General features: G+C 41.6%; 4 protein-coding genes across 5 annotated transcripts; 2 read left to right on the plus strand and 2 right to left on the minus strand.

Moving 5' to 3' along the window:
* Positions 1-26,840: 26,840 nt before the first annotated feature.
* Positions 26,841-28,951, minus strand: prr16 (proline rich 16). The gene is made up of 2 exons (XM_060930806.1): positions 28,820-28,951; positions 26,841-27,584 (listed from the first exon to the last, which is right to left on the minus strand). The coding sequence occupies exons 1-2, from the start codon at positions 28,949-28,951 to the stop codon at positions 26,841-26,843; spliced, it is 876 nt and encodes a 291-aa protein (XP_060786789.1).
* Positions 28,952-48,775: 19,824 nt separating this feature from the next.
* Positions 48,776-106,099, plus strand: hsd17b4 (hydroxysteroid (17-beta) dehydrogenase 4). Its single transcript, XM_060931888.1, has 24 exons — positions 48,776-48,915; positions 68,877-68,930; positions 69,022-69,129; positions 69,294-69,353; positions 70,410-70,431; positions 70,604-70,650; positions 91,441-91,525; positions 91,603-91,790; positions 93,489-93,580; positions 94,739-94,763; positions 94,865-94,993; positions 98,640-98,746; positions 98,930-99,166; positions 99,389-99,440; positions 99,537-99,608; positions 99,767-99,870; positions 99,968-100,033; positions 103,835-103,904; positions 104,015-104,121; positions 104,263-104,349; positions 104,431-104,520; positions 104,632-104,770; positions 105,030-105,157; positions 105,283-106,099. The coding sequence occupies exons 1-24, from the start codon at positions 48,858-48,860 to the stop codon at positions 105,370-105,372; spliced, it is 2,217 nt and encodes a 738-aa protein (XP_060787871.1). The 5' UTR covers positions 48,776-48,857; the 3' UTR covers positions 105,373-106,099.
* Positions 75,814-80,410, plus strand: LOC132892529 (uncharacterized). The gene is made up of 2 exons (XM_060930807.1): positions 75,814-77,097; positions 79,850-80,410. Exon 1 carries the CDS (start codon positions 75,983-75,985, stop codon positions 76,853-76,855), a length of 873 nt encoding a protein of 290 aa, XP_060786790.1. The 5' UTR covers positions 75,814-75,982; the 3' UTR covers positions 76,856-77,097; positions 79,850-80,410.
* A 650-nt stretch (positions 106,100-106,749) lies between the features above and the next one.
* Positions 106,750-178,455, minus strand: dmxl1 (Dmx-like 1). Of its 2 annotated transcripts, XM_060931886.1 has the most exons (45): positions 178,307-178,455; positions 173,338-173,538; positions 169,850-169,972; positions 158,169-158,243; positions 157,985-158,063; positions 157,732-157,855; positions 157,543-157,609; positions 157,276-157,454; positions 153,855-154,053; positions 145,080-145,239; positions 139,080-139,268; positions 138,740-138,981; positions 137,681-138,362; positions 137,464-137,585; positions 137,262-137,351; positions 137,051-137,153; positions 136,842-136,961; positions 136,156-136,365; positions 134,332-135,969; positions 134,131-134,241; positions 132,254-132,423; positions 131,978-132,075; positions 131,717-131,882; positions 128,005-128,254; positions 126,827-127,899; positions 126,105-126,287; positions 125,048-125,124; positions 124,540-124,661; positions 122,230-122,472; positions 121,832-122,019; positions 121,589-121,740; positions 121,412-121,497; positions 115,380-115,581; positions 115,022-115,139; positions 114,579-114,641; positions 113,488-113,574; positions 113,267-113,385; positions 112,605-112,746; positions 111,814-111,874; positions 111,429-111,556; positions 111,139-111,216; positions 110,965-111,056; positions 110,772-110,824; positions 108,195-108,412; positions 106,750-107,740 (listed from the first exon to the last, which is right to left on the minus strand). In XM_060931886.1, exons 2-45 carry the CDS (start codon positions 173,422-173,424, stop codon positions 107,516-107,518), a joined length of 8,994 nt encoding a protein of 2,997 aa, XP_060787869.1. In that variant the 5' UTR covers positions 173,425-173,538; positions 178,307-178,455; the 3' UTR covers positions 106,750-107,515. The 2 variants fall into 2 exon arrangements, with proteins under 2 accessions (XP_060787869.1, XP_060787870.1); XM_060931887.1 differs by lacking the exon at positions 169,850-169,972.
* Between the last annotated feature and the right edge of the window lie 59,777 nt (positions 178,456-238,232).

Below are 238,232 nucleotides of genomic sequence, written 5' to 3' on the forward strand. Positions count from 1 at the left end.
GAGAACACACACACAGAACTCCACACAGAAAGGCCCCCACTGGCTGTGAGTTTTGAACCCAGAACCTTCTTGCTGTGAGGCGCCAATGCTAACCACTACACCACCCTACTGCATGGATGAGGAAATGAGTCCATGACCCAGGAAATGAATCACTGACCTAGTGCTGCATGTCAGGATAGTGAGAGCACATACAAGCTTCATTTAAATGTGGTTTGTTTGAATGTGACTCCCACTAACATTTCAAAATATTAGCAAACAAAATCCCAATTTTTACCTTTTTGGATTAGATTAGATATAGATGACTGCAGTTTATTGGTACAAATGACGATTAACTAACTAAGCACGTGTAGGTTGCCATCTTGTGCCATGTTTTGTCATTACAGTGGTTAAAATAGTAAGCACTCTTGTTTGACCACAATATCAGATTAATTAAGAACAATATGTGATCTTACTGGATTTTATATATTTATTGGCTTACAAAGTAAGTGGCACAGTGACCTAACTCCAGCTTTGTTCAGTGTAGCTCAGTCAGGCAAGGTAATGCGTGACTAAAGATTAGAAAATCTTAGTAGCAAATACTAGTGTTAAACTAGTGTTAAAGTAGATTTCTAGTAGAAACTAGAAATCTGCCTTTGTCTCAAGACCACTTTTTGATGGTCTTGGTCTCGGCTCAGAATCTACCCCATTTTTACTCAATCTTGTTTTGGTCTCAGACATCAAGGACTCAGGATTTTATTTCCAGTCCAGTCAAGACCACAAATGCAGGGATATCATTAAATTGCCTGTGTATCATCTGATTTATTTTTGATCATCATTGTGATTTGATATAAAACATCCTGCTTCAAATGTAACAAAGAACCTGACTCAATAATAATTTGAAATTGTTGTTATCGTTAATGGCTGTCATCCATCCTAGCCCCCTTCACATGCACTGGTCTGGTACTGGTCTTGACTTGGTCTCACCCTGCCTTGGTCTTGGTCTTGACTGGGTCTCAGCCCCTCAAAGTCTTGGGCTACGTTTACATTAGACCGTATCTGTCTCGTTTTCTTCGCGGATGCACTGTCCGTTTACATTAAACCGCCTGGAAACGCCGGGAAACGGGAATCTGCCAGCGTCCACGTATTCAATCCAGATCGTGTCAGCTCCGGTGCTGTGTAAACATTCAGAATACGCGGATACGCTGTGCTGAGCTCTAGCTGGCGTCTCATTGGACAACGTCACTGTGACATCCACCTTCCTGATTCGCTGGCGTTGGTCATGTGACGCGACTGCTGAAAAACGGCGCGGACTTCCGCCTTGTATCACCTTTCATTAAAGAGTATAAAAGTATGAAAATACTGCAAATACTGATGCAAATACTGCCCATTGTGTAGTTATGATTGTCTTTAGGCTTGCCATCCTTCCACTTGCAAGTGATAAGTGATATGCGCTGGGGATCACACACACAGCAGCTCAGTCCCGAATCACAGCTTGTTCACTTCACTCGCGTGCTCTGTGAGCTGCGCAAGGCTGGAGTGCGCACCCTCCAGAGGGCACTCGCTGTTCAGGGCGGAGTGATTTGGAGCGCAGGATGCCTGCGGAGCTGAGCGTATCCGTGTATTGGTATTGCTGTGTGCATGCAAATCGTGTATTGGTGTTGCTGTGTGCACACTAATCGTTTTAAAAACGTTAATCTGATGATCCGCTGATACGGTCTAATGTAAACATGGGCTAGCAGCGCATGTGTCTGTTGCTATCTTCACCATGTTTCCTTATACATGTTTCATTAAGAGAATTCTATATATTCTACACTTACTGTACATTTGTATTTGCAGCATTTACCAGACCCCCTTATCTAGAGTGACTTACAGAAGTGCTCTGTAGTCTCAATCTGCTTGGTTTGCATTTCTTTTAGCAAATGCCTAATGTGGCAAAAGATTAAATAGCAGACAATGCTTACATGCTCACAGAAACAGATAGACAAACAGACACATAATGGAAAGCAAAATCTATTTCAAATCACTCTGTATTTCACATATTAAAGCAGACCTTTAACCCACTGTATAAAGTATTTGATTTATGCCGGGATCAGACTACACAATATTTTTGTGTCTTTCACAATGGTCACCATGTCAGATTAAGCAATCATACTGCCATAAATTCGTCCCATGTCTTAATCAGGAGACTGAAAACACTACAAGTTTGACCACACACTACAAGGCTCATTCATTATTCCCAATGTTAAAATTTGGGCTTGATGTTGGAAATTCAGGCTGAATTCATGTAGTCTGATCCCAGCATTACAGTGCAAAGTGCTAAGAATGAGGTAAGATCATCATAAACGCCCACAGGAATTTTTTTCTTTTTGTTTTGGTTGAGTCATTTTGTTGGACATGTCATTTGGTCATGTCCATTTGTACAACTGTTAAATATGGTGATACTGTTTAAAAATAAATACAAATCGCCAAGAAGATGACTACCCATTTTTCCAATATTTTCACTATCTCCAGATAATGTACCAGAAAAGAGAGTAGGCTACATGGAAGTGTTCTACTTCGTGGGCATCTCCTATTGTAAGGTAAATGGCTTGCGGCTGTTGCACAAAATCAGAAACAATACTATATTTCTGAATATGGAATAGTGGTGTTAGTCATCAGATGCAAATTTGTATCTTAGAGTGTACATGGGCTGTATTATAAAATATTTTATGACAAAGCACGTATACATTCTCAATAAAAGAGCATAATGCATGACAGGCTTGCCAAGAATTCCAATATTTTTGTCAGAGTGTATACACGAAACAATTTTTTTTTCAAACACAATCACACATGACCATACCCACAAAATATACAAAAACCTTTTAGACATTTCCTATATCTTGGGATATACATAAATAAATTATGTAAATAAATGCCCTGCAGAGATTACAATCCAGAAAAAAAAAGAACTCAATCTATAAAATCATTTTAAGAAATATCAAAAATATGTTCCTTATATATATATATATATATATATATATATATATATATATATATATATATATATATATATATATACATACACAGTGGGGCAAAAAAGTATTTAGTCAGCCACCAATTCTGCAAGTTCTCCCACTTAAAAAGATGAGAGAGGTCTGTAATTTTCATCATAGGTACACTACACTTCAACTATGAGAGACAGAATGGACGGAAGAATCCAGGAAATCACAATGTAGGATTTTTAATGAATTAATTGGTAAATTCCTTAGTAAAATAAGTATTTGATCACCTACAAACAAGTAAGATTTCTGGCTCTCACAGACCTGTAACTTCTTCTTTAAGAGGCTCCTCTGTCCTCCACTCGTTACCTGTATTAATGGCACCTGTTTGAACTCGTTATCAGTATAAAAATCACCTGTCCACAACCTCAAACAGTCACACTCCAAACTGCACTATGGCCAAGACCAAAGAGCTGTCAAAGGACACCAGAAACAAAATTGTAGACCTGCACCAGGCTGGGAAGACTGAATCTGCAATAGGTAAGCAGCTTGGTGTGAAGAAATCAACTGTGGGAGCAATTATTAGAAAATGGAAGACATACAAGACCACTGATAATCTCCCTCGATCTGGGGCTCCACGCAAGATCTCACCCCGTGGGGTCAAAATGATCACAAGAACGGTGAGCAAAAATCCCAGAACCACACGGGGGGACCTAGTGAATGACCTGCAGAGAGCTGGGACCAAAGTAACAAAGGCTACCATCAGTAACACACTACACTGCCAGGGACTCAAATCCTACAGTGCCAGACGTGTCCCCCTGCTTAAGCCAGTACATGTCCAGGCCCGTCTGAAGTTTGCTAGAGAGCATTTGGATGATCCAGAAGAGGATTGGGAGAATGTCATATGGTCAGATAAAACCTAAATAGAACTTTTTGGTAAAAACTCAACTTGTCATGTTTGGAGGAGAAAGAATGCTGAGTTGCATCCAAAGAACACCATGCCTACTGTGAAGCATGGGGCTGGAAACATCATGCTTTGGGGCTGTTTTTCTGCAAAGGGACCAGGATGACTGATCTGTGTAAAGGAAAGAATGAATGGGGCCATGTATCATGAGATTTTGAATGAAAACCTCCTTCCATCAGCAAGGGCATTGAAGATGAAACGTGGCTGGGTCTTTCAGCATGACAATGATCCCAAACACACTGCCTGGGCAATGAAGGAGTGGCTTCGTAAGAAGCATTTCAAGGTCCTGGAGTGGCCTAGCCAGTCTCCAGATCTCAACCCCATAGAAAATCTTTGGAGGGAGTTGAAAGTCCGTGTTGCCCAGCGACAGCCCCAAAACATCACTGCTCTAGAGGAGATCTGCATGGAGGAATGGGCCAAAATACCAGCAACAGTGTGTGAAAACCTTGTGAAGACTTACAGAAAACGTTTGACCTCTGTCATTGCCAACAAAGGGTATATAACAAAGTATTGAGATGAACTTTTGTTATTGACCAAATACTTATTTTCCACCATAATTTGCAAATAAATTCTTTAAAAATCAGACAATGTGATTTTCTGAATTTTTTTTTCTCATTTTGTCTCTCATAGTTGAGGTATACCTATGATGAAAATTACAGGCCTCTCTCATCTTTTTAAGTGGGAGAACTTGCACAATTAGTGACTGACTAAATACTTTTTTGCCCCACTGTGTGTGTGTGTGTGTGTGTGTGTGTGTGTGTGTGTGTGTGTGTGTGTGTGTGTTTTGCACACATAACTTTTCATTTCTCTATATCTTCCACAAGTTACCAATATCATTAAAAGGCAATATTTGATAGGGTTTTGCTAATCTTATTTAAATATGATACTAATCACAAAAGCGAAGATGTTCTGTATAACCATCAAGTTAAAGTGGATCCTATTAAACGTTTTAACATTTTCAACAGCAGCAATATGGTCACTTTTCTCCATTACAGTCACTTAAGCTACAATTAATTTTCAGGTCACTATAAGATTTCTGCTACAGAAATAAAACAGAATGCCACATGGAATGAAAAAGAAAATATTTATAGTGACTTCCTGCTTCTCTTCAAAGATTTTGTTTTCAGTACTAACGACTACACAAACCTGTCTGATAGAACCACATATGTGTTTCTACAACAACATTTTATACCCTTTGGCCATTATAATTAAACTGATTATAGATGACTCAGGTGAATAGCCTTGCTTGCCATACTTTTTTCTTTGTCTGTGATGGGGCCTTTGGTAGTGAAGCTTTCTGAAGTCAGTCCTCATTGAGCATCACATGAAACTGAGGTGATCAGGCAGTCAACATGGTATTTCTTCAGTCGTAAAGGGACCTGTAGAGAACCCATATGATATATATATATGAGAGAGAGAGAATTACAATGAGGACAAAATGCCAGAACAGGAAAAGTGTATTGAATGTGAGAAAGAGAATACATATAGTGTGATGGTGAGCATGATGGAACTACACTATCTCATATATATGCAGGCTCATACAGTAGTGGTTCATAAATGTTTCATGTGATTGGCTGTGATAATAAGAGCTGTGTTTCATTTCAGATTTATTCATTTGGTAGATGCTTTTATCCAAAGTGAGGCAGAATATAGTCCAAGCATAGAGCTAAGCAGTTGAGGGTTAAGAGTCTTGCATATAAGCTTAACAGTGGCTTTTTAGCAAGCCTGGGAATTTAATTCACTCTTACAAGCTCACCAACATTCCCAAGGGACTATTCAATCAGAGTACTACTGTATGCCAAAAAACCCAGTCCAAAGGATGAGCTGATGCCCACTGACCCAGAACTTCTATTTTTCTGTTTTGGAAGCATGACCATGACTGCAGACCTAACATCCACTGTTATTGTAAAGAGTATACTGGTTTGAGCCCTGGTGCAGGAACAAGCCAATGACCACAACTGGACACATCTGCTGGTAAGTTTGGGTATCCCAACTGAGCAACACAAAGGACATCCAGCTTTCCTCATACCCTTTACAATCATTTGGGGTGCCCTTTAAAGTGTGTCATCATGAACCTAGCGAGGTTATTGCTACATTCAGCCTTGGGGCATGAGTTAAAACGAGCACGTTGAGCATAGTGGAGTTTACAATATCTCACACACAAGCAAACATATAATTCTGTTTCTTAAATGTTTCATGTGGCATTGATGTGATTGGCTGTGCTTCATTTTATATTTATTCATTTGGTCGATGCTTTCATCACAAGTGATTTACATGTGAGGCATAATACAGTGCAAGCAAAAAGTTAAGCAGTTGAGGGTGAAGGGCCTAGTTTAAGAGCTTAACAGTGGCTCACTAGCAGTCCTGGTAATTTAACTCATAACCCTGTGCTCACTAGCACACAATCTCAACCTTTGAACCACCACTGCCAGCTTTTGTATTTTCATGAAGTTTATAGTAATCAGAACAAGTCATTAGTTCAAGTCTGACATTAATTCAATTCTTATACTGTATATCTCAAACTAAAAATTCTTAAAAGCATAAAAAAATCATAAAACAAGTCATATTTTATCTTTTACACTGTTGGTAAAAACATAGCTTAAATAATAATATTTGACTGCATCTCTGTCGCTAGTGAGCACAGTAGGTTTTCTCAGTAAGGCATGTGGGTTGGGAGTGGTGAGAGATATTGATTTTCCTCCCACTCTGGGGAGAATTGCATCCAGAGATGCATGTTGCCTCTAAGGAAGTATCCAGAGCATTCAAAGAATGAGAGTCATTCACCTCAGCATTGACACGTTTATTTATTTTCTATTATGATGAAACTGTGAAAGTCTGTCCTTTATTGGTCTAAGACTGCAAATGTATAGTATTGAAGAAAAACAAAGTTCTACATCTAGCCTGAATTCTAAAATATATATGAGACTGATAATGTTTCTGGTATGGCACTGGTTTGGCATAATTTCTTGAGCAATTCTTTTTTTTTTTGACTGACCAAGTCTTTGCCCAAACCAGACAATACAGCTGTGCTAGCAAAGAGCTTTTGTTGTTCCTCCGTTTACCTCTGGAAAAATAGCTGAGGCATCTGGTCTTCATGACATTATTTACAGCTGCTGCATGCTGTACTGCATGTCATATTGCTTTCAGATATTACTTTAAAACACTTCTCAATTGCTAAGCACATTTTCTCACTACATTAGTTCATACCTGTCAGCACAACACGTTCAGCCACAAATGTCATCAAAATTCACACTTACTGAATAAGCAGAAATGCATAGTCTGGCACAGTGCAAATTAAGCCCAAGGAACATCTTGCACCAAGTCAGTATCAGTGTTACCATTAGAACATTTATGACATCTATGTCAATATGGCTACAGTACATTTACTATACACTAAATAAATGTGGGTTTAATGGAGGCATTAAACCCACATGGATGGATGGATTTATCCATCCATCCATCTATTATCTGTAGCCACTTATCCTGTACAGGGTCACAGGCAAGCTGGAGCCTATCCCAGCTGACTATGGGCGAGAGGCGGGGTACACCCTGGACAAGTCACCAGGTCATTGTAGGGCTAACACATAGAGACAAACAACCATTCACATTCACGTTCATACCTACGGTCAATTTAGAGCCACCAATTAACCTAACCTGCATGTCTTTGGACTGTGGAGGAAACCGGAGCACCCAGAGGAAACCCACACTGACATGGGGAGAACATGCAAACTCCACACAGAAAGGCCCTCATCAGCCGCTGGGCTCAAACCCAGGACCTTCTTGCTGTGAGGCGACAGTGCTAACCACTACACCACCGTGCCTCCCACAAGATGATTTAATAGGTTATAAGTCTGTTTAAGTGCTAGCTGATGGCTGGCCTGTGTGAGCTCCTCTAGCTGGGATATACAGTAGATAAATGGGTAAGACTCATTTATCTAGCCAGAAGGAAAACAGGGTATTTCCTTTCAGTCTCCATCATCACAACATCTCAGTGCTCCTGGTTAGAAGGAAGGGGGCAAAAAAAAAAGTGGTACTTACTGGCAGATCTTACTGGCCCAAGAATTCCACCCTAAGACCAGCTTTAGCACAACCATGGGCAGCAGTGATGGGCAAAATAAATAAATAAATAAACCAGGAAAAAAAAGTGCACAATGCACCTAAAGTGTGGCAAAATTTAACCACCCATGGCTTGATGGGCACTCAGTACTCAGTATTATATCATGATTGAAAACCTATTTGAGGAGCCAACAGAGAGAAAGAATATGCTGATATGTCATTTTCACATCCTATGAAGTCTCACTAATGCTTTGCTCTTTCTTTTGCTGTCTAAGGAGACTTTTCTGAAAAAGAAGACCCTTTAGCTCAATGCTAATAAGTCATCATACATCACACGCCAGAGGTTCATCTCCCCATTCTTTTATTTTCGTCCACAGGGATTTATATTTCCACATAAATTGCTTTGTGCCTCACATAGTTAATGGCTTGCCTGCATTACTTTGAACAAAAGCATTATTTGTTGCATTATATGAATACTGTAATTAATCAAAATATTCACAAACTTAAAGCATTGTCATATCACAAAATATTTGTGATCTTGTAAAGGGCTTATTTATATATTGTAGCCTTCTGTTATATCAGTATTGCATTTAGATAAATACCAGTATCAATATTGTGCAAGTTGGGAAATGCGTATGAATGAGGCTGTGAGCACTGGAGCAAAATATGACACTATATTTACAACACCAATTTTACTGTATTTTACTGTTTGGTGTCTTAGTTAGGTGTTAGACCATCATTAGCCACCAGAACAGCATCAATGCACATGGACACTGATTGTACACATGTCTGGAACTGTACTGGAAGGATGACACATCATTCTTCCCAAAGATATTCCCTCAATTGATATTTTGTTGATAGTGGAACCCCTAATTTGCTGCAAAGGCACTCACCCAGTATGATGAAGCCACTCATCTGACAATATCACTTTGTCATATTTCTATAGACAAGTGTCTATGGATTTTTTTTCACCTCTGAATTCTGAAATGTGCATTTATGTTTGTAATGAGGGGTTTATCCATTTCAACCCTAATATTCCACTCTATACAACTGTCAGTTGACTGTTCTTCATGACAATGTGACATTATAATCTGAAGAAGAATTGCTCGGCGGCACGGTGGTGTAGTGGTTAGCGCTGTTGCCTCCCAGCAAGAAGGTCCTGGGTTTGAGCCCCGGGGCCGGCGAGGGCTTTTCTGTGCGGAGTTTGCATGTTCTCCGCGTGGGTTTCCTCCGGGTGCTCCGGTTTCCCCCACAGTCCAAAGACATGCAGGTTAGGTTAACTGGTGACTCTAAATTGACCGTAGGTGTGAATGGTTGTCTGTGTCTATGTGTCAGCCCTGTGATGACCTGGCGACTTGTCCAGGGTGTACCCCGCCTTTCGCCCATAGTCAGCTGGGATAGGCTCCAGCTTGCCTGCGACCCTGTAGAAGGATAAAGCGGCTAGAGATGAGAAGAATTGCTCTTTTGTTTTTTTCCTGACTGTGGCAGCGGGGGCGTGGCCAATCAGCAGTCTGTGAATGGAGGGCGGGGTCGGGGAAGGTAAGTGGTTAAGTCATTCCACCTGCTGTCAATTAATGTGTGTGTGTGTGTGTGTGTGTCACTGTTTGTTACAGGGACGGAGCATAAAAGGAGAGAGAGAGAGAGCAGAGAAAGGGAGCTCTCGCTCCAACCACAATGCATGGGTATGAGTGAGTGAGTGAGTGAGTGAGTGAGTGAGTGAGTGAGTGATAGATAGATAGATAGATAGATAGATAGATAGATAGATAGATAGATAGATAGATAGATAGATAGATAGATAGATAGATAGATAGATGGGAAGCTGAAAAGCTCAATAAAGTTTTTGGATAAACATCAACTCTCGCCTGCCGTGCTTCTGTGCTCCACCCACATCAGGAAGTGTTACACTGACATCACGTTAATGCATGAGTATTATGATAATTGAATGTGCACTTTTGACCACAATTTGCAACTGTATTTACTGATGTCATTCCTATAGACCTAATTATAACTTCAGTCACTGTTCTTATTGAAACAGCCAGCCAGCGAAGCAGCCTTTGTGTCCGAACCTTATACCATCCATGCCCCAATAATGAACCCTCTTTCAAAGTCACAAAGCCTGCTTTTTACTGTCTTAATCTAAAATCCTGAGTGATATTTTAATACACTGCTTGAGGTCTTCAGTATCCCCAACTATATTTTAAGGCAAGTGGTTTCTTTTAAAAAAAAAAATAGACTGTGACTTAATAAGCATCTCTTTCCTTATTAGCTGTCTCTTTCAGATAAGTTGGGACAGCACCCCTGACAATGCAGGACTTACAATTATAATTATTTATTTAATGTATAATATCTTGCTGTTCCTGGTGCCATAGAAACAATTTTGCTGTCTCACTAAATAACATTTCTACACTTTATGGTACTATTTCAGTATTGACATATTTCCATTTCACTATTTCCATATCCTATTTCTTGTTAACACCATTAGTATAACTATTCCAACTTTGCTATTTTGAAAAAAAGCACCTGGAATACTGAAATATTAAAATGAGAAGCTCGAAGGAAAATTCTTTAATTGTTGCACATTCTCATAGCAGCAAATTTTTGAATGTGACCAATCATTTGTACTGTAGATATTCAAATGAAAGCCCTTATTTATCCGACTTTATTTGACCCCTTGCTTATTTGAATGTATGTTCTTGCATTATGTCTGACTTGTAAGTTGGCTCAAATAAAATTGTCTGTAAAAGTAGTAAATGTAAAATAATTGTTTAAATAATAAAATTTAAATAGAAATCAGACAGCCCTATGTGCTAAACTTCCTGGAATTTTAAACTTAACAATTTGTACTCAGTCTCATAATACACATTTTATGTAAGGGATAATGTACAGCAAGCCAGTCATTATTGTGAAATAAACCTTGACAGGGTGATGCACATTATCCCATTATACCAGCTCACTGTACATTATCCCTTATTAAACATCATGCCCTTCAAACAACATTATAATATATGCAAAATAACATATCCAAAATTAGCTTCTATGTCTATTCAGGTTACTCCACAACACTTTTGATGCTTCAAATATCTTTTTTACATTTTGAAAAATCTTTGCTGAGCAACAATGATACATAACCAACTTTTGATTGATAACTTGATAACACTGTGATTATTATTTGAAAGTGTTTTCATCATGGAAATATTAACTCGTTTTCTGTAACTGCTTAATCCTAGTCAGGGTCACAGTAGATGCAGAACCAGAGTGGATTCCTGGAAACACTAGGCATGAAGCAGGAATACACCCTGGATAGGAATCAGTCAGTCACAGAACACCATGCACACACACACACACACACACACTCATTCACACCAAGGAAGGAAACTGGAGAACCAGGAGAAAACCCACATGGACACAAGGAGAGCATGCACAGAAACTCCACACAGACAGTACTCCAAGCTTTGGATCAGACTGGGGATGCAGAAGCTGTGGAGCAGTAACACTACCTGCTATGCCACGATGCCACCCTATCATGAAAATAAGCCAGTTATATTTTTGAAAGAGAGGGCATACATTATTAACAACCTCATATAACCTTTTAATTTAGAAGGAAACATATATTAAGTTGCATCAGTCCAGCAGAGATGCACACAATCTGTATTAAAGTGAAAGGTATAAATAAAAATTTTCTACAACCAGAAAAAGAAACACCTGCTCTATATAGAGAAACCACAACATGTTGACATCTCTGCTATTAAAGTAGCTGCCTACAAATTCTCTGTAATGGTGAAAAGAAGTGTGTCTGATTCATTGTTATTTAAAGATTAACAAAACCCAAAAATAAATTCCTTTATACTGACAGATAATATCCATACAAAACATATTTGAGTGTTGACTTGTTCATATTTGTACCTGTATACTGTGTACAGATTTTATTTTAAAAGAAAAACAATGTCCCTGGGCGCTGCCATTTCACTCTCTCCGAGGTTCAACTCTCATACTCTGAGTACAAATTATGCGAGAGAATCTGAGATTGTAATGTCACTTACACGCTGCATGATTTCCTGAGGCTTAGTTCTAGGAGATATGTATCACTTTTAAATTGTTGTAAACAACTCTAAAGATGCCTGAGTGTCAAGTGTTTAGGTATAAAAATAAGCCCAATCATTTAAACAGTGAACACACACACACACACACACACACACGCAAACAGTGAACAGGCACCTACCCAGACTTTGGGAGCATTTTACTGCCTATAAACTCCATTGTCAGCCACTCTCAGTTTTTTGTTTTTTAATTTAAATGTTCCTTGTATTTTTATTATATGCTTTTGTTTGTTTTTATTCATTGAGAAAAGTGATCTTATTTTTCAAGAACCACGTTGTTACTGTATGTCAAAGGGATTGTTTACTAATATCTGTCAATACTGCGTATGAATTGTCTAGCCAATTGAGACCTTCATAAAACTGAACTGTTGATTCGTGCATTTTGTTGGCAGTAAAAATCACATGGTTACAGAAAATTTCTGATTAGATTTTTAGAATTAAAAGCCTTTATTTCTCACATATACATTACAGAACAGTGAAATTCTTTCTCTGTATTTAACCCATCTGAAGCAGTGAACACATGCATGCATGCGTGCATGCACGCGCACACACAGAGAGAGAGAGAGAGAGAGAGAGAGAGAGAGAAAGGATAGTGGCACCCTGGGATTTTTTTTTTAGAATTAAAAGCCTTTATTTGATGGCTCTGTGTAATGAAGGTAAATGGCGTTGGAGTGTGCTGGCCACTTCACAGGCAGATATCCGGTTTCAGTGCAAATGGTTGCATTCAGGTAAGCCTATTTGTAGAAATATCACCACTTTTAAAATGGATAAATTGTTGTTATAAAGTTTTATTTTTAATTTAAACATGCGGAGGGCACACCAGGCCACTTGCTGTGATCAGCAAACAGCATTTATTTTTGGGTTTTGTTTAAACTGGCAATCATCTGATATCAGAGATTTGAGGAATTTGAACAAATAATCTCAAATTCCATGTGTATTTTTGCCCTAGCCTTGGGAACTGAGTGACGCCCAAAACAGAAGTGTATTCTTAAAAATGTGAAGAAATGTACAGCAACACTGGCCACTGGGGATTTTTGCACGTCATGCTGGTGACCTAAAACTTTTGAGAATATTAGTGAACTTAGAAATCAGTTTTCTATTTTAGCATGTTTTATAGCACTCTAGGGAAAGATTATTTAAAACATTTGCAGAAAGAATACAACAGATTCTGTTCTGAATATAGTGATGGTTTATATGGAATTATTTCCTTATATTTTCTAAAGAGTAAACTGTGAAATCTCAGGCAGTTGCTCTATCCATGTCAGCACAGTTCCTTCTCTTCTTTACTGTAAGAACAGTTCCATCACCTCAAACCCTCCATCCATCCATCATCTATACTGCTTATCTGTCAGGCTTGAAGGGGAAGCTGGAGCCAATCCCAGCTGACTTCAGGCGAGAGGTGCAGTACAGTACCACCTGGACAGGTTATATATTACACAGACATAAGCGTTGTACTGGGAAATATGCCACTTGTATGTTTCATACGAACTACATCCAGGGCATGGAGAACTTCAACCATCACATATTTTTCAATATTTTTTAATACTTGTGAGGAAATCGATGAATTGTTTTGATAAATTTGGGTACTTTTTATCTGTGAATGTATCTATATAATAAAAAGAAAATCACATGTTGGCTTGAAGATATGAAATTTATCTTCTCATGTTGAAAATATTTTCACTTGTTCACTCACTCATGAATATGTTTACCACTTGAAGATAAATTTCATGTCTTCATGCAACATGAATCATGGATCATGCAATATCTCATCTCATTATCTCTAGCCGCTTTATCCTGTTCTACAGGGTCGCAGGCAAGCTGGAACCTATCCCAACTAACTACGGGTGAAAGGAGGAGTACACCCTGGACAAGTCGCCTGGTCATCAAAGGGCTGACACATAGACACAGACAACCATTCACACTCACATTCACACCTATGGTCAATTTAGAGTCACCAGTTAACCTAACCTGCATGTCTTTGGACTGCGGGGGAAACCGGAGCACCCGGAGGAAACCCACGCGGACATGGAGAGAACATGCAAACTCCACACAGAAAGGCCCTCGTCGGCCACAGGGCTCGAACCCGGACCTTCTTGTTGTGAGGCGACAGCGCTAACCACTACACCACCGTGCCACCTGACACACCTTCTAATTCACTTATTTTTCTTATTTTCTACATTGCAAAACTATGATATAACCCATATGAAATTATGTAGTATGCAAAAAATAAAGGGTAAATAAAGCAAAATGTTTTATATTTTAAAGTAGCCATCTTTTGCTTTGATGACAGCTTTGCACACTCTTGGCATGCTCTCAACTAGCTTAATGAAGTCATCACCTGGAATGGTTTTCCAACAGTCTTAAAGGAGTTCCCATGTCACATCCACTGCCTGTTCTCCCTCACCTGTATGTTCATTTACTGTACAACACGCCTCAAACTACAACTCCCATCATACTTCACTCTGCTCCCCATCACCTATGTATTAAATATGGACACTGTTATATTTTATGTTGTGATAGAGCTTATCCTTAATCCACTAATTAGGTTACTGAATTCAATCACGGACACCGAGTTTCAACTCATTGCTGTTTATTCGTGGAATCACTGTGCATCTCCCTGTGTTACATTGATCACGTTCCCCAATTATACATTCTACATAAAGTTCCTCTTAAAGAGGTAGCATCCTATTCAACACATGACAGACACCTTTTCTCAATCACTCACACACACATGCACGCACACACACAACTTAAGGACTCTGCACTCTGACAAACTTTGTGACGTATTGTTCTGGGTGAAGTGTTGTTCTGTTCATTACCAAGCTATTGTTTATGTTTTCTATCCTGTTTATGTCTGTTTGCACATCACTTAAACTCTGCCTGTTTGCTGACTACACCTCTGCTCATTGTTTTGGATTTGTTTGCCTTTTCAAACTGTTATTAAAATACCATTCATCTGCACTTGCGTCCTCTCATTCCGTGTGTGGTGTTTGTGATGTCCCATATCGGTTGAGCATTTGGTGCCTGCTTTTCTTTCACTCTGCAGTCCAATTCAACCCAAACCATCTCAGTTGGGTTTAGGTCAGGTGATTGTGGAGGCCAAGTCAGGTGATTGTGGATGCAGCACTCTTCACTTTCCTTGTTGGTTAAATAGCCCTTACATAGCTTGGAGGTGTGTTTTGGGTCATTATCCTGTTGAAAAACAAATGATGATCCCTGTAAGCATAAAATAGATGGGATGGCATGTTGCTGCAGAATGCTGTGGTAGTGATGCTGGTTAATTGTGCCTTCAACTTTGAATAAATTGCCAACAGCGTCACCAGCAAAGCACCCCCACACCATTGCACCTTCTCCTCCATGCTTCACGGTGGGAACCACACATACAGACACCATTCATTCCTTCTTTTCTGCATTTCTCAAAGGCACAGTGGTTGGAATCAAAAATCTCAAATTTGGACTCATCAGACTAGAGTACATATTTCCATTGGTCTAATGTCAATTCCTTGTGTTTCTTGGCCCAACCAATTCTCTTTTTGTTATTGGCCTCCCTCAGTAGTGGTTTCTTTGCAGCAATTCAACCCTGAAGGCCTGATTCACGCAGTCTACTCCAAACAGTTGATATGTGTCTACTACTTGAACTCTGAAGCATTCGTGTAGGCTCTAATCTGAAGTGCTGTGTGGCAGCGGGGGCGTGGTCTAGCATCGGTCTGTGACAGGAGGGCGGAGTCAGGGAAGTTAAGTGGCAGAATCACTACACCTGTTGTTAATTGATGTGTTTGTGTGTCTTCCCAGTGACCGCGCCCTTCTTAAGGAGAGAGAGTGAGAGCAGAGGGACTCTCTCCACAACCAGATGGCTGATGTGTGTGCGTGTGTCTGAGTGTGTTTGCATCTGAAAAGTGCAAATAAAAGAGAGTTTTGTTAAACAGTTCTGTCCTGCCGTCCTTCTGTGCTCCACCCACCTACATGGACCATTACAGTGGTGCCGAAACCCGGGACCCGAACACAGAAGACAACAGCCCCATGGAGTCCTCCACCTTCGCCGACCTGATCCACGCCCTCGCCACGGCCCAACAGAGCCAGCACCAGGCGCTGCTCGCCCTCCGAAAGGAGCAAGAACAACGGTTCGAGGCCCTGGTGCTGGCGCAACAGGAAGATCGTCGGGCGTTCCAGCACCTCCTCGCGTCGGCGGGGTCCACCAACTCCACCGCCGCGGGCCCTTCCACCCTCACCCTCACGAAGATGGGTCCGCAGGACAACCCCGAGGCATTCATCACGCTCTTTGAGCAGGTAGCAGAGACCTCGGGGTGGCCGGTGGAACAGCGCGTGGCGCGCCTCCTCCCCCTGCTAACGGGAGAGGTGCAGCTGGCCGCGCTACAGCTCCCTGCCGACCGCCGGCTGGTCTACGCGGACCTTCGCCAGGCCGTCCTCCAGTGGGTGGGACGCACCCCAGAGCAACAACATCAGCGTTTCCGCGCTCTGTGCTTGGAGGAAGTCGGCCGGCCATTCGCGTTTGGCCAGCAACTCCGGGACGCCTGCTGGCAGTGGTTGAGGGCCGACAGCTGCGACGCCGAGGGACTCATCGACCAGGTGGTACTGGAACAGTTAGTCACGCGTCTACCAGCGGGAACCGCAGAGTGGGTCCAGTGCCACCGCCCGGCGTCGCTGGATCAGGCAATCGAGCTGGCGGAGGATCATCTGGTGGCTGTCCCGACGGCAGGACAGCAGACGACCTCTTCTCTTCTCTCCTCTCTCTCTCCTCCTGTGTCTTCTCCTCGCCCCATTCCCCCACCGCAGAGAAGGGGGCCGGCGCCACCTCAGCCGGCCCGCCGCACCCGCGGTGCCCTTCCGTATCTCCCTTCTGTGTCTGTCTCTCTCCCTCCTCAGGTGAGTGAGCCCCAGAGCACTAGTGCAGAGAGGAAGCCTGGGCCGGTTTGCTGGCGCTGCGGGGAACCGGGCCACCTCCAACAGCAGTGCTCGATAATGGAGGTGGGCGCAGTGGTTCGGATCCCCAACGCGCCAGGAGCCGCCCTCGATCGGGCCGGAGCGTATCGCATACCGGTGAGTATCCAAGGGGATACATATCAGGCGTTGGTGGATTCTGGCTGTAATCAGACCTCAATCCACCAAAACCTGGTGCAAGATGAGGCATTGGGGGGAGCACAATTGGTGAAGGTGTTGTGTGTGCACGGGGATGTTCACTGCTACCCTTTAGTGTCGGTCCACATTATTTTCAGAGGGGAAAAATTTATAGTGAAGGCGGCGGTTAATCCTCGCCTTACCCACTCTTTAATTTTGGGGACTGATTGGCCGGGATTTCGGGGTTTAATGACACACTTAGTTAAGAGTGGGTCCTGCCATTTGACAGGGGGAGGTCCCGGTGTCGCTTTGGCAGGAGCAGCTGTCACAGAGCCGTCTACGTCATCTCCGCGTCAGAGTGAGGAGCCGCCGGCTCCTCCTCTCTCTATTGGGGAATCCCTCGTGGATTTCCCATTAGAGCAATCGCGAGACGAGACTCTGCGGCATGCTTTTGACCAAGTGAGAGTAATCGATGGTCAAACGCTCCAGCCGAACGCCACCCCGTCCTTCCCCTACTTTGCGATTATGAAGGATAGATTATACCGAGTGACACAGGACACTCAAACGAAAGAGCGAGTCATACAGCTTTTAATTCCGAAAAGCCGCCAGGAATTGGTATTCCAGGTGGCTCACTTTAATCCCATGGCTGGACACTTAGGGCAGGATAAAACACTAGCCCAAATAATGGCCCGATTCTATTGGCCGGGGATTCGCGGCGATGTCCGTAGGTGGTGTACGGCATGTCGCGAATGCCAGTTAGTAAATCCAGTGGCCATTCCAAAAGCGCCTTTGCACCCTCTACCGTTAATCGAGACCCCGTTCGAAAGAATTGGGATGGATCTCGTCGGGCCATTAGATCGGTCAACACGAGGGTACCGTTTTATATTAGTTCTGGTGGACTATGCAATGCGATACCCGGAAGCAGTGCCTCTTCGCAATATCTCAGCACGCAGTATTGCGGAGGCGCTCTTCCGCGTCATCTCCCGAGTTGGAATCCCGAAAGAGATTCTGACTGATCAAGGCACCTCGTTTATGTCACGAACACTGAATGAACTGTATGGGTTATTAGGTATTAAGCCGATCCGCACCAGCGTTTATCACCCACAAACAGACGGCTTAGTGGAACGGTTTAATCGCACCCTTAAAAACATAATTAAGAAATTTGTAAGTGAGGACGCGCGTAACTGGGATAAATGGCTCGAACCCTTGCTCTTTGCAGTGCGAGAGGTCCCCCAAGCCTCCACGGGGTTCTCCCCATTTGAATTATTATATGGGCGTAAGCCGCGCGGCATTTTAGACGTGCTGCGAGAAAATTGGGAGGAGGGACCTTCACCAAGCAAAAATGAAATTCAATACGTTATTGACCTGCGCGCAAAACTCCACACACTCACACAGCTAACCCAGGAGAATTTGCGGCAGGCCCAAGAATGGCAAACCCGCCTGTACGACAAGGGTACGCGCCTTAGAGAGTTTGCACCGGGAGAGAAAGTACTCGTACTGTTGCCCACATCGAGCTCTAAATTAGTCGCCAAGTGGCAAGGACCCTTTGAGGTCACACGGCGAGTCGGGGACGTCGACTATGAGGTGAAGCGAACGGACAGGGGTGGGGCGCTACAGATTTACCACCTCAACCTACTCAAACTCTGGAACGAGGAGGTCCCCGTGGCGTTGGTGTCGGTGGTTCCAGAGAAGGCAGAGCTGGGGCCGGAGGTTCAAAAAGGAACATTAGCATCACGTCCCTCTCCGGTCCCCTGTGGAGACCACCTCTCCCCGACCCAACTCGCGGAGGTTGCCCAGTTGCAGACCGAGTTTTCGGACGTGTTCTCACCCCTGTCCGGCCGCACTAACCTCATAGAGCACCACATTAAGACGCCCCCGGGGGTGGTAGTGCGTAGCCGCCTTTACAGGTTACCCGAACACAAGAAAAAGGTGGTTCGGGAAGAACTTGAGGCCATGCTCGAAATGGGCATCGTCGAGGAGTCCCACAGTGACTGGAGCAGCCCGGTGGTCTTGGTACCCAAGGCCGACGGGTCGGTCCGGTTCTGTGTGGACTATAGAAAAGTCAACGCGGTGTCTAAATTCGATGCGTACTCAATGCCTCGTATTGATGAGTTGCTCGATTGGCTAGGCACGGCTCATTTTTACTCGACACTGGATTTAACAAAGGGTTATTGGCAGATCCCCTTGACTCCATTATCCCGTGAAAAAACGGCCTTTTCCACACCGTTTGGCTTACACCAATTCGTCACACTTCCTTTTGGGCTGTTTGGGGCGCCTGCTATGTTTCAGCGGCTGATGGACAGGGTCCTCCACCCCCACGCCACCTATGCGGCCGCGCACTTAGACGATATCATTATTTATAGTAATGACTGGCCGCGGCACCTACAACACCTGAGGGCCGTCCTTAGGTCGCTGAGGCGGGCGGGTCTCACGGCCAACCCGAAGAAGTGTACGATTGGGCGGGTGGAAGTACGGTATCTGGGCTTCCACTTGGGCAACGGGCAGGTGCGTCCCCAAATTAACAAGACTGCAGCGATTGCAGCCTGCCCGAGGCCCAAGACCAAAAAGGGGGTGAGAGTTCCTGGGGCTGGCTGGCTATTATCGTAGGTTTATACCTAATTATTCGGACGTCACCAGCCCGCTGACTGATCTGACTAAAAAGGGGGCACCAGTTCCGCTCCAGTGGACGGAGCAATGCCAGCGGGCTTTTTCTAAGGTTAAGGCTGCACTGTGTGGGGGGCCACTTTTACACTCCCCTGACTTTTCTCTCCCCTTTATGTTGCAGACGGATGCGTCGGACAGAGGGCTGGGGGCCATTTTGTCCCAGCAGGTGGAGGGGGAGGATCGCCCTGTCTTGTACATTAGCCGCAGGCTGTCGGTGCGTGAGGGGCGCTACAGTACCATCGAGAAGGAGTGCCTGGCGATCAAGTGGGCGGTCCTCGCCCTCCGGTACTACCTGCTGGGACGCCCTTTCACCCTCTGTTCGGACCACGCGCCCCTCCAGTGGCTCCACTGCATGAAGGATGCCAATGCGCGGATCACCCATTGGTATCTGGCACTCCAACCCTTTAACTTCAAGGTGATCCACAGGCCGGGGGCGCAGATGGTCGTGGCGGACTTCCTCTCCCGTCAAAGGGGGGGGAGTCAGCTGCGGGCCGGACGGCTGCCCGGCCTGAGTCGGGCGGTGGGGGTATGTGGCAGCGGGGGCGTGGTCTAGCATCGGTCTGTGACAGGAGGGCGGAGTCAGGGAAGTTAAGTGGCAGAATCACGACACCTGTTGTTAATTGATGTGTTTGTGTGTCTTCCCAGTGACCGCGCCCTTCTTAAGGAGAGAGAGTGAGAGCAGAGGGACTCTCTCCACAACCAGACGGCTGATGTGTGTGCGTGTGTCTGAGTGTGTGTTTGCATCTGAAAAGTGCAAATAAAAGAGAGTTTTGTTAAACAGTTCTGTCCTGCCGTCCTTCTGTGCTCCACCCACCTACATGGACCGTTACATGCTGTTAATTGGTAATTTCTGAGGCTGGTAACTCTAATGAACTTATTCTCTGCAGCAGACATAAGTCTTGGTCTTCCTTTCCTGGGATGGTCCTCATAAGAGCCAGTTTCATCATAGCATTTGATGGTTTTTGCAATTGCACTTGAAGATACATTCAAAGTTCTTGCAATTTTCTGGACTGACTGGCCTTCATGTCATAAAGTGATGATGGACTGTCATTTCTCTTTACTTAGAGAATTACACCACACAGTGAGATCTATTTGCAGATCTTAAGGTGTTTTTAATGAACTTGCAGTAGCCCATGTCATGCATTTGGCTACTTACTCAAATATCAGAAGGTAAATGTTATCAAAGAACAGTTCAAAAACTTGTCTGTATTAGATTACTGTTTCAGATTACTTTAGGCCTGGTCCACACTACAGGATTTTCAACTTTTAACCAATTTTTAAAATGTGGGAAACCACAGGCATAACGACAGATTTAACTGATTTTTAAGATTTTAAACGCAAGAACCAACACACCAGATGATTCAATTGAGATGCAGGACCACACACTTGGTGATTATACTGAATTATTTCCGGGTGGTGATTCCAGGAACTTGGGATCTCACAGAAAATCGCACTGTAAGGTTTGAAGCACTCGGAACAAAAAAAAAAAAAATGAAAGACTGCAGCGCACACTCTCCTCATTGGGAACAACACTGGTGCTCGTGAAAAAAAAAGCGCGATGGTCACCTGCCCTTTTCATAGCATGAGCTGTGAGCTAGTGCAAGCTACTGGTACAAGCTCATGTTTTTGTGTACACAGGTGGCAGGGAGAGTGAAATCCATGATCATTAGAAATGTACTTATTTTTATACATTCTCCAATTTTCCACTGCCTTTAAGATGCCACTAAACATGACACTTCCCAGTTAGCGTTCTCTATCTGCCCAATATTCCAGTGCAGTGGTGCAGTGGCTAGCACTGTTGCTTCATAGCAAGAAGGTTCTGGGTTCAAACCTCACAGCTGACGGGATCCTTTCTGTGTGGAGTTTGCATGATCTCCCTGTGTCTGTGTGGGTTTCCTCCAGGTGCTCCGGTTTCCCCCGCAGTTCGAAGACGTGCAGATTGGGTAAAAAATACCCAGCCACTGGGGTTGCACAAGCCAGTGTATACTTCGTGCCAGTCCCTATCCTGGCTAGATTGGAGAGGGTTGTGTCAGGAAGGGCATCTGGTGTAAAACCTAAGCCAAATCAAATATATGGATGATCTGCTGTGGCAACCCCTAACAGAAGCAGCCGAAAGAAGAAGATTGAACTTAGCAAGTACAGAATCTTGTAGTACAAAGGCAACATATCAAATGTTGAAAATGAGAAATGTTATTGTTCTTTGAAAAATATATGCTTATTTTGAATTTGATGCCAGCAAGACATTTAAAAAAAATTGGAACAGGAGCATATTTACAACTGTGTTGCTTCACCTCTTCTTTTAACAACACTCTGTAAACCTTTGGGAACTGAGGAGACCAATTGCTGTAGTTTTGAAAGTGAAATGTTGTCCCATTCTTGTCTGATACAGGATTTCAGTTGCTCAACAGTTTGTGGTCTCTTTTGTCATATTTTGGGCTTCATAATGCACCAAATGTTTTCAATGGAAGACAGGTCTGGACTGCAAGCAGGCCACTTTAGCACCTTTTACACTTCAGCATATTTTACTACAGAGCCATGCAGTTGTAATACATGCAGAATGTGGTTTGGCATTGTCTTGCTGAAATAAGCAAGGCCTTCCCTGAAAAAAGATGTCTGTATGACAGGATATTTTGCACCAAAATATGTATATATCATTCAGCATTAATGGTGCCTTTGCACATGTGCAAGCTGTCCATGCCATGTGCACTGATGCACCCTGATACCATCACGGATTCTGGCTTTTGAACTGTGCACTGATAACAAGCTGGATGGTCCCTCTCCTCTGTAGCCCACAGGATGTGGTGTCCATAATTTCCAAAAAGAATTTCAAATGTCGATCCATTCAGACCACAGGATAATTTTCCACTTCATCTCAGTCCATCATAAATGAGCTCAGTGTTTCTGGATATACATATATACAGTGGCATGCAAAAGTTTGGGCACCCTTACTGAAAATGTCTGTTACTGTGAATAGTTAAGTGAGCAGAAGATGAACTGATCACCAAAAGGCATAAAGGTAAAGACGACACATTTCAGCGTTTTCTGCAAGATTTGTGTATTATTGTTGTTTTGTACAATTGGAGAGTGAAAAAAGAAAAGGAACACCATGCGAAAGTTTGGGCACCCCAATACATTTGAGTTCTCAGGTAACTTTTACCAAGGTTCCAGACCTTAATTAGCTTATTGAGCTGTGGCTTGTTCAAATTCTTTGTCAGGAAAGGTCAGATGATGCAGATTTCAAAGCTGTATAAATTATCTGACTCCTCAAACTTGTCCCTAAAATCAACAGCCATGGGCTCCTCTAAGCAACTCCCTCGCATTCTGAATAATAAAATAACTGATGCTCACAAAGCAGGAGAAGGCTTCAAAAACATAGCAAAGTGTTTTCCTCAGATTGTAATGTTATTAAGAAATGGCAGTTAACAGAAACAGTGGAAATCAAGGTGAGGTCTGGAAGATGAAGAAAACTTTCTGAAAGAACTGCTCGTTGGATTGCTAGAAAGGCAAATAAAAACCCCTGTTTGACTGCAAAAGATTTATCAGACCCTGGAGTGGTGGTGCACTGTTCTACTATGCAGCAACACCTGAATAAATATGACCTTCATTGGACAGTCATCAGAAGAAAACCTTTCCTGCATCCTAGTCACAAAATTCAGTGTCTGAAGTTTGCAAATGAACATCTAAATAAGCCTGATGCATTTTGGAAACAAGTCCTGTGGACTGATGAAATCAAAATAGAACTTTTTGGCCACAATGTGCAAAGGTATGTTTGGAGAAAAAAGGGTGCCAAATTCCAGGAAAAGAACACCTCTCCAACTCTGAAGCATGGGTGTGGATCAATCATGCTTTAGGGTTGTGTTGCAGCCAGTGGCACAGGGCACATTTCTTTGGTCGAGGGAAGCATGAATTCGAATAAATACCAGCAAATTCTGGAAGCAAACATCACACCATCTATAAAAAAGTTGAAGTTAAAAAGAGGATGGGTCCTACAATAAGACGATGATCCAAAACACACCTCAAAATCTACAATGGAATACCTCAAGAGGCACAAGCTGAAGGTTTTGCCCTGGCCCTCACAGTCCCCTGACCTAAACATCATTGAAAATCTGTGGATAGATCTCAAAAGAGCAGTGCATGCAAGACAGCCCAAGAAACTTGTAGAACTGGAAGCCTTTTGTAAGGACGAATGTGTGAAAATCCCCCAGGTAAGAACTGAAAGATTATTAGCTGGCTACAGAAAGTGTTTACAAGCTGTGATATTTGCCAGAGGGGGTGTTACTAGGCACTAACCATGCAGGGTGCCCAAACTTTTGCTTTGGGCCCTTTTCCTTTTTTGTCATTTAGAAAATGTAAAAGATGAAAATAAAAAATTGTTTTTGCTTAAAATATAAAGGGAATGAGTCATCTTTAGGGGTGGCACGGTGGTGTAGTGGTTAGCGCTGTCGCCTCACAGCAAGAAGGTCCTGGGTTCGAGCCCCGGGGCCGGCGAGGGCCTTTCTGTGTGGAGTTTGCATGTTCTCCCTGTGTCCGCGTGGGTTTCCTCCGGGTGCTCCGGTTTCCCCCACAGTCCAAAGACATGCAGGTTAGGTTAACTGGTGACTCTAAATTGACCGTAGGTGTGAGTGTGAATGGTTGTCTGTGTCTATGTGTCAGCCCTGTGATGACCTGGCGACTTGTCCAGGGTGTACCCCGCCTTTCGCCCGTAGTCAGCTGGGATAGGCTCCAGCTTGCCTGCGACCCTGTAGAAGGATAAAGCGGCTAGAGATAATGAGATGAGATGAGTCATCTTTAACTTTATGCCTTTTGGAGATCATTTCATCTTCAACTTGCTTAACTGTTCACAGCAACAGCAATTTTGACCAGGGGTGCCCAAACTTTTGCATATATATATATATATATATATATATATATATATATATATATATATATATATATATATGGTTTCTTCTTTACATGGTAAAATTTAAACTTGCATTTGTGGCTGCAGTGATGAAATGTATTCACAGACAATGATTTGCAGAAGTATTCCTAGAGCTCATGCAGCGACTTCCACTACAGAATCATGTCTGTTTTGAATGCAGTGTCGCCTGAGGGCCTGAAGATCACAGGCATCCAGTGTTGGTTTTCGGTCTTGTCCCTTAGGTACAGAGATTTATCTGAATTCTCTAATGATATTATTTATGTACCACAGATGATGTGATCCCCAAATTCTTAGCAATTTTATGTTAAGGAATGTTAATTTTAAATTGTTGCACTATTTGCCCACGCAGTTTTTCAAAGAGTGGTGAACCCCCTCCTCATCTTTATCTCTGAGAGACTCAGCCTCTCTGGGATGCTGTTTTTATACCCAATCATGTTGCTGACCTGTTGCCAATTAACCAAATTAGGTGTGAGATGTTTCACTGGGTGTTTTTTTTATTATTTAATTTTTAACTTTTCAAGTCTTTTGTTGCCCCTGCTCCAACTTTTTTGAAATGTGTTGCTGGCAGCAAATTCAGAAATGAGCATATGTTTTTCAAAAAACAATAACATGCCTCAGTTTCAACATTTGATATGTTGTCTTTGTACTGTTTTTAATTAAAAAAACAACAAAGACAACAAAGGGTTTCCATGATTTGCAAATCATCCCATTCTGTTTTCATTTACATTTTATGCAATGTCCCAACATTTTTGGAAATGTTGTAATTGCTTTAGATTATTGATAAGGGATGATCACTGGAATTGTTACTGTTTGGTTAAAGGTTCAAAATATAGTAAATACTGTTTAAATGGAAACAGTTTGTTTCTATACTGGAAAAAAAACAAACTCTTTATTCAGGTCAGATAAGCTTGATGGAGTTTTTACGAGATGTCAGCGTTACTTCTAACCCATCAACAATACGAGTGTCAGTGTACATCTTAGGTTGATAATTCATAGTGTTAAATTACTCTACACCACTACACTGAATGCAATTGACACTTGAGTTGATATTTAGGTTGACACAAAGCTGGAGTGAAATTCCATAATCAGCATTTGCTTAATTTCTCTAATTAGTGGAGTTTCTATTTTCAGCTCCCTCCAGGTTATGCCTTCTTTCTTAAATGCTTAGCACTCAAAAAGCCTCTCATCTCCCTCCTTGATATGAATGTAAAAATGGGGACATGGTGTCATCTTGTTACCCGACTAATCATCAGAATGTACTTTATGTTGCAAGCATATCTCAGAATAACTCTCATGAACATATACAATATAAATTCTTAATCTTTCCTGGAAGAACTGTGGTATAAATTCACAGTTTAGAAATGTGAATAATGCATTTATAATACACCCAATTAATCCAATTTTAGACACCTGCCATTAAATGGAAAACCTGGGCCAGATTTTTCTAGGTGTCTGACCTCTACCCTTAGAAATACATTGTAATATCTCAAATTTTCATAAACCACTTGAATTGTTATGAGTCTACATAAATATTTAATGACCATCATGTCTGACCTGAGTTCATTATCAAATTCACCTTTATCCTGATTTTCAGTATATTCTACATATATGCAGAGTTGCTATAGCCATCACCCATTATGTAATTCCATATGCATTTTACAATTTTAATAGTCTATTCCAAAAAATTAATACAATATTTGATTATGTGTCAAATTTCCCTTCAAAATGAATTCAACACCAATATTTTGTTCCATACCACAGGAAAAATAAACAAAGAAAAACTTCCCCTCAGCAAAATACAACTGTTTTATGACTTTATATTTCATATATTTGACTTATATCTGCTAATATCTCACTCTCTCTATCCAGCATTTCCACAGATAACAAGTGTTCGTAGATGTTTCTGTGAGAATTAACTATCAGCATTGGCTTATTTCACAAAAGTACTCACCAATCACTTACTTTCTTTGGACTTCCAATGAAGTAAGCCATCCCCATAGCCTTAATCTTCAGGTAGTCCATTTTGTATTGTAGTAGAAAGTACTTATGAAATTAAATAAAACATATAAAAGATTATTAAATGTCTCTTTAGGGGGATTTATATATCAAACAGTTGTTGTGGTGGACTTGCGTAGTATGGTTTTCTGTGGTTTTGGAGTAGCATGAAGAGGCACACAAGGTTGAGTTGAAGGAGGAAAACTGTGACTGAGGCTCAGCCCACCGTTTTCCATCAAAACATGGGTTTGGGCCATGGAGGAGCACTGATGAATGGGGCTTAGTTTCATGTCAAAAAGTTCACTGTGTAAGTGCATATCTATGTTGTCAATGTCATACTGTAGGTCACAGTCTGGGCAATAGCCATGGTACTGTACCTTTTCACTGAATCGCACCCTTTCCCGTGTCACCTGGGGACATCGATTTTTTTTGTGCCGCAGAAGGGGTATCAGAGTCAGTCCTTTCTCTGTCGAACTTTTAGGTATGCATACTGAATCTCTGCCTGGTATGTTAATGGGCTTTGTAGAGAAGCCGCCATTGCGCATGAGTGTTCTGTCCTCTTTGGCTTGGTTCCCTGAAGACAGGCTCCTGCTGTGGTCCTCGACTCGCGCTGGCATCAGGCGAGTGGGTGGGAGAGGAGGATGGGACCTCTTCAGTACTGTGAGCATGCCAGAGGCCAGGGACGGAGACCTGAGGAAGGCGTCTTCAGGGTAGATCTTAATTCTTTCAATGCTGGAGGCAGTAGTAGTGGTTGTGGTACTGCTCGAGCTGCTGTTCAGTGTGTCAGTCTTTGAGCTATTTGCCATCTCTTCCAGCTGGAGGTCTGAGGTCAGAGAGTCTATTTCATGAACAACCTTGAAAAAGCATGAAAGACAAATAGACATTAATACTGTAGGTATCTAGAGTGCAAACCATCCATTTTCCCATGCACTCTATATTAATATTATTTCATGTAGTTAGTGTATATTTACAGTGACAAGGTTAAACTAAACAGCCAAATGATATTCTAAAATGAGCCTGGGCTCATATGATGCTATAAAGAAATATAAATATTTGAATGTAGCAAGTGATGTCAAAGTTTAAGAGATCCCACTCTGTTACTGTGCAGATGATTATGTAAGAGCTATGCATATAATAGTAAAGTTAGACTTGTAGACTTATATATAGATACATAAACGCCACAAGTGCTTTCTACCCCTCCTACTACAATATTCTGCATATGCTCGTCCCACACTCACTAAGAATGAAAAAGGGCAAACAACATCTGCATTGTAAATTAGGCTGTACATATGATTATGCATAATGTCTGTGAGCAAAACAGTGCAAAGACTTGTTATGCCTGAATATTGCTATATTGTTGGGTTAGAGTATGCTGGTCATTGTCCATTATTTGTAAGGAGATGTTTTCCACTATAGCCAAGCTGGACTGTGGTAAAGTAAGTTAGCTGTAGTGCTATATTCAGTTATAACATCCGTTAGTTGTGTGAGTGCTACATCATAAACCACATGGCAGGACGGTAAAGACTGCAGTTCCTATTGCTATCCACTGGCCTTAATAACAAGGATATAAAAATGACACCAGATAAACAGACATATAGAGTCGCCATTCATTAATCTACAGAGAAATGCATTTGCCTCAACGCAAATATGATATGACACCGGAGAGGCCAGACGTTTATCAACAACAACGGAGTGCACTTTAAATGTCCGTGATCAAATAAAAAGCTGGACTTGACAGAAGTAAGCTATGTGAGAGAGAAAAAAGTAAGTCATGTTTGATATACATGACATCTGATAAAAGGCTCTGAATGGCTATATAAATATTTAATTTCTAGGCATCCAGTGTAAAACCCAAACCTAAAGCCTTTAAACATATCACAAATAAATAGCAATAAATAGCATTAAACAGAGTACACAAAGGCCCGGATGACTGAAAGCGGTCCTTGTGCTCTGATTCCACTGAACCTCACGCCAATTCTTCCTAAAGACGTGTCATTCTTCCACTTGAAGGTAACACAGAAACATTTTATCACTGCATTACGATACGATTTTCATTCAGCATCCACGTCCCATCACGGATATAACCAACCTCTTTGAGTTCTTTCGCTACATCCTTCAAGTCCCCTAAGATGTTCTCCAAATCTTCCACGATTGTCTTGATCTGTCTTTTTATTTGAACTTTGGAGACTCCCTCCGATTCCGCATTTGTTGTCCCTGACATTCTTTGTAAAAAGACTCCGAATCAAGGATTGCAGCTGTATCCTCTCATGGAGACCGGCGCACTTTGTTCGTGCATTTTAATGTTATGTTTTCTTCTCTTGGCTTTTCATACATTGCAGAAGAATCTGGAGGGGGGAAGCGCGGAGGACGCGTCCCGATACACGCGCGTGCGCAATAAGGCATTTCATTTCCGAACGGGCAAGCATCCTGGTTCATTCATTGAAAAAAAAAAAATAGAAGCAACACATTGTAGCCCTTTCATGAGTCTCTTGTATATTGCATTCAGTAATTCAGTAACTGAAATAAGCACAGAATCCTGAGACGTTTTTGACATTTCACTCTTAAATAATAAACGTTTGTTGCCATGCCCCCCGCACGCACGCTCGCACGCACACACACGTGAGCACGCGCGCGCGCACACATGCACACACGTTCCTCTTATTATGTGACAATAGACGGTCGTCCATTGCCATAACTGATGGTGCTGATAAATGCTCTGCTTACACCTAACCCTGACCCTTAACTTACCTTATCCTCAGTAACCAAAATACAACCTTTTGGCTCTTTTACTCACTCACCTTCAGTGTTATTCTGGTCAGGGTTGTAGTGGATACAGAGCCAAGCCCAAAAAACACTGGGTGCTTGGTGAGAATACACCCTGCACACACATTCACCCACTTATTCACACCTAGAGGCAATTTAGTGTAGCAAATCCACCTACTGGCATGTTTTGGGAGGTCGGAATGAAAAATAAATAAATAAAATTGGAGAAGAAGGAAACCCATGCAGACACAGGGAGAACATGCATGGAAACTCCAGACAGTAACCTGAGCTAAGGATCGAACTGTGGACCCTGGAGCAGTGAAGCAGCAATACTACCCACTTTGGCACTGTACCGCAGGTTGTTGGTTTTTTTTGCCAGATAGATAGATAGATATTTGTAAAATATCGGTTTCCTTCTAACCAACCAAATGCCAAAAAAAGTGAAGTATAACTTGTGGGGACTCATCTCATCTCATTATCTTTAGCCGCTTTATCCTTCTACAGGGTCGCAGGCAAGCTGGAGCCTATCCCAGCTGACTATGGGCGAAAGGCAGGGTACACCCTGGACAAGTCGCCAGGTCATCACAGGGCTGACACATACACAGACAACCATTCACACTCACACCTACGGTCAATTTAGAGTCACCAGTTAACCTAACCTGCATGTCTTTGGACTGTTGGGGAAACCGGAGCACCCGGAGGAAACCCACGCTGACACGGGGAGAACATGCAAACTCCACACAGAAAGGCCCTCGCCGGTCACGGGGCTCAAACCCGGACCTTCTTGCTGTGAGATGGCAGCGCTAACCACTACACCACCGTGCCGCCTTGTGGGGACTCGCTAAGATATAAAAATATGCATACTCTCTCTCTCTCTCTCTCTCTCTGTCTGTCTATCAATAAATATATAATAGGAGTGTAGACTCCAGCAGTCAGTTGCATCAGCCAAACATAAACCGAGCCTAGTGGGCTAGTTTTCAAGTCAAGTCAAGTTTATTTGTATAGCGCTTTTAACAATAAACATTGTCGCAAAGCAGCTTTACAGAATTTGAATAACTTCAAACATGAGCTAATTTTATCCCTAATCTATCCCCAATGAGCAAGCCTGTGGCGATAGTGGCAAGGAAAAACTCCCTCAGATGACATGAGGAAGAAACCTTGAGAGGAACCAGACTCAAAAGGGACCCCAGCCTCATTTGGGCAACAACAGACAACATGACCATAACATTAACAGTTTGAACATGAAGTCAGTGTCGTTGATGTTATAACTCTTCATTGATGGAAACTTGAGTGCAAAACTGTTCATGACAACTGCACAGGGGCGCAGATAGGATTTTTGAACTGGGGGGACTGAGCTGTCAGCAAATGATTCCATTTTGTGTGTGTGTGTATATATATATATATATGTGTGTGTGTGTGTGTGTGTGTGTGTGTGTGTGTGTGTGTGTCTATATATATATATATATATATATATACACACTACCGTTCAAAAGTTTGGGGTCACTTTGAAATGTCCTTATTTTTGAAAGAAAAGCACTGTTCTTTTCAATGAAGATCACTTTAAACTAATCAGAAATACACTCTATACATTGCTAATGTGGTAAATGACTATTCTAGCTGCAAATGTCTGGTTTTTGGTGCAATATCTACATAGGTGTATAGAGGCCCCTTTCCAGCAACTATCACTCCAGTGTTCTAATGGTACAATGTGTTTGCTCATTGCCTCAGAAGGCTAATGGATGATTAGAAAACCCTTGTACAATCATGTCAGCACAGCTGAAAACAGTTTAGCTCTTTAGAGAAGCTATAAAACTGACCTTCCTTTGAGCAGATTGAGTTTCTGGAGCATCACATTTGTGGGGTCGATTAAATGCTCAAAATGGCCAGAAAAATGTCTTGACTATATTTTCTATTCATTTTACAACTTATGGTGGTAAATAAAAGTGTGACCTTTCATGGAAAACACAAAATTGTCTGGGTGACCCCAAACTTTTGAACGGTAGTGTGTATACATGTTATTTCACCTCCCTCACTGCCATCACCAGGAACTACCTGCAGGCCAGGACAATGATAACATTTTAACATAGCCTATGGAAATCCAAAGTTTACACATTATCATCACGCACAGAAATTGCAAAACTAGTTTTAAAACCGCTAAGTTCCAACTGTTAAACATAGCGAGAGGCTGGGCTACGTGTGTGTGTGTAAAGTGTAAACCAGTGCATCCTGACTTTCTAACTATGCCTGTGTGTTGCGTGAGCGGCAGTCAGACAACAACTCTTCGCAAAGTTTCCTTATGAAACAATATGCTCGCTGAAATTATGGCAGGGAACGCCAGATTAAACATTAAAACTGCCTTCTGAGCACTGTATCTACAGGCTACCACCGAGAGAAGGAGGCTACCAGAAAGGCATCACTCCGTACGATTTTACTTTCACTACGACATTACTTTGAACAGACTATCAAAAAATTGCAAGGTGATATGATAAAGTAAGGCACAGTTTACTTACAGTCTTTTTTTTTTTGGAAAAAACGATGCAATCGTTTTCTGCCTTTTGGCACCCTTCATCATGCCGTGTTGGGGTCCTGAACTAGGGGGAGCTGTCCCCGATATGCCTGTCAAACTTGTTGTGGGTAACCATAGCAACCAAGCTCGAGCTCGCAACCTGTGCAGTCTGCGCAGTTGCAACTATGTATACACTGCTGTGCACCTCAATAAACCGAATGGTAATTAGTCTTTTGATTTTTCCATGAGGTTTGCCTTATGCAAAGAAAGACAGCATAGACGTTTTTTCCTCCCTATAAGTGGGGGGGACCGAACGAGGTGAATTTAAATCTGGGTGGGATGAATCCCCCCCGTCCCCCCCTCTATCTGCGCCCGTGCAACTGCAGTCCTAAAGATAGCAAGTCAACTGTCGTCCTCAGCCATAAAAGCATTACTGTAAGTATCCAGAGCGTCTTCCAAGTGTGACTTTCAACTGTCCATATGGGGCCGTCCTCCACAGGAGCGATGTAATGAGACTCCAACCAGACATAGGGCATCAGGATGGATCAGGCAGGTCTGAGGAGCAGAAGAGGTCAGCATCTCAGGATTGACATGTAACTCAGAGGGACAGATGGGGGGGGTGCACAGGTTGTTAGGTATGCCCAGTGTCACCTGAAAAAGTAGGAACAGTATACATTTTGCGCTGTGTGCAAGCAGGGACTCCGGCAAAACTAACTATGACAGCATAACTAAAAGGGGAGAGCCAGAAGGTAACACAGGCATGAGGGAGCCCTGGGACATAAAGCAGCCAGCCACTACACTGTCAATAAACTCGAGTGAGCAAGCGAGTGGGGGACTGACAGCATCCAAACATCCCAGTTTACCAAAACACTCTGTGTCTGAGGACCTTCCAGATCTACTCCTTTACCTCATAAACACCATTAACAAAAGGCTTGACTAAACAGATATGTTTTCAGCCTAGACTTAAATGCTGAGACTGAGTCTGATTCCCAAACATTACTTGGAAGGCTGTTCCATAACTGTGGGGCTTTGTAAGAAAAAGCTCTGCCCCCTGATGTAGCTTTCACTATACGAGGTACCAGCAGATAGCTGCACCTTTTGATCTAAGTAGGCGTGGCGGGTCATAAAGGACCAGAAGTTCGCTCAGGTACTGTGGTGCGAGACCATTCAGTGCTTTAAAGTTTAATAGTAGTATTTTATAATCAATACGAAATTTGAATGGGAGCCAATGCAGTGTGGATAAGACAGGGGTGATGTGGTCATATTTTCTAGTTCTAGTAAGGACTCTTGCTGCTGCATTTTGAACTAACTGGAGCTTGTTGCACCTATTGGAACATCCAGACAGTAAGGCATTACAGTAATCCAACCTGGAGGTAACAAAAGTATGAACTAGTTTTTCTGTGTCATGTAGTGACATTAAATTTCTTATCTTAGCAATATTTCTGAGATGAAAGAAAGCTATCCAGGTAATGTTATCGATGTGAGTTTCAAATGAAAGACTGGGGTCAATAATCACCCCAAGGTCTTTTACTGCTGCATGTGAAGAAACAGAAAGGCAATCCAGAGTTACTGCGTAATCAGAAAACCTACTTCTAGGTGCATGTTGTCCTAGTACAAGTACTTCAGTCTTGTCAGAGTTAAGCAGAAGGAAGCTAATAAGCATCCAGTGTATAAATGTCCTTTACACATTCCTCAATTCTATAAAGCTGGTGTCTCTCATCTGGTTTTGCAGAAACATACAACTGTGTGTCATCAGCATAACAGTGGAAACTAATACAATGTTTACGAATAATATTGCCCAGAGGTAACATATATAAAGAAAAAAGCAGTGGACCCAAGACAGAACCTTGTGGAACACCAAACTTTACCTCAGTATGTCTAGAAAAATCACCATTTACATCAACATACTGATAGCGATCAGTTAAATAAGACCTGAGCCAGGAGAGGGCCATTCCCTTAACTCCCACAACATTTTCTAGTCTATCCAGAAGAATGGAATGATCAATGATATCAAATGCTGCACTGAGGTCAAGCAACACAAGCAGGGAGACACAGCCCTGATCAGATGCAGTAGGTCATTTACTACTTTAATCAGAGCTGTCTCTGTGCTATGATGAGGTCTAAATCCTCATCTCATCTCATTATCTCTAGCCGCTTTATCCTGTTCTACAGGGTCGCAGGCAAGCTGGAGCCTATCCCAGCTGACTATGGGCGAAAGGCGGGGTACACCCTGGACAAGTCGCCAGGTCATCACAGGGCTGACACATAGACACAGACAACCATTCACACTCACATTCACACCTACGGTCAATTTAGAGTCACCAGTTAACCTAACCTGCATGTCTTTGGACTGTGGGGGAAACCGGAGCACCCAGAGGAAACCCACGCGGACAACATGCAAACTCCGCACAGAAAGGCCCTCACCGGCCACGGGGCTCGAACCCGGACCTTCTTGCTGTGAGGTGACAGCGCTAACCACTACACCACCATGCCGCCCGAGGTCTAAATCCTGACTGATACATTTCATGGATGTTATTCTGATGTAAATGAGAATAACTGCTGTGCCACAGCTTTTTCAAGGATCTTGGAGATAAAAGGGAGGTTTGATATTGGCCGATAATTGGACAGCTGACAGGGATCAAGGTCAGGTTTTTTTAATCAGGGGTTTGATAACTGCTAGTTTAAAGGATTTGGGTATATAACCAATCCTAAGAGAAGGATTTATTATTTTTAGAAGCGGTTCAATTACTTTAGGTATTATCTGTTTGAATGTGTAGGCAAGGGATCTAGTACACAAGTTGAGGCTTTTGATGTGGAGATTAATGAAAGTAATTAAATTTCTCTAAGGGGAGTAAAACATTCTAATTGCTGATCTGATACAGTTACTGTATATTGTTAACTACAGGTAATTTGAGTAAGGTCACTTACATTGTCTGACCTTAAATTAGTAGTTTGAATTTTTTGTCGGATATTTTCAACTTTGTCATTAAAAAAATTCATGAAGTCATTGCTACTACATACTGCAGGTGTGCATGTGTCTATAGTGGACTTATTCCTGATTAATTTTGCTACAGTATTAAATAGGAATCTAGGATTATTTTTGTTATCTTCTATTAGCATAGAAGATATGTTGATCTAGCAGTACTAAGGGCTTTTCTATACTTCAGGAAGCTCTCCTTCCAAGCTAATTTGAATGCTACCAATTTTGTTTGACGCCATTTATATTCCAATTTTCGAGTGGTCTGTTTTAAAGTGTGAGTGTCATCATTATACCAGGGTGCTAATTTTTTCTCTCTGATCATTTTCCTTTATATTGTTTGTTTTTTTCAATTATTCTATTTTTATTTATTGCATTGCCTGTTTGCACCGTGGGTCAGAGAGGACTGATATTTCATCTGTGCTGTATGTTGAGCATGTATAGCATATTTGACGATAAAGTTGACTTGACTTTTAAGAGGAGCTATCTAAAGTATAGCGGAACGTTGACTCTAAGCATTCAGTTGCCTGATCAAGTTCTGCGGGGGCTGACAGTGACCCAATCAAAGTTGATAACTCTGGGAGATTATTTATAAAGCTCTGTGCAGTCGTTCACGTGAATGTACATTTAATACAGTAGCGTGGTGAGGTGCATATATTACTCAGACATATTTTGAATGAGATGAGATAATGATCTGAGATAACTTCAGATTGTGGAAGTATGACTATATTTTCTACACTTAACCTGAATATTAGTATTAGATCAAGAGTGTGACCGCCATTATGGGTCGGTCCTATGACACTCTGATTAAAGGACATGGGACATGAAACATAAATGCACGCTATATCAGTTTCTTTCCATTAAAAATATGAAATAATTGCATCAACAAATACAAAATTATCTATTAAATTCAGCAAAATCGTTATATTCGTGATGATTATATGGCATTTCTGCTCGAGCTGCGATATGCATATTTTACAACCGGAAGAGCCGCTGTCACGTGATCATACGTCACAAAAACTTTCGGGTACAGCACAAGTGGGTAGATGAATATGGAGAAGTGTGAATTGTGATGATGACGAATGCGACAAAATAGTTTTTGTGTCTTGGATGACAAGAAAATTGTTTCGTTTTTAGAGTGTTTAACATACATGGAACATCATGGTGTATTGCGACCTCCCAGTCAGTCAGATGCGCTGTCACTCCTGTTAGCAATGTAGCTAGGCTCAGCATGGCCAATGGTATTTTTTGGGGCTGTAGTTAGATGCGACCAAACTCTTCCACGTTTTTCCTGTTTACATAGGTTTATATGACCAGTGACATGAAACAAAGTTCAGTTACACAAATTGAAACGTGGCGATTTTCTATGCTATGGAAAGTCCGCACTATAATGACAGGCGTACTAACACCTTCTGCGTGCTTCGACAGCGCATTGATACCGTCACTCGGAGTTGTACCATTATTTTTTAGACAGGGCGGACGGATCAGGGCATTCGCCCACCTGGCTGTGCCCGACGATGAGCGCTTTCGGCCGGCTTGGGAGGCAGACGGCAGCCCCTCCTGGAAGTGTGGTTTTACCATGGGCCTCATGCGGAAAAATGCCGAGGTGCATTCGCTAAGCGACTGAAAGCCGAGGTAAGGATTAGTATTATAATTTTGGGTGTATCAATTATTGATTATGATAATTCTGACTCTTTTCGCCATTTTGAATGTTTTCATCTCGGACTCTGGAAGCATTGTATCTCAATCAATCTCGAAAAATATCAGCAAAAAAAACTAGCTTGCAACGGACTTTAGCTAGAACTATGATGAACTTTCAATATATGATACAAAAATAATACTTCTTTCAACAGATCATTAGCCTTTGAGCAGAATTGTTTTTAACTTACCAGGAAGTGTTATCGCGCCGACCGCTTTCAGTTTCATGGGGATTGAATGAACTCTCACTCTCAGAATCATCTGACCCGTCAGAGTAAAGACAAGATCTATGTTCATGTGAATTTCCAGCTATCGGTTCGAATTGATAGGGTCTAACTTCACATCTCTGTGAAAGATCGGGAATGTCACTGTCGATGGTGTCCATTTCGGTAACCTGTTTACATTAGATTCCCAAGCGCTGGCTCCTTGGAAAGTTTTTGTGATGTCACGGGTCACGTGACCACCTAGCTAATTAACGAATCATTGTTTTACGCTGATGTATAAAAAAGTTGAATAATGTGATGATTTTCACGTTTTTGACACCCTGCAGTGATTTAGATGGCATTTCTTATGTCCTTTATACATAATTATACCCAGAAAAAAATCCATGTCCCATGTCCTTTAACCCCTACTGAATCTAAAATGGACACAAACACTGTTTTCAAAGGGTCTTCTGGGTTATCGAAGTGAATATTAAAATCTCTGACAACTAAAGATTTGTCTAAGGAAATAACCAGGTCTGAGATAAAATCTGCAAATTCAGAAAGAAACTCAGAATATGGCCCCGGGGGCCTGTAAATAATAAGTAACGGAATTTATCAATAGGAATAGTAGTTTTGCCACTGCATACTAAAAAAATTAAAATTTGCACCAAATAGCATACAACCCCAATTCCAAAAAAGTTGGGACAAAGTACAAATTGTAAATAAAAATGGAATGCAATGATGTGGAAGTTTCAAAATTCCATATTTTATTCAGAATAGAACATAGATGACATATCAAATGTTTAAACTGAGAAAATGTATCATTTAAAGAGAAAAATGAGGTGATTTTAAATTTCATGACAACAACACATCTCAAAAAAGTTGGGACAAGGCCATGTTTACCACTGTGAGACATCCCCTTTTCTCTTTACAACAGTCTGTAAACGTCTGGGGACTGAGGAGACAAGCTGCTCAGGTTTAGGGATAGGAATGTTAACCCATTCTTGTCTAATGTAGGATTCGAGTTGCTCAACTGTCTTACGATAGGTCTTTTTTGCTGTATCTTCCATTTTATGATGCGCCAAATGTTTTCTATAGGTGAAAGATCTGGACTGCAGGCTGGCCAGTTCAGTACCCGGACCCTTCTTCTACGCAGCCATGATGCTGTAACTGATGCAGTATGTGGTTTGGCATTGTCATGTTGGAAAAATGCAAGGTCTTCCCTGAAAGAGACGTCATCTGGATGGGAGCATATGTTGCTCTAGAACCTGGATATACCTTTCAGCATTGATGGTGTCTTTCCAGATGTGTAAGCTGCCCATGCCACACGCACTAATGCAACCCCATAGCATCAGAGATGCAGGCTTCTGAACTGAGCGCTGATAACAACTTGGGTCGTCCTTCTCCTCTTTAGTCCGAATGACATGGCGTCCCTGATTTCCATAAAGAACTTCAAATTTTGATTCGTCTGACCACAGAACAGTTTTCTACTTTGCCACAGTCCATTTTAAATGAGCCTTAGCCCAGAGAAGACGTCTGCGCTTCTGGATCATGTTTAGATACGGCTTCTTCTTTGAACTATAGAGTTTTAGCTGGCAACGGCGGATGGCACGGTGAATTGTGTTCACAGATAATGTTCTCTGGAAATATTCCTGAGCCCATTTTGTGATTTCCAATCCAGACGCATGCCTGTATGTGATGCAGTGCTGTCTAAGGGCCTGAAGATCACAGGCACCCAGTATGGTTTTCCGGCCTTGACCCTTACGCACAGAGATTCTTCCAGATTCTCTGAATCTTTTGATGATATTATGCACTGTAGATGATATGTTCAAACTCTTTGCAATTTTACAATGTCAAACTCCTTTCTGATATTGCTCCACTATTTGTCGGCGCAGAATTAGGGGGATTGGTGATCTTCCCATCTTTACTTCTGAGAGCCGCTGCCACTCCAAGATGCTCTTTTTTATACCCAGTCATGTTAATGACCTATTGCCAATTGATCTAATGAGTTGCGATTTGGTCCTCCAGCTGTTCCTTTTTTGTACCTTTAACTTTTCCAGCCTCTTATTGCCCCTGTCCCAACTTTTTTGATATGTGTTGCTGTCATGAAATTTCAAATGAGCCAATATTTGGCATGAAATTTCAAAATGTCTCACTTTCGACATCTGATATGTTGTCTATGTTCTACCGTGAATACAATGTCAGTTTTTGAGATTTGTAAATTATTCCATTCCGTTTTTATTTACAATTTGTACTTTGTCCCAACTTTTTGGGAATTGGGGTTGTAATTTTAAAGTAGTCTTAAGGTGTAACTTGAAATATTGAAATCTTGTCGTACTATAGGCATGTACTGTTTTTTACTTGAGGTTATTTGTTGCACTTACGCATTTAGTTTATTTCATTCTTACTTTCTTACAAGAGAATGCCAGTGAATATCTTACTGACAGAGTTCAAGCTCGAGGTGATAGTGGCAAGGATTGTATGAGGAAGACCCCTTGAAAAGAACCAAATTATACAAGAAACTAAGTAATAGAAACTAAGTTGATCACACGTGCAAGTGAATGCTTCTTATCCCTGTTTATAATTTGCTGGACATTTTTATTTTTCAACTTCTTACTTTTACAATGTTCTTAATTCTCTTATGTGCTCATTTGTCTGTTTCCTGATTTTATCTTTATGCAGCATTTGCCATCAGTCTATCAGTGCCATTCAGTGCACCAAGGGTTTGTTTACTTATGTTAGTATTTCTTAAGATAAAATGTAGGTAATGGATGTAATACACAACTTGATTCTGAGAAGGGAAATAATTCAGTCTATTGGACTGTTTTTCAGTTATACTACCTGTGAAATGTGAAATTCTTATGCTGAATTTTCTAATGTTTTCAGTTTAGTCACAAAAATATTTTCTTCACAGAGAGGACATAGCTTGTGATGTTATTAGCAACTACTGAAAAAAAAGGATCCATCCATCCATCCATCACCTGTAGCCACTTATCCTGTTCAGGGCCACAGGGAAGCTGGAACCTATCCCAGCTGACTGGGTACACCCTGGACAAGTCACCAGGGGCCTCATGTACAAAGACCTGCGTGGATTTCCCACTAAATATGTGCGCACGTCAAAATCGGGAAATTTGCGTACGACCAAAAAAATCCGGATGTATCAATCAGTGCGTACGAAGGTTTCCACGCACTCTCCTGTTGTACATCCCAATCAACGTGGAATTCGGCGCACATGCACAAGCCCCGTTCCCCGCCCCGTCTCCTCCCTCAATTATTCCACACTGAATATGTTAATTAGTATAAATAGACCTGCAGTAAGGCCCGCGTTAGGTAAAAGACATGGCGAAATCTCGAAAAAGAAATTTCACAGATTGCGAGGTGGAGGCGCTGATTTCGGAGGTAGAGGCAAGACACAAGATCTTGTTCGGAAGCCTCTCCTCCGGAATCAGCACCAAAACCAAACATCTGAATTGGGAGCAAATAACTAATGTGATCAATCAAGTCGGGGCCAACAATCGATCCACAGCCGACACTAAAAAAAAAATGGTCGGACATCAAAGTAGATGTGAAAAGGAGGATGGCTGCGCAGCACAGGAGCGCAATGAAGACGGGTGGCGGACCGGGGGTCGAGGCCCTCTCCCCTTTCGACCAGAGGGTGACCGCGGTCCTCTGTGACCATGCATTAGTCGGCGTGGTTCCACCCGAAGAGGGGGACTCTGACTTGGCCCAGCAGGATCTCACAGGTGCTGTAATCATTTTCATACAGGGCGTCCCGAAAAATGTAGCCTATACTCTAAATCGCCATAAAGTATGCGTGAACTGAAATCCCTGTCTTTAGCACAGTGTAATAGAATTCACATACATCACTTAATTGTTCTGTCACCTCCAATTAAAGTGATGTTTAAAGTGTATGCTATGATACATGCAACGGTCACTGATTGTATGCCACTGAATGTGAATGTAGCCTATACCAAGATAACGGTATGATTCGCATCGTCCGCAGTGCCTGCGCCACAATGAGTGTTTATTTGAGTTACATGGGTTTTGAAAACAAAAAAAACACCTTTAGTGCTCTAATGTGTACATTTTTTCGGGGACACCCTGTATTTGAGGAAATGTCTTTCTCTCTTAGTAGGCCCAATATTCCTAGCCACATGTAACCAGAAATAAAACATGTGCACATATTTTCCACAATAGGATTTTAATGACAAATGTATTCTAGCAGGGTGCAAGGGAACAACAGGAGGCCCTCAGTCCATCCCACCCGAGCAGGAAGAGGACCCCCAGCCGAGCGGATCCAGCGTCACTGTCACCTGCCCCCCTTCTCCACCGCCTGCCCCTGTCACCGGGTCCACAGGCCGGGTGCTGACGCGCGTGGTCCTTGAGTCGCAGGGGGAAATTTTAAAGGGGATAGAGGCGATTAATGACAACCTCGAGGGAATCCGCGAGGAATTGAAGGAACTGAATAACACATTAAAAGAATATCTTAAAAAATGAATGGTGTCCCGTCTGCCCTTACCTTTTCACATTGTGGCTATTAAGCGCTGCCAGGTTTGTATGCCATGTCGCTGTGGCACCTCGTTGTGAGGCCCAGGGTCTGGGTCCTTCGGCAGATCTCGCTCCATTATTGGCACGCCGTGCCGCTGCGCCACATTGTGTAACACGCCACACGCCAGCGCAATACGGCACGCCTTGTCGGGCTGATAGAGCAGCACCCCCCCCACTCCGGTCAAGGCAGCGCCACCGGCTTTTCAGGTGGCCAATGGTGCGCTCCACCACTGACCGCGTCCGTGTGTGGAGGTTGTTGTAGCGCTGCTCCTGATCAGTCCGTGGGTTGGCTAGGGGGGTCAGTAACCATTTTCGGAGTGGGTAGCTGCTGTCTCCTATGAGCAATTGGGATAGGTCCAGCATAAGCTATCCAACATGTGTATATTTCAAGTGAATTCACTTCAAGTGTTTTAGATTGCTTACCAAGTAACCACCCATCACGCACTCTGCCAGCATCCAGTCTGTTTCCCACCGAGCTGTTCGCCAGGACGAATGCATCGTGGGTCGCCCCAGGCCACCTTGCCACGATATTTGTCAGGCGCATTTGGGCATCACATATAATCTGTACGTTTATAGAGTGGAAATGTTTCCTATTCACGTACACATGTTCACCCTCAGATGGCGCCTTTATAGCAATATGCGTGCAGTCGATCACTCCGATTACATTTGGAAAACCGGCTATCGCTGCAAATTGCGCTTTTATCTGTGCTTGGTCTGCCACATCATAGGGAAACCGTATGTACCTGGCCGACAGTCGGATGATCCCATTTAACACAGACGGAATAGCGCGGCTGAGAGCTGTCTGGCTCATTCCCGACCGGTCGGCCAGTTCCCTCTGGAATGAGCCTGTTGCTAGGAACCCAAGCGTGGTCAGGACTTGGATAGGAACGGGTAAGGCGTGACTCCTCGCCGTCTCCCTCTCTAACCCCGGGCCCAACTCAGCACAGAGCTCCAAAAGAATGGCTCTTGGAAGTCTGAATCGGCTGATAAGCCAGTCATCATCGTGAGCCAGGAAATCGGTGTAATCACGGAACGCCCGTTCCCTCCTAATCCGACCATTTGCAGCATCTTCCAATAAGGCCAACCACGCCATTGTCATCCTATCAGTTATCGCCACATGTTGCGCATGCTTTTATATCCTCATTTAATTTGATGCATGCTAGTGATTGGTCCCCACACACCGCGGTTGTGTCTGATTTGTACGCACTTGGAAATCATTTCATATATTGATCTTGGTAATTATGTGATAAGGCTACCCCACACAACATCAACTAATAATAATATTTCAGTCTGACACCTCACGGCAAATGCGCAAGGAAGATCTATTAAGCTAGCTGCAATGCATGGTCCTGCATGTGCATTATTTAATTTAATTAATTAACCAATAGTCAATGGGAATAATATCGAAATGATATTGCTGGGGTTTCTCATTTCCCGTAATTACAATATGGAAGGGATGGTTGATGGATCTGTTGGCATTTACCCAACAGTCTCGCATTATGTGTCTCGACAATGTCGTATGACTGACATACATTTCAATTCACGCATCCTGATGTTCCGATGCATTTTTGGATGCCCCTTATCGCCATGTCATGACTCTTGACCGAGTAGGCCTAAATGTAGTTGCGTTGCTCTGCCTCTAAGTGTCGCCAAGTACCAAGATGCACCAGAAATGTGCCAGCCATGAGGTTTGCGTAGAGTACTGCACTTTTCCACGCCAAGTCAATCTTTGTACATACAAATGTTTGCACAGAAATGCCGCTTTTCCACTACAAACGCGGCTGAGCCGTGCCGTGCCGAGTCGAGCTGAGTCGAGCTGAGCGGGGCTGTTGTGGCCCTTTTCCACTACTCTTTTTCAGCTCACTTCAGCTCGCTTCAGCTCACTTCAGCCCGACACGGCTCGCGTTTCGACTACCAAAAACCAGCACGACTCAGCTCGTTTCAGCCCTGCTTAGCCCCTAAAACTCGCACCGTTTTGGAGTGGGGCTGAAGCGAGCCAAGCCGTGCCGAGTGAGGCTGGGGGCGTGAGCAGACACTCCCCTGTGCACTGATTGGTGAGGAGGAGTGTCCTCACATGCCCACACACGCCCCGCGAGCGCGCTGGGATCTGTAAACACCGCAAATCCGGAAGAAGAAGAATTACGAATTACGAGAATTTCTGAAGCCTTATGCGCCTCGCCTCATCTATACGCTCTTGCCAGTATCTGTCCGCGTTGTCGGTGACAACAAGCCACAGCACCAAGACCAGCAACACTAACGACTCCATGTCCTCCATGTTTATTGTTTACTATCCGGGTCGTGAGACTACCGCTGAAAAGATCACTGAATCAGTGACATACAGAGCATCGTGCACGAGTTCGCGGAGCGCAAGGCTCGTCGTATGCCCTTCAAATAATGCGCGCAGTAGGCTATTGATGTTTTATTATGAGCCATGTACAGTATGTCGCCTAATGTTTTTTTGTTTCTGAGTTACATGTTCGTTTGAAGGACTTAATGTACAAAATAACATAGTTGCACCCCGTAGTGTTGAAATTGGTAAACACAGTGCATTCAGTGAGGTTTGCACCGCCCTCCTTTTATTTCTGACTCTTCCTGTCACCGTTGCAACCTCTGAGCGCTCATTCGTATGCCCTTCAAATAATGTGCGCAGTATAGGCTATTGATGTTTTATTATGAGCCATGTACAGTATCCTAATGTTTTTTGTTTCTGAGTTACATGTTCGTTTGAAGGACTTGATGTACTAAATAACATAGTTGCACCCGGTAGTGTTGAAATTGGTAAACACCGCAGTTGCGGACATTTTGTAGCCTAAAATGATGTTATGATAAGCTTTAATAAAGGGCCCGGTCATTTGCCCCGCCCCCGGCCCGGCTCTGACTTGTTCCGCCACTGTCACTGATGTCACTGTTTGCGCTGCTTAACGACATCACGTGACGTCCACCCACTTTCGCTAACTCCATCCAATGTGTCCACCCACTTCCAGCCAGCACGGTTCAGCGCGGTTGTAGTCGAAATGCAACTCCAACAGCCCCGCTCAGCTCGACTCAGCACGGCACGGCTCAGCCGCGTTTGTAGTGGAAAAGCGGCATTGGAGTTGCATTTCGACTACAACCGCGCTGAACCGTGCTGGCTGGAAGTGGGTGGACACATTGGGTGGAGTTAGCGAAAGTGGGTGGACGTCAGGTGATGTCGTTAGGCGGCGCAAACAGTGACATCAGTGACAGTGGCGGAACAAGTCAGAGCCGGGCCGGGGGCGGGGCAAATGACCGGGCCCTTTATTAAAGCTTATCATAACATCATTTTAGGCTACAAAATGTCCGCAACTGCGGTGTTTACCAATTTCAACACTACCGGGTGCAACTATGTTATTTAGTACATCAAGTCCTTCAAACGAACATGTAACTCAGAAACAAAAAACATTAGGATACTGTACATGGCTCATAATAAAACATCAATAGCCTATACTGCGCACATTATTTGAAGGGCATACGAATGAGCGCTCAGAGGTTGCAACGGTGACAGGAAGAGTCAGAAATAAAAGGAGGGCGGTGCAAACCTCACTGAATGCACTGTCACATCACATCACATTATCTCTAGCCGCTTTATCCTTCTACAGGGTCGCAGGCAAGCTGGAGCCTATCCCAGCTGACTACGGGCGAAAGGCGGGGTACACCCTGGACAAGTCGCCAGGTCATCACAGGGCTGACACATAGACACAGACAACCATTCACACTCACATTCACACCTACGGTCAATTTAGAGTCACCAGTTAACCTAACCTGCATGTCTTTGGACTGTGGGGGAAACCGGAGCACCCGGAGGAAACCCACGCGGACACGGGGAGAACATGCAAACTCCGCACAGAAAGGCCCTCGCCGGCCCCGGGGCTCGAACCCAGGACCTTCTTGCTGTGAGGCGACAGCGCTAACCACTACACCACCGTGAATGCACTGTGTTTACCAATTTCAACACTACGGGGTGCAGCTATGTTATTTTGTACATTAAGTCCTTCAAACGAACATGTAACTCAGAAACAAAAAAACATTAGGCGACATACTGTACATGGCTCATAATAAAACATCAGTAGCCTACTGCGCGCATTATTTGAAGGGCATACGACGAGCCTTGCGCTCCGCGAACTCGTGCACGATGCTCTGTATGTCACTGATTCAGTGATCTTTTAAGCGGTAGTCTCACGACCCGAATAGTAAACAATAAACATGGAGGACATGGAGTCGTTAGTGTTGCTGGTCTTGGTGCTGTGGCTTGTTGTCACCGACAACGCGGACAGATACTGGCAAGAGCGTATAGATGAGGCGAGGCGCATAAGGCTTCAGAAATTCTCGTAATTCGTAATTATTCTTCTTCCGGGTTTACGGTGTTTACAGATCCCAGCGCGCTCGCGGGGCGTGTGTGGGCATGTGAGGACACGCCTCCTCACCAATCAGTGCACAGGGGAGTGTCTGCTCACGCCCCCAGCCTCAGTCGGCACGGTTTGGCTCGCTTCAGCCCTACTCCAAAACGGTGCGAGTTTTGGGGGCTAAGCAGGGCTGAAACGAGCTGAGTCGTGCTGGTTTTTGGTAGTCGAAATGCGAGCCGTGTCGGGCTGAAGTGAGCTGAAGCGAGCTGAAGTGAGCTGAAAAAGGGTAGTGGAAAAGGGCCAAAAGTGACGTATGTAGCTTTTTTGTGCGTACGCAAGCTTTGTACATGAGGCCCCAGGTCACTGCAGGGCTGGAGCCATCATAATTATTAAATAAATTAAGCATTTTTGGAATATTGATTTTCCTAAAGGTACATTGTGGTACATAGTACATGGGGGAAGCTGTGACTTGAGGGTTTGAGAAGCAGCTTTGGGACCAAGAGGTTGCCGGTTCGATTCCCTGGACTAGTAGGAATGGCTGAAGTGCCCTTGAACAAGGCACCTAACCCCCTACTGCTGCTCTGGATAAGAGCATCTGCTAAACGCTGTTATTATAATGTAATCGTATGCAAACAGCTGCTCTCGGCTGTATCCAGATACAACAAAACTGTTTTTAGTACTGCTGAGAAACGTGGTTCGTTGTAGAATTTTGTATTATTAGTCAGTGTTGTAGTCGAGTCACTCAACCTTGAGTCCGAGTCCAGTCTCGAGTCCCCAGTGTTCAAGTCCAAGTCATTAAAGAAAATTTCAAGTCGAGTCCACTATTGATCTGAGTTGAATCCGAGTCGAGTCCGAGAGCAAGACTCCAACCACACCATTTGACAGTGGCTGTTGCTGCCTTTAACCATCTCTGCTACTGTGTTGGAACGTTACTGCTTGACTGCCTCATTTTAGTTCATAGGCTATAGCTAAAAAGCTTGTTCATCACTCAGCAAGCCACACTATCAACAGGGCAAATAACATGAGAGAGGGTTAACACTAGCTAGTTCATTGCTCAGCAAGCAAGCCTCGCTATCAACAGAGCAATGAACATAGCGTGTCACTTCCTTCTCTGGGTGGAGTCTTGCCAAATGATGATTGAAGTTCGAGGTTGTTCCTGTCGACTCCTTAATAGTTCTTCTACATATGGAACACATAGCAGTGCGTTTTTTCCCACTGCACGAGAAGTCTGTATAAGCAAAGCCAGGCATTTCTCTCCACGCGCCATTAACGTCAGTTGGTTCCTGAACATGATGTATGAACAGGTGAATGTCTCTTGCACTTAATTATTAATATAAAAATTAATGTAGATATAAATATCTTGTGGGGTGGCATGGTGGTGTAGTGGTTAGCGCAGTCGCCTCACAGCAAGAAGGTCCGGGTTTGAGCCCTGTGGCCAGCGAGGGCCTTTCTGTGCGGAGTTTGCATGTTGTCCGCGTGGGTTTCCTCTGGGTGCTCCGGTTTCCCCCACAGTCCAAAGACATGCAGGTTAGGTTAACTGGTGACTCTAAATTGACCGTAGGTGTGAATGGGTGTCTCTGTGTCAGCCCTGTGATGACCTGGCGACTTGTCCAGGGTGTACCCCGCCTTTCGCCCGTGGTCAGCTGGGATAGGCTCCAGCTTGCCTGCGACCCTGTAGAACAGGATAAAGCGGCTAGAGATAATCTCATCTCATTATCTCTAGCCGCTTTATCCTGTTCTACAGGGTCGCAGGCAAGCTGGAGCCTATCCCAGCTGACCACGGGCGAAAGGCGGGGTACACCCTGGACAAGTCGCCAGGTCATCACAGGGCTGACACATAGACACAGACAACCATTCACACTCACACCTACGGTCAATTTAGAGTCACCAGTCTTTGGACTGTGGGGGAAACCAGAGCACCCGGAGGAAACCCACGCAGACAACATGCAAACTCCACACAGAAAGGCCCTCGCCGGCCCCGGGGCTCGAACCCAGGACCTTCTTGCTGTGAGGCGACAGCGCTAACCACTACACCACCGTGTCGCCCCGGCTGGAGATAATGAGATGAGATAAATATCTTGTGCCAAATTATTATGGCATGTTGCAAAAAATAAAGATAAAACCCAATCCTCGTCTTCAATTTACGAGTCCAAACGCAGTTAATGCACGAGTCTGAGTCCAAGTCATTGAAAGAAAGCAAGTACAACTTTATTCATCACACACTTGTGAAATTCCTCTCTGCTTTTAACCCATCTGAAGCAGTGAACACACACACACAAGCAGCCACGCTAACAGCGCCCGGGGAGCAGTTGAGAGCTGCCTCATATTAACTTTTGAACTGTGGGGGAAACCGGAGCACCCCCACGCAGATTCTTTAGAGGAGAACATGCAAACTCCGCATAGAAAGGCCAGCCGCTGGGCTCGAACCCAAAACCTTCTTGCTGTGAGGCGACCCTGCTAACCGCTTACGCCATGGTGGCGTAGTTAAGTGGTTGATTTTATTTAGTAAAATAATGCACAAAATACATAAATATAGTTTACATTAAGATACACGGATAACACAAGAAAGTGTATCACACTTATTTCCATAAGTCATCAGTGCTCAAGTCCAAGTCAAGTCACGAATCCTTAAAATTAGGGCACGAGTCGGACTCGAGTACTACAAGCCTGTTATTAGCTCTGATTGGTGTTTTCAGGAAAATGCTCATGGGTAAGAACACAGTGTTTCACTTGGCTAATTTATTACAAATGATAGTATATTTTTAAGAAACGAACTTGCTCGCTCGTTTGACACTTTTCTGAAACCTGCGTCAGCCAAACAAAACTGTAGAGTACAAACAAGCAGCAATGACTAAAAGCAGTGCACTACATAGGTCGTCATTGCTTCTCATCGTTCATTAACAGGGAGCCATTTGGGATTCGCCCTTCAGTGTATTGGTTTCATTGCATCCCGAGCAGAGCGCTGATTGGCTGGATGCGATGACGTGATATCATGAAGTCTATTGCAGGAAGTAGGGGAAAAGTCAAGGTAAACGCGATCAGTTTACCTGCAGAAAGGCTGTCTTTTCAGGATGTCCGCGCCTTTGTCGTTCGCTGGAAAAGTTATTCTTGTGACGGGAGCTGGCGGTGGTGAGTTGAGACGGCAGCGTCCTACACTGTTAATAACCTGCTTTTGCTAAATAAAACAGCTTCTTGTAGCCTCGCTGCTCGGTGGAGAATATCAGTAGACTAGCAAACAGATATTAGCCAGCAATGCACTTTGACATGGAATAACGTCCTTTCGCAAAACAACAAACCAGATCTACGTTTCATCCGAAAAAAAGTGTGTGTGTTTAAAAGTAAGTTATTACAGCTAACTAGCCTGAAAATATCAGCAACAACGTCCGCGCTGTGGGAGCGAACAGGGCCCTGTACTACGAACGGAGGTCAGCCTACCCAGAAGTAACCCAGGGTTCCCCCGCTAAACTGGGGTTGACAAAACCTGGTTATCTTGTTTGAGGTTAAACGGTACTACGACGCCAGTTATGAAGTTGATTTGTTGAACCTGTGTTAACCTAATCAGGGTTAATGCGCGTTCACGTTAAAGGGGAGGTTATCAGCGCAAATCACCACTGTTCACAATGGCACGGTTGCCGTACTTCACGGAGGAAGAATGCGCTGTCATAATGCAAAGCTACGAGGAGTTCAAAACAACATCTCATCTCATTATATCTAGCCGCTTTATCCTTCTACAGGGTCGCAGGCAAGCTGGAGCCTATCCCAGCTGACTATGGGCGAAAGGCGGGGTACACCCTGGACAAGTCGCCAGGTCATCACAGGGCTGACACACAGACACAGATAGCCATTCACACTCACGGTCAATTTAGAGTCACCAGTTAACCTGCATGTCTTTGGACTGTGGGGGAAACCGGAGCACCCGGAGGAAACCCACGCGGACAAGGGGAGAACATGCAAACTCCGCACAGAAAGGCCCTCGCCGGCCCCGGGGCTCGAACCCAGGACCTCCTTGCTGTGAGGCGACAGCGCTAACCACTACACCACCGTGCCGCCCTCAAAACAACATTTAAGAGCAAAATCTAACACAGCGGCTGCCAATAAGGAGCGGCAAGCATGTTGGCAACGAATTGCCGATCGGGTAAATGCGTAAGTACATTCTCCCTTCTACATGTTCCAGAACAGAAGTATAGGATGAGAGAAAGCTTCATGATCAATCACAAGTCACAGAAAATGGTCCTTCGACGTGGCCCCAGTCATATATAGCTTGTTTAATGTCCGAAAAATCCTGAATAAAATTTGGTATGGTAAATTCATGGAGTAGCCTACTTAAGCTGATATGTGCACAGAGTCACATGAATTAGGATGACTGACTGTTCAGTCCCTTTGATTACGTTGGTGTATGTCCTGTGAACATTTCAGAGGCAACAGCAGTGCCAAACGCACCTGGCATCAGGTGAAAATGAAATATAAAAACATCATTCATAATGGTGTGCGTGCAAGCAAGCATTCATTTGCCTTTTATTTATTCAAGTTTTATCTGTTTGCCTAATAGTTCAAATTGTTTTGTATATAGTTTATAATGTTGTGTGATATTAATGATAATATTGTGGGAAAACTACTTTGCACAGACGTTCATTTAATTTATTCTATCGTCATTTTGTTTGTTCTATTTTTGTGTATTTTATTTCTGTTTGTCTAGTTGTATCTATTTTTCTAATAATATATTTTTTGCATTAATAGTTTGTTTTTTCCTCTTAAAATAATCTTGTGTTCTTGTTATAACTTTATCTATTTATCTGACTGTTTAGTTGTATCTATTTTTGTTACAATTTCAATATTTTTGATATAGAAAGTTTGTTTTTTTCTATTAAAATGTTCTTGTGTGATAACTAGTTCTTGTTATATTTATTGTAGTTGTATCTATTTTGTATCTCGGACTTAAATATTTTTGTAAAACAAGTGTTTTTCTATAAAATATTCTTGCGTTCTTGATAACTGTTCTTGAGTGGGTTCTTTTTTTTTTTTTTACAGAAAAGCCGTTCTGCATGGACATTCATTGAAGCCCTCCATTGTTTTTTAATGGTTTATTTATGAGCGTTTAGGGGTTACAATAATGTAAGTCTAGGTTGCTTTATATAAAAGGTATGTCCAGAAATATTGATGTCCCTGTCTAAGCAGAGGGATCTGGCTTCTTTAGATGCTGTCTTCTTAAAACTGAATAAATATTTAAAAAGAGCCAAATGAGCCAGTCTTTTGAACGGCTCTTTTCGAAGAACGGATCACAAAGATGCGGAGCCCATCAAAGAGCCATAAATCCCATCTCTAATATGCGCTCCGATATCGCACGGGTCATCCAGGTACGCTGGCATTGTCTCTAGAGGAAATGTCGGTGGAGAGGTGGTGTTTAAAAAGGGTGTGGTTAATCGGAAACCTCGGGTTAACCAAGAACATAACCTGAGACGAGCAGGTTTGAGATGCAGCGTAAATTGCCATGGCAGCATACCTCGGTTTGAACATAGCCAACTTTCGTAGTATGGGTTAATCGGGAAGTTACGCTGCACGTGATCAAGTTACTCTCGAAGTTACCCTGGTAAGCCAGAAAACCCGCTTCGTAGTACAGGGCCCAGATCTGTCGAGTTTAGCTCATAGTGTGTTCAATAAGCAAGTCCTTAAAAACCTTCCGAGGCACGACACTAAGCAATACGAATTAGTTAGTAGTGTATGTGCATACAGTAGGGTTTTAACAAACTTCTGTTCTGGTGTCCTGATAAAACACTACTGCAGTGAAGCCTTGTTTCTGTATAAAAGCGTGTTTCCTTATGAGGGTCCAGATCCCAGAGCTGTTTTTGTTTACAGCGTTTTACATATTTTAAAATACCGAGACAAAATATGAGATCCTAAAAAGACGAATTTCAGGACACGTGACTGATCAGTATTACTGAAATCGGAAATGGAATAGAATTTCTGTTAAAACTGTATCATAAAAACTTTAATTGCGATTAATATCATGAAATAACCTTTTGTTAGTCCTGTTTTATAACTTTGCTGGATGTTTTTATTTTTCAATTTCTTACTTTTATAATGTTCTTAATTCTAGCACATTTGAATAACTATTTGTTTCCTGACTATCTTTATGCAGCATAAGTTGATCAGTGCGCCATGCTTACCCACAAATCCCCTCTGTGTATTGATGTGTATGGAGATTCAGAGAGGAGTTTATGGGAAAGTGTGGTGGATGGGGGACACTGAGGAACTCAAAGTCCATGTTCTTATCTGTGGTACTGTGCGTTTATCAGCCTTCAAGTGACCGCTGATTGGAAACATTGTGACAAGATATTTTGGCCCCTTATATTCACAGGTTAATAAAAGGTTTCTGAATAATTGTGACACGTACTAGTGCATCTCAAAACTAGAATATTGAGAAAGTTGAATATTTTCCATCAGTTACGAAGTGAAAAATTAATGTAGGTTACATGTAAACTGTTTCAAGCATTTTTCTATTTTAGTTTTGATAATTATGGTCTACAGAGGGGTGTTTTTATTTATTATATATATATATATATATATATATATATATATATATATATATATATATATATATATATATACACACACACACACACAGAGACAGAGTTAGGTCCATATATATATTTGGACACTGACAATTTTTTTTTTTACCGGTTTACTGAAACATATTCAAGTTCTAGTTATATAATGGACATAAAGTCCAGGCTTTCAGTTGAGGGTATCCACATTAAAATTGGATGAAGGGTTTAGGAGTTTCAGCTCCTTAACATGTGCCACCCTGTTTTTAAAGGGACCAAAAGTAATTGGACAATTGACTCAAAGGCTATTTCATGGGCAGGTGTGGGAAATTCCTTTGTTATGTCATTCTCAATTAAGCAGATAAAAGGCCTGGAGTTGATTTGAGGTGTGGTGCTTGCATTTGGAAGATTTTGCTGTGAAGAAAACATGCGGTCAAAGGAGCTCTCCATGCAGGTGAAACAAGCCATCCTTAAGCTGCGAAAACAGAAAAAAATCCATCCGAGAAATTGCTACAATATTAGGAGTGGCAAAATCTACAGTTTGGTACATCCTGAGAAAGAAAAAAAGCATTGGTGAACTCAGTGCAAAAAGACCTGGACGCCCACAGAAAACAGTGGTGGATGATCGCAGAATAATTTCCATGGTGAAGAGAAACCCCTTCACAACAGCCAACCAAGTGAACAACACTCTCCAGGAGGTAGGCGTATCAATATCCAAATCTACCATAAAGAGAAGACTGCGTGAAAGTAAATACAGAGGGTTCACTGCACGGTGCAAGCCACTCATAAGGCACAAGAATAAAAAGGCTAGATTGGACTTTGCTAAAAAAGCCAGCACAGTTCTGGAAGAACATTCTTTGGACAGATGAAACCAAGATCAACCTCTACCAGAATGATGGAAAGAAAAAAGTATGGCGAAGGCGTGGTACAGCTCATGATCCAAAGCATACCACATCATCTGTAAAACACAGCAGAGGCAGTGTGATGGCTTGGGCATGCATGGCTGCCAGTGGCACTGGGTCACTAGTGTTTACTGATGATGTGACACAGGACAGAAGCAGCCGGATGAATTCTGAGGTATTCAGAGACGTACTGTGTGCTCAAATCCAGCCAAACTGATTGGTCGGCGTTTCATAATCAGATGGACAATGACCCAAAACATAAAGCCAAAGCAACCCAGGAGTTTATTAAAGCAAAGGAGTGGAATATTCTTGAATGGCCAAGTCAGTCACCTGATCTCAACCCAATTGAGCATGCATTTCACTTGTTCAAGGTTAAACTTCAGACAGAAAGGCCCACAAACAAACAGCAACTGAAAACCGCTGCAGTAAAGGCCTGGCAGAGCATTAAAAAGGAGGAAGCGCAGCGTCTGGTGATGTCCATGAGTTCAAGGCTTCAGGCAGTCATTGCCAACAAAGGGTTTTCAACCAAGTATTAGAAATGAACATTTTATTTACAATGATTTAATTTGTCCAGTTACTTTTGAGTAACTGAACAATGAAATGAAGGGATTGTGTTTAAAAAATGCTTTAGTTCCTCACATTTTTATGCAATCCTTTTGTTCAACCCACTGAATTAAAGCTGAAAGTCTGAACTTCAACTGCATCTGAATTTTGTTCAAAATTCATTGTGGTAATGTACAGAACCAAAATTAGAAAAATGTCTCTGTCCAAATATTTATGGACCTAACTGTGTGTGTGTGTGTGTGTGTGTGTGTGTGTTAAATAAATAATCTCGGTCTAGTTCAGTACACACAATCATGGGGAAAACTGCTGACTTGAGAGTTGTCCAGAAGACAATAATCAACACCCTCCACAAGGAGGGTAAGCCACAGAAGGTCATTGCTGAAAAGGTGCACAAGCTACAGGGATGACCGCAGCCTTGAGAGGATTGTCAAGAAAAGTCAATTCAAGAACTTGGAAGAGCTTCACAAGGAGTGGACTGAGGCTGGTGTCAGTGCATCAAGAGACACCACACATGGACTTCTTCAGGAAAGGGGCCCACAACTGTCTCATTCCTAATATCAAGCCACTCCTGAATCAGAAACAACATCAGGAATGTCTTATCTGGGCTAAGGGGAGAAAGAACTGGACTGTTGTTCAGTGGTCCAAAGTCCTCTTTTCAGATGAAAGTAAATTTTGTATTTCATTTAGAAATCAAGGCCCTAGAGTCTGGATGAAAAGTGGAGAGGCACAGAATCCAAGGTGGTTGAAGTCCAGTGTGAAGTTTCGGCAGTATGTGATTTAGGGTGCCATGTCATCTGCTGGTGTTGGTCCACTGTGTTTTATCAAGTCCAAAGTCAATGCAGCCATCTACCAGGAGATTTTGGAACACTTCATGCTTCCATCTGCTGACAGACTTTATGGAGATGCCGATTTCCTTTTCCAGCAGGACCTAGCACTTTCCCATAGTGCCAAAACTATTACCTAATGGTTTCTTGACCATGATATTACTGTTTTTTGATTGGCCAGCCAACTCGCCTGACCTGATCCCCAGAGAGAATCTATGGGGTATTGTCAAGAGGAAGATGAAAAAACACCTGACCCAAAAATACAGACGAGCTGAAGACCATAATCAAAGCAACCTGGTCTTCAGTACCACGTCAGCAGTGCCACAGGCTGACTTGTCTCCATGCCATGCCACACTGATGCAGTAATTCATGGTAAAGGAGCCCCAGCCAAGTATTGAGTGTATAAATTAATATGCTTTTCAGAAGTTGGACATTTCTGTATTGTAAGTCCTTTTATGATTGATCTTAGGAAATATTCTAATAACTTGAGATACTGTATTGTTTTTTTCATGAGCTATAAATCAGTCATCAAAATTAAAACAAAAATGGCTTGAGAAATTTCACTTTACATTTAATGAATATAAAATATATGAAAGTTTACCTTTTTGAATTAAATTTTTTTGGGGGAAAAACTTTTACAATATTCTAATTGTTTGAGATGCACTAGTACGTCTCAAGTTCTGTGTAAACAATAACCTTGACCTTTATTGCCTCCAGTACTTCTCATCTTCATTAGGTTGGGAATGTGTTCCCACCACTTCACTAACAATCTTACCAGAATCTGACAGGAAACCACTTTTTTTTTTTTAGATTTTTTTTTTTTTGGGGGGGGGGCTTTTTTCACCTTTATTGGATAGGACAGTGTAGAGACAGGAAATGAGCTGGAGAGAGAGACAGGGAGGGATCGGGAAATGACCTCGGGTCGGAATCAAACCCGGGTCCCCGGATTTATGGTATGGCGCCTTAGTCAACTGAGCTACGGCGTCCCCAGGAAACCACTTTAAATTAGGTTTAGCCTATTCACACTGTTGGTTTCTAAGCGTGGTGTCTGTAATAAAGTGTTCTCTACAATGAAATTCATCTGAACAGCTATAAATTAAACCATGGTATAGGCCTGTCGCGATATTCAATATAACGACTTATGGTACGGTAAATGAAAATGAACTTGGTAAAAAAATTTTTTACTGCAATTTTGGCATTTACGCGCTGTACATCTACAAAGGGAAGTTGCCAGAGTATTTGCGTGACCCATTGTCTGAATAAAACACCGTGCTGTTTTCTGTCGTCTCTCTCTGTCAGAGGCAGGGCCTCCCAGCATGCAACAGTTATCGAGCCAGGCTATCCACTGAATGGGGCAAAGACAACAACATGCTCTGTTGTACAGACCATAGGGGTAGAATTGGGTATGGACGTGTCCCTACCAATATCAAATGATGGCTGATATGTCCCTACCAATATTTCTGATAGAAGAAAAAAATCACGCTCCGGGTGCAGTACACAAATGGTTACTGTAGGTTTCCACTGGGCGAAACCACGCAAAATTCGCTCTGGGGGCATGGTCGCTAAAACAGCAAGCAAGTTCAGCTACCCTGTCAATTAGCAAGTGCGGTTGTGGTGCAGTGGTCACTGTAACCGCAGTTAGCTAGCAAACTGTCCTTGAGGAATGTAACGTTAGATTAGCTGGTAAAATTAATCAGTTAATAACAGTTCGTATTTGGTGTGTAAAAACGATAGCATACCAATATGACTGTTTTCTAAGTTTGTGTGGCATATAAATAACAATCAGACTTGATACAGACAACTGGTGTTCATTAAGGTCACAAAGACATATCAAATTGTGCTAATGTTGGCTAATATTGCACCTAGTCTTGCTTGTGAAGTGCCTGCAAACTTTAGCAGCCCGCTAACCCTTAATTTGAAGTGCTTCAGTTAAGACCTGCAGAGAGCCCTCACCAAGTTCGTGTAACATGACTCCTGTAAACAACAACCCGATGGTGATGTGAACATTGTTCGTGGCCCAGACGCCTTTTAATCAAATAAAACATTTTCACATAATCGGCATAACAGCCTCCGCCTTCTTGATCAGAAATTTTTGGTTACTCCCGCCTCTCTTTTGAAAACGTCACATACCAAGTACATACATACACTGAACTGATTGGTTTTCGAGGGGGTTCATTTGAAAGCGGTAGGCTAAAATTTTTTCTCTATAGAACCCTGTCTCTACCAGGGTTTTTTCTAGAAAAATTTAGTATGAGGGTGCTCACCATGGCGAGGGAGCGAAGCGGGGGGGGAGATGGTGCCGGTTGTCCCCCCCCGCCGTGCAAAGCCTTTGAAAAATGCTCCAATGGGACATTCTGAGGCTATCTGAGAGGGAAATTGTAACAAATTGTCAACATTGAAAAAGAAAGAAGTAATCATCTTCTGCCCCGGTCAGTCTTTTGGCTTTCTTCCGCTTCGTGCCGCGGGATGACGTCTTTAAATGCCCAAGTGTCAACAAAAACAACTCGTGAACTACTTCTATCAAAAGCTCCCGCGCCGGTGGGTGAAAGGTCATTCAGTCTTGAGAAATCTCGCTCTACAAGTCAGCTGACCTTGTATGTAACCCATGTCAAATCTCGCGAGAGCAGCCGCAACAAGTAAACAACTAAACAACATGGCGCCTCAGTCTGGAAAACGCCAATTCGGATTGTTTTTGCACCGTCTGGCGGTGTATCTACTATGATTGGAATATTTTTGGAGCAATTATAACGTATTTGATGATCAGACACATTGTCACGTGGTGTTGCTGGGATGTTTTCATGGAGTCGGTAAGGGGGCGCACGCTGAGAGTAAGAGGGCGCAGCGCCCCTGTTCCCCCGTTTAGACGAAAGCCTGTCTACCTCTCCTCTCCGCTCTGGGCTCAAGAAGACGACAAAAGGGCAATAATATAACAACCAATCAGAATTCAGATACATTGTTGCCAAGTAAAATTGTAACCTTTCAATGAGTCAAAGTTCTAGAGACCTCGTCCTGTGTTACCATTAGATCAATCACGTATCAGCTTAACCTAGCATTCTAAAACGAGTTAAAGTGCTGAGGACACGTTTTTGACATCTTTGGCGATGTTTTATAACATAAAAAGTAATTCCCGATGATCCATATATTAATTCACGAAGGCGCCTATTTTACAAGTTATGATAAACGCGGCTATTTGGGCAAATTTGACAGGGCTGCAGCACCCAGGAGACGAAAGAGGAGGAGGAGCTATATGACGTCAGAGAAAGAACCTTCCTCCTAACTTACCAGTTTGTTGTTGATGCGAGAGGTGTTCAGTTTGTCATTATTATTGTTTGTTTGTTTGTTAGTTATTATGCCTTCGCATTGTGTTGCCGGCTTTTGCTCCAAAACCTACAAGGATGGGATAAGTTTATTCAAGTTTCCCAGAGATCCCGAGCTGCATGCGAAGTGGGTGAAGCAAGTCAGGCGCACTCGTGACAAGTGGGAGCCCTCACCAGCATCCGTCCTGTGCTCTGAACACTTCGATTTGGATTGTTTTGACACCCTTCCCAGCTTAAAAGAACCTCTTGGGTGTTCAGTTCAGCACAAACGTGTGTTACTACCATCAGCAGTGCCTACACAGTGTTGCCAGATTGGGAGGTTTCCCGCCCAGTTGAGCGGTTTCAAGTGCATTTTGGTGGGTTTTGAGCATATTTTGGGTTGGAAAACTTCAGCAGTATCTGGCAACAGATACTGCTGACGTTTTCCAGCCCAAAATATGCTCAAAACCCACCAAAATGCACTTGAAACCGCCCATTCTTGGTGGGATTCCTCCCAATCTGGCAACACTGCCAGTATTCCGGAGGGGGTCTACTAGTAGCTATGCTGGATCCAAAGACAGTCCTCCTGTCAGAACATGTTGTGAAACGACATAAGATAAAGGTATGTAGAGCTATAAATTCTACATGATAATCATAAATGTAATCATAAAGTCGGCATGATATCAGTCATGTATTTGCTTGTGAAAGCTTGCAGCTTTCATGTAACTGCCGCCTAGCAACGAGAGGCAAAGGGTAAAGAGGGTAGGCTATCATAGATTCTATTCGGAAGAGATCAACACAATTCTAGACTCCCAGAAGAGGAAGAGCTAGCACTAGAGAGTTCACCGGCGTTTTCATGCGCCATTTCCATTGAGTAGAACCAGAGTAGAACAGCCAGTGAACCGCAGCGTGTTCTCCCGCTGACGTCACATCATGGCCGCGAGCCACGGACCCAGTTTTCTTGCGCTGTGCAATTAAAAGTTGGATATTTGCGTAACAACAGCTTCTTTTCACGCAATTATAACAAATCTAACATGTTTGCCATGTTGTATAGTTAATTTAAGAAATTGCATAGTCATGTTCGTGTCATCAGCCCTTTAAAGATCACACAGAAGAGATCCCACTCCCCCTGCCAGCCTAATTTAACGCAGTGCTTAAGGTTCCGTATGTGTTTTACTTCCATTTATGAGGGGGAAAGAACATACACCCTCCCGACAGTCAATGCGTTATTTGCTTGTAAAACACATTTGCAAATTGGTAGAATAAGTTAATCATTACATGCAAGATTTGCAATTAATCAAATTAATTGCTTATTAATAATAAATTAATAATAAATTAATAATAATAATAATAATAATAATAATAATTATTATTATTATTATTATTATTCATGAATTACTACAGTTCTGAACTTCAAATTTTAAAAGTCTGGACTTTGGAGAGATGATGGATACTCTGTTGGTGGAGCACAATGGAGCAAAATATTGTGACCCTCTAATGTTGACCTAAAGTTGGCGCCACTGGGTGTTGGCATTAGGTTTTTGTCCCCACCAATGTTAATACCAAACCTGCGCCCTTGCCTACATGTTCTCGTTCTAATTGTTACTTTTATCCAAATGACAGCTGGCAATACATTGTTACTTTGCGCTTTTTGTTTATCTGGGTACTAACCTTTGAGAAACTGGATTGGCAGAATGTTGCCTGTGAAGAAAAGTCTGTCTGTCTGTCTTTTTATTACCCTGTGCCAAGTTAATATTTACTTAAGTACAATTTTTAAGAGCCATAGGTTGTATTTTATTTATTGGTTTTGTTGTGAGAGGGTTTGTTTGTTTTGTTTTATTTCTTTAGGTATGTATAATTAATATATATATATATATATATATATATATATATATATATATATATATATTTTACACGTTCCACTGTTGAATTGAATAAGTTGACTAAAAAGTTTACTGTTCTTTGAAAGGGTGTATTTGCATGATCATTATTTTATTAGTGGCATAAAACCTGTCTTGAAAAGACGTCAACAATAACATCGTTTATCGCAATAATTTCTGAGACAATCTATCGTCCAAAAAAATTATGATGACGGGCCTAACCATGATATTGTGGAATATACTGTACCAGTCAAAAGGTTGGACACATTTACTCATTACCATGAATAGGTGTGTCCAAATCTTTGTCTGGTATTGTATGACTGTAAAATGAAGCTCCATACCACCTGTAGTTGCCATTATAATGTCCCATTTAATCAGCCTGCAAGTTGACACAATTTACTGATTTTTTTTTCTCCCCTCCCCCCTTCTAATTGCCTCCCAGTTAAGGTGTAGGTGATGTAAACTATAACAACTCCGTTTGTGAAGACTTCCATAATATCTTTATTGATCCCTAGAATTGTGGATTTAAACAGTAGTTAAACTGAAGTGCATTAGAGCCTCCTATTTTCCGTTTCAAAAAACATTAAATTCCGTTTCAGAGAATGGCTAATTCCTTTTCAGACAATTTGTTTCAGTTATATGCTCAAATGACAACCAAATTGGCATTTTTAGATTTTCAACATATTCAGAATTCTTAAGTACATGTAATAAATGCATGAAACTTTGTTTCAGGTAACTGGTGTTGGGAGGCATCTGCATGTTTGTTGTCCTTGTGCGTCTACCCGTATCCATGTAATCCTGCTTTACTGGCCTGCTGTAGTACAACTTCATATAAAGCTTTAAACTTTCTGTACACAGTCTAATATCTTAATGCACCTTAGAAAACCTTGCACAGGTGTTTTTCCACTGAGGGAGCTATGCCAAGCGCGTCTCAGTTCCTGAAACGTCACTCTTTCATGTAATCATTCACTCACAATTATATTGCTATGCTCCTCTTATTTCTTGTGTGTTTCTGGCTTTTTATGTGATCTTTTATCAGTCCCCCCAGGATTTTGCGGGCCTTTTTTGTGATTGTTGCGGGCTAAAATGTCTGTTGCGGGGGGGGTTTTCCAAAAAATTGCAATGAAAGTTGCGGTGTTTTTTAGGTTTTTGTTGCGATTACATTGCGGGAGGAAGTGAAAGTTGCGAGAAATTGTTGCGATTTTCTCTTTGTGATTAAAATTGAGTATGTTAAATATTAAGTTATTACTGGAAAAACTATTGATTAAAAAAACAGACACTGAGAAATGGTCCTATAAACAACTTGACCAATATAAAATATTACCAGGACTACAAAAATGCAGAAAAATAGGCTTTACTTATCCAAATGCACCTGTTGGTTCAAAAGTTAAAGTGCATAGAACCTCACAGCACAACATGAAGTTACCTTAAAATATAAATGCCTCAGCTTTCATGTAAGAAAAAAAAACTAATACTAGTACTGTGTACAGGCAGTCTGTCCTGAAGACTAAATTTAAACTAATTATAAACTAATAAAATAAATGGCTCAGGCTTCATAGAAGGAAAAAAAACAATTTGAACAGAATCTCACAGTATGATGCTGAAGCTGCCTAAACAATGGAAAATAAAATACCATTTTGGCAAAAATGTTGGCATCCATTAATTTCTTGTATTAAGTAAAATAAAGTGCACACAGTCCTTCACTGTAAACATAACACACCTTCAGTAACAGAATTTAAGCCTACATAAACACTGACTCGCACATGCTGCTTCTCTTGAACGTATACACGGAAGTAAGGCGGAAGGTAGTTTGTCGACGTCACCTCAAGACGACGCCAAAGATTGGTCAAATTTGCGGGAAAGTTGCGGTGATTGGATATAATTGCAACACCGCCCTGAATTCGTGGGGATCGGTTGAATTTCAGGGATGTGATTTTTCCGCAAATTCGCGGAATTCGGCTTTTTTTCACCTCAATTTGAAAAAAAAAATTTTCCGATTTTTCGCTCAAAAATCCGCATTCATATCCTATTCGTTCCGACTTTCAGTAATTCCGTCATTGAGATGAAACGAGGTACGTGATTGGCCCATCGCTCTGTAATAACCAATGAACGCGCTTGTTAGATAGCTGTACGTAAGCTTGCTTCAAACAAAGAGTTGAAAGATGGCAGCCTCCGTGATCGAGCGTAAAGATGCACCTGATCATCAGTTTGGTGTGTGTGTGTGTGTGTGTGTTTTTAAAGTAAATAAACATGGGGAAGAAGAAAAAAAAACAACCCAGCTCATTTCTTTCCCCATAATAAACCTGCGAGTGGTGATGGCGTCACTGCACGTGTGACAGTTGGGTATGTTTTCGCGGGGTGACGAAGGTTGCCGTGGCAACGGGGCCTCGCGCCATCTGTTGCTTCCTGGATGCGCATGCGCACGCTATGAAAGCTGTGGTGAAAAGGTTAGCATCGGAGGCTAAACCTTCTGAGGAAAAGAAGGGGCGGTTTTTATTTCAGTTTGTTTTAGTTACGTCTGAAGAAACAGCAGTTTAAATCACAGCTCTAGTTTACAAATCAAAATGGTTACTCAGTGAAAACAAACAAAACAAAAAAGCTAGAGAGAGGGGGAGTGGTGGGAGTTTAACCCGGGAAGGTGAGTCTGTGAGGCGGCAGTGATGCTTGACCCAAACCCCCCGCCTCCTCTCACTTTACTTCAGAGTCTCTGCCAACTTCATCACAGATTATTTCACCTTTTTCACTCGAAGTTAGTTTTAATTTTCGCTCAAAACTTTTCCCACAGCGTGGATGTAAGGTAATTATACACAATTTTGATTTGTTTATTCAATATTAAAATGTTAGTGCAAATAATACATACTTGCCAACTTTTCAAAATTCTCATGAGGGAGAAAAGTTCATGAAAGACATTTTCAATTGGCCGAGGGTCTGATGCGCGGTTGAAATGATAAAAACAGTGGATCCCAATTAATTGCAAACACATTTTTTGTGAATGTTGTTTAGTGAAAGTGACTTTTATTCTTGCATATGAAAATCCTCAAGTGAGTGAACACTGTACAGTTCTGTATGAGTCAATTTCACAGAAAACTTTTTTTTTTTTTGTCCGGACGTGTTTTGTTCACATTTTGAGATTTCTAAAACCTTTTTATGGTCTCATATGATAAAACATTATCAGTTCTACCTTGCATTTCAAAATTTGACTACTTTGGTTCCTAAATGTGTATTTTGTAGCAAATATTAGGGTCGAAAATGAGCAAACATGGCTGTCCCACTGAAAAGAGACTTTTTTTCAGACATGATTCTTAATGTTAGCCAAAGGTGGAATTGAAACTTTTTCATGTTCAACGACAAGACTGTGGAAACCACAATGGACATATGTCACAAATTGAAAATGCCATTAAGAAAAGAGATTTTTTTCGATGTTTTGTTAATTTTTGTATCCGTCCCAGAGGTTTGTGTCAGTTCTGTTACCGTGATTAATCACATAACAAAAATAAATGCTCCCAAAAGCTATTATTGAAATTATTTGTTGCCAAGGATCTACATATTCTCACCTTTTATATGGATGGCAGAATGAACTGAATCTGAGAATATTTACTTAATTTCAGTTTTGGTAAGTAGTCTATGCATGACTAATTTTTTTGTCAATCCTGTTACCCTGTCTAAACGGGGTGTGCAGTAACTTAATCAAATATTAGAAGTTGCTATACATAAGAAGCAAACCGGGAGACTACCAGGAGCAGTAGAGTTTAATAAATAATGGTGGATGAATTCTTATGTTGCATCATGTTTGTTTGAAAAGGCACATTTAGGTATGTTCAACTTCTACAGTAATTGAAAGTATAAATTTTGTTTTTCCTTATACAGTTTTCTATTTATTCTAATGCAGATGATTTAATTTAGAATGACATTTTTAGGTTTCATGTTTTGGCTTTTTGTCAGTTAAGAATCATTGAATTTACTATAGGGGCTCAGAGTTGCATGTTGACCATTAAATTGGCTTGAATTTGTTAATCATGACAAGTTTTTTTCTTGTGCGTTTGCTTGCCATTTTGGTACAATTTTTAAGTCAGAAAACCCCAGAACCCAGGAGCTTCGGGGGGCTTCGCCCCCCTTGTCCCCCCACCAGGGCACTGCCCTGGATCAGCTGGGGGCCTGTGGCCCCCAGACCCCCGGCTAAAATTTTCAGAATTTCACCAGCCCCAAATCACATCCCTGGAATTTGTGTTGATGTTGCAAATCGCAACATCGCGAAATCCTGGAGGGTCTGTTTTATTGTGTCCACTCTGACAAAGTCTGTGGTGTATTTGCAAAAAAGGAGGCCTCCATCCTCATCGAAGTCATCTGGAAATTGTCTCACCCTTTCTTTAGCTGTGATAGAAAGTGCAGGGAGGGACCTTTTCACCCTTTTTGGGGTAGCCATGTTGCAATTTTTCCCTCCTTTTCCCACACCCACTAGTGACATCTACAGGATATCATACACACTACAAAGTCATTTAATAAATTAATCAAGATAAAATTATAATACTTACCCATGACTACCCAAGTCACTTTACCTAACAAAATGTTTTTTATTTATGTTTTTAAAGCATAGTTAAAATTAAATTTTAAAAATTATGTGCTGCCACCTAGTGTGATGCAAGGTAAACATCCCTGGGGACACCATCAAAACATTATGGAAGACAGGATTTGACAGGTTGATAAATCTTCATGTATCTCACCAACTAATTGACGGATTTTAATTCCGAAAAAAGTTTTGATAAGATCAGAATGTGTAGATTCATTTTCTGAGCACTAATTCCGTTTCTGACCCCAATTTCCGCGATTTCAATCCGTTTTCCGCGATCGCGGAAAATCGGAGGCGCTAATGCATGAACTGCTTGATACTGAGTAGCATCAAGAGATTTATTTGCTTTCTGTTTCCTGTAAATCCTTGCTTGGTATATGCAGCACTGCCCGCTAGTGATGTCGCATAAGTATGACCACCAAGTGTTGTATGGCCAAATGTATGTAGAAGCCTGACCATGACTCCCATATGATGTGGGCTATTCCCAAACTTCTAACACTAAGATGGACATGCTTGTCTAGACAGTCATTTGTCTGCTGTAGAATTACAATTTCATTTCACTGGAAATAAGGAGCATGACAGTGTCCCTGTGCACGAAACAAGGTCCATGAAGAAATGGTTTGCCAAAGTTGGAGTGTAAGAACTTGAGTGCGTCCACAGAGCCTTGACCTCAACCTCCCTGAACACCTTTGGGATGAATTGGAAATCCGACTGCATGTCAGGCCTCCTCGTCCAACATCGGTGCCTGATCTGACTAATGCTCGTGTCTGAATGGGCAAATTCCCACAGCCACGCTCAAATATAGTGAAAAACCTTTCATCAGAAGAGTGGAGATTATTATAATTGCAAAGGAAGGGGAAACCATATATTAATGTTGTGCCTTGTCGAGCATATTTTAATAAATAAAATAAACTTCCCAAAAAATTTCATATTTTAAATGTTTAAATACAAAATACATTTAGCTGAGTTGACATAGTTCTGTGTAACATGTGGTGTGTCGTCCCCCCCCCCCCAAGCAAGCTGTTTTTGCATTTCATTGTTTGAGTTTATTGCAGTTTTCTTGGCATTCTGTGTACAGCTGAGGACGGGCAGTGTATTTGAGAGTAAGTCGTAACGAGGTTCAACTATTTTTGTTGTGGTGGGTGGAGGGTTTTTTTTTTTTTAAATATATAAACACACTCCTCTGTATTGAGAGCAATGCTGTAATGTTGCTAAAGAAAACAAGGAGGAAACGTAAGATTAGGAACTGCCTACTCTTGACTATTATTGGTTTGTTCCTGTGTCTGTCAGGGAGAGTGCTAGCTGCACTAGTGAATAGTGTGGTTCGTTAAACAACTTAGGATACCATGTCTAAACATTTCAATGTAACTGACAATGTTTAGTATAGAGTACGTGAGCTATCCGTAATACAGATTGTGGAGATATTTTAATCATTTATATTAAAACATTGCTGTATCTCATAGCCCTCGTGATAGCTACAAGGGAGTAAACTATTTGCAAATTGTCAGAGATAGGACTACTCTTAGAAAAAGTGCTTCAGTTCAAGTTCTATTGGCCACATATAATTACAAGTAATTACAGTGAAATACTTATGTGCCTTAGGTCGTTGCGAGTGTAAAAGTATATAGATAAGATAAATTAAAAACTATAGAAATAAAGGGGAAGGGGGGGGAAGAAATGTATAGAGTGGAGCATGGCAGAGATGTGGTGATTGTGCAGTTACGAGTCCTTAAAGTGCAGTAGTGCATAGTAGTGTACCTTGTTATCACTGTGAACAGTTCAACAGTCTGATGGCCTGAGGGAAGAAGCTCCTCCTCATTCTCTCAGTATTGGCCTTCAGCTGTCAGTAGCGTCTCCCTGAAGGCAGCAGGGAGGACCGTCTATTATTTGGGTGGCTGGGGTCACTGGCGATCTTCCTGGCTCTGTCCCTGCAGCGGTTGGAATAAATGTCCTGTAGGTTAGGGAGGGTGGTCCTGATGATTCTCTCAGCAGAGTGAACCACCCTCCTGAGAGCTAGCTGATCTCTCCTGGTGGTGCGTCCTATCCAGTTAGTGATGCTCCCACTCAGGACACTCTCAATAGTGCAGGAGTAAAAGTTCCTTAGTACCTTGAGTGGGAGTTTGAAGTCCTTCAGTCTCCTTAAGAAGTGGAGGTGTTGGCGGCCTTTCTTAACCAGACTGTTGGTATGATGGGACCAAGAGAGGTCTTATGAGATGCGGACACCCAGGTATTTGAAATTGTCCACTTTCTCTACCTGGGCCCCGTTGATGTAGATGGGTTGGAGGTCCCTCTGCTGCTTCCTACTGAAGTCCACTATCTGCTCCTTCATTTTGCTGGTGATGAGTGTGAGGTTGTTCTCCTCACTCCAGTCCGTGAGATGTTTAATCTCGGTCCGGTAGGCAGGCTCATCGTTATTGGAGATTACACTACAACTGTATCATCAGCAAACTTAATGATGGTGTTGGAGTCTGAAGTGGCCATACAGTCATGAGTGTACAGAGAGTACAGCAAAGGGCTCAGAACGCATCCTTGGGGGGAACCAGTGTTGAGGGTGAGGGGAGATGAAGTGTGGCGGCCTACACGTACCACCTGTGGTCTGCCTGTAAGGAAGCTGTGGATCCACCGGCACAATGAGGAATGCAGGCTGAGATCACACAGTTTTTGGACCAACCTGGAGGGGATTATGGTGTTAAACGCTGAGCTGTAGTCCGTGAACAGCAGTCTAGCGTAGGATCCCCTCTTGGTGTCCAGATGAGCCAAGGTGGTGTGAAGTAGGCGAGAAATGGCGTCATCTGTGGATCTGCTGGGACGATAGGCAAACTGTAGCGGATCCAGGGTAGCAGGCAGGGAGGAGGTGATGAGGGGTTTGACTAGCCTTTTGAAACACTTCATCACCACAGATGTTAGGGCTATGGGGCAGTAGTTGTTCAAGCAGCTGGGCTGGGGTTTCTTAGGCACAGGAACTATAACAGACTGTTTAAAGCAGGTGGGGACAATGCATTGAGAGAGGGAGAGGTTGAATGTCTTGTGTTTTATACAGTTATGGGTTCTATAGCTATGGATTCTACATGTAACTTTTAATGACTTCCCCCAGAGGGACATTTGAAAAACCAAATATCTTACAAATATTTTTGTAAATTGTCAACCTGATTTTAAAATGTTATAATATTCAATGGCATGGTGACAATGATTTGCCAGTGATGGCAAATATTGCCAAGCATTTATATCAAATTCCAGTCAGACACAACTGCCCATATACATTTGCAATCAGAAGTTTACATACAGGGACATGAATATGAATATCATGGCAATATTGGGCTTTTCAACTATTTCTTAAGTAGTGAGAAGGAAAATGGCAAATACTGCATGATAACCCTTGTCCATTGCCCATTTTTATATTTGAAGGAGTAGAGATGAGCAGAGGATCCTTCACCTTTTGATGTCAAAGGGAGCTAAGATAATTTGATAGTTTTACTGGTGATGATAAAGTTTCACACTGCTTTATAGAGACTTTTTTTTATTCTTTCAGTCAAAGCAGTATTCTAGTGGTGTGTACTTTTGACTTTTAAAGCAACATGTTCATTTTGCTATCTTAAAGACTTTATTGGACCATGTGTCTTTACTATAAAAAAAAATACTTCTTTTGATACTGAAACTGACAAGGAGAGCTCTTTTATAATATGATGTAAATTGTTCTAATATTTTTTTTCTACAGTGTTGGCACACAGGAAAAAAGCAAATATCCTCTGTCCATAAAGCCCATGAAAGTAGATGATTAAACATGCTAGAACAGAAAAAAAGGCAAATTAAAAGAAGAAAAATATCCAAGAAATGGATCATGATTAAAAATAGTCAATACTAATCCTATTTAAGGATTTTTCACATATGTAATTAATTTTTTTCTATTTAGTTGTACTAAACTAATTTATTAGTTTAATCAGTAATCAGTCAGAGCTGATTACTGACACTTGTCATTTTTAAGAGTTCATAACACTTCTCACTGTCTCCTTCCAACCTTTGGCAACCCTTTCTGTCACACAACTTTATTTATTTTTAAATCGTACAGTTGCATAACAGTTTAAATATCTGTATTCATGACTGTTTTGTCTGGATGCCATTGTGCCTTTGTAATTTCTTTTGTAAAGCATCCTTAAGAAGAATGGTACTATACAAGTAGAAATGACGCTTCACTGCTCATCAATATGCATTTTATCTTCTGAGTGTCGATGTTGTAACAGAGCCTGGTGCTTACAGTGCAAAGGGCAACTGAAATGGCAGCTTTAGTGAAGTAGAGGACAATAGCCTTTGCAGTTGAGTTGTTTGTTGCTAAAAAAACGACAATTAGAACCCAAATAATAAGAATACTAACCAATGTTTATTTAAGGAACTGTGCAATAAAACTTAACCAGGCATTCACCTTCAGTAATGAGTATTTATCTTGACTTATGCAGTTACTATTTAAAGTCCAGGTACTGATCACATGTAATAAGCTGCAATCTAATGTGTTCTTTTCAGGACTTGGGAGAGAATATGCCTTAGCTTTTGGAGAAAGAGGAGCCTCTGTTGTTGGTAGGTTATTTTTGGAGTCAATTTGGATAATTTTATTCATGCTGGATCATTTCATATGAATTTATCTGTCTATTGTCTGTTCTGCACACAGTGAATGACCTTGGGGGTGATATAAAGGGAGGTGGAAAGAGTTCAGCAGCTGCTGATAGAGTAGTAGAAGAGATTAAAGCTAAAGGTGGGAGAGCTGTGGCAAATTATGGTAGGTAATCTGGATTCTGTGAATTATGTTCATTATTTAATGTGGACAGTGGTTTAATAATAGACATGTCATTGTTTAGTATCCAATGTAATATTTTCACACTTTAAGGAATTTTTCACAAAAGGAAATGTTTAAATTATATGCAAATGTTTGTATTTTTACAGATTCAGTAGAAGATGGTGAAAAACTAATCCAGACTGCTTTGGATGCATTTGGACGAATAGGTAGGTGTGTGTGTGGGTTTTTTTTTTTTTTTTTTAAATAAATAAACAAACATATTCATACTCTGTAATGTTAGAAAGGGGGACTCGTCATCTATGCCAGTGTCTTATCAAAATGCAGATAGTTAAACTCCCAATTTATTCATTTTGAAGCAGATTATCCAATAATTATTCAGTAACCTGCTTTTCACAGAAATAAACTACTGGCCCAGTACATTTGTATTTAAGTGTGTTAATTTGGCTGATGCTTTTATCCAAAGTGATGTACAGCTGAGGCAGGATGCAGCTAAGGGTTAAAGGTTCAACACAGTCAGCTTGGTCGTACTGGGATTAGACTGCCTTTTAAATTTATCGAATGTCTTAAAACATTACTCTTATGTTCCAATTGGCAAGCTACTGCTTGGATATGGGCAACATTTGTGCTCACAAACTAGTCTGTTGTATTTGGAAAGTAGCCCAGAAACAGCTGTCTCTTCTACAGTCTGTTATTTATTAAATAACTCCATGTGTCCTTGGAGAAGGCAATCCCATAATCTAGTAGTAATGTACTAATTGTTTTTAGAGTATTGTGATATTGTAAACTGTAATAAATGTGGCCTCCAATTACAATTATCCAGATGTGAAAACAGCACTAAATTTAGTGAGGTTGTACTGCATGTGATTATACGTGATGTCTGTATGTTTGGGTTAGTAATATTGAACATCATTAATAGGGAATGGGTTGAAAAATAGTAAATCTAATAAAGTTCTCTCAAAAAATTGACATTTTAGTAAATTAAATTTAGGCCAATTCTGTAACTACTACTATAATGTAAGATTGATCTGGGAATTTGATTTATTTAAGGAAATGGAAAATAAATATTTGGATTAAATTCAGATGCATTCCAATACTGAGGGGTACAAATGGTTTATTATAATGTCATAATTCAAATGATCTTAAAATAGGCTTAATTTCCAACAGCAATCTCACTTTTTCTGGTGATAGTTTGAAAGTGGCATAACATCATGAGAATCCCCCAGAAGCATTTCTGTGTTTTAATGTTGTTTTCTTTTCTTCAGATATTGTGATAAATAATGCTGGGTAAGTTCATAACCCTTTTTTTTTTTGGGGGGGGGGGGGGGGGGGGTAAAATTGTGGGGTTTTTATTCATTCATTTATTTATTTATTTATTTTTTAAACTAAATGTGGAATTTTTTCCCTTCCAAAACTATGGATTGTAATGTACATCTTCCTCTGTGCTCCAACCTTAAAGGATACTGCGTGATCGAACTTTTGCTAGAACAAGTGACCTTGACTGGGGTACGTACTGATAAGGATAGCAAAACAATTAATTTTTATATCACATACTTGATGATATTTTGTCAGTCAAGTCTGAAATTTTTCTTGCATCACAGCAGAAAACAAAGAAAACAAAAATTAGGACAGACGATGTGCATATTCTTTAAAGGCATTTAAATAGCTCTAATAGAGAGGTTGAGGATGGCCAGTGTGAGTGTACATAACATTATCTGTGAGGGTGGTCATTAATAAAGAGTGCAAGGCAGCATAAATTGTGAGCACACAAAGGTATTGGCAAGTGTGGAGCAGTGAACTGAAAATGCAGGGAAGCTATCTTCGCATGAGTGCTCTTCTGTTCTCTTCTGAGCACTGAAACATGTATGCTTCATTTCCCCTCATTCACCAGGGTCTGCACTTTGCTCTCCCTTTAAGTCGGTCTGAGACTTTGGAGCAACGATAACATGCATATCCTTACTCTTATGTTCAGACATTCAACCAACCCCTTTTTTCAGGAAAGACAGGACATCGTTTAATTCATAGAAGAATTTGTAAGCTGGTGGAGGAAAAATGGGGTTAATGTATTACTGTACCTCCTGAGAACTGGTGCTGTAACCATAAAGAATGTCTTGTGTTTATCCCAGGGCCCTTATTCATAATATTCTCATACCCATCAACCTTTCAACTGCTGTACTGTTTGCCTTTATTTTTCTGTACCTGTACACAGTAGTGATTTATCATTCCACTAGAGGATAAGTTTCCTTTTGAATCTGGTTCCTCACAAATTTTCTTCTTTATGATGCCTTCAGGAGTTCTTCCTTGCCACAATCACCTCTGTTTTGCTCATTAGGATTTTAACTCTATATTCTGGATCTGGGTGACTAATTGACAGTATTTTCCCATGCCAGCAATGTATGCTGAGAAGTAGGGTTCTATGCAGTGTATCATATCTGCTCTCGATTTGATCTCTCGAAAGGTAGGCTACATTCAACAGATTGTATAGTAAAGATTGCATATGTCGTCTCATATCGAGACACCACTGTATCATATCGAATTTGTATATCGACACACTTCTAGTGAGACGTTAACAGCAGGTGGTATTTACATTCACTGACTAACTTTTAAGCTGAAAACCAAATGAATATATAGATCTAGAAGTAAAAATCATAACCTTATGTTAATACAGAATAAAATGTACATCAGCTGTGCATATGTAATTCAGATGTAGCTAAATTTAATTGAAACTAGAGTTTAGTGTTTTGTGACCTTTCATCTCTGCCACATTGGAAATTTTTCTTTGAATCATATTAAGGATTGTTTCCTATGATGGTGTTGAATGGCCATCAGCAGTCAGAAGTTTATATGCATGAATATGGTCATGGCAATATTGGGCTTTCGCTGATTTCTTTGAACTGTTCTTTCTCTGTGGCAGAATGACTGTACAACATGCATCTTCCAAAAAAAAAAAACGAAACAGGAATTTGGTGCACATTTTTTGAAATTTATTTTGGGTTTTCTGAAAACAACACGGGTCAAAATTATGCATACAGGGCCAAAAATGTACATGGGCCCACTAAGATTATTGATTCAGTGGTGCTGAAAGTTCCAAAATGTCTTAACTTGCCAAGTCCTCTTAACTTCCAATAAGTGATCATGATTGACTACAGCCGGTAGCTTCTTTGTGCCAATATAAGAAGGGTTTGTTTGACAGCACTCGTTGGATTGACCGACACGCAGTAAAATGGGAACATCCAAGGAGCTCAGTGCAGATCTGTGGAGGATCATAGATTTATAAAACCCAGGAATGTCTCTTGAAGCCATTTCTAAACATCTGTATATTCCAAGATCTTCAGTTCAAGTAACTATGTAAGTACAAGTTATTGGGCAGTGAAGCCACTTTGCTGGAAGAAGAAATGGTCACCCTCAGCTGGGAGGAAATTGATTTCAGATGGTCAGGACCAACCCAGGAACTACCAATACATAGGCCTGTCCTGAACTGGAAGCTGCTAGAACACCTGTCTACAGTCAAGCAAGTTTTACATCACCATGGACTGAGAGACTGGCATCCAAGAAAGAAGCACTTGCTCCAAAATCAACACCTTCAAGCTCAAGTCAGTTTGCAGCTGGCCACATGGACAAAGAAAAAGCTTTCTAGAGTCATGTTTTATGGTCATATAATGGTTCAAAGATTGTTCAGCGGGATTGAGGTTGGAGCTCGGTGCAGGTTAAGTTATTCCACTCCGACCATGGCAACCCATATCTTCATGGACCTCATTTTGCGCCCAGGTGCATAATCCTACTGGAATGTGTTTGGGCTCCAGTGAAAAGAAACGGTCTTTGCATGCTGCAGCATTAATCTATACTATTGTATGCTGCCAACTTTGTGGCAACAGTTTGGGGAAGAACAATATATAGGTATCGTATTTGGGTGTCCACAAACTTATGACCATATAGTATACAAGACTTTAAGAATAGACATGATATTTCAAGAAAAATGTCAATACAGTGTCATAAAAATGTTGCAATATTTTGAAAATAAATGCCTTGTGCTTGTGGTGTTTTGCGCTGTTCAAATCAAACAAACTGCGAAACTGATGCACTTTTTTCCCCCGGGTTCTCTGTGAAGTAATAAAGGGTGAAAGAGCAAAGGATTTTACCAAGAGATGAGAGGTGGCTCTTGAACCTTTCACTGTGATGGAAGTTAGCTGAGTTGAAGAACGTTTGCAGTTAGCATTTTGAAAGGTTTGTAAATTCCTCTGATTTATTTCGTTTGGATTTGCAGATGACTTTTCTCACCATTTTAAAAAAGCAGAGATCACGAGTTGACAGCACTAAACTGCTTCCCTGGCCATACGGTTACAGTGAGCCATGCTAACTTCTCCATCCTGTTTCACCCATGCCCAGGTCTTTTAAAGCGGTTTCTGTGGATCTTTGTGAATGATTTGCCTGGAAGAGAAGAACAGGGAAGATTAGGAATTGAGCGGCTATGGTTTGTTTTCACTGATACTAAAACTTTATAGCATCCTGTCAATCATCACAAAGATGCATACAAAGAGCCCAAAAATGCCGACTTACCTGAGCATAAGTGATGCAGGATTTATCTTGTCTTGATCCCCAGATCTTTAACCCAGCCACATAAATTGTACACTTCCATGCACTTCCAGGTTTTCATCTGTCCATGTAGAATGATGCCTGCAGCACCAGGTAGTTTGAGATGTCAGGGAACTCAACAGATGGATAATTCTCCAAAATGTAGGAAATATCCTTTTTTTTTTTTATAAATGTGTAAGGATCTAGCCCATCACAAACAGCATCTTTCTGAAGGTATCTTGACATGCGTTGACCTTTAAACTGTGAAAATAGAGACCTTTTCACTAGCTCTTCACATAACGATAGCCCTGTCTGACCGACACTTAATTCACGAGAAGTAAACTCGCATGCAAAAGTCACATGACTGAATACTTAGGCCAAGTTTACATTAGACCGTATCTGTCTTGTTTTCTTCGCGGATGCACTGTCCATTTACATTAAAACGCCTGGAAACGCCGGGAAACGGGAATCCTCCAGGGTCCACGTATTCAATCCAGATCGTGTCTGGTCCGGTGCTGTGTAAACATTGAGAATACGCGGATACGCTGTGCTGAGCTCTAGCTGGCGTCGTCATTGGACAACGTCACTGCGACATCCACCTTCCTGATTCGCTGGCGTTGGTCATGTGACGCGACTGCTGAAAAACGGCGCGGACTTCCGCCTTGTATCACCTTTCATTAAAGAGTATAAAAGTATGAAAATACTGCAAATACTGATGCAAATACTGCCCATTGTGTAGTTATGATTGTCTTTAGGCTTGCCATCCTTCCACTTGCAAGTGGTAAGTGATGTGCGCTGGGATCACACACACAGCGGCTCAGTCCCGAATCACTGCTTGTGCACTTCACTCGCGCGCTCTGTGAGCTGCGCAGGGCCGGAGTGCGCACCCTCCAGAGGGCACTTGCTGTTCAGGGCGGAGTGATTTGGAGCGCATGATGCCTGCGGAGCCGAGCGTATCCGTGTCTTGGTGTTGCTGTGTGCACGCGAATCGTGTATTGGCGTTGCTGTGTGCACACTAATCGTTTTAAAAACGTTAATCTGATGATCCGCTGATACGGTCTAATGTAAACCCCACCTTACTCTTCTGGTGCATCAGCACCAGACTATTGTCCTTGGAACTTTGAAACGACTGGAAGAAATATAAAGTTCAATTTATATAGCGCCTTTCACAAACCCAAGGACACTTTACACAGGAGTTACCAAAAAAAAAAGCCACACTAGGAAGAGTAGTGTGAGGTAAAGAGAGAAGTTTTGAAGGAAGAGTGTGGAGCAGTCACGAAGCGATTGTGGTAACGAGTTCCAAAGTTTAGGAGCAGCAACACTGAAAGATCTGCCACCCATAGATGCCAGTTTAAAATGTGGGACAGTCAGAAGTCCACAGACAGAAGATCTGAGGGAGCGGGAGGGAGAGTACAAATGAATTAGCTCACAGAGATAGGAAGGGGCGAAACCACTAAGAGCTTTATAGGTTAAAAGCAATATTTTGTATTTGATCCAAGAAGTAACTGGCAACTAATGCAGTTGCTGTAAAACAGGAGTAATGTGAGCAGTGTGCTTGGTGAGTGTGAGGACTCTAGCTGCTGAGTTTTGGATGTACTGCAGGTGATTGAGCAATGTGGCAGGGAGACCATAAAAGAGAGAATTGCAATAGTCAAGACGAGAAAAAATAAACGCATTGACCAACATTTTGGCATCAGTTTCCAAGAGAAAAGGCGGAGACGTGCAATATTGCGGAGGTGAAAGAAAGCATTCTGAGTAATTAGTTTAAGATGGGGTTCAAACGTAAGGGTGGAGTCAAAGAGAACTCCAAGGTTTTTTATAACTTGGGGAGGACTAATAGACAGACCATCAACAGTAAAACTGGAGAAGTTCAGAACCTGTCTGAACTGTGTATAGTTGTATACAGTGCTCAGCGTAAATGAGTACACCTCCTTTGAAAAAGTAATATTTCAAACAATAGCTCAATGAACACAATTTCCAAAATGTTGACAAGACACAGTTTAATATAACATCTGTTTAACTTGTGTGTGGCAGCAGGGGCGTGGCTGAGCATCAGTCTGTGAATGGAGGGCGGAGTCAGGGAAGGTGAGTGGTCATATCGCTACACCTGTTGTCAGTTAACGCGTTTGTGTGTCTCCTCCAGTGACCGCGCCCTATAAAAGGAGAGTGAGAAGGGGAGGCCGGCGTCGAGGGCTTGATAGTAGTGTGTGAGAGAGAGTGAGTTTGAGTTGTGTGCTGAAAAGCAACAATAAAGAAAATCATTAAGATGCAAACAGCCGCCTGCCGTGCTTCTGTGCTCCACCCACATCAGGGTCTCTCTACAGTGGTGCCAAAACCTGAGACGAGTGCAGAAGGGAACAGCCCCATGGAGTCCTCTCCGTTCAAGGACCTGATCCGTGCTCTCGCCACAGCCCAGCAGAACCAGTACCAAGTGCTGGTCGCCCTCCGAAAGGAGCAAGAACAATGGTTCGAAGCCTTGGTGCTGGCCCAACAGGAAGGTTGCCAGGCATTCTGGCACCTGCTCGTGTCAGCGGGATCCACAACTGCCACTGGAGCAGACCCTCCCCACCTCACCCTAACAAAAATGGGTCCACGCGACGATCCGGAAGCCTTCCTCGTGCTCTTTGAGGAAGCAGCGGAGGCATGGGGTTGGCCGGTCGACCAGCGTGCGGCACGCCCCCTCCCCCTGCTGACGGGCCAGGCACAGCTGGCCGTGCTGCAGCTCCCCGCCAACAGCCGGCTCATGTACGTGGACCTCCGACGAGCCATCCTCCAGCATGCCGGCCGCTCCCCAGAGCAACAACGGCAGCGCTTCCGCTCGCTGTGCTTGGAGGAGGTCGGCCAACCGTTCGGGCAACAACTCTGGGACACCTGCTGGCAGTGGCTGAGGGCAGACAACCGCGATGCCGAGGGAGTGATTGACCTGGTGCCAATGGGGCAATTCGTTGCGCGACTTCCGGAAGGAACAGCAGAGTGGGTCCAGTGTCCTCGCCCAGCATTGCTGGACCAAGCTATCGAGCTGGCAGAGGACCACATGGTGGCAGTTCCAACGGCAGGAAGGCATGTCTCCTCCTCTGTCTTCTTCCTCTGCTTCCCGTCTTCGCCCCATTCCCCCACTGCGGAGGCCTGCTCCCCCTAGCTGGCCTGGTGCATCTGTGGTGTCCTCCCGTTTTCCCCTTCCTTGTCTGTGTCCCCCCCCCCCCCCAGGTGAGTGATGTCCACAACACCGGTGCAGAGGGAGAGCCTGGGCCGGTGTGCTGGCACTGTGGGGAGCCAGGACATCTCCAACATCAGTGCAACGCAATGGAGGTGGGCGCGGTGGTCCGGGTCCCCAGTGCGCCAGAAACCGCCCTCGATCAGGCCAGAGCGTATCGTATACCGGTAAGTGTCCAAGGGGATATGTACCAGGCTTTGGTGGATTCCGGCTGTAACCAGACCTCAATCCACCAAAGCCTGGTGCAAGGTGAGGCATTGGAGAGAGCACGAGTGGTGAAGGTGTTGTGCACGCACGGGGATGTTCACAACTACCCTTTAGTGTCTGTCCACATTCTATTTCGAGGGGAAAAGCATAGTGTAAAGGCGACGGTTAACGCTTGTCTCATCCACTCGCTGATTTTTAGGGACTGATTGGCTGGGTTTTAAGGAATAAATGACGTGTGTAGTAAGGAGTGAGTAATCCATCTGGGGAAAGCCCCGGAGTAGCATTAGCGGGAGAAGCTGTCACAGAGCCATCTATGTCAGCACCCCGTCAAGGCGATACGCGGCGTGAGGAGTGCCCCGCCCCTCCTCCTCTCTCAGGGATTCCCTTGGGGATTTCCCGTTAGAGCAGTCGCGAGATGGGACTCTGCGGCATGCATTTGACCAAGTGAGAGCAATTGATGGTCGAATTCTCCAGCCAAATGCGACGCTGGCCTTCCCATACTTTGCTATTATTAAGGATAGGTTATACCAAGTGACACAGGACACTCAAACTGGCGAAGAGAGAAGTTATTAATTCCAAAGAGCCGCCGGGAACTCGTATTCCAGGCGGCTCACTTTAATCCCATGGCCAGACACTCAGGGCAGGATAAAACACTAGCACGAATAATGGCCCGGTTTTATTGGCCAGGGATTCGCGAGGATGTCCATCGGTGGTGTGTGGTGAATACCAATTAGTAAATCCCGTGGCCACTCCAAAAGTGCCTTTGCGCCCTCTCCCCTTAATTGAGACCCCTTTTGAAAGAATTGGGATGGATCTTGTCAGACCATTAGATCAGTCAGCACGGGGATATCGCTTTATTTTAGTTCTGGTGGACTATGCAACACGATACCCAGAAGCAGTGCCTCTCAGCACGCAGTATTGCGGAAGCACTTTTCTGCTTTATCTCCCAGGTCGGGATTCTGAAGGAAATCTTGACAGACCAAGGCACTACATTCATGTCATGCACACTGTGCGAGCTGTATGGGTTACTGGGGATTAAGCCTATCTGCACCAGCGTCTGTCACCCACAAACTCATGGCTTAGTGGAACGTTTTAATCAAACTCTCAAATATAATTCGCAAGTTCATAAGTAAAGATGCACATAATTGGGATAAGTGGCTCGAGCCCCTGTTATTTGCAGTATGAGAGGTCCTGCAAGCCTCCACAGGTTTTTCACCATTTGAATTATTATATGGGCGTAAGCTGCATGGCATTTTGGATGTGCTACGTGAAAATTGGGAGGAAGGCCCTTCACCTAGTAAGAAAGAAATTCAATATGCTCTCGACCTGTGCGCTAAACTCCACACATTCACGCGCTTAACCCAGGAGAATTTGCAGCAGGCGCAAGGACAAAGTCTGACAGGGGCATGCGCCTTAGGGAGTTCACACTGGGAGACAAAGTACTCATATTACTCCCCACGTCGCGCTCCAAATTGATCGACAAGTGGCAAGGGCCCTTCGAGGTCACACGGCGAGTCAGGGATGTCGACTATGGGGTGAGGCGAACGGACAGGGGTGGGGCATTGCAAATTTACCACCTCAATCTATGAAAACGTTGGAATGAGGAGGTCCCTGTGGCATTGGTGTCAGTAATCCCAGAGAAGGAGGAGCTGGGGCCAGAGGTTCAAAAAAGAAAATTGACATCGCCCACCACTCCGGTCCCCTGTGGAGACCACCTCTGCCCAGCCCAACTCACGGAGGTAGCCTAGTTGCAGAAAGAATTTTCCGATGTGTTTTCGCCCCTGCCCGGCCGCACCCACCTCATAGAACACCACATTGAGACGCCCCCGGTGGTGGTAGTACACAGCCACCCTTACTACCTACCCAAACACACAAAAAGGTGGTCCGGGATGAACTCAAGGCCATACTCGAAATGGGCATAATCAAGGAGTCCCACAGTGACTGGAGCAGCCCAGTGGATCTGGTGCCCAAGACCAGGATTATAGGAAAGTCAACACAGTGTCTAAATTTGACGCGTACCCAATGCCTCGCATTGATGAGCTGCTCGATCGATGAGGCACTGCTCATTTTTATTCGACGCTGGATTTAACAAAGGGATATTGGCAGATCCCCTTGACTCCTCTGTCCCAAGAGAAAATGGCCTTTTCCACACAGTTTGGCTTACACCAATTTGTTACACTTCCTTTTGGGTTGTTTGGGGCGCCAGCTACGTTCCAGCGGCTTCTGGAAAGGGTCCTCCGCCCCCACACCACCTATGCAGCCGTGTATCTTGACGATATCATCTACAGCAATGACTGGCCGCGACACCTCGAACACCTTAGGGCTGTCCTAAAGTCGCTGAGGTGGGCGGGTCTCACAGCTAACCCAAAGAAGTGTGCAATTGGGTGGGTGGAAGTACGGTATCTGGGTTTCCACTTAGGCAATGGGCAGGTGGGTCCCCAAATTAATAAGACTGCAGCGATTTGTGGCCTGCCCGAGGCCCAAGACCAAAAAGGGGGTGAGACAGTTCCTGGAGCTGACTGGCTGCTATCGTAGGTTCATACCTAATTATTCGCATGTCACCAGCCCAATGACTGATCTCACTAAAAAGGGAGCACCAGATCCGGTCCAGTAGATGGAGCAATGCCAACAGCTTTCTCTAGGGTAAAGGCTGTGCGGTGTGGGGGGCCACTGTTACACTCCCCTGACTTTTCTCTCCCCTTTATTTTACAGACAGACGCATCGAACAGAGGACTGGGGGCCATTAGGTCCCAGAAGGTGGAGGAGCGTCCTGTGCTGTACCTTAGGCGGAAGCTGTCAATGCGGGAAGGCAGGTACAGCACGATGGCTAGGCACTCTAAGTGGGCAGTCCTTGCCCTCTGGTACTACCTACTGGGACACCCTTTTACTCTGTTTGGACCTTGCGCCCCTCCAGTGCCTCCACTGCATGAAGGATGCCAATGCGCGGATCACCCATTGGTATCTTGCCCTCCAGCCATTTAAATTCGAGGTGGTCCACAGGCCGGGGGCGCAGATGGTGGTGGTAGTGGTGGTGGACTTCCTGTCCCGTCAAGGGGGCGGAGTCCGCTGCAGGCTGGACGGCAGAGTCCGCTGCAGGCTGGATGGCTCCCCAGGCTGAGTCGGGTGGGGGTGTGGTCGAGCGGCAGTCTGTGAATGGAGGGCAGAGTCAGGGAAGGTGAGTGGTCGTATCGCTACACCTGTTGTCAATTAACACGTTTGTGTGTCTCCTCCAGTGACCGCACCCTATAAAAGGAGAGTGAGAAGGGGAGGTCGGTGCCGAGGGCTTGATGGTAGCCTGTGTGCGCGCGAGAGTGTTTTGAGTTGTGTGCTGAAAAGCAACAATAAAGAAAATTATTAAGACGCAAACAGCCGCCTGCCGTGCTTCTGTGCTCCACCCACATCAGGGTCTCTCTACAACGTGAAAGTAAGGTTAATAATATGACTTAGATTACACATTTTTCAGTTTTACTCAAATTAGGGTGGTGCAAAAATGAGGACACCCCACTGAAAGTGTCTGGAGCAAAGCTAAATTGTAGACTACAAATGTCTAATTTAACAAGAATATAATCACAGGTGAGGTCTAATTAGTCATTACAGAGGTGTCCAGCAGACAGTTGAGTACAAAAGGGTGTTACTTAAAGAAAACCCCTTCCCATTTCATGCTGTCAGCAATGGCACCACATGGAAGAGAAATGGCACAAGACCTGAGAAAGAATTTCTTTCCACCACAAAGGTGAAGGCTACAAGATGATCAGCAAAGCTTTACTTATCAGTCAGAATACTGTAGCAAAAGTGGTACAAAAATTTAAAGATGGAACTGCAACCATTTCACAGAGACGTCCAGGTCGTCCACGGAAGTTAACACCTCAACAGGAGCGTCTTCTGATGAGAAGGGTTGAAGAAAATCGGCATGCAAGTTGACTACAGTTATCTAAAGAAGTAGAAAGCCAGACTGGGGTGACTATTTCCCGTGACGCGATACAGCATACACTGCAGAGGAATGGCATGCATGGATGCCGTCCACGAAAGAAGCCTCTCCTAAAGCCCAGCCACAAAAAAGCCTGCCTAGAGTTTGCCAGGGCCCATGAAGACTACTGGGACTCTATACTCTGGAGTGATGAGACCAAAATAAATGTTTTTGGAACTGATGGCTTCAGAACTGTATGGCATCGCAAAGGTGAGGAATACAAAGAAAAATGCATGGTGCCTACAGTGAAACATGGTGGTGGCAGTGTCCTTATGTGGGGCTGCATAAGTGCTGCTGGTGTCGGGAGCTGCATTTCATTGATGGCAAGGCAAGTTTATTTATATAGCACATTTCATACACAATAGCAGTTCAATGTGCTTTACAGAAGTAAAAACAAAAACAGTAAACAATAGAGAAATAAAACCACAAAATAATTTTATTTTTATTCTAAAACAATTAATTAAAAGAATTAAAAGAAAACAATAAGAATTAAACAACAGTAAAAACAAAACAATAAAATGTAGTAGTTCAAATAAGATGAGAGAGAAAGAAGAAAAAAACCCCAGCAGAATAGAATAAAGAATAAAATAGGATAAAGTTAAAGTAAATTTAAAACATGCAGAGAAGTAAAGATTGTAAAGAAGACAATATTAATTATTTAACAGAAAGCATCTGAAAACAGCTTGGTCTTTAACCTAGATTTGAAGCTGCCAACAGCAGGAGCATTTTTAATGTCCTCTGGCAGTTGGTTCCATAGCTGTACTGCATAGTAGCTAAAAGCTGCTTCACCACACTTTGTTTTAATAACTGGTTTTAATAGTAAATTTTTCTGTTGCGATCTGGTAGATCTGATTGGGTTAGGCCGCTGCAACAAATCAGAGAGGTAATTGGGCCCTGTACCATTTAGAGATTTGTACACCAGCAGCAATGCTTTAAAGTCAATTCTGTAGCTTACTGGAAGCCAGTGAAGGGACCTTAGAATTGGAGTAATGTGCTCTGTTCTTTTTGTTCGTGTGAGAACCCTAGCCACTGCATTTTGAACCAGCTGAAGTCGTTTGGTCTTTTTTGGCAAGCCTGTGAAAAGGCCATTGCAGTAATCAACCCTACTAGAGATGAAGGCATGTATTAGTTTTTCCAGATCATTTTTTGACATAAGTCCTCTTAGTTTGGAAATGTTTTTTAGGTGATAAAATGCCGTTTTAGTGATTGCTTTCATGTGACTGTCAAAGTTTAGCTCGCTGTCAATGAAAACACCAAGATTTTTAACCATTTCTTTAGTTTTAATCCCTTTTGTGTCAAGAATAGTGGTAATCCTGAGTCTTTCATCTTTTTTTCCAAATAGAATTACTTCTGTTTTATCTGTGTTCAGCTGAAGAAAATTTTGTGACATCCAGCTATTGATTTGATCGATACACTGGTAGAGACATTCAAGGGGGGCATAATCATTAGGTGATAGAGCAAAATAAATTTGGGTATCATCTGCATAGCAGTGATACAAAATTGAATTTTTATTGATAATTTGCCCAAGTGGGAGCATATAAAGGTTGAATGGCATCATCAATTCACAGATGTATTGCTCTATACCAGGGCTTTTCAAAGTGTGGGGCGCGCCCCCCCTGGGGGGCGCCAGAGTTCTTCAGGGGGGGCGCAATGTGAGAGACAAAATGGATCGGTTTTTAGCTGTCTATGGTTTTTAGTACCTAAAGCTACAGTGAGTGAGGAGACAAAGTCTGGGCCAAGCAAAAAAACAGAGCCTCCAGGATGTTGCGATTTGCAACTTGAGCGCAAATTCAACCAATCCCCGCGAATTCAGGGCGGTGTTGCAATTATATCCAATCACCGCAACTTTCCCGCAAATTTGACCAATCGTTGGCGTCGTCTTGAGGTGACGTCGACAAACTACCTTCCGCCTTACTTCCGTGTGTTCAAGAGAAGCAGCATGCACGTCGTGTTGCCAGATTGGATGATTTCAAGTGCATTTTGGCGGGTTTTGAACATATTTTGGACTGGAAAACGTCAGCAGTATCTGGCAACACTGAAAGTGTGTTATGTTTACAGTGAAGGACTGTGTACACTTTATTTTTTTTACTTAATACAAGAAGTTAATGGATGCCAACATTTTTGCCAAAATGGTATTTTATTTTCCATTGTTTAGGCAGCTTCAGCATCATACTGTGAGATTCTGTTCAGTTGTTTTTTTCTTCTATGAAGCCTGAGCCATTTATTTTATTAGTTTATAATTATTGTTTAATTTAGTCTTCAGGAGAGACTGCCTGCACACAGTACTAGTATTAATAGGTTTTTTTTTTTCTTACATGAAAGCTGAGGCATTTATATTATATTTTAAGGTAACTTCATGTTGCGCTGTGAGGTTCTCTGCACTTTAACTTTTGAACCAACAGGTGCATTTGGATAAGTAAAGCCTATTTTTCTGCATTTTTGTAGTCCTGGTAATCTTTTATATTGGTAAAGTTGTTTATAGGACCATTTCTCTGTTTTTTTTAATCAATAGTTTTTCAGTAATAACTTAATATTTAACATATCACTCAATTTTAATCACAAAAAGAGAAAATCGCAACAATTTCTCGCAACTTTCACTTCCTCCCGCAATGTAATCGCAACAAAAACCTAAAAAACACCGCAACTTTCATCGCAATTTTTTGGAAAACCCCCCGCAACATCAGACATTTTAGCCCACAACAATCACAAAAAAGGCCCGCGGAATCCTGGGGGACTGGAAAAAGAAGTAAGTAGGACCACGATTATTTAAAGTTTGGATTTTCATGGACTGGATCTGAAGATGCTCCACTGCCACAGTGTGTTGTCTGCCAAGAGATGCTAGCTAACGATGCTATGGGATGTTTAAAATGTGTAAAACAAGATGTTTTAAAAAGCACAGATGTTTAAAATGTGAAAAAGAAAAAAATAATGTGTACAACAACCATTTTTTAAAAAATACGAATGGAACATTAAGTATAGCAACAACAAAAATTGTAAGGGGGGGGCGCTGTTGTTTATTTGCTCTCCGAGGGGGGGCTGACTCTCCCACACTTTGAAAACCCCTGCTCTATACTGAAAGAGAAGATGCTACCATCACTCCATGCCCTTGGTCATCATGCACTTTTCCAACATGACAATGATCCTAAACGCGCATCTAAGGCCAGTGTTGGATTTCTGAAGAACAGGGTGAAAGTGATTGTGGCCAAGTATGTCTCCTGATCTGAACCCAATCGAACACTTATGGGGAATTCTGAAGACAAGTTGAGCATCACTCTCCATCCAGCATCCAGTCACTAAAAGAGGCCATTGTTGAAGAATGGAAAAAGATTGATGTTGCAAAATGTCACCAACTTGTTTATTGATGCCTAGAAGACTTGGTGCTGTCATTAAAAATCATGGAGGCCATACAAAGTACTAGATGTAGTAGTTTTTGTTGTGGGGTGTACTCATTTTTGCACCACCCTAATCTGGGTAAAACTGAAAAATATATGTAATCTAAGTTATATTAACCTTACTTTCACGTTATAAGTTTGTCTTGTCAACATTTTGGAAGTTATTTGGGTTCACTGAGATGTATACAGTGCCTTGAAAAAGTATTTATACCCCTGAACTTTTTCACATTTTTCCACCTTACAACCACAAACTTAAGTTTCCTTTTATTGAGATTTTATGTGATGGACCAACACAGAGTAGCACATAATTGTAAAGTGAAACGAAACTGATAAATGGTCATCAAAACTTTAAACAAATAAAAATCTGAAAAATGTGGTGTGCATTAGTATTCAGCCCCCTGTACTCAGATAACTCTAAATACAATCCAGTGCAATCAGTTGCCTTCAGAAGTCATCTAATTAGAGTCCTACTGTGTGTAATTTACTGTCAGCATACAACCCCGATTCCAAAAAAGTTGGGACAAAGTACAAATTGTAAATAAAAATGGAATGCAATGATGTGGAAGTTTCAAAATTCCATATTTTATTCAGAATAGAACATAGATGACATATCAAATGTTTAAACTGAGAAAATGCATCATTTAAAGAGAAAAATGAGGTGATTTTAAATTTCATGACAACAACACATCTCAAAAAAGTTGGGACAAGGCCATGTTTACCACTGTGAGACATCCCCTTTTCTCTTTACAACAGTCTGTAAACGTCTGGGGACTGAGGAGACAAGTTGCTCAAGTTTAGGGATAGGAATGTTAACCCATTCTTGTCTAATGTAGGATTCTAGTTGCTCAACTGTCTTAGGTCTTTTTTGTCGTATCTTCCGTTTTATGATGCACCAAATGTTTTCTACGAGTGAAAGATCTGGACTGCAGGCTGGCCAGTTCAGTACCCGGACCCTTCTTCTACTCAGCCATGATGCTGTAATTGATGCAGTATGTGGTTTGGCATTGTCATGTTGGAAAATGCAAGGTTTTCCCTGAAAGAGACGTCGTCTGGATGGGAGCATATGTTGCTCTAGAACCTGGATATACCTTTCAGCATTGATGGTGTCTTTCCAGATGTGTAAGCTGCCCATGCCACACGCACTAATGCAACCCCATACCATCAGAGATGCAGGCTTCTGAACTGAGCGCTGATAACAACTTGGGTCGTCCTTCTCCTCTTTAGTCTGAATGACATGGCGTCCCTGATTTCCATAAAGAACTTCAAATTTTGATTCGTCTGACCACAGAACAGTTTTCCACTTTGCCACAGTCCATTTTAAATGAGCCTTGGCCCAGAGAAGACGTCTGCACTTCTGGATCATGTTTAGATACGGCTTCTTCTTTGAACTATAGAGTTTTAGCTGGCAACGGCGGATGGCACAGTGAATTGTGTTCACAGATAATGTTGTCTGGAAATATTCCTGAGCCCATTTTGTGATTTCCAATACAGAAGCATGCCTGTATGTGATGCAGTGCTGTCTAAGGGCCCGAAGATCATGGGCACCCAGTATGGTTTTCCGGCCTCGACCCTTGCGCGCAGAGATTCTTCCAGATTCTCTGAATCTTCTGATGATATTATGCACTGTAGATGATGATATGTTCAAACTCTTTGCAATTTTACACTGTCGAACTCCTTTCTGATATTGCTCCACTATTTGTCGGCGCAGAATTAGGGGGATTGGTGATCCTCTTCCCATCTTTACTTCTGAGAGCCGCTGCCACTCCAAGATGCTCTTTTTATACCCAGTCATGTTAATGACCTATTGCCAATTGACCAAATGAGTTGCAATTTGGTCCTCCAGCTGTTCCTTTTTTGTACCTTTAACTTTTCCAGCCTCTTATTGCCCCTGTCCCAACTTTTTTGAGATGTGTTGCTGTCATGAAATTTTAAATGAGCCAATATTTGGCATGACATTTCAAAATGTCTCACTTTCGACATCTGATATGTTGTCTATGTTCTATTGTGAATACAATATCAGTTTTTGAGATTTGTAAGCTATTGCATTCCATTTTTATTTACAATTTGTACTTTGTCCCAACTTTTTTGGAATCGGGGTTGTAAATACACTTGTTCTGTGAAGGCCTCAGTGGTTTGTTAGAGAACACTGAAGAACAAACAGCATCATGAAACCCAAAGAACTCACCAGACAGGTCAGGAATAAAGTTCTGGAGAAGTTTAAAGCAGGGTTAGGTTATAAAAAAATATCCCAAGCTCTGAACATCTCAAGAAGCACTGTTCAATCCATCATTCAAAAATGGAAAAAGTATGGCACAACTGCAAACCTACCAAGACATGGCCGTCCACCTAAACTGACAGAGCGAGCAAGGACAGCACTGGTCAGAGAAGCAGCCAAGAGGCCCATGATCACTCTGGAGGAGCTGCAGAAATCCACAGCTCAGGTGGGAGAATCTGTGCACAGGACAACTACAAGTCGTACACTCCACAAATCTGGCCTTTTTGGAAGAGTGGCAAGAAGAAAGCCATTGTTGAAAGACTGGCATAAGAAGTCCTGTTTGCAGTTTGCCAGAAGCCATGACACAGCAAACATGTGGAAGAAGGTGCTTTGGTCAGATGAGACCAAAGTTGAACTTTTTGGCCTAAATGCAAAGTGCTATGTGTGGCGGAAAACTAACACTGCTCATCACCCTGCACACACCATGCCCACTGTGAAACATGGTGGTGGCAGCATCATGCTATGGGGATGCTCTTCAGCAGGAACAGGGAAGCTGGTCAGAGTTGATGGGAAGATGGATGGAGCTAAATACAAGGCAATCCTGGAAGAAAACCTGTTTGTAGCTGCAAAAGACTTGAGACTGGGAAGGAGATTCACCTTCCAGCAAGACAATGACCCTAAACATACAGCCAGAGCTACAATGGAATGGTTTAGATCAAAGAATATTCATGTGTTAGAATGGCCCAGTCAAAGTCCAGACCTAAATCCCATTGAGCATCTGTGGCAAGACTTGAAAATTGCTGTTCACAGACGCTCTCCATCCAATCTGGCTTAGCTTGAGGTGTTTTGCAAAGAAGAATGGGCAAAAATTTGTGTCTAGATGTGCAAAGGTGGTAGAGACATACCACAAAAGACTTGCAGCTGTAATTGCAGCAAAAGGTGGCTCTACAAAGTATTGACGCAGGGGGGCTGAATACTAATGCACATCACATTTTTCAGATTTTTATTTGTTTAAAATTTTGAAGACCATTTTCGTTTCACTTCACAATTATGTGCTGCGCTGTGTTGGTCTATCACATAAAATTTCAATAAACTTTAAGTTCGTGGTTGTAAGGTGGAAAAATGTGAAAAAGTTCAAGGGGTATGGTATGAATACTTTTTCAAGGCTGTGTGTGTGTGTGTGTGTGTGTGTGTAAAAAAAAAAAAAAAAAAAATTTATATAATATACTTTTTTATATATATATATATATATATATATATATATATATATATATGTGTGTGTGTGTGTATATACACACACACACACACACGCGCGTATATACACACGTGTGTGTGTGTGTGTGTGTGTATATATATATATATATATATATATATATATATAAAATGGCATGCCGTTCAGGAAATGAATCCCCGAATATATTGAATGAAACTCTGAATATATTGAATGAATCCCCGAATATATTGAATGAAACTTTGAATATATGGAATGAAACTTTGAATATATGGAATGAAACCCTGAATATATGGGATGAAACTTTATATTCTGCCCCCGCTCCCACAGCTCGGCAGACAGACAACAGGTCCCAAGAAAAACTCTGACTCAGAGGAGAGTATTAGAGTATATTGAGAAACGCTGTAAAACTCGACAAACAAAATTTACAAATTAGTTTTATATACAGAAAATACCGTTATACAAATATGATCCACGAGGGAAATGACTGTCACCGTAGCTTCATTGCACATAAAAGAAGTAAACACTAATAAAACCACAAGCATTCGCCAGAGTGTTAACAATGTCTTTATTGTTTAAAATAGCCGCAACCAAATCCCAAGCTGACTGACTCATTTTTGCTGCAGGACGGCGGCAGTGCCTTCATGACGTCAGCCAAGTTTCATTCCATATATTCAGAGTTTCATTCAATATATTCGGGGATTCATTCCATATATTCAAAGTTTCATTCAGTATATTCGGGGATTCATTCAATATATTCAAAGATTAATTTCCTGAACGGCATGCCATAATATATATATATATATATATATATATATATATATATATATATATATATATACACACACACACACACACACACATTATATATATATATGTGTGTGTGTGTGTGTATATATATATATATATATATATATATATATATATATATGTGTGTGTGTGTATATATGTGTGTGTGTGTGTATGTATATATATATATATATATATATATATATATATATATGTGTATATATATATATATATATATATATATATATATATATATATATATATATATACACATACATATATATATATGTGTGTATGTGTCTATAAATATTTGGACAGAGACAACATTTTTCCAATTTTGGTTCTGTACATTACCACAATGAATTTTGAACAAAACAATTCAGATGCAGTTAAAGTTTATTCTTTCAGCTTTAATTCAGTGGGTTGAACAAAATGATTTGTATAAAAATGTGAGGAACTAAAGCATTTTTTTTTCAACACAATCCCTTCATTTCAGGGGCTCAAAAGTAATTGGACAAATTAAATAATTGTAAATAAAATGTTCATTTGTAATACTTGGTTGAAAACCCTTTGTTGGCAATGACTGCCTGAAGTCTTGAACTCATGGACATCACCAGACGCTGTGTTTTTCCTCCTTTTTAATGCTCTGCCAAGCCTTTACTGCAGCAGTTTTCAGTTGCTGTTTGTTTATGGGCCTTTCTGTCTGAAGTTTAGTCTTGAACAAGTGAAATGCATGCTCAATTGGGCTGAGATCAGGTGACTGATTTGGCCATTCAAGAATATTCCACTTTTTTGCTTTAATAAACTCCTGGGTTGCTTTGGCTCTATGTTTTGGGTCATTGTCCATCTGTATTATGAAACACCGACCAATCAGTTTGGCTACATTTGAGCACACAGTATGTCTCTGAATACCTCAGAATTCATCCGGCTGCTTCTGTCCTGTGTCACATCAGTAAACACTAGTGACCCAGTGCCACTGGCAGCCATGCATGCCCAAGCCATCACACTGCCTCTGCCGTGTTTTACAGATGATGTGGTATGCTTTGGATCATGAGCTGTACCACGCCTTCACCATACTTTTTTCTTTCAATCATTCTGGTAGAGGTTGATCTTGGTTTCATCTGTCCAAAGAACGTTCTTCCAGAACTGTGCTGGCTTTTTTAGCAAAGTCCAATCTAGCCTTTTTATTCTTGAGGCTTATGAGTGGCTTGCACCGTACTTTCATGCAGTCTTCTCTTTATGGTAGATTTGGATATTGATATGCCTACCTCCTGGAGAGTGGTGTTCGCTTGTTTGGCTGTTGTGAAGGGGTTTCTCTTCACCATGGAAATTATTCTGCGATCATCCACCACTGTTGTCTTCTGTGGGTGTTAAGGGCTTTTTGCATTGATGAGTTCACCAGTGCTTGCTTTCTTTCTCAGGATGTACCAAACTGTAGATTTTGCCACTCCTAATATTGTAGCAATTTCTCGGATGGGTTTTTTCTGTTTTCGCAGCTTAAGGATGGCTTGTTTCACCTGCATGGAGAACCCCTTTGACCGCATGTTTTCTTCACAGCAAAATCTTCCAAATGCAAGCGCCACACCTCAAATCAACTCCAGGCCTTTTATCTGCTTAATTGAGTGACATAACGAAGGAATTTCCCACACCTGCCCATGAAATAGCCTTTGAGTCAATTGTCCAATTACTTTTGATCCCTTTAAAAACAGGGTGGCACATGTTAAGGAGCTGAAACTCCTAAATCCTTCATCCAATTTTAATGTGGATACCCTCAAATGAAAGCTGAAAGTCTGGACTTTATGTCCATTATATAACTATGGGTAAAAAAACAATTTGTCAGTGTCCAAATATATATGGACCTGTGTGTAGTACTGTAGAACAATACTGAAGACATCATTACTATGAAATAACACCTAGAACATGTGTGGAAGTGTGGTTTTGTTTTTGTTTTTTTTAAACATTTTTCATATTTTAGATTCTTCAAAGCAGCCACCGTTTACCTTAATGCCAAAGTGTGCAAAGCGGTCATTATCTTAACCAGCTTCATGAGGTAGTCACCTGGAATGCTTTTCAATTAACAGGTGTGCCTTGTCAAAAGTTAATCGTGGAATTTCTTGCCTCCTTGATACATTTGAGATCAAACAGTAAATAGCCCTATTCTACAACTGTAGTAATCAATATTATGTCAAGAACTGCTCAACTAAGTAAAAAGAAATGAGTCCATTATTACTTTTAAGACATGAAGTGAAAACCATTGAATTAGGGATGTCCAAACTTTTTGACTGGTACTGTAGATGTAACAATAAATATTCTTGAAGGTGGCCACTGCCTACAATGTCTCCTTCAACATACGTTATAATTTCACCAAATCAACATCCTTTATTTTAACACACACGCTGCTCTGATATTTACCATTTTTCATAATGACTTTATTCACAAAGTCCTTTTTTTTTTTTTTTTTGTATATATAAAAGTGGCCCTAAAACGCATTTATAGTTTCCAAAATAAACTATGAAAGTAACTGATCATGGGAGTGGGGATGTGTTTCATCACTACACCCACATTCAGCTTGCCTTGATGTACGTTTGTGTGCACACAATTCATACCACCTTGCCCTCTGTCAATAACTAAAATGTGCAATGTTCTGTGCACTCAAGGTGTCCTTATACTCTTTCCTAAAGATTCTAAAATACCATATTCTTCTTTCAGACCTCATTCACAGAGTGCACTTGAGGGGTTCGTTCTTAGTCACCCGGGCAGCATGGAATCACATGAAGAACCAAAAGTTTGGGAGGTAATTGTAATGACCACATCTATACATAAATGTATTATATTCACTATTTTAAAAAAATGATCTGCCCAACACTGCAGAATCATCATGACGTCATCGGCTTCTGGAATCTATGGGAACTTTGGTCAGGCAAATTACAGTGCTGCTAAGCTGGGCCTTCTGGGTCTAGCCAACACTTTGGCCATTGAAGGCCAGAAGTACAACATTCACTGCAACACCATTGCGCCTACAGCAGGCTCACGTCTCACTCAGACCGTCATGCCACCAGGTTAGAGATCTTGAGACAAGTCATTGAACAATAAAGCCAACTCGCAGCCACATTTAACTAAGAAACTTATCCTGCTGTTTAGTGCTGTTTTTGTCATGGCACCCTTTCCGTCATTTGCATAAATTTTCCCCGAGCGTATATAACATGCATGGTGTGCTCTTTGTTGTTGTTTATATGCAAAGCACTTCATGGGGTATTTTTTTTTAAATTAAATATTATTAAACCATTTAATGGCCTATTGACTAGGCTTATATTAACTGTGCACTCCTTTGTTTTGGAAGCATGCCACAAATGATCTCGATGAGCTTGGTCTTGATGAGCTTGGCTGGATATGTTTAGAAATGCATGTCATCGTACAATACAAGAACACTCTTCTATTATTAGTATTGAAGAGCACCTATAGTTATAGATTGGACAAAATCTGATATACTGTATGATTTTCTTCTTTATAGGCCAAAGCACAAGTCAGATCAAACACGAATGATATAACGGAGTGCGCACATTTGCTTCTGGTAGTGGCTTTGCCAAAGTGATGTTTTGTGAATGAGTCAGCACTTTGAGCTGGCTGTGTAGGTGAATGTTGAGAGCAGACTTATTTAATTGCAGTGTAGTTGTGTTCCTGCACACTGCAATAAACTAAAAAAATTTACAATTTAAATGGGAAACATGCTTCAGTTACATTGGTTTCACTATAATTTCCAGGGGTTCCAATAATTGCGGTGTGTGTGTGTGTGTATATATATATATATATATATATATATATATATATATATATATATATATATATATAATTGCGGTGTTTTTGTTGAGAATTTTCTTAAATAATTATTTTTCTTCTGAATACATTTATTTCAATTAAAGGTTGGATTTTTCTCCTTATTTTCAGTGTAAGGTTAATAATTAGTAACATTTATTTATTTAAGCACTTGTAACCCAAGTAATGTTATCTTATTAAATAATAGGTAAGCTAAGATTTCATGAAAGTTTCAGCTATAGGAACATCATTACCAGTCTGGATGCGATTGAACACCATTGGAACCAACATGGTGTTGATCTGTGTGACTTGATGGTATGACATGACTGTTAGTCTACATGCTACCAAAAAAGGCTAGCTGAGTGGGTGAAATTTAAACCAGCTAACTACATGCAAATATGTGGACTACAAGTCATTTGCTTTTCTGTGTTAAGTCAGTGCACAGAGTGGATTGTGCTAGCAGGTCCAGTTCATTGGGTAATTGATGTCCAAGTATTAACGGGAAAGTGTAAGGTTTCACTAGCTCTGTTTGCAAGTTTTCTCTCAATTCAGAAACTGCTCTGCCCCCCAAACCCCACCCCCTGACTCCAAGCTACATTCACGTCACTGCCAAATTAAAAATAAAGCATGCCAATTACAAGGAATGGATTAATAAACAAAATGTTAATTTGGTTGTCGTTACACTGGGGTGCAATGCCAAAATATCAGCTCTGTGTGGGGAAATTGTTAAACACAGTTGACTTTGAATTGCTTCATGACTTTCCTGAAGTGCCGTTTTTTCAATATTAGTTTCTGTGCTGTAATTTTAGACAAAAGCTCTGAGATTATTCCACAAGATAAACAGTACCTTTTGAGTGTTTTGTGATAAGTAGTGTGACTTGGATTTATTTTGAGTTCCCTCTTGCTCTGATTGTTCGTGACAATATGGTATTTGTGCTTGTCAGATCTGGTGGAGTCTTTGAAAGCAGAGTATGTGGCTCCTCTTGTGCTGTGGCTCTGCCATGAACAGTGTCGGGAGAATGGAGGCCTTTTTGAGGTGTGATTCTGAATTTTACTATTTTATTAAATCATAACTTGATTTGAACCTCACAGCCGACCAGGGCCTTTCTTTGCAGAGTTTGCATGTTCTCCCTATGCTTGCATGTGTTTCCTCCCACAGTCCAAAGACATGCTGATTAGGTCAACTGGCTACTCTAAATTGCCCATAGGTGTGAATGTTAGGCTACATCCACACGACAACGGCAACGAGATTTTATTTTAAAAAATATCGCGTCCACATGGGCAACGGGTCAGTAAAATATCAGGTACATACGGCAACGCTTGCTGAAAACGATGCAATACACATGTCACACCTCTAGGGGCGCTGTAAGACAGTCCCATCGGAGGCACCAGAACAATAGAAGTAGACGCATGCGCATAAACCCCTTCTACCCGGTGTGAAGCACTGTCAGAAACAAACACACAAGAAGAAGAAGATGGCTGCAACTACGCGAGGAAATCGTGCCTTCTGCGTGTACAAATTTAGTTTTATTAGTGTGCATAGTTTTATATAACTTAATTTTCTTATTGTGTGTGAACATTTTGAAAAGCATTTTTATATAATTTTTTTTATATTCTGTGTGAACATTTTGAAAAGCAGTCTTATCCAATAAAAAAAGAAATTCAAGAAATGGTTCAGTTACTTGTTTATTTAAAAGAAAAGCTGTATACAAAAGTGAATGCAATGCAGTGGTTCATACAAAACAGTGAGAGTGCTGCTTGTTCTAGTCATGTGGTTGTGACATCATCGTAAACAAATCCGTTCTACTCATCCAGACGACTTCGCAACGGCGCTGTTGCCAGATTTTTCCACTCTGGAACCCGTTCTCAAAAGATTTCGTTTTGGGGCACCCAAAACGCTGGTGCCGTGTGGACGCCAGGCTGAAACGATAAACAATTTTATCAGATTCACCTGAATCCGTTGCTGTGTGGACAGGGCCTTGGTGTGCATGGTTTTGTCTCTCTGTTAGTCCTATGATAGACTGGCGACCTGCTCAGGATGTAACCTGCCTCTTGCCTGAAGTCAGCTGGGATTGGCTCCAGTTTCCACTGCAACCCTGACAGATTAATGGTATAGATGATGGATGGAGTCATAACTGTTGGTTAACTTTTAATTGTGCTGCTAATTCCAACCATTTCTTGTTACCATTCTTAGGTTGGAGCTGGCTGGATCGGCAAATGTAAGTGGAATTGTAGACGCGCACACTTTTTTTTTTTTATAAATTTGAAAAGATGAATTTAAGACTATTTGAAGGCTTTTAATTGTATGTGAAATGTGCAGTGCGGTGGGAGCGAACTATGGGCAGTATTGTCCGTCGTAAAAACCAGCGCATGAGTCCAGAGGAGGTTCGGGATAAGTGGGACCAGATCTGTGACTTCACCAATGCCACAAAGCCAGCTACTATGCAAGGTAAATACTGACATGGTTTAAGGATCACCAACAATGTAGCCTCTATACTAAGCTGTGTTTCTGCCCTCAGCCTACAAATTATGTAAGCACAAGCCCATAAACCAAATATTATGGAAGGCAGGAGCTCAAGGAAAAGATAGGGCACCATTAACACACTTGAACCCAACTGCATTCAGCTGATGATAATGTAAATGGTTTTTTTTTTCATTTTAAGTGGGGTCTTGTAATTAAAGCATGCAAATAATCACGAAATATTTGGTGATGAACAGGCCTAGCCCTAAACTGATAATCACAACCCATATTATGGTGATACAAACATATCAGTAACAAATCAGAATTGGCTGAAGGGAAATATCTGTAGGCAGCCAGGTCTGTCTCAAGAGCAGTGAAGCTCTTAACCAACTTGAGCTGGTCCATTAGCTCTCGTCTCGTGGGCATCTTTTTCGGATGCCTCCCTGGGGAGGTGTTCCAGGCATGTCCCCCCGGGAGGAGGCCCCGGGGAAGACCCAGGACACGCTGGAGGGACTGTCTCTCGGCTGGCCTGGGAACGCCTCGGTGTTCTTCCCGAGGAGCTGGCCGAGGTGTCTGGGGAAAGGGAAGTTTGGTCTTCCATGCTTAGACTGCTGCCTCCGCGATAAAGCGGAAGACGACGAGACTTTTGCTAGCACGTTTACTTCCGGTGAATGAAGTGGTGGTCAGGCAAACCACTAGTGAAGCCATCTCCAACTATTTTTGCAGTTTAGAGGCCAATGCATGGTCAAGATGCCTTCAAAAAGTTGCTCTTTGCAATAGATCCTTACACATTAACAAAAGGATTTTTTCCTATGAGTTGGAAAATAATCCATCTGTTGAGTTCCCCAATATCTAAAATTACCTGGTGCTGCAGACACCATTCTATACAGACAAACAGATGAAAACCTGGAATTGCATGGAGGCGTACAACTTTTTATATGTGGCTGGGTTAAAGATCTGGGGATCAAGACACTACAAGATGAATCCTGTATTGTTGATGTCTGGGTAAGTAGGCGTTTTTGGGCTTTTTGTACATGTCTTTGCGATGAGTGCTAGGATGCTACAAGTTTTAGTATCGGGTGTAAACAATCCACAGCCACTCGATTCCCAATCCTCCCTACTCTTCTCTTCCAGGTAAATCAATCATTCACAAAGGTCCACAGAAACCCCTTTAAAGACCTGGGTATGGGTGAAACAGGAGGGAGAAGTTTGCATGGCTCATTGTAATCGCATTGGCCAGGGAAACAGTTTTGTGCTGTTAACTTGTGAGCTCTGCTTGTCTGTTTCCATGGATCATCTTGATTATCTTATCTAGTTCAAGTGTAGGAGCCCAATCTACATCATCGTCCTTGTAAAGACTACTAGGACATCCTGACAAAGTGAAAACATCCATGTTTGTTTACAATATGCCAACTACGATCAAACAAAAACACATCTGAGGATTGAAGCTTCTTCTGAATTTTAAAACCTCACAAAAAAGGAAAATGACGTTTTTTTTTTCCTTAATCCAAGCAAAATAAATCGGAGGAATTTACAAACCTTTCATGAAATGATCACTGCAAACTCTAGTGTTCTTTGACTCTGCTCCCTTCCATCGTGATGAAAGGCTTAAGAACTACCTTTCTTGTCATCTTTTGGTAAAATCTTTTGTCCTTTCACTTTTTTTTTAAATATCACTTCACGGAGGACCTGGAAGAAACTTCTCAGTTTCACGGATTGTTCGATTCGAGCAGCCCAACACAATGCAAGTGTAGGGCATTTAATAACTAGCAAGGTGCCCCAGCGATAGTAACGCTTTGTGAATGGTGAGCTTAGCTGACCACCACTTTATGCCTTAGGTGGGGTTTACATTAGACCGTATCAGCGGATCATCAGATTAACGTTTTTAAAATGATTAGTGTGCACACAGCAACGCCAATACACGATTCGCGTGCACATAGCAACGCCAATACACGGATACGCTCGGCTCCGCAGGCATCCTGCGCTCCAAATCACTCCACCCTGAACAGCGAGTGCCCTCTGGAGGGTGCGCACTCCGGCCCTGCGCAGCTCACAGAGCGCGCGAGTGGAGCGCACAAGCAGTGATTTGGGACTGAGCCGCTGTGTGTGTGATCTCGGTGCATGTCGGGCATGCGCGTCACTTACCACTTGCAAGTGGAAGGATGGCAAGCCTAAAGACAATCATAACTACACAATGGGCAGTATTTGCATCAGTATTTGCAGTATTTTCATACTTTTATACTCTTTAATGAAAGGTGATACAAGGCGGAAGTCCGCGCCGTTTTTCAGCAGTCGCGTCACATGACCAACGCCAGTGAATCAGGAAGGTGGATGTCACAGTGACGTTGTCCAATGACGACGCCAGCTAGAGCTCAGCACAGCGTATCCGCGTATTCTCAATGTTTACACAGTACCGGATCAGACACGATCTAGATTGAATACGTGGACCCTGGCGGATTCCCGTTTCCCGGCGTTTCCAGGCGTTTTAATGTAAACGGACAGTGCATCCGCGAAGAAAACGAGACCGATACGGTCTAATGTAAACTTGGCCTTAGAAGAAGAAACAGCCTTTATTTGTCACACGTTCACTTAAGCACACATACTTGGCGCAGTAGGCAGCTATGCTACAGTGTCTAGGGAGTAATTGGGGGTTAGGTGCCTTGCTCAAGGGCACTTCAGCTCAAGGTTGCCCCATGTTAACCTAACTGCATGTCTTTGAACTGTGGGGGGGGGACCGGAGCACCCAGAGGCCCCCGTCAGCCGCTGGGCTCGAACCCAGAACCTTCTTGCTGTGAGGCGACACTGCTAACCACTACACCACCTAATGAGGCAGATGTGACGTTGGCCTTTTCAGTTTAATGTTTATTTGTATAGCTTACCTGACCAGTAGACATTGTCAGAAAGCAACTTGACAGAAATCTGGATGTAGATTCCCAGTGAGCTGGGCACAAGTGACAGTGGCAATGAAGAGCTCGTTGAGATGACTTGAGACAAACTAGACTCAGGACGGAACCCTCCTTGGGGTGATACCGTACTGAGATTATAAATCTGTACTCTTCCATAATTGGGCACTGTAAAATTCAGTCAAACAATACCAAGTATATTGAAAGTATGTACAGTATGAACATCATACTGTTTGACAATAGCAGTACTTGGGCACAAATTTGCAGTATCCTGGTGAGATTACCCACTGAATTGCCAAGGACAGTTTTGTAGTGTGACTGCACTCCTCCAGGTGCATCTTTACCCAAAGAGCTATCCACTTAATACACAAGTGGACACTTAAGACTGCGGTTTAAATGGCAGGGACTTCAGCCTCCAAGGGGTCTGTCTGTGCACATGCCTACAAATACATATGCAGCCACATAAATTAAACATTATGATTTCCATTAGCAGTGACCTTATAAGCAAGTTCACAACAGTAGAAAAGTGAGCTTCATCCTCCTGTGCATTTTGCTTACCATAGCTGCCCTCAGGATATACTGCACAGTGGAGAGAGAGTTTCAAAAAGGTTTATTAGCATGGCTTTGTAGTGCTCATCACTTATGTTTGCATTGAGGATGTTGCCGTCATTGTCTTCTGAGTGTGGACTAGTTAATTAAAATTTGGTCCCTTTCTGTGCTCTGCCATGAAGAGTCAATACATTTGCTGGTGGATGTGCTGTCGAAAGTGGAGGCTGAGGATGGACTTGGAGCCAATCCAACCGCTGCTGTGACCTCAGCATCATCTGGCATAAATCCTGTGAGTGCTGAATATGCAGCTTGAAATACACTTTCAGTTGCTTAAACTTATTGTATGGTCATATATACTGTATGTATAGACCAGTGGACAAGTCACTACCAAACAGATACATACATTTTATGAATTGAATAATACATCAGTTTTGAGCTTTAAGTCACTATAGTTATACTTGCCTGTCTGCAGATAGAGGTCATTGGGAAGGTGCTTCCCGAGATGACATTTAGCTATACTAGCATGCATTGCATCCTATATGCCCTTGGAGTGGGCATGTCTACTAGAGAGCCCAGTCAGCTGAAGTTCCTCTATGAAGGTCACGAGGAGTTCAGTTGCCTGCCTACATTTGGAGTCATCCCAGCTCAAGCTTCTATGGTAGACGGAGGACTCAGTTCTGTTCCAGGGCTCAATTTTGATCCCACCAGGGTGAGCAACTTCTTAGTCACTGCTGGAAAGCATTCTATGTATGCACACAATTGTCATGGATCTCGCCAAGGCTTTTGCTTGATCTGATCAGACTCGATGGAGTTAATACAGCTTTCTTGCTCAATATTTCTGTTCAGTTATTTTGTGCTTAAGGGCACACTGAAATGGAATTTATTTTTTATAAATACTTAAGCATTAGCCTTCTGTACTTTTCACTTGTAGCTCTTACATGGAGAACAGTACTTGGAGTTGTACAAACCTTTTCCTACATCAGGTATGTCTACTTTCCCCTAGGTTTTTATGATTCGTGTGGTTGGGGGTTCCACCCCCTTCTTTTAACTGAATGCTTTAACCAACATCTGTTTTCTAGGAACACTGACCTCAAAGGCATCAATAGCAGACATCCTCGACAAAGGGTCTGGTGCAGTCATACTCTTAGATGGTGAATTTCTTTTTTAAATTAAAATATAAAATATAAACTAATTACTATACTGTGTTTGGTTTGGAATAAATAAAAACTTCTTGGTACTGTACTTAATTGATCAGTGAAACAATCGTGCAAGAAAACAATACAACAATGCTGCATTTTCATTCCTGCAGTTCACACATACAGCAAGCAGGAGTTGGTCTGCTACAATCAGTTCTCAGTGTTTATTGTTGGTGCTGGTGGTTTTGGAGGAAAGAGGACATCAGATAAAGCTGTGGTAATGAATGCGCTATGGTCTAGCCTTGTAAAACATGTAGTGTTTTTAAGTATTCCATATTGTTTAGCATTTATAATGGTGACTTCCTCTCCCCCAGGCCACAGTTGCACCTCCAAATAGATCACCTGATGCAGTTGTGGTTGATGAAACATCCAGAGATCAGGTTAGGTCATGTAAGACAACAGTTAATGAATGGATGTATCAAAATGATTGTTGTACTCTTAATATTGTGTAGGCAGTGGTATACTCAAACATTACAATTGTTTATTCATATTTCTGCAGACATGTACAGCACCAGTCAAAAGTTGAGAGAGATGAAAATTTTTAGACACTTCATGTCAAAGTAATGATGGATAGTTGTTTCTCAACATAATATGGATTACTACAGTTGTTGAATAGGGCTATTTACTATGTGGTGGTCACAAAGGCAAGACATTGCGCTAATTAACTTTTGACGAGGCACACCTGTTAAGCTGGGCATACACTGTGCGATTATTTTATTTTTTTCAATCGCGGTATTCAGCTGCTGCTCACACTGTACAAGTGAATCGCAGGGGTAAACAGTACGCAGCTTACGATTCCTGTTCTCACACTATACGATCCGATGCTCGGATGCGATGCTCGGATCCGATTCTCAGGATTTCAAACAGGTTTGATTTTCATCCGATCGATCGGGAGGAGGTTGTGAGGTGTTAATTGCTTGTCGTTACCCCATGTATACTACACGATCCGAGACGCACGATTGAGCCAAAACTCGGCCCGATCTCCAAAATAGTCGCACAAGTGAAAATCGTGTCAAAATCGGGCCAAAAATCGCACAGTGTATGCCCAGCATTAAGCATTCCAGGTGACTACCTCATGAAGCTGGCTCATACTTCGTTTACACGTAGCCGGGTATTTATGAAAACTGGTATCTTCTCCTCCCCATACTAGAAAATAATTCCGTTTACACAATGCTCAAAAACAGCCAGGGAAGGCTGTCAAAAACATATCAAACAAATAGAAAGCCAACCAGAGATCTGAAAGCCAAGGAGGAGGGACCATCAGATCACAATGCTAAAACTCCGTTTTCCACTATTTACACGCAGGCATGAAAACGGAGTTTTCACAAATCTCCACTTTGCCCAGAGTTTTTGAAAGCAGCCGTTTTCAGTGACCGAAACCTCCGTTTACATGTAAATGATGGGTGCAACCGCGTAAATAAATATCCGTTTTTAGAGATACCCGGCTATGTGTAAACAGGGTCTAAGATAATGCCAATAGTGTGCAAAGTGTCAAGGCAAACGCTGGCTACTTTTGAAGAATCCAAAATTATGAAAAACTTTTTTTTTTTTTCCTTCTTCCCCGGACCATGTTATTTCACACTTTTGATGTATTCAGTATTCTTGGGTTTTTTTTGACAAATGTCTTAACTTTTTTCAGTTACCATAGGAAAGACGTACAAAAACATCACAAAATAAAACAAAAAAAAAGCACATCTATTCTTTCGATTACGTTCATTATGTCTTATATGAAATATAGTTAGTTTTTTTTTTCTTTTTTATCAGACATCTAATTTTTGGGTTTGTTTACCTGACATGTTTCGACGTACAACTTCCGTCTTCCTCAGAGTGTCACCGGATGTTAATTGGTGACGCATCTTTTATCAGCTGCTGTTTCTGAAGGCGTGGCCTTCCTGTCTGGTTTGACAGGTCGGTCACGCCTTATACTGTCTGTTCGTCCCCTGCAAGATGTGACTCCAGGTATGGGAGAGCATATGCCATACGTCATGCCAGAGTCATCCGCACAGAAGATAACAAACATCAGCGCTGGATCAGGGAGGCCATAGAGATCCGTAAGCGAAGCCCGAGGACCATCAACCGGGATGAGGGAGCATACATGCTCTCCCATACCTGGAGTCACATCTTGCAGGGGACGAACAGACAGTATAAGGCGTGACCGACCTGTCAAACCAGACAGGAAGGCCACGCCTTCAGAAACAGCAGCTGATAAAAGATGCGTCACCAATTAACATCCGGTGACACTCTGAGGAAGACGGAAGTTGTACGTCGAAACATGTCAGGTAAACAAACCCAAAAATTAGATGTCTGATAAAAAAGAAAAAAAAAAAACTAACTATAAGCACATCTATTATCATGCTAAAGCACAAAATCTTCCAAATTGGAAAAGAAATATTGAGTGACATGGTTTAGTTGGTTTAGCAGTTGCTTATCATGAAAGGAAAATCATTCCAAAAAAAAAAAGACAGGCATGTAGTGTGTATGCACACAGAGACAGCAGGCTACAGTAAAATCATCTCCCTCCAATTCACTATTCTTGTTGAGTTTTGATCTGGCTGTAGCGAAGGAATTTGAATTGACAGTATGATCTAATGTAAATGAGTAAGCATTACAGCACTGGTTTAGACTACACTACTGTATGAAAAGACATACCATTACGTCACCTGTCAGAATCATAGTCTTAAATACATTATTGGTCAACATAATGTTCATTGAGCAGAATGTATGAGTGGAGATAAATCTCAAGGATGTAACTTAACCAAAACAAGTAGTAATCAGGACAGCCGGTACCAGTTTCAAGCATGCCAAACGTATTTCTATCGGTTCTACAATGTAGTTAAAATGGTCAAGATACAGAAAAACCTAGGAGTAGGTGTGCATACCTGCACCCATCTTGCGTAGCTGCTATGAATTTTTACCTCATTGTACGACTGTACGTTTTCACATTAAAAAAGTACGCATATCGTCCGAACTCGCATTTCAGTCAAGTTCTCGCTGAAGTTGATACCGCTGATCTGTGTGAGAACTCAAAGCCAGAATGGAACGCTTTGCCCAATCCCCCCGCCCCTCTTCCAAAGCGTGTGGCTCCGCCCTCTTCACCCCCTCCCCTTCCTCCTTCGCGTCTCTGACTTGAGTGCAGCGGTGCAGCCAGGTGGCTAGAGCGAGTCGGGGATTGAAACATCGGTTAGAGACGTTTTTATATTTGTAACAAAAACGGTTGTGTTTCACGTGTACTCGAGCTTCCTAGCCATTATTTTGTGCATTTACAACACCAACAGTACAGGCTAGTTCTTCATTTAACTTCGAAGCCATCACTCAAGGTTGCATATTCGATGTGGTAACCAACGAAACCTGATTACAATTCTTCTCGCGCTCTCATTGAATCACTATAAGTACCACTTTATTGATGTGCTCAACAAAACGTAGAGTGTTGTATATCTTAAGGGCAGTCGGTAACTTCTGTCAATGGTAGCCTAGAATGTTTGCAGATGATGTAAAGTCGAAAATTGGTCATCCCTCTTATGAAAAAACCTGCGTGGTACTGCAGTATCAAATGCTTTTTTTATACAGTATTACTGCAGTAAATGCAATATTTCGAATGCAAATGCAATAGTTTGCACATGAAAAAAGGCATACTAAATACTGCAGTGTACTGTATAATGCAATATTTTTACTGTATAATGCAATATACTTCCAACATGTTAAAAAATGCAAAAGTCTAAACTTATTGCATGGGAAATTTGTGCATACCATGTTGTGTTGAAAGTGCCTTTTTTACATACTGTATTAATTTAATGTGTTATTTATTTTGAAAGAGTGGCTCTGGTTTCATTTCATTTCATTTGCACATGTATTTAATGTTTGTTGTGCTTTTCAAAATGGAAGGAAGTTCCCAAGAGCCATCAGTAACAGTTTCCCAAAGTCTATCAATAGGAACGTTTTATAAAACTGGATTGAAAGTGTGTTTTTGGTCTGCTGGTTGTGGTCTGTGGGGGTGCATGCGCGCCGGGTTGGGGTACTCATGAAATTGTAAAATTGTACTCAATTTTTTTCAAGGTTGGCAGGTATGGGTGTGTCCAAACTTTTGACTGGTACTGTAAATATTATTGTTTAACCTATTTCACAATTTAGTGAGCTAACATACTGCTGAAAAAAAAATATCAAAACCTTCTCTTGTATTTTAGGCTGCTTTGTACAGGTTGAGTGGTGACTGGAACCCACTTCACATAGACCCAAGCTTTGCAGCAATGGGAGGTAAGATGGTGTTGCTTCCCCCTTTAAATAGGATGTTTTCAGAATCAGTTAAAGTAATATTTCTACTGAAAGGTTTAAAAAAAATTAAATTAACCTATCTAAAACTTTAGGGTTCAAATCTCCCATACTGCATGGACTGTGCTCATTTGGATTTGCTGCACGCCATGTCCTGAGGCAGTATGCTGGAAATGATGTTTCCAGATTCAAATCTATTAAGGTGAGGTGAAGTCATGTGCTGCTGGTATGTAATGCCTCAATTTTCTTCCAGCTATTCAACTCTGGAGTTTTTCCTCATATGCTTTTGTTAAAAGCATTGATCTTATCTATAATTATACAAGCTGTTTATTGGGGGGGTTAGGTGCGATTTCTGAAGCCAGTGTTTCCAGGCCAGTCTCTGCAGACAGAAATGTGGAAAGAGGGAACCAGAGTTCACTTCCAATGCAAAGTAAGAAATGCTTGTTTATACTGCTTATACAAGTCTGTAGTGTACGGTGAATGCTTCAACCCATTTTATCTGACCGTTCAGGTGAAGGAGACAGGAGCTGTTGTGTTATCTGGTGCATATATAGATTTACATGCAGTTCCTAGTGCTGTTGCCAGCACTTCTCTAGCAGAGGTATGGGCATGATTTCTATTAAATGTTTATAATTATCTTGAAGGAAAATAAGAGTACAGATCTTTGTACATCGTGATATAAAAATGATTACCTATAAATGTGACTGCATAGGCTAGTGGACTTCAGAGCGACTTGGTGTTTGCTGAAATTGGACGCCGGATCAAAGACTTGGGTGCTGAACTTGTGAAAAAAGTTAACGCTACTTTTGGATGGGAAATTACCAAAGGAGGCAAAACAGCTGCCCAGTGGAGTAAGATATCTAATTAATCATGCAAAGGGGTTCACGTTTTATTGTTTATTTACCAATTGTCTCAATCCTTGGACATTGCAGGTGATGAAAAAATAAGTACTTTTTTTGGGGGGCGCAAATTCTTGCCCTTTCCATGAAGGGTGCTGATAATTCTCCAAAAGGGTTATATGGCACATGCATGGTACATCACGTGCAGTGATTATCTTCTCATTCATATTTATTTATCCCTGTTAATCCAAGCTCTCATGTTTCTGTATAGCCATTGATCTAAAAACAGCACAGGGTGCACTTCATAAGGGTCCCTACAGTGGCAAAGCCGATGTGACATTTACTGTGGCTGATGAGGATTTCATGGATGTAGTGCTGGGGAAGCTCAACCCTCAGAAGGTACCCTTATGCTACATTTTGTATGAAAAATTGAGATTGATACACTAGATGTGTGAATGTTTGGAGTACTTTACCATGTTTAATGTTGCTGTCAGTGATCAGTGTTTTGTTTGTTCCCCCCCAAGGCATTTTTTGCTGGCAAATTGAAAGTCAGAGGAAATATCATGCTGAGCCAGAAACTGGAGACAATACTGAAGGATTATGCCAAGCTATGAGTAGTCAAATAATCCAGTGCCTTAGAGAAATGCAGACTGCATGACCATTTTACTGAAGACATGAGATTTAAAATCAAGCATCTACAAATCACTAATAACAGGAAGAAAATGAAACTTTTTTTTGGGGGGGAGGGGGGATAGGTCATGTTCATGTAAAGAACAGAATTGAGTTTTAATTTGTTTCTCTGAGCCAGATTTCAGTATATTACACCTTTTTAGTATTTTTCTTTAATTACAGTTAGGCTTGTCCAAACCTATGATGGGAAAAGTGAGACAGGTAACATTTTCAGACTATAAGACACTGTCAACTTAAGCTGACTTTAACCTGACTAGTTCTGGAAAAAGGAGTAATTATGCAGTCATTTAAATGCCAGAGTTCGATATTGCTAGGAAGATTATTCAGTCACATCCCATCAATGAATGTGCGATTTATAAATACAACAGAAGGCATCTTTTTGATTCAATAATTATGAAAGACTAATAAGAGAATCTGGTCTAATCTTATTAAAAAGTTGCTTGTATCAAAATTGATTTAATCCTACTTTTTTTTGGTTAATTTGTAATAAATCTCACTTTTGTAATTGTAATTTTCTGGAGGAAAGTGCTCACTTTACTTAAAGAAAAAAATTCACATGCCCTTATAAATGTTGCAGCAAGATGATTTATTATACCATTACATTTCAATGTACAATCTTTATATCCATAATAAAAATTAGATGGACTTGCATATTCACGTTTTAGAGATTAAAGGGAGAAGGCCTGACATGCTACACACTACAGCAAACTATTTTCACGATAATATGGAATCCTCTGAATGACTGATCACTACTACTTCTGGACCTAGACAACATGAATGACCATGGGGCTCTCACAGGAAGGGGGAAAAAGCCTGAAGGTATTTCTAAAAACAAGAAATATATTAAAAGTATAATTTGCAAGATCTACTATAAACGTGACAATAGATTTTTGTTAAACAGTTATTTTAAATTGGCTATAATTGACACTTGCCAAGTTTTTTATATTTACATAAAATAATTTCAGGTGCTCTCCAAAATAAAACTAATGTACATTTTTTACACTTTACATTTTATTCTTGTTTAATGGCTGACAAAATATCAGTCTAACTACTTATTCACCATAGGCTCTCAATATGTACCCTTCACCTTTGATTCAAAGAACAAGTCATAAAATGAGAAACTGAAGGCATAGAAGTGGTGGGAGAAGACACTTATTTCTGTTAAATGAACACAGTTCTGCTGTGTCTAACAGCACTAGAGATTCAACTTTTCATAATTAAAGTGGTGTATCAGAGAAAAATAAAGAATATACTAGAAACAAAAATCAGCTGTCAGCCAGCTACTGATGGACCAAATGGTATTTGTTGAAGGCAACAGCATTTATTTGTAACCAACCCGAGCAAGGCTATTGCAGTTATGTACACACACATGCTGATTTCCTGTGGATTACTACAGAAAAAGTGCTTTATAGGAAAGTCTTATCCTTCTTTACTATAGAATTCACTATAATTTCAAGTTTTGAAAAAAAAGAAGCTTAAAAACTTTGATGGCCTGTGCTGATATACATATTTACTGTACATGTCTTAAATGTACCCAATCAATGACTACACTACAAATAACTAAATACTGTTCATCTTATTGTTACAGAATACTTTGCTCATACCATTAGGAATACAAGCAGAAACTAATACACAGTTAAATGTAAGAATGTTCACATAGTTGTAAGCTACAGTATGCAAAGTTTACAACCCTCATTTGAGCCAACAGAGGTCCATGGTTGTACTTCAGGTATAAATATAAGGACACTTTTCACTATTTTATCTAGACCACAATCACAACACTGCTGAGCAACAGATTATTTAAGGCTTGCTTATGTGATATACATGTTCCAATAGGATTTGACTACCCATGTAATGCATTTAAAAAGGGGTAAAATATATCATCTAATGTGCTTAATGTTTCTATGCTTGATTCGGATTTAAGTGATATGAAAATGTCCATCTTCTTGAAGTCAGTCTTGTGTCTCCAAAACAATGACTACTCACTCAGGTCAAAGTTCCCCTTCCCAGTGGTTCATATTGCTCATCTTACCCTGTGCAAAAGTTGTTCAGAACTCTGCAATTGTGCTAAATGATGAATTTAACATCATTCTTCACGTTGTTGGTGTAGGTACTGGCACAGTCAGGCAGGACACGCATTTTCATGGTGCCATCAGCACCACAAGAAAAGACGTGATTGCCTGGTGCCGTCTCGATCTGCATGACACCTGTGCCTAGGTTGCGGAAGATGGATTGCCGGGCGTGTTCGTTTGGGAACGTGTGCAACAGGCACTGCGTTAGCATGTTCCACACCTGCACAAAAGCTCACCAAATTAGCATCATTTGTCTCTTGGCCATAAACGCATGAACATTTTACAAGTTGACAATCATTTCATCCAAGTCATTTTTAATGATCAGTAGTAGTAAACACGACTTAAGGTGTGATGCTGAAAATGTACTGCAAGCAGTAAAGACTTTTTTTTTTTTAAATAATACATCCTTTACCCTCTTCTAAATATTTTCTGAGCATGGGCAGGTACATGAAACTTCCCTTTGCCTCCACTTATTATTTGCTGGAAACACTGAAATGGTCTCCCTCATGAACATCTCTCATTACATAATAATGTTAGAATTTCAAATATTATTTTATCATTATGCTGATACTTGTGCAAATGAAAACAAATTATTCATTATTTTGCCCCAAAGTGGATACCAAGATGGATAAAGTTCTAAGATTCTGAATTAGAACACCATGAATTTAACATACCTTGATGTTACCTTCAGCTGAACCACTGATGAAGCAGCTTTCAGTGGTATCCACAGTCAATGCTTTGACAGCCGAGTCATGGGCCTGGAAGCTCTGGCGCTGGAGCTTAAGTGTGAGGTCCAGCACACTGATCAAGCCTTTCCTCCCTCCACTGAGCAGCAGCTGCTGCTTGGGAGCAAGGGCCAGCACAGTGGCACCAGACTCATGGCAGCTAAAGCCTGCAATCAGATCAACACAGTGAGATTTCAGAGCACCGTTTATGTATATCGTAAGGATATGATGGATACTTGTATGACAGCATACACTATGGCCAAAAGTCTGTGGACACCTGACCATTACACCCTGTGCACTTTTTGAACATCTCATTCCAGATTTAGTCATCATTATAATAATCTCCATTCTTCCAGGAAAGCTTTCCACTAGAATTTGGAGTGTGGGGCTGTAGGCATTTGCACGTTTGGTCACAAGAGTATTATTGAGGTTGGTTAGTGATGATTGTGAGAAGGTCTGGGGTGCAGTCAGTGTTCCAGTTCATCCTAAAGGTGTTCACTGGGGCTGGGGTCAGGACACCCGAGGTGGTCACCACCACGTCACTTTGTGCACAGGGGCATTGTCATGCTGGAACAGGTTTGGGCTCCTTAGTTCCAGTGAAGGGAAACTGTAATGCTACGGCATCCAACAACATTGTGCCCTTTAACTTTGTGACAACAGTTTGGGAAAGAACTAAACAAGCCTACATATTTTAGCCTTTATAGTATACCAATGGGTCACCTGGATATAACTTTGGGGGAGACACCATTACGTTAGTTACATTTAGTTACAATACATTGCCAGGTGCAGTGTGTCTTACATAATATGTTCAGGGCTGCTGTTATTAGTATTATTATGCCAACACTTCATTTAAGGAATTATCTGGTAACATTACTTTTCACAGGAGGCAAAGAAGCAGTTTAGCTCATGAATAATAGATGTTTGAGTATTACAACTTCTACCAGTAGAATCTAGTTAAATCCTGTGCTTTTCTAGTTCATCTAGATGCAAATCTAGTGCAGTTGAGCAACTTGCAAATCATCTTTTCTCACCGTCAGTGGTCCAAGGTGTTCACAGAAAAGCCTAAGTATATGCATGGCATTTTAAGACCAGAGATGAGACACACATTTATTCGGTAATGGCACCATTAAAGTTATAACACTATAAAGGCAGGAAGGAAAGGAAAAACAAGTTTAGAAAGAAAACAACTTTCAAATTTATGCTTCGACAGAAAAGGAAAAATCAGCTATGATCAGATGGCTAATGCATATTTACTGACAACATTTATCGTTGAAATATCTGGCCCAATGCCCTTATATGGCCATAGCTAGCATAACTAGCAAGTCACTCAGACAGCATAGGTATATTTCTCATTGTACTGACACTTTCCCATACATGAGCACATCCAATATAATTGACAGCACTCATTATGATTCCATTATCTATATCGCTTATCTGTCAGGGTCATGGGGGAAGCTGGAGCCAATCCCAGCTGGCTTCAGGCAAGGAGTCGGGATACACCCTTGGCAGGTCACCAATCTATCCCAGGGCTAATACATACAAGCGTTCACACATACAGTATGGGCAATTTAAAGTAGCCAATTTACCTACTCCGCATGTCTTTGGAATATGGGAGGAAATCCACACAGGCACGAGGAGAACATGCAAACTCCACACAGAAAGGCCTCAGGTCAGCTGCAAGGTTTGAACCCAGAACCTTCTTACTGTGAGACAATAGTGCTAACTACTGCAACACCATGGCTGCTTATTACTTCATCACAATTTTTTTTCCTTCTTTCTTTTTAAAATAGTGTTGTTGGTCAAAGACAGTCTTGGAATCAACACGTGTTTATGGCCAAGAGACAAAGCACTTCAGCAGACCTGAACTTGGATGAAACATCACTCACTACGCAAGGTTTTGGACAGAGTTTATAGGGATTTTTAAATATGTTATGGTTTCAATTCTTCAAATGTGCTTAATTTTGAATAAAACGCTGCACAATGATTTTTATAGTATTACTCAACATTAAGTAGAAAACAGAAGCACTGATTTCCTATGCATTTAAAGTTATAAACAAATTTTGTAAACAATCATTATTTGCATATGTAAATTAATATAAAATAAATATTAGGTGATTGAAAGCAAATATATATAGAATAAAACATTTATATAATGCGTCCTACATGGTTGGTAGTGTGTTAGTACTATGGGTACAGTATTTATGCAATACATGTGAACTGCTTAGTATGGAATTTTGGTAAAACCACACCACTCTTACACAAGTAATGGCACCATTATTTTCTTTTAAAGGTTTTTTTTTTTTAAATCATTATGATGATTTTTTAAAAAGTGGTTTTAAGTGCAGGGTAATAAGTGCACTTAATGGGTTTGCTGATGCTACAGTGTTTTTTGTTGTTTAATGTCATCATCTTTGAAGATGCTGTAAATATTCTGCAAACTCAAACACAGGGTTCTACAATTACCATCTGTTCCAATACAAATTTAGAGAAACCTGAAGTGTTTGAGACATGGCAGTATAAACTTACCATGAACCAGACTGTTGGATGGCATGACCAGTGTATCCCACAAACATACATTTCTGTATAGTGAAAGGCAGGGAGGAAAGGAAAAACAAGTTTAGAAAGAAAAATTTGAAAGAAGTTACATTTCGACAAAAAAGGAAAAATCAGCTATGATCAGATGGCTTGAGGATTCAAATGACAGTTCTGCACAGTGTACCTGTTGTCAGTGGAAAGGCCTGCAGTGGCAATGAGAGATGATGAACCCACAAACACAAAGTCATGAGCTGTTTTGTTATGGCACTGCAATGTCTGAAGAAAACAAAGAACACTGTCTGTACCACCCCAGAGGAGGAGGAGATTAACAACAACAACAAATAATGATGGCACATACCAGGTAGGGTTTAGGGGTGTTCCCTGATGTATTTGTTTGCCATAGACTAAGAGCTCCATCTGCATCAACAATACCAAACTGGGACAAAAGGAATGGTTATTTGTAATAAAGATAATATTTAGATTTTCAGAATTTTAACAGTCAATATGAATATTTTTATTCTTCTAATCATAAAGGATTATATAGGTTATATTTTATGTACATAACCTATACTTGGTTATACTAGGTAAGCTGTACTTACTACCATTTTTAAATTCACTGTAAAGCAAATGAGACCTGTGTTCACTCACCTTATTCCCCTGGTAGTTAAATCTGATCCTTGTAACCCTGGAGTTGCCAGGGCTCCGAAAGCAGATGATCTGCTGTGAATGGCCCCATTCAAACATCCTCACACTGCCATCCTGAGCTCCTGTAAGGTCTGTACATAAAGGGGAAGAAAAAGAAAATAAAAAAAACCCCACATTATACTGAAATATTACTTCCACGTGATCTCCTTTAAATCTACCAGAACTAAGATTACTAGAGAATACTGGGACTAGGTGTGTATTGGATGTTTTTGTTTTCCACACTGGATAAAAAGTGGCCTGTTCATGTTCACAAAGGGGAAAACTCTTTGCTGGACTTCATTCTGTAACATTTTATCAGGGGAAAAAAAAAAATTCTGGTGCCACTTACAGTATGGGAGGGTAGGGTGGGAGGTCATTCTCCTGACGTTGTTAATGTTTCGTTTGATTAGCTACAATGAAGATAAAGCATTTTGTAAGTTCTGTAATCTTTAGCATATAGCTATAAGGATAAAACGGAATTATCTTAAATGCAAATACAGTATATGGCCAAAAGTTTTTGAACACCTAACCATCTCTCTTGCACAAACTTTTTGAAAATCCCATTACTGATTTTGTCCCTCTTTGCTGTTATAATAACCTCCACTCTTTTGAGAAGGCTTTCCACTAGATTTTGTAACATGGCTAACACAGGTAACATGGCCTGGGGCGCAGTCAGCATTCCAATTCATCCGAAAGGTGTTCAGTGGTGTTGAGGTCAGCGCTCTGTTCAGGTCACTCGAGTTGTTCCACTCCAACCTTGGCAAACCATGTGTTCATGGACCTCATTTTGTGCACAGGGGCATTGTCATGCTGGAACATGTTTGCGCTCCTTAGCTCCACTGAAGGGAAATTGAAATCCTACAGCATACTAAGACATTCTATATAATTGTGTGCTTCCAGTTTTGTGGCAACAGTCTCCGAAACACCCACATATGGGTGATACCACATGATAGTCAGGTGTCCACAAACTATTGGTCATATATTGTATATTAATAGAAAACCATTATCAAGCCCTAAGAAACAGAAAATGCAAGTTTCATATTATGCAAACCAGACAGACTTAAAACAGAAATTTCCCACTCATAGGCAGTAAGAAATGTTTTGGCATAAGAAAGGCAGTAATACTCATGAGTTGCTAACCATGGCTGCTCCCCTGCCAGTCTGGTGGCTGCCCAACCAGGGCATATTAATGGGAGTGCCAGGGCTGCTGGGAGTGTAGGGTGTTGTGCCATGCAAAGTGGTGAAGTCATCCCGGGTCTGGACCACCAAGAAGTCATCTCCTCTGAAACAACGCATGAAACACAATGCAGGTCCACATGAGAACTGAACAACATAAATGTGTCTGCTTTCTTGCTGTTAATTTAAAAAGCAATAAATTATTTTTAATAATGGATCATTACTGTGGTTCATGGTCAAATGAATCTGAAAATAAAGCATCCATATTGACAATCAGGTAATAATGAGATCCAAATATAATTTCCTTCAGCGTCTACCCAGCGAATGAAGCGGAAATAAGCTACACGGATGCCACATCTTATTCATTTAAACCTCGTTCATATAAAAAAGGCTTTTCTGTAGCTAGTGAAAAGAAGGGACTCTTATGACTGAGAAACATGTGCCTTGTTAGAAATATAATAGAAGTTGGTCAAAGGAATTACAGATCTGAACCAGCACTTTAATTCCTGCTGTGAAACTGCAGGAACATTGTCAAAGTAAATTTTTCCATTATTCCCCCCCGTGACAATTTTCCTGGATTTTAAATGTGTACCGATTAGAGGATTATTATAATGTGCCAAAATTACTTCACTTCCGTTTCTGCTTCATCATCGATCCATGTCAGTATTTGAGTGGCCAGGATGGAGGACACGTCCAGCTCCTGGATGTCATGGGTAGATGCAATTACTAAGCAGTTACGATTGGCCTGTGAAAGCATAACACATTTAATTACACATTCACCCAGTTCACAAGCTAAAACCAGAATTTTATCAGAAAAAGCGAGTGCTTCTCTCACACAGCTCTGCACCTTGTTAATGGCAAAGGCAGTGATGATGTCAGATTCCTTGTGGATGATGCGTGCTTTGCCTCCAGGGTAACCCAGATCTGCCTCAACCTGCAAGGAACAGTCATCATTTTCAAGTCTCATTGATTCAAGCACATTTGACTTCAGTCTACAGCAATTCTCACATTCCCATAATATATTTACAGACAACAGAGAATAGCTGATGTTATGTCACCAACTGTTATTTTACATGGCTCTAAGGGGGGGAAAGTGATTTAGTACAGCTGTTAGAATAGGCATCATATTCCTACAACGTAAATAGACATTTCAATAATAAAACTGGATGGGCTGTGCATATATTCTTTCTCCAAAATCTGTCAAGTTTAGAGGATTTACTAGATGTCGTGAAAGCACTTCATAATACAGAATTATCTTCATAAATACTACACGAGGAAGTTATTTTGCATTCTAATGAGAATATGTCATAAATCATCATTGGTTAAACTACAGATATCTGTAGTTAAAGTAAAAAGTCTGATGTGTTTTCGTGCTGACATGTTGTTGTCATTATTTGACTAATATCAGCTGTTACATGGCCATTTCTCAACTCAGAGATACTAAAAGTGATTAGTTTTGAACAATAAAATAGATTCACTAGCCATAGACAGGCGTCTCTTTCAAAGTGTATTTCCACTTCTCACCCAGTGTTCCCAGGACACTGGGAGTAGTTACTGCTGAAGATGAACAAATGAACACCAATAAAATTTATTTGCACTCGTATAATAGCCATCTGAGCATCAATATGGACAAAGAACTATGCAATGGTCAATAATTATTTTGGCTGAACAATATTCTAGTTTTTAAAATGTCAGGCTTTAAAAAAAAAAATGTAATTATTTTTTAAATATGTATGTAATAATTGTGTCATCTTGATATTTAGAGCACAGGAAGTGCATTGCACCTTAAGCCTAATAGGGAAAGGGGTAAAAATCACAAGGTGACTCATTAATTAAATATAAATCATGTACGCATACATGACAATATGAGTTCACATGCACCACAAATCTATTATTTATTTAAATAAATAAATCAACCCTGCCCACAATAACAAGTACCTGATTCAGACCAGGCTCCTCCATCCCTGAATACCTCATGCTGTCAGTGCAGTCCTCAACCGACTTAATTGTTCAAAATAGTCACAAAACAGCAGACGAAGGAATGAAATGAAAACATGCAAGTCAGAAGCTTATATCAAAAATGTATAATTAATGAACAAAAGTAAATTTCACACAAGCAAAAACAAAATTACCTGAACAATAATTACTTCACAAAAATTCAGGCAAAACAACTGCACAACACAACCAACAGTTATGGCACAAAACCAGAAACATATATAGGATCTTTTGCTTGAATTTATTTGCATTCTTAAAACCATTAAAATATTGCTCCTGCACTGGAGTCAAATGACATAGCTTTAATGGGGATAAAGGCGCGCACACACCCCAATTTCAAAAGTCTTGATGGCACAAATCAGAAAAGCATGCAAATGACTGTGTACCTCTGTTTGATCTCGCTTTTTGGTAAAGATGTTGCGGATGAAAGTCTCCTGAACCTCTTCCTGTTTTACCAGATACTGCCATAGTCTCTTAACAGAAAGTGCAGAATGATGTTGGGACCTAGATGATGGACATGCACTGTCAATACAGTAACACTAATGCTCAGTCATCATTACCAGTCTTAATATTGTCAAATTAGCAAGCAAGAATTATAAAATGAATTTTTAGACATTTAATTTACCTCTTTAAAAATAAATACACTGTTTTAAAAATCACATTCCAGAAAGTTGACCATTTGGAAAACCTGAGTGCGTGCGTGCGTGTTTGGGAGAGAATTCAGAATCTCTCATCACAGCTAACCTGAACGGTGTGTTAGAGGGTTCAAATAGAGCCTTGTGTCTGAGGAGAGCTGGTCCAGATGCCATGGTCCCATAAATTGGGTGTGTGGAGATGTATTTGGAAGGAGGCCCACCAAAAATCTCTAGCCTCTTGAGTAACACCTGTTCCCAGCGCTGTAATGTTTTTATCACCGAGTGGCACAGTGGGGAGCATACAGGTAGATCTATAAAAAACACAAACAAAATGGGCATACAAAAGCATACAGCTGTGTGTGTGTGTGTGTGTGTGTGTGTGTGTGTGTGTGTGAGTGAGAGAGAGAGAGAGAGAGATACACACTACCGTTCAAAAGTTTGGGGTCACCCAGACAATTTTGTGTTTTCCATGAAAAGTCACACTTTTATTTACCACCATAAGTTGTAAAATGAATAGAAAATATAGTCAAGACATTTTTCTGGCCATTTTGAGCATTTAATCGACCCCACAAATGTGATGCTCCAGAAACTCAATCTGCTCAAAGGAAGGTCAGTTTTATAGCTTCTCTAAAGAGCTCAACTGTTTTCAGCTGTGCTAACATGATTGTACAAGGGTTTTCTAATCATCCATTAGCCTTCTGAGGCAATGAGCAAACACATTGTACCATTAGAACACTGGAGTGATAGTTGCTGGAAAGGGGCCTCTATACACCTATGTAGATATTGCACCAAAAACCAGACATTTGCAGCTAGAATAGTCATTTACCACATTAGCAATGTATAGAGTGTATTTCTGATTAGTTTAAAGTGATCTTCATTGAAAAGAACAGTGCTTTTCTTTCAAAAATAAGGAAATTTCAAAGTGACCCCAAACTTTTGAACGGTAGTGTGTGTGTACACAGTGGTGCTTGAAAGTTTGTGAACCCTTTAGAATTTTCTATATTTCTGCATAAATATGACCTAAAACATCAGATTTTCACACAAGTCCTAAAAGTAGATAAAGAGATCCCAGTTAAACAAATGAAACAAAAATATTAGACTTGGTCATTTATTTATTGAGGAAAATGATCCAATATTACATATCTGTGAGTGGCAAAAGTATGTGAACCTCTAGGATTAGCAGTTAATTTGAAGGTGAAATTAGAGTCAGGTATTTTCAATTAATGGGATGACAATCAGGTGTGAGTGGGTTTTATTTAAAGAACAGGGATCTATCAAAGTCTGATCTTCACAACACGTTTGTTGAAGTGTATCATGGCACAAACAAAGGAGATTTCTGAGGACTTCAGAAAGAGCGTTGTTGATGCTCATCAGGCTGGAAAAGGTTACAAAACCATCTCTAAAGAGTTTGGACTCCACCAATCCACAGTCAGACAGATTGTGTACAAATGGAGGAAATTCAAGACCATTGTTACCCTCCCCAGGAGTGGTCGACCAACAAAGATCACTCCAAGAACAAGGCATGTAATAGTCGGCGAGGTCACAAAGGACCCCAGGGTAACTTCTAAGCAACTGAAGGCCTCTCTCACATTGGCTAATGTTAATGTTCATGAGTCCATCATCAGGAGAACACTGAACAACAATGGTGTGCATGGCAGGGTTGCAAGGAGAAAGCCACTGCTCTCCAAAAAGAACAATGCTGCTCGTCTGCAGTTTCCTAAAGATCATGTGGAAAAGCCAGAAGTCTATTAGAAAAATATTTTGTGGACGGATGAGACCAAAATAGAACTTTTTGCTTTAAATGAGAAGCATTATATTTGGAGAAAGGAAAACACTGCATTCCAGCATAAGAACCTTATCCCATCTGTGAAACATGGTGGTGGTAATATCATGGTTTGGGCCTGTTTTGCAGCATCTGGGCCAGGATGGCTTGCCATCATTGATGGAACAATGAATTCTGAATTATACCAGCGAATTCTAAAGGAAAATGTCAGGACATTTGTCCATGAACTGAATCTCAAGAGAAGGTGGGTCATGCAGCAAGACAACGACCCTAAGCACACAAGTCGTTCTACCAAAGAATGGTTAAAGAAGAATAAAATAAATGTTTTGGAATGGCCAAGTCAAAGTCCTGACCTTCATCCAATCTAAATGCTGTGGAAGGCCCTGAAGCGAGCAGTTCATGTGAGGAAACCCACCAACATCCCAGAGTTCAAGCTGTTCTGTATGGAGGAATGGGCTAAAATTCCTGCAAGCCGGTGTGCAGGACTGATCAACAGTTACCGGAAATGTTTAGTTGCAGTTATTGCTGCACAAGGGGGTCACACCAGATACTGAAAGCAAAGGTTCACATACTTTTGCCACTCACTGACATGTAATATTGGATCATTTTCCTCCATAAATAAATGACAAAAGTATCCTATTTTTTGTCTCATTTGTTTAACTGGGGTCTCTTTATCTACTTTTAGGACTTGTGTGAAAATCTGATAATGTTTTAGGTCATATTTATGTAGAAAACCCTTTCAAAACCCTTCAAGCACCACTGTATGTATATATATATATATATATATGAGTCTACCTGTAATGTGCAATTTTTCCGAGCCTCTCAATAAGGCAATTTTTTTTTATACTTTTTCATGGTAGATAATGCAAATAGCCCTTTGTATTTAATCCTTCGTTTGTCTAATTTTTATTTCAGTTTTATTTATCTGTTTGACATTTTCTTGCTACTGTAACACGTGAATTTCCCCGATGTGGGATGAATAAAGTGAATCTAATCTAATCTAATTAAATCTAATCTACCCCAGTGAACAATAGCACATAAACCCTATATATGCCTTGAGTTTTATCAGACAAACTCAAAGGAGGTAATGCACAAGTCAACTACAGTTCAACTATTTGAATATCTTAAGGACAGAGTTCCAGACATGCACTACTAGTGCATCTCAAAAAATTAGAATATTGTGAAAAAGTTCAATATTTTTCATTAATTATTTAAGAAAGTGAAAGTTATATATTATAGACTCATTACACAAACTAAAATGTTTCAAGCATTTTTCTATTTTAAATTTTAATCAGTATGGCATACAGTACAAAAACATTTTAAAAAAACCATCTCAAAATATTAGAATATTTCATTTCGAGTTTGAGTAAAACAGTATGAACACAGTGTATCTCTCGGTCTAGTTCAGTACACACAACCACAATCATGGGGAAGACTGCTGACTTGACTGTTGTCCAGAAGATGATCACTGATGCCCTCCACAAGGAGGGTAAGCCACAAAAGGTCATTGCTGAAAAGGGTGGCTGGAAAAGGTGCACAAACAACAGGGATGGTCGCAGTCTTAAGAGGATTGTCAAGAAAAGTTGATTCAAGAACTTGGGAGAGCTTCACAAGGAGTGGACTGAGGCTGGTGTTAGTGTATCAAGACCCATCACGAACAGACATCTTCAAGAAAGGGGATACAACTTTCGCATTCCTAATATCAAGCTACTCCTGAGCCAGAGACAATGTCAGAAGTGTCTTATCTGGGCTAAGGAGAGAAAGAAATGGACTGTTGCTCAGTGGTCCAAAGTCGTCTTTTCAGATGAAAGTACATTTTGCATTTAATTTGGAAATCACGGTTCTAGAGTCTGGAGGAAGAGTGGAGAGGCACAGAATCCAAGGTGTTTGAAGCCCAGTGTGAAGTTTCCACAGTCTATGATGATTTGGGGTGCCATGTCATCTGCTGGTGTTGGTCCACTGTATTTTATCAAGTCCAAAGTCAACACAGCCATCTACCAGGAGATTTTAGAGCACTTCATGCTTCCATCTGCTGACGAGCTTTTTGAAGATGCTGATTTCCTTTTCCAGCAGGACTTAGCACCTACCCACAGTGCCAAAACTACTACCAAATGGTTTGCTGACCATGATATTACTGTGTTTGATTGGCCAGCCAACTTGCCTGACCTGAACCCCATAGAGAATCTATGGGGTATTGTCAAGAGGAAGATGAGAAACACCCGACCCAAAAATACAGATACGCTGAAGGCCACTATCAAAGCAACCTGGGCTTCAGTAACACCTCAGCAGTGCCACAGACTGATCACCTCCATGCCACACCGCATTGATACAGTAATTCATGGTAAAGGAGCCCCAACCAAGTATTGAGTGTCTCATCTCATTCATCTCATTATCTCTAGCCGCTTTATCCTGTTCTACAGGGTCGCAGGCAAGCTGGAGCCTATCCCAGCTGACTACGGGCGAAAGGCGGGGTACACCCTGGACAAGTCGCCAGGTCATCACAGGGCTGACACATAGACACAGACAACCATTCACACTCACATTCACACCTACGGTCAATTTAGAGTCACCAGTTAACCTAACCTGCATGTCTTTGGACTGTGGGGGAAACCGGAGCACCCGGAGGAAACCCACGTGGACACGGAGAGAACATGCAAACTCCGCACAGAAAGGCCCTCGCCGGCCACGGGGCTCGAACCCGGACCTTCTTGCTGTGAGGCGACAGCGCTAACCACTACACCACCATGCCGCCAGTATTGAGTGTATAAATGAATATACTTTTCAGAAGTTGGACATTTCTGTATTGTAAATCCTTTTTTTGATTGATCTTAGGGAATATTCTAATAATTTGAGATACTGGATTTCTGATTTTCATGAGCTATAAGCCATAATCATCAAAATTAAAACAAAAAAGACTTTAAATATTTCACTTTACATGTAATGAATACAGAATATATGAAAGTTTACCTTTTTGAATTAAATTATGAAAAAAGGAACTTTTTCATGGTATTCTAATTTTTTGAGATGCACTAGTATATGACCAAAACTTTGTGAACACCCAACCATCATACTCACATGTGCTTTTTAAAAGATCCCACTCCACATTTTTTCCCCTGCTTTGCTGCTATAACCTCCACTCTAGTAGAAGGCTTTCCACTACATTTTGTAACACTGCTGTGGGGATTTGCCCATTCAGCCACAATGATGTCTGGAGAGGAGGTGTGGGGTGCAGTCGGTGTTCCAGTTCATTTCAAAAGTGTGCAGTGAGGTTGAGGTCAGAGCTCTGTGCAGGCCACTAAAGCTTCTCCACATCAACCTTGGAAAACCATATCTTAATGGATCTCGTTTCATGCATGGGGCATTGTCATGCTGGAACAGGTTTGGGCTCCTTAGTTCCAGGGAAGTGAAATTATAATGCTACAGCACACAGACATTCTTGACAACTGTGTGCTTCCAACTTTGTGGCAACAGTTGTAGTATATGCGTTTTAAGTAATGCTGTCAGTGGACACCAGTAATAATTATGATAGATTCACACAGGTTAAACAATCTCTGTATAAACCACAGAAACGGGAGAGCCTTTATGATGCATGTATAAATGCTACACTAAAAATTCCTGGTGTGCCCCATACTTGACTGCGAGCTGGCCTAGTGGATAGCATGTCCACTTCTTGACCAGGGGATTATTTGTTCTACTCGTGGTTGGGTCATACCAAAGACCATCATAAAAATGTCACCTACTGCCATCTGGCAAGACACGCTGCAATAGAGATGCGAGGAGGGAGTCAAACTCTCACGGTTACCAGAGGACTGTACTCCAACTGTAACCCTAGCTATATAATAGGCGAGAGGCCAAGGGCTATAAAAAAAAAAAAAAAAAAAAGGAGACTGGTGCCACTCAATGTGCCTCAAAAAATAAATAAATAAATAAAAAATAAAGACTGATTAAGTACTGGGCTGGGAAACCGCCTGGGAAGACCAGGTCCTGGCGTGGGAGGGACTTTGACTTGACTCCATGCTTGTCATTTTAATACAAACTGGTTTTTTTTAACCTTTATTAAAAGTGCTTGTTGATGGGCTTGTGGTCACAAAAGTTGTTCTTGATCATTGGTAGGTCACATATAGACTCAAACATAGGTTCTTTGCTATACCTCTGTTATGAGCTCAACAACCTGCCTAAAATCCCCAGAAGCATCACTTTTCTGACAAGTTCTTTTAAACTTCATCTACATTTGATTATTCTGTTTTAAACTCAGGCAATGTTTATTCCATTTTGGTTTTGGTATGAGATGACAGAAAAAAAAAACAAAACTGAGCACTTCCTGGACTGTCTTTACTGAATAAGGCTTTAGTTCTTACCCAAGAGTTCAAAACCAGCCACGGGATAGAACGATTTCAAGTTAACCAGCACCAGCTGCACCATAGCCACACGCATCAAACACCAGCTGAGGACAGAGGGAGTTTAGCATTTAAATCACATTGCCACAAAAACACAGTATGACCAGAAAATACATGGCATACGACAGTCCTGCATACCTATATGAATTGTTGTTGGAATGTTCTTGAAGGGGAGAATTTGAGTTGAATGCATCCCCAAAACCACCTTCTTCTACATCATCTTCCTCATCACTCTCCTGGCTTTCCTCTGAATCATACTCAACTTGGCTTACAGATGGTGGTAGGAAAGGCTGTGGGAGTGTTATGAATGTGGAATCTTGTCAAGCTTAATAAGAATTGAAAATGCAGATAAGATTGGACAGAACATTATTTGTCTTGTACCTTTGCGATAAAGTAGTCCCAGATGCTAAGCTCAGGAGGCACAAAGTGTTCTTTAAAAGATGACGCTTCCTGCTCTACTATAGGTTGAGGGCTGACTGGGCTGTCTGGTACCTCCCTGGAGCTGCTTCTGGAAGAAGGCAGCCTGAAACGCTTCTGCTTCCATTCCTGGTCCTCCATCTTGGCTGGTGCTGACACACACAGCAAAGTATCATGAGAAACAGTAATATTCTTACTGTGTGTGTTTATATTGTCATTAAGCATAGTCGACCAATGCTGGAATTATGAAATGCCTTCAAAACTACTGAATAACATTTAATTTCTACAGAGATCAAAATTATATGTGCCAGCATCTTCTGCTGTGAAAGAAACAGCAATTCTTCTCTTTACAAAGCACTAACCCGATGCCATGCTGGATTTTTCTGCCATAGGAAGGCGAGCCCCCCCACCAAACACAGCCACCCAGAGTTTGCTGTTGAGCGGATGAGCTACGATGTGGAAGAGCTCGTTGCTGGAGTGTGTGGCCAGGCCATGCACAAACAAGCTGAGGAAGACGGCTGTGAGAATCTCACACAGAAGCACACCCACACTTGGCTGGTTCTCCTCTGCTGCGGCACCCAAGAGACGAACCAAAGTACTGACACCTGAGGTACAAACAATTTATATTAAAAAATAAAATAAATAAAAATAAAATAAAGTAAAAATATTGCCACACAGCTCTGTGGCTCAACACTGTCCTTGTTCATAGATACAGAGGCCAACTGCTTGTATAGTGTAAGAGAACATTAGAATTAATGTTGGTGGTGAGCTATTACCAGCTTAGCATACTGCTAAAAGTATTTTAAAAGTACTTAAAACTGGTGTGGTTACACACACACACACACACACACAAGTACAGTGAGGCAAAAAAGTATTTAGTCAGCCACCAATTGTGCAAGTTCTCCCACTTAAAAAGATGAGAAAGGCCTGTAATTTTCATCATAGGTACACTTCAACTATGAGAGACAGAATGGGGGGAAAGAATCCAGGAAATCACATTGTAGGATTTTTAATGAATTAATTGGTAAATTCCTGGGTAAAATAAGTATTTGGTCACCTACAAACAAGCAAGATTTCTGGCTCTCACAGACCTGTAACAACTTCTTTAAGAGGCTCCTCTGTCCTCCACTCGTTACCTGTATTAATGGCACCTGTTTGAACTCGTTATCAGTATAAAAGACACCTGTCCACAACCTCAAACAGTCACACTCCAAACTCCCCTATAGCCAAGACCAAAGAGCTGTCAAAGGACACCAGAAACAAAATTGTAGACCTGCACCAGGCTGGGAAGACTGAATCTGCAATAGGTAAGCAGCTTGGTGTGAAGAAATCAACTGTGGGAGCAATTATTAGAAAATGGAAGACATACAAGACCACTGATAATCTCCCTCGATCTGGGGCTCCATGCAAGATCTCACCCCGTGGGGTCAAAATGATCACAAGAACGGTGAGCAAAAATCCCAGAACCACACGGGGGGACCTAGTGAATGACCTGCAGAGAGCTGGGACCAAAGTAACAAAGGCTACCGTCAGTAACACACTACGCCGCCAGGGACTCAAATCCTGCAGTGCCAGACGTGTCCCCCTGCTTAAGCCAGTACATGTCCAGGCCCGTCTGAAGTTTGCTAGAGAGCATTTGGATGATCCAGAAGAGGATTGGGAGAATGTCATATGGTCAGATGAAACCAAACTAGAACTTTTTGGTAAAAACTCAACTTGTCGTGTTTGGAGGAGAAAGAAGGCTGAGTTGCATCCAAAGAGCACCATACCTACTGTGAAGCATGGGGGTGGAAACATCATGCTTTGGGGCTGTTTTTCTGCAAAGGGACCAGGACGACTGAGCTGTGTAAAGGAAAGAATGAATGGGGCCCATGTATCGTGAGATTTTGAGTGAAAACCTCCTTCCATCAGCAAGGGCATTGAAGATTTAACGTGGCTGGGTCTTTCAGCATGACAATGATCTCAAACACACCGCCTGGGTAACGAAGGAGTGGCTTCGTAAGAAGCATTTCAAGGTCCTGGAGTGGCCTAGCCAGTCTCCAGATCTCAACCCCATAGAAAATCTTTGGAGGGAGTTGAAAGTCCGTGTTGCCCAGCGACAGCCCCAAAACATCACTGCTCTAGAGGAGATCTGCATGGAGGAATGGGCCAAAATACCAGCAACAGTGTGTGAAAACCTTGTGAAGACTTACAGAAAACGTTTGACCTCTGTCATTGCCAACAAAGGGTATATAACAAAGTATTGAAATGAACTTTTGTGATTGACCAAATACTTATTTTCCACCATAATTTGCAAATAAATTCTTTAAAAATCAGACAATGTGATTTTCTAGATTTTTTTTTCTCATTTTGTCTCTCATAGTTGAAGTGTACCTATGATGAAAATTACAGGCCTCTCTCATTTTTAAGTGGGAGAACTTGCACAATTGGTGACTGACTAAATACTTTTTTGCCCCACTGTACATACAGTACATTCATAATTGATTTTATATACACTGGTTCTATAAAATTCAATGTTTTTATAATAAATATTTAGCTTGAGAAGCATCAGATATGTTAAAACCTCAAAATGAAAAACTAAATAAGACAGTAACAAAATAACATTAACAGTAGCAATAGTAATAGCAATAAGAAGAATTGGGGGGAAGAAAAAAAAAATGGTAGGAGTCTACCTGGCCACTGTGCAGGAGAGGTGTTAGGAATGACAGCTTCATCCATACTGAGATTTCGCACAGGGTGGTGATGGGAAAGCAGGATGCTCTCATAGACAGTGCCTGTAAACTGGTTGATATGACTGTTGGGAGGAAACATGTCAGCTGCATAGTATAAACAGGAATATAAAAAACCCCTAGTTATCAAGGCAAAAATGTTATATTCTCGATTATTAAATGTTAAGGTTTTTAGAGCACACATTTGATGCGAAATCAGATTTATTCTGAATGTGTATGTATGAAGATTTACACAAAAGGCCCATTATGGTATCACATGGCTCTTATAATCATTTGTCTACTAGTCTCACAGGAAACTGGTTTAGCCGTCGATGACTGATTGGCACGTTTATACACACTTTCCTTTATTAAAAATAAATAGATCTGCATGAGTATGTTTGACAAAGTGCTCCTAACCTTTTCCAAATTTTATGGAACACAATGGGTGCTCTATTACCACAGTCCAACCCACCTGTAACAGTGTCCGTCACAGAGGCACTGGTAGATGCAGGCAGACAGAGAAGCTGCCAGAGTGTGCATCACATAGATCTGTGTGCAAAGCAGTCATTGGTTTAGAAGTGAGAGACAGAACAGGCAGTGCAACAATTTAAAGGGGGAGGAAAAGAAGAAAAAAAAAACCCACACGAAATCACATTTCACCTACAACAAAAATTTTAGCCATTTGGAAAACAATTAAATGTGTACCAACAAATAATAATCATGCGTGCAAGACTTGTATTTTGTAGACACTACTCAAAATTAGGAATGAGTCTAGAATTCAGCACCACTGTGTCAGATCTCTCTCTGCAGTCTCTGAGAATTTGTGTGTCATGAAAAGGTAGACTGCCTTTCAGATTTTTCAAGTTTAGGTCATAAAAAGAATTCTCCCCGACACCCAACTATTTTTGTTTAGTGGACCGAAAGCTACTGAATTTGAATCACATGCTTCCAATTTTATTAGTTTTTTTCCCCCTAATAGAACAATTAATTCTCCACTACTTTTGCCTGCTTCAACATGACCCAATTCATAATACTGCATAAGGCATTGTGTGATACAAATTTGAAACAGGAGAGAAAAAGTGGAGGACGTTAGTGTGCGAATGAAGCACAGAAGACCGACTGCAGTAACGGAAAGCGAGAAAAGACGTTATGTTGCAAAGGAAAGGAAACGCAGGACCAAACTAATAAATATCAGCGATCAACGAGCACCTCGGTGTGATCAGCTGTTTGTTTAGCGACAAAATGTCTGCACAGTCAAAGGTAAGCCTGCGCATGTACACACGGACTTCTTCTGTCTGCTTGACTGCGCGAATCGAACGATTTCATGCACATTTGCTAGGGAATCCCCTCAAATTAAATAACTTCCCAGCCACAGAATGGCCTGATATTTTGTGAGATATTACAGAAATAAACATGCATCACAATGACCAAATTTCAGGGAGAACTAAATTTCACCAATTTTATGAAATCAAAAGGCAGTCTCGCTTTAATATACAAATAATGTCACATCCTCTGGAAATCTGGCATACCTCATTGTTAATGACATCTGGGTGAGGAGGAGAGTCCAGTGCATTAATGGTGTGCAGGATGTCATGTGTCAAGTTGGTCAGGTGAACTATAGGATTGGCCACCACGGTTTTGGAGCTTGCAGTGCAGGCCAGCAGGAGAGGAACTGATGCTTGCTGCTGAACAGCAATCTGAGAACGGTCATCCTAATACAAAGAGTAGATTAATTCATCAAAAAGAGAACTAGTACCAAATAATATGCTAAAATACATATTTAATTCATATTCAAACATCATATAATTCAGACTGTCTTCTGTCACAATTAGGAGACAAACGGAATTAGATAATGGAGGCTACCAATTCCTGCAACAGCTTTTTGCTGTGTTTATTCAGGCAGAGCTCATCTGTTTGAAGATCTGCAGAAAGGAGGACAGGCTCCTCAAAGCCCTGCGCTTCAGCTCATTGTTTGAAACATCACTTTTGCCCCATTTTCTCTAGAGCTGCAATTATTTTTAGCTGATGTTTCCAAAACAAATCAAGACCAATTAACTACATTTTGGTCTATTGTTCTCTACCTTTTCAAACTACAGTAAACCTTTAAAGCTCTTGCTTAGCTATACCTTACTATTTTAACAAACTTAAATGTAACACTACTGATTTATTATTATTATTACACATTTCACCATAAAAAAAAGTGGTTTTTTTACCTTTAATTTGTCAAAATACGTATGATGATACAAGTTACCTGTTGGGATTCCTGCAGAAGCAGAATCAACTCCATCCTGACCGAAGCCAACCCTCCTCCATGAGAACCATGTAGACTGCAGTAGCTTAGGAAGATGCGTAGCAGAGGCTGGTTTCTCTGGAGCCACAGTCTACGCCTGTGTTGAACCTCTCTGACCTGCTCCGCAGTCCCTTGGTACTCTTGTTCATCTTCAGAGGCACCACTAACTTGGCCAAGCTCAAGTGAGATGCCCCCGGCCCCCTGCTGAAGGTAGGGGTTGTACCCACAATATTTCTGAAGAGCCACCACCTCACGCTTCAGCCAGTGGCACAACTGGTGGCGTAGCTTGCCACCATCCAGCTCATAACCTGTGGAGAGAGTCCGTAGCTCGGCTGTCAGCATTTTCAGGCAGGAAATGAACTTGAGCCGAGCAGCTAAGACGTCCTCGGAAAGTACAACAGAGTTGTCTACAGTGACATCCGTAGACACAGAGGTAGAGTCAGGAGCATCACAAAGGACAGCAGAGCTCTCTGGGTTGATTTTCTTCATCGCTAGGCCAGTTTCCTCATCCTCAGATTCTTCTTTGTCACTGTCCCACTTCAGCTCCAAAGGCTCATCTTGCAAAGTTATGGAAGGCTGACTCCAGTCGAAGCTCAAAACAGAGTCTGAGTGGCTGTGGTCTTCTTGTGGAGAAGATAAGGTATCTGAGACAGACCCAAAGCCATTAAACATAGGTTGGGACCAGTCAAGTGTAGATGCCTGGTCTTTCCCACTATCTGGATTGTCAGGACCACTAAATGTTGGTGAGGGCTTCTCTTGGTTGTGCATCTTAGATTTCTTAATAACTTTAGGCATTTTGGAGAGAACATCTAGAGCCAACATAGGGCAGCCAGCTTGTAAGTGAGCATTAGCAGCAGTAAAGAACAGTCTCCTTTCTATGAGACTAATAGAATCTGCCGTGCTGCACTGTCCAGTCAGCCCCACTTTAGCTTTATCTGAGGATCCAAAATGGCGCCGAAGAAGCAGTGGATGTGTTCTGAGGTAGGTGTAGAAGTTGAAAACCTCTGGGTTGCAAGGAGACAAGTCTGTGGTCCCTGTAAGAACAATAAAAGAAATTGCCAAAATACATAAACCACTAACCAAAATATTGTGTGTTAAATTATAAAATTACATTTGGGTTGCGTAGCATCACTTCCTACCTTGGTGTAAAGCATCAACATTTGGGTCGGGTTGCTCAAGCAAAGTATCCAATGCGCGGCTGTAATCATCAAGAACCCAATATGCCATACTACGTAGAAAGGGATCCTGATGCATTGGAATCTGGTGGTCATGACCCAGCACATACCTCTGTAGAATCTTCTTATAAGTGGAGGATGTCTCAAACTCAGACTCATATAATCTACTAATCACCAAAGCCAACTGCAGGTCCTGCATCTTCTCCAGGCAAACCTAAATGTACACATTATCATCATTCTTAGAGCTAGTATATAATAAAAATGGTAAATACAAGGACCTACAAATAGAACTCAACACCAATGGCATTGAAGGGGATGCCACCACCATCAATAGACCCTATTCACATGACCTCATACATACATTACCCAGGGTTTCCCCTAAAGCGTCATAGCATAACGTCATAGCGTAGCGGCCCCACTACACTTAATTTATTGACCGATACGCTTAGTGATATGCCGCTACCCTTTAAACGATCACAACACTTACAATTTAGGCCTATCAGGGATCACGTTAATGTAGAAATCTGCATTTTTTTTACGAACAAAATTGCATGTTCAGAATTTTAATGCGCCCCAGGACACAGGGCTCCTACTTGAATTTTTCCCAATTGCCTTGTCAAATCTGCTAGATTATGTCGTTGAACAAACAAAGCAAAAGTGAACATAATGAAAGGGTCACAGCATTGTGGTCACTTATACGTGACATCATGGCAACTATGGATATCTGGATGTGGGCTTTGAACGCGATACATTTTATTAGGCCTAATGCTTGGCTCAACTCAGCAGCACATTTGTTATGTACTGGTAATGTAGACTTGGCTAAACACCATAAAATATGCAAAATCAAGGCTCTGGCTTGTTTATTACTATTATAAGTCCACATTTGAGCTTACCTTTGTCATAATACGGTATTTTTCTTTATCGGGAATTTCCCATAACATTCCATTACGAAACCTGCCTCGAAATATCGATCGGCATCTGTACTTTTATAAGCATCTCCAGTGTATTTAGAAGTTCAAACACAAAAAAGTTCAGGATGTCGTAGTGTCCCAAATCTGGTAGCTGGTTTGCCAAACAAACACTTTTCAAGTGGAATAAAAAACATTTGTGGGTAAAGCAAGAAGCAGCAGCCTTTATTTTTGTCTAATGTAAACTCAAGCACAGCGAAATTCCTCCTCTGCATTTAACCCATCTGAAGCGGTGAACATGTGCACACAAAATAAATAATTAAATTTGTATGGATCTGTGATGCCTGCACGTTTCAGCTTTCGAATGTAACGCAATCTGCTGGTATAAAATACATTTTTAATCATTTCAGAGAGATTGTACGGACTGCAGTTGTCTCAATTTCCACACTGTTGCCAACATTAAAGATCAGTATTTTGAACAACTCGTGCCATGTTGCATCACCATTCACTTTGATGTGAAATAAACTGCAGTCTCCTTTGAGAGGCAAGTGGGACTGGTTCCCCCCCCCCCGTTTTTAGGGTGGGAATTCAGTAAAATATAGCCTTTCCCCCCCAATAATTTGAACGCTAGATTTCCCCAGAATCCACAAAATGAACCCTTATATTTAAAAATTTTCCAGGGGAGTATGCCCCCAGACTCCCGCCTCTTTGCACCTTGCTATGCTCGGGGGGAGGTGTTAAGGGCTGCTATGCTATCCAGTTTTTCTAGGGAAGACCCTGATTACCGCTAGGTCAAAATTTCAATACCACCATTTTGGGCGTAAAACAAACTAGCACATAGAACCATCTAATGCGGTTAGTATAGCTGAAATTCTCTATGACAATCAGTTGTTCAGCATTTGGATGTGAAAATAAACCAAGCAAAAAATCCCCAGCTGTCATTTTATAGGATTTCCTAAAAGATCCTAAATGCCAGAATAAATGGATATCGACTGTTAAACGTGTGGTATCAGAGGCTGGTGATCGTGCATTGGAACCATCAGTGTACAGCAGAATTTGCAGCACACACTTTATATCTGGTTAATATTTGTCATATTAAAATTACCAGTTTATGTTGTGATAAAGTCAGAGACCCAAAGTATACACATAGATCTATATGCTGACTTCCTGGAAAACTAAATATTTATGCAATAGCATGTGTGTGATATAATGCTTCTAATATGCATCAGTATAGAGTATGTAAGCTTGTTTATAAAACAATGCAAGAGCAGTATTTTAACACCACATACTCCGTATGTAGTGTTAACACCAGATAGTTGACAATATCCAGGTTTTTCAACCGCTGGTACTTCAGTTCTTGTATCAGATCAGGAATCTGCCATCTCGACTAAACTACTCCTGTCTAAAGCAATAGTCAGTCAGTCAGTCAGTCAGTCAGTCATCGCTGCTGGGACTGAATATGGGTCTGCAGTACTAAATCCCACTTTTGTGCATGTCTTGATTTACACCCATTTTATGAATTAATTCATGGAAAATGAAGCACAGGTTTGCATCAGAAGCATTGAATGTAGTTGCCATTTTGTTAATGTTATTACATCCAATATGGCTGGCCAGTGGTTGCTAGATTAGTTACGTGACTTGAATAAGCACTACAGGTTTAGTTCTTTTTACTAATTTGGGTACCTCAAAAAAATTTAAAATGTACTTCAAACAGGAAGAAAGCTATTAAAGAAACTATTTCAGACAATTAACCTTTTGCTGTGACACTGACCCTGAATGGATCAATTCGTAATTCAGTTCATCTGTTGGTTACAATGATAATTTCATATAAATCCTACAAACATTAAAACACTTGTGCTATTAAGAGTCTCGAACGTAAACGCATGCAGACAAATGGATGAAAGAACAGATTAGTGGAAAACCCAAAAACAATACCATCAATTCTATAAAATATGACCAAATTTTAAGGAATGGATTTACCTTATTTGGAATTTAAGCCATAGCAGAAAGTATTTTATTTGGTCAAACTTAGATATGTTTGATTTGAGCTTTTGCTTAACTTTTTAAAACATGTACAACTGCCTAAGATTTGTAAAGCACTGTAAATTTTAAATAAATAAATAAATAAATAGAATTTTCAGGGTGACCCTTTGTGCTCATCTAAGAACACCTTTTTTGTTTAATTTAGAATTTATTTTACCAGATAGATTAAAATCTCTTTCAAAATCTCTTTTTAGTGTAGCCATTTCCCAGGTCTTGAGAAGCACCAGTGTGTAAATCTTTATGCTTGCTAACTTCTATGTGGTGGTGGCATTATGGTTTTGGGTTATGCATCCATCTGTTCTTACATCCATTTGGCTGTACGTCCGAGAGTCCCATTAGCATGAGTGGTTTAATGTTATTAGGATTTATAAGAAATCATAATATAAATTGTATATACAATGTTGCCAATAGATGAACAGATTTTGTAACTGATCCAATCAATACTGGTGGAAGTTAGCGAGCATAAAGCTTCACACAATGGTGCTTCTCAAGACTTGGGCAATAGCTACACAAAATAAAAGGCATTCTTAGAAGAGTAAAAAGAGGTACCATGAATGTTTTTTCTGTTACACTTCTTTACAAATCTTCAGCAAATGCACAAGTTTTAAGAAGCAAAAGCATGAAATGTGCAAAAAAAGTGCTTTTTAAGCTCAATCATTTCCAAGAGGGTAATTGCATTTCTTGGCCATATTACATAAAATAATTCCATCCCTAATGACAGTTACCTCAATAGCATCCTTGAGGGAACCCGCCAGAAGAAAAAAGGCTGCCGAGTGCTGAAACCTCTGCTTTCCAAGCAGAGAGAATGCATTCTTCAATGCAGCCTTCCTCCATCGGTCCTCATTAAAGTTATTACTGAAGAAAGCAGTCATCTTCACATTCTTGTGGGACCTTCATGTGACAGAAGTTCCAAGTTAAACCAGGCCAGCAGAGAGAGTTGCTTTTAATCCTAAAGCTCACAAAGTGTAAAATGAAAAAGTTCACACCTGTACAGTCCCCAGACAACAGCTTTCTTCTTCATGGCCAAATAAAACAGGGCTGCATCCAGGGGGTCATTATTCCTTTGAAAAGAGGCCTTTGCTACCTAGTAAGAGTGATGCCAGCATGAATAAGTTACTAGTAGAAACAAAAAGGGAAAGGGGGGGGGTGGACAACACACCCTCATACCAGTAAAATGCACATTAAGAGACCTAAATGCAACTAGGTACATTTTTAATATATAATTTTTCTAGCTTAGTTTAGAAATTTTTGCCTGCACCAACCTTTTCCATGCATCTGCGAAGTTTATTGGTGCTCCTTAGCCACCAGCCTACACCCATGGCTTTCAGTTCAGGCCAGGTGGGTTCCCCTTTCTGCATGCAGGGCAGCATGTTGAGCAGTTCCTCCTCAGCTTCAGAGTGAAATGCCCAGGTGTAGTGACATGTAGACAGTCCTGCAGGCCAGGAATCAGAATTAACAAGAGTCCTCTGAGAGCACAATATCCCCTGCTGGCAACTATATCTACGCTGTAAGTGCTTAACACACCCTCATGAAATTGTCAAAGTACAAGTTTGGTAATCAAGCGCCATAACTCTGGTAAAATGCGACTGAATTGAACAAAACTGCAATGTGGGTATTACTAACATTTAACAAAGAATCCTGTCAAGTTTCATGAAACTCCTCCAAAAATTGTGAGAGGAGTTGATTTCAGAAGGCGAGTACCCTTCCTGGGACGCACAGACAGACAGACATCGCCACGACATAATCCCCCTTCGGGCCTTTTGGCCAGCGGGGGATAAAAATTTTGTTAATCAAAGGCTGTAACTCTGGTAAAACGTGACCGAATTTAACGAAATTACAATACGCGTACTACAGACATACAACAATGCCTCTTATCAAGTTTCTTAAAATTCATCCAACAATTGTGAGAGAAGTTGATTTCAGAAGGAAAACACACATGAAATTGTCAAAGTATAAATTTTGTTAAGCAAGGGCTGTAACTCTGGTAAAATGTGACCAAATTTAACGAAATTACAATGTGCGTATTACCGACATATAACAATGCCTTTTTTCAAGTTTTGTGAAATTCCTCCAAAAACTGTGAAAGGAGCTGATTTCAGAAGGCAAGTACCCTTTCCTGGGACAGACGGACATGGCCACAACATAATCCCCCTTCAGGCCTTTCAGCCAGCGAGGGATAAAAACCCCAAGTCCTTAAGCACCATGAAGAATAACAAACTGACAGCATAGCTTTCAGGAATGTAATCAAACCAGAGGAAAGATAAAACACCTGAAAGATTTATCTTGGCTCAAAAAAAACCCCATACATCCCGCATTTGCATGATATACATTTTGTATACAAAATTACTGCTGCCACCACTTCAGAATTTTATGAAAATGTCATTAAGTCGCACTTATGCGACACAGCAGAGGGCTTTTAATTTGAAACCACAGACACAAGAAGTGGAGATACATGGCGAGACCTAGCTAAGAGAGAAAATTTTTTGATTCAACTAGCTAGTTAGATAGATTTTATAGTCTCAATAAACATCCACAGTGTATTCTTTATTGATGTTCATGGACAACTAATTATTTATTAGTACAAAATAATATATATAGCCAAATAACGATCCAGCTAACATTAGCTAGGTAACGTTAACCTTAGCAAACTCAAATCATAAGACGGACATAAGACAAACCTGTGAAACTGTTGGGCATTTCCCATGCTACTTGCATACTACAGGCCACGTCGGAGTGAGTTTCTCCTATGACAGCCTTCGAGCTCTTTTTTTATTTTTATTTTTTTTTAAAACAAGAACCATTAAGTGCTCTCAGTCAGGCTACAAGCCTTTCCACTGAGGTTAATATATACTGTCTTCTGCAAATAGTGCGCATGTATGAATTATGTATGAATAAACAGATGTCAATAAATATATTCTTAAGTTTGTTTTGCAGTCAAGTGTCACTTTATTTCATTTTTTTTTTAATTGCCTATTGATATTCACTCTGACTGCTGGCGTACTATGCATGCACACCACCTAGGTACAACAAAACCCTTTCCCCCACTGCTGAAAAAAATCCTAGAGGAAACACTGACTTATTTTGGGGAATGATGTGAGTTGACATTTTGAATACTGATATTGGTGCTTTGTAAAGGTACCTTGGCAGAGGAGCTGTGCACGATGCAGTGGAGGTAATGAAGTCAGAAGGAAAGTGTGCAAACGAACAGCAAGGAGGAACTTCAAGCCACATTCATCTAGCGTCTCTCCACCTAAATTTTGGTTATTACATTTGTTAAGAATCTACAGCATTAAAAGGGACTAGTCATAAACAAGCAGACAAGTAAGCAAAACATACTGACCTGGACCTTTTCCCTGACTGTCCCTGATGTCTGTGCTGGTTGAGGCAATAGTATCAGCCAAAGCCATAAGTGACATCTGTTCCATTCGCGTCAGGCCAGGTAAGCTAGAGTGAAGTAGGTGGCTTGACAAAACCTGGGCATGCTCTGGGCCAAAGAAAGTGGGACTGTATTTTGACAGATCAATGACCTTAGCTTTAGCATCCTTGTCCTCACCATCTAAGAGATCCATGTCATCCAAGCTCACAGGGCTGGTCTGGAAAAGTTCGTCATAGGCATCTGCTCGGCTGGAACCATGGCCGCTGTCCCCACTAACAATGGATGTTTTGCCTTTAGCACAGAGGGCTGTATCATCATCTGCAGCAAGCAGAGCATACAGTGGCAATGGTGGAATGGAGTCGATCTCTGTGTAGTCTGAGCTCTCAGTTTCATTAAACATTTTGGGGTCCCTGGCGGTACTGCCACTAGCACTAATAGTGAGAGATCGTAATCGACGTTCCTGGTTGACATTGGTGTCCTTTAGAGTCACAATCTCTCCCGCTATGCACTTAACCAGATGGGACAAAATAGCTTTGGCCCGTCGCACCTTGCCCAAGTCCATTAATTCCAAAAGCTGCACTGGATGATACTGGGGGAGGGTGGGAAACAAGTGGTGTGCTGCCTCAAATAAGCCATAGTCTTCCATTTCAACTGGAAGGTCATACATTGTCCTCTTACCACTAAGCTTCTGAGCTAGACTGGTCATGGACCTGGCAAGTGTCTTTTTAGAAGGTTGAAGACTCAGTCCCTCTTGCTTTAGAGCTGTGCTAAGTGAGCTCAGGTTGCCACCATTTGCATCACCTGCAGTCAGTGCTGATTTGGCTAATGCTGCAGGCTGCCACTGAGAATAAACATGCATTTCACAGTCCATGCCCACAACCAGAATGCCATCTCTAACCCAAGACAGGGAAACTGGGATTGGCAAAGAGCCCTCTACAGAGGAGACCAGGTCCACTACACGCAACAGAACAAGCCGTGAAGAGCAATGTTCCCTGCTGTTGTCTGATAGCCCCAGTTCTGGAGGCTTTCCTGAGAGCAGCCCATACATATATAATTTGGAGCCAAGACCTACAGTCAATATATGAGAGCCATCCTCTCTAGAAACCCAGTCCAGATGAACTAGATTTTTACCATTGCTGTGTAAACAATCCCCAGTACTCGCTAAACCATCCTGAAAGCTGGGCACAGGCAGCTGTTTATCGGAGCCATTGTGAGTTAGGCTATTTGAAGCATCCAGTTCAAGTGTCTGCTCCAAAATCCACTGGGATCCCCCTGTGGATTCACACTGGAATACGCTTACATGAATGAGGGGCTTCTTGGTAAGTCTGAAAGTCTTTGAGTCCCTGTATGCCACAGCTACTCGACTAGTGTGGCAGCAGCTAATGCCCACAGGCCTGTCAGGAATGTTTACTGCACTGCTATTGGCAAGACCTTCTTCCACTAACAAAGGCCATTCCTCCCATACATAAGATGTGTCAAGAGTTTTGTCATCGTCAGAAACTACTCTACAACTCCAAAACCTCACAGTTCCATCTGTACAGGATGTCGCAAGAAGATATGGGGCCCGGCCAGTTGGCTGCAGAGATGACGAGCTTAAGTGGCCTGCAAAGGATACAAGCAAAGAGGCTTTTAATCATCATGTGTTCACAAAATTAACTCTTTTTAAAACAAAATTAAACAGTAATGACAATTTTCACTTAAACAATAACATGTACAACAAATAATTCAAGTAAATCAAGACTGTGTTTTATCACCTGATCTCACTGTCAGAGTCATTAACCATATTACCTGCTGCTGGTGTGGCAGATATAACCTCTACCCCTTCTGGAAGCTTCAGCTCTTCACTGAAAACTCTCTCTTTGGCCAGTATAAGGTGACAGGCACTTCGCAGGTTCGACCTGCTAAGTGGCGAGTTATGAGCTGATGGTGGGTTACTTTGCAAGTTGCTGATAAATGGTGAAGCCACAGTGTCTGTATTAGCAGGGGTTGAAGTCTCTCCTGGGGGGGGGGGATGATATGTCTAAATACAAGCAACATACAGGATACCCATTCTTGTGCCAGCATTTAATTAAAAAAAAAAAGTTTACATACATTTACGAATACTTCACAGAGATATCACAGTGCAAAGACGGGGTGGATATCTCACTAGCCTGGGTGCCACTAGCTTTTATTTAAATTTAATTGACTTCACAGTGGTGCAATGCACCTCAATGGTGTACCTTGGGCACATATCTGAATCCTATTGCTTGCTGCAGAACACACATAGGCCAATATGCTATTTGGCTAACAGTAGAATGGTTTTGAAATGGTTATGTGAAACTACTAACGAAACTCCAATCACTGAAGTTTAGCCAACTCAATAAACTAAGCAAGCACACTGGAGCTTCCACTTGCATGGGGGGTGGGGAGGGAGAATTAATCATTTGTCCTCCTATGCAAAGAGAATGTTTCCTTTGTAAAACCCAGATACACACCCATGATAACAGGTGTTGCAGCCAGCTGCAGATGCCACATATGCAGGATCGATCTCCTGCTCTGGGTAAACTCAATCACCACCAGAAAGAAACGTGCCCAGAAGAGTGCCAGGCCAGAGGCTAAATAAAGGGACAAGGGAAAATTATATTTCACAGGCACAGTAAAAACTGACAAAAGATCAAATGTATTTCTTAAAAAGGTATCATACTATTCTCAGCAGGTGGGAGCTCCTGTGAGTAATCATCCTTTTTCTCATTTCCCAAAATGAGGTCCTCTTCAAAGACATGTAACAGCTGGGTCTCCTTGCCTTGCTGTTGAGGCATTATCAAGAAGTATAAATGTCTTAACACTACTACGAACATGTAATATTGTAATTTACTCTTAGTACCTGTGAGGTTACTCTGAGAACATATACATACAAAGTCTGTGATGGCATCAAGCTCAATGATGCAGCCTGGCTTTGCAGTAGATTGCTGGCTTATAATATTGAATACTTCTCCCACATATTTCTATACCACAAAAAATAGGTGAAGGTAAAAAAGTTTTCATCTTTTCTAAATATTTTCTTTTATCCAAGTAATTTCGGTTATTTAAAAAATCAAGTATCTTAAATACACTTACTGATATTTCAGGATTGGAGAGCTCACTCAGCAATTTCTTAGCCTCAATAACTGCCTGATACAATCTTAAGGATTGGCCATCACTTGCTACAAAACAGGCACTTGGCGAGTTGCCATATGCACCTTTGAGGGACAAATGAATTAATAAGTAGACACAAAGGCATAGCACAAAAGGTAGACAGTACAGAAAGGAGAAAAAAATAGAAAGACATCCTTACCAAGGCAGTTACTTGGGATAAGAGTTGGAAGCCAGGCCACATTGGAGAAGGCTGATGCATGGAGCGAGTTGATTCTGGCCAGCTCAGAAACACCCCCTGAAAATGAGAGGGGTCCAACTGGATCCACCCTCCATAGTATTAGTTCACTATAAACTGCATTTGGGTCCTGGGGAACAGCACCCAGGGATGACCGGTTTCTTTGGCCTGAACAGACAGGCCCAGGTCCTGAGTGATCAGTGGAGTTGCACACCTTGGCATTGTGGTGTGAGGTGGTTAGAAGCAGAGGCAATACAGAATGGCAGGCCAGGTCATTGAGGTGGAAGCGATGGCCACAGTAGCGGGACTTGTGCGAGATGCTGAGCACAGTGGAGAAGGCTGAGCCCTCAGCAAAGCTCACTGACCACTGGTTGAGCGAACCATCAGAATGCTTAGAGATCATCAGGACATTGGGCGTGAAAATGCTCAGGCGCAGGCCATTTTGGCACTGCTTGCCCTGGCCCAGCTTGCCCTGGCCCAGGCCCGTTAGAACTGAAGAGGTGCGTTGTACCCCTTGGGGACGCTGACGACCATGCTGGATGGCCAAATCCACATTTTTGTTACAGGCATACATTACAATGCTGCGGCTGAGGGAAATGGCATCACCCGCAGGGAAGGCAACAGGGATTCGGGATGCAAAAGATACCTGTGACAGAAGATTATGGAAGACGTTCTCTTTGTATAATTTAGTTATCAAAATGAATACAGAATAGCTCCTTTCAAAATACAGCTAACTCATTTTATAGCCATTTGAGCAATCAAATGAAATATTTTGTTTTCACACCATTTGCTTCATTTTTAAAACCTATTGTAACACCATATATTATTCACATCTTTATTCTGGTCTTACACTAAAAGGCTGTTTACTAAATCACAAAGAACTGATACTGACTTGAACAGCACAGCCCTCCAATGCATTACTATTCCAACTGGGGTTAATAAAAATAATCTGAGGGAAAAAGAAAACTAATTTGATTAGCACAAGTTAAATTCGGTGGAACCCGTGGCCCATTTTGTCCCTACCTGTGCCTGCCGGAACATTCCAGGTTGGTATTCATCCAGCCAATCAATGTGCCACACCAGTAGCGATCCATCCATGGGGTGGATGCTAAAAAGCATATCTGCTCCCCTGTTCCAGTCACTCAGTAACACCTCCACCTGGTGATTCACTGCAGCTTTAGGGAGAGGAATTGAGGCTCCATCTTTGAAGCTGGTCTCTCCTTTTTTGCTTTCAGGGCCTATAGTATTGCCCTCTTCATCACAGTCTATCATTGAAAAAAAGGAAATACCTTATTTATATACAGCTAAATTATCATAATTAGCCAAAACGCCTTCAAACGTTTCAAATGTGGTCAGAAGCTACCATCATCAGCCTGGCTAGCCTGTGGTGGGTTCTGATGCTCCAAACTGCTCCTGAGCTGCTGGAGGAACACATCCATGGTGAGAGTCAGGTGCAGCTCCTTGTTGTTGAGCCAGTGAACATTGAAGGGTCCACCAGGTTCTTCATCATCTGAACTGCTCAGCGATGATATGGAGGGCAGCAGAGGAATATCTGGAATAACATTAGCTGTTAGATGAATATATTTTAGAACTTGTTTTAAATTTAAAGCAAACTGGTTTCTAATATGATTTACTGGATATACAACCCCGATTCCAAAAAAGTTGGGAGAAAGTACAAATTGTAAATAAAAATGGAATGCAATAATTTACAAATCTCAAAAACTGATTATTGTATTCACAATAGAACATCGACAACATATCAAATGTCAAAAGTGAGACATTTTGAAATTTCATGCCAAATATTGGCTCATTTGAAACTTCATGACAGCAACACATCTCAAAAAAGTTGGGACAGGGGCAATAAGAGGCTGGAAAAGTTAAAAGGTACAAAAAAGGAACATCTGGAGGACCAAATTGCAACTCATTAGGTCAATTGGCAATAGGTCATTAACATGACTGGGTATAAAAAGTATGACTGGCTCTCAGAAGTAAAGATGGGAAGAGGCTCACCAATCCCCCCAATTCTGCGCCGACAAATAGTGGAGCAATATCAGAAAGGAGTTCGACAGTGTAAAATTGCAAAAAGAGTTTGAACATATCATCTACAGTGCATGATATCATCAAAAGATTCAGAGAATCTGGAAGAATCTCTGTGCGTAAGGGTCAAGGCCAGAAAACCATACTGGGTGCCTGTGATCTTTGGGCCCTTAGACGGCACTGCATCACATACAGGCATGCTTCTGTATTGGAAATCACAAAATGGGCTCAGGAATATTTCCAGAAAACATCATCTGTGAACACAATTCACCGTGCCATCCGCCGTTGCCAGCTAAAACTCTATAGTTCAAAGAAGAAGCCGTATCTAAACATGATCCAGAAACGTAGACGTCTTCTCTGGGCCAAGGCTCATTTAAAATGGACTGTGGCAAAGTGGAAAACTGTTCTGTGGTCAGACGAATCAAAATTTGAAGTTCTAAGACAGTTGAGCAACTAGAATCCTACATTAGACAAGAATGGGTTAACATTCCTATCCCTAAACTTGAGCAACTTGTCTCCTCAGTCCCCAGACATTTACAGACTGTTGTCAAGAGAAAAGGGGATGTCTCACAATGGTAAACATGGCCTTGTCCCAACTTTGAGATGTGTTGTCATGAAATTTAAATCATCACCTAAATTTTCTCTTTACATGATACATTTTCTCAGTTTAAACATTTGATGTCATCTATGTTCTATTCTGAATAAAATATGGAATTTTGAAACTTCCACATCATTGCATTCCGTTTTTATTTATAATTTGTACTTTGTCCCAACTTTTTTGGAATCGGGGTTGTACAAATGTGTGTTTATGGTCTCAACATAAAGACACACAAAAAACAGCAAAGCATAATACCTACAGATGATAACTAAAAAAAAAAAAAAAAAAAAGGCATATACACTCACTGAGCACTTTATTAGGGACACTATACTAATACTGGGTTACAGCCCCCATTTACTCTCAAAACAGCCTCAATTCTTCATGGCACGGATTAGCCTGGGCCCGCCCATCCTAAGCGTGACGCAACACGAGGGCCTGTTGCGAGCTTAGTCTGGCCAGGCAAGCTCTACAGCTCTTCCAAGCTCCCGAAAAATCGGGAGCCAATCAACTTTGAGCATCTCCAACGGCCCTGGGTAGAGGCGTGTTCAAGGCACTGACGTAGTAGAACTGCGACCGGAAGCCATAGATTGTTTACAGAATCTATGCCGGAAGCGCTTCATTCACGCTTCCGCATCTATTACGCATAGATGCTGTATTGAAAGCATTCAACGGGAAGTTCTCATTGAAAACGGAGCAAAGAGCAGCCCTGGAGGTATTTATTGAAAGGAAGGACGTTTTCGCCTTGCTCCCGACCGGCTTCGGTAAGAGTTTAATCTACCAGTTAGCCCCATCGCATCGCATACGTCAGAGGAAAGAGTGATGTGATTGGTTTAAGCTTCGTCACAGCCTTTTCTGGCTTCGACCAGTAGCAAACTGAGGCATTTCAGGGAGGCGGGTCAACCACGGGCTCTGGGAAACAGTTGGGCTTAATATCTTGGCCAGACCAATAGCTCGTAGAGCTTTGTCGCGTTAGCCAGACTAGGCACGGATTCCATAAGATGTTGGAAACATTACTTTGGATTCTAATCAATGCTCACATGACTGCACCACAGTTTTTTTTTTTTTTGGGGGGGAGGGGTCCCCCCAGGTGCACTTCCATGCTGCAATTTAGACAATTTTTGCTTTGTGACAGTGTAATATCATGCTGGAAGTAGCTATTAGAAGATGGGTATATTGCAGCCATGAAGATATGCACATGGTCAGCAACAATACTCAAACAGACTTTGGCATTCAAATGATGACTGATAGACAACCTTCACCCGCCTGGACTGTTGACACAAGCAGGTTGGGTCCATGGATTCATGCTGTTGGCACCAAATTCTGACACGATCATATGCATGCCTCAGCAGAAATTGAGATTAAATCAGATCAGGCTATGTTTTTCTAGTCTTCAATTGTCCAGTTTTAGTGAGCCTGTGCCCACTGCAGCCTCAGCTTTCTGTTCTTGGCTGACAGAAATGGAACCTGACACAATCTTCTGCTGTTGTAGCCCATCCGCCTCAAGGTTTGGTGTGTTGTGCATTCTGAGATATTTTTTTCTGCTCAAAACAAATGTACGGAGTGGTTATCCAAGTTACTATAGCCTTGGTCAGCTTGAACCAGTCTGGCCATTCTCCGTTAACCTCCCTCATCAAAATGGTGTTTCCATCCACAGAACTGCTGCTTGCTGGATTTTTTTCCCTTTACTGCACTATTCTGAGTAAACTCTAGACACTGTTCTGAATAAAAATCCCAAGAGATAAGCAATTATAGAAATACTCAAACCAGTCTGTTTGGCATCAACAATCATGCCATGGTCAAAATCACCAAGATAGCTCCTCCCCCCAACAAATTTTGTTGGTTAAATGTGAACATGATCTTAAGCTGCTGACCCATATAGTCTAGTCGTGATTTCATGAACCCAGAAATGTTGAGTACCCTAAAGTTTTATTGCAGAAATATATCATCTATAGGCCTAATGGATAGAATTTAGCTTGGTTGCCCAAAGTTGCACTTTGAGCAATTTGCATAATTTGCATAAATAGGCGATTAAACCGAGATTATTACAGGTGAATAGGCTAAAAAAATAATAATAGATATCACCATCAAACTTTCTCAGTTGATTACTTATGCTAACATGAGAAAAAATGTACTGCATGTTTTTGTAATTTAATGTTTAAATATGCAAATGAGGCCATAAACCATCAAATATGCGCTCATTTGCATACACACAAAATCATATTCACTGATGAAGCCCGAGTCAAAATAATTTTACTTAGGGTAAAAATGTATACTTGGCGGTATGATTTGGTGAAAAACGTTTAAGGAATCTGATCAGGTGGCAGTGTTTGGACTACTGTATGGATAGATTAAGGAGTGTTCCATGCAGAACAAGTATCCAGCATGCACAAACACACCCAAACTAACCCAGAAGAACAATAACTATGTACATGAACTGCAAATGTGCAAACAAACTGTAAAATAACTATATATAGTATGCATGAACAACCACACCATCCCACTTAATAGCCTTCACCATCTTCATAATTTGTTTCTTCATTCCCTTCAGTCTCATCATCTTCATCTGTATGAACTGTGAATGGGTTGCAGCAGCCGACCTCATCCCCTTCACACTTGCAGTAGTCAGTGCAACTGATACTTGCAGCATGGCAGCTACAGTTTCCTTTACTACAGGCCTTCAATGTGCTGCAGCTACAGCTGGTGACATCAAGCAGCTGTACTGGAGCCACTGCCTGGATGGCAAGAGCAGGCATGATAACCCTTCCACCAACCTCCCATCCAAACTTAGTGATGTCTCTTGCTTCTACAGGTGGCTCTCTCTGACCTGCAGCCTTCCACAACATGACCTGAAGATGAGCACGCAGTATGTGTAGCATCACGTTGGCATCAGTAGGAGGAAGCTTTTTAAGTTTAGGAGGCTTTTTGCTGCGACTGTAAATCTGGTAACAAGTTGGCCTTCTTCTGCCCATACAGTGCGACAAAGAACTGTCCCAACATCTTTGAGTCTGATTCTAGGTGTTATACCAACAAAATATGACCTTGCATCAGGGAAGTTAAAGATACTGCATGAATGACATTCATATTATCCATACAAGCAAATGATAAACAATTGCTTGCACTTTAATGAAACACAGTATCCACTACAGTATATCTGGTAAGGCATTAATTTAGATTTTCCAACATACTGTAGATTCTTTACACTTAGATTACTTTATCCAGTCCAGATGGAATTGTCGATGTTAGGGGTATAGTCATTCACCATGGGAGAGAAAAGTGATCAAGTAGAGAGTCAAGTAGCAAGTGAATGTGTCAGTGTCTGGACTAAATATTTTACTGTCAAGTAAAAGCTAATTATGTAATACCATAGAACAATAACTAAGTAAAAGCTAAATGTGTAATACCATAGCAGAAAATCAGGATTGAGAGTCTGGAGAGGTCAGTGAAATGAGACTTTTATTCTCTTTCTCAGCCTAGTCTCGGTTTTTAACATTTAATTAATGTCCTGAATTTGACAAGTCAGAGCTTTATTTTCCACTAGCAAGATCTAGGGGGATGCATGTGTATGGATGCTTATGATGACTGACACAAGCACAGAATGTAGGCTGTGGTAAAAAGTGTAGTTGGTGAACTGTGTTCTTCACAGATGTCTGGGAAAGTGGAGCTGAATTGTCAGAATCCTTTTTCTGGCGACTTTCGGCAGTTCTCTTGGTCTGACTTAGCCTTTATGGCTGTCTACTACTACTACTACTACTGTCTACTTGATTCCTCAAAAGGTTTTCACCAACTCAGACACCCCCCCCCCCCCCCCAAGTACACATATTTACCCTTAGAAAACTTTTTTGACCCTGGCTTTATCAAACGAATTTAGTTTTGTTTGTATGCTAATTAGCATATTTTTGTTGATTTATGGCCTCATTTGCATATTTAAACATCAAATTACAAAAACATGCAATACATTTTTTTTCTCATCTTAATATGAGTAATCAACTGAGAGAGTTTCATGGTGATATCTATTATTTAAATTTTTTTTGCCTATTCACCTGTAATAATCTCACATTAATCGCCTCTTTATGCTAATTATGCAAATTGCTCAAAGTGCAACTTTGGGCAACCAAGCTAAATTCCATCCAATAGGCCTATAGATGACATTTATGCAATAAAACCTTAGGGTACTCAACATTTCTGGGTTTACTATTGGGCCTATGGGGATCACGACTAGACTAATACCCGTGTGATTTTATGAACTGAACTACTGCCACACAATTGGCTGATTGGATAATTGTGAAAGAGCATGTGTACAGGTATTTCTAAGAAAGTGCTCAGTGAGTGTATATGATTAACAAGAGCAGGAATGACTAATTTTTTTTCCTACTGCATTCTCTATTACACAGCAAAAACATTTGCTCATTCTCACTGCTTACAGTCAGCTGAACCTGAATGTCTGCTTGGTTACAGTGGAAAATCCACTAATTATTATTTGTAATTGCTAGTTATTTAAACATGACTAGAAATTTCCTCCCCCACACGCTTACATAACCTTTCCGGCTTCCGTCAAAACTCAAATGGTACAGAGGAACAGAAATAAACACTTGGTATGTAGAGGACTGTAACTAGCTGGACAGGTTATTCTAAAACTTCAGCTACTATGAATATTTATCATGCAAATAATTTATACTGTCAAATTAACCAAATCTGTTTATACAGAAAATTGGATGGAGAAGAGATTACCTGTGGCTGGGTTGATGCTAGCAGCAATGTGAAAGTGGCACAGTGCATTGGCGTGAGTGGTGGTGGCTCTGTGGGTGTAATGCTTATTCTGCTGATGAGGGAGAAGCCTTGTGTGAGCCATACCTCTGACTGGTCTCCGACTCAATTCTGCCAGGTTCAGCTAGGCACCATATAGCGAAAGGGTTACAACTTAAGCTTGGCAACACAGATTCCAGTTTGCCTCTTAATTTAACAGCAAGAAATGGCATAAGAAAAACCATTAATTACTAGCCATATCAATATACAAGTAAGTTGCCATTTTAATGGGTACATCAAAGAACACCACACACAATACACTTATACCACCACATCTTTTTGATCCTAGTTTCATAACTGTGCTGAGAATTCAAATTCAAACTGTCATATACACAAATCATACATCGAACGATACGCAGTGAAATGCTTAGTGCAATGCTCCATAAGTAGTAAAGATGGTTAAAAAAGAAAAGTAGTACAAAGGAAAGGAGTAAAATAGAATGTAATAAGCAGAATAAAACATGAGTACTCTGCAGAATAAATATCTATCTATCTATCTATCTATCTATCTATCTATCTATCTATCTATCTATCTATCTATCTAGATAGACAGATAAGCTGTCCTAAAAAGGACGCGGCAAGCTCCCCCGTCAGAGGTGCTAGCCCCCCACCAGAGGAGCTACTCCCACTGGACACCCCATACAGCCCATTGGCCTTCCCCTCTGGCACCCGGTTCTCACCTGTGGCTCCTAGTAGCTGTAGCATGCGCAGCTGCCACACCCCGGTAAACCGCTTCGGCAGGCGGGCTAAACCAGGTGAGGGTACCTGTTGGGCCTCAAGCCCTCAGCGAGCTTTAAGGAACACCCTTCCTAAGCATGGGAAGTCTGGACTTGCACTGACGGAGCAGAGGTGACCAACAGTAGGTCCAATGGCCAAGAAGGCAAATCAGCAGGCCTTGCAGAAGGGCTCAGGGCATGGCGGGGCACAGAAGGAGTCGTGGCTATCAGCTGCATCCATCTCTATCACCAGCTGTCTTGCTCCATCTTCCCACTGGAGTATGATAGAAATGGATGAGAGAGTGAGACTGACTCCGCGCAACTCTACCTCACTTTAATCAAATTCACACGCATCTCACATCACCCTCTTCACTTTGAAGTCCTGTGGCGATGGGTGAGCAATGAAGCAGCAGGTGTGGAGTCACTGAAAGCTGCAGCCGCAGACCTGCACACAGGCGGCTCAGGCCACAGGGTCGCTTCTTGTCGACCGAAGCAGCAGCAGGATTCGGCAGCTGTCTAAGCGACTGAGCAGCCCTCTTTAGGAATGCACTGCTCACCCTCTGTAGCCTGAGGAAGGGGCTAGAAAAGGTGCCCTAAAAATCACCTGCTTCTCACAACCCTGACCAGCATACCACAGCTGGTGGGATCCCATTTCAGCAGTTGAAGAAAAAGAGAGAAAACAAAGAGGGTACCCCTCACCCTCGCTTTGTGGAATGTACACACACTGCTTGACAACCCTGACACAGACAAACTAGAGAGAAGAACTGCGCTAGTAGCACGTGAACTGTCCAGGTACAACATCTACATTGCTGCACTGTCCGAAACCCGCCTGGCAGAGGAGGGACAACTCACAGAGGTGGGCGCTGGCTACACCTTTTGGAGTGGCCGCAGCAGCGAAGAACAACGTGAGGCAGGTGAGGGCTTCGCCATCCAGTCCAGCTTTTTAGCAAACTGACAAGCCTTCCCAAGGGCCGAAGTGACCGACTCATGACTCTGCATCTCCCCCTGACCAGAAAGCATTTCGCCACTGTATCAGCACCTACACCCCCACCACGATAAACCCAGATGATGTCAAGGACAAGTTCTGCGAGGACCTAAAAGCCTTGATTGCCACAGTCCAAATCTGACAAGCTCATCATCTTTGGTGACTTCAATGCTAGAGTTGGTGCGGACTGGACAGCCTGGGACTGAGTCATCGGGAGAAATGGCATTGGCAAGTACAACAGTAACGGCCTTCTGCTGCTGATGATGTGTGCCTCAAACCAGCTTCTCATCACCAACACTGTCTTCTGCCTCCCAGCCAGCAACAGAACAACATGGATGCACCCAAGATTGCGGCACTGGCATCTCATCGACCACGTCCTTGTTACACAGAGGGACCAGCGTGATGTCAGAGTCACCAAGTCCATGTGTGGTGCCAAGTGCTGGACCGACCACACTAGCAAGATGAATCTTCACATCCAGCCCAAGAGACGCCCACAAGGGAAGAAATCTAAGAAGGAGGCTGAATGTTGGCAAGCTGAAGTCTGAGGACGCCCGACTGAAATTGAGCAACGAACAACACCCAGGTCTGTGCTCTCCAGTTTGGGGTCAAGACTGGGCGGTCTTCCGAGATCTGGTCCACACCATAGCCCTCTCCCACCTCGGTCCCTCTGAGCGCAAGCACTGGTTTGACGAGAATGATGTGGAGATACAGCAGCTCATTGAGAAGTGACAACTACACAAAGCTCACCATGAAAATCCTTCATCCCATCCCAAGAAAACAGCCTTTTCAGAGGCTTGCAGAACTCTCCAGGCCAAGCAGAAAAGCAATGGAAATTGAGGTCTACGCCTCAAAACATGACCCCCGCTTCTTCAATGCCCTAAGCACTCTGTATGGACCACAACCCTTCGGTACCTCGCCCATCTACAGTGCTGATGGTGCCACCCTTCTAACTGACAAGACACAGATCAAACAATGGGCTGAGCACTTCTGCGGTGTCCTGAACTGGCCATCTGCCATCAACGAGATGGCCATCCAGCAGATGCCCCAGGTAGACATCAACATGGAGCTAGCCAACCCAGTCACTGAGTCCGAGGTGGAGAAGGCCATCAACCTTCTTTCCTCTGGAAAAGCTCCATGAGCTGATGCCATCCCAGCAGAGGTGTAAATGGCAGGTGGTCAGCCCTTCATCACCAAGCTCACCGAGCTCTTTCAAACCATGTGGGATCAAGAAGCGATCCCCCAGGAGCTGAAAGACACCTCTACTGTGCACCTGAACAAGAGGAAAGGCAACCGTCAAGTGTGCGACAATCATCATGGGATTTCCCTGCTGTCCATAGCTGGAAAGATCCTGGCTCGCGTCCTGCTGAATCACCTGATCACATACCTTGAGCAGGGTTACCTGCCAGAAAGCCAGTGTGGGTTCAGAACCAGACGAGGAACAGCAGACACGGTGTTTGCCGCACGCCAGCTGCAGGAAAAGTGCCAGGAACAGGACCTGTAGATCACCTTTGTGGATCTGACAAAAGCCTTCGACACCATGAGCCGGGAAGGACTGTGGAAAATCATGTCCAAGTTCGGCTGCCCTGACAAGTCTGTCACCATGGTCAGACAGTTCCACAAAGGAACGCGTACACAGGTCCTGGACGATGGAGCGGTATCGGATGCCTTTGAAGTGACCAATGGTGTGAAACGGGTGTGTCCTGGCACCGACCCTGTTCAGCATGATGTTCACCGCCATGCTGACAGATGCTTTCAGAGACTGTAGTATTGGTATCCCCATCAGGTATCACATGGATGGTGGTGTGTTCAACCTACGACGACTCCAGGCTAAAACCAAGGTCCTAAACGACGTCATTCATGAACTCCTGTTCGTTGACGACTGTGCCTTGAGCAGCAGCTCTGAATCTGGCATGCAGGCTTGTATGGACCTCCTTTCTACTGCTTGCGATGACTTCAGCCTCACCATCAACACTAAGAAAACTGAAGTCATGTACCAGCCGGCACCAGGCAAGGAGTACGCAGAGCCTGACATTCAAGTTCAAGGGCAGAGACTTGAGGCAGTAAGCAAGTTCACGTATCTTGGCAGCACACTGTCCAGAGACATCTGTGCCAACGTTCAAGTGACCAGTTGGATTGCAAAGGCCAATGCAGCTTTCGTCAGACTGCGTTCCACAGTCTGGGAGCGCAGAGGCATCAGCCTAGAAACCAAGCTGAAAGTGTACAGGGCGGTCATCTTACCACTACTTATATGCTTGTGAGACCTTGACTGTGTACGCAAGCCAGGCCAGAAAGCTCCAGCAATTCCACGCCACCTGTCTGTGGCGCCTGTTGCATATCCGGTGGCAGGACCAAACCCCAGACACAGAAGTTCTTGAGCGTGCAGACTACCAAGCATCCATTGCCTGCTTCAGAAGGTCCAGCTCAGATGGGCAGGACATCTCATCCGCATGCCTGATGACCAACTTCCAAAGAGACTGTTCTACGGCGAACTGTGTGAAGGGAAGCACTCTCGCGGCCACCCAAAGAAGCGCTTTAAAGACAGCCTAAAGAAGTCCCTAAGGAGCTTTGACATCAACCCGGACACCTAGGAAGAATGGGTGGCAGACAGACCAGGATGGAGAGCCCAAATCCACAGCGGTGCCCTGCAGTCCGAGCAACGTCGCACTGAAGCAGCAGAAGAGGAGAGAGCTAGCAGGAAAGTGCATGCTAGCAGCAGCAGTCTAATACCAGATCATGTGTGCTCTACATGCAAGAGGGGGTTCCGAGCACACATTGGCCTCATCAGCCAGACACAAACACAAACAGTAAACGAGGGAGATGTCAGTGGTCCTCATCGAAACACGATGGACAAGAGAGAGATCTAGATAGATAGATATTTATTCTGCAGAGTACTCTCACATTTTATTCTATTTTACCCCTTTCCTTTGTACTACTTTTCCTTTAACTATCTTGACTGCTTATGGAGCATTGCACTAAGCATTTCACTGCATGTCGTACTATGTATGATTGTGTATGTGACAGTTTGAATTCTCAGCACAGTTATGAAACTAAGATCGAAAAGACGTGGTGGCATGAGTGCGTGTGTATACACACATAGATAGATAGATAGATAGATAGATAGATAGATAGATAGATAGATAGATAGATAGATAGATAGATAGATAGATAGATAGATAGATAGATAGATAGATAGATAGATAGATAGATAGATAGTAATTCCATTGTATAAATCTGGAGACAAACAACTTCACAAATTACAGACCTGTTTCTTCACTTCCTCAATTCTCCAAAATTCTTGAAAAACTATTCAATAACATTACATAAATTCATTGAAAAATACAAACTGCTCAGTGATAGTCAATATGGATTTAGAGCAAATAGAACAACAGAGATGGCACTAATGGAACCAATTGAAGAAATCAGTAACTCTATAGATGATAAAAAATATGTCGCTGGGATATTTATTGATCTTCAAAAAGCTTTTGATACTATTAATCATGATGTATTAATTAATAAGATGGAACAATATCGGATAAGAGGAGTTGTATTAAATTGGATAAGTTATTTGAGCAACAGGACAATTTGTGAAGTTGGGTGTCTCAGTCTCAACTCGTTTGAATATTGATTGTGGTGTCCCCCAGGGGTCAGTATTGGGTCCTAAACTGTTCATTCTTTATATAAATAATATGTGCAATGTATCAAAGATATTTAAGATGGTATTATTTGCAGAGGACACAAATGTTTTGTTCTGGAACAAATTTACATGAGTTAGAAAACAATCTCTTCAGAATTGTGCAGGTTAAAAAGTTGGTTTGATCAAAATAAATCATTAAATCTGTCTAAAACAAATGTTATTTAATAATTATAAAATAAGGCAATAAATGTACAAGTAGATGGTGTTGATACTGAAAGTTTCTAATAATAAATTTATTGGGGTAATAATAGATGATAGAATTACTTGGAAATCACATATAAAATACATACTAATTAAACTATCAAGAAGCATATCTGTGTTGAGTATAGCTAAGCACGTCCTGGACTATCATTCACTCCACATTCTTCACTGTTCCCTGGTTTTACCGTATTTAAATTACTGCTCAGTGGTGTGGGGAAATGCGTATTTTGTTCACTATTTTGTTGAATTTTGTTCACTTCATGCAATAAATATACTTCAAAAAAGAGCTATAAGAATAAGTCATAGTGCTGGTTACCAAGTTCATACTAATTCACTATTCTTAAATTCAAAATGTTTAAAATTCAAGATTATTATAGAATATAAAACTACCTTAATAATGTACAAAGTAAGGAATTATAAAGTACCAAGGAATAGCCAAACAATGTTCTCGGATAGAGAGGGGGGCTATAATTTTAGGGGGAAATTGAAATTTAAAATTCGCAGTGCTAGTACAACGTTAAAAATGTTCAGTATTTCTATTTGTGGAGTAAAGCTAAGAAACAGTTTGAATGTGGCGCTCATGAAATGTACAACTATAAACCAGTTCAAAAAAAGGTATAAGGAACAGATCTTTATGAAGTATAGGGAGGAATTACAATAACATTCTATTGATAAAATAAGTGTATATGGGTACATACGGATATATAATATATATAAAATATGAGTGATGTGTGATTATTATATATATGCGCATGCATAATTGTATATAATATATGCATAATTATGATATTATGGGTGTCTGTGTATGTATGGATGTGTATAGTCATCGGTATGTGTATGTGTGTACTGTATACAGTGAAACCTCGATATTAAGAGCAAGACCACCATTGGGACCAGGTGGAAGTGGTCTTAATATTGAGTTGGCAAGATATACTGACAGTTGCTGAGCTGTTGCATAGCAACGTGCATGCATGATGTTCTTAATACTGTTGTATTACATGTAATAAATTTATGAACTAGTTTATTGTATTTCATTGATAAATGATTAAATCAACAAGCTAAATTTAAACCAAAAGTATAGCATGTGTGTGGTTTGTGTGTCTAGCAAGTACAAATGTACATGTAATACAACATATAAAAAACAATATAACTAAGTTTTCATTTAAACTTTGAATAAACTTGTAATAGAATTAATCATAATAAAAACCATACCATTTTTAAATGTAAACCATACAGCAAACTTACATAAGTCATTGAAACAAGAAATTGAAATCTCTTTCTGAATACTCTGATAATTAGGCCACACCAATTTAATTAGTTGGTTCTTGGAATCGCCGCTTGAAAAAAATGAAAAATGAAAAAAAAAAATAAATAAATCAAAATCCCGCCAACAGAAAAGGTCACGTGATGCCGAAAACCAAACAAATCGCCCCTTTCACTTTAGATAAAGACTTGTGGAAGAAACATGCCTGTGGAGGGGAATCCTACAAAGCCTGTGTTTGTGATTGTTAGGATATTCAGCGAACAGAAGCGTAAAATCTTTGACAGGTATGTTGAAATTCTGTTTACTGGTTTGCCTGTATCGTTTGGTCTATTTCCACCGCTAATTTTACCATCAGAGCATTTTTTAATTTTATTTTTATTTCGCCGGCTCGTTTCATATTTTTCCTAAAAAAATCCGAGAACCAACTAATTAAATTGGTGTGGCCTTATGACACTTAACAACTTGAACTTCTATTTAAATCGATCTACTAAAGCTCACTTCACACCTCGTTGCATAGATTACCTGCGTTTTGCCAATTCCAAACTTTTCTGCTAGCTGATGCTGACTTTTACCCGCACTTTCGTTAATCAGATCAATTTTTTCTTTCAAAGACAACTCATTACGTTTTCTACTCATTGTCGTACAAGTCGATCTTAATTTTGCAGCATGACGTAAAAAATTTTGCGGCACGACGTAAACCGGATGTCATGAAAGCTCTTGTGCCCTGCATTTTGACACAACGTGGGGCGCCCGTATTTTCAAGGTTTAATTACAGTGATTTTCGACGGGTGGGACCGAAATTAATGGTTGTAATCCGCAATATTGAGGTGGTCGCATTATTGAAGGCTGCGACCAATGAAATATATAAGCAAGCAATCGGGACCGTGAAAAACTGCTCGTAATTTTGAAGTGGTCATAACATGAGGTTTCACTGTATATGCATAAGTATCTGTATATATGATTTGGTCGATATTATACCATGTTGGTATGTCTTGGTATGTTTTCTTTTGTATATATAGTTTATTACGGCGGATAGTGACGTTTGATTAGCAGTGGTATAGAGGGCTAGGATTTGATAAGTTATTTACTTCTTCCTAATCCTTTCCGAACATTATTATGTTACTGTCTTGAGGCTACGCTATTCTGTTTATGACGATGTTTAAGCAATCAATATATACACACACACACACACACACACGTATGTATATAAGAATTGTCCAATATCCAATCAACATTTGGTAAGCAGTGGTCCTATGATGGTCCCTTTTTTCACTGATGATTAGGTTAGACAAGGACTGATATATTGTGCATAGCAAAAAAGTGGACTAGAGTTAATAGCTGTATGCCTAGTTGTACCTCATAAAATGGCCAATGAATGTAGCTATAAGGTACAGTGGGTGTATCTAATAAACTGACAATTTAGTACATGATTATGAAATTGTTTATGTGAATATCATTTCATGTTTGCGTTGCTGAACACTTGCATTTCAAGGTAGAAATTGGCTGCACTTTGGAATTTTATGAATTTCACTACTTTTTACATTATAATCCACTATCATCCTTTTATTGTGATTTTTTAAATCCTTTCTTCCACTTTTTTCCTCTAACATTTTTTTCAACACTGCATTCTAACATAAAAGTGAGATCTCAGCGACAGTAGAATGAAAGCCAATCAGAAGGCTGGAGACATGAAAGGGCATGAAACAAACTGCACTATGCTTCTGAAAGTCCATTTCATAATTTGAAGTGTTTAGATCAGCCATATACATCAAATCCTCTACAAAGGATTCCTCATAAAAAACATCTCAGTACATTTCATCATGGTGGAACTGTCACTCACCTCAGGCAGGTTTCGACTATGGCCTTTGTTATTATAATGAGCCTTTTTTATGTTACTGGATTTGACTGTATCATTGTTGATGCTGCTGTGATTTTGTCTTAGTCCAGAGAGCAGGCAGTCACTGGGCAGCAGTGTTTCGGCCCATAGCCGACACACACTGTCTTTACAGCAGGTCAGTAAAACATTACACACGGCACCTCTGGAAGCACAGAAGACACTGTTTAAGTGACAAAGACTTGCTTGTGTGACAAAACACTAAGGGTCGTATTCAGAGTTGAGTTATGGACAATGACGAGTCAATACCAAAATTTCACACATTCAGATCTCAGACCAGACATTGCTACAGACCTAAATGCTATTCAGACAATTGTGCAGGAATCAGCATGCACAGGGCAAAGTTTGCTGAAACCAGGCATTTCTCAGTTCCACACAATACTGCCCTAAGCCCTTTTATATATTAGTTTGAGCAAAGAGCAGTATTAGGTTCAGTGCCACTGTCTGACAGTTTGATGTCACCACAATACATCATGTTTAATATACTGGCTTTACAGCCTAAGATATTTCTATTAAGTTATTTCAATATTCTAGCTCATTCATCATCATATTCACCTTTTTTGTTATTTTTACTTAAATTGCTTATTGTTAAATCACATTTGGCAGCCAAAAAAAACCCTGCAATCCACTTCTTTAGCCTGCATTTTCTATCCCTAGATTTTTTTTTAATCTTAAGGGCAAGTGTTCGAGTTAACAGGCATTGGTCTGGACATTATTGAAAAACTCCATCTCAGACTCCTCTACACAAGGAAAATTCAGCAATCACAGAGACATGAATGACAGGATATTTGCATAATCTGAACAGAGCACCCAGAAAATCGGCTGAGTGTTGTACATACTGATAAAACTTTTGAAATTAAGTCACCCAACTCTGAGTATAGCCCAACAGGTAGTATGAAAAATGACTACATAGAAAAAAGAAAAAAAACTGCAACATGATTTTCAGCATATCTTTTTAAAAGAGGATGGCATGAAAAAACATATGTATAGCTTACTGATGGGTTGTATACCAGTATAAAACAAAAGATATTACAGTTACTTGAAGATATGAAGTTTATCTTCGAGTGGTGAACATATTCACGAGTGAGCGAAGTGAATTAGTGAAAATATTTTCAACACTAGAAGACAAACTTCATATTTTCATGCCACCATGTAATGTTCTTTATATTATATGGACACATCCACTAAATAAATCAACAAAACACCCACAAGTTAATCAAACGAATTTTAATTTTGAACCAGTTCGCCATTCTGACAACTCACGTCGAGTCAGCGGGAAAACACTAGGATCATCATCCCAATGAAATAGCAGAAATTATTCTATCCACATTCACTGGATGTGAACAATTGCGCACTCTGATTGGCTACTCTACTACTAGGCTATCAGCTCATATACCTTGAGTAGCGAAAAAACAAAATGGCAAAGAGTTTTGCTGAACCAACCGAGGACGAAATAAAAACTACTCAAAAACAAAGCCCCCAAAAATTAAAAGGCAATAAAATATAGAATAAAAGTATTTGATAGTAAGAATTATTATAGCATTTTTCACAAGTGGCTACCGTCATTTTGCCAGTTTGTTTACATTCTAAGCGGAAATTATTTTGTCGGACGTTTTGTATAAAGTTTTTATCGAATTTGCAAAAAATAAAAACGCTGTTTCTCAAAATCCAGTGAATCTGGATAAAATAAAAACAGTTATTCTACTCAATCTCATTGTACATGGCTTATAGCCAACTCGGCACTACCCGTCTCTTAGGCCATCAGCTCATGTACGACTCGATTTCGTGGAATAACTTAAAATGTGTCACTCAGGTCCGCAATGTATTTCATCTGAAAAATAGGAATTTTTCAACACAAGAAGATAAACTTCATATCTTCAAGCCAATATGTGATTTTTTTTTTTTTAAATCACAAAAAAAGTACCCAAATTTATCAAAACAATTAATCAATTTCCTCACAAGTGACATATAGAGGTTTGTGTCACGGTTTTGGCTCTCCAAGTCTTGGATGTAGCTTGTATGAAAAATACATGTATATTATTTACCAGCTGGGAGGTCCGTATCGTGAAATACCGTGACCGAGGTCTTGAAAATACTGACCAAGGTCTCTGGGCTGAAGTCAGTATTTAAGGTCGAGGTCATGGTATTTCACAATACGGACCGACATTAAGCTGGTAAATAATTTTTTTTTTTCTTTACCAAATTCTAACAGAAAATGAGAGCGCCCGAAAGGGAAAACAAAGCCAAGGCGAGCCGGCATTTTGAATCCTCGTTCATGGCTGTAATGCAAATGGCTTCCTCCTCTGTATACAAGTGCACTTCCATGGCAGGGAAAAAAAAAAAAACACACTACATTTTGCCGCCTATGTAGTCCTCCATTTATACAAAATTGAGTCATTCAGGATTCAGCCATGTTTTTGCTCGGCGTTAGCAACAGTTACAGGTTTTCGGCTTTCTCCTGAAATGCTTTCTTTTATTTCGTCATCAGGGTAGTAAAACTCGCTTTCGCTGTGAACACTGTCGTTATCGCTATCCATGCTGTAAAATTAAATGCTATTATACTGAGAAATGCAAAAATAAACGTTGCCAAAAATTGCTACTATGTTTGTTGTTGTGAACGAGCGAGTCGCCAAAGGTCCATAACCGGGGTCTGTAACTGGGCACGCGAGCCAATCAGAGTGCACGATTTGATGGAAACCGGACCACGAAAAAAATAGGAGTGGCATATTTCCCAGTAAAACACTCGTGTCCATATAATACTCTGTTAGAAATTAGGTAACTGGTTTTCAAAAGTCATTTCTGTGTTCTCCTTACAGTATTACATTGTTATGCATTGTATTTTATAGTGTGCTAGAATTTATAAAGCTCCATCAAAACAGTTACAAAATGAGCGCTTTCATACAAGTCTAGATTTGTCATGCAGTAATTAGGCATCATGTTTAGCAAAAACATACAGTGGCTGTGGTTCTCTGAAATCTCCACAACAAAAAAATATATGCAACAAAATTTGTAGCTATTAAGATGGACCTTTTTATATTTTACCTTTAATTTTTATTAATATGGACTCCTAATCTGGAGTTATTAATATGGACCTTTCAATAAAATATTTAAGAATATTTGCAGATTGTTTACATGTTGGTCAAGTTTCTTCTAGTACATTCTTTTCTTTGTGGTTTGTAAAAGACTCCAGTAACTGGTTGGATTTATATTTAAGTTAAAAGAATTGCAATTTTTTTAGATCACTTTCCTGGGGAAAAAAAAAAAAAATTACACTGACAATGGATAATATAAATAATTCAAAAATAACTTTCAGATTATGCCCATCACAATCATCTTTTCAGGTATTGGAAACCTTTGTTAGCCTTACCTGGGCATGTACTTGCTGGTTTTCCTCCAGGAGAAGCCAGTGACTGAGCGTGGATGAGCTAGATAGATGAAAGAGAAGTCCGGCTTCCCTTGAGAGCTGAGTTCAGGTGGAGTGAACAGCTTTGTAGCATCAGACTGCCACTTGCTCATGCTGTACCACACTTTTACCAAACAGTCATCCTGAAATCACACTCATTTCAGTACCAACAAGACATACTGTGTTTAAAGTAGCAAACTAGTTATTAACAAAGTACTGAAACGGACAAACCTGTCCTGCAGTGGCGAAAAACTCTCCGTCTGGACAAAACTTAATTAGATGAACAGGCGAGGCAGTCCTATGTTAAAAATGGGAACAAAATGAACTGTATTAGCTCTATGACTACAAACACAGAGCAAATTAGATCTCAGTGCAACCATATGCAAATTCCAAGTGTGTTGATACATAAGAAAATCTTACTTGCACTGCCATATACACCTCCAAGAAGACAGAGGGTCACTACCCATCTCCTCTTCAGTATCACCACAGAAATTCAGATTAGACCATAACTGTAGGCAACTTGACCCAGTCAAAAGACTAGTACCTACATACACACACAGTCAAGTAACAGAGAGTTACATAAATGGACACAGTCTTGGGACCAAACACTGATCTACTTAACACATACATACACATTTCATTATATATCACACACATATAGATACACATGTACCTGTGGGGCTCCAAGCAATGTTGTGTGCTATAGACTGTAAAACAAACTGGCCTGTTGCTTGCCAGTGATAATTCAGTTTCTGTTAAGATACACAACATGGAATTACCATTATACAATACTAAAAGTAACATAACTGGGAATTTCTTTAAAAAAAAATAATAAATTTATACATATATGCGCTCACCATTGACATTTTTTCCTTTGGGCTCTTCAGCACAGGCTCAAACATGCAAATAATGTTTCCATAGGACGCAGCAATCTGTAGATGACAACACGAAATGGTTGCGGTTTCAATAACAGCAAACATTTACAAAGCATTGACATTTGCCTAGTCTGGGTTTCTGGGACCTGTACACAGGTAAAAGAAAAAAAATCTAATAACAGACAGACATTCAGCTTTGTTACTTGATGGAAAATGGGTGGTTTTAATATACAATTACATTATGCGTCTAGCCACAATGACTATTTGGTTGGCTCTGTAATTTTCTACTATTTTATCTTGAAAGTCACAAAACAGGTCCATAAACAAGCCTACAGTTGTGGTAAGAAGTGTACATACAGTACACATTATGTACATGAATGTCATGGCAGTAGAAGAAGCAGCAGCAGCCTTTGTCACATGCACACTCAAGCACAGTGAAATTTATCCTCTGCATTTAACCCATCTGAAGCAATGAACACATGCATGTGCGCACACACACAGTGAGCAATGAGTGCACACACACATACTCGGAGCAGTGGGCAGCCATGCTATTGAGGTATTTCACCTGACGTCACAGGGTCACGTGACGCCCCGGTGTCCGCCACTTTGAACGTCAAGCTAGCTAATGTCAACAACAGTAGCTGGTATGTTACTGTAGCAATGTTTACGTTCAGTCATTTGGATGACTGTTAAAACCTTTCAGTCTCAAGTTTTTCCTTTACTGGATTTACTAGTTTACTGAGCTAGCACGCTCGGGCAAGCCGGCGGCGGCCGCCGGCTAGCGTGCGCTCGGGCAAGCCGGCGGCTAGCGCGTGCTAGCTCCCAGCTTGCCCGGGCACGCTAGCTCAGTGAACTAGTAAATCCAGTAAAGGAAAAACTTGAGACTGAAAGGTTTTAACAGTCATCCAAATGACTGAATGTAAACATTGCTACAGTAACATACCAGCTATGATGTTGTTGACATTAGCTAGTGCGAACAGCTAGTTGCTAATACACTACTACAACTACACCGACCCTAATAATATAGTTCTTGGTCATTGTCTGGTAACAGCAAATTTATAACGGGCCATGTCTCAACAGACTAAGAAGTTATTTCAAGGACATTTAAGAACATTTTGTTTATCCTGAGGACCGAAAGTAAATGAAAATGTGAACAAACCTTAGCTGTAATAAGATGGCGACCACCGGCTCCAGGGACGACCCGCTGATGTAGGCATGTTACCCAGCCTGACACAAAATATTTGGAGGTATCCAAACTCTTATACGCTTTCAGATCAATACCTGTGTATGGCGATGGGTTTTTAAACAACATAGGTATACAGATCATGTGGGCCGAAGTCAGGTAAAGACGAGGGCTTCGTGTACTTCTGTACGTCAGTGAACAATCCTGGTGGAAGCAGGTAAACGTCGTTCTCTAAGCCTGCTAACCTCAATTTTTGCAAATACCTCTCCCTCTGCTCGCCCTGTAAATGCCCTACGTCGCTGGATAGTGAAGGTGTTTTCTGCATCTCGCACCTTTTTCTTTTATGTTTTTCGTTTGTCGCCTTCCTCGCATTCAAACGGATTCGAGCCGTGCCGTCCAAAACGGCAGCATCACATGACTTGGTCACGTGGGTGAAATACCTCAATAATGCCTGGGGAGCAGTTGGGGTTAGGTGCCTTGCTCAAGGGCACTTCAGCCCAAGGCTGCCTCATGTTAACCTAACCACGTCTTTGAACTGTGGGGGAAACCGGAGCACCCGGAGGAAACCCACGCAGACACGGGGAGAATATGCAAACTCCACACAGAAAGGCCCCCGTCAAACCCAGAACCTTCTTGCTGTGAGGCGACAGTGCTAACCACTTCACCACCGTGCCGCCCTCGGCACTGCCTTTCAATTATTTGAACTGATTTTTATCTGTGGCAGAATGATTGTACAACATGCATCTTTAATAGTACAAGTTTTATTTTGGGTTTTCTGAAATCAACACAGGGTCCAAATTATACATACAGCACACCTAATATTTGGTTAAATGTCCCTTAGCAAGTTTTACCTTGACCATATACTTTTGGTGGCCATCAACAAACTTCTGGTAGAACTCTGGTTGGATATTTGACCACTCTTCCTGGCCAAACTGGTAAAGCTCAAGAAGATGTGTGCGTTTCCTGGTACAGACCTGACTTTTAAACACAGTCCACAGCAGGAGTTTGGGAAGGCCATTTCAGAAGCTTAAATGTTAGCCAGCTTTATCCATTCCACAACCAACTTCAATGTGGTTGGGGTCATTGTTCTGTTCCAACACCCAACTGTGTCCAAGTTTCAACCATTAGCTAATAGCTTGAGAGAGTATGCTAAATAATTCTGAGGTAGTCTTCCTCCTTCACTATTCCATCCACTTCCACTGGCAGCAAAAGAGCCAAAGAACATGATGCTACCACCACCATGTTTAACAGTTGGTACAGTGCAACTCTGATCACTGTGTCCAAACAATTCAAATCTTGTCTCAACTGACCTTAAAACTTTCCTTGAGAAGGCTTTTTCTACGTCCATGTGGCCAGCTGCAAACTTTAGTCTAGCTTAAAGATGTCAATTTTGGAGCAGGGACTTCTTTCTTGGATGGCAGCCTCTCAGTTCATGACTATGTAAAACTTGTTTGACTGTAGACAGTAACACTGGTGTTCCAGCAGCTTCCAGTTCATGACAGGCCCGTGCCTTGGTGGTTCCTGGGTTGTTCCTAGCCAATTTTCTCTCAGCTGTGGGTGACAGTTTGGGTCTTCTTGCAGGCCTGGGCAAAGTGGCTACACCTCCCAAAAACTTGTACTTGCATACAATTGTTTGAACTTGTCTGTGAAGATTCTCAATCATCCAGGTCATAGTAAACTGTGGGTGGTAGAAATGGGCAACTGGACTTGCTTGAAGATTCATGAAAACATTTCACCTCTCCTCCAAAAGGCTTCCTCAGTTCTGTCTGACTAATAGGGAGTATCAGATATTTATCCTCTCCTGGCTCAGAATCAGAATTCTGATGACCAGCTCATCTAAGGTGTCATTGAGGCATCATGTTGGTGTGGGTCGCTGGAGGCTGGGTGTGAATGGCGAGTCATTAGGGTGATCAAAGGATTGCCCATTAGGGTGATCAATGGCAATCTGACTCTCTCTGTCCTCCTGCGAGTGCCCGAAAACAGCTGGGTCCTGGCGTACACCCAGCCATCTGGGAAGTGTCTCACTTTTGCAGGAGTTGCTCCCAGCCATTGGTTTAGATACGTGGATGATACTTGGGTTAAAATCAAAATCCAGGAGGTGGAAGCTTTCTCGAAACACATCAATGCAGTGGATAGCAACATCAACTTCACTCAGGAGGATGTCAGTGGGAATAATCTAGCCTTCTTGGATTGTGATGTACACATTAGACAAGACAGAAGCCTTAGGCCCTGTCCACACGGCAACGGATTCAGGTGACTCCGATACAATTGCTTATCGTTTAGGCCTGGCGTCCACACGGCACCGGTGTTTTGGGTGCCCAAAACGCAATCTTTTTGAGAACGGGTTCCAGAGTGGAAAGATCTGGCAACATTGCCGTTGTGAAGTCGTCTGGATGAGTAGAACGGATTTGTTTACGATGACGTCACAACGACATGACTGTGAGTGCTTCACGCCGGGTAGAAGTGTAACGAATATCACCAGGAAAAAGCCTTACAGAGCACTAGTGAGAGTGAAACACTAGCTTGGATATTATTATTATTATGTTCAGTGTTAGTTCACAGTAGTAATGCAAGAAGCAGAATAGTGACAGTAATAGTGAAGCAAAAACATGCAATTGTACAAACACTGCAGCTCTACAGCAAAATATTCATTTATGAAATGGTCTGATTCTTAACACCAGTAGTGCCAATGATCTTCTCATTGCGATGCGATGCGAGTTGTCAACAAATCCTATGGTTCATGAAACGCGCTTACAAAATATTTTCACTGTGAATATTTATTGTGTAATGGTGCAATCCCGCCAGCAAAAATAGGGGAAAAAAGGAGCGATCTCACCTCTTCAGATGTTGATTTAAGTCCGACAATACATTCCTCAAAAAGGGCGTAGAGGAGCAAATTAATCCAATTTATTCCGGACCATTAAAGACGCCGCCTTCCGCGTAGAATCATACGTCATCCTCGCCGCCATATTGGAGAGGTCAAAGCGGAGAATAAAGATTAGCTGCATTTAACTGTACCAACAGGTTTACCGTCCAAACGAGATCACATGGGATTACCTTTCACAGGTGAGAAACAAATTAATCCATCAACGTGTATCATTCAATTTATTCCGGACCATTAAAGACGCCACCTTCCGCGTAGAATCATGTCATCCTCGCTGCCATTTTGGAGAGGTCAAAGCGGAGAATAAAGATTAGCTGCGTTTAACTGTACCAACAGGTTTGCCGTCCAAACGAGATCACATGGGATTACCTTTCACAGGTGAGACTGGAAAAATACTTTTCATTGTATTTGGTCATTATAATGTAATTTTACAAACAGATTTTCCTGACTTTGTGGCTAATATGAAGTCTCGCGCATAATAGTTTATGCGCATGCGTCCTTACTTCTTCTATTGTTCTGGTGTCTCCGAAGGGACCGTCTTACAGCGCCCCTAGAGGTGTGGCATGTGTACTGCATCGTTTTCAGCAAGCGTTGCGTTGCCATATGGACCTGATATTTTACTGATTGTTGCCCATTTGGACGCAATATATTTTTAAATAACATCTCGTTGCCGTTGTCGTGTGGATGTAGCCTTAGTATCGAGGTCTACCGGAAACCCACACACACAGACCAGTACCTACTTTTCGACTCTCACCACCCACTGGAACATAAATTGGGGGTCATTAGGACCTTGCAACACAGGGCTCAGAACATTCCTACAACATTAGAGGGAAAAGAGAAGGAGCAGAACCATATCAAGAAAGCACTTCAGAATTGCAGTTATCCCAACTGGGCTTTCCTAAAGAGCATAAAAAGGAACATAACTGACCAGGACATTTCAGACCCAATAACACCCTGAAGCAGAAACTGGTCCACCCTAAGGACAGAATACCCAGACACAAACAGGACAACGTAGTGTATGCAATTCAGTGCAGTGAGAATTGCACAAATTCGTATATTGGGGAGACGAAACAACCGCTATACAGGCGCTTGGCCCAACACAGGAGAGCCAGCTCCTCAGGCCAGGACTCGGCTGTCTACATTCATCTTAACAACGAAGGACACTCATTTCGGGATTGTGACGTACGCATTTTAGCCAGAGAGGATCGTTGGTATGAGCGAGGAGTCAAAGAAGCCATTTTTGTCAACCTGGAACGGCCATCACTGAACAAAGGTGGGGGTCTAAGACATCATTTGTCAACCATCTACAAGGTGGTCTTGGACACTCTTCCCAGACGGTTGGGTGTACGCCAGGACCCAGCTGTTTTCGGGGACTCACAGGAGGACAGAGAGAGTCAGATTGCCATTGATCACCCTAACAGGCAATCCTTTGATCACCCTAATGACTCGCCATTCACACCCAGCCTCCAGTGACCCACACCAACATGATGCCTCAATGACACCTTAGATGAGCAGGTCATCAGAATTCTGATTCTGAGCCAGGAGAGGATAAATATCTGATACTCCCTATTAGTCAGACAGAACTGAGGAAGCCTTTTGGAGGAGAGGTGAAACGTTTTCAAGAATCTTCAAGCAAGTCCAGTTGCCCATTTCTACCACCCACAATTGTTTGAACTGATGATCCTGGAATCTTGGTTGTAGAATGGATAAAGCAGGCTAACATGAAGCTTTTGAAATGGCTCCAAGACACATTCCTGGTTTGTGTAAATCGACAATCCTTTCTCAGCTCTGCACTGAACTCCTTGGACTTTTCCATTGTCCCGTATGTTGGTCAATCCAGTGAGTGCTGTCAAACAAACCCTTTATGTTAGCACAGAGATGCTACCAGCTGTAGTCAATAATGATCACCAACAGGAAGTTAAGATATCTTGGTAAGAAGACATTTTGGGACTTTCAGCACCACCGAATTAATAAGCTAAATGGGTGTATGTATAATTATGATGCTGTATGCATATTTTTGACTATGTATTGATTTCATCACTGGAACAGCTGCAGCAACTGGTAGACAAGGTTGATACAGTCTCAAGAGAATATTCCCTCGAGATCAACACCACCAAAACAAAGACCATAGCAGTGACTCGAGAGGTAGATGCGATCAACATCTATTGCAATGGTGTGCTACTTGAGCAAGTCAGCTCGCTCAAGTGCCTTGGGTCGTATATCTACCAGGACGCTAACTGCAGTAAGGAAACCCATCATTGGCTTGGTATAGCTAGAACAACCATCAAAGCTTTAGCCAAACTCTGGAAAGACAGTGCCCTCAATAAATCCCTGAAGGTCAAACTTCTTGAAACCCTCGTTTGGCCCATTGCAACCTATGGTGCTAAAAGTTGGACCTTCAGGAAAGAGGATATGAAGTGCATCGAGGCATTCGAGTTGTTCAGATACCGCAGGATTTTATGGGTTAGCTGGGTTGAACATAGAACTAATAAGTCCATTCTGCAGGAGCTGAACACCCAAAGAAAACTCCTGTCTGTTATTGTTAAACATAAACTAGCCTATTTTGGCCACATAAGAGCTGGAGATCTAACATGCACTATCCTGGAGGGCCAAGTAGAAGGGACTAGATCAAGAGGTTGGCCTAAAAGATGGATGGATGACATTCAAGATTGGACGGGCTGGACCAGTGCCATGTGCTCTGCCTTAGCACGGGACAGGCAGGGTTGGAGGAGTGTGTGCGCGTCTCCTAGGATCACCGACCCTCAAACATGAGGATGGCCATAGAGAGAGATCGATTTCAGAAAACCCAGAATAAATTAGAACTTGTGCACCAAATTCTTGTTTGATTGTTTTGTTTTTTATTAAAAGATACATATTGCACAATCATTCTGCCCCAGAAAAACAACTGTTTGCCATGATATTCATATCCATGATGAGTGTATGTAACCGTCTGACCACAACTGTAAGTACATACACATGATACTTCTTAGCATATCATGCTAGAATGAGTCACTCATTACTAAAACAGTGAAATATTTGGCTTATGTCTACTCTGAACATTAAAAAGGTACATCAAGCTATCATCAGTCTATCAGTAATTCCATCCAAAGTTGTAACTTCAACCTACTGTACATACAAGGCCCTGGTCATGCTATTGGTCCCAGTTATGTTGCACAAGGAGTAAAACTGAAACATCCTTGTATGTACCCAGTACTATACTTTTTGATTTCCTAATACCCTGAAGTTAACAAATCACAGGGAGTGAGAGCTTAAATGGGACCTAGTGCACATTATCCAGGCATCTGAATGAAGCAACAAGAAGGCTCTTCTGCTTCAAATAAGAAGGTGGCGTAAACTGAACGTTTCTAAAATTCACTTTACCTAGGCTTCACAATGATCCAAACGAGGTAAACACACTTTCTTTGTGGCAAATCTTGAAAATTTCAGCAGAATTGGAACACAGGTTACAAAGGCAATTGAAATTCCCGATGTTACACAAATGTTTATGGAAAATAATCGAATGAACTTTGGCCAAATGGCACATCTTAAAATTCTCAGTTTTTCAGAAGTCTGTGTATTACACCTATATATGTTAGACTCCGCCTTCTCAAAGAGCATTTTGAATGACTCCAGTTCTTACTGTACCTGCTGGAACACAGCAGCCTACTAGAAATAAAAGTTCTTTACGGAAAATGTCACACAGAACCATGGGTTTGCATTGCATCTGGTGAGACTGACATTTAACATGCAGCTTGGATCTTACTACACATTTAAACTATCAACTGTTAGCAGACCAGCCAACAAGAAATTTAGAGGCTATGCCAAACAGGCATGAACAGTTCCTATCTGGCCCGGTATCTGCATGCAACACAGCAGATGGCCAAAGGGAGGTGACTGTGGTTACCCGGAACTAGATCAGGGAAAGGGAGAAAAAAAAAAATCCTAATTAAGCTAGTCATACAGTGGTGCTTGAAAGTTTGTGAACCCTTTAGAATTTTCTATATTTCTACATAAATATGACCTAAAACATCAGATTTTCACACAAGTCCTAAAAGTAGATAAAGAGAACCCAGTTAAACAAATGAGACAAAAATAACATACTTGGTCATTTATTTATTGAGGAAAATGATCCAATATTACATATCTGTGAGGGGCAAAAGTATGTGAACCTTTGCTTACAGTATCTGGTGTGACCCCCTTGTGCAGCAATAACAAACTAAACTTTTCCGGTAACTGTTGATCAGTCCTACACACCAGCTTGGAGGAATTTTAGCCCATTCCTCCATACATTTTGATTGGATTAAGGTCAGGACTTTGACTTGGCCATTCCAAAACATTAACGTTATTCTTCTTTAACCATTCTTTGGTAGAACGACTTGTGTGCTTAGGGTCATTGTCTTGCTGCATGACCCACCTTCTCTTGAGATTCAGTTCATAGACAGAGGTCCTGATATTTTCCTTTAGAATTCACTGATATAATTCAGAATTCATCATTCCATCAATGATGACAAGCCGTCCTGGCCCAGATGCAGCAAAAAACAGGCCCAAACCACGATACTACCACCAGCATGTTTCACAGATGGGATAAGGTCCTTATGCTGGAATGCAGTGTTTTCCTTTCTCCAAACATAACGCTTCTCATTTAAACCAAAAAGTTCTATTTTGGTCTCATCCATCCACAAAACATTTTTTCCAGTAGCCTTCTGGTTTGTCCACGTGATCTTTAGCAAACTGCAGACGAGCAGCAATGTTCTTTTTGGAAAGTAGTGGCTTTCTCCTTGCAACCCTGCCATGCACACCATTGTTGTTCAGTGTTCTCCTGATGGTGGACTCATGAACATTAGCCAATGTGACAGAGGCCTTCAGTTGCTTAGAAGTTACCCTGGGGTCCTTTGTGACTTCGCCAACTATTACACATCTTGCTCTTGGAGTGATCTTTGTTGGTCGACCACTCCTGGGGAGGGTAACAATGGTCTTGAATTTCCCCCATTTGTACACAATCTGTCTGACTGTGGATTGGTGGAGTCCAAACGCTTTAGAGATGGTTTTGTAACCTTTTCCAGCCTGATGAGCATCAGCAACGCTTTTTCTGGAGGTCTTCAGAAATCTCCTTTCTTCGTGCCATGATACACTTCCACAAACACGTGTTGTGAAGATCAGACTTTGATAGATCCCTCTTCTTTAAATAAAACAGGGTGCCCACTCATACCTGATTGTCATCCCATCGATTGAAAACACCGGACTCTAATTTCACCTTCAAATTAACTGCTAATCCTAGAGGTTCACATACTTCTGCCACTCACAGATATGTAATATTAGATCATTTTCCCTCAATAAATAAATGACCAAGTATAATATTTTTGTCTCATTTGTTTAACAGGGTTCTCTTTATCTACTTTTAGGACTTGTGTGAAAATCTGATGTTTTAGGTCATATTTATGCAGAAATATAGAAAATTCTAAAGGGTTCACAAACTTTCAAGCACCACTGTATATGAACACCATTAGGGACATATTGTACTTTTGGTGATCAATATCTAACATGATCTAATAAGAGCTTAAGCCTGGCGCACACGGGCAATTTTCCGTCGCTTGGTCGTGCAACTTTTTGACGCAAGCAAAAAATTGCTTCGTGTGTGGATATTTGTGACGGTGATTTTTTGTTGCTTGTAACAGATCGCAGGTATCAAACATGCTTGATATTCTGTGACAAAAAATTAAAAAATTGCCAGTCGCTGACCTGTTGCAGAGATATCGCGTGTGTGTCTTTGCAATAATGCAGCGATCACCTCCAAAGGCTAAGCCAATCCCCGTCCACAAAGTAGTCACGTGATTTCCACATGATTTGCATCCCCCTCCCCAAATTGCAGATAACGCGCAGACGCAACTACCTGAGAGGGGAAACTTGTGTCCAAAAATTGCAATACACTTGCGACAAGAAGTCGTCCGTGTGCGCCAGGCTTTAGACATGACATTTTTTTGGAGTGGGACCAATAGTGTGACCAGAGCCATAAAACTTCCCACAATATTTCAATAAATGTTTGCAATATGGGAATATAATAAATTTGCTATGACAAAAGATTTGCACAAAAATTTACAACCACTGTCGGTTTTTAGACAATGTACATTTCCTGTTTTGATGGCAGAATGTGTGTTCAGACATGATCATCTGCAGTCAAATCACAACTAATGCTGCTATGAACTGTTTGATTTATAAAACAGTTAACTTTGTAGGAACTGAATTCCACATTAAAACAGTTATAGCTATTGACAGAAGCTCCATTTCAGTTGGTTTGCTTCAACTGTGATTAAAAGGAGATCAACTGCCCTTGGGATAATTCATCATATATTAAGCCTGTTTTATAATGTGTGATTATGGTGATATTTTAAGATTATTACTTGTCACACTGCACAAGATTATCCCAATAAAATCTTGGCAGAAGCCTGTGCTCATGTGAAAATTCAATGAGTTCTGAGAGATAACACTGTCCATGTCAGATTATATGATGATCCTCTTACAATAAACCTGCAAATTCAACTTATGACAATTTTTATACTGTGCAATATTTGTCTGCAACAGAAAAATTGGGCCAAAAATCATCACGTAAAACCAACCTTAGGTAAATCTGAGTCAAAAGCTTCAAGAAGTTATGGTCTGCACTATTATTTTTCTTTTCAGAAAAAAATATGCTTAAAAAAATAATTCTTGGCATTTGTGGCTTCTAATCTCAAATATTCAGCGGCGAACTGTTACTATTAGAGCTGGGACTTCAGCTCAGCCAAAACTTAGCCAGACACACCAAAAAAGCAATAGGCAAAGGATTTTGCAAGGGATTAGCGCCAGGCTACCCGGTGGCTCCGTTGTGTGTAGTTGTCGATGTTGATTTTAAAAGTAAGTAAATTACATAGGGAAATGAATACTTAAGTCTGAGTGAAAAATACTGTGGCGAGCGTGCGTGGAAGAACAGCCTGGAGACAGAAATCTTAGTTTCTCGGTTGTTAGCCTGTGCTACTTGCGCTTGATAGGACCAGCTTGATCGCTTTATTAGTACTCGCTAACACTACTGATGAATGCTATTACACCGGCTGGAAGGTGACTTCACTGCTGTGCTGATGGCGCCAACTCACAGTTAAACTAGCATTTGCCTTCAAGAAGGCCTAGGGCAATAAATTTTTGGCCCCTCCCACTGTAAATCAAAATCTGTTTGGTTAACTCATCTGTCACTTCCTACATACTGTAAACATACACTGCCATGGCCTTCTGTCCTGGCAATGAAGTCCTAACCAATGAGTGAGGCAGCTCTAAACTCCTCAGTCTAGAGAGACAAAAAAATAATAATTGGATAACTCCATTTTCATGTTTTCAGGACAGTAATCCTTTCATTTCTGAAGCAAATTTAACCAAAACTGAGGCCAAATTTAAATCAGAAGAGAATAATTACAAATGAAATTATGAAAGAATGAAAGCAATTAAGCATAACATTTGAAATGCTGATATGTTTGGGTCTTCTCTGAATGCCTAGAAGGCTCTGATGGTTCCCCTCTGCAAATATTGAACTAGAAGAGAAGATGAGACAGGAAAATACACAACTTTTACCTGTCCTTGTTGAGAGCAGTCCATACACCCAACCTGGATGTTTCCATGCTTGGCACCTGGGATGATCTGAAGCCTCTCAAAGTCACTTCCCAAGATTACAATGTCACATCCAGAAGCATAGGCCTATCATACAAGCCAAGAGAACATGAATATGTACAGTTGTAATCAGACATTTACATACAGTGACATGAATGCCATCTTGGATATGAATGTCATGGCAATATTTGGGCTTTCAGTAATGTCTTTGAACTGATCTTTTTCTGTGGCAGAATGATCGTACAGCATACATCTTTAATTTAAAAAAAATAGAATTTGTTGCACAAGTTTCAATTTTCTTTGGGTTTTTTGAAATCAACACAGGGTCAAAATTTTACATACGCTCACTTAGATTATTAATTCAGAGGTGCTGAAACTTCCAAAATGTCTCATCTTGCCAAGTCCGAAGTCTCTTAACTTCCTGTTAGTGATCATGATTGACTACAGCTGGCAGCTTTTCTGTGCCTTCATAAAAAGGGTTTGTATACAGCACTCATTGGATTGACCGACACCCAGTAAAATGGGAAAAGTCCAAGGAGCTCAGTGCAGATCTGAGAAAGAGGATTGCAGATATACACAACTCCGGAATGTCTCTTGGAGCCATTTCTAAACAACTGCAAATTCCAAAATCAGTTCAAACAATTGTATGCAAGTTATTATGAGGTGTAGCCACCTTGCCAAGCCACTTTGCTTCAAGAAAACCCAAACGGTCACCCTCAGCTGAAAGGAAATTGGTTTGGATGGTCAGGAACAACCTGGGAACCACCATGGCACAGCCCTGCCATGAACTGGAAGCTGATGGATCACTGTCTACAGTTCAGATCACCATGGACTAAGATGCTGCTATCCAAGAAATAACCCCCTGCTCCAAAACTGACACCTTCAAGCTTAAAGTTTGAAGCTGACCACATGGACAAAGAAAAAAGCCTTCTGGAGGATAGCTGTATGGTCAGATGAGACAAAGACTGAGTTGTTTGGCCACAATGACCACCATGTACAGAGGAACACTGTACCAGCTGGTGGTGGTAGGATCATCATGCTCTGGGGCTGTTTTGCTGCCAGTGGAACTGGTTCATTGCACAAAGTGGATGGAATAATGAAGGAGGGCTACCTCAGAATTCTTCAGCATAAACCATCAGAAACTTGAACACGACTTGGGACTTACAACAGGACAATGAACCCAAACACGCATCAGAGCTGGTTGTGGAGGATAAAGCAGGCTAACATTAAGCTTAAAACGAGTCCTGGCTTCAACCCTATTGAAAATACATGGACTGTGCTTACAAGTTGACACAGATCACTCCCTGCCTGAGTCACCTGGGCGAGGGTTCTGTTAACTAAAGACCCGAAACACTCTATAACTCCAGGTTCATCACTGAAGACATGTCCAAGCAGCACTTGAAGATGGTGAAGTCTGGATCGCTTCTTGGAACGGCAATGTACATCATACCCGTGAGAAATCCTCTGCCCAAGCCCTGGATTCTCTCTCTTTGTGTGTTTAAAAAATAAAATATGCTTTCTATTCTATCATAATGTATTCCATTCTACTTTGTCAAATTCCCTTGTTTTCTCTAATAATACGGTATATTCCATTATCTTATCCTAACTGTCTATCCTAGTCTATACTGAATATGTATACCATTTGTCGTAGTATCCTGTTCTATACCACCATAATGCTTTCTATTCTATTCCTATCAGTTCCTTTCTATTCTATCATAATACATTCTGTTCTATTTTGATATATTCCCTTCTTTTTTCTCATGATGTATTCTATTGTATTGTCATACCGTAGCTGCCTATTCTGTGGCTATGTGGAGTGTTTTGTCCTGTTCTGTGTCTTCATGATGCTTTCTATTCTGTCATATTCCCTTCTTTCTTTTAGTCTATTCTGTTGTACTGTCATGACTGACTGTCCTTTTCTACAAACTAAAAAGAATGTGTAGCATTGTCAAATGCTTTCTATTCAATTATATTCCCTTCTGTTCTCTTATATTCCTTTCTGTTCTCTTAATATACTTTTTTTTTGGTCATGCTCTCTTCTGTTCTGTGCACATGCACTCTATTCTCCATGTTCTATCTGAATATATACCAAGTTGTCATATTCTATTCTCTCCCAAGTTATCCTACTCTCCTCTGCTATTCTCCATTTCTATCCGTAATGCATTATACTGTCATTCTTAGTCCTGGGTATGACTTTAAACTGCAACCGGTGGTGAGTCTCAGGTCCGGGAGGACTTGAGTATTGGGGAAAGTGGAGTTACCCCTTAATCACTACTGCTCCCAGGTCTGCTCTGACCCGGAGTGGCAGCACCTGCCTGGGTTCCAGCTATGGGTTAAATAGTACATCACCAATAAGGCACTGGCAGCAGGGCACTTTGCGGTGCAATGTGGCAGATGAACCCAACAGAGTCAATGGCACACCACCTGATGGCATGCGGAAGAGCCACTCAAATGGCCAATGGATGGCATCACTCAGCAAGTCAGTTGTCACTGCAGGGCAACTTCCATACCCGTTAGGTCTGTGGCACATTTGTGCACCACTTGCCATCAGGTCTGGAGGGCCAGAGAGACAACACAATGGGGGCACGACATAGTTTGTCTCACCTTATTGTGCAAGGCGCTTCATTAGGAAAGAGAATAAGTCTAGTGTGTGCCTCACGGCCCATCTGCGTTTCTGCGCACCCTAATGAAGCAGTCATCATCGCTAGCGATGGACAGCCGACGACGAACTTACCAGGAACACATTCGTGTAATGGCAGACTCAAAGAGCCAAACTTTACCAGCTAAATAGAACATGTTCCCGGTCTTGTATTAAAATACAATTTAGACAGTAAACTATTTAACAGGTCTAGTTTTGTAAGGTATAATTTCCAGAGGTTGTGTCATTTTCATAAGACTAGCACTTTAAGTAATAAAATTTCTGGACAAGTTTGGACACACCTCCCTATTATCATAAAAGAAATCTGTGAGTAAAATAGAGAGCAGAAAAAAAAAGTGTGAAGTTGAAAATAAGAGACACAAAATTATAAAAAGATGAGTAATAAAATGTACAAAATTACATTTAGTTTTATTATATTGACTGAGGCTTCAGGAATAAATTTAAAGAATTTTACTCTCTTGATAATCAGTTTTTGACTCATTATATATTTTCTTTACCATTTGGGGAGTTCATAGAGAACACTTTATATCTTTCTACCATGACACATTACACACCTTCTGAAGGGCAGTTGTTTGTTGAATAAATATATCTGTTCAACAAACAACTGCCCTTCAGATGATGACTGTGTGTAATATGTCATGGTGGAAAGATCAGACACAAATTTCCATCCTTGTCAGCAAATGAAAGCAGCACAAATTGATCATATACACTTACACCGTGTTCATGTACAGAAATCATGTACACTTTTTCTGGACTCATGGGTGCATTTGTGCAAGACGTATGGCTTCCTTACCGTGAACGGCACGCTGTTTATGCTTCCGACAGAAAAACAATGGTCTCCAGGGTTGACGGCCCCAGTGAGTACTTGGTGTAGATTCATTGTCCTTGGTGCACCTAAATTTCAATTTCCATCCTCAGAATATTTGATCTTCTATAGAAACCCATGTAATGTCATGAACATAGTAATGTTCACATCCTGGTCACTAATATTCCCCTAAAAGATAAAATGCAATGATCAATAAATAACCAGGGGAGACAAACTGACAAACAACCTTGCTAATTTTTTTTAATATGTTATCATGGTAAAACATGTCTCAGCACTGACTAATAACTTGATTATAAACACATGAAATAAATGCACTACTATCACCATTAGTGAAACTCAGAAGCCACCTTAACCTTTGGAAATGCTCGAAACTCAACTGCCTGTCCTAAATTACTTCCATATTAATCTTCAGAATTAAAATGTAATCTTCACTGGCATCCAATATATATTTTATAATGAAATCTTACTTGACTTTCAGTGTAAACTTTCATCAACATTTTGATGAACAGTATCCTTCCTCATCAGCAATGACGTGCGCCTACCTACCGATAGTGGTGCCAGTAAGGTTTTAGCCCTTGTTTCATTTTTACTGAAAGAGTGATACAGCAGCACAATAGTCCTTTACCTCACTCACCTCCTCATCTTTAAATTTTAACTCAAACATATCAGGTTCCAAACTTCAACTTTCATTCTACAACCCCGATTACAAAAAAGTTGGGACAAAGTACAAATTGTAAATAAAAACGGAATGCAATAGCTTACAAATCTCAAAAACTGATATTGTATTCACAATAAAACATAGACAACATATCAAATGTCGAAAGTGAGACATTTTGAAATTTCATGCCAAATATTGGCTCATTTGAAATTTCATGACAGCAACACATCTCAAAAAAGTTGGGACAGGGGCAATAAGAGGCTGGAAAAGTTAAAGGTACAAAAAAGGAACAGCTGGAGGACCAAATTGCAACTCATTAGGTCAATTGGCAATAGGTCATTAACATGACTGGGTAGAAAAAGAGCATCTTGGAGTGGCAGCGGCTCTCAGAAGTAAAGATGGGAAGAGGATCACCAATCCCCCTAATTCTGCGCCGACAAATAGTGGAGCAATATCAGAAAGGAGTTCGACAGTGTAAAATTGCAAAGAGTTTGAACATATCATCATTTACAGTGCATAACATCATCAAAAGATTCAGAGAATCTGGAAGAATCTCTGTGCATAAGGGTCAAGGCCAGAAAACCATACTGGGTGCCCGTGATCTTCGGGCCCTTAGACGGCACTGCATCATATACAGGCATGCTTCTGTATTGGAAATCACAAAATAGGCTCAGGAATATTTCCAGAGAACATTATCTGTGAACACAATTCACCGTGCCATCCGCCATTGCCAGCTAAAACTCTATAGTTCAAAGAAGAAGCCATATTTAAACATGATCCAGAAGCGCAGACGTCTTCTCTGGGCCAAGGCTCATTTAAAATGGACTGTGGCAAAGTGGAAAACTGTTCTGTGGTCAGACGAATCAAAATTTGAAGTTCTTTATGGAAATCAGGGACGCCGTGTCATTTGGACTAAAGAGGAGAAGGACGACCCAAGTTATCAGCGCTCAGTTCAGAAGCCTGCATCTCTGATGGTATGGAGTTGCATTAGTGCATGTGGCATGGGCAGCTTACACATCTGGAAAGACACCATCAATGCTGAAAGGTATATCCAGGTTCTAGAGCAACATATGCTCCCATCCAGACGACGTCTCTTTCAGGGAAGACCTTGCATTTTCCAACATGACAATGCCAAACCACATACTGCATCAATTACAGCATCATGGCTGCGTAGAAGAAGGGTCCGGGTACTGAACTGGCCAGCCTGCAGTCCAGATCTTTCACCCATAGAAAACATTTGGCGCATCATAAAACGGAAGATACGACAAAAAAGACCTAAGACAGTTGAGCAACTAGAATCCTACATTAGACAAGAGTGGGTTAACATTCCTATCCCTAAACTTGAGCAACTTGTCTCCTCAGTCCCCAGACGTTTACAGACTGTTGTAAAGAGAAAAGGGAATGTCTCACAGTGGTAAACATGGCCTTGTCCCAACTTTTTTGAGATGTGTTGTTGTCATGAAATTTAAAAATCACCTAATTTTTCTCTTTAAATGATACATTTTCTCAGTTTAAACATTTGATATGTCATCTATGTTCTATTCTGAATAAAATATGGAATTTTGAAACTCCCACATCATTGCATATCGTTTTTATTTACAACTTGTACTTTGTCCCAACTTTTTTGGAATCAGGGTTGTAATACCATGCTTGTCAACTCAGATCTCTAACTATCCAACATATTTTATTAAAACGGAGGCAGAAAAGAAGCTCTCGCTCCTTTACTTTTAGGAGCCAACAATGAAACCTGATGGTTGTCCCTATGCCCCCTGTGACATCATCCTGGCACACAACCATTAACTTCTCAAGCGAATAACAAAAATACAGCAGCAACAAGACAAATTAGGACCCAAAAAAAAAATAAAATCACTAATCAAAATCACAAATATTTCAATATAAAAATGTTTCACGAGATTTTCTTTCAACACTTCTGCAATATAAACTCATTTGCACTATTCCGCACTACCTCATCTTAACAGCTGCTAGTTTGTTTATACTGCTTATTTCATGTTTACCTGCTATACCTCAAGTGCCCTTGACTGTTTGGTTATTTGAACCAATTTGTGTGTATATATTACACATTATATATGAGTGATTCCACGCTTATGGGTACTGAAATGGGGACATGAACTTATTCACCTAAAACCATTTCTTTTTTTACCATCAGGTCACAAAACATGTAATCTTTAATGAATGATATGTTAAAAGATAACTTTAATTTTCTGAGATGTAATAAAAACATTTATATGCCAAAGTCAAGCCTATGAGTTCCAAAATGATGTCTGTTACATTACTTCTGTTACGATTGTCCATCTCGCGTCTGTTACAAATTAATTACAATCTAGCTATACACCATGTTAATCTTATTGAAAGAATGTGTATGTTTATTCTACTACACATGTTTATTAATTATATTTGCTAAAACATCACCTTCCTATGGGTGGCACGGTGGTGTAGTGGTTAGCGCTGTCGCCTCACAGCAAGAAGGTCCGGGTTCGAGCCCCGTGGCCGGCGAGGGCCTTTCTGTGTGGAGTTTGCATGTTCTCCCCGTGTCCGCGTGGGTTTCCTCCGGGTGCTCCGGTTTCCCCCACAGTCCAAAGACATGCAGGTTAGGTTAACTGGTGACTCTAAATTGACCGTAGGTGTGAATGTGAGTGTGAATGGTTGTCTGTGTCTATGTGTCAGCCCTGTGATGACCTGGCGACTTGTCCAGGGTGTACCCCGCCTTTCGCCCGTAGTCAGCTGGGATAGGCTCCAGCTTGCCTGCAACCCTGTAGAAGGATAAAGCGGCTAGAGATAATGAGATGAGATCACCTTCCTATGTTTCAAAAAGTAATTCTACATTGTTAAAATTGAGAATATATATGTCCACAACACTTCTGTTACGTTCTGACTTTGGCATATAAATATGTTTTTATTACATCTCAGAAAATTAAAGTTATCTTTTAACATATCATTCATTAAAGATTACATGTTTTGTGACCTGATGGTAAAAAAAAGAAATGGTTTTAGGTGAATTTTTAAAAATAAGTTCATGTCCCCATTTCAGTACCCATAAGCGTGGAATCACTCATATGTATGTATATGAGTGTTTAGTCTACGTCTAGTTCATATCTAGAGTGTTTATATTGTCTGAATGTTTGGTCTATGTCTTGTTCTTATCTAGTGTTTATACTGTTTGAGTGTTTAGTCTGTCTAGTTCCTATCTAGAGTGTTTATAGTGTTTATATTGTTTTTTTTTTCAATTATTCTTTTTATTTATTGCATTGCCTGTTTGCACCGTGGGTCAGAGAGGACTGAAATATCATCTGTGCTGTATGTCGAGCATGTATAGCATATTTGACAATAAAGTTGACTTGACTTGATATACAGTGAGCCAGAGTTAGCAGACTAGCTCCAGACAAAACACCTATGTTTAAAGTCCTGAGTGGCTCCAGAGAAACGCACAAGTTCCGACCAGATGTTCTAACTTCCTATCCTACATGTATAAGGAGAAGGAAGACATTTATCACTCAACTTATCCCCTCACTATCCACAAGGGAAGTTCCGCGCGCTGCCTCACGTGATGACGTGACCAATACGTGGAGGTTAACTAGTGTAGCATAGCGGCTAAATCATCTATTCTGCTTTGCAAATTATATGCTCAGTGCAAGGTTACAGAATTAAGCAATGCCACTAATAAACTCTCCTTGTTATGGTTACCTGTTAGCTAACTTTATACAACTGTCAATTTCTCAGCCAATTAATTAACTGTTGTACTAACTAGCAGGCTAGTGCGCTAAAGGAAGCTAGCTGTCAGTGTCTACGTATCATTCAGATTAGACATGTAGCGTTAACTATCTGACCGGCTAGCTAACATATAACTGCTAAAGCAATTTTCCCTGTAATATATATATACACACACACACACACACACACATTACTTATTGGCTTGACCGTTGCTTTAAGGTAATGACTTAGCCGGTTGGTGTATGTCACCTACCTAGTTTCTATATCAGACCAACAAACTACTGTGCTGTTTCATATAACTTAGCAAGTTAAGTGTAAGACTACAACACTGCTGAACCAACCTGAACTGAACACCAGTTCTGCGGTGCTGGTTAGCATTCACCGGAGCTGCTTGTGTAAATGAGACTATAGTATGTAGCTAACGTTAGCGCCTCTACACACTTCTGACCCAAACCAGACTTTGAAGCGAACCACTGCTGGCGTTAACAAGCTCTTCACAAAGCATTAAAATGGCGTCAAGATGTTTATAAGTTACCATACAGGTCCTACCTCATGAGTTAGCTGAAAAACAGATCATGTTTAACAGGAATACATTTTCCCCCACTATAGGACTTCCATACTCGCTTATTCGCGTTTGTGTGTAGAAGCTCCACTGTGGACAAAATGTTTGGTAAGGTGTTTCCAGCGCGGTGGATTCTGGTCGCTGTAGTTCACGAATGTAGTGCATAGCGGTGAGCCTTTACCACTGAGCTCGTGCATTTCTGAAAAGCAGATCTGTTGTCGTCACTAGCGAACCATGTTTGGTTGATGTAGCCAGTTCCTTTTTACACACTCACGCATTCAAGCAATTTAGAGTAGCCAGTTAACCTAACTGCATGTCTTTGGACTGTGGGAGAAACTGGAGCACCCGGAGGAAACCCACGCAGAAACCCCCCCCCGGCCACTGGGCTCGAACCCAGAATCTTCTGGCTGTGAGGCAGAGCATTTTTTAACATAGTTACTGGGAGACCAAATGGTCTCCCAGTGGCCAGATTTGGTCTCCTAGTCAATGCCAAACCAGCTTCACTGGGAGACCAAATTTTAAACCAAGTTATGTATTATTATTTGGCTCAATCAGTTGCAATTAATTAACCAAGTACCATGTAAGTATACATTTAACAAGGAAAACGAAGATCTATGTTATAAGATATACACACAAGATCATGTTAGTTAAGAAAAACAAAACTAAAATTTGGTTACTGAGATGGCTGATGTCAGAATCCGATGTCATTACTGTGTAACTTTGAGTGTCTTTGACATAACATTTGTGCTTGGTAATTGCTCTTGATAGCTGTGTAGTCACTGTAGTGTGTTTGTCTGTGTGGTGATTGGTGAACCATTTTGCATCACAGAATATGCTGCAGCGGTGCAGCTGCATGGACTCTGGGGCCTGTGACAGGCCCGGCGCCATGGGGGGGCGAAAGGGGGCGTCGCCCCCTCGTGGCTACAGCCCCGCCCCCTCAACGGAGACTCAGAACACTTGTTTTCTTATGAAAATATAATGTATTATAGATGTATTAATAATTTGCATTTTCAAATACGAAATATTAAGTGGTTGAGCATTGCACAAAAATACATTTCACATAAATCACTACTAAAACTGGCACGGTAGAACAAATCTGATTGGTTGTTATGATTATTACGTTGCAATCGTAGAATTCAACTGTATTAAGGTAGGATTATTTCAAAAAGCCTGAATTTAATATTAACCCTGTTTTAGACATATGTATCAATCCTAACTACTGGGGACTAGTTATTGTGGGTGTATGTGTGAAATGCTGACACAGCCGCGCACACACACACCTGTGATAAGGACAAGGGGAGGGGTCGTGCGGGCGGGGGTTTTACATGCACACTTACAAGTGCACTGTCTCTGCAATGTCCTGTAATGTGCAGTCAGTTTCCGGGAGTAGTCTTTCCCCCTCCGAATTAAACGAATTCAATCACAATATTGTGAATCCATTTTCTTTCTTTGTAGGCTAAGTTTATCTCCGTTTATGTTGGTGTATGTGTTCATATATGGTCCGCTTTGTGCGCAAATAGCGTAAGAATATGTGTCGTTGACGTCACCCCCCCCATGCAGCGGGGGGTGAAAATTCATCACTTCAGAGTGTTTAGTCCCCTACACGCCTAAACTGGGATCGCGGATTAAGTGGTTAGCGTTGACTCGGTGCGAGTCAGGAAGGCTATTACTGGTGCAGCCGCGTCTGTTGATTTTTTTTTTTTTAATTATGATTTTGGCCGCCGAGCCAAGTACCTTAGACTTGCATTGACGTTTTGTTTTCATGCCGCGGAGCTATTTGTATGTATTTTAAATGTAAAGGACTTGCCTGTAGGTTTGTGTGTGTTGTTTTATGTTTGGCATCTTTCCGGTTGTACCGCGTGTCTGTGAGAAAATTGGAGGGGAGGGTTAACAGGTGGGCACGGGTGCTGATAAAGCGCAACTGCCCTGGTAATATGTCACATGATTTTCCCGGACAAAAGCAATCTTCGGGGCCGTGGTTTTGTGGTTGGCGCAGTTAATTGTTTGAAACACGTTGTCAGACCGCCATCACTACTACACACTATATGAAAAAATATTTGCCCCCTTGCGATTTCTAATCGCCCCCTTAGTAAACTGTTCCTGGCGCCGGGCCTGGCCTGTGATTGTATTGCCCAGACCAGTTGGTCTCCTAGTGGAAAATCCTTAAAAAATGCTCTGCTGTGAGGCGACTGTGCTAACCATTACACCACCCTACCACCAAGCAAAAAGCAGATTAAAAAGGATAAAATTATTCTACAACTGTTATCCTTCTTTCTGAGGTCAGTTCACATATCCAATTCAGATTATATCATGTGACAAAGGAGAATAAATTCCTTTGAGCTTACACATCCCCCTCTGAAAGTATTGGAACAGCAAGGCCAATTCTTTTCTTTTTGCTATCCCCTGAAGACATTTGGGTTTGATATCAAAAGATGAATATGAGACAACAGGCCTGAGTTTCCCAAAAGCATCGCAGCACAAAGATCATCATTAAATGGTACAGCAAGCAGCACAATGAACGCTCTCTCTCCTAGTTAAGATGCTCTTAGCTTCAAGAGGCTTTTGGGAAATCCACCACAGATCAGAATTTCAGCTTTCATTTGTTGATATTTACATCTAGATGTGTTAAACAACTTAGAACGTGGCACCTTTGGTGGCAGACCACACAAATTTTAGTTGAGCAAAAGTATAGGAACAGATAGTCTTAAAGTAAATAACAGTTACTATTTGGTTGCATATTCCTTGCTTGGGGTAAGTGTATCAAACCAGCGATCGAATGACATCGTGTAACTGTTGCAGCCAAATTATTGTCCCCTGATTCAGGTTTGTCAAGTCGATGTGTATGTTCTCGGGGGGGGGACACGGGACACTCTTGGATAAAATGCTTGGCGGTCTGCTTCGAGTTGCCACACGAACATGCTACGGATGGACACAGCCCCCAGTGGTGCATGTTCATGCTGAACCGGCCAAGCCCTCTGTGCAGACATTTAAAGTGTGACCTACTGTCTGTGGGGCAGATCCACTCCTGGTGGTGGTTTTACATCCGGGTTGATGTTGAATTGGATAGGTTAGGGGATCTGCTGCCAGTCGGTTGTTCATTGCTCAAGAGTGCTGAAGTTGGATCCAATCAGGGATGCTGCATGGCAGGAGAAGGAGTGATGAGAGTGCAGGCATTGGCAGCTGAGATGTTGGGCATCCTGGGTGAGCTGGTATAGAGGATGTTTGTCGTCCTGCATGGCCTTGCTCACCGGCTTGTATGTGTGGTGTTCTCTACAGAGGGTTGGGGCACAATGCCTGAGCATCATTCTTTTGTGAAGCTTCTCCAGGCTTGTACTGCAGTTTCTTTCAAGTGTTCTGTCTTTTCTCATCTTCAAAATGGCTTGCTTTTCTCCCATAGCCAGCTCACTGGTCTTCATGTTGGTTTATCCTTTATAACAACAATGCAGGCTCAGACCAAAAATGATAGATTCAGAGCCATTAATTCTTTATACAGTCAGTTTAACAAGGTACACCAGGGCAACAAGAAATACCTGTAAGTCACATGTTCCAATATTTTTGATAACTTGAAAAATGGGTTGGTTCAAACCAAAGGTGCCATGTTCTAAGTTGTTTAAAACATCTGGGTGTGCTAAAATTGTGATTCGTCGTCTCATATTCATCTTATGGTCTCAAAACCATGTCTTATATATAGTGCATCTCAAAAAATTAGAATACCATGAAAAAGTTCCTTTTTTTCATAATTTAATTCTAAAAGGTAAACTTTCATATAGTCTATATTCATTACATGTAAAGTGAAATATTTAAAGCCTTTTTTGTTTTAATTTTGATGATTATGGCTTCATGAAAATCAGAAATCCAGTATCTCAAATTATTAGAATATTCCCTAAGATCAATCAAAAAAAAAGGATTTACAATACAGAACTGTCCAACTTCTGAAAAGTATATTCATTTATACACTCAATACTTGGTTGGGGCTCCTTTACCATGAATTACTGTATCAATGCGGTGTGGCATGGAGGTGATCAGTCTGTGGCACTACTGAGGTGTTATTGAAGCCCAGGTTTGATAGTGACCTTCAGCGTATCTGTATTTTTGGGTCGGGTGTTTCTCATCTTCCTCTTGACAATACTCCATAGATTCTCTATGGGGTTCACGTCAGACAAGTTGGCTGGCCAATCAAACACCATAATATCATGGTCAGCAAACCATTTGGTAGTAGTTTTGGCACTGTGGGTAGGTGCTAAGTCCTGCTGGAAAAGGAAATCAGCATCTCCAAAAACCTCGTCAGCAGATGGAAGTATGAAGTGCTCTAAAATCTCCTGGTAGATGGCTGTGTTGACTTTGGACTTGATAAAATACAGTGAGGGTGGCACGGTGGTGTAGTGGTTAGCACTGTCGCCTCACAGCAAGAAGGTCCGGGTTCGAGCCCCGTGGCCGGCGAGGGCCTTTCTGTGCGGAGTTTGCATGTTCTCCCTGTGTCCGTGTGGGTTTCCCCCACAGTCCAAAGACATGCAGGTTAGGTTAACTGGTGACTCTAAATTGACCATAGGTGTGAATGTGAGTGTGAATGGTTGTCTGTGTCTATGTGTCAGCCCTGTGATGACCTGGCGACTTGTCCAGGGTGTACCCCGCCTTTCGCCCGTAGTCAGATGGGATAGGCTCCAGCTTGCCTGCGACCCTGTAGAAGGATAAAGCGGCTAGAGATAATGAGATGAGATGAGAAAATACAGTGGACCAACACCAGCAGATGACATGGCACCCCAAATCATCACAGACTGTGGAAACTTCACACTGGGCTTCAAACACCTTGGATTCTGTGCCTCTCCACTCTTCCTCCAGACTCTAGAACCATGATTTCCAAATTAAATGCAAAATGTACTTTCATCTGAAAAGAGGACTTTGGACCATTGAGCAACAGTCCATTTCTTTCTCTCCTTAGCCCAGATAAGACATTTCTGACACTGTCTCTGGCTCAGGAGTAGCTTGATATTAGGAATGCGAAAGTTGTATCCCCTTTCTTGAAGATGTCTGTTCGTGATGGGTCTTGATACACTGACACCAGCCTCAGTCCACTCCTTGTGAAGCTCTCCCAAGTTCTTGAATCAACTTTTCTTGACAATCCTCTCAAGACTGCGGCCATCCCTGTTGCTTGTGCACCTTTTCCAGCCACCCTTTTCAGCAATGACCTTTTGTGGCTTACCCTCCTTGTGGAGGGCATCAGTGATCATCTTCTGGACAACACTCAAGTCAGCAGTCTTCCCTATGATTGTGGTTGTGTGTACTGAACTAGACTGAGAGATACACTGTGTTCATACTGTTTTACTCAAACTCGAAATTAAAAATATTCTAATATTTTGAGATGGGGTTTTTTTATGTTTTTGTACTGTATGCCATAGTGATTAAAATTAAAATCGAAAAATGCTTGAAACATTTTAGTTTATGTGTAATGAGTCTATAATATATAACATTTTCATTTTCTTAAATAACTGATGGAAAATATTGAACTTTTTCACAATATTCTAATTTTTTGAGATGCACTAGTATATAATGAAGCAGTCATCCTTGACTTGACTTGGACAGCTGATACACACACACGTGTGTGTGTGTGTGTGTGTGTGTGTGTGTGTGTGTGTATGTGTATATATATATATATATATATATATATATATATATATATATATATATATATATGCACCACTTGGACACAAATCAGGGGCTGATCACCCCTGGCTGGGTCACCTGGGCTAGGGTGTGTGTGTGTATATATATATATATATATATATATATATACCGTATAGGTTGTCAGCTGTCCATCGCTAGCAGTGATGACTGCTTCATTAGGATGCGCAGAAAAGCAGATGGGCCGTGAGGCCCAGTCATCTGTCAGTGATGGTGGTGTGGCCTTTGTATCTGTCAGTGACAGTGAAGGGGGTGTGGCCTCTGTGTCTGTCAGTTACAGTGATGGTGGTGTGGCCTTTGTATCTGTCAGTCACAGTGAAGGTGGTGTGGTCTCTGTATCTGTCAGTGACAGTGAAGGGGATTCAGTCACCCACCTATGAGTGAAGGAGAGTGCACCACTGTGTGTGAGTGCACCACTTGGACACAAATCAGGGGCTGATCACCCCTGGCTGGGTCACCTGGGCTAGGGTTCTGTTGAATAAAGACCCAAAACACCCTATGACTCCAGGTTCATCACTGAAGATGTGTCCAAGCAGCATTTGAAGATGGTGAAGGCTGGATCGCTTCTTGGAACGGCAACGTCCTACATCATACATCATACCCATGAGAAATCCTCAGCCCAAGTTCTCTCTCTCTCTCTCTCTCTGTGTTTCTTTGTGTGTGTGTGTGTGTGTGTGTGTGTGTGTGTGTGTGTGTGTTGAGAGATCTCAATTCTATACATCCATCCATCCATTATCTGTAGCCGCTTATCCTGTTCTACAGGGTCGCAGGCAAGCTGGAGCCTATCCCAGCTGACTATGGGCAAGAGGCAAGGTACACCCTGGTCAAGTCTCCAGGTTATCGCAGGGAGATATATACAGTGCTCAGCGTAAATGAGTACACCCCCTTTGAAAAGTAACATTTTAAACAATATCTCAATGAACACAAACAATTTCCTAAATGTTGAAATGACAGTTTAATATAACATCTGTTTAACTTATAACATGAAAGTAAGGTTAATAATATAAACTTAGATGACACATTTTTCAGTTTTACTCAAATTAGGGTGGTGCAAAAATGAGTACACCTCACAACAAAAACTACTACATCTAGTACTTTGTATGGCCTCCATGATTTTTAATGACAGCACCAAGTCTTCTAGGCATAGAATGAACAAGTTGGCGACATTTTGCAACATCAATCTTTTTCCATTCTTCAACAATGACCTCTTTTAGTGACTGGATGCTGGATGGAGAGTGATGCTCAACTTGTCTCTTCAGAATTCCCCACAGGTATCCTGTTTGGGGTGCTAACTTCTACCCAAGCGGTGCCTAAATTTAAGGCTGACTTTATAGCATTTGCCACTCTATTGGCTAGGAGATTGATCCTACTCAGATGGAAATCCTCTACTCCTCCCACAGTTTATCACTGGCTGAGGGATCTTTTGTCCTACTCCAAGTTAGAGAAGATGAAGGCTACATTGCATGGCTCCACCACTAAATTCTACAAAATATGGAATCCTTTTCTTGAACATTTGAAATCAATTCAGTTCCCCTCTGCCAATCTGTAATCTGTATTGTACTCTTCTAGATGTATGTAGTCTTTGTGTGCTATAAGTAAGTGGGAATAACATTTAATATACACCTTCTGCTGGATCGTGTCATTCAGAAAGGTCCCCATTTTTTTTCTCTCCCCCCTTTTTTTCATTTGTGAGTCTTTAATTGTAATCTGCACACATGCAAACTCCTCACCTTTCGGCGAAATTCGCCGTTTTGGTCCCAAAATAGGTCACTTGTGTGAATCGTGTAGATCCGAAGAGTTTTTTTTTTTGGGGGGGGGGAGGCAGGCTACAACGCTATTGTTGCCAAACATTTCACTTACAAGGTTACAGCCAATCAAGATAAACAGTTACTAACACGCTTCTTTTCCATTGGAGTTCTGATCAGCTGGTGCACAACCCACTGCTGGTTGCCAGTCCTCGCTTACGAATATTCCACAGATTCAGACCGCAAAGCCACCTTTTTATAGAGAGATCTGGCAACCTCATCTCGCGACTGAATCTGAATACCAATGGAACAGTTTCCAGCGCGCTCGGGGGTGAATAACCATGGGCGGATCTACCGGGGTGGCATATGCCACTCTAAAAGAAAGCCTTGCCACCCCTGCTGCTACCCCAGTTGGCAGCAACGAATTCAAAGAAAAATTACGGCCAATTTGACATTTACGTGCGCGAATTTCCAATGTCCGACTGTGGCGAATGCAGCACGAGATAACGCCAGAGATTGGTTGTTTTGGAAAATTGAGAGGCGCGAAGCGAGGGAGCCAGGAGTCGCGAGGAAAGGAGACACGGGAGGAAAGGAGTAAAAGCTGATTAACTATCTATCAAAAAATGAAATTATAATGAATGAACAGTGCTAGCATAGTTGCGATGCTGATTTTGAGAGGATAAAGATCAGGTTGGAGAAGGTTATTTAGCTAACTATACATGTAAGGCAAAAAAAAAGTGTGTTTCCGGTAACCCGACCGATCGAGAATTTCCGCGTCGAAATTGCCGACCGTAAAGTTTTTATTACAAATTTCCCTCGATATTTTAGTGTAAGTGGCGTTAGTTTGTCATAATTTTTTGTTTCAACGCATTCAAGTTGTGAAAGAAACGATAAAAAGTAAAATGTTTTGCCACTTCTATCAGCCCTCCTGGCTGTAATGCAAATTGCTTCCTCTTCAGTATACAAGTGCACTTCCATGGCAGGGAAAAACACTACATTTTGCCGCCTATGTAGTCCCCTATTTATACAAATAGGAGTCATTCAGGATTCAGCCATGTTTTTGCTCCGTGTTTTTGCTCGACCCAAGTTCTACAGTAGGCTAGGCGAGGCCGTCTGCTTTTAATGGAAGTAGCCTAGCCTAGGACGTTAAACCATATTTTCACGTTATTTCTTGATAAGGTGTTTTCACATTATCACATGAAAATATCATGAAATAACGTGATAATTTCGTATCATGAAATTACGTGATATGTTATTACATGATAAATATATTGTAAAAACGTGATAACTCTGTTAACAATATCTTTTCACGTAATTACTTGAGTCTAAGCCAATTTTTTTTTTTTTTTTTTAGTGTGGCAGCAATACGCTTCCGCAGATCATAACTCGAACTCTTGCGATATTTTTTTTATTCGTTTAAAGATTTAAAACACTTATTTTATTATGATGTGTGGTATAAAGGATTCTGTGCCAAAATGCTATTTTGTAAGATGTTTACTTGTGTTAATTTTTTCGAACAAAATAAAACAAATTAAGAAAAAAAATGTCCTACCTACCGACCTTATTTTAGTATTTCATGTTACCTGAAACACACTTTTTTTTTTTTGGCCTAATGTTAGCTAGGTCTGACATTAGTTTTGTGTAAAGTCGGCCACAAAAGTTAATATTGATTCACCGTCTGTCAAGGAAAACATTGCTATTGGCTGAAGCTTATGATTCAAATATTGAGGATCTTAAACATGAGTTACATCAGACGAGGAGAGTACTAGACAGAAAAAAGGGGGAACAGGAGAGTCCTACCACTCTCATGGAGTTCACTGTTTTTGGACCCATACCAAGATGATGATGTTGTTTTTTTTTGAGTTGTTCAGGTTGTGTAAAATAGCGGTTGTCTTGCCTGTGAGCAGTGCATCCTGTGAACGAAGTTTTTCATCTCTCAGGCTCATAAAGACTTATTTGCGGTTGACTATGACAGAAAAGAGACTATCAAGTTTGGCTGTACTCAGCATTGAATCAAAGCGCACAAAAGCATTAGATCAGGGGTCACCAAACTACGGCCCGCGGGCCAGATCCGGCCCGCCACCCCCCTTTGACCGGCCCCCCAGCCCCTCTGCCCCCCATCACTTGAACCGGCCCTATGAGGCAATCCCCAAAAGTGGTCATGGCCTATTTTTTTAAATTGCTTTTTGGCAAATAATAACATGTCTGCATCTTGTATTTTGTTGATTTTATCAATTAAATTGATAATTAGTTATAAAATTAACTATTCATATTTTCCGAATTTTCGTCATATGCTCGCAATCAAGCAGTGACAGGCAGCGCATGCGCAGAGAACTGTCAGTGTTCAGGACAGCAAAATGGCGAGCGGTCAGCAAAAAGCTGACAGAGAGTGCAGAGTTTTTAAAGAACAGTGGACCACCGAATATTTTTTCGTTCAGTGTAAGCAGGGTTCGAATTATAAATTTGACCCTATGGCGGTCTCTATTTAAAAAAAAAAAGCAATGCATACTTGCTCTCCTGGACCAGCGCACTTTTGCGCACTGCAGTGCACAGCTTTCACACACAGGCGCGCGCATGCACGCACACACAGTGTTGCGCATATATATATATATATATATATAGTTAAACAAATTATATATATATATATATTGTATATATATATATATATATATATATATATATATATATATATATATATATATATATAATTATATATATTGTTAAACAAAGGAAGATCGTTGTGAGATAGAGGACAAGTCTTCTTCGGACTTAACTTCACATTCGATTTCGCAGGCTGCAAATTTCAGTTTGCGCGCATAGTGGTGTGGTGGTGAAGTACAGCCGTACATGTTGCGGTTTAATAACACGTTCAATACAAAGTTATGGCTGCATGGTGATCGGAAATGAAATGAGTTTTATTTATATTTATATGGTGATATAGGCTATTCAAGCTTATTATGGTGATATATGACGTATTTGAGAGACTTCCACAGAAAATTAAGTTTGCTTCTTTCATGGGAGCCTGAGGGAATGGGAGCTCAGCTCCCATTGGCTCCCACGTAATTCGAACTATGAGTGTAAGGACCGTGCAGTTTGTCTTGTATGTAAAGAAAGTGTGTCGGTTTTCAAAGAATATAATCTGCGTCATCACTACGAAACCCGCCACAAAGAGTGTTAGTTTGCGAGGGCAAACAAGAGAAGACAGGATTCGGAGGATGAAATGCGGACTGGCTGCACAACAGAATGGATTCCTTCGCCAAACCCAGATCAACCAGGCTGCTGTCCGAGCTAGCTATAAGGTAGCTCACCTACTAGCTACCCATGGAAAGCCGTTTACTGATGGGGACTTTGTTAAAGTATGCATGCTTGCTGTGGCCGAGGAGGTGTGTCCCAACAAGAAGGATGCGCTCAACGCGGTGAGTCTCTCCGCACCTACTATGACCAGGCGAACCGAAGATTTGGGGGACAACATGTATGACCAGCTGAATGAGAAAGCGTCAGAATTCGAGTTTTTTGCTTTGGCCATGGATGAGAGCAATGACGTGCAGGACACAGCACAACTGCTGTGATCTATTGCTCATATTATTATAATTTCACTGTTTTTTAAAATTTATTTATTTTATAGGCCTATTTATTTGACCTTTATTAAGTGCTGCATACAATTATTATATTATTAATAATATCAACAGGCCTACCTACAATTTATAATTTTCCACTCATCTTTGCCAGTGTCAATCACCTCAAATAGGCAGATGTTTCTTACCTTGACAGCTTTGATGTTATTTTTATTAGAAAACAAATAAATGGAATATCTGTGGTATTTCAAATTAAAACAAAGTGTGAAGACTCAATTACTACTTTTGCAAACCACTAGTAAAGATAAACAAATATGTGCCAGGAATCAAGTGTTGATATAGTAGTGGGGGATATAGTAGTGTTGATATAGTAGTGTGGGTATAGTAGTGGGGATATAGTAGTGGGGATATAGTAGTGTGGGGATATAGTAGTGTGGGTATAGTAGTGGGGATATAGTAGTGGGGATATAGTAGTGTGGGGATATAGTACTGTGGGTATAGTAGTGTGGGTATAGTAGTGGGGATATAGTAGTGTGGATATAGTAGTGTGGGTATAGTAGTGGGGATATAGTAGTGGGGATATAGTAGTGGGGATGGCCGTGCCAGGCTAGTAATCTCTACTACACAATGAGGCCTGCTGGTGGTCATATTTGTCTGGGTCATACAATTCTATGTGATATAGCTGACCCGACCCCGGCCCCCCATCACAGTCAGGAACGACAATGTGGCCCCCAGAGAAAAAAGTTTGGTGACCCCTGCATTAGATCTTGATAAATTTGTGAAGCGTTTTGCTGAGCAACATGGAAATCGCCGCATTCAGCTGTTGTAGGCATGACAAGTTCATGTTATGCTCACTGGTGAGCCTTTACAAAGCGTGAGGAAAAAAAACTATAAAATGTGACACTGGTGTAAATGGTTTAAATCATGCTGAACTTGAAGCAGTGTTGTTATTGTTGTTTTTTAGTGTCTGTTCTTTTGCATATACAGTATAAAACTGTCCAGAAACGGTATAGACCTCATCTGAGAATGTGTGTTCTTCGTGAACAATAAAGGCATGAGATTAAGTTTATCTGTATGAGTTTGTAAATGGCAGCCCGTGCCCTTTTGTAGTGTGTACATACTATTTGTTGTCAAACTGTGATTAAATTCAGTATATATACATGTCTGTAATACGTTGCCACCCCTCAAAAATTCCTGCCCCCCTCTTGCCACCCCATAAATATTTTTCTAGATCCGCCCCTGATTTCACATAGGTGATGTCTTTAAGAAAATTGACAGACAGGGATTGGCCAGGTGTGTCCTCTGGGGTAGGTCTGTTAGATAGCACAGGCAGTAATATATACCTTTTTGTAAATAGCCCACTGTGTTGTACACAGGGGTGAAAATTAACTTCACAAAATATCAAACTTTACCGGCCACTGACAAATAAATGGTACAATTTACCGGCCACTCAACAGTAACTTATTAAGACATGTTTATGGAAAGTTATTTTGTACTGTATTAAATTCAAGATGTCACTGGTTGCAATTTTTTTTGTAACGTAGACTACGAAATGTACTTTTGCGCGCGTGCCGTGTCCCCGTGCATCCTTCTCACCTTTTTCACCCCTGACCAGTTTGCATGCCTGAATCTGTACTGCATCTGTGTGTTTGTGTGTGTGTAAGTGTATTCATGTCCAAAATTTGACTCAGAATCTAAATACTGAGTCTTAATGAATTATTCTTTTTGAGTGTTATAATTCTAATTCTGATTTCATGCTGTCATTTGTAAAAGATTCTATACAATGATATCATCATTGTATAATTTTGACTTGAAAAGAAAACCAATAAAAATAATTTGCAAAAAAAAAAGAATTCCCCATAGGTGTTCGATTGGGTTCAGATCAGGAGACATACTTGGCCACTGAATCACTTTCACCCTGTTCTTCTTCAGAAATCCAACAGTGGCCTTAGATGTGTGTTTAGGATCATTGTCATGTTGGAAAAGTGCATAATGACCAAGGGCACGGAGTGATGGTAGCATCTTCTCTTTCAGTATGGAGCAATACATCTGTGAATTCATGATGCCATCAATGAAATGCAGCTCCCGACACCAGCAGCACTCATGCAGCCCCACATAAGGACACTGCCACCACCATGTTTCACTGTAGGCACCATGCATTTTTCTTTGTATTCCTCACCTTTGCGACGCCATACAGTTTTGAAGCCATCAGTTCCAAAAACATTTATCTTGGTCTCATCACTCCAGAGAATAGAGTCCCAGTAGTCTTCATCTTTGTCAGCATGGGCCCTGGCAAACTCTAGGCAGGCTTTTTTGTGCCTGGGCTTTAGGAGAGGCTTCTTTCGTGGACGGCATCCATGCATGCCATTCCTCTGCATTGTACGCCGTATTGTGTCATGGGAAATAGTCACCCCGGTTTAGCTTTCTACTTCTTTAGATAACTGCAGTGAACTTGCATGCTGATTTTCTTCAGCCTTCTCATCAGAAGACGCTCCTGTCGAGGTGTTAACTTCCATGGACAACCTGGACGTCTCTGTGAGATGGTTGCAGTTCCATCTTTCTTAAATGTTTGTACTACTTTTGCTACAGTATTCTGACTGATAAGTAAAGCTTTGCTGATCATCTTGTAGTCTTCACCTTTGTGGTGTAAAAAAATTATTTTCTTTGGGGAATTCTGAAGAGACAAGTTGAGCATCACTCTCCATCCAGCATCCAGTCACTAAAAGAGGTCATTTTTGAAGAATGGAAAGAGATTGATATTGCAAAATGTCACCAACTTGTTCATTCCATGCCTAGAAGACTTGGTGCTGTCATTAAAAATCATGGAGGCCATACAAAGTACTAGATGTAGTACCGTATTTTCCGGACTATACGTCGCTCCGGAGTTTAAGTCGCATCAGCCAAAAAATGCATTATGAAGACGAAAAAAACATATATACGTCGCACCGGACTATAAGTCGCACTTTTTTGAAGGGTTATTCTATCCATAGAATCTGTGATTCTATCTGATAAGCGGCGCGTGGTTACTGCGCGACTGCATTGTTTATTTAATAAACGAACAGCTGAGCAGCTGCCCTGTAAGTAGCCTAGTCTGATTATTTTAAATATCTACTACTCTCTTTAATACTATCACTATCGTTATTACTAATAGCCTATATTATTATTATAACTAATATTAGTAGCCTATTACTGATGCATTAATCAGTTTGCTTTTAGAATATTTTTACCGGTAGGGCTTATTATCGCCCCATGGCTCTTTCATCTGTGTTATTAAAGCTGTAGTCATCATCGAGGAGTGTCATTCTTCATTTTTGTCGAATTTTATTTCATCAAATCAGAGGCCAAGTAGGCTATAGGTATATCATCTCCAAAGACAGGTACGGTAGTAAAAACAACCGTCTAGTGAAAAAAAACAACAACAACCGCATTTAAATCCCCTACTTCCTTAAAATGAGTCATTTAACTCATGTCTTGTGTGATCTGATCTCCAATGGTGAAATAAACCGGCTGTGATGAGTACAGTCTGTTATTTTAGAAGATAAATGTAATATATACCTAATTTAATATATAGACTAATAAAAATTAATATTTTATAATATAATATCACGACATATTACTGTCTGTAACTGTTTGTCACTAAAGCGTTTTCTAAGATCATAATGTCTGATATTATTATTATTATTATTATTATTATTATTATTTTACACACACAATAAGCGCATGTGCGTAAAGTTATAGTAAACCATCCCCCGCCTTTTTTTTTTTTTGAGTCGCCGGACCCACCCACCTCCTGCGTTCTGGGACCTCCCACTTCACAAATTAAGCACTGCCTAAAATCACCACATAACTTATTTAAATAACTATAGGCCTATCATTAATAATAAAACACAGGTCAATCAAGTTTATCAAGCTGATGATTTCACTCCAAATCAGCAAATCCATTGAATTCCTCATCCTCGGTGTCGCTTCTGAACAACTCTGCCTCCAGCGGCAGATGAAGCGCCGTTTCCTCTTCTTCTGCGTGGCTGTCGTCAGACTCAGCATCAGCTCCAGTTATTCCGCGGTGAAAAAAAAAACAAAACAAAACCATATATACGTCGCACCGGAGTATAAGTCGCATGGCCAGCCGAACCATGAAAAAAAGTGCGACTTATAGTCCGAAAAATACGGTAGTTTTTGTTGTGAGGTATACTCATTTTTGCACCACCCTAATTTGAGTAAAACTGAAAAATGTGTCATCTAAGTTTATATTACTTTCACATTATAAGTTAAACAGATGTTATATTAAACTTTGTCATTTCAACATTTTGGAAATTGTTTGTGTTCATTGAGATATTGTTTAAAATGTTACTTTTCAAAGGGGGTGTACTCATTTTATGCTGAGCACTGGATAGATAGATAGATAGATAGATAGATAGATAGATAGATAGATAGATAGATAGATAGATAGACATATTCCCATCTTTTTTCTTTTAAATTTATGCGGTTCTATTGTCATGAATAATCTATTCTACAAACTAAAAAGAATACGTATAGTATTTTGTCATATTCTTTTCTACATCTTCAAAATGCTTTCTATTCTATCATATTCCCTCCTTTTCTCTTATAATGTATTCTCTTATATTGTCCTAATTGTCTATCCTAGCCTATATTATTTTGTCATGTTCTCTTCTGTTCTGTGACCATTCAATTCTCTACAGTGGAGCTTGAAAGTTTGTGAACCCTTTAGAATTTTCTATATTTCTGCATAAATATGACCTAAAACATCAGCAGATTTTCACACAAGTCCTAGAAGTAGATAAAGAGAACCCAGTTAAACAAATGAGACAAAAATATTATACTTGGTTGTTTATTTATTGAGGAAAATGATCCAATATTACATATCTGTGAGTGGCAAAAGTATGTGAACCTCTAGGATTAGCAGTTAATGTGAAGGTGAAATTAGAGTCAGGTGTTTTCAATCAATGGGACGACAATCAGGTGTGAGTGGGCACCCTGTTTTATTTAAAGAACAGGGATCTATCAAAGTCTGATCTTAACAACACGTTTGTGGAATTGTATCATGGCACGAACAAAGGAAATCTCTGAGGACCTCAGAAAAAGCGTTGTTGATGCTCATCAGGCTGGAAAAGGTTACAAAACCATCTCTAAAGAGTTTGGACTCCACCAATCCACAGTCAGACAGATTGTGTACAAATGGAGGAAATTCAAGACCATCAATACCCTCCCCAGGAGTGGCCGACCAACTAAGATCACTCCAAGAGCAAGGCGTATAATAGTCAGCGAGGTCACAAAGGACCCCAGGGTTACTTCTAAGCAACTGAAGGCCTCTCTCACATTGGCTAATGTTAATGTTCATGAGTCCACCACCAGGAGAACACTGAACAACAATGGTGTGCATGGCAGGGTTGCAAAGAGAAAACCACTGCCCTCCAAAAAGAACATTGCTGCTCATCTGCAGTTTGCTAAAGATCATGTGGACAAGCCAGAAGGCTATTGGAAAAATGTTTTGTGGACAGATGAGATCAAAATAGAACATTTTGGTTTAAATGAAAAGCGTTATGTTTGGAGAAAGGAAAACACTGCATTCCAGCAGAAGAACCTTATCCCATCTGTGAAACATGGTGGTGGTAGTATCATGGTTTGGGCCTGTTTTGCTGCATCTGGGCCAGGACGGCTTGCCATCATTGATGGAACCATGAATTCTGAATTATACCAGCGAATTCTAAAGGAAAATATCAGGACATCTGTCCATTAACTGAATCTCAAGAGAAGGTGGGTCATGCAGCAAGATAACGACCCTAAGCACACAAGTCGTTCTACCAAAGAACGGATAAAGAAGAATAACATTAATGTTTTGGAATGGCCAAGTCAAAGTCCTGACCTTAATCCAATCGAAATGTTGTGGAAGGACCTGAAGCGAGCAGTTCATGTGAGGAAACCCACCAACATCCCAGAGTTGAAGCTGTTCTGTACGGAGGAATGGGCTAAAATTCCTCCAAGCCAGTGTGCAGGACTGATCAACAGTTACCGCAAACGTTTAGTTGCAGTTATTGCTGCACAAGGGGGTCACACCAGATACTGAAAGCAAAGGTTCACATACTTTTGCCACTCACAGATATGTAATATTGGATCATTTTCCTCAATAAATAAATGACCAAGTATAATATTTTTGTCTCATTTGTTTAACTGGGTTCTCTTTATCTACTTTTAGGACTTGTGTGAAAATCTGATGATGTTTTAGGTCATATTTATGCAGAAATATAGAAAATTCTAAAGGGTTCACAAACTTTCAAGCACCACTGTATGTTCTATCTTAATATACACTATCTTGTCATATTCTATTCTCTCCTAAGTTATTCTATTAGTCCTGGGTATGACTTTAAACTACAACCGGTGGTGAGTCTCAGGTCCGGGAGGACTTGAGTATTGGGGAAAGTGGAGTTACCCCTTAATCACTACTGCTCCCAGGTCTGCTCTGACCCGGAGTGGTAGCACCTGCCTGGGTTCCAGCTATAGGTTAAATAGTACATCACCAATAAGGCACTGGCAGCAGGGCACTTTTCGGTGCAATGTGGCAGATGAACCCAACAGAGTCAATGGCACACCACCTTATGGCGTGCGGAAGAGCCACTCAAATGGCCAATGGATGGCATCACTCAGCAAGTCAGTTGTCACTGCAGGGCAACTTCCATACCCATCAGGTCTGTGGCACTTATCTATACCTCCTCAATCAAATCTATTCAACTGAAATTTGTGAAAGTCCTGCAACATAAAACAGCATGTTTACAAAGCGTCTAAAATGACACATTGATGATGACAGTCAGCTTTTGATGCTTAACAATTAATGGTTAGTTTAAAACTATAACTAAGCAGTTTTAAGTGTTTTTTGTTGTTGTTGTTTCACAGTGCTTTTTCACATCACTAGTCACTTTTGACTCATGCCATGAACTCCGAAATAGTGGCCAGTATGCACGAGAGTTGAAAACCCCGACCTTTGAAGTTCACATTGACCTCTTCATTGTTAGTATGCTATATGTATTCTCATAAAAATTTCAGACACAGGAGATTAAATAAAAATTTTTTTGTGTGTGGGGTGCGGTTTCCATTAAATCCCACGCTCTGACTGGCTGGCGAGTGGGTCCGTATCCTATGGTATGGACCCTAGTTACAGACCTCTGGTGACTCGCTCATTCACAACAACAACAAATATAGTAGCAATTTTTGTCAAAATTTATTTTCTCATTTCTCAGGAGAATAGCATTAATTTTACATCATGGATAGCGATAACGACAGTCTTCACAGCAAAAGCAAGTTTTACTACCCTGAGGAAAAAGAAAACACTTCAGGTGAAAGCTAAAAACCTGTAACTTGCTAACGCTGAGCAAAAACATGGCTGAATCCTAAATGACTCAATTTTGTATAAATGGGGGACTACATAGGCGGCAAAATGTAGGTTTTTTTTTCCTGCCATGGAAGTGCACTTGTATACCGAGGAGAAAGCAATTTGCATTACAGCCGTGAATGAGGATTCAAAATGCTGGCTCGGTTTGGTTTTCCCTTTTGGGTGCTCTTGTTTTCTGTTAGAATTTGGTAAAGAAAAAAATAAACATTTACCAGCTTAAGGTCGGTCCGTATGGTGAAATACCGTGACCTCAGCCTTGAATACTGACCTCGGCCCAGAGGGCCTCGGTCAGTACTTTCAAGACCTCGGTCACGGTATTTCACCATACGGACCTCCCAGCTGGTAAATAACATATATTTTTTTTTAATCATCTTCAAGAAAAGCATCTTGGTTGAAGCTTCCCATATATCTGGTGAAGAAAATGCCAAAGCATCAGGAATACTGTGAGGGATTTTAAATATCAAATAGGTTTGATTTATTTAAGATGTTTATTTAATATACAGTGGGGCAAAAAAGTATTTAGTCAGCCACCAATTGTGCAAGTTCTCCCACTTAAAAAGATGAGAGAGGCCTGTAATTTTCATCATAGGTACACTTCAACTACGAGAGACAGAATGGGGGGAAAGAATCCAGGAAATCACATTGTAGGATTTTTAATGAATTAATTGGTAAATTCCTCAGTAAAATAAGTATTTGGTCACCTACAAACAAGCAAGATTTCTGGCTCTCACAGACCTGTAACAACTTCTTTAAGAGGCTCCTCTGTCCTCCACTCGTTACCTGTATTAATGGCACCTGTTTGAACTCGTTATCAGTATAAAAGACACCTGTCCACAACCTCAAACAGTCACACTCCAAACTCCACTATGGCCAAGACCAAAGAGCTGTCAAAGGACACCAGAAACAAAATTGTAGACCTGCACCAGGCTGGGAAGACTGAATCTGCAATAGGTAAGCAGCTTGGTGTGAAGAAATCAACTGTGGGAGCAATTATTAGAAAATGGAAGACATACAAGACCACTGATAATCTCCCTCGATCTGGGGCTCCACGCAAGATCTCACCCCGTGGGGTCAAAATGATCACAAGAACGGTGAGCAAAAATCCCAGAACCACACGGGGGGACCTAGTGAATGACCTGCAGAGAGCTGGGACCAAAGTAACAAAGGCTACCATCAGTAACACACTACGCTGCCAGGGACTCAAATCCTGCAGTGCCAGACGTGTCCCCCTGCTTAAGCCAGTACATGTCCAGGCCCGTCTGAAGTTTGCTAGAGAGCATTTGGATGATCCAGAAGAGGATTGGGAGAATGTCATATGGTCAGATGAAACCAAAATAGAACTTTTTGGTAAAAACTCAACTTATCGTGTTTGGAGGAGAAAGAATGCTGAGTTGCATCCAAAGAACACCATACCTACTGTGAAGCATGGGGGTGGAAACATCATGCTTTGGGGCTGTTTTTCTGCAAAGGGACCAGGACGACTGATCCGTGTAAAGGAAAGAATGAATGGGGCCATGTATCGTGAGATTTTGAATGAAAACCTCCTTCCATCAGCAAGGGCATTGAAGATGAAACGTGGCTGGGTTTTTCAGCATGACAATGATCCCAAACACACCGCCCGGGCAACGAAGGAGTGGCTTCGTAAGAAGCATTTCAAGGTCCTGGAGTGGCCTAGCCAGTCCCCAGATCTCAACCCCATAGAAAATCTTTGGAGGGAGTTGAAAGTCCGTGTTACCCAGCAACAGCCCCAAAACATCAGTGCTCTAGAGGAGATCTGCATGGAGGAATGGGCCAAAATACCAGCAACAGTGTGTGAAAACCTTGTGAAGACTTACAGAAAACGTTTGACCTCTGTCATTGCCAACAAAGGATATATAACAAATTACTGAGATGAACTTTTGTGATTGACCAAATACTTATTTTCCACCATAATTTGCAAATAAATTCTTTAAAAATCAGACAATGTGATTTTCTGGATTTTCTTTTTTCTCATTTTGTCTCTCATAGTTGAGGTATACCTATGATGAAAATTACAGGCCTCTCTCATCTTTTTAAGTGGGAGAACTTGCACAATTAGTGACTGACTAAATACTTTTTTGCCCCACTGTAAGTGTTATTTCATAGTGCTCATGTCTCTATTATTATTATTATTATTATTATTATTAAATAGTAAAAAAAAAGTATGAAAAAAGAAAATTAAAGAAAATAATAAATGGGCGATAGCGCAATAAATATAACAATTTTTTTTCAAATATACAAGGCGGTGTTCTTTCTCATCTCATTATCTCTAGCCGCTTTATCCTGTTCTACAGGGTCGCAGGCAAGCTGGAGCCTATCCCAGCTGACTACAGGCGAAAGGCGGAGTACACCCTGGACAAGTCGCCAGGTCATCACAGGGCTGACACATAGACACAGACAACCATTCACATTCACACCTACGGTCAATTTAGAGTCACCAGTTAACCTAACCTGCATGTCTTTGGACTCTGGGGGAAACCGGAGCACCCGGAGGAAACCCACGCGGACACGGGGAGAACATGCAAACTCCGCACAGAAAGGCCCTCGCCAGCCACGGGGCTCGAACCCGGACCTTCTTGCTGTGAGGCGACAGTGCTACACCACCGTGCCGCCCATGGTGTTCTTTAATTAATGCAAAAATATTGTAAATACAATTGTAATTGTTGGCGATTTTCTTTGATATAAAAGGAATCAAACATTACAGTATGTGCTGTTATTTGGAAAATTTGGGCTTTGGGATGGTAATGGTATCTCTGCTTCATGTCAGGCTACATCACATCACCCCATCACTGATTATTTTTCCAATACAGCACACGCTGTTGTAGTTATTTTCTTTATTATACAGGTATATATACATTATAGATTTTGCTCTTTATGTAAATTTATTACAGCATCTCTAAGACTCCTCCAAGGTCAGCTCTCATCCCACTGTCAGATTATGTTCTTTGCATGCATCATTTTTGCATGGGTTTACTTCCCCCCATTCTAAGGTGGATAAAACAAGTGTATGAGAGATATAAACTTGCTGTTCTGACAACAGTAAAGATCTATACTTGAGCTTACATGTACTGGATTACTTTAGCTTTAATTATGGATTTGCTGAAATCAAAGACACCTCTCGCCCATAGTCAGCTGGGATAGGCTCCAACTTGCCCGCGACCCTGCACAGGATAAGCGGTTATGGATAATGGACAGATGGATGAAATCAAACATAAAGCTGATAGTGAGCTATCACCCAGCTGACAGTGATACAAGTGCTGGATAACTAAGTTTCCCTGTTTGTGTAGGCTTGGATGCATCAGGAAATATTGATTCTGACCGTTATGCCCATTCAAACAGCTCAAGTGACTTCTCAGTTTTTGAGGTTTATGTGATACCAGTTCACGTTTTCATTTAAATGACATTTCATTTCATTTGTTAATATACATCCATTCCTGTGTTTCAGGCCTACAACACATTCCAAAAAACGTTGGGACTGGGGCAATTTAGGGGTAGTAATGAGGTAAAACAATTACCGTATTTTCTGGACTATAGAGCGCACCTGTATATAAGCCGCATCCGCTCTATTTAAAAAAAAAAAAAGATATACAAGCCGCACCGGGCTATAAGCCGCAGATATCTATGTTGAAAAATTAGATATTTACTGCATGTACAGAACGATTTTGTACTGTAAATGTACATGTATGTACCTGAACAGATTCTTTCCGAACAGTGCCTTTTAACACAGCAGCAACTTTGCTGATTAAAACGGAACAGAACCAAGAGAAAATAACCGGTATTTATTTACCTTCATTTCTCCTGTGTTTGAAACCACAAGTCACTTTAATCATCTTCGCTGGATTTGAAAATAATTACCAGTTAGTAATTTGTCGTGCGTGTTCTATCTGCTAAAGATCTGCTAATTCTTCTTTGCATTGATTTTTCATCTATCTTATTTTTGATTCTACTTCCGGTTAGAGCGCCCCTAGCGGTGGAAGAAAAATCCACAGAATAGCCGCACCTTTGTATAAGCCGCATGGTTCAAAACCTAGGAAAAAAGTAGCGGCTTATAGTCCAGAAAATACGGTAAATAACAAGTGCTGCCAGGCAAAACAAACATTGCCCCATAGCACTTATGATGAATATGAAGGAAGATATCGTGAAAAAAAACGATTTTGACCTATTTATTTATTTATTTATTACTTACTTTATTCTGAACAATAAAGAAGAAAGATATAAAAATAAAAATTTAAATAAAAAATACAATAATCAGATAATAATAATAATAATAATAATTTTTGGTGCCCTTGACCTTGATTTTGACCTTGTTGTGAACATACTTAGCCAATAAACGTGGTTCTGATTCTCATTCGCACGCCATACTGCTCTCAGCCAATCAGAATACATCTGAATGAATATGAAGGAAGATATCGTGAAAAAATGATTTTGACCTTTTTTGTGACCTTGACCGGATGACCCTCAAAATGTTGGAGGTTCTATTTGAGACCAATGCTCGTCTATCCTGAAAGTTTCATGAAGATTGGTGTAGCCGTTTTCCTATAATATCATAAACAAAAAACAAACCCCACCGAAAACAATACCCTGCCCCCTGGTGGTTTCCATCCCGGGTGGGGTAATAATGTAATTTGAAACAAGTGATGTCAACAGGTGACTGCAATCATGATTTGGTACAAAAGCAGTGTCCAGGAAAGATCTAGTCTCCAGTTTGTCATCAAATGTGTGAGAAAATTATTGAAATATTTAAAAACAATTTGATCAATGAAAGCTTGGAAGGGATTTGCATATTTCACCCTCTACAGTGCATATTTAAAGCACAAGGGATCTGAAGGACTTTCAGTGTGTAAAGGGCAAGGACACAAGCATAATCTGAAAACCCGTGATCTCTGATCCCACTTCATCAAGAACTGTCATTTATCAATAGCGGATATAACCACATGGGCTCAGGATTACTTTGGCAAACCTTTGGCAAACACTACAATACAGAGTTAAATCCACAAATGCCAGTTAAAAGTTTACTGTGCAAAAAGGAAGCCTTATATTAACTGTGTCCTAAAGCGCTGTCAAATTCTCTGGGCTCTGAGTCATCTGGGATGGACTATCACACAGTGGAAACGTGTATTGTGGTCAGATGAATAAGTATTCCAGGGCTTTTTTGAAGAAGTGGACGCTGTGTTTCCGGACCCAAGACAAAAAGGACCATACAGACTGTTACCAGCAACAAGTCCAAAAGCCAGGGTCTGTCATGGTACGTATAAGGTTGTGTTTGTGCCCTTGGCAAAGGTAACTGTGGCAGTGGGGGTGTGGTCAAGCGTCGGTCTGTGACAGGAGGGCGGAGTCAGGGAAGGTAAGTGGCAGAATCACTACACCTGATGTTTGTTAACCTGTGTTTGTGTGCCTTCCCCAGTGACTGCGCCCTATATAAGGAGAGAGCAGAGGAAAAGCGCTCTCTCCCAAACCAGATGACACGTGTGTGTGTGTGTGTGTGTGTGTATGCGTGTGGCTGGGAGAGTGTGTTTTTTGCAGCTGAAAAGTGCAAATAAAAAGAGTTTTTGGAACTCTGTTCTGGCCTGCCATACTTCTGTGCTCCACCCACCTGCTCTGATCTCTACAGTGGTGCCGAAACCCGGGAACCGAGCACAGAGGAGAACAGCCCCATGGAGTCCTCCCTCTTCGCAGACCTGATCCACACCCTCACCACGGCCCAACAGAGCCAGCACCAGGCGGTGCTCGCCCTCCAAAAGGAGTAAGAACAACTGTTCGAGGCCTTGGTGCTGGCGCAACAGGAAGATCGTCAGGCATTCCGGCACCTCCTCGAGTCGGCGGGGTCCACCATCTCCACCGCTGCGGGCCCACTCCACCTCACCCTAACGAATATGGGCCCGCACGACGACCCCGAGGCCTTCCTCATGCTATTTGAACAAGCAGCAGAGGCCTCGGGGTGGCCGGTGGAACCGCGCGCGGTGCGCCTCCTCCCCCTGCTAATGGGCGATGCGCAGCTGGCCGCGCTACAACTCCCCGCCGACAGCCGGCTGGTCTACGCGGACCTGCACCGGGCCGTCCTCCAGCATGTGGGGCACACCCCCGAACAACACCGTCAGCCCTTCCGCGCTCTGCGCCTAGAGGAGGTCAGCCGCCCGTTCGCGTTTGGTCAGCAACTCTGGGACGCCTGCAGGCGATGGCTGAGGGCTGACAACCGCGACGCCGAGGGAGTCGTCGACCTGGTGGCACTGGAGCAGTTCATCGCACAACTTCCCAAAGGAACGGCAGAGTGGGTCCAGTGCCATCGCCCGGCGTCACTGGATCAGGCCATCAAGTTGGCGGAGGATCATTTGGCGGCTGTTCCCGTGGCAGGATCACAGATCCCCTCTTCGCTTCTCTCCTCTCTCTCTCTCCCCCTCCCCTTCTGTGTCTCGTCCTCGCCCCATTCCCCCACCGCGGAGGCGGGGGCTGGCTCCCTCACGGCCGGTCCGCCGCACCCGTGGTGCCTTCCCGTTTCCCGCTTCCGTGTCTGTCTCTCCCCCCCCAGGTGAGTGAGCCCCAGAGTACCGGTGCAGAGAGAAAGCCCGGGCCGGTTTGCTGGCGCTGCGGGGAGCCGGGGCACCTCCAGCATCAATGCTCGGTAAAGGAGGTGGGCGCGGTGGTCCTGATCCCCGACGCGCCAGAAGCCGCCCTCGATCGGGCCGGAGCGTATCGCATACCGGTGAGTATCCAAGGGGATACATATCAGGCTTTGGTGGACTCTGGCTGTAATCAGACCTCAATCCACCAAAGCCTGGTGCAAGACGAGGCATTGGAGGGAGCACAATTGGTGAAGGTGTTGTGTGTGCATGGGGATGTTCACAACTACCCTTTAGTGTCGGTCCACATTTTATTTCGAGGGGAGAAATTTAGTGTAAAGGCGGCGGTTAATCCTCGCCTTACCCACTCGATAATTTTGGGGACTGATTGGTCGGTATTTGGGGAGTTAATGAGTCATTTAGTGAAGAGTGGGTCCTGCCGTAGTTTAGCGGGGGGGAGGTCCCGGTGTCGCATTGGCGGGAGCAGCTGTCACAGAGCCGTCTACGTCATCTCCGTGTCAGAGTGAGGAGCAGCAGGCTCCTCCTCCCTCTGTCGGGGAATCCCTTGAGGATTTCCCATTAGAGCAGGTGCGAGACGAGACTCTGCGGCATGTGTTTGACCAAGTGAGAATAATCGATAGTCAAACGCTCCAGCCAAACGCCACCCCGTCCTTCCCCTATTTCTCTATTATGAAAAATAGATTATACCAAGTGACGCAAGACACTCAGACTAAAGAGCAGATCACGCAGCTTTTGATTCCAAAGAGCCGCCGGGAATTAGTATTCCAGGTGGCTCACTTTAATCCCATGGCTGGACACTTGGGGCAGGATAAGACACTAGCCCGAATAATGGCCCGGTTCTATTGGCCAGGGATTCGTGGCGATGTCCGTAGGTGGTGTACGGCGTGCCGCGAATGCCAGTTAGTAAATCCAGCGGCCATTCCAAAAGCGCCTTTGCGCCCTCTACCATTAATCGAGACCCTGTTCGAAAGAATTGGGATGGATCTCATCGGGCCATTAGATTGGTCAACACGAGGGTATCGCTTTATTTTAGCCCTGGTGGACTATGCAATGCAATACCTGGAAGCAGTGCCTCTGCGCAATATCTCAGCATGCAGTATTGCAGAAGCGCTCTTCCACATCATCTCCCGAGTTGGAATCCCCAAAGAGATTCTAACTGACCAAGGCACCTCGTTTATGTCATGCACACTGAGCGAATTGTATGGGTTATTGGGAATCAAGCCGATCCGCACCAGCGTTTATCACCCACAAACTTAGTTGGTTTAGTCAAATGGTTTAATCGCACCCTCAAAAACATAATTTAAAAATTTGTAAGCGAGGACACATGTAATTGGGATAAATGGCTCGAACCCCTGCTTTTCGCAGTGTGAGAGGTCCCACAAGCCTCCACGGGGTTCTCCCCATTCTAATTATTATATGGGCGTAAGCCACGTGGCATCCTAGATGTGCTGCGGGAAAATTGGGAGGAGGGACCTTCAACCAGCAAAAATACAATTCAATACGTTCTCGACCTGCGCGCAAAACTCCACACCCTCACGCACCTAACCCAGGAGAATTTGCGGCAGGCTCAAGAACGGCAAATCCACCTGTACGACAGGGGCACGCGCCTTAGGGAGTTCGCACAGGGAGATAAAGTGCTCATGCTGTTGCCCATGTCGAGCTCCAAATTGGTCGCCAAGTGGCAAGGACCCTTTGAGGTCACACGGCGAGTTGGGGACGTCAACTATGAGGTGAGGCGAACGGACAGGGGCGGGGCATTACAGATTTACCACCTCAATCTGTTAAAACTCTGGAACGAGGAGGTCCCCGTGGCGTTGGTGTCACTGGTTCCAGAGAAGGCGGAGCTGGGGCTGGAGGTCCAAAAGGGAGCATTGACTACCACTCCGGTCCCCTGTGGAGACCACCTCTCCTTGACCCAACTCTCAGAGGTTGCCCAGTTGCAAGACGAATTTTTGGACGTGTTCTCACCCTTGCCCGGCCGCACCCACCTCATAGAACACCACACTGAGACGCCCCCGGGGGTGGTAGTGCGCAGCCGCCCTTACAGGCTGCCTGAACACAAAAAAAAAGGTGGTTCGGGAAGAACTCGAGGCCATGCTCGACATGGGCATCGTCGAGGAGTCCCACAGTGACTGGAGCAGCCCAGTGGTCCTGGTTCCCAAGGCCGATGGGTCGGTCCGGTTCTGTGTGGACTATAGAAAAGTCAACACGGTGTCTAAATTCAACGTGTACCCAATGCCTCGTATTGACGAGTTGCTTGATCGACTAGGCACAGCTCATTTTTATTCGACACTGGATTTGACAAAGGGATATTGGCAGATCCCCTTAACTCCATTATCCTGAGAAAAAACAGCCTTTTCCACACCGTTTGGCTTACACCAGTTTGTTACACTTCCTTTTGGGCTGTTTGGGGCGCCCGCTACGTTCCAGCAGCTGATGGATAGGGTCCTCCGCCCCCACGTCACCTATGCGGCCGCATACCTCGATGACATTATTATCTATAGTAATGACTGGCCACGGCACCTGCAACATCTGAGGGCCGTCCTTAGGTCGCTGAGGCAAGCGGGTCTCACAGCCAACCCAAAGGAGTGTGCGATTGGAAGTACGGTATCTGGGCTCCCACTTGGGCAATGAGCAGGTGCGTCCCCAAATTAACAAGATGGCAGCGATTGCGGCCTGCCTGAGGCCCAAGACCAAAAAGAGGGTGAGACAGTTCCTGGGGTTGGCTGGCTACTATTGTAGGTTTATACCTAATTATTCAGACATCACCAGCCTGCTGACTGATCTCACTAAAAAGGGGGCACCAGATCCGGTCCAGTGGACGGAGCAATGCCAGCGGGCTTTTTCTGAGGTAAAAGCTGCACTGTGTGGGGGGCCACTGTTACACTCCCCTGACTTTTCTCTCCCCTTTATGTTACAGACAGATGCGTTGGACAGAGGGCTGGGGGCTGTTTTGTCCCAGGAGGTGGAGGGAGAGGATCGCCCAGTGCTTTACATAAGCCGGAAGCTGTCAATGCGTGAGGGGTGCTACAGCACCATAGAGAAGGAGTGCCTGGCCATCAAGTGGGCGGTCCTCGCCCTCCGTTACTACCTGCTGGGATGCCCTTTCACCCTCTGTTCGGACCACGCACCCCTCCAGTGGCTCCACCGCATGAAGGATGCCAACGCACGGATCACCCGCTGGTATCTGGCACTCCAACCCTTTAACTTCAAGGTGGTCCACAGGCCGGGGGCGCAGATGGTCGTGGCGGACTTCCTCTCCTGTCGGGGGGGGGGGGGGGGGGGGAGTCGGCTGCGGGCCGGACGGCTGCCCGGCCTGAGTCGGGTGGTGGGGGTATGTGGCAGTGGGGGCATGGTCAAGCGTTGGTCTGTGACAGAAGGGCGGAGTCAGGGAAGGTAAGTGGCAGAATCACTACACCTGATATTAGTTAACCTGTGTTTGTGTGCCTTCCCCAGTGACTGCACCCTATATAAGGAGAGAGAGAGAGAGCAGAGGAAGAGATCTCTCTTCCCAACCAGATGACTTGTGTGTGTGTGTGTGTGGCTGGGAGAGTGTGTTTTTTGCAGTTGAAAAGTGCAAATAAAAAGTATTTTGGAACTCAGTTCTGGCCTGCCGTACTTCTGTGCTCCACCCACCCGCTCTGATCTCTACAGTAACTTACACTCCTGTAGCATTAATGCAGAAAAATACACTGAAACTATGGGGCAACATATGCTGCCTTCAAGATAATGTCTTTTCCAAGGATATCTCAACAAGACAATATGGGTTTAGGTAGCTCATTCTGCACACGTTACAAAGTCATGACTGTGGAAGAAGAGGGTGCCTGTCCCCTCTATCCCCAATAGAGAATGTGTGGTGAATTTTTAAACAAAATAATGTGACAATGACGACCTCGTACTGTTGCACACCTTAACATCTGTTTGCAGGAAGAATGAGACGAAATACTACCTGAAATGTTTCATCACTGGGCGTCTTCAGTCACTGAATACCTTTTTAGTGTTGTGAGAAGGAATTGCAACAGTAAATAATGTGCTGTTGTATTGTTTTGAGTGCAATACAAGTCAAAGGTTATTTATAAATCATTGTTTTCATTTTAAATTTCAATTTAAACATGCCATCCTGACTTTCTCTTATTTTTACCATAATAATAATAATAGATTTACAATAATACAAATATGTATATTGGAAAAAGAAAAAATGTAGCATATTACTTAATATTTATATAAGCATTTGCACTATACACTGAAACATAAGTAGAAAAAAGTAATAAAGAAGTTCAGCAGGCTTGTCAGGACTGTACAGTAGTGCCAGCAATAGCCTATTTTATTCTGAGAATACTTTGAACAATTGGGTTAACTAAGCCTATCAGTTATCTCTGAAAAGTGAACCAGGATCCCTTGTAATAGAAACAGCCTAGATTTCTGCAACTGATTCACACGGTAACATAATGAATCTTTTCAATTCGTGCATTTTCACTGATTATCAAATGGGTGGTTGCTTTTTAGTGAGCTACCTAAACCCGTTGTTTGTTGTATTAGTTGGTTTACACAGTTGTTATTATTACAGAATGACAATAAACTACTTCCAAACTTACTTCATTAAAAAGTATTGTACAACAGCTTGAAAAAGACCAAAAAGTAGGTCAAACAACTTTTCAAGTAATTATGAGGAAGAGGACTCGTATGCGGTTTTATTCCTGCAAACACCAACACTGGAGTACACCTATAATTTTTCTGCAATGGGTTGGCAAAAGCAGAATCAGTTTACATTTCATTTATGTCCAGAGTTAAGACTCATACAGTAGCCCTGACCTGAGTAGAGGGAATTTGATCCGTTATTACTTCTGTCAATTAAATTAATGCCCATAGATCAGTAATAGTACACAGTATCCATTTTTGCAATAAATGTCTCTCAGGTTTAATAAACCATAGTATGCATTATTTAAAGGGCTGATGACACGTTTTTGACATCTTTGGCGATGTTTTATAACATAAAAAGTAATTCCCGATGATCCATATATTAATTCACGAAGGCGCCTATTTTACAAGTTATGATAAAAAACGCGGCTATTTGGGCAAATTTGACAGGGCTGCAGCACCCAGGAGACAAATGAGGAGGAGGGGCTATATGATGTCAGCGAAAGAATCTTCCTCCTAACTTACCAGTTTGTTGTTGATGCAAGAGGTGTTCAGTTTATCATTATTAGTATTATTATCATACATTATTATAATATATTATGCCTTCGCGTTGTGTTGCCGGCTTTTGCTCCAAAACCCACAAGGATGGGGTAAGTTTATTCAAGGTTCCCAGAGATCCCGAGCTGCATGCGAAGTGGGTGAAGCAAGTCAGGCGCACTCGTGACAAGTGGGAGCCCTCACGAACATCCGTCCTGTGCTCTGAACACTTTGATTTGGATTGTTTTGACACCCTTCCCAGCTTAAAGGAATCTCTTGGGTGTTCAGTTCAGCACAAACGTGTGCTGCTACCATCAGCAGTGCCTACAGTATTCCGGAGGGGGTCTACTAGTAGCTATGCCGGATCCAGCAGTCGCCTGGGACAAGGCGACTCCTCCAAAGACAGTCCAACTGTCAGAACATGTGTTGAGAAACGACATAAGATAAAGGTACGTAGAGCTATAGAGTGCTCTGACATGATGCTAAAAATAGTAACCATGCGGTCTGCGCGGCCACCTTGGAAGTGACTCGGTCCAGAGCGCTCATAGAGTACACATCATAGGGTACACATTCATGATAATCATAAATGTAATCATAAAGTCGGCGTGATATCAGTCATGTATTTGCTTGTGAAAGCTTGTTTCTCAAAGCAAACACTGAGGGAAAGCTAACTTAGCCAGACAAGTAGGCTACAGATTGTCATTTGCTTACGCTGATGTAGGTTATCAAATATTTTGCTTCATTCAAGGATAAAACTAAGAAGCCATAAACTAGAAGACGTGCCTGCCAATATTATCCTAAATGTATCACGGATCAGGCATAGTCGTAAGCTTATTATGTTAGCCGTTTGCATGCTCCATTAGGAACTATGTATTCAGTGTAGCATACGGCTTACATGATATAAGCAGTGTTTACACATGCAAGAAAACAATACACAATATTAAAATATTGATTCCGTAACATTTTGAACAAATACGGGTTGACCTACCAATCCTTGTTATCCAACCTTGTGGTGTTCAATGCTGGACTGTCTGCCTGTCCGCTGTCCATCTCGGGGTCGGAGTCGCTCTCAGATTGCACAGTAACAGGTTCAAACCTGTACGGTTGGATGCACCCGTGTTCATCATCACTTGATTCTTCCGATCTATCCCACTCACAACACAATTCTAGACTCCCAGAAGAGGAAGAGCTAGAGAGTTCACCGGCGTTTTCATGCGCCATTTCCATTGAGTAGAACAGCCAGTGAACCGCAGCGTGTTCTTCCGCTGATGTCACAACATGGCCGCGAGCCACGGACCCAGTTTTCTTACGCTGTGCAATTAAAAGTTGGATATTCGCGTAACAACAGCTTCTTTTCACGTAATTATAACAGAAATCTAACGTTTGCCATGTTGTATAGTTTATTTAAGAAATTGCATAGAGTCATGTTCGTGTCATCAGCCCTTTAATCTCTAATTGTGCTTTGTCATTATTCTACAACATTGCAATAAATTTAGTCATAGCTAAATCACAGAGCAGTACTGTTAGGGTTTTGCTGGGATTCGAACCTGGTTCGTTGGTGTGATAATCCAGCAAACCCCCACTAGGCCACCAGGGGGATGACTCAAATGCAGAGGCGTGAGGCGGAAGTAGAAAAAGAATCAAAAGGTTTATTTAAACTATATACACTATATACAGGGCAAAACAAAAGACAAAAAAAAACCAAAGAGTAAAATCCAAAAGAAAAGCAAAGTGCAAAAATACAAAAGCTAAGAAGATCAAAAAACACAGTACAAAGGAAACTGGAGATAAACATAACAGCACAAAGACTCCGTGACAAGAGGACTGAACTCAGGGGTATAAATAGACAAACTAATTAAGGACACAGGTGAAGATAATTAGGCAATTAACACAAACACAAAACACAGGAACAGTGGCGGCCTCTAGAGGCCAAAATAAACACGACATGAAAAGGAAATAACAGCGGCCTCTAGAGGCCAAAACAGTCCTAGTCCTAACAGGACCCCCCCCTCTAGGAGCGTCTCCTGACGTTCCCAGGGCGATCCGGATGGGCCGAATGGAAGTCCCGACATAGTTCTTTATCAAGGACATCCCGAGCAGGAACCCAGCAGCGCTCCTCAGGACCATAGCCCTCCCAGTCCACCAGATATTGCAACCCGCCGCGGACCCGGCGGGAGTCAAGCAGGCGATTCACAGTGAACACAGTCTGCCCCTGGAAGATGCGGGGGGGTGGGGGGTTCCTAGGGGCAGGGGCATACGTAGACGTCAGTACGGGCCGTAACAGGGAAACATGGAAAGTGGGGTTGATCCTCAGAGTCCGGGGCAACTGGAGCCGGTAGGAGACAGGGTTCACCCTGCGCACCACCTTGAAGGGGCCAATGTAGCGAGGAGCAAGCTTGCGGTTCTCCACCCGCAGTGGAAGGTCCTTAGTGGACAGCCAAACACGCTGCCCAGGGCGGAAAGCGTGTGCAGGTCTTCTATGGCGGTTGGCCTGAGTCTGGTTGGTTCTGGAGGTCTGTATGAGGGTCTTCCTGACCTTGCTCCAGGTCTTGCGACACCGTCTCACATATTGGTTGACCGAGGGCACCCCCGCGTCCTCCTCCTGGTCCGGGAACAGAGGTGGCTGGAACCCGAATTGGCACTGGAATGGCGACAGCTTGGTGGCCGATGACTGCAGGGTGTTGTGGGCGTACTCCGCCCATGGCAGCCAGGTGCTCCACGATGTCGGGTTATCCATAGCCAGGCCTCGCAGGGTGGTTTCCAGGTCCTGGTTGAGCCTCTCCGTCTGACCATTGGACTGTGGGTGAAACCCAGAGGAGAGGCTGGCAGTGGCTCCGATGACCTTGCAGAACCCGTGCCACACTCGGGAGGAGAACTGGGGCCCTCGGTCTGAGACGATGTCCTGTGGAAGACCAAAGACTCGGAAGACATGATTAAACAAAAGTTTCGCAGTTTCAAGAGCAGAGGGGAGTTTGCACAGTGGTATGAAGCGGCAGGCCTTGGAGAATCTGTCAACTAAGACCAAAATGACCGTGTTACCTTGTGACTCAGGGAGACCCGTGATAAAGTCGACTGCCACATGGGACCAGGGACGCCGGGGAATGGTCAGAGGATGCAGGAGACCCTGGGGACGCTGTCGTGGGTTCTTGGTTCTGGTGCAAACCTCACAGGACAGGACAAATGACCTTACTTCCTTCTCCATGTTAGGCCACCAGAAGCGTCTTTTCAGGAAGTCCAGGGTCCTCCGAGCTCCCGGGTGGGCGGTGAGAGGGGAAGAGTGACCCCACTGGAGAACCTTGGCCCGGGCTTGATGTGGGACGTACAAGAGGCCTGGTGGCCCCGTCCCAGGACCGGGGTCCTGGCGTTGGGCTCGTCGGACAGCCTCCTCAATACCCCAGCGGACAGGGGCCACAATCCGGGACACAGGGATAATAGGCCCGACTTCATTCTCCCTGTTAGTGGCAGAGAACAGTCTGGACAGTGCGTCAGGTTTGGTGTTCTTGGAGCCGGGGCGGTATGAGAGGGTGAAGTCAAACCGACTGAAAAACAGGGCCCACCTAGCCTGTCGAGGGTTCAGTCTCTTGGCTTGCTGGAGGTACTCCAGGTTCTTGTGGTCAGTCCAAACCAAGAATGGATGTTGTGCTCCCTCCAGCCAGTGCCTCCACTCCTCAAGGGCCAGTTTGACCGCTAGCAGTTCTCGATCCCCCACATCGTACCGGGACTCAGCAGGACTCAGGCGGTGGGAGAAGTAAGCGCAGGGGTGCAGCTTTCCTTCCGAACGTTGAGAGAGCACCGCGCCGACACCACTGTCCGAGGCGTCCACCTCCATGATGAATGGTTGGGAGGTGTCCGGGAGAACCAGAATGGGTGCCGTGCAGAAGCGGTCCTTGAGGTCTTTGAACGCCTTTTCTGCCTGAGGAGACCAGCCATAAGATCCACCTGTCCCTTTGGTGAGGTCTGACATGGGTGCTGCCACAGAACTGAAGTTCCTGATGAACTTGCGGTAGAAGTTAGCGAATCCTAAGAACCGCTGAACCTCCTTAACGGACTTGGGAGTAGGCCAATCCCGGACGGCCAGGGTCTTGGCAGGGTCCATTTGGAGTTGGCCTGTCCGTACAATAAATCCCAGAAAGGAGACCTCGGGAACATGAAATTCGCATTTCTGGGCCTTGGCGAACAGATTGTTCTGTAGCAGCCTCTGGAGAACCTGGCGGACATGGTGGCGGTGCTCCTGCACGGTCTTGGAAAAGATAAGGATGTCGTCGAGGTAGACAAAAACGTATAGGTTAATCATGTCCCTTAAGACGTCGTTGATTAGGGCCTGAAAAACAGCTGGTGCGTTGGTGAGTCCGAAGGGCATCACCTGGTATTCGTAGTGCCCAGACGGGGTGTTAAAGGCAGTCTTCCACTCGTCTCCCTGTCGGATACGGATGAGGTGGTATGCGTTCCGTAGGTCCAACTTGGTGAAGACGGTGGCGCCTTGGAGCAGGTCGAAAGCTGTGGACATCAGCGGAAGGGGATATCGGTTGCGCACAGTGATCTTATTCAGGCCCCTGTAATCAATACATGGTCGGAGCCCCCCATCCTTCTTGCCGACAAAGAAGAAGCCGGCTCCAGCAGGTGAAGTGGAGGGTCGAATAAACCCAGAGACCAGGGCATCTTTGAGGTATTCCTCCATGGCCTTGCGTTCTGGCTGAGAGAGTGAAAACAGTCTGCCACGAGGAGGGGTAGTCCCAGGGAGCAAGTCGATGGCACAGTCGTAGGCCCGGTGCGGAGGAAGAACGGCGGCCCTGCTCTTGCTGAATACCTCCTTGAGATCCCAGTACTCTGTGGGAACTTGAGATAACTCGGTGAGATCAGGGGGCTCGGCAGGAGACACAGGAGAGCTAGAGAGCAGACAAGAGGCATGGCATGCAGGGCCCCATTCCACAACCTGGCTTGTTACCCAGTCTATGCGAGGGTTGTGGCGAGTAAGCCAAGGAAGGCCTAGAATAACTGGGAACTCAGGTGAAGGAATCAGGTGCAGGGATATTTCTTCCTTGTGACCTTGAGACTGGAGGAAAACTGGAGAAGTAACTTGGGTGACTCTTCCATCACCTAACGCTTGGCCATCGAGGGCAGACACAGACAGTGGGACTTCAAGAGGTGCAGTCGGAATATTGATGCTTTGGGCGAAGTGAATATCCATAAAGTTCCCAGCCGCCCCTGAGTCTATCAAAGCTTGACAAGAGTGGACAGACTCACCCCAGGAGATGGAGACCGGGATGTAGATTCCTTGGCCAGGGAGTCCGGGAGAGAGGGTAGGCCCCGTCACAACCCTCCCTCGGCTGGACGGGGCGGTCCTTTTCCCAAGAGTTCGGGACATGATGCTCGGAAGTGACCAGGCTTGCCACAGTAGATGCAGCACTTGTCCCTCCTTCTGCGCTCCCTCTCAGATGCGGAGAGGCGAGTACGACCCACTTGCATGGGTTCTGGACAGTCACTGAAGGAGGTAGACGGTCTCCAGGTAGAGGTAGGGAGGCTGGGGGGGCTCAAGGCTTGGTGGCGTTCTCTCATCCTGTTGTCCAGACGAATAGCATGTGAGATGAGGGTTTCGAGGTCACTTGGGCATCCAATAGAGGCCAGACCGTCCTTGATGGGGTCAGACAGACCATGGTGGAAGGCTGACACCAGGGCAGTCTCGTTCCATCCACTTACTGCTGCGAGTGTTCGGAACGAGATGGCGTAATCTGCGACGCTTCCTCCTTGCCGGATGGACATGAGCTTTCGGGCTGCGTCGGTACTGATGTCTGCCTGATCGAAGACCCGAAGCATCTCTTCAGAAAACAGCTGGAAATCAAAGCACTCAGGTCCCTGTCTTTGCCAGATAGCAGTAGCCCAGGCTCGCGCCTTACCAGCTAATAAGGTGATCACAAAGGCAATCTTGCGGCGATCCGTGGTGTAGGTGGTAGGCTGAAGCTCAAAGGTGAGTTGACACTGGGTAAGGAACTCTCGGCACTCACTGTGCTTGCCGTCATACCTCTGTGGTGCAGGAAGGCTGGGTTCGCGAGGTGAAGAAGGCAGCATTGCAGGAGGCACTGGAGCAGGAGTGGGAGCTGGATCAGGAGCAGGAACTGGATCAGGAGCAGGAGATGCAGGCAGAGATGTCAGCTGTGCCAGGGTTTTCCCAATTTGCTGAAGCAGTTCCTCGTGGCGAGCGAGGGCCTCACGTTGGCTGGTGAGCGTACGTCCATGAGCGTCCATGGTCGCTCCGAAGCGTGTCAAAGCTGCCATAATTCCCTGAAGGTTGGCCGGGTAGACAGTTGAAGCAGCCTCTGCTGAGTCGGTCATGACGGAGTCTTTCTGTTAGGGTTTTGCTGGGATTCGAACCTGGTTCGTTGGTGTGATAATCCAGCAAACCCCCACTAGGCCACCAGGGGGATGACTCAAATGCAGAGGCGTGAGGCGGAAGTAGAAAAAGAATCAAAAGGTTTATTTAAACTATATACACTATATACAGGGCAAAACAAAAGACAAAAAAAAAACCAAAGAGTAAAATCCAAAAGAAAAGCAAAGTGCAAAAATACAAAAGCTAAGAAGATCAAAAAACACAGTACAAAGGAAACTGGAGATAAACATAACAGCACAAAGACTCCGTGACAAGAGGACTGAACTCAGGGGTATAAATAGACAAACTAATTAAGGACACAGGTGAAGATAATTAGGCAATTAACACAAACACAAAACACAGGAACAGTGGCGGCCTCTAGAGGCCAAAATAAACACGACATGAAAAGGAAATAACAGCGGCCTCTAGAGGCCAAAACAGTCCTAGTCCTAACAAGTACATTACAGGATCACATGATAGCTTAGGAAAACACAGTCACAAGGAAAGTAGTACATGCTACAATCTACAAATGAGTTGAAGGATGCTAATTTTTTAATACAGTTCTATTTTAATCTGTATAGCGCTTTTAACAATGGACATTGACACAAAGCAGCTCTACAGAAACATAAATTCTGGATATAAATTTAAAATGTATAAATTTATCCCTATTGAACGAGCAAGAGGCAACTGTGGCATGGAAAAATCCACGAGATAACATGAGGAAGAAACCTTGAGAGGAACCAGACTCAAAGAGAACTCGTCCTCATCTGGATGACACCGGATAGTGTGATTATAAATCATTTCTCTTCTTTAACTAGAACATCTCATCTCATTATCTCTAGCCGCTTTATCCTTCTACAGGGTCGCAGGCAAGCTGGAGCCTATCCCAGCTGACCACGGGCGAGAGGCGGGGTACACCCTGGACAAGTCGCCAGGTCATCACAGGGCTGACACATAGACACAGACAACCATTCACACTCACATTCACACCTACGGTCAATTTAGAGTCACCAGTTAACCTAACCTGCATGTCTTTGGACTGTGGGGGAAACCGGAGCACCCGGAGGAAACCCACGCGGACACGGGGAGAACATGCAAACTCCGCACAGAAAGGCCCTCGCCGGCCCCGGAGCTCGAACCCAGGACCTTCTTGCTGTGAGGCGACAGCGCTAACCACTACACCACCGTGTCGCCCCTAACTAGAACATTTTAAACAATAATATACTATAATTATGCACACATCTACAACCCCTATCCAAAGAACACTTGAAATCCCTTGAAGGGTAGAGAAACCCTTGCACAGCACTCAGGCCCTGTCCACACGGCAACGGATTCAGGTGACTCTGATACAATTGCTTATCGTTTAGGCCTGGCGTCCACACGGCACCGGCGTTTTGGGTGCCCAACACGCAATCTTTTTGAGAACGGGTTCCAGAGTGGAAAGATCTGGCAATGTTGCCGTTGTGAAGTCGTCTGGATGAGTAGAACGGATTTGTTTACGATGACGTCACAACCACATGTGCTTCATGCCGGGTAGAAGTGTAACGAACTCGATGCGAGTTGTCAACAAATCCTATAACTCGGTTCATGAAACGCGCTTACAAAATATTTTCACTGTGAATATTTATTGTGTAATGGTGCAAAGTGAGAGAGAGAGAGAGAGACTCTGCCCTTAGGGCAGAGTCAATCCCGCCAGCAAAAATAGGGAAAAAAAGGAGCGATCTCACCTCTTCAGATGTTGGTTTAAGTCCGACAATACATTCCTCAAAAAGGGCGTAGAGGAGCAAATTAATCCATCAACGTGTAGCATTCAATTTATTCCGGACCATTAAAGACGCCGCCTTCCGCGTAGAATCATACGTCATCCTCACCGCCATATTGGATAGGTCAAAGCGGAGAATAAAGATTAGCTGCGTTTAACTGTACCAACAGGTTTGCTGTCCAAATGAGATCACATGGGATTACCTTTCACAGGTGAGACTGGAAAAATACTTTTCATTGTATTTGGTCATTATAATGTAATTTTACGAACAGATTTTCCTGACTTTGTGGCTAATATGAAGTCTCGCGCATAATAGTTTATGCGCATGCGTCCTTACTTCTTCTATTGTTCTGGTGTCTCCGAAAGGACCGTCTTACAGCGCCCCTATAGGTGTGGCATGTGTATTGCATCGTTTTCAGCAAGCGTTGCGTTGCCATATGGACCTGATATTTTACTGATCGTTGCCCATTTGGACGCGATATATTTTTAAATAACATCTCGTTGCCGTTGTCGTGTGGATGTAGCCTCAGAGGGACAGTGATTCGTTGTGTAGCTAACTAACAAATAATAGATCAGTAAATAAGTAATGTAAGTGCTTAAATAAATGCATTCATTCATTCAATAAATAAACTAACTCATTCTGTTAATTCTGCTGACTGTTTAAGACAGTACTGTGTCTGAGGCACCCTATTTTTTTCATACAAACTTTGTTATAGATTTCTATTTTATGACTTCTACATTATTGAGTCAGTACAAAAACAATTCCAAACATTCATTTTCCAACACAAAATTAAATGTTACAGAAAATTTTTTTTGTATCTGAGCAGCATATATTACACAGGAGACCACTTTTCAGATTAAAAAAGAAAACATAATGAAGGCTCCTGGGTTTTGCTGCAAAATTAAGAAGCAAGTGTGACAGTAAAAGTGTCCAGAAGAACTGTGGCTGGTTTGCAAGATCTTCAGTAAAACCTACAGCTCATTTCCTTCTAAAACTGCACTTATTGTACCTGAGACTACAATTTTTTTTAAAGCAAAGGGTCGTCTCACACCAAACATTGACTTTGTTTCATTTAAAAAGAACAACAACAACTTTATTTATCACGTGTACACTTAAGCACAGTGAAATTCCTCTCTGCATTTAACCAATCTGAAGCGAGCACACATACCCAGAGGCTACAGCGCCCAGGGAGCAATTGGGGGTTAGGTGCCTTGCTCAAGGGCATTTCAGCCCATGGCTACCCCCATGTTAACATAACTGCATGTTTTTGGACTGTGGGGGAAACCGGAGCACCCAGAGGAAACTCACACAGACATGGGGAGAACATGCAAACTCCACACAGAAACGCCCCCGTTGGCCACTGGGCTCAAACCCAGAACCTTCTTGCTGTGAAGTTTGCAATATTTATTATGGCTTACTGCTGTTTATAGTGTTTTTTAAATGTTGAAACATTTAATTTAATTATTTTTAAGCCTTTTTGGTCTACAGCATTTCTTTACATGTGCCTAAGACTTTTGCACAGTCATGTATATCAGTATAAATGACCTTGATATACAAGTAAAAATGACCATATCTAAGCCTAATATAAATCAAATCCTTTTTCTATGTGTACTGTACTTGCTGAATTTAGCATTGTTAGGAACTGCTACAATATTTTTATTGAATTAATCAAAATATACAGTATTCAGTCATCATATGAACATTACACCCAAAACATAAATCATTAAATAAAATGTACTACCATCTGAGAAGTATTGACAGTTACATTTGGGCTTTTTGAGCAATTATAGTTATACTGTACATATTTTTTCATTGTTTAAAATATTTTGATTGAGACGTACACTACCGTTCAAAAGTTTGGGGTCACCCAGACAATTTTGTGTTTTCCATGAAAAGTCACACTTTTATTTACCACCATAAGTTGTAAAATGAATAGAAAATATAGTCAAGCCATTTTTCTAGCCATTTTGAGCATTTAATCGACCCCACAAATGTGATGCTCCAGAAACTCAATCTGCTCAAAGGAAGGTCAGTTTTATAGCTTCTCTAAAGAGCTAAACTGTTTTCAGCTGTGCTAACATGATTGTACAAGGGTTTTCTAATCATCCATTAGCCTTCTGAGGCAATGAGCAAACACATTGTACCATTAGAACACTGGAGTGAGAGTTGCTGGAAATGGGCCTCTATACACCTATGGAGATATTGCACCAAAAACCAGACATTTGCAGCTAGAATAGTCATTTACCACATTAGCAATGTATAGAGTGTATTTCTGATTAGTTTAAAGTGATCTTCATTGAAAAGAACAGTGCTTTTCTTTCAAAAATAAGGAAATTTTAAAGTGACCCCAAACTTCTGAACGGTAGTGTATACTTGAAATTTCCTCCCAATAAAATGTAAATCATGAAGTTAATGCCCATGTATAAGCTAATTTCTTCTAGATTAGAATATATATTTTTAGTAAGTAGTGTTTACCGAAAACAAGTTTTTGGTTAGAACTTTGGTTAGAAGAAAGCTCCATAAACTTGGTTGACAAGATGCCAAGAGTGTGCAAATCTTCATCAGGAATACTGTTATGAATTTAAAATATAAAATAGTTTTGGTTTGTTTAACACCTGTTTAGTCATTTTTTGTCACTGTATGTCATTTTAGACACACGATGAACAAGTGTGTCCAAAACCTTTGAATGGTAGTATAGCTCAAATTTCTATTCACCATAAATATAACATCAAAAATTAGCATAACACTAAAGTTACTCTGTTATTAATTACAAACCTCTACATTCCTGCTTATTAAATATTGCATTCTGTCGTACATTGTGCATGTAAATCTGTGTGACTGTGACACAGGGGAAAGGACATTTCAAGCTGGATTAAGATCTACTGATTTAAGTGACAGCTTTCTTATGAATTATGAAAAGCCTGCCATACCACTGATATTTAGATGGTCTCATCTCATCTCATCATCTCTCGCTGATTTATCCTGTTCTACAGGGTCGCAGGCAAGCTGGAGCCTATCCCAGCTGACTACGGGCGAAAGGCGGGGTACACCCTGGACAAGTCACCAGGTCATCACAGGGCTGACAGACACAGACAACCATTCACACTCACATTCACACCTATGGTCAATTTAGAGTCACCAGTTAACCTAACCTGCATGTCTTTGGACTGTGGGGGAAACCAGAGCACCCGGAGGAAACCCACGCGGACACGAGGAGAACATGCAAACTCTGCACAGAAAGGCCCTCGCCAGCCACGGGGCTCGAACCCAGACCTTCTTGCTGTGAGGAGATAGCGCTAACCACTACACCACCGTGCCGCCCTATTTAGATGGTTAATGGGCATTTTCCCTGTGGCAGTTGGTATAAAGAATGCCTGTCTGAAGTAGGCCACAGGGTTATAAAAGTTAATGTAGATAACTTAAAACATATCAAAGCATTCACACACACCTAAGACCAATAGTTTGTGATCAACCTGTGAGTCTTTATATGCATGAACATGTGTCGCTGTTAATATAGAAGATAATATATACTTACAAGCAGACATGTGGACTCGAGTCATGTGACTTGGACTCGAGTCAGACTCGAGTCACCATTTTGATGACTTGAGACTTGAAATCCCTAGATGAGGAATGACTTGCAACTCGACTCGGACTTGCACGCTGTTGACTCGAGACTTGACTTGGACTTGACAGTTTTAGCTTGCAGTGACTTGGCGTATCAGGTATAAATATTCTTCCCTCGATTTTGAATCCAAGTACACTCGTTATTATTTGAATGCGGTGTAGCTCCTTGTCCTAGGCTACGGCAGCTCAATCCACTAGCACTAGGTGTCACTCAAGCACTTCAACTGGTTCAAATGAAAAACCAAACTGTGATGGGCAACGAGGACGCTGAATGATGAACGGACGGATAAAAACATGATTCCCTGCGTAATTTCCTTTGGATTTAAAGAATACTCCAATACAGATGGCAAACGCATTGCTACGTGCAAAACATGTGGAGCCACAATTTCGGACAGCCAGTCAACCACATCAAACTTCGCTCGTCACCTGAGGCTGCATAAGGACAAGTAAGTAACAAAGCTAGGCTACAGCTAGCAAGAATCTGTACAGGCTAGTTGGTGGCAAGAAGTGGAATGTGTTAATATATTAACGCTGTCAAGGATTTGTTTTGCTTTGCTGAATATAAAATAGTGAAGTAGATTTTTTATTGGATTGCTTTTGTGTTCAGTCTAGTGTTAGATTATGTGGGCTAGGCTACCAGTTAACACACATTGGGAAGGCATAGCCAGAAGGTGGTGATTTGGTCAGAGCAGAGAACATTTACAAGATTGTTATAAAGGCTCTGGTCAGAACGACACAGACTTATGATAAGAACCGGACAGCAAAGGATAAAACGTGAATCAAATAAACAGTTACCCAGGCTGCAAACTAAGTATGTAAAACAGAAGTTCGCTCTTTGCAATGGGAAAGTCAGTGCTTGTCACGAAAGGCATTTAAACCACTGAGACGAGATGACTAGCAATGCAAGTTAAACCAGGCGTTTAACTGTTTGCTACGTACTGCACCAAGTCGTGGACGCTGTGCGATGTGTGTTATTAGTGCTGGGATTACGTGTCAGAGACATTCAATTCTATTCTCTTCCTCTCTCTGGTGTCATGTAGGCAATGTGAATAATGGGCCATTTGGGCTATGTAAAATTTAAGCTCAGCTGACGTTTTATAGCGCAGTACATCCCGACAGATTGGAGTGTAGCCTACTCCGACGCGAAGCATTATCCCACAGTCTTACCCAAACGACAGGGCACACAATGCCTCTATAGCATGGCTTTACCAGTGCATTTATTAGTCTCTGGTGAGAAACCAAATTCGCCAAAAGCACGCAACTTGGATCTGGAGGATTCCGCTGAACATTCTGAAATTCACAACTGTTTATTCTACTTTATTATACGGCTCTCTAGAATGTTGCCAGGGTTTCATTCTCACATTCTGGCCAGAGCCCTAGGGGACTCTGATTCTGGCTACATCGTCACAATGTTCTGTGTTTACTGAGGCTACCGGTATTTTAGCGAGTGTTTAGTGAATGCATTGTGGTCTAGCTAAACTGCTTAAGGGAACATCCTGGCTGGCTTGTATTAAACATTATACTGTGTACAAACAAATATGTTCAGATTAAATGAACTCAGACTTTGATATTGAAAATGATAAAAACATGTTAATGTCTACATGATTAAAAACAGAAAACAAGTAGGCCTACTAATTTTACTTTTTTTTTCTTGTTTAGATTTGCAGAATATCTGAAGAACAAGATCATCCCAAGTGAGACAGAGCAGCCGTCCATTTCTGGATTCCTTACTGCAAAAGATAGACAGTACAATGCTACCCACCCACAACAAAAAGCCATCACAAATTCAATAGTAACAGATTTGGTCATTGGATGCAACATCCCTCTCTCAGCAGTGGAGAACAGATATTTCCGGAATTTTTTGTCAGTTAGTTGGTCTCTCTCACACACACAAACGTACTCAAGCCACGTTGTATTGTGTTAAAGGCATGTCATGTTGTATGTTGGGACAGTGCCTAACTTCAGAAGGAAAACCATTCTTTGATTCTAAAAGTACACAGATCATCTGTTAGCTTGGACTTTGAGTTTCATGTCTTAAAATGCACATGAAAAGCATTTTTATGTGAAAAATGACATGAATGAAATGAAAAGAAAATGATTTTTGTTACACAGTACCAGTACTAGTTTTGTTTAGAATTTTGTTTTAATTTCTCACTAATTTTCCAATAAAAAAATTAAGGAAATGGTCATACTTTCACTCATTCTCACACCCTTAGCCTCAGATGTACACTGACTCACTCAAACTAAACTCACTGAAAATTTAGGATGCTTTACTAACGTTAACTAACTAATCATTGTCTCCTCTGAGATTCTTTGATTGTCTTGGGGCACAAGCTCCAAAACATTTTAAAATGGAAAAGAATGGGTGTACTGTAGTTACTTGTGCTGACTCTATGAATCATTGACATTACATTACATTTAGCAGACATTTTTATCCAAGGTGACTGGCAAAGGAGGACATACACTGCAGTGTGGAGAGGTAATACATTTGCGATCAAAAATGTGTTGATTGCCTGTAGAATAAATGGTGACTTGTTAGGGACTTGGAAAAAAATGAGACTTGGACTTGGACTCGACTTGGCTTGGGTAGGACTTGGACTTGGACTTGACTTGGTCAAAAGTGCCTTGACTTGTGACTTGACTCGGACTTGAGTGGTAGGACTTGAGACTTACTTGTGACTTGCACATTAGTGACTTTGTCCCACCTCTGCTTACAAGCCACTTTATTATGAACATCCACACTGTAAAAAAAGAATAGTCGAGAATACTTGAAATTTCAAGGCAACAGTCTGCATTAAGAATTTTATGTTTTGCCAACGATGTATGCCCATGATAATCCAAACTATGATAACACTGTTATCTTTATTAAGAATTCTTAATTAAGTCAATTTTCAATTCCTCATTCTGCCAACATAGATTTCTCTTTTTGCTGAACAGTGGCATTCACAGTAGTACAAAAAGGCAATGGAGGTTCTCACAATTTTTGGGGGGGCTTTTTTTTACCTTTATTTGGATAGGATAGTGTAGAGACAGGAAATGAGCAGGAGAGAGAGACAGGGAGGGATCAGGAAATGACCTCAGGTCAGAATCGAACACGGGTCCCCGGATTTATGGTATGGCGCCTTATCCACCTGAGCCACAACAACATGACCTTCAACCGGAGAGAGAACCACATTGCCCAGCCCTTGCATTTGGGAGAGGAAACCCCGTGTCTTGGTCATTAAGAGCATGCGCTGAATAAACACCTGTGGCAATTATGTATTTTCAATTCAGATTATTCACTATTGCATATTTACACATCATTGAGGTGCACCCTATCAGTTTGATGTGGATTTTTCTGTTCGTTAATAATTATTCATATTTTCTTGTCCATTCAATTGTGAATATGGAATTACTTGAACAAAGCGTAATTCTATTTTTTAGAATTATCCACATCAAGAAAAATCCACATCAAACTGATAGGGTGCACCTCAATGATGTGTAAATATACAATAGTGAATAATCTGAATTGAAAATACATAATTGTCACAGGTGTTTATTCAGCGCATGCTCTGAATGACCAAGACACGTGGTTTCCTCTCCCAAATGCAAGGGCTGGGCAATGTGATTCTCTCTCCAGTTGAAGCTCATGTTGTCGTGGCTCAGGTGGATAAGGCGCCATACCATAAATCCGGGGGCCTGGGTTTGATTCCGACCTGAGGTCATTTCCTGATCTCTCTCTCTCCTGCTCATTTCCTGTCTCTACACTGTCCTATCCAAATAAAGGTGAAAAAAGCCCCCCCCCAAAATTGTGATAACCTCAATTGCCTTTTTGTACTACTGTGAATGCCACTGTTCAGCAAAAAGAGAAATCTATGTTGGCAGAATGAGGAATTGAAAATTGACTTAATTAAGAATTCTTAATAAAGATAACAGTGTTATCATAGTTTGGATTATCATGGGCACATCGTTGGCAAAACATAAAATTATTAATGCAGACTGTTGCCTTGAAATTTCAAGTATTCTCAACTATTCTTTTTTACAGTGCATATACCTGCTGTTTTATGCAGTTATGTCAGTCAGTCAAGTTTATTTTTACAAGAGCTTTTAACAATAGACATTGTTGCAAAGCAGCTTTACAGACTTTTAATGACTTTAAACATGAGCTAATTTTATCCCTAGTCTATCCCCAATGAGCAAGCCTGTGGCGACGGTGGCAAGGAAAAACTCCCTCAGATGACATGAGGAAGAAACCTCAAGAGGAACCAGACTCAAAAGGGAATCCATCCTTATTTGGGCGAAAACAGATAGTGTGGTTATAAATAACTTGCTTCTATAACTGTGTCCTATATAGTCAAAGTATAACTGTGAAACCATGAAATTAATTATAGTTTTAACTATAATTTAAGAATTTAAGAAATCTGTTTTGTTGATGTTATAAACTGTTCATTGATGGAAACTTGAGTGCAAAACTGTTCATGACAACTGCAGTCCTAAAGTTAGCAAGTCAACTGTAGTCCTCAACCGTCTTCCAAGTGCGACTTTTGACTGTCCATATGGGGCCGTCTTCCACAGGAGTGATGTGATGAGACTCCAGCCAGACACAGGGCATCAGGATGGATCAGGCAGGTCCAAGGAGCAGAAGAGGTCAGCATTTGTATCTCAGGATCGACATGTAACTCAGAGGGACAGACAGAGTGAGGTGGAGAAAGAGAGAGAAAGAGAAAAAACAAGAGTTATCTAATCAGCCAATCCCTTGACAGCAGCACAATGCATAAAATCATGCAGATACAAATCAAGGGCTTCAGTTAATATTCACTTCAAACATCAGAATGGGAAAAATTGGGATCTCTGTGACTTTCACTGTGGCATGGGTGTTGGTGCCACATGGACTGGTTTGAATATTTCAGAAACTGCTGATCTCCTGGGGTTTTCACACACAACAGTCTCTAGAGTTTACGCAGAATGGTGCAAAAAAAACCAAACAAACAAAAAACATTGAGCGAGTGTGGGTGGAAATGCCTTGTTGATAAGAGAGGTCAGAGGAAAATGGCCAGATTGGATTGAGCTGCCAGGAAGGATATAGCAACTCATAGCAACTCTTTACAACCGTGGTGAGCAGAAAATCATCTCAGCATGCAACAGCAGAAGACCACACTGAGTTCCACTCCTGCCAGCCAAGAACAGGAATCTTAGAATCAAGAACAAATTCCTATTAGAGTGGCCAGTGAGTGCAAAGTACTGTACCTGTGGTGGTACTGTATTTAGTTGCATGTTTGCAATAGAGTGTAACAGAATTTATTTCTGCATCTGCAAAAACATGTACTAACTTGGTTATTATGCTTCCTTTTGCAGGTAATTAAAAAAAAATCACTTTTCAACATTGATTCTAAAAATCATGCATTTAACCATTTAGAAGTGTTTACTCTCAACAACAAGGTGAATTTGGCTGGTTGGATGATGAAATTTAAATTTTGCTGTTAAATATGTAATAATGATCATTATAATACCAGCAAGATGACATTCTAATGAAGACTTTCTAATAAGTTGCTTAAAATTACTTGTTTTTTTAAAATTATTCATAATTTACTAATAATTTCGGTAAAAAAAAAGTTGTTCAAAGTGAGCTTGTCAGTCTATACTGCAATATCAATAAAGAAAAAAGAATGAAGAATTTGAAGAAGAATCAATTTCTTGTAGAAGATGTGATGTGTTCATGTAACATTGTTGAGTGAATATTATGGGACACAGTTAATGGACATTTTCAGGGGTGGCATGCCCCATCAATCACAATGACATTGGCTAATCATGGGCATCTGTGAGCTCATACATGCATTAGGGGGAGGATAGCGCTTTCCTCTGGGTGTGTTACACTGCCCTTCAGTGCAGCATGAGCAGAAGCTCGAAACGATACAGTTGGCCAGCTTCATATGTCTTGGAGGAAGCACATGATAGCCTTGACCCTCCCCATCTGGTAGCTGTGGTATGAAAGGAGAGACCTAAATTGAGAGTGGGATCTGACCAACACTAAATTATGGTGAAGAAACCTCCCCAGTACATTTTTATGATCCATAATCGATGAGCATGAGACAGATTCACACATTAATGCTTAGATACTAAGATAATAAGCACAACTAATAAGATCTCATCTCATCTCATTATCTCTAGCCGCTTTATCCTTCTACAGGGTCGCAGGCAAGCTGGAGCCTATCCCAGCTGACTACGGGCGAAAGGCGGGGTACACCCTGGACAAGTCGCCAGGTCATCACAGGGCTGACACATAGACACAGACACAGACAACCATTCACACTCACACCTACGGTCAATTTAGAGTCACCAGTTAACCTAACCTGCATGTCTTTGGACTGTGGGGGAAACCGGAGCACCCGGAGGAAACCCACGCGGACACGGGGAGAACATGCAAACTCCACACAGAAAGGCCCTCGGCGGCCCCGGGGCTCGAACCCAGGACCTTCTTGCTGTGAGGCGACAGCGCTAACCACTACACCACCGTGCCGCCCAACTAATAAGATATTTAAAAGTATTTTAATGATTATATTTCAATAGTCCATTGAGACAGGCAAAAATCATGTTTTTAAGCACTGTAGATTAAAGTTTAATTTATCTAAAAATATTTACCTATGTTTGAAATGTTTCTGCTGTTACTTTAAATGTCTATTTGTAAATGTAATATTAGTTGAACACATTTGTGGTATCACCCTTCTATCATGCTATTGAAGCATGGGCCTGAACAACCACACAAGGGGGCAGTATTGAAACGTTTAAGAAATATATGCACACGTTCACTGTTATAATTTGACAAATGACATATTGCCACTGCTTTAGAATAACAAACTCCCTTCATAGTTGAAGGAATAGGAAAAACTGTCAGAGGATTCCTAGAAGTAAAGCAATTTACATCTTGAATTTACATCTTCTGGTTCTGGAACAGCAGTAAAAGACATACAATATCTAAATCTACAATTGCTAACTGCTTAGAAGCCAGAAACTATTTTTCATGCAGTTATACTTGAGATTTGTGTGTATTTGCCTGTGAGACATGAGCTCTCCTTGAAGTGTGTTTCTGATGTTATTGTATCCTGCCCCACTGACTTATTATGTTAATGTCTCTGGAAAGCCATAATTACAGGAACGGAGGGTGGAAAGCAGTGCCAAAACTCTATTGTAGCTCTGGTGAGGCCATCCTTCTGATGTTTGTTGGGGGGGAAATTCCACTTTGCTATACCCATGCAGTCTTTGCAACAGACGTATACTGTAACAAACCATAATGACACATAATGGCACACAAATCATATGCAGCTGAAGTAACACCAGCGTTACTTAGCACACAGTGTTGTTTATCTGAACTCTTCTATTACAAGGCCATCTACCTTGCCATCTACCATGTAGCTCCCATTTTTAGTCATTAAATTAGTTATTTTAACTATTCACAGGACTTTTGATCATACTGACACCCTGGTTGTTTGCCAACACCTATTTGATGTGATGCAATTTCTTTTGTTTTAGTTGGCATAACTGTAGATTTGTAGGATTGTTTTTTTTTCACTAACATATCTGCTCTACACAGGTTTTTTTTTTTTTTTTTTAAATATACCTCATGCTTTTGACATTAAAGGTCTCCTTGCATCGTTTTTTCATTAATTGTGCGGTGGTCTCTAGTGTGAATGAATGCCCTGTGAGCCGGTTTTGGTGAAAAAAAAATGCTGTGATTCTCCTGTTTCAGGCTGTTCTAGTTTGGTGGAGTGGGTGGCGGGAGAACGACAGGATTTCAGCTCTTACTCATTAATATTCATGACATGTAAACGTGTTACCTCTGATTGGCTAACAGCACTGTGACGCTACCTCCAGTGAGTCAGAACAAGTGGATGTGGGTGTCTTACTACGGCGAGAGAGAAGGAACAAACCATGAAGGGAAAAATACAGTGCGCTGACGTCATTGAGGTGCGACGCGAGGAAATAAGAAAAATTCAATAAATGTTTGGGTTTTTACTGAACAAACAAACGAATAAAATGAACGAGTGACTTAAAAAAAGAATGTGGGTGTCTTTGTAAAAACTGTTTTGATTGGCTATTATGGTCTCGACGTCGATGTTTTGACCAATAACAATGTAGATAACATGAATTTTACATCACATTCAATGAGATTTAAACGAGACTAAAGATGGCGACTTACAAATAATGTGTAAACATCGTTGGAGTTAATAAAGCTTGAACAGCATGAAGGAACATACCCCAACCCCCCGAAATTAATAAAAAAAATTCTCAACAGATTTGGCATAATATAAAAAGGTCGTTTTTTACTCAGAAACAGCGGAAAACTCTCATCCCTGCCTAGCTTGTGACCATGTCATGCATGCTAACGTGGAGAATATGAACATGCTATTTTGTAACAAAAACCTTCGAACAAAAAGCTCATGTTTTACTTTCAGCTTGTGAGCTGGTGGTAGATCGTCTTGACGGCACAGATCCAGGTATTAAATGCAACCTCGAAGCAAAACCACTACTGAAGGCACCAAAGTTTGAAAAGTCACTGTGGTTGAAATAATCAGAACACAGTACTAATGCTGCATTATACTTCGCTGGTGGTGTTCCAAAGATAAATTCCAATCATTTATTCTTCACCTCTTCTATCTTGGGCAAGAAATACAACGTCTTACTGCCACAAATAACACAGGCACAAACTTGTTCAGCCATGTTTTCAACTTGCTGTTAGGTCCTCTCCCCTCCGTTAGCTACTGATGAGATGGGCTCTATCTCTCCTCACGCTTAAATCCGAACTTCCTTCCCGTGGGCGGTCACAAGCCAAGGTGGGCGAGGCCATGAATATTAATTTACGAAGTGACGTAAGATCGTATGGCTTTTTCAGATCCACTCGTTTTTCCGACTATTTTCTTTCATAAGCTAATACAGGGAATGGGGGTAGAATTACATTTTGACATGCAGCATGCATATGCAACTCGGAGTGAACTATGGTATTTCAAAAATAGCCAGTACTAAACGTTTTTGGTGGAAGGGCACCTTTAAGGTGCTTTAATTAAGGCAGGGCTGCCAACTTTTCGAAATTCCTTGGAGTGAGATTTTTTTTGGGGGGGGGGGGGGGGGGGTCGACGTCAAAATTTTTCCGCACACCATGCAATAAGTGGGAATTTTGTATTCAGTTTGATATTCACTTGTCCCCCTGTATTCTGGTGTTTTGTTTGTGGGTCGTCCAGCTGGAGATGGACAATGGGGAGGGGGGGGGGTTGAGATTTTGGATTTCGTAGATGTTCCTGCATTCTGGTGGATTTTTGGAGTGGCCTGCTGTGCCATACCTACATTCTTACACACCCTGACTTGCCAGGCCTTCAGCTTGTGGCCAACAAAAGCACCAAGTTTTGGCTTAAAAGCCCCCACACTAGAAAACTACAGGTGACTGCCAATGTTCCTGTAGCCCTATAGACCTGTGTTTCAGGCTTAAAGGCAAGTTCATGTTTGAAAATATTTCATCAGCTAAGCCTAAACACCTTCTGAATTGAAACTAAATGTTAAGTTTTTAATAACTGTTGCAAAAAATAAGATTGTCCCTCACTGACTATTCATTATGCATTTAAGGGCTTTCCCCACCACTGGGTTCAGCAGAAGATTGGCATGGGGAAAAATATCAACAGCAAAAGAACAAATAAAATGCTTAAACAGTAAGCAAAATGTGCATGTGCTACAAGAAACATTAAAATGATTAAGTTTGAACAGTATTGAAACACAAAAAGCTGAACCTTGGCCATAGGTGGGAATGTGCACACAAAGTTGGGCTTAAAAATTTTGGTCATACTTAAATAAGCTATATTAATATATTTCTTATTAATTTATTTCTTATCTATGTTTCTTATTAGTAATAGAGCATTCGTCAGGGCCTGTTATCTGACAAATATTCTCTACCTGTCTTGCCCTCTTTGAAACCTGTCTCCTCAGTATATTGTTCTCTGTCTTTTTTTTTATTATTCACAAGTTCAAGTTCTTTGATATTCCAGGTGACCATGCTTTATTTACTTTAACTGAGCAATTACATGCATCATAAATAATTAAAAATAAATACCCTGTAAATAAACAATAACTTGTCCAGGGTGTACCCCGCCTTTCGCCCATAGTCAGCTGGGATAGGCTCCAGCTTACCTGCGACCCTGTAGAACAGGATAAAGCGGCTACAGATAATGAGATGAGATAAACAATAGGTATGGTGGCTAATGGCTCTTCTTGCATTTGTAATATTATCTCTTACTTGCTTTATTTTACAACATTTCCAGTATGGCTTCAAATCAGGGCTTTGAACCGGTTCAAGGAACAAAAACGAAAACCGGGAACTTTTTCTATTTCACATGGAACAGAAACGAAACCAGAAACTTTATTATTTTTTATGCTCCGGAACAGAAACGCTTATTAAAAATAATGGTAACCGGTTAATACTAGTTTTTATTTCGTTCCTCAAAGTTTCTGTAGCCTACAAATAAAAAAGTCATTCTTCTCCTGCGCAAGTTTCTATGACCTGCTGGGGTTTACTTCCTGTGTGACGTTCGCTGACTGAATGTAGAGAGCGGGAGGGTGGACTACTATCACGTCTCCACATCTTAAATAAGAGGTAAATATTGCAGTCTATCGTTATTCAAAAATGTCAATTTCAAACACGATATCAATATATTTGTCCACATTAATGAGAGGCTCGTGAACATTAAATGACGTTAACCTCTGTTAGCCTATCAATGCATAGGGCCTGACTAGCCTTTGGTAACACACTAAATGAATTATCTTTCATTTTTGGCACTTTTTCTGTTTGTGTAGATGGGAAGACATACTGAGAATCCAAATCGCCAACATTTGAAATAATAATTGTTTTGAATTATTTCTTGTCTTATTTAATGAAGGTTGTAATAGAATTAGCCTACATTTGGCTTAAGCTGGATGAGACAGAGACATAATTTTATAGCCATTTGTTAAACAGCTGACAGGGAACGTAATTAACCGTTCCGGGAATTAAATTTTTTTGTTCTAACCGGTTCGGGAACGTCTATTTAATGGTGGAACCCAAAACTGGAAACATTAAAATTCTGTCTCTGTTCGGAACGAACCAATAGGAAAAAAATTCTGGTTCAAAGCCCTGCTTCAAATAAAGTCATAAAGTATGATAACATACAGTAAACAAACTAAAAATGTGCCTTAATAAACGTGTGCTAAGGAGGTGCTCTCCCGTGCTGCTTGTTGGGGAAGATAGAGGCTGTGGCACGGCAGTAGGCCTATAATGATTTAGCATGCCTAGTACACAGCTCTCGATATGGCATTAAATATTCTCACAACACTTATAGGCTAAAACGATTAAGAAACTTTATATAAGTTCATAATTACGCCAGTAACACCACACACTGGTGTGCATATGTACAAACCTGTCTGAGACACCCATCTTCAACTCGGATACCTTCTTCTCTCTTCTCTTCCTCTAAATTGACGGTAGGCAATTATCCAACTTCCGGCGAGTGCAGCATCATTAGATGTGCCACCTACCATAGGGGAGTGTGTACAGAAGGGAACACCTCTCTGCCTGTTTAGCTGTGCGTAAGGCGTAATTGATCAATCGCAAGTGGTTGGCGCGACGCAATGGGTAGCCTAGATTAGATAGATAAACTAGATTTTTTTCTAGCGTGAGAAATTGGAGGTATGGCGTGTGAGCGTGTGAAGACAATCAAATGCGTGTGTCTCACGCTCATTGCGTGAGAATTGGCAGCCCAGATTAAGGTGATGTTTGATGTTTCCGTGGCAAATGATGTAATAGTTGTATAGTCAGAAATAGGGCACTGTGTTATGAAACATGTAGTTTATGTTTGGTACTAAATAGTACAGTGCATCCACACCCACCTTTACACAGTACAGTCTTCTTCTTCTTCTTCTTCTTCTTCCTCCTCCAAAAGAGTTCAAGCCACCTTCTGGTGGATTATCAAACTTGTTTATAGTACAATACAGTATATTTTGCCATATAATTTACTAATATGACATATGTGATGTAATTTTTTCTTTTCTGATCAGTTTAAACAATGAAAGAGAAATGACACTGGCTTGGACAGAGTTCCTAATCATACCTTGTATCAGCAAGGACTGTGAAAGCCCAAAAATCTGCATAAGCAGTCAGCATATCGCATCCTGGGGCTGTGGGAACAATACAGCCGCAAAGGAAAGGGAGTGGCAGTACTAGGATATCCCATCCCATTCACTGTGCCCTCTTCCTGAAGAGTTTTCCAGCAGCATCCAGGGAGAGGATGAGGAGGTCAAGCTTCCATGTTGCTCCAAACTCTTCTATCACCTGTGGTAGAGCACTTCTTATGTGACAGTTCAAGCATTGCTATCAACCATAAATCCGCACAACATACTGTTTAAATAATAAACCTAATCATAGAGTATACAAAGCAAAGAAAAAGCAATGAAAACCAATTATATATAGTATATAATATAATATACACTGATATACTGGTTCCTCAAGGGCTAGTTGGAGAGATAAGTGTACCTGAAGGGGTTTTGATTAGAAAAGATAAACTTTCTTTTGTAGGGTTCTCCTTGGAAGCTTTAAGATGAAGTTCAAGTTTTATGCTGTGCCCCCAAGAGACAATACCTGGGTTTAAGATCTTGATCCAATTCAACCATCCTCCCATCTTCTCTTTAAGAGTTAGTCAACATTCTACCTTGTGACTGGTTTTTATTTTTTTTTTCAGAATCATTATACATTTTAATCAGTCTTCTGTCTCTCCTTTGTATCGAATGTGGCTTTTTGTAAATTGCATGAACTACCAACAAATAAATTGGGCAGATTTCTCCTTACCTCAGTTTTCCTGTCCCATGACAAGTCTGATGAACAGCTTAAATGAGAAAAGGTGAATATTTTTTTGCATAATTTTAGACTAACAATTTGCATGTGCAGCCAACTAAACTCACTGCCCACTTTAATAAAAACTTGTTCTTGATTCTAAGATTCCTGTTCTTGGCTGACAGGAGTGGAACCTAATGTGGTCTTCTGCTGTTGCATGCTGAGACGCTTTTCTGCTCACCAGGGTTATAAAGAGTTGTTATGAATTGCTGTATTCTTCATGGCAGCTTGAACCAATCTGGCTATTTTCCTCTGACCTCTCTTATCAACAAGGCATTTCCATGTGCAGAACTGTCATTCACTTGATGTTTTTTTTTGCACCAATCTGCGTAAACTCTAGAGATTGTTGTGTGTGAAAACCCCAGGAGATCAGCAGTTTCTGAAATACTCAAACCAGTCCATCTGGCACCAAAACCCATGCCACAGTGAAAGTCACAGAGATCCCAATTTTTCCCATTCTGATGTTTGAAGTGAACAGTAATTGAAGCTCTTGATTTGTATCTGCATGATTTTATGCAATGTGCTGCTGTCAAGGGATTGGCTGATTAGATAATTGCATAGAACAGCAGATGTATGGGTGTTCCTAATAAGTGACCAGTGAGTGTATGGAACAACTGCTTACTGTACTAGTCGATGGCAGTGGCAACTCAGCATGTACAGTATGGCTCTGTATTAGAGAATTCAAGTATGAGAGTTCAAATCTCATGACCAGAGAGAGGCTGCCTTTGCTGTAAACTTTGGATTGGAGTCTTGAAGAAGCCAGATTTTGCTTCAGATAAAACGATCAATAGAAAATTGAACAATTTTTTTTTTAAAGAAATTTCTAGAGTTAGATTTTATTTTGCCATACAACCTGATGATGCACTGGATTCTCTAGATGGGTTCTCTGAGGTATACGACTGAAAAGCTAAAAATATTTGTATTACATCAACACAATAAATATAGATTTTTATTCTGAAAGGTTGGAATAACGTTTAAGCAACTAATTTAGCACAGCACTGATTTATAACTAAGTGCATAACTCAGCTTGTAGTTGGTTATATTACGTTCATCAAATAATGATGACATATTGATCCCCTGACTCATAAATGAAGTTGCTGTAGTATTAACTGCTCTCTGTAGGATTTATAGCCTGTCATGCTATTTCTGGAGTGTTTGAAATTGCTTTTATCTGACACTTAGGCCAAAGGGTGATTGAGTAGCCTGTAATGACAAGAAGAAATAGTTTCTGATCAGAGAAGTTGTGTGTGTGTGTGTGTGTGTGTGTGTGTGTGTGGGTGGGTGGGTGGGTGGGTGGGTTAGGGGGGAATCATAAATTTACCAAGACAATAAATTTGTTTACCATGACTACCTAGGAAGAGGAAGGACACATGTTCAGTCTTGTACCTTTGCCAGTCACCTAGCTGAACAATACATTTTAAGCACTCTGTAAGGATTTCCTTGGGAAGTCTGTGCTGGGATTCTGGCCTCCACAGTGTCATAGGGCATGTATTTCCCATACAAAGAAACATGTGCCTTTTAAATTAATCAATATGTTTGTACATTGTACTGTATATGCTTTTGCCATGTGATTTTGCTAACAAATATCCTTGGCCAACTTCATGAGCTATGTCGATTGTATATTTTCATAGATGAGCGCTTAAACACTTTCTCAGTGTCATTAAAATAATTTATAAAAATGAGGAGACATATATTTGCTATTGAAAGACCAAGCTCAAAGTTATAACTTCTTTAGCCCAACTTTGTATTCAGGTGTTAAATCATCATGTTATCATGGTATAGGTGGTTTTCAAGTCTGAGTCATCGGAAACATTTGGAACCACTGAGGAGAATGTGTTTATACAGTACCAGTCAAACATTTTGACGCACCTTCTAATTCAATGGGTTTTCTTTATTTTTATTAATTAAAACACACTTCATGTCTTAAAGTAATGATGGACTGTCATTTCTCTTTACTTAGTTGAGCAGTTCTTGACATAATATACTATGGTTGTGGAATAGGGCTATTTACTGTATTTTTATTATTTACTATTTACTGTTTGATCTCAAACACATTAAGAAGGCAAGAAATTCCACTAATTAACTTTTGACGAGGCACACCTTTTAATTGAAAAGCATTCCAGGTGATGACCTCATGAAGCTGGTTTAGATAATGCCAATAGTGTGCAAAGCATCATCAAGGTAAACGGTGGCTACTTTGAAAAATCTAAAATATGAAACATATTTTGTTTGTTTTTTTTAAACACTTTTTAAACACTTTTGTTTACCACATAATTCCATATATGGTCTATATGTTATTTCATAGTTTTGATGTTTTCAGTATTGTTCTACAATGTAGAAAGTCATCCAAATGCATAAAAACCTATGAAAAAATAAGTGTGTCCAAACTTTTGACTGGTACTGTATTCATAATTGCAGTATGCAATGTTGCCTCCTCATAGCTCCAGGGTCCACAGTACATTCCTGAGATCAGGTGAGTCTGCGTGGATTTCCTCTGGGTCCTCCAAAAAACATGCAGGTGGATTGACACAAGTAAATTGCAACTAGATGTGAATGAGTGTGTGCGTGTGTGTGTGTGTGTGTGTGTATGCGCATGCATGGTGTCTAGAGGTGGTCCCACACCCAATGTTAAGATCTTGGCTCAGGATTCACCAAGGCCCTGACCAAGAAAAGTGGTAATTGAAGATGAATGAATAAATATCCATAATTATCTTGGTGAAAAGATTTTAATCAGTGATCTTGTCTTCATCCCTAGTCCTCTGTCACAGCTTATAGTAGGTTGTGTTAAATGACATCTCACTGTTTCCTTTCCTGAAATCCATTGTGCACTGATTTGAAATGATCAAGCAGCCAGCAAGCTACCTTAGACAGAGACGCCCAGTGGGATAGGATGAATGACTCAACCATGCTGCTGGAAGCATGAAAACTAAAAGCTTTGAATAGGTATGCACATAGGCAACTCTGCACTTTTAGAAAGAGTAACTAAAATGAATAGGCTAAAAAATTCATGAACCCTATCATATGTGTGTGCAGGCAAAATGATTTATTCAACATGGAATGTGTATAGCTGCTGCAAAAATCCACAAGTTTATCTACACCTAACCATTTAACCATTTCATGTGAAGTAAAAAGGAAATTCATCTCATATTGCAATTATGCCTTGTTACACATCACATTTTTTTCTAGTCCCTAAAGACGTTTTCAATATGCTCTCTAGCTGTCACTGTCTGTTAGTGTCTATCACACAAGTCTCTGACTTATTCATTGCTTCCCTCAATCCACAGACTCAACCTGAGTTCATACTGAAGCTCTTCAAACTAATCTTGCCTGGTAACAGTATTTGATCATTATACTGTAGATGAACAGCATTTTATATCTGATGTGTCAAAAATATCTCAATGTAGGTAGCATGATAATGTCATTATTTAGAGTAGTCTTGTAATGAATTGCACTAATAAGGACAATAACAGAAAGTATTAATTAAAATGAATAAGAATTAAATAAATTGAAATGATAAATTGTACCCTAAATAAACATATTAGCTGTTGTTGTTTGAATGCACACAACAATGGGGGCAAATCTAAGTTTTTCCAACTGAAAAGTTGATAAAATTTATCCTGAACTTTTATATTATTCTCACTCAATATTCTCAAAGGTTCAAAAAAGAGAGGGAGAGAGTGATGTGGGGGAAAGCCCTAATCTACTGGATAGCAGGAAATACAACACAAAGTACACTAAACTGGACAGGTTGGCATTATTATTAGTAATCACTAACTCAGTGGCATAAACAATGGCCTACAGTTTTTGCTCTTCACCTCTCACTAAGTACTGGAAATAGTATGCCAGTGAAACCATATGTTTCACTACTCCTTTACAATAATGGTAGCACCTTTTATGAACTGAAAACAGCTTAGTGTAGTCCTCAATAGAATACACTACACTTTAATCCAATATAGTTGATCAAATAAGTCGAGTTTGCCACTGGATCCCTTGGAGACCTAACTGTCCAGAGCCATGACAACTTCCCCAGCTACTCCCTGCGATATTCTCATCCACTAACTTGCTCTGTCCTATCGTACAACAGCTACCAACCATGGCAGGTGAAGGTTAGCATATTCGCATGTGCTTCCTGCAAAACATGAGAGCCCAATCACTGCATCTTTTCAAACTGCTGCTCATGCTACCGTACATCACAGGGCAGCTGAATACACTTGGAGAAATTCATGAGCTCATAGACACACAAGACTGACTACTGTGTTGTACTGATTGACAAGGGTGAAGGTTAGGCCATTCCTCCCATTCAGAGAGCATTTCTGAGAGCATGGCCAATTTTGTTCCCTAAAGGCCAATTTATGCTGACAACGCAGTCCTCGCAGATGGCGTCTGCGTAGCCCCCCCCTTCGCAGACGCTCTGCGCGCACCTCCCAAAAATTGTGACCACCGCAGAAGCCTCGCAGACAGCATCGCAGACAAGAGGGCTCTGATTGGTCCACTCTACATCCGCTGTACACGCACTTCCGCTTCCCTACTTTCCCGGTTTGGTTTGTTTTCACGACCGCCATTTTTAAAAACACGAGCGAAGATGGAGCAGCACGAAGAGCGGTTGATCGAAAAAGTGAGGAAGTACGTACATCTATACGACTCCAGTTCTAGTCATTATAAGTAACCGGAGGATAAACACTCCACTAACCACACCCACCAACTACTCCTAGCGATTTCGCGACTTCGCGCCCCCTTGCGTTTTGGCAGTGAATAACATTGCGCACGCCTATTACTCCCCGCTCAACGATAAATTACAACTGTCTGCGAAAAGCTATCTGCGAAAGCCTTGTTGCAAGAGCATGCAGAGGCCCTTAGACTCTGGAGCATTCTCAATCTCCTGACAATCTCCTGAATGCTTTTCTGCTACACCACTCAGTTCCATGGGGCTGCTTGTTTTTTTTTTTTTAAACAATACATTTTATCTCAATGAAGCTTTACAGACATACAGTACCAGTCAAATTATGGATATACTTACTTATTCATAGTAATGATTAAATGTATCAGAACTTTTGACCGGTACTGTAAGTGTCTTATCGATGCAAGGTACACTACCGTTCAAAAG

This window comes from Neoarius graeffei, chromosome 10 (assembly GCF_027579695.1).
Source record: "Neoarius graeffei isolate fNeoGra1 chromosome 10, fNeoGra1.pri, whole genome shotgun sequence".
Taxonomy (NCBI): domain Eukaryota; kingdom Metazoa; phylum Chordata; class Actinopteri; order Siluriformes; family Ariidae; genus Neoarius; species Neoarius graeffei.

Bases quoted from the DNA above. Each gene is read 5' to 3' on its own strand.
- LOC132892529 (XM_060930807.1), top strand. From the start codon at position 75,983: ATGCAAACAGCCGCCTGCCGTGCTTCTGTGCTCCACCCACATCAGGGT.
- dmxl1 (XM_060931886.1), bottom strand. From the start codon at position 173,424: ATGAATCTACACCAAGTACTCACTGGGGCCGTCAACCCTGGAGACCAT. The intron at 137,586-137,680 runs GTAAGGATGTCT...TGTCCCTCAAAG, and splicing joins TATCCCAAGTAACTGCCTTG to GTGCATATGGCAACTCGCCA. The intron at 124,662-125,047 runs GTGGGTTGGACT...TCCTCCCAACAG, and splicing joins TGTGACGGACACTGTTACAG to TCATATCAACCAGTTTACAG.
- prr16 (XM_060930806.1), bottom strand. From the start codon at position 28,951: ATGTCAGGGACAACAAATGCGGAATCGGAGGGAGTCTCCAAAGTTCAA. The intron at 27,585-28,819 runs GTTGGTTATATC...TGCTTTTTCAAG, and splicing joins TAGCGAAAGAACTCAAAGAG to GTTGTTCATGAAATAGACTC.
- hsd17b4 (XM_060931888.1), top strand. From the start codon at position 48,858: ATGTCCGCGCCTTTGTCGTTCGCTGGAAAAGTTATTCTTGTGACGGGA. The intron at 70,432-70,603 runs GTAAGTTCATAA...CCAACCTTAAAG, and splicing joins ATTGTGATAAATAATGCTGG to GATACTGCGTGATCGAACTT. The intron at 91,526-91,602 runs GTAATTGTAATG...CCAACACTGCAG, and splicing joins AAGAACCAAAAGTTTGGGAG to AATCATCATGACGTCATCGG.